The 270,373-nt window shown below is 39.7% G+C and overlaps 13 protein-coding genes and 1 long non-coding RNA gene across 18 annotated transcripts in view; 5 read left to right on the top strand and 9 right to left on the bottom strand.

Moving 5' to 3' along the window:
- Positions 1 to 17,508: 17,508 nt before the first annotated feature.
- On the bottom strand, positions 17,509 to 20,505 carry dmrta2 (DMRT-like family A2). Its single transcript, XM_061033483.1, has 2 exons — positions 19,672 to 20,505; positions 17,509 to 19,254 (listed from the first exon to the last, which is right to left on the bottom strand). Exons 1-2 carry the CDS (start codon positions 20,129 to 20,131, stop codon positions 18,368 to 18,370), a joined length of 1,347 nt encoding a protein of 448 aa, XP_060889466.1. The 5' UTR covers positions 20,132 to 20,505; the 3' UTR covers positions 17,509 to 18,367.
- An 11,274-nt stretch (positions 20,506 to 31,779) lies between these two features.
- On the bottom strand, positions 31,780 to 91,024 carry faf1 (Fas (TNFRSF6) associated factor 1). The gene is made up of 19 exons (XM_061033482.1): positions 90,715 to 91,024; positions 88,946 to 89,014; positions 86,685 to 86,731; positions 84,112 to 84,377; positions 83,904 to 83,995; positions 82,631 to 82,722; positions 74,031 to 74,136; positions 69,019 to 69,105; positions 60,964 to 61,059; positions 59,778 to 59,901; positions 59,601 to 59,664; positions 59,423 to 59,504; positions 53,259 to 53,413; positions 48,727 to 48,863; positions 48,552 to 48,640; positions 43,671 to 43,751; positions 43,106 to 43,183; positions 39,687 to 39,902; positions 31,780 to 32,833 (listed from the first exon to the last, which is right to left on the bottom strand). The coding sequence occupies exons 1-19, from the start codon at positions 90,772 to 90,774 to the stop codon at positions 32,750 to 32,752; spliced, it is 2,025 nt and encodes a 674-aa protein (XP_060889465.1). The 5' UTR covers positions 90,775 to 91,024; the 3' UTR covers positions 31,780 to 32,749.
- Positions 91,025 to 92,000: 976 nt separating this feature from the next.
- cdkn2c (cyclin-dependent kinase inhibitor 2C (p18, inhibits CDK4)) lies at positions 92,001 to 101,910 on the top strand. The gene is made up of 3 exons (XM_061033477.1): positions 92,001 to 93,560; positions 95,001 to 95,358; positions 101,887 to 101,910. Exons 1-3 carry the CDS (start codon positions 93,429 to 93,431, stop codon positions 101,889 to 101,891), a joined length of 495 nt encoding a protein of 164 aa, XP_060889460.1. The 5' UTR covers positions 92,001 to 93,428; the 3' UTR covers positions 101,892 to 101,910.
- A 7,267-nt stretch (positions 101,911 to 109,177) lies between these two features.
- rnf11b (ring finger protein 11b) lies at positions 109,178 to 122,259 on the bottom strand. The gene is made up of 3 exons (XM_061033476.1): positions 121,691 to 122,259; positions 112,658 to 112,827; positions 109,178 to 111,471 (listed from the first exon to the last, which is right to left on the bottom strand). The coding sequence occupies exons 1-3, from the start codon at positions 121,811 to 121,813 to the stop codon at positions 111,300 to 111,302; spliced, it is 465 nt and encodes a 154-aa protein (XP_060889459.1). The 5' UTR covers positions 121,814 to 122,259; the 3' UTR covers positions 109,178 to 111,299.
- Positions 122,260 to 122,658: 399 nt separating this feature from the next.
- On the bottom strand, positions 122,659 to 146,965 carry ttc39a (tetratricopeptide repeat domain 39A). 2 transcript variants are annotated; one of them, XM_061033474.1, is made up of 21 exons: positions 146,699 to 146,965; positions 145,576 to 145,626; positions 145,383 to 145,433; positions 144,982 to 145,035; positions 137,907 to 138,011; positions 132,501 to 132,632; positions 131,439 to 131,479; positions 131,083 to 131,150; positions 130,079 to 130,143; positions 129,865 to 129,964; positions 129,334 to 129,399; positions 127,735 to 127,843; positions 127,478 to 127,545; positions 127,320 to 127,379; positions 126,928 to 127,089; positions 126,125 to 126,216; positions 125,794 to 125,914; positions 125,262 to 125,367; positions 124,922 to 125,036; positions 124,635 to 124,751; positions 122,659 to 124,523 (listed from the first exon to the last, which is right to left on the bottom strand). In XM_061033474.1, the coding sequence occupies exons 1-21, from the start codon at positions 146,746 to 146,748 to the stop codon at positions 124,409 to 124,411; spliced, it is 1,848 nt and encodes a 615-aa protein (XP_060889457.1). In that variant the 5' UTR covers positions 146,749 to 146,965; the 3' UTR covers positions 122,659 to 124,408. The 2 variants fall into 2 exon arrangements, with proteins under 2 accessions (XP_060889457.1, XP_060889458.1); XM_061033475.1 differs by lacking the exons at positions 144,982 to 145,035; positions 145,383 to 145,433; positions 145,576 to 145,626; positions 146,699 to 146,965 and adding an exon at positions 141,427 to 141,611.
- Positions 146,966 to 148,098: 1,133 nt separating this feature from the next.
- Positions 148,099 to 173,863, bottom strand: eps15 (epidermal growth factor receptor pathway substrate 15). 3 transcript variants are annotated; one of them, XM_061033478.1, is made up of 25 exons: positions 173,802 to 173,863; positions 170,661 to 170,702; positions 169,931 to 170,020; positions 169,783 to 169,830; positions 169,584 to 169,679; positions 169,225 to 169,287; positions 168,843 to 168,968; positions 168,441 to 168,500; positions 167,782 to 168,030; positions 167,380 to 167,525; positions 166,626 to 166,782; positions 162,866 to 162,948; positions 160,256 to 160,328; positions 158,395 to 158,556; positions 158,043 to 158,240; positions 157,515 to 157,937; positions 157,179 to 157,259; positions 156,871 to 157,033; positions 156,703 to 156,747; positions 156,201 to 156,598; positions 155,539 to 155,608; positions 155,310 to 155,380; positions 154,170 to 154,305; positions 153,809 to 154,014; positions 148,099 to 150,350 (listed from the first exon to the last, which is right to left on the bottom strand). In XM_061033478.1, the coding sequence occupies exons 1-25, from the start codon at positions 173,853 to 173,855 to the stop codon at positions 150,204 to 150,206; spliced, it is 3,387 nt and encodes a 1,128-aa protein (XP_060889461.1). In that variant the 5' UTR covers positions 173,856 to 173,863; the 3' UTR covers positions 148,099 to 150,203. The 3 variants fall into 3 exon arrangements, with proteins under 3 accessions (XP_060889461.1, XP_060889462.1, XP_060889463.1); XM_061033479.1 differs by having other exon boundaries at positions 148,099 to 150,344; XM_061033480.1 differs by having other exon boundaries at positions 158,043 to 158,225.
- A 27,431-nt stretch (positions 173,864 to 201,294) lies between these two features.
- LOC132971974 (aggrecan core protein-like) lies at positions 201,295 to 221,520 on the top strand. Its single transcript, XM_061034806.1, has 7 exons — positions 201,295 to 201,367; positions 202,713 to 203,162; positions 209,799 to 209,912; positions 214,043 to 214,204; positions 215,652 to 215,734; positions 216,159 to 216,303; positions 221,054 to 221,520. The coding sequence occupies exons 1-7, from the start codon at positions 201,295 to 201,297 to the stop codon at positions 221,173 to 221,175; spliced, it is 1,149 nt and encodes a 382-aa protein (XP_060890789.1). The 3' UTR covers positions 221,176 to 221,520.
- A 10,043-nt stretch (positions 221,521 to 231,563) lies between these two features.
- On the top strand, positions 231,564 to 233,840 carry nr2c2ap (nuclear receptor 2C2-associated protein). Its single transcript, XM_061033471.1, has 5 exons — positions 231,564 to 231,687; positions 231,843 to 231,933; positions 232,584 to 232,689; positions 232,847 to 232,908; positions 233,276 to 233,840. The coding sequence occupies exons 1-5, from the start codon at positions 231,650 to 231,652 to the stop codon at positions 233,402 to 233,404; spliced, it is 426 nt and encodes a 141-aa protein (XP_060889454.1). The 5' UTR covers positions 231,564 to 231,649; the 3' UTR covers positions 233,405 to 233,840.
- Positions 231,919 to 233,417, bottom strand: LOC132962683 (uncharacterized). Its single transcript, XR_009668613.1, has 2 exons — positions 233,276 to 233,417; positions 231,919 to 232,908 (listed from the first exon to the last, which is right to left on the bottom strand). It is a non-coding gene; the product is annotated as an uncharacterized LOC132962683 (long non-coding RNA).
- rfxank (regulatory factor X-associated ankyrin-containing protein) lies at positions 233,692 to 235,696 on the bottom strand. The gene is made up of 9 exons (XM_061033470.1): positions 235,512 to 235,696; positions 235,320 to 235,427; positions 235,037 to 235,147; positions 234,864 to 234,929; positions 234,683 to 234,783; positions 234,455 to 234,580; positions 234,252 to 234,318; positions 234,078 to 234,158; positions 233,692 to 233,999 (listed from the first exon to the last, which is right to left on the bottom strand). The coding sequence occupies exons 2-9, from the start codon at positions 235,417 to 235,419 to the stop codon at positions 233,947 to 233,949; spliced, it is 705 nt and encodes a 234-aa protein (XP_060889453.1). The 5' UTR covers positions 235,420 to 235,427; positions 235,512 to 235,696; the 3' UTR covers positions 233,692 to 233,946.
- Positions 235,697 to 235,796: 100 nt separating this feature from the next.
- On the top strand, positions 235,797 to 239,906 carry borcs8 (BLOC-1 related complex subunit 8). Of its 2 annotated transcripts, XM_061033472.1 has the most exons (6): positions 235,797 to 235,951; positions 236,131 to 236,243; positions 236,991 to 237,055; positions 237,148 to 237,255; positions 237,706 to 237,797; positions 239,167 to 239,906. In XM_061033472.1, exons 1-5 carry the CDS (start codon positions 235,915 to 235,917, stop codon positions 237,773 to 237,775), a joined length of 393 nt encoding a protein of 130 aa, XP_060889455.1. In that variant the 5' UTR covers positions 235,797 to 235,914; the 3' UTR covers positions 237,776 to 237,797; positions 239,167 to 239,906. The 2 variants fall into 2 exon arrangements, with proteins under 2 accessions (XP_060889455.1, XP_060889456.1); XM_061033473.1 differs by lacking the exon at positions 237,706 to 237,797.
- On the bottom strand, positions 237,852 to 241,716 carry tmem221 (transmembrane protein 221). The gene is made up of 3 exons (XM_061033468.1): positions 241,078 to 241,716; positions 239,694 to 239,779; positions 237,852 to 238,911 (listed from the first exon to the last, which is right to left on the bottom strand). Exons 1-3 carry the CDS (start codon positions 241,377 to 241,379, stop codon positions 238,370 to 238,372), a joined length of 930 nt encoding a protein of 309 aa, XP_060889451.1. The 5' UTR covers positions 241,380 to 241,716; the 3' UTR covers positions 237,852 to 238,369.
- A 4,886-nt stretch (positions 241,717 to 246,602) lies between these two features.
- On the top strand, positions 246,603 to 259,361 carry mef2b (myocyte enhancer factor 2b). Its single transcript, XM_061033467.1, has 9 exons — positions 246,603 to 246,889; positions 251,001 to 251,074; positions 253,337 to 253,540; positions 253,728 to 253,856; positions 254,002 to 254,191; positions 255,267 to 255,415; positions 255,567 to 255,681; positions 256,222 to 256,333; positions 256,728 to 259,361. Exons 2-9 carry the CDS (start codon positions 251,021 to 251,023, stop codon positions 257,038 to 257,040), a joined length of 1,266 nt encoding a protein of 421 aa, XP_060889450.1. The 5' UTR covers positions 246,603 to 246,889; positions 251,001 to 251,020; the 3' UTR covers positions 257,041 to 259,361.
- Positions 259,362 to 261,800: 2,439 nt separating this feature from the next.
- The window catches only part of tmem161a (transmembrane protein 161A), a 398,404-nt gene continuing 389,831 nt past the window's right edge, over positions 261,801 to 270,373 (bottom strand). Inside the window, exons 2-12 of the mRNA XM_061033449.1 lie at positions 268,502 to 268,566; positions 267,866 to 267,969; positions 267,690 to 267,773; positions 267,365 to 267,456; positions 266,991 to 267,147; positions 266,512 to 266,727; positions 266,157 to 266,300; positions 265,935 to 266,048; positions 265,635 to 265,809; positions 265,400 to 265,496; positions 261,801 to 264,981 (exon numbers count right to left, since the gene is read on the bottom strand). Of these exons, the coding sequence (XP_060889432.1) occupies positions 264,677 to 264,981; positions 265,400 to 265,496; positions 265,635 to 265,809; positions 265,935 to 266,048; positions 266,157 to 266,300; positions 266,512 to 266,727; positions 266,991 to 267,147; positions 267,365 to 267,456; positions 267,690 to 267,773; positions 267,866 to 267,969; positions 268,502 to 268,504 (1,491 nt within the window). The 5' untranslated portion in view covers positions 268,505 to 268,566 and the 3' untranslated portion in view covers positions 261,801 to 264,676. The remainder of the gene's footprint in view (positions 264,982 to 265,399; positions 265,497 to 265,634; positions 265,810 to 265,934; positions 266,049 to 266,156; positions 266,301 to 266,511; positions 266,728 to 266,990; positions 267,148 to 267,364; positions 267,457 to 267,689; positions 267,774 to 267,865; positions 267,970 to 268,501; positions 268,567 to 270,373) is intronic.

The following is a 270,373-nucleotide window of genomic DNA, read 5'->3' as shown; positions in this document are numbered from 1 at the left end:
GTCCCCGAAGGTAACAATTCCATTACCGGCTGATTCAGTCGGGACAAAATGCTGTTTACTTTCATCTTAACTCGGCCCACAAGACCAAAAAAAATGAAGGGACATCATGCTCTGTGTCCTTGACTCTAAAAATGTGTCATTTCCAGGTGTTTCGAGCCTGGCTCAGCGCTCCATCAAGGACAATTAGCAGTGAAGGTGTGAAGCCACTGAGGGAGCATTTTCTTGTCACTGCAACAGTGACTCCTACTGGTTTGTCTGGGCACATGTGCAGGGGAAGCTTGGAGTGATAGAGACAAGTGGATGCTTACATTACAAGCCAGAGATAGACGTTGGCAATGATAAGAAACAAAGTTCAATTATTAACTTTCCATAATGTTCAATGCAAACATTTAACAAAGTTACCCCTCTCTACACTATCCATGTATGTCAACTATACTTTTAGTTAGGAAAGAATTGTAGAACCATAAAATACATAACCAGGAGTTGTTTGACCACAAACTCTTAAAACTGTTCGTTTGAATAGCAAGCCTGAGACAATAAATGCACAAAAGCCCTCTGACATCAATAACCTTTCAACCTTGATATGGTGCTTTTGGACCATCCCTATCTCACACTTCAATGTTGCCTGTACAGATAGCTCTGATATAGGACGCCATCTTTTTTCAGACTACAATATAAATAATTTGACCTGTCAGAAGGAGTGATTAATCATACAGCATTTGAATATTATTCGGGGGGGAAAGCTGATGCAAACTTAAAACTGGTTTGAGGTTTCCGGGAGAAAAACTGTCTCTCATTCTGAGATGTAAAGTTCTGGATTTTAATAAGATCTGGCCATTTGTCTCCAAACAGGGACCTTCAACTTCAAAGTCTCCAAAGCAGAAACACACAATGTTATATTGCCACCTGGCAGCATCAATGACAACATTCCTCCTTCACTGGGCCATGTTTTGACCAATGAAAGAGCAGCATGTGCTCCTGTATGTCTTCATTTTGGTACACATTTTTGAATTTGTCATTGCAGCTCAGAGAATAAATATTATCCAGAGGTGAGGTGTACACAGTTTCATAATCCTGCACTGACACTGGCACTGGATATGTCCCATACCAATTTCATTTTGATTAGATTGATTTAGACATATCTTACTCATATGTTAAATGTATATCAAGGTAATAAAGGACACTGAACCCACCCAGTATCCCTAAAGGGATTCCTTTAGGAAAATGAGGTGGGCCAACATACAGAGCCAATGCAGGAAATGTGGGTCAGACAAATGTTTTGCAAAGAGCAGTTTTGAAAAAGCTTTTCAGGTAATGTGTAGATGAATAACTTGCTGTAGCCTTGGAGGAGAGTTTGATCACAGGACTAAACAATTGTATTTTTTTAATGACAATGTTTTTAGCCATTTATAAGTAAATGATTTTGTTGCACAATCTTGACCCTACTTCAACTAAACTGTTATATTTGTGGATATTGCAAGAAGAATTATCAAAAGGATATGACAGGATTTGCAGAGTTCATGAAGAATTTCAGTTTGATATTGGAGGAATACTTGGATAAGGGGTAATACATTGATTCAAAGAATTTCATAAATTAGCTGTGGCAGACGTCCAAAGCTGTCCAGTTTTAAATTGACATTATACACCAACAGTATAGACTTTATACAAATGCACAGATTCATTATTTTTTTTACCAACTCGCATACATTCCCTAGCACACAATCTAACTATTCTTCTCACACACACACACACACACACACACACAAACAACAGCAACACATGTGCTCATGCACACACATCAGTCGTTCAGCAGTCGTGCCTTTCTGTAGGATTCTCCTCTGGGTGCTGCATCCAAGGTGAGTGCGCTGGCTGGCAGCTCCTGAGGAGTTGGTAGGAAGAGATAGCTAAGCGAAGCTATTAAAATACGGGCAGGAATTTCCCTTATCTCTCCCACCGAGGCAGCTTGGGCCGCTTTGTGCTATTATGGAGATAAAATGCACAGAGTCTTGGAATGAGGGAGGAAAGGAGGGAGGACGAGGTTGGGGAGGGAAGGCGTAAGAACGTCAGATTTATAGAGCTAGGGAAGCTTAAGGTTATTAAATCGGAAGATTACTCGACTGCGAAATTGTTGAAGTTTTTACGAGAAGTTGAGGGATTTAGGCCGGTATTAAACAGCAAAGCATTAGGAGGCCAGTAATATACATTATTCACAATTTATTTTTACTCCTTTTATTCCTATTCTGTTCACCCTTTTCTTTATTCCTCCAGTCTATCCTTTCCCACCTTTCATCCAGCTCACGGTCAATATCAAGCTATGCCTTTATTCTTATTCAGAGAGGCATCTGCACGCCATTCCTCCTTTTTCCTCCCTTTATGGCGACAATATGTTAATAGAGGAGAAAGAAAAAAGACTGCAAGAAAGAGAGAGTGATACAGAAAAAAAAGTAGAAGTGAGACAAAAATGTCACGTGGGGGTGTAGGGGTTTGAGGGAGGGATGACTGTAGAAACAAATATATTTTACATTAACTGGAACTTCTTCTGGACCAACATTAGACTCTTAAAAATTGAGCAACATAAACAAACTCCCTTCATGTTAATGTGAGTATTTATATTTGTGACAATAGGAGTGCATTTTAATAACAACAACAAAAGTTTTCTTCTACCTGAAATCTTTTAAATATTCATCAGAGATTGATAACAACTTTAAAAAAATCTGTCTGAAAGCAAATCTTACAAACAAATTGATTCCTAATACATCCTGCTTTGTTTGTTGTTTACTGTCAAGTCTTATAAATGACGGCAGGGTCAGACATATTAACCTGTCCTTGGTGCACCAAACAAAATCAATTTTACTGAAGGGATCATCTATATTTTTTGGAGGCATTTGAATGATAAACAACAGGTTGATAAAAACAAAAATTTGAATAGAATGTATTATTTTCCTCCTTTATTTATTGTACACTAACACACTAACACACACTTTGCAAAGACTTTTAAAGGGACATCACTGCAAAACCACAACAAAAGCTTTATACCATTGACTGTATAGTAATATGGACAGCGTGTATCTGTCTTCTTGGTGAAGCTGGCTGAACAGCAGAACTGACGCCTCTTTCCTTCTGCACACTAAAGCACACATTTAATGTTCAGAAAAAAGGGTCAAACATCCATCGGGTCAGTACACTCAACAGCTGAACAGATGCTTGTGTCTGTTTGGAGCAAACACTCATAGTTATTTAAAAAGTTGTATTTAATGACTGTGTTCAATTCAATTCAATTCAAAACCTTTATTTTAACTCTAAAGACACTGAGGTTCCCCTCATTTACAGTGACGTCGAGCTCACAGAGGGGACACAAATAAAAAGCGAGTAGAAAAAAGAAAACAGTTACAGTACATGCCCAGAAAACAGCCAGCAAGTTTTTTTTTTTGTATTCACATTTCCCCCTCTGCTTATCTGGTTCATAATGGTGCGAGGAGCTGCATTTGTCAACATAGCAGTCGATTATGATGTTAAATACCTTTTTTGCGTCAAATAAAAAAACTCCTCCAAATAATAAGGACTTGACATAAATCAGCACGATGATAACTAACACACACAACAGAATCAGAGTTGAACGTAAATGTGTTTGACGTGTATTTCAATTTCATAGTTCGACCCATGTCCCTGCTATAAAGATGAAAGAGGTGTTTTATGGCTTACCCTGCAGCCAGTCAGTAAGGGGAGGTCTAACTATGTTGGCCTTACTCCAAGGCAGCTGTTGCTCTGTCCATATTAATATGTTTTATACACACACTGCATGGCTGATGGAGTCACACAACCACAGCTCTTCAATGTTTTCATTTCATTATGGGGCCCAAAATCTTTATTCATCTCTCTCTCTCTCTCTCTCTCTCTCTCTCTGGTTGTCTTTTTCAGGTCAGGATAATTGTCTCTAAGTAAACAGACAAAAAAAACATGTTTCTCAGATAGGGACAGGAGGGGAGAAGCAAAATAAATATTTTGTTCACACCAAACTCTTTTGATAGCAAGCACATATGCATACAAACATGCCCCAAAACAGTGTCCCTCCTCTCGCTGTGTTTCCTTTCCACGTGTCCCTGAATACCATGGACATTGTGCGATCTCAAAATACATACACAGCTACAAAAAGTCTTTCCATCCAGAGATTTCCACAGTGATTATCTCGCTACTTTGCTACTTTACTATGTGTGAGTGTGTGCATGTGTTAGCGTTGTCGATGCTAAGCTTGTAAACACACAGCTGGCAGTGGTCTTTGATACACCAGGAGGCCTTGAGGATATTTCACACTTCTTTTATACTTGTCTCAGCACTGTATCGCCTTTCTCATTCTCATCTTCTCTTCTTCTAATTTGCACATTTTCCCTCCATCCCTCATTGACTGCACTGACTCTGGGAGAATCTGCGTACCCCCAACTGTGATCTGAGGGATGAGGAACTCTTTTATAAGCTAGCCAGAGAACTTATTTGTATGCATTTATGAGTTTGTTTGCACAAGTTGCATCCTAGTGAATATATTTCATGTAAGTGTGCGTTTAATGAGTGTTTGCACACAAGTTATTTCTCATTTTCTGAACTCATTTGTTTGTGTGGTGAGCCTGATTACATTGTCACCAAATAATGTTAAGACGGCAGCATCACACAGCTAAATACGGCCAGCTAAGTCTTGCTGTTTATGGAGGTCTCCCCCCACTGTTTGTCGACACTCAGAAAGAGAGCCAGCCATCTCCCGCTCCATTGTATAATTCTCCTCTGTGGCATAGCTGAGAGGAACTTCATTAACCCCGATGCCACGCAGCCAATCCTGGAGATGTGCATGTGTAATGTGGCTGAAAGCTGCCTTTTAACGCTGTAAACACTAACTTTCTACCCGTCAGGATGTATTACACACTTCAGCTAAATTGTAAACTGCTGGTCTATCAGCTTGAGTTTCATGAGCTGTGGATAAATGCAAAGATTATGTCATAAATATTATATGAATGCAGATTCAAAACAATGCAAACACATTTCACATCCCCTGTTGTATGTGAAATGTTAATATGACGCTTTGCAGCAGTGCTACAACCCCTTGCATTAAGTTAAGACAAACTGTATAACAGCTGCACTCCTGGAAACATCATCTGTCTTTGTTCTCGGCCCAAATGTTTCTCTAAAGCTGCTGTAAAAATACAAAAATTGATTTTTTTGGCCCCTTGAGGGTAGTAGAGAAAAGCTATAAACATAGCAGGAAGAAACTCACTTCTTAAATTGATATTTTGAAATTTGTTTGGAAAAACTGCTTTTTTTAAACTTCTTGTAGACGTGTAGAAACATTAGAATTATTTTTGTGTCTTCATTTTATGGCCACCAAATTGAAGCAATCCTAATATCTTGCTCTTTTTCCACGATCAAATCTGCTATGTTCTATCCATTTGTGGGTTCATTGACTATGATTAGCTTTGATTTATGATTATGTTATGGCATCATTGCACAAAAACGTATTTTGATTGCTCACACAAACAAGAGAGGGCTCGGTTATTGACAGCAGGTGCTACAAATATTTTTATCCAACAAAAACTAAAAAGTGACACAACTGTAGAAAAGGAATTAGTGAAAAGCATTTTACTCAAATTACGTCGAAAGAAAATGATCTACTTTAAGAATGTACACATCAACCTGACATAAAAAGTATTCAACAACAACCAGGAACAAGAACAAGCTACATCATGATCACCACAAAATAATTTACAAAATACTTCAGCTTGGTGAAAACCAGCAGTGATCCAGCTAGAGTTGAATGAAAAGCAGAGTCATATGCTAACTTACTTTATTAATGCAGCTCTGTCAGACAGTCCTTCTCTTCAGTGTCCACATTATACTCATAATCCTCATTTTTGGTATCATATGATATCCTCTTTCTTGTTAGCATCCACAATGCTGTAATAAGTGAATGTTTCCCAACCAGCGTTGTCAGCTCTCCATAGTTTTTCTGGTAACTGATTGACTCGAAACTGCTCATACTCGGAATGAAGAGCAGACTCTTTTGGGCTTCAGGTGTAATGAGGAATGATGATGAATATTTTTCACATTATAATAAAAAAACGAAATAAAGAGTCACTTTCCAGCTTCAACATCTGTTGCAACTATGACAACCACATACGCTTTTGGCTGAAAGACGCCAGTTAACATGGTCACTCTTTAAACCATAACACCGGCCCACAATTTTCTGTCAAGGGAGAATTGATTTTGAGAAGACAAGTAAGAGCAAAGATAAGATGAACTTTAATCAAATCACACAAACAACAACATCCCTCACAGTAAGTCCGAGGAAGATGTTACGTACGTGAAAAATATGCAATAGTTATTTATTAAAGTATATTTCTTTGTTATATATGAAGAGGTGCAAGTTCAGTGTCTTTCTATATTATTATTTTTTTCCATCCATACATTTTTTTTCATCAAAGCACAGGGCAGAGGGGGTACGACCTCTTACATGGGGAGCCAAAATTGGTCTGCACCAGCCTGTATTGTCCAAAACCATCTACAAAATACTTAATATTTTATGTTTAACTGTATTCGTTATTATGAATACTAGCACAAAAAAAATACTTGTAAACACACAATTCCTAATTCAGCTTTTTTCCTTCAGGCTGTAAGTGGCTAAATAAAGCCTCAAGGGGCAAACTGAGCCACCCGGAGTTCCATACTGCATCCATCCAGTCCTCCCACTCTGTGAGGTCCACAGAGATGCTTCCTCTTGGGACACCTCTCCCACTCAGCCTCGGGGGTGGAGTACATATGGATGTTTTGAAATCAACTTGAATGTTAGGGAAAAAAAGAAGAAAATAAAAACAGAAAATGTGAAGAGAGCGGTTCGAACGACATAAACATTTTCTCTGGTGTTTGTGTGCACTTTGGTAAAAATGGAGAGGTGAATATGATATGTTTGTTAAATAATTACCATTTGAAGGACACACAGTCAGAAATAGCCATCAGTGATGGCACCCAGTGTAAACTCTGAGCAGGGCAGCAGCCTGCATGCTGTTTATTTCCTGCAGTATCTGCATCCAGCACACTCACACACACCAGCCAACAGGCTCCTTCTGTTCCTTTATCACGCACACTGATATACACACACACACTGTTGGAGTGCAAATGAGCATACACACACACAAATGCACACAGAGATGAAAGGTAAGGCGACTGAGGGAAAAAATAAAGAGACAGTGAAGATTGCAGCTTAACCTCTTGGCTTGGCTGTTAAGCAGCACTCACTCACTGGAGCCTTGCTGATAGCCATCTGTCGGCGAGGGGATGTGGCTTCACCTTCCCAACACATCAGCATGCTCACACAAACACTCACCACACTAGCATAAGGGTTTCCACTTGCACATAAACCACTCTCCACTTATAAATGATAAGTAGACAATGTAAAAAATATAACGAGTGTGACTTTCTGCTGTAGTTTTCATTCATCCAGCAGAAGAGAAAGTTTGATCATTCTTTTCCTGTGACCTCTTTAATTCAACTTGTATGCCCCCAAGTGTTATATAAAGTTGACTTACTTCATTCATAAAACATTTGCTTTTCTGAAATGCAGCGTCTACACCCATAGGAATGATTAACGCCTATTAAAAGTGAGCGTGGGACATTCATTGACGAAGAATGAGCTGTAACTTGGAAATCCTGAACAGAATCCAAAACACTTTAGATTCTGGCTATAAATTTGGAGCTTAGTCAATAGCTCCCTCTCAAGGTGATAGCTGAGAAAGAAAACCTTTGCCTTACCCACATCCTCCCCTTCCTCCCCCCTTCACTGTTCCTCCTCCTCCTCCTCCTCTTCATCCTCATCCTGCCATCCTTTAGCCCCACTCTCAAAAATATAAATTCCTTTAAAATACTCCCACTTCTCCACCTGCGCCGCCGCCTCCACAGCGCTCTCTCTCCCCACTCCTCGGTGTCCTCTCACCCCCTCGATCCATCTCTGTCCTTCTGATCAATAATCAATCTGCAGGGGCCGAGGCCAGGGGCCCTGCACCATCTGTCTCCATCGGCAGAAAACTTGAGAGAGAGCGAAAGAAGGAGTGTGAGAGAATGCGAGAGGAGAGAGGGAGGAGATAGGGTTCAATCTATCTCCATCTATCTCCATCCGTTGTCAGCTCCACTCTGCCGGTATAGATCATAATTTGGAGAGGTGTAATTGCTGGTCAGAGACTGGGGGTGGACACTAGAGGGGGGAGGAGGAGGGAGGAGTGGGGTGTCAATAATGTTTCTACAGTCCAGTCCTCCCCTCTGCCCCACCTCCTCGCTCTCCTGCCTGACCCAGTTTCCCTCTTTTTTTCTTTTCTTCATCTCTTCCTCTCTGTCTTCTTCTCACTTCTCCTGCTATCCTCACTTTCTCAATTCAGTTTAGAAAGACCCACAGACCAAAACAACATAATTTATCACTTTTATTTTCTGCACGTTGTTTGTGTGTGTGGTTTTATGTGTGTGTGTGTTTGCTTGAAGTTTGTTTTCAGCTCTAATCCTGGAGGACCAGCACCAACAACGCCCACTCTCAGCGTCTGTTCTGCACTTGACACCAGTTTGAGTGTTTATGCGTCAGAGGAGGACGTTGCTGCTTTGATAATGATCTACCTAGTAACACCTGCCTCGGAAAAAAACAACTCTTGGCTCAATAAATGAATTGTCAAATACTCTTGAGAACATCGCACAGAGCTTGCCAAGGCCCGGAGGAGAGATTTCCAACGGCCTAATTTGATCACACTGTTACTGAAGCAAGTAGGCTATGTGCCATGTGTTAGCAGTAGAAGGTGCAGGCTCAGGCTGCATATTTCTGTCGAGCCTGACCCATGACTGACACAGGAACCAAGCCTGACCTGAACCTCCCAACCATTCTATTTTTCGTGTTCAAATCCGACCAAAGATCAACAAAGTTAATGTAAACTGGAGCCCTGAGTTGATGTCACTGTGTCATTCGTTAGTCATTACCATGGTAACAGCTTACTATTTTTTACACAGATTACTCATGAACTGGCCTTGAAAATGACTGTGAAAGTCACAAATTAATTTGGCTCTATGTTTAAACAAACAAACAAACAAACATTATGCAATGTGTGATCAGATGTTCCTCACACACAGTCATTTGCAGCACACACGTCTGCGTTAGCTATATCAACACTGAGCTTTATGTTACCGTTTTGGCATATTAGCTACTACCGTAAATCAGCAGCTTACAATAGACAACTAGCATCCCCGATAGAAGACACCAACAAATGGGTATAACAAATAAGAAACGTGATGTTTGTTTTCTTGTGACATCACCTTAAAAAACAGCATTTCAAAGCATTTGAAGTCTTACCTTTGACGATTGTCCCGACTTAGTCATCGTGAGCTGATGTACTTAACTGTCACTTCTTAACTTGAAACTATGAACATGATCCAACCATCGGGGTTTATTCGGTGTTGTCGTTAAAGAAGAGAATAGCGTCCACTGTGGGCTGTTCTCTCTCGTCCATCGTTCTTCCAGCAAAGCTTAAGTTACTTCGCTGCTGCTGTACTAGCTGGTATAGCCAGAACGCCCCGGGTAAGTACACCCAGCTACGAGAAAGTGAGATGGTGCTGCACATTTTTTTTTAAATTTGAAACTTCCCAGATGACATTTTTTTCTCCATCCTTATTGCATGAATATTCACCGCCTGAATTGCCGTTCTTTGCGTTACATAAATAAATATACCTTAGTGCTGAACGGGAGGTAGGGAGTCACACAAAGCAAGTAGGTCCATTTTATTTATGTATTTTTACATTATAATGTCTGTCAAAATAACTGTAGCCCATTCTAATAAAAGTGTATTGTTAACTGCCTATTGTTCAGCCTATGTGACCGAACCCAACCAATAGAACTCAGGAGCAGGTTTTCTCTTATAAATGTTGTCATGATTCTTCTATACTAAGACAAAGAAGATGGACCACCAGTGAGATAAATGCTTTCATCAGTAGGCTAACAGGCTCTTAGTTAAAAAAAGCAAAAATCCTGATTGTAAGAAGGCCCATTTTTCATCTTCACTATCTTAGTCTAGCATGTAAGCATTATTGTATTTGCATATTGATGCATGAAAGAAAGCATACAGCTCAGGCCAACAGTGTATCTACTTGTTAGCAAAGACTGATTAAAAGCAAAGGAGCAAATAAAGCTACTTTAATCGAGACTATCTATTGGAGTGTTTGTATTTCTTTTGAAACATGATTTCATTGTAAAGTACACTCTTCATGTTTTTGTCAGGTACGAGACTAAGACTAATTTGCTGGTAAAAAGTAATGCATGCTATCACTTATTAGCCCTTTCTGAACTGTGCAAAATAAATACTCTCAGCTGATGGAGGACCCCCCCCCCCCCCCCAAGCTGTGCTAACAATGTTGTTAACTTATCCCATCTCCCATCTCCAATTAAAACACCAGAAAGAAAGGATGTGCTAATTTGAGATTTAGTGACTCATCAGTGCAATGTGTGTGCATGTGTGTGTGTCTTAGAGACATGTTCAGTCTTTTATCACTTGATTCCTGCATGCTGTCACCAGATAAAACTCACAAAACAGGGGAAACATTTGTCCTCTTTTCACCCACTCAGCCCAGAGGGGCATGTATCGTAAGAGGAATACACATACACTATACCCTTTCTCACACACTTGTACCCACGTATGCCTGATCTGTGAGTGAGAGTATCTGGTCTGTGAAGGATAACCCAAAGGGGAACAAAGAGCCAATGAAACCTTAATGAGCTGGTCACGTATCATCTGAAGTCTGCGGCAGCTGCACCTCTGTGTCTGCTCGTCGTTCAAACCACACACACTTTCGCTCCCCAATCAAACCCATACACACTCTTAACCTCTCAGACACAATCACAGGGAGAAACAGAGAACATCTGAGGATGAGTCATTTAGCTTTTCTGTTTCAGGGTGTGCACTTGTCTTCCCTAACTGCTCTCAAGAGAGAGTGTATTTGTTGTGCAAAGCCAAGGACAACTGAATGACAATATGTGCTTTGTAAAAGATTTAAATTGCAAACAGGCTAGTTTACTTACTATGCAAAGGTAGACAAAGAAGTTGGAATTACTTTTTGGGGGTTATAATTGACCTACTTACTTCTCATTAAATGTGTTTTTTTTGTATGGGCATAAAAAAAATACTTATCAAGTACTTTTTTGATTACTCAAAGATGTTGAACAAAGAACAAAGCAAAACAAGGAGAACAATACACAGATGAAGTGATCTATGAGAGAAGGAGGATGAGAACAGAATTTGTACTAGGTGATGTTGAAGAGGTGAGTTTTTAGGGATTTAGAGAGTGAGGTGGAGTCTCTGATGTTTTAGTGAGTGAGTTCCAGAGGGTGGGAGCGGCAGTGGAGAAAGCCCTGTCCCCTCTCTTACAGTAATTGTATGCTTATCTAGAGCAGCTAGATAATACTAATATGGCAAGCTCTACCTAGCCTGCATTTTTATGCACATTAAAAACGAGTTAACATTTTCTGAAGTTTGACCTGCACGTCTTGCTCTAGCGATACTGTATCTGAAGAAAAGTACAGCTGCAATTCATCTCCATTCCATCCATAATAATATACATCTAGTGTACTGTATGGGATATGTTAATGTATTCTGAACACATTTTAAATGATGCCAGCCTCTCCCAAAGCCCCCGTATTTTCCCTGTTCCTCATCAATGCTTTCTGCTGAAACGTACAATTTGCAATATGCAGTTAATGAGTTGTTGAAGGCTGAGAATGAATCCCATTCTAGCCATAATTGTGTAAGGTTTCCCGAGGGGGAGAAAGAGAGAGAGTGTGTGTCTGTGTGTGTGTGTGTGTGTGTGTGTGTGTGTGTGTGTGTGTGTGTGTGTGTTTCAGTGTGCATGAGACTTTCGCATGTGCACTTCAACATGTATGCGTATCTCTTTTTGTATAGCCAGTGCCTGACAGAGTGTGTGCTCCTGTATATGCAAGTACATCTGTGTGTGTGTGTGTGTGTGTGTGTGAGTCCGTTGTGTGTGCGTGCTCTTCAGTGGAAATAGAAGCGTCTTTAATCTTCATTTGATGACTCTCATTTGGTGCAGGGAGGCTTTTAACGCTGTAAGTAACGAAAGCAAGAAATAAGGAAAGAAAGAGAAGATTAACAGGTGATATAAGAGGGTCACGAAAACACTCAACAGATAGGTCGTTCTGAAGGTCAAAGTAGGGATAAACAAAGAGAAAAGGAGAGGTGGATTAAAGATGCTGTGGAGGAGATCTCACCAGCACGAACAGAGCCAGAAAGGGGAGAGCTGTTTTCTCACAGACCTACTTCTGTCAGTCAATCAAAACTTGCTCACACACACACACACACACACACACACACACACACACACACACACACACACACACACACACACACACACACACACACACACACACACACACACACACACACACACACACACACACACAACACTAAACACTCCACTAACATTTGGTAAACCACAACAAATATAAGAATATTAGAAGAAAAAAAGGGCAGGAGTTTGGGTAAATAAAAAATCCTGAATCCTGGAAAGAGCTCTAAATGAACCATGTTGAACTGGAACAGTGATGTGCACAGTGACAGTTTGTGCGCGCTTCTGTTTACATTTGTATAAACTGTATTTGTATTTGAAGGTTAAACTTTGAAAAGTTGTCGGCTTATTATGCTGCACCAGAAAGAAATGCTACATCTCCTGTAGGATTTTATGCAAACACTTAAACACGTACAGAGGAAACCCAAACAGTCATAGGCAACCCAATGCACACACACTTTACACACCCTTACATTCCAGCACACCTTATCTGCCCTGGCAGTGTTGACTGACACCCTCCACTTTAGGAGATTAAGTGTGCTCATGCTGTGTTGGCACAGCTTGACACCCATTTATCCTCAAAACTCATATGGAGCATCTCGGTTAGCCCTGTGCCAACCATGTGCACATACACATCACCATGTTTATGCCACCAAATTTCACTGTACACACACCTGCTGTTTTGAATAACTGAATGTAAAACTAGCTAGTATGGATTTGTATCTGATGGTAATGTGGTCATTTAATGGTGAAACTGTTTGAGCTTGAGATGTGAAGGCGCTGAGAATATTTTTCTTTCCTCTTCAAATCATTTTGTGGGTTCATGTTTTCCATCTAACATCAGCTGTTTGATTGCTACACACAAAGAAGGAGCCTGTGGCATGTGTGGTTCTAACAGCAGCAGATTTAAACAGCATCCTAAAAATACACGCACAGGCCATCTGGATATTTGCAGGGTCCAGATAACTTGCTGGCAACTGCTGCTGCTCTATTTCACATTAATATTATTAATTTGAGCATTTTACAGCCTGCTGAGCTAATGATGGGGTCTACATGAGGAGCCTTTATGGGACACACTGAGCATTTAAGATTTTAATTTGTTTTAGATTACAATCAGTTTTGGACTGCTGGTCTTGGTTCTTGGTTTTAAATGTGATATCACAGGCTGACGGCAAATGTCTGTGTAAAGGTAGCTGTGTGTTGGAGCTCTTAAATATGTCCTGAACCACTTTTTTTTTTCCTTCTTTTTTTGTAGCCTTTGCTGACAAAGTTTTGATCACCAACCAAGCAAATGGGAAGAGTCTAACAGGTTCCATTTGTGCAGTTTGAGACTCAGAGGTTAAAAGATAAAACTGTGTTAATCCTAAAACATCAACTGTCCCTTTTTTCTCATAGATTACATCAAATAAAGGACAAGGATGACTAAATTATGTCCACGTTCATCCCTTTTTCTTCTTTTACAGAAGTGAAATTACTGAAAGCTGCACAAAACCCAGACTATGAGCAATATTGTGTGTCCTTGTATAGGTAAACCTGCGTGGATCCACACACACCATGGGAACAGCAGTTATGAAGGGATATCACATGTGATGGACGGATGGTTAAAGTGAAAAAAGGAGAGGGACTTTATGTTGGGTGGTTCGAGAGTGCTCCCGGGGCAGAATGATGAAGGGACTCTACGAAGGACAGATGAGAATGAGATTCTTAAATCAATACCATCCAAGGGTGTTTTGTTATTAACGCATACAGCGAGGAGCCCACGCTCGATACTGCTCACCTGACTGCTCAGGCTTGCATGTTCATACACACACACACACACGGACACACACACACACACGCATACACACACACACACACACACACACACACACACACACACACACACACACACACACACACACACACACACACACCTCTGCCTCTGTTTTTATCTCCTTTTCTCCACACTACATTTGGACGCACCACAGTTCTCAATCTGTTCCCTTACGTTCACCTACAGTGTACAGAGGGGAACTGGCTCATCGGCCCAAAGGCTTTAAGGCACTTTGTCTATTAACACGACAAAGAGTAAATGCTATATTTGATATGTGTCATATGAAATAGCATTGTACCATAATGAGACACTGATGTTGAGCTAGCAAAGCTGGAAAATGTCTGAGTGCAGAGTGTTGTTGTCCAACAAGACAGGATTTATTTATATTGTTTAGTTATGTATTTTATTTTGAGAACGCGTGCTAGGCTATAAGAGTTAACAGGCAAAACTGAACACAATTGTATTTGTCTCACAATTGGTTTGCTCTTATCTTTGTGTTATTCTGACTGTAAACCCAACAGCCGCCCATAAATGAAAATTGTTATATTAACCTAAATAGATTTCTCTCTGTGCACACTGTAGGAGCCTGTGGCCATTTATCTGCCAGTGTCTAATTATTCATTGGGAACACAGAGAAAGAAGCCGGGGAAAAAATAGCTGTGCATATAGTGCAGCAGACCAGCTCTACTCTTCAATCTGATGCTCCTCCAGTCTCAGTTGTTCCTTCCTGTGACTCTTTTTGGTTTCAGCTGGATTTCCATGCATATCGGTAAGGGATCAAGTTACTTTCTTAATACAGTTTTTTTTGTCATCGGTATTGAAATAAGGCAAGGCTTATCTTGTTCGGGTCTGGCCGACAGGCTTGTTTTGCACAAAGTCGCCAACAGGGGGCACTGTTGGCATTGTAGCACACACATCAAAACCCAAGCCTGTTACCGATATATGTACTTTATGTTAACACACTTAACACACACAAAAAGAAGCCTTTTCTAACTGGCTTTGTCAACACTGATGTAAGTGAAACAACAATGAAACAGTTGATGTGTAATTATTTAACCTTCAAAGTTAATGGTTCAGATTGGGAATGTAGAGAGACTTTAATACTTTAGTTCTACATAAATAATCATTAATGCTAAAAAGCTTAAGGCTTCTATTAAGAGCTGTATGTCTGTCATTACTGATGCCTCTCACCTACAATGCTCAGTGGCAGTGGGCTCCAGCAGATGCTATTTGTTAGACAAGACTGTCATCTAGTGGTGCCGGCTGTGTCACACATATCTGCTTGATCAACACAAGCAGCATCAACATGATATAATAAAAACTATACTCTAATTTCTCTTAGCTTTTTGGAAGTGATTACTTTTCTGCAGCCTGTCTCCATATTTAGCATGTCTGTAGCCTACATGATAGAGCTGGAATGGGCAACTTTGGTCACAGCAAGGGCCACATTCAATTATTTCTCACTACCAGAGGGCCAAATTGTAGGAAACAATAACGATTACAGTCAATTATGTCTCAAATTTAACTCAACATATACCAGTGATCAAATATTATTATGGACATCTCTCTGGTAATCATGATTTAATGGCAGATTTCTTGTTTTCTTCATGTTTCCAATTAATTTATATATAAATACTGACCTTAGGGCCAGGTTTAGGGTTGATGGAGGCCGCATGTGGCCCCCGGGCCGCCAGTTGCCCACCCCTGTGATATAGCCTAACAACAGACATAAAGAGCTGCTGTGAAATGCAGAGGACCCAGAACATTAGCTAATAAAAATCAAATTCACAACAAATAGTTACGAAGGAGAGCAATGAGCTCAGACAAAGTGATATTTATGATGTCCTGTCAAACTCTTACTTTATTTGAAAATGGTCAAATTGAGAAAATAAACGTAGGTAATAGGCATACATGTGTGTTTTCTACTGTATGTTTATTGAACTTAAATTGGCAGGATGGCAGCTATTATTAAAATATAGGCTATGTCTTTTTATAGGCTGTGAGGTTTGTAATAAGTTTGTGTTTCTGAACGAAGTCCAGAACTTCTCTCCTGAAGGGTTTATTCATCTTCTATCTCACAGCTGATTCAGTTTATCGCCTGCTACCGGTCAACCAATCAGCCTTTAGTGTTTAAATGGAGCAGGGCAGGGAAGAAAACTGCCGTGTACTTACATTAAATAGCCTGCAGGTGGCGCCATTGCTCTTTGGAAACTATTAACCTTCTCGTGAGCCTGTGAAGTCCCTGACTGCAGACAGGGTTAGCAGAGCAGAGAGTCAGCGCAATGAGTAACTTGTAAGCAAAACAAACTGTAATGAAAATAAAAGCGTCCTGCCTGTTATCATTGTCTGGATTCAGTTTAAGCCTTCATACAGTGTTTTCTTAACTTGAAGACTTTTTTTAAATCTCAGCCATTATGATATGAACATTTCCTGATGACACTTATGTTTACACATGTATGTTGACACAGTTAGCATTTGGCCATGTGAAAATAGCCTAAATACAGTATTAGTTCGTGTTATAATATTGCCATGATTATGCATAGCCTCGACTGTCGCGTTTGCTTAAAAATATATGAATGAGATTGAACTTTACCAATCAAAATCCCAATTATTATTAAACCTATTTGTCCGTATTTCCATGAGGCTTGCGCTAATAAGGTTATTATATTGTATTCTTGTGTCAGCTACATCTAGCAATAATGTATCATCAAAATATATTCATTTAATTGAATAAGATTTGAGCTAATCATTACATTTGATTCACAAAAGAGCTACTTGAAATCCATCAGCGTCTTTTGATAAGAAGTCGATGGTTGCTTATAGAATTTATCTGAGAAGAGAACATAGAGTCCCTCCCTTTTCGTCCATAAAAAAACACTTTCCATTTATTTTTATTTTTAAATGCCCTTATTATTATTTTTTTACACGTGGGCGTCTCTCTTATTAAAGACTTATAGTGCTCCGAATGATACACAATTTATAATGTGCTTCATTTAGGTTAAACAACAAAAACATGTTTTCACCATTAAAAATATTTCAAAATCAATCAATAGCCTATGCTTAATGTTTGTGTAATTAATTTAGAGTTAACACCTTTATCTATCTATCTATCTATCTATCTATCTAAACATCTATCTATCTATCTATCTATCTATATATCTATCTATCTATATATCTATCTATCTATCTATCTATCTGTCTGTCTTTCATTGTCCTTGATACATACTATGTGGTAGTGTTTAGTGTATGGTTTATAAGATATGATAGAAATATGTTCCACGTGGTCTGTATATTCCACATGCACACTCCTCATTGAATAATCTTTTACCCCCATATTTCTTTAAAATAACATTTATTATTTCCAGCATATTCATACAATGTGACAGCACAGCTTGTAACATTTGAAGAGGAACGGACTCGATCCAGCACTTTGCCACAAAATATTTGAGCTGACTAACAGATAAATGAAAAGTCAGATATAGCATAGCATTTTATATTAACAAACGCAATATATAATACAGGTAGTTGGAAATGAGCTAAAAGAAAGGTGAGACAAGTGAAATAATACATAAGGAAAACGGGGATGTCATTTACATATCATTAGTTTTACTCACATTCGGAAATAGTATCAACAATCGTTAAGATACATGTTAAAATAACTTAATTTCTTCTTATTTTATATTTCATGTGTGTGACTGAAAATCAGAGTAGTTAAAATTTAATTATAAAATGATGTGTGTTCACTTCATGTAAATTTTGGATTTAAAAATGCGTAAATCTGATTGAAGATTTATTCGTTTCTTCATTTAATTTGAATCCTGCACAATTCAGATAGTCGGTAATACAACATGTTTATGGTCGAGCTTTTACTTACTGGGTTGTCTTTTTTGCTTTCCCAGCTGATTTCTTTTTAATCTATAAATATTTTCAGGTCTTTTATTTTATTTAACTGGAATACACCTTAGCGTGGGGGATGTCATCCAAACATTTGCAGTCAAACATAGAAAATTATTTTTGAAAGTTACACATTGTTGAGGTTAGATTCCCCCCTCTCAGGCCATTTGACTACAGGCCGGATAATCTTATTATTTACAACAGCCTGTAGCCAAAACACATGACAGATTTTCTGCAGAACATTCAACACTTGTGGCTACAAACACAGAGGAATGTGTTTCTACGTTCAGTCCGCCAGCCTCACTGCTTCTCTGGCGTGTTGTTGACCAGAGGCCCGTACAGGCCACTGGCGTAGCCTTGCTCCTTGTGTAACATTGTCCGGTCCCGGATCAGGTCGCTAAAGGCGTAGTCCATCGGGGGTCTGAAGCCCAGGGCGGGCATCAGGCCGGTGGTGGAGTAGGGCGTCATGAAAGCCAGTCCCCGGCTGTGCGCGGAGTAGGCCAGCCGCAGCGGGTTCAGTCCCAGGTGGGTGCCCAAAGAATAGGTGCTGGGGTCGGCCCCGAAGTGCGGGGCGTTGGGCTGCAGAGGAGAAAATGCAGAGCGGTTGCTGAGCGTCATGGCGCCGGGGATCATGGGCCTGGTCGAGCCGGTTGTGGATGTAGAGGATGGCGGAGCCTGCTGTGCGTTTTGGAGCATCCTCTCTGCCGTCCACGTCTCCTCCTGACCGGGTTTGTTGGGGCCCTGACCGCCGCTGTTGTTGAGGATCTGCTCGATAGCCTGCACCACGTCTTTCCCGCACCCCTGTAGCACCAGCTCCAGCACGCTACGCTTGTGGCTCGGGAACACCCGGGTCAGAATGTCGATGGCGTTCATGTGGCGGGAGGCCGCGGAGGACGGGGACGCTTCATGTTCGTCTTTGTCCGTCTCAGAGCCGGAGTCAGAGCCGAGGGAGCTGATGGAGCCGGGGGTTTCTCCTCCGTCTTTTAAAGGCTTGGAGACAGGAGAGCTGATGAATGACTCGCTGTCTCCGTTCTCTGAACCCGAGCCTCCGTGCCTGCCGTCCGGGGACGAGATGCCCGGGGCACAGTCACTCTCGGTCGAGGCCGGTTTCCCCGCAGCCTGCTGAGGGGTGACGGAGCCGGAGAGCTGGCTCTTTGGAAACAGATCATACTTCTGGATACTTGAATCTAGTGACACAAAGGGAACATCAGTGTGTAAGACAGGGGAAAAAAATATGCCAACTTATGAATGATACAGTGGCCTAATAAAGTTAGCTCGGAAGTCATCATTAGACCAGTGCGTTCTCCAGCAGTCTGGAAATAAGACTATTATATTATACAGTGTTTGAGGAGGTAACATTTAAACTGCTCTCACTCTACCAGTTTCTAGGTAAAATAAAAAAAAAACCATTGCCAATTTAAGATAAATGGAAGAAGTTATAATAACACATTTTGATGTAACTGACAGTGTATAAAGTTAACCCAAGTCCGTCTTTTATTTGAGAACACATTTCTGGAGCAGTTTGAATGCTATATTTATGAACCATTCTGAAGTAACCGAGGACTGACTGACACTTCTTGCACGCGTGAAGCTGCTCCACTCACCTGAGTTACTCTCGCTGCTGACAGATCCAAACACCTCATAGTTTGGACGCGGAGGGATGATCCCGTTAGCGGCAGCCAAAGCGAGCCCCTCCGCCGTTCCGTAGAGCAGCTGGAGCTCGCGCGCTTCGTTCTCCTCCTGCGCCTGCTGCCGCCTGAGCGCCACCTGCGCTGCCATGACGCGCTGCCGCTCGGCGATCAGCGTGCACTTGGCGCACATACAGTCCTTCCAGCGACAGTAGCGCTTGTGGCCCTTGAGCGCGGACACTACGCCGTGGTTCCTGCAGCGGGCACACTTCGGGGTGCGCGGGTATTTGTCCGCGGCCCGCAGCAGCAGCGGAGGCCCGCGCAGCAGGTTGCTGGCCATGGACACCGGGATGTTGGCTGCTGCCGCCGCTGCTACCGCTCCAGGGTGGAGTGAGGAGGCGGAGGAGACTGTGGGGAGATCAGGTCTCAGATCCATAACCGCCAAAACTCACTGATTGAACTGAATTATAAACAAGAAAACTGCGACGCTCTAAACGAATTGTGCTGAACTATTTTATAAGACGTTCACATCTGCACAGCGGTTGTGAACATCTCTTGGCAACAGGTGAAGTCAACTACTGGCGAGGTTACCTTGCGAAAAATAAATGACCGAAACTCTAAAGAAACGTGTTGGAGGAGTCTGCAGAAGACGAAAAAAATATGATATTGTGGAGTTTAGATCCGAATAGAGCAGGAGCGTAGAGATGCGATCAGTCCTCCCCAACAGAAAGTTTAAAGTGTCCGGGAGGAGCCGAGCTTGTTACTCACCGCAGCCTGAGACACTAACCTCCTCCAGAGATTGTCAGTGGATACAGATCCCTCTCTCCCCTCTCTATTGTTGCTCCTACGTTTTCATTAGACAAATTTGACAACAATGTGGCGTCTGTCATTGGCCAAAAGGGGAAGGAGCGATCTGATTGGCCTGCCCCTTTTTTCAACTGTGTCCACCTGAGTGCTTCTTCCAAATATCAAGTGTTAAGAATCTGAAGGGAGTTCCCGTAAAGCTAAAATCGATGCAGTGTATTTAAAAAAAAAAGAAGATTTTTATAGGTTTTAAACAACAGCTTGTTTCATTCAATTTACTCTATCAAAGGATGGTAAGAAAACAAAACAATTAAAACAGCCCTTAAATTGGGGAACATTATAATTACTTTCAACAACTTTATATATGTTTCTCAATAAATATTCCCATCCTTTTTATTAAGTCTCCAGATGTGGCGATGCTACTATTGAGAAGCTAGTTTGAGATTTAAAATCCCCTGAGGAAAAAAGATGAAGCGTGACTTTCTCGTCAGAATTGGATGGTGAGTATCATTTGTTTTATTGATTGAAGCAGAAGAACATTTCATCAATTACAAGACAGTCCATATTTACAGAGTTATTGAGAGCAGAATGTGAAGCTGTTGATGTTAAATGTTTAACCTGTACTCTCCACACGGCTGCAGGAAAGCTACGGAGTGCTTAAACCCCTTGTCTCGATGTCATTACTCTTTAAATGACTTGAAATTCAATTTTAGTTTAATGTTTTTAAACTAAATTCATTCATGAGATTTTTTTTTCATAGTAAGCACGCTTCCACATTGTCTCTGCTACGGCTATTAATGAGTATAATCCAAAATACTTTGGATCTAAATTTATTTTAGATATGGTTATATGGCATTAAATAATCTCTGTATAGATTTTTGTATAATAAATGTGGACTTAATGAGCATACCAACCCCAAAGGCTTCTCCTGAAATGTTATGGTAGAGTATCTTTAAAAGCACGGAGATACCAACAGTTATTTGATCTTCATCGCTTTTGTTTTCTGGTTAAAAATATTGTTTTTTTTAAGTTGATTTATTTACATCTTCTTCTTACTAGCCCTCCGCGCTTTTGAAAAAACCTTAAAACAATTATGTTTCCTTATCTTTTATGAATGTTTGTGAATGTTTAATTATGAAATGTATTAAAAAAATTAAATAACTTACACATAGGCCTACATAATTCAAAATTTAATTTGTTATAATTATTAATTACAATTAAAAATATCTCTACTTTCTCACTTAGTGTCCATGTTGTTATAATAAGTATCATATACGTTAAAGCCATCTTAATGTTACTACGCATCAATTCTGTGCTTACTTTTATTGTAAATCAAATTGGAACCGCTTATTATTTTAATAATAATTATTTTCATTATTCGGTAACGAAAGTCTTAAATTAAAGTGTATTTTTTTTTCTTTTGCATCATACTAGAAAAAGGGCTACTTTGTACTTCTCTCTGACGGAGAAAAAACTGTGGTCTTAAATTATTTTTCCCCCTTTTTTTTTTTTTTTTTTTTTCAAAATTGTCCTGATAAAAATATTTCTATGTCTCTCAAAGATTTCCTGTGTTGTATTGAAATGATATAAAACAGCGTGTGTGTTATGCTGTGGGTGCTGTGTCGCACAAATAAACTGCCTCACGTGAGATTTGAAAGAGTTCACGCGCAGAGAGCTACAAAAGGGCACCTCGCTCGAACCACCTGCTTCCTCACCTGTTCGCTCAGGAGAGAATTCACGCAGATATTTGAAATCAGATTAAAAAGTTATAGAAGTTTTTGAAATCAACAATTGTCTGTCCCTTGGAGGACGATAACAGAGTCTTAGTGACGAAGAACAACAATAACTTGGGTCTGATGAAGATAAGAAAGCTGCCCCCCCCCCTTTCTCTCTCTCTCTCTCTCTCTCTCTCTCTCTCTCTCAGGCTCATTGTTTACTTTCTGAATCACTGTAAGCAAATGCCATCTGTTTCCTTCGCCGCTGTCATCTGCACCTTAATTACCTAGCCAACAGGCTAATAGAGACGATATTAAAACTACATCTTTTTGACATTCAAAGTAATTATCTGCATGGGCGACGAGCTCACTCGCAGGAGGAAATTTGCCCGCGTCCTACGTGCGTAAAGTGATAGTAGCAAACTGCCGAGGAGGCCCATTGGAGAGAGAGTAAGCGTCCTATACCTCAGGATTGGATGACGTCAAGATAAAAACAGACTGTCCTTTCCATTAGTCCGGCTGCTTGTTGTTCAGAGGACGACTTTGGCTGATATCAGCTCGTATCATTAAAGTCCAATTTTGAGAAGACTTTAATTAATTATTGGCCTGACAAGTGCTCATCGATATATAGGCTATAAATCCTCCAAAAGAAAATATCCGTGTTGAATATGATCACATTTAATTTTATATAAACAGTATCAACTGAAATTAACTCCGGCCCTGAGTTCATCCAGTGTGCACAAACTTTATCTTTTGGACGAAGCCTATACAGAATAATCATTTCTGACAAATGTGCATTGTGACAGGGATTTTGTTCTCTATTATTTCTCATTGGCCAATTAAAAATGCCCCCCGCGCAATTAAAAGTGACTCCGCGCACTTCAAAAATCCAACATTCTTTTTACCACTTCATTAGGCCTATGCATAAAAAAGCTTTCATTTCTTTGAGGAAGGCTACAGACGAGTGGGTTTTTAACACCCTTTTAAGATGACAACAAAGGCCATGCTTGACCCAACATATGTAGCAGCATGTTTCCGCTGCCCCCGCACCCCGGCGCGACATTCTAGCGGCATCTCCCACCGCCGCTGCCCCGCCTGCAGCCCGGCTGGGCCCGGATCCCCTCCCGCGCTCTCCCGCTGCAGCAGCCGGCTACGGCACACAGAGGCAGAGGTTAGAGTAGCAGTTAGACAAGAGGCGGAGGAGAAAAGAAACGCACGGGGTGTTACACAGAAGTATTTACACGCTTGACGGGCACACCGAGAAGGACCGGCCTTATACACAAGAGGCTTCTTAACCTGCCACTTCACAGCAGCTCCACCGCGCCTGGGACACGGAGCAGTATTAACGCATTCCTGCAAGGCCAGAGTCAGGGAGACAGAAAACACTTTGTTGTGGAAGTAAAGCTGTAAAAGCTGTAACACGATTACACGGTACAATAGCAGAACTTCACGCATGTAAAAATTCTCTTGGAACCATAATGCAGGCCTAAACATTAGGCTATTAACGAATAGTGACGTCAGTCAGTCAGTATCAGCTCTTAGACAAATTTTGATGCGAATCATTTATTCTACAATTCTACTTTTCTATTCTAATTTATGAGCAAAAGTAAATATCCCCCCGTATTCAACATGTATTTAAATTCAATTAAAATGGTGTCCATAATGCACAAAAAGAGCCATTGCGATAGTAATTATTAGGTCTTTATGAATGGATTCTGATTCTGAAGTTATTTTAGGAATGATTTTAACGTCTTCGTTGAGGTGCAAATGATTGTATGCAGACCAAACTCCATTCAAATTATTATTATTTTGAATAATATATCATTAATTAGAAAAACTGCTGTTAAAATAGCACTGGAAAAAGAGTACGTATGTAAGAAAGTAGCCCAGACCCACACTTATATACGTGGTAACATGTGAAGTATTAAGTCACAAGAGATTAAAACACGCACATTGAACGTGCATCAGTCAAAAAGACACACAGATGAGTGGGCTTATATTTGAGCAGGAGTGGCTGTGCAAGTCCCGGCGCTGCAAACACTCGAGGTGAAGAGGCAGAGAGGTCTGTCAAGCATCATCTGCACGCGCTAGAATAACACTTATTGGTAAATGGGGATCACCCTGCCATGGCGTATGAATATTTCAAAGATTTGAAGGGTCCCTCTTTGCCAAAGTTGTTGGCCGGCACTCAGGCAATCTCTCTCTCTCTCTTTCTCTCTGTCTCTCTCTCTCTCTCTGTCTCTCTCTCTCTCTCTCTCTCTCTCTCTCACACACACACACACACACACACACACACACACACACACACACACACACACACACAAAAGTAGGCTATCGGTTTTTTTGCCCCCGAGCTAGGTTGGCAGGGATTATCTTTGTTTAATGAATGGGCTACAAGTGTTCATCAACACTCCGAGATTATGGGCTCTCTCGCTCTCCCTATAGTAGCATATAGGCCTAACTCCAGCCTCAGTGTGTGTGTGTGTGTGTGTGTGTGTGTGTTCGTGTTAGTGTGTGTGTGTGTGTGTGTGTGTGTGTGTGTGTGTGTGTGTGTGTGTGTGTGTGTGTGTGTGTGTGTTAATAAAAAGACAGAGAGACCGAGCTACACACTGCAGCCAATTAAAACACTCTTCCCTGCTCGATCCCTCCACATCTGCCTCCCTTTCTCCAGCAGCAGAAAAGAAGGAAGCGGATGAATAGGCGCTCATTGAGATCACAGATGGAGTATGGCTTTCTTTTTGCTCGAAATTTGAGAAACACCATTGTCCCCAATCAAAACTCAATGTGTTCGCCTACAATGGTGCCGGCTTTGAGCTCCGCCGCTTCAATTGGCCTTGTTTTTGAAACTTGAAGTGTTCCGCACAAAGACTTGGCCCTCCTAGATGTCACCACCGCTCATAGGCTCAGTATGTGTGTGCGAGTGTGTGTGCAGGGAGAGAGAGAGAGAGAGAAAAACACAATTAATATGAAGCTGTAATTACTCCCCTCCACGCCACTGCACCCATTCAGGACCCCACTGGCCCATTTATTGCTTTATCCCATGCGGCTGATAATCCGAATACCACAGGTTTTTATAAAGCCACATGTGAGGTGTGACTGCAGAGGAACTTTTCTCAGAATGAGCTGAGCAGCGAGCCGACGGAGGCCGAGAGTGATCACGAGTTTAGAGAAATTCATATTTGATAACAAATAATGAACCATTCATTTACTCATAGTTTTAATAAAGAAGCCATTGACTTAATTTGCGCATGCGTATCAAGAAGATTGCTAAGTATTTTTTTTTTCAACTGATCTGCCACTGTATCAGGTCACAGCATTTCTCCTCAACACTCTGCTTATTTTCTGCTACGATTCAGAACTGTAAGCACTGAAATATTCAATAATCGTGTAATCTTAATCCAAAACTATCTTGATAGCTTTTTACATTATTATTATGATTATTACCATTATTATTAGAAAAACCTTTCTCCTGGTCAGGATGGCACATGACCTTAAATCCAACTTTCTCTTTGCATCTGTCAAGAGGTTGTGATTTAATTCCCTGATATTACCTTAATGATTTTAATTTTCAGACGTGAAAAACAAAATAAAAGTTTTGAGATTATTTTGCTGCATAAAAACATTAACATTTGATTTGTAAAGTATGTTACATGTTTACATTGCTTTTCTGAAGCAATTTGTGTTTTTTATACTAGACTAGTTGTAACAGCAGAGAGAGAAGAGGTTCTTCCCCATTAGCGCCCCCTGCTACCGTCAGCAGAAGTGCAGCCAGCAGCACAGAGCACACTCAACGAATAAAGGTTGTCATTTTGGACTAACTTTAGGTTAAACTTGAAGACAGCATTCATCAACATAATCAATACATCTTATTTCAATATCAGTTTGACTCTATAGCATGACACATAATATATATATTTTTTTTAATTTGCCATATGGGTAAAATCTACCACTTACTGTAATGACACTATTGTATTTCTAAGTCTGGGATTTCTTCACTTATGACAGCTTATGAAGACTATTTTTGTACAAATAAAAGAAAATAAAAGGTGATATTGTTTGGTTTGGCATTTTAAGAAGGAGCCTACTTTCTCAGATTCAACCTGCGTTGCCACTGTGGTCAGACTTCACATATACCGGACAGAAAACACCAACAACCCATAATAAATTAAAAGTTTTGAATGAAAGAGTTTTCTTTATTAACTAAATTGAACGTCATCTTTGCATTTCATACGAATGCTAAATAAAGCAAATTATCAAAAAGAAAAGAGATGAGTAGTTTCACATGGTCACTGTCAGTGTGCAAATAAATCCCGACTTTGTAGTCTGCTGTTGTGAATGAGCTGACAGCAGACCGCATGAGGAAGAACACAGCAGGTCTGCTGCTTGGTTTATAAAAAGCTTTAGCTCTTCAGGTAGCTGCGTGTCTCTGATCACACGATATTAACCAAATAAAAGTGTACACCCAGCACAAACAGAGACAGGTGATATCTGACTGCTATTGTTTGCTCATTTTATTTAAAATGCGTTTTGCTGTCACCGTTTTTTTTTCTTGTTAGATATTCATTGATTACATTAGGCCTGTCTTGTTTTAACCTTTTTTTTATTATAATTTTTTTTTTTACCAAAAAGGCCCACTGGCACATTGAATGTGCCATGGCGCTTATAAGGAAAAAAACACGTTCTTAAATGTAAAAGTACACTTAAACGTCTGAAAGAGAAGCCAGACATAGACGTGTCAGCCTCTCTGAATTTAAAATCCATTTAAAGCCATTTTTTCTCAAATTAAATTAGTTACATGGCTGCAGAGAAAATGTGTTTTGTTTTTGTGGAGATAAAGACCAAAGTGTCCCCATGTCTATTGTGTCATTAACAAATAGTACTGTGAACAGAGACAGCCAGAGAGGGAGAGATGACCCTCCTTTTGTGCCCACCCAACAGTTTAAGCTGCATAGATTCTGTTTCTTTGGGCAGGCCCGGCGACTCTGAGAAAGTAAACTCGGGGTGACCCTCCAGGTTAGGCCAGTCTGGGATACGAGTGGAGCGGGGATCCTGTGATTCAGGGAGCCGCCGTGCTCGCAGATCTCAGCGGGTCCCACTTCAAAAGGAAGGAGGAGAGATCACTTGTGTCAGGAATTTTGTTCCCTCGCCAGTGGGCTGCATTCTTGACCCCGGCGGAGCTGGTTAAACATCACGGACGCTTTCCTCTTTTGTTGTCGGAGAATCAAGACAGCAACCTGATGTTGCCACCACTGAATCTGTGGCAGGGAGGCAGGCAGAGTAAGCCCATTAGCACACAGACACTTTCTCATCCTCCGCTGTCACATTAAAGGGCTGCTGATTAAGACATCCAGCCATAGTCTGACTTATGGACCAAGAACACACAGGACAAATGTTTAGACATTTTACTTAATACAAAAAAAAAAACTATTTCAAACAATCAAATAAAGAAATGGGACAAATTTAAGGCTATGATGTTTTTAATTTTGAAATAATCTTTAACAATGTTGATAGATTTTAGATTTCTCTATAGTTTTACTCCCACAAATATGTGAATATAATGTCATAAAGTATTGTTTATAAAGCTACTCCATCTCTTTTGTTTAATATGTTTCACATCAAAAAGCTATCAACTTTATTTTAAACCTTGTAACACAATTCATTCTTCTTGCGCTCACACAGTTAAAAACCTGATGACTTTCCCCTTGGTGAAAAAAACAAAAAACAAAAAAAAAAACTGATGACAAGTCTGGTCAGGTATAATAGAGGAATATCATTAAGTCTCATTGGCATTTCCGAGTCCATCAGCATCACCAGCCGCAGAGCTACAGAGGAACATGCCTGCGCACATTAAATTCATAGATCTGCGTGATAGAAACAGTAATCTCACAGCTGAGAGGAGCTGCACTATGTTCACTGTTCCCCTGAGGACGAGCGCACTTGATGCACCTGTCCTGTCTGTTGCACAAACGCACCTCCGGCTTCACGCTCAACGAGCAGCTCTGCCCCGCTCTCACCTCGCCCTCGCCCCGGGCTGCACCTAAAATAATCACAACTTCATGTTCTACCTGTACACACAAAGTGCCTTCACAAGGGGTTATCATACTTCCTTGAACAATGACGTGAAGTGTTTTAGCATAAAGTAAGGACAAAAGGTTAGTGTTACTTTATAATAAACCAGGAACGATTTTGCTGGGTTATTGCGGAATCGACTTTTAAACTATTGACATCTTAAAGAGTCATCTCAAAACATAGGCTACTTCTACTCCTTAGCTTTGAACGGTCCATAACTAAACCAGTACAGGTTTCTCTCCTAAAGCCTTTATTAACTATATTTATTATTTATTATTATTTATTTATTATTGACATGATTCATATTGTATATCCCTCATCACTCCTGATTTTCTCTTCTCTTCCATTTCTGTTTGTTTCCTCCTTTTATTCTGTGTGTGTATGTTGGATCAACTGTGCTGTGTGTAAAGTGCTTTATATATAAAGTTGATTTGATTCCAGGATTTTTCTGTCATCATAAGTACTTTGCAGTAGAGAGATCACGTAATGATATCTGAACTGTTACCTGTTGTGTCCTCTTGCTTGTAGTGAAGCTGTTTCATTGTCTAAAATTTCCACAGGTCACATCTTTGGTTGCCCTTTGGATCACCACAAAGTCTGCAAATGTGTCTTGAAAATGGATTTCATTGCTAAATACCTTACAACAAAAAATAACATTGTGCTTCATTGTGGCTTGACCCTTATAGTTCAAGTATTTTCATTCAACATGCAATGCCTTGTTGTCAAGTTTTAAGGTCTTACAAGGCTCAAACTGACATTTAATGAATGGATGAATTTTTAGGGTTTTAATAATGATTTTCTTTTCTTCATCTTCCCTGAAAATCTTTTTCTTTGGTGACATATATTGTTGAGGAAAATGCTACTTTTTGACAAAGGAACTGCATGGTTTACAGGAATTATTAAACATTAGATGTCAAATATTTTCAAAAGTCAAAGAAAGAGTGACAGAAAGTCAAGAGAATACACCCTGAAGTGTTCCCCCTTCCCTCACTCCTCAGTGCCTTCAGCAACATCTCCTGTCTGGTCAGACGTGGTGAAGCTCGGCTGGCTGAGCACGTTAGCTTGACTCATTCCTCGCGTGAGAAACAAGACAGCCACAGAAAAACTGACAAACACTCACGCTCCTGGATGCTTGTGTCATATATCTACTCACTGTGTGCAAAGCAAGAGCAATCAAAAGTCTTTAAAAAAAAAAAAAAAAAAGTATAACTTCACTTTAAAAAAAGAACACCATAACTTCACTTTAAAAAAAGAACACCATACATGTGAGCTGAGAAAACATTTTGAAACTTCTCTTTTCCAAAAAATAAACACAGCTCTTCTTGATGGCAGCACTCACAAAGATTCACAAGATAATTGTTTATTTCACCCACAAGGATTAGCTTGAAGCTCACAGAACTCCCATTTGAAACTATACTAACTCAAAACAGCTTAAACAGCTCCATCTAATCTAGATTAATCCAAACGGGTTCATAAAGAAGACTTCCCTGGGACTTAATTTGGTTTTACATTTCTGCCCTTAATGAGATAAAGAATTCAGAGCTGTAATGTAAAGTGTTTCTGCAGCAAAGAAGTCAGAGTGTGTTACCACTGAAGTCTGACTTTGACCTGTGAAACACGTAATAGTTGTGTAATTATTTATAAAATGCACATCACTGATTTCCCTGTTTACATCCGGTGCATTTAGAAGTTTTCAATATCAAGATAAAAATTAGGTTTTTTGATTGGTCACTTTAGTATCAGAGCACCGAAAAAGAAAAATCCATCTCCAGAGCGGTTCATATCCTCAGCTCTTGATAATCTTTTCCCCCCAATTAAGATGCATTTATCATAAATCCATATAGAATCGCAATATTATCACAGCTGGCTACATAACTGTACTTAAAATGAAGTATCTAGCATTTAGTCATCCGCGGGAAGATGTTTCTTTCTTCACAAATCTATGGTTGGAATTTTAAACTTGAATATTTTCATCATTCCAACACCACAGGAAAAGGAGCTACAGCCCTGAATTAAGAACCATCTGAACAAACAGTTGTTCAAATTAGCACCTATAAAAGCACATTATTTTATTTATTATTTTATCCACTCTAAACACAGTCAAAATGTTAGGATCCTGTCTAAAATGGGAATTCACTTATCTGCTATATTCACATAATGTCACCACATCCCCAATAACTGTGTGGAGAGAACACAAAGTATTGCATGCGATCCCTCTCTGTCTGCCGTGCTCCTGATTTCTTTTGGTGTGCACAACAAATACAATCTATGAAATGGCAATTTGATGCATCCCTCTGAACCCCTGTCTAAGTCTATTGCTGTCCTTCCTCAGTGTGATTTTCCCTCCTGCAGCAGTATATTTGTGACGCAGGGTCTGCTGGGGTTCTCAAACTTTGCCTCGAGCTGACAGAGGAGCCCTGCTACAGATGGAGGGCTAAGCCTGAGTGATCTCTCCTCACTGAAGGCAGGAAATTAGCTGCGGTGTGGCTGATATTACCAGGTGGTGTGTGATTGAGAATATTAAAACTACTGTTAGGAGACACACACAAAAGGTCTGCATGTGGTGACAGAGCCACGAGGATGAAAAACTAAACTTTGGGTGTCAGTATAAACTGGGACAAACTTGGCAGGATTGGTATTGAATTCAGTTTATCTTGACTGTGATCGAGCTGTGAGTTCTGCCAGGTGTGACTCTCGTTCTATCAGATCCAGGTCGCTCAGACATTAAAATAGAAGACATCACAAACTCTTACAGCGAAGTTGACAACTACATTGGTGATTTATTTCTTTTAACTCAGACTTACTGGTGTCTCACCCGTTTGGACTCTCATAAGTTGTGTTTTTCAAAGCTCAGATGTTAAAAAAAAATCTATTTTTCTTCTTCTTAATACTGATTCCGTTAACTAGACCTGAGTATTAGCCGACATGATTTACCCCTTTATACTACTGCTATTAAAAAATAACACCGGTGGAAGAAGCTGATCGTTGACACTTTGAATGATTTACTAACATTTACTAACACCTTTCAGCTAGGACCACTCTGTTCTCCTTTGTTACCTGAAAGCAGCTCATTTGTTTTAAAACCAGAAACAGTAAATATTTAATCTGAAGTTGACTTTTTGGGGCTAAATTGTTTTGGAATTTTAGGCCGAATAGAGGCAGATACCAACACTAGCATCAGTATCTGAACAACTTTCATAGCTAATCCATCAAAGGCAGATTGGGTTATACTAAAACTTCTGATTCACATGGTTAATGTCAAGATTTCAAAACAAAACAAACTTGTAGTTTTGTTAAACTTTCAATGAATCTAGGAATCTGAATTTATCCCCTAATTCTCCCCAGGGCAATGTCATGATGTGGACTTTTTTTGTGAGTGTAGAAACAGGTGATCTATCTAATTTAGACACCCTACATTAAAGAATTACACAGAACTTAATATAAAAAATGGTTTGTGTGTGTTGTGACTTTGAACAGACTTGCAGGCGAGACAAACTGATGTTCATATTCATATATTTTATATAATGTATATCAAACTAAAACTAATACAGCATCAAACTTAAAAAGGATCAAGAGGGGGAAAATAAAGAAAAAAATAAGGACCGAAAACTGAGCAATCCGTTGGTGTGTGGAGATGTGGGTGTTAAAACCAGGGGGGAGCGGAGGCTGAGGGGGCACTTCAGACGCCGCAGGTGTCCCGTCACATCTTGTCCTTGCAGCAGACAGCGGACGGATGGGAGCAGAGATGGGAGAAGGGGGGGGGGGGGGGGGGGGGTTAAGGGCAGGGAGGGGTTAAAAGTGGAGGTTGGAAAGGGTAAGTGGGTAAATACAGGTGGGATGAGACAGCCCAGACCTCTGCTGGGCAACTTTTCCTCCTGCTCTTTTATTTTACTTTTAACTTTTTTTTTTTTTTTTTTTTGGATTTCAAACACAAAAACCATGTTCTAAAAAAAGCAGCCTGGTGTTTTGAATGTGGAAACAAGAGGAACAAGTCCTTTTTTTCTTTTCTTCCGGTGACAAAGATGTCGACTCAGTCTCTCAATGCTCTCATCGTTCTGTGTAGTGTTTGTGAGAGAAAACCATGACACAGCAGTTGTGTATGAGAAGTTGTGAGTTGTGTTAGAGGAGAAAGAGAGAGACAGGTGTTTTTTTTAGGGGAGGTGTTTGGCTGTGTGCTTGTGTGATACTGTCTTTGCTCCTCTGTGCACCGAGTGCACGCAGGGGCATTTGAGTGCCACCACCTGGCCGAGGGCAGAGAAGCTTACTTGCAATGTGTGTCACTGGATGTGCATGCCAGTGTGTTTGTGTATGTCTGAGAGGATGATCTGGTGCGTGGGTGTATTTTTGTGCGTGTGTGTGTGTACTGTAGGCCCAGACTGGTGAGGCCCATGCTCCGTGACTAGTGTGTGTCCAGCCAGTTCATCAGTCAGTCAGTCAGTCCTCCTCGGCTATCAGAGGGCCACTTCCTACTCTTTAGCCTCCAGGAAGAGCGTCTCCTGAGGGAACAACTTGGCCTCCAGCAGAGTCGACCCCGGATCCAACTGGGTGATCTGAGAAGAGACAAGGTGGGACAAATGAACATATTGATAAGTAAAACCAAAAGCACATAGCCCCAAGACATGAAATGTACAATAATATAAAACAGAAGATGGAAGCAGCAAACGTTAAATACCTTATATATACTTTTCCGGAACTTACAGCTAAACATTACTGCCTTGTTCCGGACTATCATGCAAACTGGGCGGCTATTTTCCTCAAACTGTAAGAGATTTGAACCAAAGTGCTCACTAGAGTTGATTTTAACACTCGACTCGGCTAATCAATAATTCTGTGACACAGTATTTTTGACAAGCGAGAAGAGCCACTGCCACACAAGCAAAACCTAACTGAAATCCCTTCAATGGATATGTCCATATAAGTGTGATTCTCCTTGTGACCACGTATGCCCTGTGATCCAGACTGGGAAACAGTTAAGCTTTACTGCTGACTTCATTGAATAGAGGTGTGTGTGTGTGTGTGTGTGTTATTCTAACATTGTGTTTACAAAAAGTTCAAGCAGAAATCTGAGAAGTGAGAGTGTAGTTTCCCTGAGAGGACCATCTAGCTTGTTTTATTAAAAAGGCTCCAGGCCAGGCCAATGTGATGAAGGTTACAGGACAGCAAAGAGAAAAGAGAGAGAGGGGAATAAGGAACTCAGGCTTATAATGACTAAATTCAGCTGGAAACAAGAACATAGTTAATGCTGAAAGGAGAGAAACATTGATCTGTGTTCAAAACTCTGCACAGCATCTATTGTCTGAAATGAGAGGAATGAAAGCTGTACCACCCACAACGGAGCAGATCGAGTTAGTTTACATGACCTGTGTGTTTTTTTTTTTCTTTAACAGAACAATCTGACTCTCTCTCTCTGACACCCACCAGCACTGTGAGCCTCTTAGCTTATATGAGCTAATCACTGGAGGGGTTGTGTTACATCGGGCCAATCTAACACCTGGGCTGAATGGGCGAGCTGGTGTGACACTGAGATGTGTCCTGGGCTTATCTGATGACTGCGGCGTCAGCCCCTCTGATTAAGGCTCCTATTCTAACCTCACAGCAGGATAATTAACCTCCTCCCTGTACCTGCTGTAGAAGGTCAGAGGTCAGCCCAGCATGGTAAAGGTCGACCTCACAACAAGCAGAGTGATTGGGCTGAGACAGACGCTTGTCGGTTATTAAATAAGTACTCTGACCATGAACTGAACCAAAACTTCACCCACATTCGGCCCATGTAGAACAAACAAGAGTTCTTAAATTCTTTGTGGTTTCACAATGATCAAGTATTATTAAAGTGCTAATTCAAATCACTCATTCACTCACTCAGAATTTTTTGAATCTTGAGGAATCAGTGAGGACAATCCCTTATTATCAATAATGCAGACAGAATATTAAATACTGATAACATTCATAGACAGACAAAGGTAAATTAAATAAAAGCAGAAAACAAGCAGAATGAAGAAGAGCAGTAAAGAACAATTCTGTTCATTAGAGGAGTATCAATCAATGGACATACCAGCTTCAATCAAAAGAGGTAGTTGTGTTATTTAACATCTAAATCAAATTTAGATGAAAGAAATCCAACATGCCGGTGCTGTGAACAATCTCACAGCTGCATGGTAATAAAGCGCGAGTCCTTGTTAGCGCCTGAAAAACTGTTATTGGAGACTTAACGCATGATATGAGTAAACACTCAAAATAATTAAAACAATCTACACATTTAATCTGGTGATAACTATACAATCTGCAAAACTGGAGGCTGTTCAAGGAGTCTATGAGAAGGGTGAGAGAGAGGAAAAAAAAGGAGAAAAAATTAGGATAAGGTGAGGAGGACATATGAGCATCAGACAACCTATCCATCTCCCATGGGTGTTAGGAAATGTCACACCCTGCACACGTTGGCGCTCTTTGGCTCCGTGTCTTTCATCTCCTTGTCCTCATTTCAACGTGTCATTTAGACTCTTGACTTCTCAGCAGGGTCCTGGGGAACCCCGTTGCGGGCAGGGTGGGGCTGCTGCACCAACCCTGTGCCCCTCACCTTGTCAGCTGCTCATTGCACAGCAGGCAGCGAGACGCCACGAAGCGAGCTAAAATGGTGTGTGTGGGTGTTTGTGTGAGTGTGTGCGTCTTAGTGGCAAACATATTCCATCCCAACGATGGCAAAACGACCAACAGGGCTGCTGCGCTCCTTTTCCCACCTCAGGAGCAGCGCGTTGCAAATGTCTGCCATGCTAATGAACCCGACAGGCTGTTATGACACCACAGCATCAGGTAGGAGTAAATGAGGCTTTGGGGTGGAGCAGGTGTGTGTGTGTGTGTGTGTGTGTGTGTGTGTGTGTGTGTGTGTGTGTGTGTGTGTGTGTGTGTGTGTGCATAGACTCCAGATACGCATGTGAGTGTGCTCTCAGAGAATTTGGGATGAGAGTTTGTGCTCGCAGTGCACCAGGGAGAGACGGCGGGGAGAGCAGCATCTGACTCTGAAAAAGAAAGTAGGGAAACAAGATGCCACACTGACACAGGAGACGGGCGCCATCGGTGATTGTTTACATTGTTATCCAATTAACAGACCATAAGCATGGAGGCATCTGTCAACAAACAAAGCTGTTGTTTTTCCTCTGCTCTGCCTAAGCCATATTCTTTCCTCCTGTGCCTACACAGCCATGCATACATACATACATACATACATAAGACAGACAAAATCTAGCTCTCTGCTTTGCAGTTTGTTTTTAACCTTGAGTCAATATAATTTTCATCAGCCAATTTAAATCAAATCAATCAGCTCAAGTAGGGAACTGTCTGACTGTTTTAAAAGATGAAATTAATTTTGAGGGGTTTTTATCTGACTAAATTGCATTAGTGGAGAAAAGGTGTTCCAGTTGCTAATTAAAAATAAAACAAATTAACAGAAAAAAAACTTAATTAAACTCAAAATCTGAAGAGATAATACAATATCTGGAAGCTCGGCATTAAAAAGCCAAATTTTAAAACTGGAAGCAAACAAAAAGACAGATGGTGCTTCTCAGCAATCTTTGATATTTTGTCTTTATTTCCCGCTGAAAGATTGTCTGACATACAGTGATCAGCTAATATCAACCCCATGTATCTGGCATTATCATACAGCAGATTTCATCAGTTAAAGCTCCACATAATTAGCTCTAAATGTGAAGTTTGAAATAAATACCACAATTGTCACTCGACTCAAATGAATAAAACACACTGATAAATGAGGCGGCCACACTCGGCAACGCTCAGTCATGAAAGAAGAGAAAGGAATAATAAACACAGGCCCTCAAGATGTCCGCTTCCAACATAATCAAACGTGCAGCTGAAATAACGCATTTTTAATGAAGCCATTACAGGGCCTACTATGTTAATTAAAACCAAATAACTTGTCTGTTTTAAACTAGTGTTGTCAAGTGTTTATTTGGCCAATTACAAAAGCAGTGGGAGATCATTATCTGCTGCCAGGAGCGTTGACAGCACGTAGCGCCGGGGTGTGAACATAAAAGAACAGACCAGAATACGGTACTTCAAAGGGAGAAATACATCGCAGGACAGGGGGTAGGACTGAGGGGGAAATAAGAAAAAAAAAACAGGGAATGGGAAAGGAGAGAAGCAGAAAGATAACGCACATTTTTTACTAGTTCTTAGCAAAAAAATTATATAATTTTAAAGAGTAAGAAGAAAGAAGATTGAGAAAGAAACGACCACAGAGCAAAAAAAGAGATGGGGACTCTTAGATGAGTGAGTGAGGTAGGGAGGAAAGAGGGAAAAGGGAGTAAAAGAGGAGGGAAAAGGGAGACAGAGAGGGAAATCTGTAAGGAAGAGAAGGAGCGGGCTGAAGGTAATGAGGGTGCTAAGACACCCTCGGGGTAAAAGTCAGCTGTTAGCATTCGGAATGAACAATCTGTTGACATAATCTGCTTTGAAAAATAATTAGTTTGAAGTGGTTTTAAAATCTACTTCTGTGTCTTCATTGATTAATTCAGAATCTATGAATACAAACATATAGTTCAAGGTCCTATGTAACAGAAAAATCAGCTTGTACTGTGACATGTTGAGCTCTGGTTTAAGGTTAGGACAGAGATCCACAAAAACAATCTTCTGGGGTTAAAATCTTCACATCCACGTGAAGAAACTATAAGAGATCATGAGGATAGCAGCCTCTGTACATGGCCTAAGATAGAGAGCCAGCAGAGTGGCATACAGCTCTGTGTTTGTGAGAAAGTTTAGATTTGAGGTATGGGAAGATTATTAGAGCAGTCCAGAGGAAGCTACATTTTGATTCTAACTTCATTTAAAATAAACCAACGCATTTCTTCCTGTGAATTCTTTCAGATAGCTGGACAAGAAAAAGAAAAAACACAGCAGTATAACAGATGTAAAATCTATTTCAGTGCAAGGCGCAGCTTCTTCTGTGCCATTGTTTGTTTTTTCTACATCTCAAGTTTTGTCTAAGAATTATTCAGAATTCACTGATGGGTCTGGGAGAAGGATTAGCAGAAGGTGAAGTAGAGTACAGTATCACAGTGGGAAAACACTGCTTTGACAGTGTTTGGGTGTCTTCTAGCAGCCAGGCAGGAAGAGCAGACTGACGATTATTAGACTGGCAGTCTAAACATGTTCACCGCGAGCTGAAGGAAGAAGACCTCAGGCCTTTCAACTGTGGTTTGTGTTCAACAAGTATCAAAGGAGAAGAAGGGAATTCTTGAATGAAAAGCTGAAAACTGAAACACTAAAAGTCCCCCCCTCCTCTTCCTCAAACTCGCTGACAGTCAGTGAAATGGAGAAAGGGTTAGTTCCCTGAGCACGGCTAAGCCTAGTACAAATGATGCCAGTGTAAGGCCTGCTGTAGTGCTGAAGAGATAAGCCACTGATAACAAATGTTGAGGAAGAGACTGGGTCCAAAAATTGGAGACTAATAGACACTTATCCGCAAAGCTTTGGGAACGTTGAAAACTGATGAATCAAAGGAATTTGATCAAGCTTGGATGTTTAATCTCAAACTGTCTAAAGCCAATTCCAAAAGTGAATAAAACTGTGTCCTCAAACTCACTCTTTCACAACAGTCTTTCTCCTGGTCAATAATGTTGTACTTTTACCCGAAGATGCTCAACACAACTTTTTCCCAGGTTGGATTGAGAAGATCCTCTTACTTGTGTTACAGCAGGAGTATAGGGATATGAAGTAAAGCAGGCTGACGAGGGACGGAGGGAAAAAGCAAAAGAAAGAGTGACACTGCACAAAGCTGCTGAAAACTAGAAAAAGGGAAAGAAGGTTTCAACAGTTGTGCAGTATTACAAATGCAATAGTGGTCTATCCTCTATCCTCTGATCCTGGCAGAGCAACAGTGAGAGCGTCTGGACGGGATGGAGGCTTTCTATGCTCCCTCTCATTTAATTACAACACAGAGCTGCAGGATTAGACAGGGGCCTGTGTTCACAGCCTCATACTGGCACTAACTGCGAGCTGCTTCCCTCTTCTCTTTCCCCAAATCTTCCGCCTTTCTGTTTTCTGGAATTATCTCCTCTCTTCTTCTTCTTTTTTAATATCTTCTCCACTTGTCTTCTCTATCCTTTTCTTTTTCAGACTGTTTCTCTGATTAAATCTTTTCTTTGTTTAAGCTTTTGTCTTCTCTGTTCTCTTTTCCACTCGTTCTGCAGTCACCATCCTTTTCCCGCTTCTCTCCCCCTCTAATCCTCCCATCCTGTTTTTGCCGGAATTTCATCTGCGATGCAGACACATCTTTATCTCTGTCTCAAACACATGTTTACTCTTGATTATAAAGAGACAACTGTGAATCCTTTAAGTGACAAAGTTGTGAGCGGGGCATGTGTTTGCTTGAAAATATTTGTGCATGTGTTGAAGTGTGTGATTGTGACGAAATGAAGAGTGTGAGCTACGCGTTAATGTGTGTGTTAGTTTGAGGTGTTTGTGCCCCGGCAGTCTCTACAGACTACCATGGCACACTGCCTGGGCAAGCCTGCACACATATACACACACACACACACACCTCTACACACCCACCACCACCCACCCCTCCACATGAACTCCTCTCTTGATTAATGGAAATCCCATTTTTGTTTCCAGCAGCATGGCTAATTAAACTGGTAGTTAAAATAGTGCTCATTAGCTTGCTGCCACGGAGCGCGGCAACTGAGCCCTCTAATGACTGATTGTAGCTGGCTGAGTGCTGCAGGGGCGTCAGCAGAAGAGCCATAGAGAATACTACTGTTAGTGCTGACAACTGTATCCTAACTCAGTCATAGTGTACTGTATTCACAATGCACTGATGCTAATTAATATTCACTGAATAAGGCGTGTGTGCAGGTGGGCGGATAAACAGTTTGCTCATCACTGGTACCAAATAAACAAAAGCAGTGCTGCTGTAGCACACTGACAATAAAAACAATCATGACAAATAGAAAGAAATACTTAATCAGCCATGACAGATTGTCTTTAACTCTGATCCCTGCTACTCTCTGCTCACAGCCATCGACAACATTTTAGTCCAGGCCTAAACAGAAAAGCCAATTACAGCTGTGGATCTCTCCAGCAAAGATGTGAGCTGTGGCCAATAACCCTTCATAACCCTGCTGCTTCTCCTCTGCAGGGAAGACACATTTAGCACTTATTTTTGTGGGCAGAGAACTGTTGAGAGAGACAGCACTCAATAAGAATGGATAATTCAACTCCATTCTTAGAGCAGAGTCTTTACTTTCCCCAGTTGTGAATTTAACTTCCTGGAACTGTTTGGTCTTTTAAAACCTTTTTACAGGACATACAGTATGTAAGCAAGAGGGGTTCATTATTTTATAAACATTAGCTTGATTTCTGTGTAAAAGAATATGAAAGTATAACACTCACATTTCTACGAGGGAAGGTGGTGAGGAGCTTGAACTCTTCAAAGGGGTATCCCTTAGAGGCCACAAAGTCAAAGAGGACCTGGAGCTTACAGCTGCCCAGGAAACGCCTTTCCAGAAACTCGCCGCTTGGTGTGCGGATACGCAATTTGCTGATTTGCTCGGCTGAATCCTCGCCGGGCTCTGTCGGTAGGGCCTGCTCCAATGACAAGCGGATTGCCTGGAAGAAGAAGGAGACAATCCAGTGTTATTGATCATTACAGCAAATTAACTAGAGCACAAAGGTAACATCAGAACTATGAATCCATTCATGATGTCAGTGAATAAGTGTAGTAGGAAAGTTGCACATAAAAGCTGAGGACTCCTCTGAGGAGAGAAATATGTCTGTTCTCTCCCTCTCTCTCCCTCTATTCTCTTCTTATAACACAAGAAAATGAATCAAGGAAGGTTGAAGATGTGGAGAAAGAAGATGCAGTAGTGACTCACAGGGTTGAGTGAAGGCAGACATGTTTACATACAGGTGCAGCTGGGATGCAGCTGTCTTTACTGATGATGCAAGTCTATTTTTTTTCCAGGTCCATTAGCATCACAAAGCCTGCTTTTTTTCATTTCATAGTTTGTTCATGTTACAGCAGCATCACAAGAAATATTGTGACAGGTGACTTAAATAAACAAGTTATTAATCAGATGAATCTAGTGATGATATATGAATAAAACATTGGCTGGAATCTGATTTTATTCCTTCCTGATTAAAAGCAGTGTAATTTAGCTTTCTATTTATATGCACAAACACAGTAAGGTACAGAAAAATTGGATTGGATAAAGTGTGTGTGTTTTTACTAACAGCATCAGGAACAGGTACAAAAAAGTGAACTTGTTGCAGCTTCCTTCTTCTAGAGACTGTTTACAGCATTGTGTGCTTCAGATGCATAAAGGAACATCTTGTCCTGAGAATGTTATTAAATTAGTCGCCCTGTGTCTCACCCTGTTCCCTAAAGCCTGGTGCAGCCTTAAAGGAAGTGAAGAAGTGTTTCAGTGAGTTAAAAGCTCTTTTGTACTGGTGTTTTATGCTTTCTTGTTGTTGCTCAGTCTGTTGAGAAACATCAGTGCGTACCTCAGACAAGTCTTTATTCATAAGAGAAAATACATTTTTTAACATCTTAAATCAGGGAATACTGTTGACACCTGAGTAAGAGTAGCTCATGTAGCACAAAGACAACTGCAGACTCTCATCTTCCACAGCAAAGCTAACCAGCTCTCCTGTGCTCTAAAACCCGCGCTTCAGCCGCTCCCTCGAGCCTCCCTTTTCTCCCTACTCCTGCCTCTCACCTCCTCCTCCCCCCAGCTTGTTGTTCCTGTTTGGCCAGCCGGGGAGCATATGCTGTGACAACACGCCCCGGCTTTATTTACACACCATAATGCAATTATATTTCATAAGAGTGTACAACAGTAGCTCATTAGCAGCTTCTGGTGTTGGGTGGGCAGGGTAGAGCGCGTGCCGCTCCGCTATCAGCTCCCTCAGGTATAAGAGCTGATGCTGACTGAGTTAAAGGGGCCCCCGGGGACACACACACACACACAGACACACAGACACACAGACACACACACACACACACACACACACACACACACACACACACACACACACACACACACACACACACACACACACACACACACACACACACACACACACACACACACACACACACACAACGGAGCGTGTGTATGATTGAGGCCATACAAATGCACACAGTCAACCACAGACACACGCATACAAACCCACAGAAGTGAGAGGAAGCGTCCCCAAAGAAACCACATGACATGCGTCTGGCCGAGGCTCAGACACAGGCCGCTCCGCTCAAATACGCAGAAGCATCTCTCCCACATTAATCTGCCTCTTCATCTCTGTTCAGCTAACCACAGAAAGCAAACAGGTGCACCTGACAGACAGACAACTGTATGCTAAGACCCCCTGAAGGAGGTATATAGAGCAAACAAACTGCAGGCACATGAAACACATTCGCAGTGCAGTCCCACTAGCATTGTCCTCTCTCTTGTGGCAACTGATGTTTTGCTTGTGTCTGTAGTTTCTGTCATTAACTATCAGAGATTCTAAAAACAGGTGTAAACAAAAAGCTATTATTTTGAGCTTTAGCTTGTTAGGCCCATAAAACAATTTCATGATATAAAATCATTTACATTAACATGCTAGTAAATACATTACATCAAGAGTAAAAACATTATGTAAGTTAATTTGAGGATGTCTCAAGAATGGAATCAGGAAGTCTAATCTACGATGAAACTTAAATTTTAGAAAATGCTTTCTTGTCAATTTCCAATTTATTTCAGTTTCACAGCAGATTAAGCTCAGCAGAACTACAAGTTGACACAATCAAATGCCTTATATTCTGATCAAAATGTCACCTTGGATCTTCTATAAGAGCTGCTAAACAGTTTAGCGACGTTTCTCTACATTGTCTTATTCCAGCAGCTGTTGTTGGCTTTTATACTTAGGAAGATCTTGACTGTACATATGGAAACCAATGTGCGCGGGCAGAGAAAACTGATAAAAGTAGGACAAACAGTATATAATAGCCATAGTGGCTATTGTTGTTCAAAACACACAACCGTGCATACTGCGCGTGGTTATTGGACTACAGAGATATAATTAAGAAGGCCCGTCCCAGGCCTCTTTTGTTGTTTTCTGTTTAACTTTAGTGACAAATCACTGGGTCACCCAATACCTCTCTCTGCCTCAGGCTCTCTGCTGTTAAGTAAACAACACTCAGCAGGACTACACTGTGTTACTATAGACTGTATAACAACATTGGTGCCATTCTCGTAGACAAGCATTGTTTTTCCTGCATGCACGACAGTGTCTGCCTGTGTGTGTGTGTGTGTGTGTGTGTGTGTGTGTGTGTGTGTGTTTGTGTGTTTGTTTTCACCCCCTTCACATTCAGTAATTGATTTCAAGTGAACATTTGTGTGTTTGTCCAGGTTGTGTGTGTATTGCCTCAGTCTATTGTTCAGTTGGGTTCATTATGGGCTGCATGCTATACCAGTGTAAAGCTGTAAAAACAGAACAATAACTGTGTGTAAGGTGACGTTGGCAGGGATGGCTCTCACTGTAATTAGGATATTTCATTTGTTCTGAAATGGCTGTATGTCTGTTCTTCACACTCCCTGCGCCCCACTGACTGGCAGGCTTTACCAAAACCACAATCTAATTGACTCATTATTGTGAAGTGAGAGCAAGAAGGACGAAAAAGAAAAAGAAACACAACAAAAACAGCACGATTGCAAAGTCATTGTGTGTTGGCAAAACACATCACTGTTCAGCTTCGTACTGATTAACCTGGTATATTAATTTAAGATCATTTGCATAATGTGTATATGATGTGTGTGGGCTGCTCGTCTCACCTCCTTTTCATCCTCCTGCTCCTTTCTCATCTGTTCCAGGCGAACCTGCTCGGCCTCTTCCCTCTCCTGGGCTTCTCGCTGAAAAAGAAAAGGTAGCAATTTAATCAAATGTGATGTAACCTTAGAATCAAAGTGAAAATATCAAATGATGTGTAACACTGAGGACTGGAACGATTGTTTCTAGAAGCTGCCAAATGTCTTAGAACAAAAGTGTGAATCTTTCATCTAATAAAGAACTTAGTTATCAAGTATCCTGATAGTCACCAAAAAGTGTGATGTCATTTGACAATTAAGTAATTATAACAGCCTTAGGGCCATTTTATTTATTATTAGTTCTTTGTATTATGAACACACTTTCTGTGCCCAACAGAAATAAATCCAAAAAGCAAAAATTGTTTTAAAAGTAGCGCAAATAATTTTATATTGTTCAAAAAGAAATGTGCTGCTAAAAAAATCATATTAGAGGTGGTGATTTAACCTGAAAATGAAATAATCTGTGTTCAATTAAAACCACAAGCTACTGCACACTCATGCAGTTAGACTATTTGTTTTATTTTGAAATTACCTTTTTACGGTCAGCCTCTAAAGACAGACGGTAGGCCTCGTCCTGTTCTCTTTTCACTGTCTCTCTTGCCTCCCGCTCGTCCTGGGGAGAGAGGGAGAAAGAAAGTGGCGCTGACTAATGAACAACACAATAATAGACGCACAAGCACAAAAGATTGAAGACGAGATGCCGGGTGTGTGGGAAAGAAAGAATCATGCAAGAAGGAAAAAAATGCAGTATATCAAATGCTTTTAGTTACAAACATCAGGTATGAAAGAGTGGCAACAGAGGGGAAATCATTGTGAGCTGGCTGTCATTTAGCAGACCCTGAGCTTCTTTTATGTATCCTCATCTCAGTTTCAACGTGCCTTTCTCTTTCATTCACTCTGCCCTCTCTTCCTGTTTGTACAGAGGGACGGGACTGTCGGCCCGTCTCTTTCTACCTGCTGTGGCTACAAAGTGTTTTATAAAGACTGGGACTAAAGACCAGCGTCTATTGTGTTAACAGTGCACAGCCATTAGTTTTCTATTTTGTGAAGGCCCATGCTGTGTGCCAGCCCGGATATGGCAAAGTAAGCTTATTGTGACGATCAGAGGGCTACTGAGCAGCTAAGGAAAAGCACAGTGTGCATTGTTGTATTTGGTCGGAAAATGCAAAGGATACATTTGTGCTTTGGCCCGCATAATGGCTGAACATTGAAAGGAAACTGTAAAAGAATAGTAGAGAGGGACAAAAGCATCAAAAGTGGCTATCCTCAATAGACCGGGCCTTAAGTCACGCAAACAAGTGGCACAGTTGTTCATGTTTGAGACTCGTTTTTCACAGTTATAATATGTCCTGAATGCATCATTTACCTTGAATGACCTTGTGTGCATGAATTGAACAACATGGCATTAATCTACTCTGTATCTGCTCAAACATGCGAATTTAAAGACCTTATCTTTGGAGGACTAAAGAAACAGATTTTCAACATCCATATCTTTGCTTATCATCAAAGTAGCTTGACATGTGCTGATCTATAGGTCTGCTGTTAAACTTTTAAACTTTAAAGTCAGAAATGCAAGCTGACAAACATCTAAGGTTTACTCTAATATCTAAGCATTAACAAATCAAGTGGCTAAGAGCTGCTTGAATTGGGGTAGTATTTATGTTTATTTGGTTTTTGGAATAATAAAAAGGTGAGTTAAAGCTTGGCTCTCGTCCTTTCAGGATTCCTTAAAAAAAAAGAAAGGTGTAAGGTTTTGCTACCCCTAGGAGGTTCAGTTTTCTCCATTACTTAAATATATGTATGTTTAGAGCCCTTTCCCAAACTCAACATTTAAGCTGCTCTTCACAAGAAATCCATGAGAAATGACCTGGCCTGAAAATGTCCCGCATTGCTGACAGATGCGGAGCAGAAAACCTGCAGTGAGTCGTCAGTCGGTTACTAACTTTACAATGCTAAAACACAGACAAGGATAGAAATAACTGAAGAGTCAGTGAGGTTTGGTTGAAGGCACAATGTGGCTGTCCAGCTGTTCCATTTCCAGACAACTGAATAGTCAGTGTCAGAGAGGAATGTCTAGGTTGGGTGGATGTCTGCGTTCATGTCTGAGTTTGTCTAAGGAAAGGTGAGATAAAGGAGAAAAAAGAGGAAGAGGGAAGGGAGCAAGAAAAAAAAGCTACGGTCTACTCCAGTGAAGATGGAAATGGTCAAGTGAAGAGTCTGACTTCACTTTGGAGATGGGATAAGTCATTTCAGATACAAGGTCAATCATGTGGTTAGTTGTACCAATAATTAATAACCACATTTCATTTTCTCTTTTACGCTGTCTTTTTCTATCTTTTTCACAAGGTATCTGGCAGGAAGCAACAGGTTAAAGATCACACAGGAATACGGTTTAAAAACAGCTTCAATACACTCTAAATCTAATTTCTTTTTTTCTCAAACCAATTTATTGGTATATAATTTTAGGCTATAATTTCAATCATAAAATATATTTATTATAAGCAGAAGGCATACAAAGAAAAACAAAGAGACCACTGTCTGGTTTTTCCTTAACACAAAAAAAACCCCAACTAACCCTGTAAGAAATTAGGCCTCATGTCATGTTTGGGTAAACTGACAACATAATTAATGTTTTATCTAAACAAGATGAAAGAAGAAGAATGTATGCTACACTGATAAAGCTTTAAAAACATATCTTTCAGATGAAACAATAACAATAAAGTAATTGTACAAAGTAAGGGACCTGTTCAAAGCCTTTTAGCATGACTAGTCAGATAGTGTATGTTGTCTTTTTTGGTTCTAAGGAAAATGTGTCTACAGCACAATATCAGTATCAGAAACTGTCAAGTCCTGAAAGCTGGCATCCAAAGTCTGCTCGGTTATTTACTCATCCTGTGATCAGCCAGGTTCTGATTTAAATGTTAATTTTGCCAATCTTAGACTGTTATATCTCAGCAGTTCTTGTACAGCAGCTTGTGTTTAGACAACATTTAAGATTCAGAAAGAAACCCCGGGTTTGAAGAAATAAATACTTACATTTAACAATATAAGGTACTGTGCAGACTATCCTTGTGCTCTCGGTGCTTCAGTATTAAACTTCTAATAGTTAGAAAAAAATGGTAGAACTACCTCATCTTTAGTGTGAACCTAAAGGACACAGTCTCACCTGACACAGGTGACTTAAATGCTCTAAATACCTCTTGTCGCTTCTTGTCACTAATGATTATTTCCAATTTGACATGAAAGACACCCAGAGCATGAAGCCAGGGCATTGTAGCAATAATAACAACACAAAGATAATAGCTGTGACTAAATAGTCAAAACCTCAGGGTGTGTAAGATGACAATCATTCCTTCATCAGGGTTCCCATAGCTACAAATGCTATGACTAATATATAACAGCATAGTTAGAGAGGCTGTATGGTTGACTGATTATTTCACAGTTATTTAATATATTGTGACACCTGTCATCTATAGATACAGTAGTCAAAAACTGAGGCACAACAAGTAAGAGAGATTAGTGTGGGAAAAAGAGAGACCAAGACAAAGGCTTTCGCAGCTGGCAGAGACTCCAACATCTGTATTGGTGAAATGACGAAGAAGAATTTGTCCCAGAGTATATTGCTTCTAGATATAAACACAATCATTTTAAACGCACTTGATAGGCCACAAAGACTAACTCCTTAATCTCAGTTTCCATAACCTATTTAAATGACATGAAAAAGAAAGCTGATGAGGTTCCCTGCCATTCAACTGTTTGAAAACCCGTCTGGACCAAAACAAATGCTGTTGTTCATTCTCTTGTCAGAAGTCACTGAGTAAACATACAAGGAGGAGTTTCAGAGGGTCAGGTGAAAGTCTTTAACCGTCCTGCTGTCACAGATTTGTGTCCATGACATGAAAGACTGCTACCTCGCTCACTTTTTATGTGGCTTGTTTCCCTAAATGCTGTTTGTCCTTGTTCTATGGGAGTCAAAGAGCTAGCTGACAGACACAAAGCTGAATAATACAACCGACATTCTGAAGTGAATGAGAGTCGAGTCGGAGTCCTGTACCTATTCAAACGGCTGTAGCAGGCACATTGAACAAGCACCAAAGAGTCAGGTGAAATGGTTAAGCGTTGTCTGCTTGTCATTACGAGGCACTGTGTTACAATGCTGTTCAAACATTCCCAGCGTGAAGCTGTTTTTCTCTTTAGCAGGATATCATAGACATGCTCAGCTTTTTAATGTTACTATAGTCATAGAGGCTGCAGTTTGCACCTTGCATTAACATCCGCCCTTGGTGATCTGATAACAAGTCAATAGTCCCAATGCTAGGTGTGAACGCACCCAAATACATCCTGAGGAGGGATTGAGATCCGTCAAGATGGAACTGCAGGGAAGGCTGGTTTAGCATCCAGACTCTTAAACCAGGGAGCCATGCTGATGTAATACAGCATGGCTGTAATGTGGTTTGGCATTGTCTTGCTGAAATAAGCAAGGCACTCCTGGAAGAGGGCATTGTCTACTTAAGCTCACATGTCACCCTTAAACTTGTGTATAGTTTCAGTATTAATGGTTGCTTCACAAATGTGCAGGTTACTTATGCCATGTGCTAAAATGCCCCCACACACCATCATGGATGCTTGCTTTTGAGCTGAGGGCTGACAACAAGCCAGATGTACCCTCTTGTCTTAAACTCAGAGAATGGGTTGTCCGGGATGTCCTAACAGAATTTTAAAATTTTGACTTGTCAGACGACTGGACAGTTTTCAACTTTGCCTTAGTTGATCTTAAATGAGTTTGTACCCGAGAAGATAAAGATAAACTTTATTTACCCCCCATGGGGGAAATTGTTTTGTCACAACAGCTCAAGAAACAGGAATATAATTATCAAAACTAACAAGAAGTTAAAAATCAAACATATGTACAACAGTTAAATAAAGGGAGAAAAAATACAATAATAGAATAATACTAGGAAGGCAGCTGGATCTGGTTTATATAAAGTCACAAGGGACAAACTGTGATTCAGACAATGGTTTTAGGAAGCTTTCTTTAGCCCATGCACTTATGTCAACAACAGAATTATGTATTTTTTTAATGCAGTATTGTACGATGGCCCGAAGACTGCAACCATCTAGTGTTGTTTTTTTCACCCTTGACCCTGGCGTACATTCTCTGAACCTTTTAATGATATTATGCACAGTAGACAAACTTTTTTGGAAACAGGAATATGCCTTTGTTACCTCTATTGCCCTGGAAGTCAACAATGTGAAGATAGGTAGGTTAATTTAGTCAAAACAGAGTCCTTTATATGGGTAGTTACCGGTACTTTTCAGACTATCCAAAGTATTAACTAGATGTTGAAGAATCAGATAGAGTTGTTTGTAATCCACTGCAGTCACAGGCATCCTGAGTGTACAAAAACCTTACCTCATCTTTGATATCCTCTTGTTGTTGTGCTGTAAAGATCTCCATTGCACCCATTAACCTCATCATCAGCTCGTCCACTGTTGTATTGCCTGAAGACAAAAACAAAAAAAATCAGAAGCAAAATAATTACAGAATAATTTAAGATTTTTTGTTTTTTTAATTAAATCCTTTTTACCTTGAATAACATTTAGAACTTCATTGGATGTGCGTTTTCCCATGACTATAAGGAGAAGAGGGAACTGGTCTGTCTTGTATGTCCGTATAGTCTGTGTCACCACACTGCCAAAGTGCCTAGTACACATTGTGAGTAGTCTGCAAGACAAAGAAATAATGCAACAGATTACAATCAATTCACCTTTTTTGGAACCTGGAAATACACCACAAATCACACACATAAATACACATTATTGTACACACCACACAGAAGGAGACAAATACTCCAGTTTTCTAACTACGGTTGATAAGAGAAATACACCAAACTGGTGGCATTAAGGACTTTAAAACCAATTCTGCATTTTCTCATTCCATCAGAGTGACATGCTATCTCAATTGGACCTGCAGAAGAATTAGTATTCCTCACCAGATGCCCAGAATTGATAGGGCAGGAGAGGATTTCTTATTCCATTACAAAGACAGAACTTTTTAAATTAACATTTCAGAGAGGGAAAAGGGTAGCAGGCAGCGGGGGCCCCACCAAGCTCCCTGTAAATGTCATAATATTAATGAATTGCTATAGACTGAATGCAAATATAGATTAGCTTTTTCTCCTGCCTTTTAATAAGATCTACTTTAATAACTGGCTGGTAAAATAGAGGAGTAATGGAATGGATGGATGGACAGAGGGTCAGAGGAAGAAGATAGATGGGATGCAAGCTGTCGGCGAGGGGGTGTAACTCATTAAACATGAAGCCAAAGCTGAGCCAGCTATTTGCAGTCTCTCAAAAACTGAGTACTTGGGCTTTTTAAAAAAGACTTTGAAGTAATAATCGGAACCAGTATGCCAAAAATATGGAAAAGAGACTGAAAAGGAGTTCACATTTGGGAAGCTACAGCTGAACACAAAAAAATACATGAATTTAAGTTGTTTTGAAAGTAAGACTCTTTTTGAAATGTTGAACTTTGAGTGACCCATGTCTTGCAATGACAAAGTTGGGTACCCTAAATCCTAGTGATCATTTTGTCCTGACATTTGTCCCTGTTCAGACTTCAACCCAGACAGACCATAACAAAAGCCCACAGGGAAACTCTAACCTGTAATGAAAGCCCAGGGAACAATGGACATTAACTTGAAGGGTAACCCAATCTTTAAGCTCCCATCAAACACAAGACAACCTGCTTTAGTTTCTACATCAAAATTTAGGAAGTCAACAGGTCCACCACCAGAGTAAAAGTCATCATCCCGTTTAAAATGCAAACTAAACTTCTATATCCACTGCAACTAAGAATGACAGAAATACTGTAACCGGAATATGAAGGGCTTGAAACGACCTGTAGAATTAGTAGAAACACAACATTGGAGTCAGGAGGAAGTCAAGCCGCTGAACAGTTCAGCACGGTCTCATCCAGCCATAATATAACATGGTGAAGAATGTAGCCCAGACTGTACCAGACCTGTGGCCTTCAATTCCTTCAGGGGTAGCTACATGGAGAGGAAACACCTGCTAGAAAATGACAGCTGAGGTGGGTTTAAGGCTCTGTTCAGATGTGACTGACAGCTTCTAATTTGTCACCATTCCCATCTCCATCTCTCCACACATCCAGACAGCTAAAATAGTTAATGTTTCCCTGGGCTGTCACATCACATTTCTTCACATCAAAGTGGTGCGTGAAGATGCAAGTAGACTGGTTAGACCTGACATGTGCTTCACTGAGCACTTGATGAGTCAGGTTAGAACAGTAGCACTGCAGGGAATGTTTTTGCCAGCCACCTGTATTGGAGCATGTATGGGAACCGGATGCTCTGATAGCTCACTGTGTTATACACACTTTGTTTCAGAGCGAACTTGGACATGTTTTGATTTGAGAATGACATTTGTACTCCCTTGCAGCTACTCATGCTATCACAAAGGAGGATGTCAAGAAAAGAAGTCAAGTGCATGAATCAAGTTTGCACGTTGGTTTGTCCCCTGCTATTAGCTTACACATAAATGCAGAAAAAGATCATTAACAATAACACTAACACTAGTATTGCTGGGTCATTGTACTGGACATTGTGAGGATCTTTAGGGGCTTAAATGTTTGTGGCAGGCCATTTTATATGTTGACAACCCAAATGATGCAAAAAAAATTTGAAGAAAAAAGAGTTTACTTTGTAGTAGTATTTGAACGGGCATGTTAGCACTGAACGATTTGAAAAAGCATGGCACACACACAAACACAAAAACATCAAGTGTCAGTGTGTTTGTCTAATAATAGTTTCAATATTTGCCATGTGCAATGGAAGTACAGCGTCAGTATGATATATCAGATTCATTTCCCATGGGTGACAATTACACTGGCATCCAATCAGCGCAACTGCGTTTATGCATAATTAATCATTTAACTGGGAGGCCTGTGAGAATACAGAGCCAAGCAACAGGCACATTCCAATATCAGCAGGTTCATCACACACAAACACACAATCAGGATACTTTTCTAACAGCCTGTTTGATTGGTGCCAATCACCAGTCACTTTGGATCAGCCAGAGAGCGTGAGAATGTGGAGAAGCCGTATATATGTGTGAGTGAGCGAGTGTGCACATGTGCACGCATGCGTTGGCAGCAAAGCTGTGACTAGCTGTGTGCAATGAAAAGCTCCAGATGTTGCCTGCCTTTTTAATGTGCAATAAAAAGGCTCAGCTGGGGCAAAAAGCAAAGGAGGCCAATGGGAGAGAATGGAGAGTGGCATGAAGAAAGGAGGGTATTTCCTTAAAAGAAATAATGGAGAGCTGAGGTCAGGGTGTGAGACTTTCTTTAATGGCTGCTACTAGAGGGCAGGCTTAACTCTGGATGTTCTGGAGAGAGGGAGAGAGTAGATTTATTCGGATGAAAAGGAGGAAAATAAAGAAAGATTCCATGGCATCAGAAGGGAGAAGAGAGTAAAGGAAAAAAGTAGCAGAAAGATGCGGGGAAGCGAAAAGAATTATTAGGATTTCTCAGAGCTCAATGATAATGAGTAACCCAATTGAACCCTCAGCAGGAGCTTTTTCACCTCCACCTCTCCATTGCTAAATGCTGGAATCTACAAGGAACCTGATTGTCAATCACAAATTACACAACAGATTTGTTTTCATATAAATGTGTTATATTTGTCTACATCATTAACTTTAGATGACTTGTATAATAAACAGGTGCTTCACAGACCTGCCAGTAATCAACACACACTGCTGGAGCTGCGCAGGCTCAAAGCATAAACAGAGAGATAGAGATGTTTGGACTCCAAGGGAGCTCTCAGTCTCCCACTGACCCTCTTTTCAGACAGCTTAGTCAAGATTGCCCAATCAGGGGCCTCACCATGCAAACACAACGCCTTTTGTTAGCATGCAACCTCAGAAATTCAAATGAAGAAGAGAATGAAGTAGAAAAGAGAATGAGCAGACAGAGATACAGACTGTGAGTGAGAGTTGAATGCCAGCAATTAAGGACATGTGCACACTAATGCAAAAAAGATTTGGAAGCACTGTTTGTGTTTTAAAAAGAGGTTCTGTCCACACATTTTAGATCATTTTCTAAAAGCTAGCTGCCCATGCTTGAATGAAAAAACAGTCTTATCAACAGTCTTTTCAGTCTTAAATTTCAATAACCCAATATAACTGTAAGCAACAGTCCGAGGGTGAGGGAGAGAAAATGAATGAGAATGAGAAAGAGCCTCTATAACAGGATATACAGGCAGTTTGCAGAGGCCTATGCACACAATCAAGTGTTCTCCTACTGAAATATATTCAATATCCTCTTGAGAATGAGATACAACTCACTATGCAAACAGTCAACATCTCCAGACTGCAAGTCCCATATAAATAAAATAGAAGGATTAAGAATGCAGTCAGTAGAGGTTCAGTTATTGTTCTGCTTTACTTTATAATTGGCAAAATTCAATCCTAAACAGCGTGATTTAGAGCATGTATTTGGTGCTTAAAGGGCTATTCCGTTTCCTATAGTTGTGTCAATTTCTGCGATTAGAAAATCAGTTCAGTGGCTTTATTTTGAGGTTCTGGAGGCTCTTACCTAATACCACTGGACTGAGCATGAAATCAGAATCCATGTGCTTTTGCTATTTCAAATATTGATCATCATTTGGATTTTAACTCTTTTCTTTACATTTAAATATATCGGATTTGAGGGTGTGTTTAATCTAGACTTTTTAAACCTTTTCATGTCCATGCAAAAGTCCAAAAAAATTGAACCTTAGAATATTCATACAGGTCGTGGTATGAAAGTATTTCAGGGCAGAAACACAAACTATAACATTATAGTTGTGTCTACCCTAATTAGGGTGCAATATTGAACTGACTCTTTTCTCTTTGGACAGGATGTTTAGGCTTGTAAATGACTAATTGCTAAATTTAAAAAATACTTATGTCATTGAATACAATTATTTAAAAAGTGTGAAACTAAATTATGGCTTGATTTCTTCCACATCTGCAATAGTGTGTAAAGAATAATCAAACAGCTCCTTGACTAGAACATCCTGTGGAAACGTTAAAACAACCATCTGGCCTCCTCTGGTACCTGGCTTTGTTAGCTTCTTTAGTGACATCCCAGGCCCATGTAATGAAGTTCTGGCTCAGGTAGGAGACGATGGAGTCGGCACACATCATTTGGGAGCAGAAGACGTTGCCGAGGACACTGTCGTCATTGTGGAGGTAGATGGCTAGCAGCTTTCTCTGTTAAGATGAGCAGGAAGGACAAGAGAAAAGGAAAATTAGAGGCAAAGAAGGAAATGGAAATTGCTTAGATCTTTAGAGAAGTGGATTTAATGTTGAGAGAAACAGAACAAGAAATAATATAGTTGGAAGTCAGTGGGTCAATGCACAACGATTGTGAAGTTTGATGAAAAAAGACTTGAATATGAAAAAAAGTTTTTGCTGATGTATTGTGGGAAATATGGCAGCTGTGTGGGTGTCCCATCACTGGGGAGACATTTCCACATAACATGACAATAAAATGACATGAGGGACCACCGGGTGCAGATCCAGCATGACTTCCACAGCCCACCGCAAGGCCACAACTGGCAAAAAAGCAAATACCACGCAAAATCAAATGGGAAGCGGTGTAAATAAAACTTCTCATGGAGGCGACGGAGATATGGAGAAAACAAAACAGACAAATCACTCTATTTATTTTACACCAAATGCCAGCAGCCTGTTCAGGTTAGTAGCGGCAGGGCCAGACAATATTGACGAAGCTCCAAATCCAAGGATATTGACACCATCATATAAGCCCGGCAGATTCTCCCTACTGACAATCTAATTAAAAAACAAACACACCCACAAACATAAAAGGTTCCAGGGGACAATGTTGGAAATAATGCTCTCTAAATTACATGTCACTTCTCTTGATATAAAAGAACAACAAAAAAAAAACCAGTCTCTGCTTAGCGCATTTTTAACCATGGCTATGCAGTAGGAGTCAAGAGGTCTGTTTCTCAGGAGCAGTAATCTAGGCTACGTATGCCAAAAAGCAAAAGATCTACACTGGGCGTAAAACGTGAGGGGAAGTAAAAGAAGAAGTTGTGCTCTACTGTGGCCTGTGTAGAATGGGAATAGGAGAGCACTGCTGTGTTTGCTCAACGATTAGTGCTTTAGAATAATCTCCAGGGCTCCTAGAGAGAGGGAGCCGGGGACTCATTCATTGGGCCGATTCAACAGCCTGAAAAGATTAAACACTCATGCTGAGAAGACAAGCAAATTCAGTCTTGAGAGAGGAATGAGTGTGTGGAGGGGAGGGAGAGTTTTACAACATGAAAAAAACAACAACCTGATACACACTCAAACGCTGACGGCCCAACACACATGCGCAAACTGAACTGTCTGGTGGTACCCAAAAGTGAGGGACTCCCACACATGCATGCTCAATTAGAGCAAGTGTAAAGACTAATCAAAGTGGGTATTTTGGCCAACTGAACTCCTTCATCTCAGTTAAACTGTCTGTAGCCTTCTGTTCCCTCTCTGCTTTCAAGTCAGATCTTTTGTGTTGCCTGTCTTAGCAGGGAGGAGTAAATCCCTCAGTTCAGCTAAATTACTAGGTCCAACCTGAGCTAGATAGTGACCCTACGGCCCTTTTCACACCTGTTCACGTTATTCTGAGCGTGCTTTGTGTGCGACTATGTGAGAGAGAGACTACGCAGTAGAACAGTGGTTGCATTCACTCAGATCTGACCGTATAATCTATGTTCTACTCACTTACAGATTTTACGCAGTTTGAGTCAATGTCACGTCTAAAAAAAATTATAATTGTTCATCCAAATACAAAATCAACAGACCTGAACTATATCGTGATGTTTACCCCTAAAAGAGGCGGTCTGGTAAAATATTTAAAGCACATTGCTGCAGCGACCCCCCAAGGTTTAGCCTTATCTCCTTATTTACTGGTATTTAAAACCACAGGGAAAATGCTACATTTGACAGAGCCACAGGTTAGATATACAGTTTCTGTCAAAGCTTAAACAATTACTATTAATTCAGTTCTAAAAAAAACAAGGCCTGAAGTGATGACTCTCCCTGAAATTCAGATAGATCAACTGCTTGGATGAAAGAGACTAATGTGTCGACATCGCATTGACAAAATGCTGAAAAGGTATTCGAGTTCTCAGTATAGTTTACTCAGAGTGCGAAATAGATAGTATTTGAAAAAACATTAACAACATGGCTTTTTGACTTGGTGCACTTAATTAACTTCTGACATTTTTTTTAAAATAGTGCAGATTCTTCATATTCAAAAACTGAATGGGAAATACATTTACCAATGCATATGTTTTTAATATTTTAAATCTGATACAACCAGGTCCTAGTGTATCTTTTCCAAACTTTATCTTTCTATGGGCTTTCCCATCACTGTCCTCCAACAGAAAATCTAAGCATTGGTACACATGGTTAAAATGTGACACAAGATTTCACTCTTGTGCAGTCTCTATTTTTTTAGAGCTTCTTTGGAGGACTATTAAACATTACACTTACAAAGGCTTTTCTCTATCCTTTAAAAAAAAAACACAAAAAAAACCCATGTGCTTTATTTAAAGACCTGTTTTCTGTGGATGCTGTTTCTTTCAGGTGAAGAGCGTGCTTTTCATCACAGGTATAGTATGTTTTAAAAGAGCCAGTGAATGAGAATATACACTGACATGTATAGAGGGGAGGAAAGACGATGAAGTCCAGATAAGTGTGTTTTTACACAGATTTGCCACATTCTGATCCATGCCTAACCACATGGAAGTATCTACAAATTCAGGTCAAAAACACACTACCTAGTTAAAACAGAAGCATCATCAAATGTGAACTATCTTTCCAACAAGTAGTTTATAGCGCAAATGAATACCTATATCTATATTTTCTACAAACAAATTTTTTTCTTAAATCCATCTCCTTGTACAAGTGAGTAAAAACTTTAGCTGCTGTAAATAAAACCATGACTGAGTTTGTGCTTGTGATACACATCCTGAGATTTGATAAATATGTGTACACCTACATGCCACATGCCTGTCAGATTCCGTGCTCTTTCCTCTTGAATCTGTACGGCTATAGGGTTTTAATGGAGATACTTGGCAGTGATAAATCCCTGAACTCCCCTCTCCAGCGAGGCTATGAATTTTGATGTGTCTTTGTGTGTGGCAGACAGGAGAGAGGAGCGGAGAGCGAGGTTAGAGTGATTAACCACTGCGTTGATGGGGATTTAGTGAGGATCGTGGTTAGTGATGGGTGGCCTATCTCTCGGCTCTGACTAACCACTGATCCCCAAGAGGGTTCAGCTCAGCTCAGCACTGCAGCCCAAAGCATTTTCATTAAGGATGGATTGAGTCTATCTCAACAGTCCCTCAACACACACCTTCAGAAACACTTCATCAAATGTAGTGTTTTGCTTAGTGATTAGCCTCTGCAAGGCTTTCAGAGAGTGAGACTGATTTCTCTGTTTATAAATCCACTGAGTAGTCCCCCCAGTCGAATCAGACCTATTCCAATATCCCCTTAATGAAGGAGGCCTTTTCTAGGACAGGGGCTCAAAAACTAGATTCCTTTTCAAATAGTCACAAAGGGCAAAGCACTGGATGGCAGGAGGGATAGAAGAGGGGACAGAGTAACCAGGCCCATATGCTACTGTGTAATGAAACCGTCAAAAGCAGCATGTTTTGGCCTGTCATAGGACGCTTGTGACAAAACACAACAAACATAAAACAGACCAAAAAGCTTCTGTTTTCATGCAAAATTCTTTGCACATATATCATGCTTCCACAAAGCCATCCTAACCACGGAACAGTTGGCAGCCTAAATCAAGCTCACTCAGAATAAAACATAAAACTGTAAAAATGAATACTATTTCGCCCCTGCGCTGCGTAGAGTACAGTACAGAGTGTGTGAACACAAGGGAGACACTGGCCATATTGTGTTGGCTTAGGAGAGGAGATCAGCTGGGAAGCCGGCGAGATGCCAAGCTACTCTTTAGGTTTTTTTCTATCTCTGTTTATTTCACACTTTTCTCATCCCTCACCCGTATCCTGCAACCTCTCGTTCTTGTGTTCCTCTCTTTTTCTCACTCACTCTCTACAAATGACTTTCACTTTTTGCATCCTCCTTTCCTTTCACACCATGTTGTCTGATTTGGGTCCCTACCATCATGTCTACCACCCCCCTCTCTCCCTCCCTCCTTGTGTGCCTGGTGATCTGAACCCCCCTAACATCTTGCTGTGTCCTAACAGTCTAATAAGGCTGTAATCCACACAAGCTGTCAGTTGATACAAGCATCCTTAAAAGGACAAAAGCCAAAAAACATGGGGGGAAAGTGGACAGCTAAAAATAAAGCCTCAGCTGTCGGGATGAAAATTTGTTGTAGGTTTTGATGATATTTTATCAATGTCGCTATAAAGCCTTGTCCATACTGCATCACACACACACACACACACACACACACACACACACACACACACACACACACACACACACACACACACACACACACACACACACACACACACACACACACACACACACACACACACACACACACACACACACACACACACACACACACACACACACACACACACACACACACACACACACACACACACACACACACACACACACACACACACACACACACACACACACACACACACACACACACACACACACACACACACACACACACGTAAACCTATTGAAAACAAGGAGTTCAACTTAAATTAAGCTTTCATAATAAATATAAGCCTGTTTGGACCATACAGAAATGGCAGAAGAAGCGGTTATGATTACTGAATGCAATTCCTCTTCTAGTTTCAAGGTAATCATTTTTTTATTTTTAGGTAAAGCTAATATGTCTGTGTTCAGTATATGGGTCCGTGCTTTAAGACTGATTCTGAATCATGATGCAATCAAGTAACTCGTAGTTGGGATTAAACCACATATGATCAGCACAGAAGGCTCTGTTAGAAATGATTATGGGGAACTTAAAAGGTAACGAGGCAGCAATAGCTCAGTCTGTAGGGACCTGGGTTGGAAATCGGAGGGTTACAAGTTCAAATCCCGGTGTGGACCAAATCTGGAAATTGGTCTGGTAGCTGGAGAGGTGCTACTTTATTTCCTTAGCACTACTGACATGCCCCCCACTGGCTCAGGAGTGATCGCTGTGGGCAGCCCCTTCACTCTGACATCTCTCCATTAATGCATGTCTGTAGATCCTGTTTGTGCATGTGTGCCTGTGTGTGTTGCATGTTCAACAACAGAGTGTAAATATTTACTAATAAAGTATATAAAATAAAACTTCTTTCACTCTTGTTTTTATTTTGTTTGACTTTTCCCTATTCATGTTAAAGGCCCCCTGCATCTCTGTCTGAGCCAAATGTGGCTGCAGTCAGACTAACAAAAGCTCTGTGATTAGAAAACTCTTCTGTCGCATGATGAGTTCAGCAACATGCCAACTCAATGATTGAAAAAGTCTCAATGATTGTTCAGAGTTAAGTTTGGGATATGATGAACTTTCAGATTCATGTTTTTAAAGCTCGACTTCTTGAAGCATAAACCGATTCTCATCTGTACTTTAGGCAACAACTAACACCAATGCAGAACCAATTCCTTTTTTAATACAGTTATTTTCAGTCAGCTGCTGCTACACTACCTCAGTTGAATCCCTTACAGTCTGATCATCTATACAGGAGAGAAAATGTTCAGTAGGACTGGTAGGAGTTGACAAGAACAAAATCCCTGAGAAAGTGCCCCACTCTCTTTTATATTCTATCTTATCACAGTATGTGTTATTAAAAAGAGCTTTTGCAGAACTAACATAATGAACTCTTCCTCCGTGGTTCTAAGGACAGAAAGATCCTTTCCATGTTTTACTTCACACTAAAAAATGTAACCTGGGCATATAAAGAGATTGGTTAAAACAGTGAACATTGTGTCCTAATTCCCACCAGCTTAGTAACAAAGGAGAAGGTATGAGAAACGCAGTATCTCCCTTGATAGAGAACGAATAATATCCTGCTCAGTCTGCGTCCTTCATCTGTGTTGTTTTAAGCAAAGACAACTGCAGGGAAGATATAAGTGCTACAGAAAAGTCAACACTGGTAACATCAGAACCTCATAGCTTACAAAGTCAAAATTAAAAGTGTTAGGATTTTGTTTAACATTTCAGTATCTCAAAACATTCCAAAGAGGCTCCAGACAAATGATCAGCTTACTTACATCTCTGGCTTTGCCATAGAAGGCTTCTTGAGACGCTGCCTCCAAAGACCCAATGAAGAACATTGGGTGAGCCTCTCCATACCTAAAGGACACGCAGAACAGGCAAACAGTTTGAAAACACATTGTTTCACGCGAGCCGCGCTGAATTGATATGAGGAACATGTAAAGCTTAGCTCACCTTGAAGAAAATTCGGCAGTAAAGTGCAGTAAGGCATCAGCTTCGTTCTCACTGTTCTCTGGCACTGCAGGGGGACAACAATTATTTTTTTGCCTTGGAAACATTTATGAGCAATAAATACAGACCTAGACCTTCATCAACTATTCTCATCTTATATGATTAAGCTACTCGACATACTCATTGGTGATTTCCGACAGGTAGAGGAACCCATTCCAAACATCTCTGAATCGTCCACGCCGAACTCTGACGCATCCTCAAAATCGTCCCCCTCACTGTCGCTGACCATATGAACATCTGCACACTGTAAACAGAAAGTATGTAAGTTTAGTAAGTTTAATAGTTTTACCAGAAATAATTACCAGATGCATTTAGTCCCCCTGGTTTATGAATTAGAGAGTATACACAGTAGCCCTTTTCAGACTGATTTTTTCGTGCTGTTACTAAGCTCAGCCGTCAACAAATCTTTGCATATTCATATCAATTCCATGACAGTTTAATATTGGTGTCCCAGCTTTCAATCCACATTGCGTTTCAGTCTTGCAGAAGCACGGCATAGCGGGAGCTCCACATAGACACTAAGTCAGACATGCGCACACACACACAGCGCTGCCCCGCTGAAACCATCTTGTTGCTGTAACGCCTCTGTTACTACCTCTGAAGACGGTGCAGAGGGAGATCACTTTGTAAATGTTAAATATTATGGCTTGAAACGGCAGTCTGAATAGGTCTAGTGTTAGAAGTGAGAGGGAACGTTAAGATTCCTCTTCTTCTGTTTTTTTAATTACGGTACTCAGGACTGGTTTTCATGAGGGAAATAAAGAATGAGTTTAAGTTGTGTTGAAACATCACTGTGATGGCTGGTAGACTTAAATGCACTGTTTCTGAGGTCAAACAGAGTGTGTGCTGCTGTGTCTCCTTTAAATTACGTAAAAAGACTCAAATGAGGCGGCAGCTGCTGAGGGACAACAGGTGAAGATGCCGAAAAGCAGAAGCGCTACTGGACTCGACAGTAGATCCACACCCATTGAACTTCAATGAAACCAAAATCTACCCTTTATTTTTTGGATCAAACCTACAAACCAAACCAAAAAACTGAACTCAGACGAAGCTTGGGTTTGTCGCTCACCGCAACGCCATCCACTGCTATCAAGGCCTGCGGCCCAGCAGAGAGGCGTGCAGGTAAACTTACCGCACCTTGTATTGTCCCTTCATGAAAACCTGTCTCTTCTCTCCAGTGTTCTTCTCCTTCCTTTAATTCACACTCCAGGTTAGGACTAGCTTTTAGTTAAAGTTACACTCCTAGGCTTTGCTAGCCCGTAACACACAGCACAGATCCTTGGAGAAAGTGTGTGTGTGTATATACCTCTTCTGTGGGCTCCTGGGAGTTGGCTGGTGAAGACCTTCGACAAACACTGAGATGATGGCAAGGATAGCTGATTCCAGAGACAGCTAGCGTCATCTAAAAAGATAAATCAAATCAATTATGAATTAGTATTTTCTTATGAGAAAATTTCATGATTAGTGTATGATCTTGGACCACATGTGATCACTGGCCAAATCTTTGTTAATGATATCATTAAGTGTAAATGAGTAATATCTGATCATCAGACTGAACTTTGGTTAGCTTATTTAGATATTAATGTCACCTCGCAGGCTGTAGAGTCATAGCCCGAATCATTAGGTGCTTTAGAGACTTCAAACAGAAACTTGATCTTGCCAATAAGGGGAAAACCTTGATGAGGTTTCTGTACATCTGATGTTAGTGTGATGGTGGTTTATAGTAAGAGACACCTGACTAATGAGCTACCAAATCCAAAGCCAGGACTGAAAATGTCAGCATTCATCAGGGACTCATTACAGCTGGTGTCTCCTGGCTTAGACCCCAAGGGACATCAACAAAACAGGCATGGCTCTGGCAGGATGTAGTGTGAAATGTAGGATGACTCGCTTTTGAAAAAACTGTGCGTAACCAAAAAGTCTTACCATGACTTAATAGCCTTCATTTACCAATATTTGTCACAATATATTCATCGACATACTTATTGTTACGAGCAATGTGCTTTTCTGGGAGAGTGAAATTCTTAACGACAGGGCCGTGGAAGGGCAAACAAGCATGGTGTGATAAGAGGCAGAGAAGCTGCTCGTCCCCAGCAGAGATCCAGTGATCTGCTCCATTGTCAGGTGCTGAGACACACAAAGAGCAGCTGGGACATGGTTGAATCAGGAGACGATTACACGCAACGCCAATTGAGTCTGAAAAGGGACACACAGACTGCAGGGAGTTTTCTCTGCGTCTCTTTAAAATAGAGTGGTTCCTCATGCTGGCCTCAGCCTTTAGAGAAGGAAAGAACAGAGTAACCACTGGACCTTGTCAGCAACATGGACTTACAATTGAGTACTTCTATGGAGCTGACCCTGATAAGAATCTTTATATCGTATTTTCCAATCTGTTCACACTACCTTATCTCTTTAAGCATTAGAAAGTAAATGAGTTGAAGCCAAAAGATAACAAATATTTGACAGGAACATTTGGACAGTTGTGGCTGAGAACTTGGAATGAATGTCGTTAGTGCTGGGCAATATGACAACAATACAATATATATATATATATATATATATATATATATATATATATATATATATATAAAGTAGTCTCCTATCTGTATGTTAAGTGTATAAAGATACATATAAAGAAAAACTTTATTGATCCCCCATTAGGTGAAATTTTGTTGTTACAACAACTCAAAAAACAGGAGTATAATTAGCAAAAATAACAAAAAGTAAAAAAACAAATATATTTACATTAATCAAATAAAGCAAGAAAAATACAATAGAGATAAAATAATACTAGGCATATAATATATACACTTCCACTTGTGGAAAGACAGAGGACAGTTCTTATTAAAAAAAACACACAGGGTGTAGAATTACTGTATCCATAAAGGTTTATTTTTTCACAATATTAAAAATAATGTGATGGAGTTTTATAAAGCCAAAACCCTTGGTGCAAACTTTTTTTTAATTACATTTGGTTATCCATACATGTACTTTGGGTTTTGGAATTGTTCATTTTCTCTGGAATTCCCAGGAGAAAAAAAAAAGACTTCACCATTTATTCCAGCTCAAAGACCATCAAGGCATATAGCGATTATAACATGAACCACTAAGTTTGAAATTCCCACCAGCTCAGTAACCAAGTAGAAGATATGAGAAAGGCCGTATTTCCTCTGACAATTCAAGAATGAATAATATCCTGATGAGTATTCCTTCTCCGTGTTGTCTTAAGCAAAGAAAACGGCTCAAAAAAAAAGTAGAGGCGAGACTGTCACGCAATGTTTGAACTACACAAACCAAGAATGACATCAGCACGAAAGGGACAAGTCAACAATGAAGCATATTAAAATTCTATAAGAAAATATGTTCTTGTTAAATTCACACTTATTCCCCCAGGCTTAAAAGATTTAGTCAAACCAAAACACAGTAACAGATGTGCCCACTCGTATGATGGTGGAAACAGATTGTATTTCTTGTGTATTACCAATAACTTGTGAGCGTACTCTTGAAAATGAGAAGTGTGTAAAAGTCACAGCAAGGACAGCTCAGTATCCGTGGAACACCAACGAAGAACACTTAACTGAATTGCCTCGAATTTGCACCTGTAACTTAACTCTAAGTCATTTAGAAGTTTGTTTATTAGATCATTGTGTCATTCATATTTTTCGAGTGAACCTTACAACGTATTGGAACAAAAACAAGATTCCCCCAACAGTAAAAGAAAAACAAGCAATCAGTTCTTTCAGTTTAAGAATGACATGCTATGGCCATTGGAGTCATGGTGGGTGCCAGGTCTGAGATTAAAATTAGTGCTCAGAGAGAGTTGTAGGTATTGAGTCAAACAAAGACATACAGGCTTTGCCTGAGGGATGTGAAGGCATGGCCCCAAGACTATTGTGCCCTTTTCCCCAATCGAGTGGCAATCAAACGTGAGAATCTTAACAGCGGCTGTCGAGAGGATCCCATAAACCCTTTACCCCTAGTACTCACAATGAGAGGCTTTGGTCTGAGGGCCTAATAAGTGTATAAATAAAGTTGATCACTTCCCCTATCAAAGCGGGCCCGGAGGGTTTGTTCTGACATGGATGCAAGGAGGGGAGGTGAAAAGGGGAAAAAAACGAGTTGAGTGCCTCTCAATCCTCTTCCTCGCTTTGACCCAATGGCTTCTTCTGATGTTGAGGTACACAAGTGCAGCTTGGTGGCTCAGTGGTAAAACGTGGAAACAAGGCCGATGCGCTGCAGGGCACGGGGGGTGGGAGGACGAGGTTAACCCCCCCAAATGACCCTCTCCAACATCTCCACACAAAGGAACTGGCTCCTCTTTTTTGGATTCCTTTAATTAACACTTGCATTGAGGTTCTAAGCATTCAGGGGCTGATACAGGGAAATCATTTTTTCTCTCCCTTACCCCTTCCCTCCCCCTTTCAACCCTTTCTTCCCCTTCTCTACCCTTCTTTCTCTCCCTTCATTCTTTCTGTGTTTCATTTTTTTCTTTTCTAGTTTAGGCAGTGTTTGGATTAGGTGTCTGGCTGTGAGTGTGAGATAATTACTACTGACAGCTGCACTGAAGGCAACCAAAACCACAGTCCCACCTTATTCCACTTTCTCTTTGATGGAGAAAGGGAAGAACAGGGAGAGGAGCGGGGAAGACTGGACAGTAGAGGGAAAGCAGATCGGTAGAGAAAGTAGCATTGATGAGAAATAATGCAAACACATGAAAAATGAACACTTGACAGGGAAAAGGTAGGCACAAAGAAGAACAACCAAGTGTGCCCCACCATTTACACCTGTTGATCTTCTTGTTTCAGGCTTTTCTAAACCTTGAGGAAGATATATTTTTGGGAATATGTACATGTTGTTTAGTACCTCAGGTCCTGCACATTGTTTGCATGTTAACACATAAAATGCAAAATGCATATGCAGAGCAATAGGAGGATGTAGAGATGCTTATCTCTTATCTCTTATCTCTTACAGGTGTTATTTCTTCCAGGTATGTACCTTTGGCTCTCACAGGGGGTCTAAAAGGTGACCAAACTATTGAGGATAAACTTCCTCATCTTCAAATAAACACATAAACTGAAAAATTGAAGCTTCACAGAATACATAAAAAACAGCTAGAAAGATAGAAAAAGAGACAGGCAGACTAACTTAAGAACTGAATGTCACCTGAAGGCTGCCATTCGCACAAGGGAAGGGGGCTCTGCCTGAGCTTATGACTGAGCCCTGTTGCTACGGAAACCACCTGGCCCTCCTAAATAAACCCTCAGTTTCATAGGCCCCTATCAGGTAGAGGAGGATTCCATTAATGCCAGCTGGGAAATGGAGGGAGGTGCTGGCCTACAAGGCAAGGCACCTCCGATGCTCGGCAGCATTAATACATTAGCAAACACCATGAAACACTGCATAAATGTCAGCAATTACTGGCTAGGAGGAAGAAGCTGGTGGGGGGTTGAAGAGATTGGGGGATGTAATAAGGAAGCCCCACTGGCTGTCAATCACTCCAACAGGTGTGGAGGAAAGACTGCCAATCAAAACAGCTCCAATGAGATGAGACCAGTCTGGAAACTCTTGCTGCTGTGTTGGTCAGAGGAAGAAATAAAAGAGGAGAAGGAGAGGAGGAGGCAAGGAAGGAGGATCAATCAGCACAGGAAGTTTTGTCATATTGATCCTTATATTAACTGTTGCCAAGACCTCTGTCATCATCATCAGCGCTGTTTAGAACAGCTTCGCCAAAGCCACAAAAATCAGGAAGAAGTTGAAAGTAGAGTGGAGATGTGTTTTTGTGCAAATTCTGGAGTTCTGGAGTATTTATTTAAAGTGCACTTCTTTTTCTAACAAAGCACTCTCCAGTATTCACAAGATTGTTGTCAATTCATTTAGTTAAAAAAATATATTCTGAGAATGTAAAAAAATACCCAGATCAACACAATTTGTTTTCTAAAAATGAGCATCAACCCACCTCGTCAGTGCTTCAGCTACACTTTCTGCCGCTTCCTTCTTCATTCAGATCCCTCGGTCTAACACCTCATACAATAACACAGTACACTTAATAAACTGATCTGTTGTTCGGTGCTACATGAGCATTATCCATTCAGATCCAATTTCAACCCTTCACAAGGCCTTGAATAATTCAGAGCACAATAAACAATGACACACATTGAGTGGACAGTATCCGGGAGGGTGACATAACACGTAACTACTAGTTTTCCCTGAGAGGGGAGATCTTTCTTCTTTCTGACAAACTCATTTTCCACACTCAAACAATACATTAACTAACAAAGCCACCACTCAAATATCTTTCTCAGGACACAGTCCTACTCAAACTGACATTTGAAGTTTGATGTTGATCAATAAGATATTGAATTGATATGCATATATTTGCTAATATTTATTTCTACAACTACACTCATGTCTGTTAAATTTAGAAACTGCAGAAATAATGAACTAAATGATGTTCATCTAAATAACGAACAAGGAACTGCAACTGAATAAATACTACAGGCAACATTTAGTGATGGGTAAGGTTTAAAAATACTCCCAACAATACAGCCTCTCCTGTACCAAACTTTTCAATACCAAAATAATTTCCTTTTTTAAACCCTAAGTCAGCTAATTCTTATGATTTTGTATAGTTCTTAAATAAAAGCAGTACAAAAGTGTTTGTAAAATAAATTTAAAACACAAAAGAAGATGTCAACAAGAGCGCTATCAATGTATACAGGCATATATGTGTTGTTTCCAATAAGATGATCTAAGACTACATTTTAATGCAACAGATACAGATCGGTTGCCAAAAATGATTCAATACCCAGCACTAGCTTAAGTGTGCACAATATGTGAAGCACATTTGCAAATAAACAAATGTAAATAGGGACACAAACGGGCAAACACAGTTATATCACACGTTTAACAGCAGAGCACAGTTAGGTAGTAATCGATTCCACTGCGCGCGGGCTAGTGTGCCGAGCTAAATGCAATCTTGGGCCTTTGGCTGCCATGTTTATTGCCCCAAACCCCGGGAGATGAGACTGGGCTAATGAGGTTAGACACTAACACTGGCTGCCTACCCGCCTGCTAGGCAAGCCAAGCCTTGGGCTTTCTCTGTTTATACCTTCAGACGTTTCAATAAGAAGGCTGCAGCGAGAGCAGAGGCCATTATTACACTTCTGTCTCTGTGCTTTTTAATATCTCCTCATCCAGGAAACACAGACGCTGCAGATGTGTGTAAGCCAGGTGCCAACCGGGCCTATGATGCCACAATGAGCCGCAATCTATTCATGATCCATGGCTGTCATATCCACGGATACTGAGGAGTGAGCTTAGCTGTGGTCCATTCATAGCAGACAACAAGTTCATAAATATGTGAATGAATAATATGAATAATTTGACTCGATCCTATTTATCCTTAACAACATTTGGATTAGCTTGGCGTGATGAACTTACAAAACTAGAATAAAAATCTAGTTATACTGACTATATAAATCCAAATTCACTAATTATTTACTGTTTCTCAACTATTCAATATTATACATTTTTTTAATTTATAAAAAGAACCTGTTATTTTTCATTAGTACAATATCCTATGCATTTTAGACAAAGTGTAAAAGGAACACGTTTATTTTAAATCATACAGTTCACTTACCGGTACATCTTTCACCAGCTTACATTTTTCCAAAATGAATTACTGAGAAATGATTGTTTTATTTTAAAAATCTGGTAAGAAAATATATTTGAAACTAAATGAACTAACTACATGCTTTGTGATGTAATTATATTTTAATAGAATATTCTAAATATCACTTAGTTAGTTTTGGGGCTGTGTCCTTTATGTGGACAGAACAGCTGACGATAGACAGGAAATTTGGAGAGAGTGATTAGGGGATGACAAGTCCCAAATAGCGTCAAGATTGGGAGTCGAAACCTGCAGCCAGTGTGATGAGGACTGTAGCCTCTATTCATGGGGCGCCTGCTTTACCAACTGAGCACAACCAGTGCCACAAAAATCGAGTTAATTTTTTCCTTTTTTGCAGGTGTTGTTAAGTTCTTGGTAAATCTTATACATCTGGACAAATCAACCTGCTGACCAAAGTCCTAAAAAAAGTCAGAGTGGTTAACGCTCTTCCTTTGTTAATGTTATGATTAATCATAAAGCGCAAGCTGCATGTTCCAGTTTAAAGCTGGTAAACAGTGATAAAACAAGTAAGCACAACACTGAGGTCTTTCAATGTAAACCATCCCACACTGTTACCTCAGATTTAAACCTGTGATTTGTATTTCTGTTGCAACCCAGGTCGTTTAGTGATCACATAACTGGATTTCTTCAAAGATAATGCAAACAATGACAAATCTGTGTCATAGCACTATGGTTTGTTTGGTGGTTACCGACTTTACAACTTCCTGCTCTCAGCTGTAATGGAACAAAATAAAGCAAACAGTCTTATGGAGTGAAAGGATGCATAACCTTTTGTCCTTTGCCCTTTTAGGAACATTAATGGTGCAATGTATTTGCTTTCATTGTTAATCTTTAAAGCTTTACTTCAACTCATAAAAACAGGTGTAGTTATTGTCCATTCACTAATGTTTTGAAAGATGAATAATGAGTGATACATAGAATGGACTGTATCCATCAGAACAGGTTAACCATACCTTTCACAAATGAAAAAAAAAACAGATGGATCTGTAGTCTGCTACAATCTGTCTGTATTGGCATATAATACTCAAACAGTGAAACAAAGTCGACACCAACAGTCCAAACCAAACATCAATCACACAGATCTAAAAGGAAAACTTTAGCTAGGGGTTAAGATAAGAATGTGTGCACAACAGCTCCTCAGTGTACAACCATCCCATACAATTAGCATGGGAACACATATGCTGTCAAAGAAGAGGCCAGACAAAACGGGTCAGAGGTTCCTCAAGGTTCTGTTTGAGGGCTGCTTCTGAACGGCTTGACTGTGTGCAGGGTGAAAGGCTGGGAGGAGTGACCCTGGGCCAGGAGAGGTCAACGGGACTCAATGATGTGAGATTTAATGTCGACAGATAGAGGACACAGGACGGGGAATGTCTTTGACATCTTAATTAGCTTCAACATCTTACTCTCAAGCTTCTGACAGAAGGATTCAGAGTGAAGAACAGTTTCCTCTTCAATTTGCAATAATTTGAACTATAAAAACCAATAATCTGTGAACTTTTGGCTTGGCTTTTAACTAGACATCTTATTAACTTTGAGAAAGTTGACTAGGATTCAAAAATCATTAAGGGCAACACGTGGGCAGCTTACACAGTACATAGAAAAGTAAAGATGGAAAAATGTTCTTTAACAAATAAAAAACTGAATGCGTGTTAGTGTGTCTCTTTTCCTTACAGAGTCATCCGTTGCTGTTGCGGGCCATCCCTCCCACTGTTGATGCCGGACTGGGATGTTGGTCAAGTCTGAAACGTTCCTCTTCACCTGTCAGAAAAAGCAAAAATACAACAATTGAAGAAAGTACAAGGTGTCATACGAGATAGATCTGCAAACAAGAAAGCGTATGTGTCAAATTTGCAAACATCTCTCAAGTACACACATCTATAACATCCAAACTCAAAGAATCCTCTATTCCTCTCCATCTTCTGGCCTTTTATTGTAAATACTAAAAACTATAGGTACAAATATTTTACATCTAATTTTATAATAAATACAATTTTATAAATTTAACTAACAGCTACATTCATCAGTATGACAAATAAAAAATTTAAGTAGGCTTGAGGCAAAGAAGGAAGGAGATGTTCCAAGAGGAGAGAGCAGAAAAAAAATCAAAAAGACAGGCAGTGTTATCAGCATTCTTCAGATGCCACAGCTAATGCCCAGCAACAACAGCCCAACACTCTGAAATGAACAGTATTTCTCTTTTCCCATTCATGCGCGGACGCTGTATCTGCATCACTTAATAACATTCCTTGCTTTTATACAGTTAGCAGCCAGCATCGTCTGTCTTGCTGAGCGCCGGCGTTACACCGTCCAGTGGGTTGTTGGTTTAAAGCCCTAACGCCAGCCTGATGTGCGCCAGCTGAAGGTGATCAAAGACCGTCGGCGTCTGAACGCTGGCGGCCGGGGATTCTGGTGCATTTGTTTAGCAGAATCCTGCTCTGCAGGCCTGGGGGCTCGACACTGATGCTGAAAAAACTTTCAATTGTCGAGCAAAAGTCCACCCACACACAGTTGATCCTGTCTTTGTAAAAAGCATTGAAGTGAGATGGATCCTATGCAGGGCTGCTGGTCATGGAGGTGGAAACTTAAAGAACGCTACAAACACAAAGTCAAATCCAATGTCAGGCAAAGCAGGAGAGCAGCTACAAAACAATGGACCAAGAAGATTGCAGGAGAACTTTCATTTAAGTATTCTGATAATATAATGCTTTGCATCTGTATGTACTTGTGTGGGGGTCTTAAAGCACAAGCACAAAAAGCTCAAATTATTGTATTCAAATATTATTTCATCCCTTTTCCAAAGCAACAGTAAATACTCTACGTCAGAAATCGCTCAAAGAAATTATACTTCATTTGTGCTGGGCCTGGCACACCAAAGCAATTTGCAGTACAAACAAGCTGAGAAAAAAAAAGAACAATAATAAACGAGTGGCACAGTCCATCCTTTGTCTTTCTTTCGGAAATCCCACAGCACACTGCTCGGCGCCTATCCTTATGATGAGAAGCTATGGCCAGGATAGAAGCCTGAGGTCAGAGCGGGTGGCCAGTGTTATTACAGAGTGTAATATCTATGTTTGACCAGCCGGACTACAGGGATTTGACTGACCGGCTGGCCAGCCGATGAATAGAGGGGAAAAGGGAGGAAAGAAGAGGTATAAACACTAGTAATGAAGAGGCTGCAGTCAGAGGTTAAAGCAGCATCAGAGAAACAACAAACTGACGCCCACCACAGAGAGAATGAAGGTGAGAGGTGGAGGAGGAGGAGAAGGAGAGGGGAGACAGACAGTGAGAGGCACCTGGCAAAGGACAACCTGATCTAACCACAGAAAGAACACACAGCAACACAGCAGACCTGCCCACCTGAAACTACACCACAAGACTCTTCAGGCAGGGATTCACACTCCTTCTCTGACCATATGATAAGTATGGTGTTATAATGGGATCTGATGCAACCATACTAAACAGAATTTAGATAATAAAGCAAGGGCTTCCAAAAAAACAGAAGGGTTGCTCCAGCCTCTACAGGCAGCTGAAGTTTTTGTTGAAGCCCACAGTTACAAAGCATTGCATGTGTTGGCCACAAGAGACATCACAGAGGGAGCACTACTGTGTAATGCTGCCCCCTGTCTGCCACAACAGCAAGTCTACTAATACGTTTGACTGGAACAAATGAAAACAGTTATGTTGAAACGACAACTTTGAGGCGCATAGTTTACTTTCATCAACCAGATAAAATTGGTTTGACCTCAGCACTGGAGTAATGCTAAAGTGTCACTATATTACATTGTGCATTAAGAAGCAGAACACGGCGCCTGTGCTGAAAAACTCCAGTGGCTGTTGATGTGTATCCATCAGCCTGACTTTCTATGTACAGAATAGAAAATGTAAAGGGAACTGTTTGAAAGAAAACAGAACAAGATTATAAATCAAAGTCTTAATACGTAGAAATGCTGATGTGTGTGTTTATGTTCATGCTGAGAAGTTGCAGTTGTGTTTGAGCCAGTTATAGACAACATTAGCATGACTGGTTGTTGTGCTGAGCTGCTGGGCGATACGGCAAATTTAATGATCCAATCATTGTAAATGCCAATTGCCTGTAATCCCTGGCTGGAAGCAAATCAAAGAAAATGAAAGGTTTCCGTTAAACAGTCACAAGCTCTCTCTCTCTCTTTCTTCATCTCCTAGCACCAGATGCCTCTCTTTTTATTCCTTTTTCGATCCAACCTCGATCCTTTTCTCAGCTCTGTAGCCCTGTCCACATTTGGTTCCTATATGACTCCCAGCTGCGGAGACGGGGATGGGGCCCAGGCCCAGCCCTGGGGTTGGGGGTGGGGGGGCAGAAGAGGTGGGAAATCCCCAGGACAACTGGTCTGGTCACGGACAACCCAAAACCAGCAGCCATCCCTATTCTACCCTCTACGTCCCTGGCAAACATTTGCTCTCCAGCTTAGCTCAGAAGCTAGCCAGCAACTTACCCCCACACTCTTGTCTGGTAATGCCAATCAGAGTCTACACATCGCAGCGCTCTAGAGATGTAGAAGAAAGAAGGTAGAAACAGGACACTGGGAGAAGGAGATGGAGAATGAAGGAATAGAAAGGGAGGGGCAAGGGTAGTTCCCTGAGAGCCACAAGGCAAAGCCAGAGCCTTTGGCAAAGACAAACAAGAAGACAGGACTCTATCCCTATTGATATTCACAAGCAGGGACCATCAGCTAGTCTTCAGCTAAGACAAAAGGGAGAATGGGAAAAGAAGGGTGCTCTGGAGTGGAGGCCATATGTGTTTCTAGTGGAAACAGTATGAGCAGAATGGGGAGTCCGGCTGGCTGAATATGGTGTTACTTCTTTGTTGCATCGTTAGTCTTATTGTGATCATGATGACAGAAATTCAACCCCCTTTATTAGTTTATATACTTTTCACTTTAACTCATCTACTTTACTCTGAGCACCACAGATCTCAACAAAAACTGTGCTGATGCCACTCAAGCTACTATTTGGCCTCCTGACTGTTTTTAACTTGAAGCTCTAAAATATGGTTCTAAACCTTCTGAAACATAACCTACATAGTATGTGCATGAGGTTTAATGATATCTTATTTCCCAACACATTACAGTAATAAGGGTTAAAGGAAAGACGCCAGCCCCCCTGGTTGAAGGGTAGAGTAAAATAAAGAGCATGGTCAACATTAGGCAAACAGCACTTCATCTATGCAGGTTAAAGTTCTGGGCCTCATTTTCACCATAGGGGGCCTTGAGATGCCCAAAGACAAGCATGCGTAAGGAAAAGAACGCGACATGGAGGCCTGTTTAAGCCCACATTGTCCCTTCTCTTTCCCCTATGGCCTCACACAGCACCCCCACCAAACCAAACCAGCAGTCCTTTGCCTCTTTTCTGTGTCCATGGTCTCCCCCCCTCACACACTGTCGGGAACCCTCCCCAGCGTTTGTAATCCCACCAGAAACACTTAAGGTTCACAGTGGGTGCTCATCAAAACCATCTGTCTGAGAAGAGGGTGAGAGAAAAAAAAAAGAGAGAGGGAGAGATGACGGAGGGAGGAGAAAATGGAAAGAGTGTGGTCGGAGAGGGAGAAAACCACAGAGGCAAGCTGCCTCCCTCCAGTTCAGACGTTGGATGTACTAATCTGTTCAATTAGCATCATTACAAGTGCTGCTAGTAGTTTGACAATTATTAGTGTAATCTTCACCGCACTGAAGAGCAAGGCCTGAACTGCAGTGAGCAAAGACTTTATATGGAACACCTCTCACTGCTGCCTCAGAGTAGAGAATTAGCTGGCTGTAAAACATACCAAAAAAAAAAAAGCAACCCAAAAAAACACCTAAAGATTCATATTTCCAATCCCATATACTGAGTACAAAAGATGAATACTTCCTTTATAGGCGAGGCAAAATCAATAATGGGACTGCTCTATTTTATCTTATCTGTCTTTGGGGAGCTTATTGCCCCTCACCTGTGACAGCAGGATATCCACTCTGAATAAAGAATGCCACCTGCTCAGGTCTCCTTCTGCAAAGGGGGTAGAGCAGGAAGATAAAGAGCAGCAATATGTGTGCACATGTGTCTGTATGTGCGTGTGGCCAAACATTGACACAGACACACAAACTTGCTCGTCTACATAGGCAAGCAAGAAAACACATTTTCATGCTCTTCAAGCATTAATCCTTCTGCAGCAGTTAAAATAAAAAAAGATGGTCAGAAAGGCGTACTGCCTGACTATAAATTATTGATAGGCTGCCAAATCAACTGTTTGAGAGGTTGAAATTGAATGGACTCTGTCTCTTCCAATTGCTCTTGCATGCTGAAATCAAACAAGGTTCAGTATTTAAACTGACGAGAGAGAGAGAGGGAGAGAGGGAGGGAAAAAAGCTGAGTAGGGGTAGTTGGGAGAAAAAGAGGGGGTTGTAACAGACCGCAGCTGCGAGAGTAATTATGTGCTTGGAAATGTGATCATTTGTGATGAATAATGAAACGATGGCTGAGATAGACTAGCGATGTTTGGCTAATGGAATGAAAGCTGCGTTATGGGAGTCTAGTAAATCAGGTAGAATAATATTCTTAATGCGAGAATATGTGGGAGAGAATCTGAGAGCTTTTGTATTGCTCTAGGCATATGAAGTGACACCCTGATGTTCTGTATGTTCTGTGTGTCTACATACATGTTGGTGTCTTACCTCCTGTATGGTTCTGGAGCCGGGGAAGTTGAGATTGTAGTCCCTCTGCGCCTCGCGGTGGCTGATGACCAGCAGGAAGTTCTGGTTTAATGACTCCTGGAGAGCACTAAACCAGAGAAGAAAAACAGATTAAGCATTAAGCATTAGGGTTAAATGGAAACTTAACATGTAGAAGAAGGTAGGAAGAATAATGAAGCAAGACAAATAAAATATGGTGGTGCAAAACAAACATTAACACTAAGAGCGACTCAGTCAAGTACAGGGCAAGCTCAAACTTGTCAACTAGTGGTAGCCTGTTGGCCCACGGGGAGGTGGGTGCCTTCTCCAGGGGATAGTCGCCCACTTCACTGGTTTTGTCTTAACAAGCCTGGCCGAAGCTGCGCCGAGCACAGCAGGCTACCACAGCTATGACCACCTGCACAGAAACAGCATGGCGCCCATTAATCTGGCTTATTGCTAACAAACCTGCCAGCTATTACGAAATAAACCCAGGAGGGCTTTCATCACCTTCTTAACAACAAACCCTAAGATTTGTGAAAAGCAAGGTTTTGCTGTGATAAACAGTAGCACAAACCGACTGTATGCCGGGTTTGGTTGGTTATAGACCGACACAACTCAATACCTGCTACAGGTATTTAAAAATCTGTTAGTTTTACTGGACATGTTATACCAAAGGGGCATGAAATTTGACTATTTGTATCATTCAGCCAAAAAGGAAAACAATAAAGAGACATTTTTTTAGCATCATGATACACTTCCTCTTTAGCAGATGCTGCTGGATTACTGATCTATTTGTCTTCTTCACTGTCAATGCCCATCAACTGAAACAAGATGACTGTTTACTGATTATAACCAGATCTTTTATAATTCATATCAGTATACATAGACTAAAATCGTGTGAATTATTGATGACTATGAAATGCTACTACAGTGAAATATATTCTTCCATTTTAATTTAAATTCATAGAATTACTAAACAACATGCAGAGCAAATGTTAAAAATACTAGCAAAATCTGACTTAACAGAACAGAGAATACATCAAATTAACAACATGATATTTCAATAATTTGATAACTAACAATGCCAACAATCCATTTGGTTGTAGCAACCTGTTCAAAATGTTATTTATTTCATATTCTTCCATCTAAGCTTTCACATGAATCACAGATAACAGCACTTGTTTGATATGTTTGCACTTTCTCAGAGGATGTCATGTGCTGATGACATTGTGACCTGGCATTGAAAACACAACTTGTTGAAGAGGCCCTTAAGTGAAGGGTATGACTTTCTGGACCTGCACCGCAGCTCACTCACTAGCTCACAGCGGGGACAGAGATGCTGCAAACAATGCAAACGCAGACATTTTGTGTGCTTCACGTAGAGAAGGAGGTGGGGGAATCAACTTTTGGAAGCTTCATTTACAATAAGCTGTGAGGTTAAGTAGCGTTTTGAGCAAATGCTGGGTATGTGAGGCTGAATATCAATGGGAGGCTTAAGGGCCGAAGCAGGCACTTAATCAGGGCTCAGAACCCAAGGAGAGCAGGAAGAGTTGAGGGAAAAAGAGGGATGGGGGAATTAATATGTAGCGCACACATTAATTATGCAATCACACCCTTAATCTGTGCAGATCTGGACGAGCTTATGTTAACAGAAGCTCAAATTTACTGTAATGACAGCATATTTACATTTACTAAAACTACGAAATCAATATGTAAATGTAATGTTTGTTGTAGCTAACTGGGGAAGATTGGAAATGTGTGGAGTAGGAAGGAAGGATGCATACATAATAGGGCTGAGCAGAAGGAGGAGAGAGATGTGTTTGCATGTGTGTGTGTGTTAGAGGTAGAGTGAGAGAGAGAAAACGAGAGAGAGAATAAATGGAAGGGGTAGGGACACATAAATAAGGATCTAGCTAATATCGTGATTATGTTTGGACACAGTCCCGAGCTACTGCTGGCAGGCAGCTAGACTCCTAAATAGACAAAGATAGAGGGTTAACTGAGTGGAAGTGTTACTCTGTCCTTCCAAGCAAAGAAGGAACATCTTATCAGTCATTGATGGCAGACCGATGAGCCATTTGGTGTGTGTGTTGGCGGAATTCTGCTCAAGATTTACTTTGAAAAATCAGACCATTCGTTGTGCTCTACAGTACAAATATAGCTACTCAAAATATCAAATGAAGTCACAGGGGAAATAAACCTGCCATTCATAATGAGTCATTTCCTTGTCATTTCCCATCTGTTCGATGAGGCCGGCTGGTTGATATATAAACAAAACACCCTTGTTTCAAGTCTAATATCCCTCTGGCTCGACCGCTTTCACCATTGATGTTTTGAAAGTGGATGATAGAAGCAGGTCCCTCGAGCAGTATAAGGTTGAGATGTGGGTGTCTCAGTGTTTGCTTCTGCCTTCAGAGGTCTCTTACTCGCTCAACACACACATTCGTGACATCCAGGTCGGCCCGAAATATCTCTTGAGGTACTTGACATGGCATAAGGGTGCAGGGAGGAAAATGTCATTTAACTTTAAGGACAGGAAAAATGGAGCGTTTTGCAGGGGAGAAGAGCAGGCTAAACAGATTGGTTTCATTCTGGGGTAAGCCCATCGCCTAAGCTGTGAGTCCCTGCGGCACAGAGCAGACTATAGACCTTATTAAACTAGCACTGCCAGAGACAGACACACACACACACACACACACACACACACACACACACAATGTGACATGTGCCTGCAAAACACAAATACCCATACACACATAGCTTTTACTCCACTTACACACTATCACACACATTATGCCTATATTTTAACTGCTTAGAGACACATTAAAACATCAAATCACACTGACCAGGGGAGTACATGCAGGCTGACCAATAGACCTTCTGTAGGAACAGAAGAGGTCATGAGGTACACACAAGGTCTTCTTACCTCCTCCACATTTTGCATCCACAACAAAGCAGGAGGATGCGAAACCGTTCTGCTCTGTTTTGGTCTGCCATCTTGTCCAAAAGTTAATCAGCATGCTAACTGTTAGATGCTTCCAATAATGGCTTCTTTAGCTAACTAGCTAGCTATCTGTCATCCTAAAGCATCTGTGAATCAGCTGCTGCCTAGCTGGCACTCAGAGGGGGAGGGGGGGGGCACTATAAAAATACACAAAATCTAATGAATCATTTTTGCAATTTTCTAATTTCCTTCAGGGTTCAAATTAAAATAACCTTTCGTTAGCAAACATGCTTCCTGAGAGCTGAGCGCAGAGTAAACGAACCAGGGAACAGGCTCCATTGAAATATTCATCAGGCCTTCATCATTTATGCAAGAGATTAGCACCTCCTCAACAGCCTCTTGTATTCACAGGCAGTCATCAACATGGCCACAGAGAGAAACCTTCTTCATAGCAGGCTTTAACACTGGAGTACTCACTGCACATCACATCACTAACTAAATATCTACCTGAGATGGATTGGTGCTCAAAGGAAAATCTCCCAAAGCCTCAAGATTTATTTCTAATCAAACATGACAACTAAGAGGAGTTTACTCAGTGGGATCATAATGACACTGCAGCACTGTTTAATCAGTCCGTTTGGTTTCGGTGTGTGTGTGCTGCAGCATGAGCCAAGCTCGACAAAGTAATTGCCAAGGATATTACCATTTATGTGACATTTGCATTTTTACTCAGCAAGAGTTTGGAGCAAACAAAACTTTGTAAAATTGAATTGCGGTTTTCTGACTGGCAATTGGATATTTAGGAAACATTCATTGCCGCATTCAAGATGTTTATTTTAAGACAGCCATTTCATCTGAAAATATTAGTCAAGCCAAGACATCCTTTGTGCTTTAGATAAAGACCAGCATTTCATTACGTAACACAGAATTACATATGGTGGCTTTTCAGTTCTAGAATCTAAAACATAGGCAAATGTGGCTCTAACACGGCTCTGTGCACTGTAATAAAGATTAGACACAATATGAATTAACTCTCACTTAGTATGTTTATATGTGAGTTTATCATGTCATGCATTTCTGTCTTTGTTTTTTCATTTACAGGAATGACCTTCATTGAAAATATACAACTCCTCAAAAAGCAAAACAATTCAAGTGTAATGTTAATTAGAGAAGTATATTTACTTTTTTTTATCTGCTTTGAAACTCAGACTAAACAATGAAGCCTCCCAATTTTGAGTGAATTAAATCTGTGTGACAGCTGAATATGATTTTTTATCATGTTTGTATCCCTACTTTTCATAAAAGCAGCAGTTTGCCAGTGGTGCAGTCTCAATATTGGGCAAGGGAAATACATAAAACATGTAAGAATCAATTCGATTATGTGTGAACAAACTCAACTTGGAAGAATATGACAGAGCTTTCATTTTTAAAAGTCATCAACCTTTTACCTTATATATATATATAATTGAAGAAAAAAATATTAACTGCATGAATTTTAGCTTTAGAGAGAGCACTGTGTATCCTCTGTAGAGGAAAAGAAGGCTAAGCAGGGAAAACATTCCATAATTAATCAAAAGTCACTAACTGTAATAATTATAAGAGGTAGGTTTTATAAGATAAACTATGATGAGCCTGAAACTTGATTTAAGGACTCAAAAAACAGGAAATAGGTTCAGACCTGTATGACGTTTGACAGTGTGTTTGACTTGTTAAAAGGTGACGACAAACGTGTTTCAGGGTAAAACCTTTGTCTTCAGCAATCTAGTTAAATGAACAGATCCATATGAGAGTCCAAGTGCACTGATCAAATTTAGAGAGCACAGGCATGGAAAGCAATCTGTTGGGAAGATGCATTCAAATGATTTGGTCAAGTACAGTTCGCCAGCCTTACAAATATTAAGAGCTGTGCCCCCATATACAATGAAGCAATATTTATTCTTAATTCTTATAATAAAGAGTTAACAGATACAGAAAATATGTGCGACTTGACAAGGAGCAGAAGATTGAGGTAGAAGTTAATCAATAACACAAAAGCAAGTTGCTTAAAAACAATAAAGTTACTGTTGTGTTTTGGGGCTTTTGCATTAAGAACAACAATTTAGTTGTAAACAAAAGTTAAATAGTCCATAGTGTAAGCAGACATGATAAGTTCACTTTAACTGGGTGATCAAATTGGTTAGTTGATGATATTGTATTTTTCACCAGCAGTCCACATTAGGTTTAGGGACTTTTTACTCGACAGAGCTTTGCCTAGTGTGTGAAACAAATTTGCACACACTGAACATAAACAGAACGTATGGTCTTTTTTTTTTTTTGGTGTGACCACAGTTTATTTTTACTGCATACTAACAGCTTGTCTGGTCCCGCTACAGGGGACTGCTCCCCCTCGTTCTCTGTGATCTGTCACCTATCCTCTCCCAGTGTGACAACAGGGTCACCATACACAAACACACACACAACTGTATACACAAATGCATGTGCATACACACAGGAGGCCACACACTCCATTCAGCTCCAACTGTCCTCCACCAAAATAGCTGACACAGAATAATGAGCTCCTGACACCCAAAATGATATCGATAACACTTGGAGAAATGGCAACGGTGCTGCTAAAAAGACACAGCAGTTGGTGGGGGAGTGAGAAGACAAGCGACAGAGAAGAGGGAGCGAGGGAGGGATGACTGGGGAGATGAGGGCCATTAGCTGCCAACACAATATAACTACCACTTAGCCTAACTAGTAGGCAATGCGGCAAACTGCCAAATGACTTCTTTTACAAGTGTTGTGGTGACATGTGGATGCTTGCTTGGCTTCTAACATGAGGAAGTGTGCGGAAAGTAACAGTACAATTTCTGTTTACAAACAAACTAAGGCCTCTGTGAGGCTACTGTACAAACAGCTCTGACTGATAAAGACAATGTATGAGAGAAGACTGCCGCTGAATATTTTCAATAGATCCTGTGTCCTATCATATTGATCCAATGATATCTTTTTATAACATCAGACAGTGTGTTAAACAAAGATATCCCAGAGTGTCTTTAGTGTATATGAGAATATTCCTAAAAAGAAAGATTAAAAAAATATATTTGATCAATTCAGCATTTAAACTGAAAGCTGTCTTTTTGAAAACCATTAGAACAACAAAAAATGTCTATTGTTTTTTGTAAAATTTAAGAAAACTTTACATCCCCCGTTGATATATTAATTTTAAAGGTTGGTAGTAATCATTATGCTCTGCTTCACAATATGCCTGTATCAAGAAAGACAGAAATAATTTTTGAACCCTGTTTGTTATTTTTTGGTTAGCATAGACTCTATGATGAGACCTTATCCGAATCAGTACTTAGGGTGAGTCTGATGATGAAAAAAACAGGCATCTAATCATGTGCCAAACTTTTCATAACCACAGAAGCAGCACTGTGCGCTCTCATCTCCCTCAAATGAACTCAATATGTCTGCAATCCACACAGAAGAACAATGGAAACCAGAAAACACACACACAGTACAGTAATATATATTTAAGAAAAATATCTAAACCTATGAAATATATTTCTTACAGGCACGTATTCTCATAATATATAAACAGTGTTTATACTAGCACGATGCGCTCATCCTTTCATTAAAAATAAGATGGGTCATGGTCATCCTCCACCACAGAGGTGTAATGAAGAGAGAAATATTACTTGGAAGGACATTGTTTACCAGACACTGATGAAAGGACAATTGTATGTTGAGCTGCCACCTGTGAGTGTATTACCTCTTTGATTTTCCATGAGCTGCCTGACATTTAGAGAGAAAGGTTTGCTAATACTGCCACGGATTCACAGAAATGAAGAGGACAACCTCCAGGTGGAGGACACTGGCTTAATGCAGCTTTTTCAACACACCTCCTTGTCAGTGGGTACCATCCCTTATGTGTGAGGCTGGTGTGTATTGGAAAATGGGAACAAAGAGGTGTAATAATACTGTGAGGCGGCTGACCCGGGCCCTCGTCAGAGTCTGATGTGTTTTCATTAAGACCACCGTTTACCAAGGACAGCATTTGGTGAATTTATAATTTCTAACAGCAATAACAGCACTACGCCGATGTTGTGGCACACTGTTTCATATTTAGTCCAGTGCACCAGAAAAGCTGCTGCCAAACCTGCCGAATCGGAAGAAAAGTGCCAAGAGAGGAAGAAGTGAAACGTTTTTCGCTATAGCAGCTTTTAGGGTAGGGATGTTAGGGACTTGTCTCTACCAATATCAAGCTACCACTGAATTGTCCCTGACAATAATTTTTGAACATTTAAAAATACTACATGGATCTCTGAATGCATGTTTGACCTGTTCATATGAGACAGCTGTCACTGTTTGTCTCTGCAGACTTCAGTGGATTTCATACACTTCACTGATACACCTAAGAGTTATACAGAGCAACAACAAAACAAAAACAGGACTCTTAAGATTTGCCATCCACATTTACACAAAATGCTCTCTGTCTCTCTGCGGCACATCCGAGTAATAGGCCTATGTTCAATTATTATTTATTTCATATTCAGCGCCCTCTCGTCGTGGTTACAGCTTTGTAGCCTGTGATTATAAAAGCTCCAACATGCCGAAGTATTGTAGAAGAATACATATTCATAAGAAACTAATAAAAACAGGGTAAAAACTTGTTATTTCCACAAAGACCTCTCACTGAGGTAGATACAAATAACTAAGTTCATAATTATACAGTCAGGATTCGGTCCACAGCTCATATCTATAGTGGACTGATTTACAAGCTCCAAGCGCAATTATCTAGAAAGTGAATCTCTCCTATTGGATTAAAATCTGCCTAACACATATTTAAGGTGAGAGTACAGTTAAGGCGAAGCAAACTACCTTCTACCTGTGTTTTTATTGGCATCCTCAGATTACCATGTGAATGAAAAACCAGACAGTTCTTATTCAAATAGATACGTTTCCCTTTACAAAAATAAAGTCAATTTCAAGACATTTTCATTTATTTTTAAAAATATATTTTAATAATAATTTATAATTTTAAAAGTTTAGCTAAATCCTAACATTAGCTTTGATGTTGTTAATTTAATTTTGAACAGGGCACATGTGTACTATTTTTGGAAACAGCATTAAATGTGAGAATGTCCTTCCTTCTATTTAAAACTATAAAACATTCTAAAATGGGTTGCATGTAAAAAGTGTTTGGTTAAACCATGTGCATGTTTGTGCATACAGATTAAGAAAGGTACAACTTCAGCCTCATTTTTCAGCCATGAAAAGCTCTGCTGAATAATTGTCAATATCATATACGCAGCTTATGCAAGATGCATAATAACCTTCAACAACAATAGCCGGCTTTAAGAGAAAGGAGAAGATTATTATTTACACAACACAGAGATTGCAGCAGTCGACGTTTTCCTCAAAATGTCACAGTGGATGAGAAAATAAATGTGCACTGGCAGGTCGAATGTCTCTAATATTCCAAAGAAAATGATATTTGCTGGCTGTATTAGGATGCATCTTCTTCATAACTGGACACAGACTGCCACCTAGTGTTCATTATTAGGTACTACGCTCATTTCAATACCAAAAACCTTAAGGCAGAGGAGGATGCATCCTGAGATTACATATAAATAGGTGAAAAAGAGAGTTTTAAATGTGAAATGAATACCTGTTATTGCTGGTGCTGGCCGTAGCGGCAATTTCTGGGGTCAGGACGTAGAGGCTGTTGTTCTTGGGCAGGTGTAAACTTCTCAGCACGGTCTGATTACACAAACAAAAACACATACAACTTCAATAGTGTCACTCACTAAAGTTAATGAATAGCCATGAAGATAATTATTTGTTTAGGGAATATGTTTGTGCATACATGTGAATATTTACACTTTTGTTAGAACATGACTGTGCTTAAGGACTATAATTCTTAGAAACATTGAAACGTTTTACTGATTGTGGATGATGAAGAATACCTGCTTGAAGGTTTATGTTTGTGATGATGTCTTAAACTCAGGGACATGAGGAAGCCCGTGAATAGAGGTGCAACAGATGAGAGTTGATCTGTGATCCATTTGAAATTGCAACTAGATTACTTGCTCAACACTAGTTTGAGTCATTGCTAAATGAGAAGAGAGGATATTTCAATAAATATCTTCTTTGTTTTGAGCCTCTGTAAAATGACTGAATGAAGTACCTTTGGTTAAGGTGAAAGAAAGAAATAAAGCTGCTAGCTTTTGGGGCTGTATTTGAAACAGGACCTTAATAAAACTGTGATTTGATGTCACTCAAACAATAACTATCCACATAAACAATGCTAGGCAGACTAAAGACACCTTATTGTTTCAATCTGATGTCTATAAGATGATTAGTTTTTGTACATATAAAACCATGTAAACATAAACATATGACAGTCAAATGAACACATGTTCAATTTTCAAGACTAGACAATTGTTAATAACATCCTGTATGCAATGTTAACTTCTTGATTTCTAATCTTAAAGATACTATTTTTAGCTTATCTTAAGGTGTTTAAGTTTGTGCCGCTGATAACCCCGAACTTTTATGAACGAAGCATCTGCCCTGACACCAGTTCAGTAAGCCAGCATCAGGACGGAGTGTGGCGGACCCTACACACCAGCGCGCAGTGTTTACGGAGGAGACATAGGGAGTGGTTTAAGAAAGGCTCATTGTTTGATAGGATGTTTGAGTAGTAGTGTTATAATTGTAATGTTGTATGTTCTTATGTGTCAAAGAATGTGATCTATATTTCACAGAATGGAAATAAAAGAATTCAACACAGTAACTGTGTGTAGGCAGACACATGTCAAATTGTACATGGTTAATGTTAGAATAAATGAAGATTAAATGTTTTAAAGATATTTAAGTTTTCAGGTTTAGCTGAAATCACTAGTTTCTTGTTTTCACATTAGAAACATTTAGAAACTCACACTTTCTGATACATCTCCACTCTTCCATCCTTTCAGCTGCATTTTGGACACTGGGACCCCAAGCTCTGTCTCGAGGAGTTGTTTGATCTCTCCTATAAATAAAATGTACAAAGTGGATGGAAAAAATGAGCTCATGTACAAAAAGGGGGAATGTGATATATGTTGAGTATCATACACAGTGTCTTATGGCATTGTTTATGGTGCTCACCGACTGTGCTACCCTCCTCCAGTACCAGTTCGACAGAGCGCTGCCGGTACTCCACCCTGAAGTTGAGCATCCGGGGCTGGCGCTCTACAATGAGTCGGCTGGAAGAGTTGCTGGGACAAAAAGCTGAAGTGGAGGACGACGGAGGAGAGGAGGACGAAGACGAAGAGGAGGGAGGAGGAATGGAGCCTCCTGCTGCTGCATCGGCTGCTTCTGATTGGCTAGGAGGCCCGTACATGCTGGCCTGGCTCGCCTCATTGGAAAAGTTACTGCACAGTGGCAAAAAGATTAGGGATGGTGTGGAAGATAGCTGAGTTTTCATGTAAAATCTTAAAAGTCTCAAGGTTTTTGATCATCATTATGGACAGGAGACAAAGCATAGGATAGGCTTACATTTGTGACCACATTAAACTTGTCTTAACTCTGTTACAAGAACAAAAAAGAAGTGATGGCAAGACAATAAACTAAACAAACCAATGTCTTTTCCTTCTGTGTCCTGCCTTACAATATTCATAATTCTCTATTTAGCTATTTTCTTCGCTGGATCCTCAGTGTTACCAATGTTTAACGCAACATGGTAAACAATGTCTTTGCGTCCTGACCTTGAACAAAGTGTGCCCTTTGTACCCTGAAGTGTATGTGGCAACTGACTCACGAGAGAGTGTGCCAGACTCTTGCGCCAGCACCAGAGAGTGTGCTTTTTAACAAAGGCTTTATTTTATTTGGCCCCATATATTGGAGGGGCCAGGTTCGTCCTGAGGCGAAGGTTGGCCATCAACAACCACAAAATATCCACAAACAAACTGGACCGATCGCTGTAATCGTTGTGTGTGTATCACACAGAAAAGGGATTTATCTCTTTGTCCCCTAGTTGATGGAGTTGACATGACAAATTAATATTTCTTAGTCAGATGAAAGTGTATGAAAACCATCTGAGGTCAGGATTTGGAATAGATGGTAAAAATAAGATAAAAGTTGTGAAAATACAAATTCTGAAAAAGGAAAAAGTGAAGCATAAAATAAGTCAAACACTTGATTTGAGCCATTAAGAAAGAAATAAGAACTAAATAAAACTGACACTATGGTGAACCAGGCACTATCCTGTCACCAGTCTTATGGGGGAAGAGGGAGATAAAAACAAGATAAACAATACAGATAAAGCATCAAAAATATTTCACTCAAAAAAATAATAATGATCTTGCCAAGAGGAGTTTTGGGACTTTTAGGGTTAGCTCTAACAGCAAATGAGAGCACTTTCACCCAAAGTTGGCACAACAACACTGAAGACCGTTAAATTGTCCGTTGTTGCCGTTTGGGGATTACTCCAATGCTGCCCTACATATAGATGGCACTGTTTCTCTGTGAGGTTTCCCAGAGCAGACTAAACTGTTAAGACCTTGACCAACTAACAATCTGTCAGATCAGTGTGAGGATTGACCATTTTTATCAAGTCCAACAAGAGAATACCCAAGGATTTCTACTTACTGATGAACAAGTGAAGCGTTTTAAAATTCCCAACCTGTGCTTACTAAAGAGGACACAAGAGCAATAGATTGTAAGCAGCAGCGTTGGAGTAGCCTCCAACTGGCTCCAGATCATGTCACGTCATTAGAGTCTGTTTACCGGCCAACCTCAGCCTACTCACAACCGTGCCAGCCACTTAGTAAATGTGTTGGCTGCTAGACACACTGCCAGCCAGCCTCCATTCACAGCAATGTGTGCCCTTGAGAAACACCAGCAATATTCTCATGGCCCAAAAGCCTAAACCACATTAAACTAAATGCTTGCCAGTGCACAAGCACACACAAGTATGCAAACAAAATAAATCAGTGAAAACAGAATGTCTCTCCAGTTTGAGCGGGTTCTGATCAGCTCATTGCATTCATGAGTGTCAACTAACCGTTGAACGAAAGTGAAGCGCTCAGAGCCTCTTAAAAAAAACCTTTTCCACTCAGAAACTGTTTCAACTCCACTGGTTGCTGAAAGATCCTTGCAGTTGCAGTGTCTTTTGTATAATTTCTCAAACTACAACACCAGCAATAACCTTCAACTCTGTTACACATGTATAACCATTAAGTGGAAATGTGTGTACTGTATATAATGTCTATAACAAGGCTCACTTTCAAATCTATCTTCTACATGTATTTCTCAGAGGAAGCAGGTTATACAGGAAAAGTACTTTCATCAGTATGCGCTGCAATCGAGGTAAAAAACCAAGATCTTGGAAACATGAAGACAGACTCTGAATCTGTGAGGTTACACTGCCTGATCATCACTGAGATGAGGAGTTCAATTTCCTGCTAACACAATCAGGTTACAGTTTCACATTTCCTGCACTGTTTGACAGTTGCTTTACTTGCATATGTGCCTGTAGATGCTTGCACCCCAACCATTCAGATTGCTTTGCCCTGTCTCATACTACATTATCATTATAGCATGGAAATAGAAAAAAAACAAACAATGTATTACAAAGTCATATACTGTGCCTAATCTCTGGTAACATTTGTGCAGTGTTGTAAGGTCACCTAACACACTTTCTCTAGTTTATAGTAAACACAAGGCGACATAGTAATTACCTTTGTAAGATCCCGTTCTCCTGTGGTATCACTCCATTGATGGCTGCCTGTAATTTAAGTGGAAGGATGTCATACAACACATTATCATCTTCATTTTCCTGTTTTAGTTTGAGATATTACAACATAGGGCTGGGCGATTGTACCTCAAATCAATATCATGATTAATTGAACATTTTACCTCGATTATGATTAATGAACGATTATTTCGTTTTAGTTTTTTGCCCTCATAGTTCACTGACATGGTCTCTACTGTAAATATGCTCAACTATAAAAGCTGGGATATTTTTTCTAATAAAATAATGTATATCTGATTAACTATTTTGTGGTTATTTATTGAATATTTCGAACTGAAATCAAAGCATCGCTTGAAATGAAAACAACACATTTTAGTTTTAAAGTAGAAATTATCAGCAAAGGTAATCGAATACTCAGTCCACATTCAACCAGGCAAGTTGACTAGATACACATTATTTTTTGTCTGTACCATTATGTTAGTAAATGTTTGTGTGATATAAGCTTGTTGAGTTTCAGGCCCAACCTATTAAAGTGCAAAAAAGAATGATGGGAAATTTAAACAGGCTGTGGCTGATCAGCAACACAGAAAGCTGAAAGGACAAACATCACAGCATCCACGGTCGGCACTGTGCTTTTGTTTGAATGGACAATTGACTGGACTGCACTCGAACGCTCACTATTCTTTTCAGCTAAACAAGTTAGATTAACTCAGTGGTTATGTGCTGGTAAAATCTGTGCACTCTTCCTTTTTTATGGAAATATGTGAATACTGTATGAAATGGTAAAAATAAATAACAAGGACTTAAATTCCAGTGATACTGAAAAGCAAACTAAAAGCTTTGTCGGCCTTTATGAAAGGCAATGATGGACGGATACCTTCCACAATCATACCCCTTGTCACCACTTATTACATGTGCGCCTGGCCTTTTGATTTGTTGATAATTTCTGCCCCATTGATTCCATTGATCAGAAGTTAAAGTGGAAGCAAGATGGAAAATCACAAAAGGTAATAAAGAGGATTAATGATGGCTGAATTCAATTTTGATGATACAGTACATATATATATATATAGAGAGAGAGATGGATATACATGTATATAATGTTTGTATGATTAAAACAACATTTGGATAAAGAGCTTCAAGTTTCAAAAAGTTATCTATTCTTTCTTTCAGAATACTATAGCATAGATGTTGACCCAAATTTCACTCTCTAACATCAAACACCCTCTGTGTTTGTTATTAGAGGGGAAACAGGCCTTTAAGTGGTAACAGCTTGCCTTCTGTATAAGAGACTGTAGTCCTCTGGAATAATTCTAAAAGACACAAGTAACCAGTATCACATGAAGATAAGTACAGATAAATTAAAACAGTTAGTACTTAGCTGTTTGGTAGTTTGTTGGCATTAATACCCGAGATCGTTTTTTTACAAATTTAAGAACATGAGGAAGTGAGAAGGGTTAACAACATGGAACAATTAATTTGTTCTTACTTAAGAAAATAATTGGAGCATATTGACTATATTAGATATACAAGATGATCCAGAGGGATAATGAAATCAAACTCCAGGAGTGGTTTGATGACTGCTTTGGATGTTTTGGTTGTTTTTAGTGTGTGCCTATTTTAACCTCAAGCTTTATGCAGTTAAATCTAAAGCCACTTTTATCCACTAACTCATTACAATCAAAGGAAGAAGAACGAAAGAATAATTCATGTCGCAAATGTTTAAAAAAATGTTTTTTTATTTGACCTACTTTCAATTGCTCACTATACAAATACACAAACAGGTTAGTGTTTGTCAATGTTTACAAAAACTACCAGCTCTTGCAGAGAAACCACAAGTTATCAGATTTACAGGTGCAGTGATTCAAGGCCCCACCATCTGTCTGCCTGCTTTGATCTTCCGCCAGCATTAGTCTAAATATAGACTGACCCCTTCTGACATGTACTTCATGGTAAAGAGTTCCTTGCTTTTGACTCATAATGAGTTAATAAAAAGCTGACAGAGACATTCTCTCTTACAGTGTCTCTTCACCCTATAATACCTCTAAGAACACATTTTCTCTGTTGGGCAGGGGTGTTGACACTACCCAATTAACATGACATCCTTCAGGGTGAAATTAAGAAACTATTTTTCAAACAAAATTACACAGTGCTTGTTATGGGATGTTAACTGCCCTCTTGAACTCATTCTCTAGATGTCCTTTCTGTCAAAGAGCAAGGCCCAATGCCTATACATAATGGACTTACCACTAAATCCCAGTTATTGAGCTCTAACAGAGTGATTGCTTCTGCAATGTTGTCAATTCCAGTGCAAGCCTGTGAGAGAGAGAGAAAAACAGGACAAAGTGAATCATAAATAAGAAAGCACCACTTTGCTGGCTGTCTTCACATTAAGGACTGTGAATCTGTTGATTTCAAGTTGTTATGCACCACAGATCATATCAAAGAAATGAAAGGCAGCTCTCAATAAATATGCAAAAAAAATGTATTGTACTGCAAAGACTTCTATTTCATATTATTTTTAAACATTTCATACAAACTATTTCACATTAATTGCAACAAAATAAAGAAAAGACAAGCTAAACATGCTCAGGTTTCAAGTTGAAAGTAATGTTATCTGAAACTACCAACATAAAGAAAACAAAGATTCATGAGAACCTCTGGCTATTGTAATTTAGACACACAGATATTAAGCACATGCTACTATATAAATGATTTATGAAATTGTTGGACATTAGTCTCTGGTAACGGTGGTCTGTTATTTGTTTTTAGTGTTTGCTTATTTTTTTATACTACTGCTAGGTTTAGCAAGTATCATTTGTTTTTTATAACAGCTGGGAGAAAGGGATATTTTTAAAATGTTGGCTTTTCAAGATATCTGTTGGACAAATAATTTTACTTTGACCAATCAATGCTATTATGACTTATAAGACATTGCTGCTCTCATTTATTTTGATTCACTTTTTGCTAGATGCACAACATCTGTTATTTCAATATGCTTTACTTAACTCCCCACAACACAAAAACACTTGATATCTTCTGTCAAGTTGCTGATTAAATATAGTTGCTGATATGTTACATTTGTAAAACCATATCATGAAGCTATAAAAATCCAATTCCAAAGAGGAGATAATGAATAGCTCAGACATATGTAAGCCTTGTTCTCAGGACATGGTAGTAAACAAACTAAAGTGTGTTGCTAGTTTCTCCTATAAAATAGCAGATGCACATTGGGAATAGTTCTGCAACGAAAAAAAAAAGTCCTGGCACTATAGAATAGCTTTGCGAAATATGAAAGAAGGAGGCAGAGATGCTTAATTGAACATACAGTCTGTAATAGCATTACATAATGTCATATTTGTTTTCACCCAAACATCCAAACCATGTGAGTTAAAAGTGATGGAAACTTGTTCAATGTTAGTGCTCAGGCCTATTTTTCCCGTATTATATAGTATATAGACAAACACGAGTTATATCACACAGAGAGAAGGATCTATGCCAGCTTTATATTATCTTAGTATTGACGTCAACAAACACAATGACAAACCATACAGAAAGCTACACTTCTGCCAGTTTAAAGGAAATGCATGATTTCGCAGCCAGATCTTTTTATTTTAAACTAATGACCCTTAAGATGTCTCTTAGGGACACGTAGGTCCTCATGGTTTTTAAACCCTGACCCGACGACAGTGTAAACAAGCTGACAGCGTCGTAGCTCTCATTTAAACTATGTTGTCGTTATATGTCAAGCAGGAAAACGTGACACAAACGCAAGACACGGGTTATTCAGCTGGTTGAACGGGCAGCCGTCATCTAGTTAATGATGCTACAGCTAACTATTACCTTCAGAATCAGTTAGCGAGCTGTTTTTGTTTGTTAGCTTCCTGTGCTAGCCACTGTGAGCTCTGTTGTTTACGACGCCAGTCTGGGCCGTGTGTACGGTTGTTGACACCAGCCCCAAAACAATTCAGCAACGACAAACAGAGAACCGAATCAAATGCTCGGGACAAACAAACCTGAAAGTCGGCCAGAATCATTTCTCTATCCATGTTGCTATCGCCGCTTTCGGAGGCCATGGCAATGACTGGCTAAAAGCGATTCTTCTTCCACTGGCTCTCGTCGCTGTCTCGCCTCACCAGAGGGACACTGAGTATTAATAAAATACTTTGCTTAGACAAGTCAACTCGTAAGAGGTTGGCACAAAGAATATCTTACACCTTATCGGAATTCAACACCTTCAGAGAGACGAAATTCTGGAAAGTAACGTTTCAGCCTTCAGTTATCTCATATCAGTATTGTCATCTCCATTGCTTTGCGGCTGACGTAAAGCGTCTGTCTATGTCGTAAACACTCAAACGAGGACGTAAGATGATTTTCTAACCGTTAACTTTCTAGTAGATGTACCTGTAGACTACATAAATGCTTTTTTCAACCAGCGGACCCTGAAATGTTGTGCGATAGTCCTATAATTATAGGCTACCAGTGGGCCTATTCTTTGAAACGTGTCTCTGCGCATAAAAGTTATTGCGCCTAACAGTGTAGCCTATAATATCTTCAAGCCTAAAGATCTAATTCTAGACTAATAAATGTGCAGACCACGATGAGCATGTAGCCTAGATACATCGGTAACAACAGTTTTAAGGGCGAATTGGTGTTTGGGAGAAAAAAAAAAGATTAACAATTTGTTTTTCTTCTTTAGTTGCAAACAGCAAACAAAAGACAAGAAGGAAGTTATCGATCGGATGAACAACGAACCTTTCTTTATTTGCACACACAGCCACTTACTGAATGTCTAATTGTCCTGTTTTGACACAGATTGCCTAACAACTATCACCGGTCATGTGGTCGATTTGAACAATGTTTTCACTTCACTCGAGCCCTTAATGACATTATAAAAGCTCACAAATGCTTCACATATAGGGAAGTATGTATAGCCTCGACTATCACCTGCCCATAGCTGCTGGAACCAGAAGTAAACCAAGCTTTTGGGCTCTACTAAGCTCCATCACTAGAGGGCGGCAAGATGACACGAAGCTGATGGGTACCCACCACCACAGTTGCTTCAATGTACGTCTCTGTTGTGTCTGTTGGGGTTTAGACAGTTCAATATAAACCAAAGTGCGTAGTTTTTTCCCAAATTCTTTGGCTTTCTGAAATGTAGGCTAAACCCTGTATCAGTGGCATCTTATTTATAAAGGGGCGGATTCACAACCGCTTCGTTGTTACAGCATCATGTTACAAAACTCCACGTCCCCGCCCCCTTTTACAGATTCCATCCAATCACACCATTTCATCTTTTAGGCAACATTGTTTAAAAATTATTTACTCAGCCGATGTGTGAGGACAAACATCCTATTGTCACCAGCTTTAGCTGCACTTCTAACGAACCTTGCATGTGACAGTATGCCACTAACGATATCTCAGCAGGAGCTGCACCGTGTTTGGACATTCAGCATGCATGTTTGAGAGACAGTATTGACTCGGACATTATTGTGACAGCGGCTAATGGAGGATTTACCGTAGGGTAGGTTTCCTCTCGAGAAACAGGATGATCGTGCCATTTTGGCACGGACTTGCTCCCTTCTCTGATGCTCTCAGCCCTAAAGAAGACTTAATAACAGGATCGTAGTCGAATTGGATACCAGCCCTTTTTAAAATTAGTCATTGTTTTTTTTTTTTTACATGAGCGGGAAGTGAGTGTAAATGTCCGCCGTAGCCATTTTAATAACTGTTTTGCTTTTTATCTTGGCCTATTTCTAAGGCTTTCGACATGGTAGGATTGTACAGTGACCAATCTCATGAAGGAAAGCTTGTGGTATGGGTATAATTCATGGTATAGGCTAAGTACAGTTAAAGAACATAGCCTAGTTCTAGCCATTTTTTCTTATTTTCTTAATTTTTTCAAGGCTATATCCTAAAAAAATAAAAGTGTAATTGCTGTTGCTGTATGCTACCCATATCCATTGACTAAAATGTATTGGCCTGCATTAATACTTGAGGGTCTTGTATCTTCACCAGATCAGATAAACATCTGATCATTAGACTGTTTCTGTTGCTAGGTGGTGCTCTTACAACATGTATAATTTTAAATGTTGCTATGATATTTAATGCATTGGAAAGAATTTGAGTATGCCAGTCACTCATAAGCTAAACTGCAAAATTAAAGACTAACATAGCCCGTATGAAAGGTGTATATAAAATCAGTTAAAGTCACTATATCAATTTAGTATCAAAGATCAAAATATGCAGAAAAAGAAGGTGTGATTTATATATATATATTTTTTTAAAGTAGTCTATCATGTGTTTTAGTTCCTACTACATTGCATATTTATAAGAAATCGATGTTTGATCAATCCAATCCAGAATAATTTAAATGTATGTAAAGGTGAAAAAAGATACAAATGAAAGGTCTGGGTCAGGTGATTTTAGTATACACATTGAAAAGTAATCCTATTGTGCTTGTTGTTTTCAGCCCTGTCTTTGAGGACCTCATTATCTGCTGCTTACATTTGTTCTTTTTTAAATATAGATTATTGAGACGTAAGCCCCATTGTCCTCGTGTGATGTGGCAGAATTTTCTCCTTGCTGTATTGGGTCATCTAAGGTTTCATGTAAGGGGAGGTGGGGCCTCAGAGAGCTGTAGGCCAGACTCTCTCCTGGATTAAAGCAATTCTTCACCCATCATATTATTGGGAACGTTGGATTCTATTTCTTGATATTTTTTACAAGAATGGCCGAGTTGTCAGAAGCAGACATGCTCTGCAATGCCTCTGCCAGTGGACAACTACCAGATGTGTTGATTTTGCTTCAAAATGGAGCCGATGTTAATGGATTCAATACTTTCAACAGAACTGCATTGCAGGTTGGTACAAACGAATTTTAAATTAGTTTCTTTCAAAGTGCTTTTGGGGAAATAAACATACTCAATGCTCGTAGTGACGATGTGACACACATGCCACATGTTTGACTTCCTTCTCCTATTGTACTTTTGTGATGATATCTGATTATGTTTTATATCATTTCTTAAGTTAATAGGCCTATAGATAGACAGATGTCAGAGGACGATTCTTATCTTACCTAAAAATATTTGTCAAACTAATCAAATCTTTCACACAAAAAAAGGCCTATAGTTTTGCTGTAAATGATTATTTTAAGTTTAGCCTATATTATTACTGTTATTTTGATCATTTAATCGCTTGTTTCTATTTATTTTTACTGCTCTTACCTTCTTATTGCTGTTATCTATTTTTATTTGCTTTTAGCTCGTTTCTTCTTTAAATCTTTGGTCCTTTTGAGCTCAGCTTGTGTTGTTGGGTTCTTGTCTTTCCTGGGTTCTTATAATGGCCGGGTTATATATGTCTGGGTATCTTGCTATATGGGTTCTTTTCTGTTGGATTGTCATTTATTATTTGGAGTATTTTGCATTTGTTATATTCTTTCTGTTGTTTATGTTTTTCTGTGTTTGGTTTAGTTTGCTTTGTTCTTGTTTTTGCCTTTGCTGCTTGTCGAAGCACTTTGTAAACCTGTGTTTTTAAAGGTGCAATATAAATAAAGTTATTATTATTATATTGTAAATATGAAAAAAGTGTCAGCTGGTTTTAGCTGAGCTATAAAATGTTGCTGTTATAGGCTAGTAGGCTATCCGTTTTAAATGTGAATGTTATTGACATACAGATCTTGAAAAATAAGTTGCACTTAAATAATACAATTTTAGTTGTGTTGTATCAAAGAAAGATAATTCTACATAAAATAGGCTACTTTCGTTTTAGCAACTGCTGTGCAGAAAAAAACAGCAGTTATGAAGAGGAAATGAGTTGGGCCACACAAACAGTAAGCTCTCCACATACGTTATTCACAAAAACCTAAAAATAGTCATACAAATATCCTGTTGCTACCACTACTAGGAATTATGATAATGACACGGGTCACTTAGATTATCACCAAATTGAGTAATTTTCTGTCTTAAAATTAATACATCTGATTTATACATAGCATTTATCCTGTATGCAGCTCTAATGTTGTTTCAGTGATTAAAAAAAACAGCTATCTATAACCCCTTAGCAACCATCTACATGCTAATATTCTATGAATTCCTACTTTTGCAGTAGCCTACATTGTCTTAAACACTGTAAAAGAGGCTGTCATGTCGATGAATAACAAGCTTAAGTCTGTAAAATGAGCGTGTAAAGCCTGTAGTTTTATAAGCCAGGCTAAAGCGGCCTACTTTGTTCTTGGTCGTTTCTTCTTATTCAGCATCTTAATCAAAGCCTAATTTGTGTCTCCTCTTTCGTTCTTTGTAAAGGTGGTGAAGTTGGGGGACACTGCACTTGTTGAGGCCCTCCTCGAGGCAGGGGCAGACCCCAACGTGCCCGACCCGGTCCTGAATCTCACCGTGACCCACGACGCCGCACGCGAGGGCTTTATAGATTCTGTGCGCGTGCTTGTGGACCACGGCGCAAACACGAACCTCGTCGATGGACACGGTAACCTGCCGCTGCACCTGGCCGCCAGGGAGGGCCACCTTGACGTGACGCAGCTGCTGATTGAATGCACCGCCAACCCCCAAACCGCCAACGGCGAGGGATACACAGCCGGAGAGCTCGCGCTCCTCTACGGGAATACTGACACCTTCAATTTCATCCAGGAATATTTGGGTGCACGTGAGTCTAGGTTGTTTTTACTAACGTCCCTTTAAAAATGTCGTCCAACTAATAGACTCAAGTTTTAGTTTTATAGACAGGGAGAGAATTGCTGTAGCATGGTATAACGCAAACTTGACTATCCTAAAGGAGAGTAGGCCTATGAAGTCGAATATTTTCCACGAATAACGAATATTTCTGTTAGCCTACTATATAAGCCAATATGATTAGGATATATAGATGAAAGGCTTACAGGCCCAAACAAAAAGCTGATGTTCCCCCTTCTCAGCAGCTGCCCCTGTTACGTCGCGCGCTACGTGTAGGCCTACAACATTTGGGAATCCAAGGTTCGACTTTCCTTCTTGTTAAGTGTAGCTGCAACATTTACAAACACGCTGTGAAATGAATGTGCCTATAGGCCAGCAGGCTAATACAAGAAGACATGGTAACGGTAACACAAATTCATACAGTCCAAATAAGGGCGCAGTAACTTGCACAAAAACATATAAAACTACCGTAAGAACATGTCAAAAGATAACAAAATATAAATACCTTTAAAAATGAATGAATTGCTTTTTAATATAAAAACTTTACTTTAAAATAAAACCACTTTAAAATATCTTAATGTGTGTATTTGGATGTTTGAAAACAGCTAGATGTAGAGACACATTTCCTTAAAAATGTTAGGAGTTTATTGCTCTGCGGATCTTTTATAGACTTTTAGATATCATTTTACAAGTATGGGACATATTTAACTGAAATAGATTCACCATTATCACTCAATAGATTAAATAATCTCTTTATAGAGTGTTTGGTAGGCTATTGCTTTTGTTTTGTGTTTATTCCAATAATTGACTGCAAATTCTTCTTGTACAAATCCTTTATCTGTGGGATTAAAAAAAAAAAATCTAACAACAGAGTTCCTTATACACCCTTTGTCTTACTTTAATCCAGGACACTCTGGACCAAGGATATAATAGTTTGGGATTTTTCATTAGTCTGTAGGCCTACTTTTATTTCGTTTTGATTTTTTGTTTTCAATTTTAGTTTAGTTTTCATTCGTTTTTATTGCTGGTTTGTTAGTTTATTTTAAGATAAAAAGCAAGGACATTTTCTCTAATTCTATGTAATTTTAGTAAGTTTTGTAAACCCATTACGTTTCAGTTAGTTATTGTTTTTTGGTATTTATTTGAGTTTCAATTAATAAAAATGTTTTTGTTTTTTTACATTTTAGTTTTCATTTATCTTAATAACCTTGCTCTCAACTAAGCAATTCATGGACAACTTGTCTAAACCCTATGAAAGTCTGCAATGTTTTTAACACCATGTCAAAGTCGCTTGTAACAAATTAAAACTTAAACTCTTGTTGTCTGATTATTATTTGGGTTAAACCCATTTCCTCCAGAAGTTGAAGAACTTAGACGTACGCTAAGCCTGCTTGAACAAATACATGGACTGCTTTTACTGTGTAGTTTATGAGTGAATGCGATAAGTTATCATCAGACTTGGCAAGTTAGTCAAGACATCCTACTCCCCAGCTTCTCAATCCTTCCTGTATGATCTTGGACATCCCCTGTTGGACATCCCCTGAAAACCTCAGCAGGAATGTGATGCAGGCATCCCAGATTTCAGATCCACTTTTGGGTTACTTTTTATACAAATGAAATTACTTCCTGCTCCCTCCTGATGGCTTAACTTCTGACCCTATTTTTAGGGCTACCCCAGCTGTCATTACGGCCACTAGTATTAGTGATCTGATTCCTTCTGTCACAAAACAAAGGTCATGACCACCATCCCTTGTCATCAAGACTAATGGCAAGCATCTTATTTAGCACAACACCTTTATTGTATAACATATTATCGGCTGATAACACAATTAAATTTTTCGCTCACACAACACAAGGCCTGTGATACTCCACCTGCATCAGTAACTCTATCCCATTCTAGAGATAGTTGGATTGGGGTCTGCCCCCGCCAGAGTTATTTATTATTCTTGAATATTTGGAAAAATACTTCAGACAGTTGTTTTCTTTGAAATCAGGAACCACTTGCTACTAGATTTTTGGTTGCAAAAAATACTTTTTCTTACTTTATATTACTTTGATGATTCAATTCATGAATTCAATTTCTGCTGAGAAATTATATTGAATGTATTGCTGTTTAATATTTTCCTGTGAGAGTGAAAGTTTCTTGCTGCAGGGGTGTTGTTGTTGTGTTGTTGTCAAAATTACCGTAAATGTTGAACCAATTGCGCACTAGAAACACAAGGACGTCGTTTTAACTGGGGAAGCTGCCACTCTCTGTTGCAAGTAGAATAGCTACAGTCAAAATGATAATATTACCAAAAATAAATTATCTCTTTTCAATGATCCCAACCCAACCAATCGCTGGACTCCATAATAAATAAGTTATGAAAAATAAAAAAACAAGGATTAAACTCACTACACTGTAAAAAAGTAAAGACACAGGAGGACTAGAGGCACCTAATTTTTAGTTCAACTTCCTCGCAAACCAATTACAGTACATCAGTGGAAAAGCTCTCAGCCTCACTCCAAGACCAAACTCATTTTGAAGCAACCTGGACCCCTCTTCTTAGGGCATTACATTTACAAACACCTCCACCTGTAAGCCAGAGCGCTCAACCCAATTAATCAATCATCTACAAAACACTTCTGTTCTCACTACCACCATAACAATAATCACCATATCTGTTACCACTACTTATTTGTGTCTGTTAATTTTTATACAACTACTTCTCTAGTGTTTTTTCTGATTTTGTTTCTTCCTGCATTAATATAAACTTGAGTTTTATCTTTTTTTTTAAATTTATTTATTTTTTGTAATCATAAGTTTGGACATACTAATGCATAAATTAACCTGTAAAACCTGAACAAGACTTAACAAGCAAAAACACGACTACAACTCCTTGTTGTGGTAAGCGCTGCTAAGGTTTGTCCCAGTTGTTGTTTTCCCAGTTCTACTTTACTCCCCCAGTTTTTTGTTGTTGTTTTGTTTTGTTTTCATTTATTTTTTCTCTCATTATTTTTTTTTTTACTTATTTTTGGCACATCTCTGCCCGATATAAAAAAGCAAGTATGTACAACTATCTGTTGGTTTGTGCGTGTGTGTGTGTGTGTGTGTGTGTGTGTGTGTGTGTGTGTGTGTGTGTGTGTGTGTGTGTGTGTGTGTGTGTGTGTGTGTGTGTGTGTGTGTGTGTGTGTGTGTGTGTGTGTGTGTGTGTGTGTGTAAAAGTGCAACGGCTGCCTCTCGAACTGTTCTGTCTTTATTAATGTTATCAAAAGTCCACGTCTGTAACAGTGATCATGTAATGACTTGGGCTACTAATCCATGGTGATATCGTGCGGGGCTGGTTGGGGATGGCTGCGGCAGGTGGTTTCTTGGTGGTAGGGCAGTGGCTGGGGCAAGAGCAAGGACCCACAATACCCTCTCTGACTCTCAAACAAGGAAAACAACACTACAAAAATATAGAAAGCATAGTTAAACAAATAACTAACTAAAACCAGACAAAACAAATCAACTCAGGGAGAAATGAAGGTGTCGCCCCTCAATGGTCAAACTGCCTCCATACGGTCTGGTAGTTGACCACTCTGGGAAAAGGCACTGGTTTTGTCAGGGCCGGCACTCTCCTCTGGGTCTGGCTGTGGCTCTATAGACAATAGATCTCCGCATGACTCCCAAAAGTAAACAAATAAGAAATTACCAGTGTGGGCGCTCCTTGTCTGCCATGCCTGCTCTGCCTATGGTTGTGCTGCTGGTTGCGTGCCTCTCTGATGGCCTTCTCTGACCCCGCACTTCATTGCTGTGAAGGCTCATGGTGGATGGTGTGGCATTGTAACATTTTGGTTGCAGTTGATTATTATAACACATTTGTTGTATGATCGCTATGCAGTATGGTATAAGAGATAATAATAATATTGTTTTCTTCGTGGTTGCATTCTGTGGCCTAAGTTGTGGGTGGTAACTGTGCTTTTGCCTTATAATCGTGTGTGCAGTACGTCCGAATGAACTGGTGATTATTGCATCTGTGTCTCATTATCTTTTAGAAACCTTAGCCCTGGCGTATATGATCCCTGTGCATTGAGAGTGTGTGCGCATGTGCGTGTGTGTGCGTGTGCGTGTGTGTGTGTGTGTGTGTGTGTGCGTGTGCGTGTGTGTGTGCGTGTGTGTGTGTGCGTGTGTGTGTGTGTGTATTTGCTTGGGTGTGTGAATGGGTACGTTTGTGTGAGGGGAACTCGACTGTTTAATCTGTTATGTGTCATTAGGCTATGTATTCATGTGTATACTTGTAATGTTACTCTTCTTTTTCTTTTATTCTGAGTCTTGTCAAGACAGATCTCTCAAGTTGGGTTGTTCATTGACTGTTGCCTGTGAAATTGCCCCCCCCCCCCCCCCCCCCCCCCTTTGTCCTTTGTGTCACTGTTTCACTTGTTATGTTATTTCACGAATAAAAGGAAAAAGAAAAAAACATAGTCGAGGCATGTAAATGTAAAGCAACAATACGACATTTGTTTTGACGTTGTTTTGTGGTTGTTTGAAGTTGCAGACAAGGTATCATTATGTCTGAGCCCATCTTGGACCAGTCTTATATTTATATAAGTCTTATAATATAAACTTCCATGACGACTGTTTTCATCAGCATTATTTACAGCAGGCTGATAAAGAGCACCAGACTAGGAAGTGACACCACATTCAGGTCTAAGCATTTCTGATTTGCTCGAGTTTGTTAGTATCAGACTAAAAATGTAATTCCGAACATGCTACTATCGTTGCTGTGTCTTTTCTGAAAGCCCCGTGTGGTCAGTCTGTCTCGATGAAAGGGTTTCGTGAACGGTCGGCTATATGAATCATAGCCTTACAAATATAAGTGTTGCTCTTTGTGGATATAGCTTAAGGATCTGATAACACATGTTTTAAAATGTGACAAAAATAAATATAAAATCATATGGAGGCAACCAAAAGCACGAGAGGAGCTGCGCCAGAAAGTAGACCCTGAACATTCACCCAGACCTTTATGCGGTCGAAAATTAAAGTCTTTTTATTTCTCGAGGCTGTAATGTAAACGCTACTCTCCTGCGTTTGTGTGTGTATGTCTGTGTATTTCGTAGGAACACAAAGTCAAATTATAGGTAGGCCTACGTTTAGAGACACTTGATTTTGTAGCCTATAGGCTATTAAAATGCAAAAAAAAAAAGAAAAGAAGAAGAAATAGTTAAAGGCTTTGGTATATATTGCTCCTATCTAGTCTAAAATAAAGTTAAGAACAGTTACAATGAAATACTCCTCTTATTCATTTCGAACCAATTCATTTTAACTTGTGTCTGCAACATGTGGCTATCGAATATAGCACATATGCGCAATGCAACCAGTTAAACTCTAGTTGTTTTATATAGCCTACAATCCATGCTGTAATTCTGCTTTATTTAAATAAAATGGAAAAAATATAAATGTAAGACTTGTGTATTGTTCTGTTCAAATCGAATATTTTAGGCTGAAGCTGTTATATCTGTCTGATTGGATGCATCCTTTGGAAAGCCATTTAATTCATAAAGGCTATAAACAGTAGTTATTCTTCAGAACGACCCAGCTGTAAAACCTTCTGATGCGAAAGCTGTTCTGATTTTGAGCTGAATGTTTAACATTTAACAACATACTTCAGACATGATCATCGCTCACCCCAGGCCTACTTATTATTATTTTATCATCTCAACTCAGATGACCTTATCCTTTCATGAATTATTATTACTATTAGTCTAATACATACATATTAGTATTATTATCATCATTATACATAACCAAACCGGTCATTAATAACACAAATACTACTACTAATAATAATAATAACAACTATTACTAGTAATATTGACATTATTAAACTTAAAAGAAAGAAAGAAAAAAACAACACAAAACAAACAACAATCATAGAAAGATTCAAATAGATAAAACGTGAAGAAAAAAAAACTTTCACACATTAAAAGCTTGTTTAAAATGTAATGAGCAATGTTTTGCATGTGGATAGATCAGTGCAGTCTTGAATTTGTTTGTAGAGTGAGTTACAGCGGGACATAAGATGATGTGCCGTAAAGAATGTTCTTGAAGTAGTGAAGTCTACAGGCCTAAAAAAAAGGCATGGATCAGTGTTTCTGCAGCAGAAAAGGAGAGAAAGCCGGGCTGAGACGGGCTATGTGTTTAAGGTTGAAGAAGGCAGTTCTTGTTTATCCAAAGGTCATTGTGACTTCTCGAGTGTGGACGTGCGCTTTGATTGACATGGGCAATGAGAGTAGGCTGATCAACGAAACGACCAAACTGAACGCAATTTGCATTTAAAAAACACATTAAGGTTATTGCTTAACAAATCACATCAGATTTAATATTTCTTGTAATTCCATGGACGTGTAAAACACCATTTGAATGTGTATTTCTCATTTGCTTATTAGTTTGGCCCTTTTAATCACATTTATTTAGGCTACAGCCTACTTTACTTTAACTCTGCAACATAAACTAATTTAATGTTTTTCTTCTGCCTTACAGATTGAAGGACAACGAAGACGAAGAAGAAATGCCAGTTATGGTTCCTCTCTTTATTTCTGAAAAGATTGTCAATAAATCAACTGCAGTGAGAGAAGGTCTGTGAACTCTTTCGGGTATCCGTGCTGTTATATTTTGTCTGTAGTGATGACAGGGAAGATGTGCATGTTTCAAAAAAGAAGCCTAAAAACCTATAATTTGTGACTTAACAAATATACTTATCCTATCTAAATAATAGCTTATTATGCTATTTAACTATAAGGCTTTCGGGGATTGGCATTATTAAAGCAACATTTGAATTAGCATATGCTTACTGATAATCTGTGAGCCTCTGAATAGGCAATATTTTATGTAGCTAGGCCTACAGATAAACACTATGTTGTAGGCCTACACATGCGATCAAGACAGTCCTCACTTCTGGAACGCTGGGCTTTTATTTTGAGTCATTTGTTACACCTTACCGCAATGCATACTTTACACACTCCGCGAAACATCGTTATTGCTGGTTTGACTATCATTTCTGAAGTTGGGGGTGGCGCGACCGCAGTGGAGCATTTTTGGCTTTATGTGCAGATACTCTGCATTTTTTTAGATACTGTAATGCCCAATAACAGTTCAAAATGAATCAGTTAGTATCAGCTGCTACTCGCAGACTTGACTTTCAATTCAAGCGACGCTAGCAGGCTACCACCTGTAGGCGTAACCCCCTCCTCCCCCGCTCCTACCACCTGTAGACTTACTACCACCTGTTCCGTCACATCAAACTTCAGACTGAGTATAGTTTGTCAAATAATTCAAATAATCAGAGTTTAATGCTTCTTGTTGTTCGAATCTACAGGGGACTTTAGTAAGAAAGCTTTAAAATAGCCCACCTTTCACTTCATGTGCTTTTTTCACAAGGCAGCATGGCCTAAAATATAAGGATAATCTAATAGCATGATTACGATTAAATAAAAAAGTAATGAGATTTGGAGAACTTGATCAATATTTTATTATTGTCTTGTAGATCTAGGCCAAAAATACTGAGAGTCACAGAAGTCCAACCAATACTATAACCATTCAACTTTTACTGATATAGCGCCTTATCACAACATAATTTATAACTTAAAAACTTAACTTAAGATGGCCTACTCTGTTATATAGTGTTTACAGAAATGCAAATATGAATACAATAACAATAAGAAAACACAACACTTGCCAACAGTGGCATGGACATTAACTTGCAGACACTTTGAGCAGAATGAAGCTGGTGGCCATCCATCAGAAAGTGGAAAAGGGGAGAGACAGAAAGAGAGAAAGGAACAAAGACGAACAGGCACAGCAAAAAATTTAACAGATCAGCAGGATCAGCAGTGGATGGCCCTTGCTTTGCTGTCAGCAGCAACAGGAAACAAGCTACACCCACTGGCAGTTATTTTTTAGGATCAAAGGCATTCAATTTTTTGCCTGTAGTTGATAAAATTATGCAAATGTATGTTTTGCAAACAAGGAAGGGTGAACCAAACATCCACATAAAACATATACACACCCCATTGCATGAAACACCATTCACATAAAAGCAAACACTGACTGAGAATCTCCATCTTAAACAGCAGTCATGTAAGCCTAAATCATTCCAGTGAGGGTGAATCTTTTTATTTCATGGAATGAACAGGTCACCTGAAGCTCACAGTCAGGGCTAAAATTCAATCTGGACTGTAATTCATGACTGTTATTAGGTGCAGCTGTTTTAAAGTTCAGTGGCTGGCCATCAGTGCCGGGACCCATGAGTCATCAAAGATGTGAGCACATTCGATACTCAGATGGGCATGTTTAATACAGTGCAGACTTCATCTAAAACAGTGAGTCACAGCTGGGCTGTCCCTGGAATGCAAATGGAATGTGCTTTGTTAAGGGGATGACTTTCTGGGGCCCAGCTACGTGGGGGGCCATATTCACAACAAAAAACACACAATCTATTCATCATAGCCTGTGTCAAAATACAATAACCTTTTCTTAAAATTCAATTCAATTTAAATTCTTTTTTTTGCGATGTTAATGTTATTGAACTTAAATGTTAGGCCAGTAATGTCCGACTGTACAGCGATGCCAGGACCTGCACAATAGTCAGAATGTCAGAAAGGAGAGGAAGCTAACTTGACAGCTCGAACTTGTTGACAACCTTTTTTTAATCAGCTACCGCTAATGATCCAAACCACATGTATTTATATTATTAAATGATATCTGCAGAGTATCCATTCACCTGGCCTTGGAGGGGCCCAGCCATCTCTGTGGGCGGGCCTGTGCATTGGTACTTATTCCTCATTCCTGGGGTGCTGGTTTCACTTCTGAGAGGTTTTGCAGAGGTTCATCTGTAAATACATACTTGCATGGATGCCCACACCAACAAGATGACAGAGTACCTGTTTGGCAAGCACACCCTGGGTAGGAAAAGCTAAATGCAGAGTCAGGATTAAGCTTTCAATGAGAGTCTTAATGACGCAAAGGCTTTAAAAAAAATAAACACTTAAACACTGCAAACAATTACTCATATGATGCCGTGCTCATGGTCAACTGCAGTAGCGAATGTTTTTAATTATGAGTGTAAACTTCACGGTTTTAGGACTCTACGCTGCTCTGACTTTGACCGCTGATTCAAACCAATATCGTGTTCAACCTAAAGGAAAGAGGCTCCACAATATTAATTGAGGGCATTTTACAACAGAAATAGTTCTGTAGAGTAATGAACTAAGCAACAAATAAGGTTCTAAATGCCATCACAAACCCCTGATCCTCTTGACACATACACATATGGACCATAATAAAGTCAGGTACAAACAAATATGCAGGTACAAACACACAATAAGTAACAAAAGGCATGTTTCCATCCACACTTTGCAGGGGGAGAGCATAGGATTTAAAGACAAACGGATAGTGGAGGGCCAAGTTGATGACTGATTTACCGGTCCGGCTTAAGATAAAGATAAAGATAAGATATACTTTATTCATCCCAGCAGGGAAATTGAGGTGTTCCAGCAGCCAGCATACATACAAACACACACACAACACAACACATATATACATACATACAAACACACAACACAACACATATATACATACATATCCCACCCATACAAAAAAACATGAGCTCACAATACAGTTTGATATATGCAACTCAGGCTAAAGTTTAAAAGTTTAAATGTCTTCTGTCCTTACTTAAAGGGGAGTTGTTATAAAGTGCAATTGCAGTAGGTAAAAAAGTGTTTTAAAATCTGTCCTTTTTGCAGCTTAGCTGCTGTAGCCTCCCACTAAAAACACTCTTTTGTTCACACACGAGATTGTGTAAGGGATGCATGTTATTGTCCATAATGTTCAACAGTTTCTGTATCATCCTTCTCCCCATCACCACCTCCAGGGGCTCCACAGCAGTCCCCAGCACAGAGCCAGCCCTCCTTATCAGCTTGTTAAGCTTTTTAGAGTCACAAGCCCTGATGCTGCTGCCCCAACAGACGGCTGCAAAGAAAATGGCACTTGCCACAACAGTCTGATAAAACATGGATAACATTTTGCTACACACATTAAAAGACCTAAGCTTCCTCAAGAAGTAGAGTCTGCTCTGACCCTTCTTGTAGACGGCCTGTGTGGTGCTTCCAGTCCAGTTTATTGTTCATGTGCACCCCCAAGTATTTATAGCACTCCACTACCTGCACCTCATCCCCAAGGATAGAGATGGTGCTTAGCATAGGCCTGTCCCTCCTAAAGTCCACCACCATTTCCTTGGTCTTTGTTACATTTAACAGCAGGTGGTTCTTCCCACTCCATGCAACAAAGTTATCCACCAGCATCCTGTATTCTGTCTCCTCTCCACCACTGATACACCCCACTACCGCAGTATCGTCTGAGAACTTCTGTAAGTGACAAGCCTCAGAGTTATACTGGAAGTCTGAGGTGTATAGTGTGAAGAGGAAAGGGAGCAGCACAGTCCCCTGCGGCGCTCCTATGCCACTGACCGCCCGCTCAGACACAGACCTCCCCAGCCTCACAAACTGTGGTCTGTCAGTCAGGTAATCCATGATCCATGATGTGGTGGTGGTGTCTACCTGCATCAGCTCCAGCTTCTCACGCAGCAGTACTGGCTGTACGGTGTTAAAAGCACTTGAAAAATCAAAAAACATAATCCTCACAGTGCTATCAGACTTGTCTAGGTGAGAGTGGGCTCTGTGGAGTAGGTAGATGATGGCGTCCTCAACCCCCACCCTTGGGCAGTATGCAAACTGCAATTGTTTGCAAAGCACCTCACCTCCCTAGTAGGTACCACATTATTGACACAGAAGGAGATGTAGTCAGTTATATAGTCCGTCATGGAGTCAATGTTATTCCCATGGGGTTCGCAGAGCACATCCCAGTCTGTAGCCTCAAAACACCCTTGCAGGAGCTCATTGGTTTCCTGTGACCACCTCCTGACTGTCCTCGTGGTTACCGGTTGCCGCTGAACAATGGGTGTGTAGGTGGGACTAAGCAGAACCAGGTTATGGTCTGACACATATGTGTAAGATTGCCCCAGTTTATATGTTGTATATTATCACGTATTCTGGGAATGGGGAGAGAATAACACACTGGTGAAACATATTAGGGTGTGGCAGGAAACACAGATGGGGGCAGGAAGTGGAGGATGAGCTATATAAAACAAAGATAACAAAAAAGGGAACTTAACTAGGCATGAGAAGTGTCAATGTCACAATCACAATCACAATGACCGTTTTTGGTCAGGTATGCTTACACACACAAGGATTTTAACTTTGTGAACTGTGCTCTCTATGTACATAAGTATAACATTAATTATCAACAATAAACACAAATAAGCAAAAACTAATATGTAGACTAAATAAGATAATAGTGCAGTGGTGAGTAGTGCAAAAGATGCTGAAGTAACATGTAGAAATGTAATGATGTGACAGATGGGTTCATTTAAATGAGGTAGAGTTTTACAGTATTAACATTAAAGGTGTGCATAGATTGATAATTTAAATTAAACAATATATATGTATATGTAAATTCACAGAATTATTTCACAGCGACAGGTCTGACACTCTGTGACTGTTCAGCGTTCATCAGTGTGACAGCCTGGGGGAAGAATCTGTTCTTATGTCGGATTGTTTTGGCGTACAGTGATCTGTAACGCCTGGCGGAGGGGAGGAGTTTGCACTTGCAGGGATTAAAGCAGAAAAAAAAAAATTGACTGAAAATTCTCAACGTATAAAACAAGTAAAAAAACAAATTGAATATGTGTTTTCTATCTAAGGAATAAAACTGACACATTTTTCTTTTTTGAAGCTCAAGATCTAGGCTGATATGAGCTTGCTTCTTTTTAACAAATTTGACCTACAGCCAGGTGATTTTTTTGCCTATAGAAATTAACAGGTGCTGCAGGTGTTCTATACAAAACTTTGAAGAAGTGAAAGTCTGAAAAGTAAAAGAAGTTAGGGGGGTCTGGGGGGATTCCCCCCAGACGGACAATCTAGCTATTCTAACATTCAAATTAGGCTTTTTGGAGCATTATGTGATTAGATCATGATAAACGAGGACCTTGTTTTGATACTAAATAAGAAGCCTACTCTGTTCTTAACCTTAAGCAGCCTAAAGTAGTAACAACACAGACATACCCTCAAACAAGTTACAGAAGTTAGAGTACAAATGCATCAGACTTTAGTCTGGAGTAACAAATGAAAAATAGTTACTTTGCAAAAATTTACCTTTTACAGAATATTATTTATATATTATTTTAATGCATTAATGTGTTCCTCATTTTGTTGTCATTGCTAATCCTATTTACATACCTGTAGATACCTTGTGAATTCCCAGGGCATATAATAAAGATATTTTGACAAATAGTGTATTTTCTATAAATTCAGTGGCGTATAAGTATATTTTTATTAAGTACAAGAAGGCTTCATTTTTTTTTTTTTACATTGGACAGAACTTATGCAGTATTGTATCTAATAACTTTCACCCACTCAGTCGTTAAAAGTAAACTAGTGCTGGCTGGTTAAGTTAATATAACATGTAAGCATTGTGTCATCAAACGGTGCAGTTTAAAGGTGATTCATGTCGCGCGGTGCTCTGTGTGGGTCATGTGTTGTGTCACCTGTTGTCGTGACGCGCGTTCCTAACGGAGTGTGTCCGGTAGCGGAGCACCCGGCGACTGTCTGCTCTGCCTGCACGAAATAAAACTTTAACGGTAAACTCCGTCATGTTACGGATTGTTATTTCCCTTGTAATTGTTTCTTTGGTCTGGTAAATAAAGTTGCGCACCGGAGCCTAAAAAAAAAAAAAGTCCGGACATGACGGGCAGTGCACGCTGATGCTCGCTACCACAATAAAAGCCTCCTATACACCGAGCCGACTTCACGCAGCAGATACAAGTTCTGACTGTAGCCTACATTGAAATGCCACACAAACGAAAAACTACACTTGTGTTACAGGATTCAGATAAATGCCTGACATTAAAAACAACATTTTGCACGTTTGTCATTAACCCACAGTCTGCTCGACTTTTTTTTTGTCTGACACTGACTAAAAATATTACAATTGAGGGAAATCCGTCGTAGCGACTGATTTGTTTTCACTTGTTTTCCCTGTTCTAAATAATTCCGTGACTGACAGCTGACATGCTGAGGTGTTTGAGCGAGTAGTGTCATTTCACTGCAACTCACTGAATATTTATTACATATGAATGTGCTATTCAAATGCACTGCTCAGAGAGACAGTTCTGTGTAATCACCTGTACAAACTGCTTTAACCATGATTAACATTTAGTAGAAACATATCATTTTCAACATCTTAAAGAGTTCAATAAATCATTTTCTAGTCGAGAAAAAAAACGTGCAGTTACTCTTGATGATTCTGCCTTGCTGTTATTTATGCGGCCTTTTATTAGTCGTGTGACATGAAACCATGGTTACAAAAACTTCTTGTTTCCTCGGGAATGAAGGGATGTTTTCCAGTCACTGTATATTAGCCCTCCAGCCAGACAAAGGGTGTGAGCAGCAAGTATGGCATTAAACTTTGAGTCATTCTGTGGAAAAGTGAGAGGGGGAGGTTTTGAGAAAAACATCTCTACTCAAGTTGTGCAGCTGGACTCAACCCCCGTTTCCTGAGAACGATCAAGGCTGTTTGTTTATGCTGGTTCTTTACCACAGGACTGCTACAGGTTGCAATGGTGTAGGAAAGCACTGCTAACCAGCTGTGGTAATCCTACAGGTACAGTCTTCCCTCTTAAATGTGATGTGAAAGAAACCAAATCCAGAAACCAAAATACACTTACAATTTTATTAGTTGTGTGATAATGTAGCTGAACATTTTTCTTGACACCTTTTGTATTCTTCTCAACATGACATGTACAATGAAGGCTCAGCAGCAGCAGCAGCAGCATTGGCAGTCGAAACAGTTTTTTTTTTGTACAATCTCCCTCCTTGATTCTTGCAATTAACTGGTTTCTCTGATTTTACCAACCGATTCAAACCCTTGTCGTGAGTAACCTAAGGCCATGAGGCTCCACCTTACTGATGGAGGAATAGAGAGAGTGAGGCAGATCAAAGTACTGTGCAAAGAATAAGGTGCTGACTGCCATCTCCACCATCTAATCTTTATGAAAACATACACACAAAAGGTTCAAACACATAAAAATATAACAAAAGTCACTTTTGCAATCTGCGTGCAGGCCGCATCATGCTCGCTCTTCAGGGGGAGATTATAGGATATATCACTTATATCACATAATTCAAAGTCTCAGGCAGAAGTTAGCAAGGAGAAGAAAAATATAACTAAACTATTGAAAATCTTTGTGCTTTTATAGTAAACTGGGTGACTTGGATACTCTTACAATGTTTCAAGAAGGTGGTTTGGATTGAGGCCTTAAATTCATGTGAACAAAAATAAATAGAGATGTACGGTTTCTAAACGTAGGACTCTGTCAGCTTTGTATAACAGCTGATTCTCACCACATCATTTAAATAAACGTCCTCAGTCACATTCACTGAAACAATACCTAGAACTAGACCTGCATCACCCACATCCGTGTGATGGCACCCTTCAGCACTCTGTGTGATCTAGAACATCAAATTCAAGATTAACTCATTGCTTTGATTTATGCCATAAAACTGTTATGAGCAATATTGCCACCCACTGAAAAAGTGTCTGTAATTACAAATAAGGGCAACGGTAAGGAGAAAGGTAAAGCAAAGCACATACTGTACGTCATTTTGACATAATTACTGAGTAATGGTCGACTGTTGTGACGAGTCTGATAAAAAGTGCAAATATCTCTGATTTGTATTACTGTTTCGACAGCTGGTCTAATTGTACTGTTCATCGATTAGCCTAAGATCTCACTGTGAACAAGTCAGCAGCTTGACAGCAACAGTCTAACAGCTATCCATCAGATTAGCGATCGTATTGTCTTTTGACACGTCTGTCTTGTGGGTAAACACTGTATCCACAGAGCCCTTATGCTGACTGACAGAACAAACACACAACAGATTTCACAAAGCCACAGGACAATCCATTAATCCAACTATCAATCTTATTTATCTCCTAAAAGATCTGTACAACTTGAGGCCTCGGTGCTGTGAACAAGCAACGTTTGTAGTTCCATCTCTGGCGGTCTTCATGTTGCATATCTTCATTGTGTAGCAATTTTTCAGCAGATATGACAGTGCAACAGGCATCTGTGTATAGCCCACCAAAGCATCTGGCAGACCTTCTGAAGGGGTTTCCACCGGGAAGTTGCTTGATGTTACAGAAATCAGGATTTAGCAGTCTATGTAGCCTTAGTAGACTGTGGTGGTAAGAAGTCCTTTCTTCTGTATTCTGTCCCTTGTTTCAATGATGGGGAGTAAAAAGTGTGCGACGGGGCACGCTTGTGTGTCTATATGCGTCTACAAAAGCAGACCTTAGAAAGGTTTCTTAACAATGTCAGTGAACCATCATCCATACCTCTTAACTTCCCTTTGCACTTTCCTCCCCAATGTCTCTGATCCAGCTTCTTCCTGCTCCTCCTCACCTCTAACACTGCTCATCTTTCCAATCCTGTTCAGAAGGCTAACTGAGGAATTTGTGAGGCACACACACACACACACACACACACACACACACACACACACACACACACACACACACACACACACACACACACACACACACACACACACACACACACACACACACACACACACACACACACACACACACACACACACACACACAGTACGTCCTAAAGCTTCCTCAATCCTTCCACTCACACTGTTTTAAATCACCACTTTACTAATCCAGGATACAGGTTAGCAAGACAGCATATGTGTGTACGTCCATTGTGCATGATGTACGTGTGTCTGTTCCACAGGCGTCTGTGGGGTTATGTGAGTGTGTATTTATGTTTGTCAGTTGGTCTCGTAAGAGGAGAGCAGCGCTGCGTCCACAGGCTCCATGCAGGAGGGGCAGGTGAAGGATCTCATCAGCCAGTCGTCTATACAGTCCATATGGTAGATGTGCATGCAAGGCAGGAATCGGATGGGGTCTCCATACACAAAGTCCATCATACAGATGACACACCTGTAAAGGTAAAAATAGACATTCATTTTCATCCCATCAATTCAACAACACTGCATAAAAAAAATTAAAAAAAAACCCCAAAGAAAATAACCGAAGCATTCAATTTAGTACCAAGTATTAATCAATCAAGTACAAAAATTATTATTACTATTATTTTTGTAGTCTCACTTATTTGACACTTCATTTTATTACTTTTTTTTTTTTTTGTCGGTGCATGGTTATTTTTAAAATATGAAAAAGAGACGATGAACATTTCAGAAGAATAAAAACAATGTGTCAGTTTTTTTGGGGGCATTTATTTCTTTATTGGATAGTAGAGCTGATGAGAGACAGCAAATGTTGGGATGAGAGAGAGAGAGTGGGGGATGACATGTTGCAAAGGGCCGAGGGTGGATTTCAACCCACAGCCGCTGCGGCGAGGACCAAAGCCTCTGTACATGGAGCGCGCAACATAACCGCTAGGCTATCAGTGCTCCACAATGGGTCAGTTTAAATCTGAAACTGTAGTTAAATTATAGCTTAAGCACAACTACCAGCCCCCAGCTTCCTATCCCTATCTTCTTTTTTCTCTATTCCCCATTCATGAATATATTTAGAATTGTTCCTCTTATTTAACACAACATATGCGCTCAACCCTTAATCATGACCTATTGTTTTTTTTTAAAATTAATTTCAGTCTTTAATATAAAGGTACCTCATGTTGATCACTCACTCACTTAAAGCTATATAATTGTTATTATTTTTTGTACTGTCTTCTTTTGTCTTTTTCCTTTTTGCTGTTGTCTTATCAGCTTTGATCGTTGGTCATTATCTCCCTCCTTTACCCTCTAACAGTTTATCACTCTTGTAAAGCACTCCCAATTAAATCTAAAATATCAGAACAAAAATAAGCAAAAAAGATAAACAAAAGTTATATCCACTAATTACATTGTAATACAAATGTTTTTATATTATTAAAGTTATATAGTTATAGAGCTGTTTTGTGCTTGCATCCTCTGAATACTTACACTAAGTAAAGCACACAATAGAAAAAAAAATAACATTAAAATAAACTATTCAAAGCATTTTTCAAAGACATACAAACTCTGTGCTAAAACACAGATGAGCTCAGAACACTACCCTGCTCCTCTAAAAACAAAACTAAATCTTAGACTGCTGAGTACGACTACCCAGGGATTCTACTCACTCTCTGATCTTCTTCTCAGAGCCGTCTCGCCCTGGGTCGTACACCCCCTTAGGGAGGTGCTGGATGAGTCCGATCCTCTGGGCGATGCGTATCTGCTCTTCCTCCGTCAGCTGGGTGGCCAGCCGGGCTTGGCTGGGTGTAGGATGGTAGACAGGTACATGAATCTGTTCCTGCACAAAGAGAGAGAGAGAGGAGCACAAATGAATACATTTTCATGCATGTGGAATCATGAAATCGCTATCTAGGTGAAAGCAGATGCAAGATGGGTTTCTGAGAAATAGAATAAAATACATTAAGATACCACGAATGCTTACCACAACCAGCAATGCCGTATTGGTAAACATCAGAGTCCACAAACAATGTTAGTCAAGTAACACCTCTGTGCTAACTACAATGTGTCTGTCTGGTCTGTTGCAGGAAATATTCTGAGAGTAAATTTCAAACAAGAAAGCACTGTTGTTTCCTGCCTGAAAATTCACCACCCCAATTTTACTGAGAAGTCATTTTCAAAAGCAGAAGACGTTGTTCTTTTTTTTTTTTAATTCACTTTCGGTTGAAGTCCAGCAGGGTCTAACAGATAAACATCAAGCTTACGAAACATTTGTGATTATGGCACAACACTTAAGACAAGATTGTAGAATAGAATAGAATAGAATAGAATAGAATTACTTTATTGATCCCAAAATGGGAAATTGTGGCGTTACAGCAGCAGGTTATCCAACACACAATGAGTAAAAAAACACAATGTTAGCAAATCTAAGCACAATATAATATTAAATACAAAGTAAATAAGTACTAAAAATATCAAAACTAAGAATGTGAATATATACAACCAGGATTTAACTAAGTATTACTAGTCTTAAATAGGAAGATTAAATATGTAATTGTATTGATGCAGAGAGATGTGAGAATGCCATCCTTTGTAACATTGAAATCCCCCCCCCCATTCTCACTTTTCTTTGTTCAGCACACAATGAAAGTATTCAGATGACTAAGAGTTTCACAGTCATTCACACACGCTTTGTTTATAAATGTTATTATCTCTATCAGGATATAAAAACATACCCTTATTGCCAATAACTGATGGAATCAATGACTCACATTCTGGTTCATTCAAGGTAAATTATGACATGATTGCAGAGAGAATGCAGACAGTAGGTGGTAGTGTTTCCCAGCACCTCGTTCTAACAGTTGTTGCAGCACACAGCAACTACACAGACACTTCTACCTGACATGCAGGTTACCTAAACAGTAAAAACAAGGAATGGTTGATGGGTGTCAGGGATGGAGGGTTTCTTTTCTTTATTGGATAGGACAGCTGAAGAGAAACAGGAAATGCTGAGAAGAGAGAGTAGGGAATGACTTGCAGCAAAGGGCCAAGATTATTTTTATGCACCACTACCACTTTATCATTTAGTACTTCTTGCACATTGCTCTGTATATATATATTTATTTCCCATTTGCATACAGTTCTGTTTACATCTGTTTACTACTGTATTATTTCAGTATTGTGTATTATATCTATTTTGTATTTTAACTTTTGTATTTAAATTGACACTTTATATTTTTTGTTTACATTTTTAGTCTACCTGCACTGTCGTTAAAATGTACCACTCTGTGTGCCTTTGAATTGCCCCCCGGGGACAAATAAAGTTTTTTGAATTGAATTGAATTGCCGCTGTGATGAGGATTATAGCCTCTGTACAATGGGGCATGTGGCATAAACGCTTAGCCATCCCACTCCCCCAAATAAAAATAAAAAAGTTGTTTTATTTCCAGGTTTACTTACACAGTAGTAAACAATTCTGAAAGGTACAAATATTCTGAAAGGTCTTGGGGTGGCAGTAGCTGTGTGTGTGTGTGTGTGTGTGTGTGTGTATGTGTTGGTTGTGGTGCACTGTGCAGTAGTCAGCAGTGTAATTTGTTGTCATTTCTCTCAACTTACATGCATTGCATGTCAACTGGGCTGTGACAACTGCTAATTACATGACCTTGGGTTGACCTCAACGACAAGCAGGTGAGGTTGAAATGGGAACTTAAGTCAAAATTCAGGCCGCTGTTTCCCCTCTGGTAATCATGGGGCAGGCTGCTTTGTGAGATACTCAGCAGCTGCTACTGTGAACCTGCCAGGCCCAGGAAGGGGAGGGTTACAGACAACAAAGAACAAGAGCAGATGTACAGAGTTAAAGTGACGGAAATTATGCTAAGAGTGGGGAGTTAACTCTTCAATTACCTATAACTAATTCAACAAAAATAAAAGTACGTACAATTACAAATAGTTTGGATAACAAAACCTACAACCCATATTTACAAACATTGTGTGACAATGTCAGAAATGTGTTACAATCATCGTGTCTGCATTTTTTGGCATATACGTATACACACTAATTTCCAATACTGATATCATTAACATGGACTCTGCTATTTAGCTGACAGGAGTGTCAGTATGGTAAAGCACTTCTACAGTGTTTACATGTCCTTTATATTATTCTCAAAACACCCATTACAGCATACATTGGGCTAACAGTTTTGAACACAGCAGCAATACAGCTATGTTAAGTCTTCATAAGTCTCATAAAGCAAAACCTGCTTATGCTGACCTCAATTCTACAAACATCGTACTTTGTTCTTGAAGAACGAGGAAATCAGTAACAACTACTTTTCATAGTTGAGGTCACCATTTGATTCTAAGAAGACCAAATTTGTTAGATCTTCCCTTAAATCTGAATGTGAAAGAGTAACCTGTAGCATGTGTTTGTATTTTGGGAATCTTACTTCCTTATTCCCACCACAGCTGTGATGTAATGCTTGGAACATTTTTTTTCCTGAGCTGGCAGACTATAAGAGAATGATAACTAGTTCAAACCGCAGCTCCTGGCTGTGTCGCTATGATGCCCACATACCAGAGCTATTGTGTATAGAGGGGAAAGAGGCAGCAGACAGGCCACATGATGACATGGCAAAAATCCTGCTTTGAACACCTAGTCTGAGAGCAGCTTAGTGGTACTATTCTACAACTAGATTTTTTTTTTTTTTTTTTTTTGAAACCTCAGTGTTCACAGGAAATGTGTACATGTCATAGCTATATTTTCTGGGGAAAAGCTGCACTCAAAAGAAAGTCAGACCAGAAACATAAAGTGATCACAGTCTCAGAAAATGAAGCCCTCAGCAGCATGTATTTAACAGACAACAATGGGAGGAGAAGGATGGACATGAGCATCACAGGATGTGCTTGTTGATGTGATAACAGTCAGACAGTTAACAATAGAACAGTTAACACTACTGTTTGTGTCACATTACTTCATCAGCTTGTTAAGCAGGAAGTTAGGGCGCTGATACAGTCTAAGAGTATTAACCCGAGTAATCACACCTAACACATTATGAAGCTTATCTGCAGATGAATCAAACGGAACAAAGTTTAGTTATGAAAACGATCCATTATTACTCATTTATAAATTTTAACAATTGCCATAAGGTTAAGATGACACCGCAGCATTAGCAAATGAAGCAAGTATTGCACAGTCTGCCATATTAATGTTAGTTATGACACTCAGTAGTGACAACACTCTTTTGTGTGATGTGGCCGCCAACTGTTTTAGTATGAAGAGTTGGGGGAGATGAAAGAATTATTGAGTCTTGATACTTACGAAAGAGCAACCTCTCTGTCGAAGTGTGTCAGCCAAAGACCACAGAACTAAACAATGGCTTGTTTGTCAGCACCACCTCCTCCAACCCCAGAACATTTCTGTTACCATATTAGGGCAAAAAATTGTTAATCTGGCTCCCTGAGGGGGTGTATCACTGCTTTCCGGACTAAAAGCAAGCCTCTTATCGATTGACCAACCTTGTCATACCTGCTGTACTGTGATAGTGTGAACGTATCTACCAACACATTGCTGTCATCACACAACACCAAAGGAAAGCCCCATCATTTTTTTTATCTATTTTTTTTGTTTGGGGGGGGGGTTACATTATATAGAAGTATACAAAATAAAAGAAAAAGTGTTAGTTTTAAAATGTTGAAGAGTAGTTGCAGTCATCTTTTTGGAGTGGGGAGTCACCATATTTGAATGAGAAAGATAGGGTTTTGCAAAATAAAAAGTCGGCAGGGTATGGCCTAGGCTAATTTGTTATCTTGCATTTGAGAGTTCGACATTGTTTCCAGCAGACCCTCATTTTATTTGGGGTACAGGCAGGCCAGAGATGTTCCTCTGTTTGCCTGAAAAAGATAGAAAAGCTTGTGGAAATGACACACATCGTTCACATACCTCTGGTTGGAGCGGGAGAAACTGAGGGAAATACTAAAACATGCTCTTGTGAATGCAATATCATTGTTACCAATTGATATTTAATAAATAAATGATACATTCATACAGATTCAACATCTGGAATTTTGAATTAAAGCTCAGCATTTGCATTGAAGTGAATTTGAAGCCTCCTTTACATGCCCTCTCTTGTGTCTCTTCCAGGTGTGACAGCTAAATATAAAACAACTTGCAGGTTTCTTTGGAGCTCAGCTGAACCAAACTGCTGACTGCAATGCAAGCCCTCTCATCTTGACAGCAATGCAGTTGTAGGAAAGACTCAAACAGACTTTCCTCTGTTGTGTTTTCGTGTGTGTGTGTGTGTGTGTGTGTGTGTGTGTGTGTGTGTGTGTGTGTGTGTTTGTGGGTCCACTAGAGTCAATAGTGGGCACATTCTGCTCTACTAAAGCATCTGAAAGGAGATTTATCCTTGTTTTTGACATGTGCAGCATGACATATTTTAGATCCTGTTTTACCCTCTAGGCCTCATGTTCACACGAGAGAAAGAAACCGGGGAAAAGTATTTAAAGTGTATCAAGACAGAGTTCAGCTTCATGCAAACACTGTCAGACACAGTGAATCTTCTAAAGCCTGCAGGCTGTTCCAGCCAGTTAAGTTTGGCTGCAAAGCTAGCTGACAGCAGCATAAAGGCCTTGGTGCAAAAACTGAATGTGATTAATAAAAACTCCTGCCACTGCTCCGATCTGAGGCTTACGAGGAGAGACAGGCAAAGCTATTCACTCCTTTAAGGTAGATGGTCTGCGATGACATATGTTTGGCTCCACCCACATAAATACAGCTGTCATCACAGTCATCCCTCAGTTCGATAGCTGCTCTTCACTTGTTCTTCTCCATGACTTTGCCAGCCACAGAGAGGCCATCAGAATCAGGGACAGAGGCTGATGGCGTACCCTTTCCAAAACAGGTGATATCATCTCCACTGAGAAAAGGCATACAGAAATGGGTGCACTAGTTCATTCAAACCCAGAGGTACATTGTGGTCTGTTATGAAAAAAACAAACACATCTTGTTCATCCTGGAGGCAAAGAGGTCCACCTCTGCCCTGCCAAAGCGATTCCATATCTGAGCCACTACCAACGGATGCAACCTCCACTCTCTGAGAAGTGGTCCTTCCCGGGAGAGAAGGTCTGCTCCCAGGTTTAGGACGTTCTGGAACGTGAGTGGCTCTGAGAGACAAAAAAAAAAAAACACTGCAACAGAGAGTGAGACAGTTTTAAGAGTGGAAGTGACCGTGTCCCTCCCTGCTTGTTTAGGTAGGAGAGACCACCGTCCTAATCAGAACATTCTTGCCTGTCAATGCTGGACGAAAACACTTCAGAGCCAAGTAGGTCGCTCCAGATAGTTTATGTGAAACCTGCTTTGTACAAAGGTCCAGAACCCGTTGACTGCTGCACCATCACACAACACACCTTCTCTATTTGGGACCCCTGACTCAGCAAGCCATGCACCCTCCAAGGGAGAAGAGTTAACATGCAATACAGAGTTTTCATCAGCCTCCTCTGGAGGTGACGTGAAAGCGACACGACAGGCACAACAGGGATCATAGATGCCATCATGCCCAAAAGCTGTATTATCACACGGGAATGCAGTTTGCGCCCCAACTGAAATTGAGCGAGGCAGCAGTGAAACGTGGCCACTCAGCCCTCTTCCAAATGGTCTACCTGCTAAAGGCGAGTTTAAAATTATGTCTTGCTCTTCCTAAGTCCAAGAAGATTCACCCATCTGTTCCTGCAGGGAGCTTTGGAAGCCTGTTGGTGGGGGTCGCCATGATGGAAAGGCAGTCTAATTCTAACTTTCAGTCAGCCTATCGACAGGCTAAGAGCTGGAGCTGAGGAAGGTCATAAGCCTCCTGACAAACAGCTACACCACGCCCGCTCCGGCTCGTCAATCAGGTCAGCCACGGCCCTATTGTGAATAACTCTTGTCCTTCATAATATCAAAACGGATGAGTTATCTGACCCCCCCCCCCCCAAACATTCTGTGCTTCTGCAGCCAGCCTCAAGCGGACACTTGACAAACTGCAGGATTTTGCACTTCAGCTTTGGCTTCATTTTTTAACAGCGGAAGGTTGCGGCTTAGTGATATCCCATACTATATGTATAGTACTGAGTGAATCGACTGAAGGGGAGAAAGCGCCATACCATGGGCCAAATGCCCACACAGCCAAACATAAAATCTCTCCCCCTCAAATGCAAACATACAGGGGCACCTTATCTCTCGCAGCCCCATCACAGGGATGACTCAGCACTCGTCTCTCCAGCTGCTTTCAAAATCACCACAACCGACACACCAAAACAGTTTTTTGTGCAACACAAACACTATCATGGACACACACTAACAACCACAGCCCAGCTTGTTAGATGACCCAACAGATTCTGACCAAATACATTTTCTCTCGGGGCTTCATCCACTTAGCTTTGTTTTTCATCAACTCTGCATGTGTTTGATGTTGTCTATCTGACTTATGTCTAGTCAAAACATGTTCAAATGTTTACACAGTGTCATTCTACACTCAATGTTGAATGCTCATTTGTGTTTTGGCCTGTGGTCCATGCTCCTAGATAACCTGTTGTTTACATGATTTACAATTTATTAAGGAAATGATTGTTGTTGTTTGTTTATTTGACAACTGAAACCAGACATTTTCATTGTTTGGATCTGAATCATGCTTTCCTGGATATCCTTTTTTTTTTTTTTAATTTCACACAGCCAGACAGCTTGTGGTCTTTGCTTTGAATAATACTGTTGAGAATGAGATTCCACGCATAATTCTCTTTTTTTTTCATCTTGGCTAACAATTCTTAGCTTCTCCAGTAACCAGGAACACTGGCATTGGCACCTAGACCCATAATCAACATACGTTTACTTCCAAACTCAATGGTGTAGCCTTTATCCTTCTAACACACACAGTACTTCCAAAGCTTGTTAAGCCAATCTGAAAGCACACAAAAAAAAATGTGTGCTTGGTTCTCAGGCTGGGTTCAGATGGTGAAGGTGCTGATTACTGTGGTCACCAGGGATTAAAGAGCTGGCAGGCCTGAAAGAGCCCTTTATAAAGGAGCTTTTAACTAGTTAGTTTACCCTCTTGTCAAACTCGGACAGTATAAACAAACTGCACAGAGACTCTCTCAACACAACTCAAAGCGTTAGTCAGAACTTTTCAGAAGAAAGCAGTTATTGTGTTGTTTATTACACTATCACTCCTCTATGATATCAGAACTTGCTGCTTTGGCCTAATTACACACTGCTGCATGCCAGATGTGACATACTTGTAGCAAACGGGGAATTGAACGCATAACAGCAACTCCTGAATCCGTACAGATTTGATCTTTTACCGACGTTGATGAATGTCTCCAGTGACATGACATTGATGATAAAAGACTAAGATCATTCGGAAGAAATTTGAAATTGTCTTTGGGACGTTACCAGGAAGTTTTCAGTGTGCGTCGAATTATTTACTTTGCCTCTTGTGTATCAGAGTTTTATTTTATTACCTTCTTTAATGTTTGTCACTCTTTGTGAGAGCGGTGGTTACCTCTTTGATTTGAATGTTTTATTTTAGATGAAAGGCACAAACTGATACACTAACTTAGTTAGTAGTAATGCTTTAATTTAAACAGTTTCAAGGGTAATCGTTGGCCATTGCAATACAATGTCAGAATTGGTTTTCACCTGATGTCCACATCCAATTCGTTAATGTATAAAAAAATATGATTTTTTAAAAATGACAGAGACAGTGGGGTAATTTCACCTCTTATCTTTTCAACGCTGCCATAGACACTCAAGATCACAAGAAAGGATTGGACTGGATTACAGTATCTCGTATTGAAACACAGATTTAAGTGTCTTTGTATAATAAGAGTGTTAATGCGTTGCTGACCTATTTTCTCCTTTATTTCCCATGCTTTAAAAACACTTATCTTAAATCTACAGATAAGGCCTGACTTAAGTCAGTAACATGCACTCTTTGTGCCAAGGCCTTACATAAAGCTTGCCAGGCAGCTGCTTGTTGACATAAAAAACAAGAAATGGCAACATAATGAATCATGTTTTACAGATCACGTTGTGGCTGATTTGATCTGTTCAAGGAAATAAGGACACAAGGCGACAAAGTTGCTGCTCTAGACGGGGTCAGTTTAAGGGGCAGCTGTTTAAAGATTTGATGACAGTTAGGTGTTTTGTCAACAGCAACAAAAAAAATTCCTACTCAAATGGAGAACTGGAGTTTTTTTCAAGTTCAAGAAATTAAAGTGTAGGCTATGTTGTTAATGTGACTTTAATAGGTGTCTTAGTTCATCTGCGTGTATTAGGGACAAAATCCCCTTACAGTACAGTTCGTTTGAATGAAGAATATATGAAGTATATATGAAGAATATATGAAGTATAAATGGAGAGGGGACCTTCAAACATAACAACAAAGCGGATTAGTGTTAGGCATGACGGGACGAGGTCAGTGGGCCTGGCGTAGTGTTACATGTATGAACAGCTGATCCTGCCCACATATTGTTTGTCTGACATAAATGTCAAAGTGAATAAACTACCTCTAATTATGAAATGCACTATAAAAAAAAAAATTACACCAGAGCTTTCGCATATTAAATGACATCTTCTGAATCATCATCTGAGTCGGACATTTAACGAATCCTGAAATGAATAAACAGAAATGTTAACTATCCAGGTGTGGCTCTGATATGTTGGTCTAAGTTACCTGATAGGGGGGCGGTGGCTCCTGGTCGGCATCAGTACCGTCTCCGTAGCTGGCCCGGTCCGACTGAGAGTCATGTAGCAAAGAAATATCATCCGAGGTCGGAGATTTCAGACAGTTTCCCATCTCCTTCCTCGTCCGTCAAACTGTCCCCTCTTTCTCGGTTGTAGATTTACTAACCTAAAAGGTTTGGCAGCAGGGTGTCACACGCAACTTTCACATATAACGTCAGTGGATGAGAAAGTGTCGAGAAGGCGTTTTCCATAAACAGCTGATGAGTCTCCTCTCCCAGACGACGGGAGGGCTGCACAGCTCAACAACAACACATCCCTCAGCTAGCAGCTAGCCACACAAAGAGCTAGTCTGCTAACACTAGGTAGCACTCGCAGGGAAACATGAACTCGGTTGACACCAAAATATGACAAGTAAAAAAAAAATCACAGGCGTTTACACCGCAGAGGTTGAAAAGCGAAGTAAATGTTGATCCCCCGCATTCATCGAGGAAATTCTCACGGCTGTTTGTTTGACTGGCTCCTCGCAGACAGTCAGGGACTTTCCACAAGGTGGTGATGTGGTGGAGACGCGAAGCCCCGCCCCTCCAGAGAGAGAGGGCCAATGAGCACTCACTTACATGCAGGAAGCTTTTAGGTAAAGCCAATCAGAATCTTGATCGCGTTACCCTTTACTCAAAACGTAAACACACGGTCAAAATCGAGATAATAGTCTTTGTCATGGCCACTTTAGGGTAGTTTTGTGCCAATTTCAACGTTTCACGTGATTACCCCTTACAAGCAGTTCTGCTATTATGTGCAGTTCTGACATCATTTGCAATTTTATCTGTCGCTGCCATTGCCTTCAGTAGTCACATAATAAGAGGATCTCACTGTAGGCTTTTTTTTTTTTTTTACTAGATTAAATCACAAGTGTATTTCGTGGTTCAGACAGTGGTACAAAAATGACAACAGAAAATGTGTTGTTTAGAAGCGTTTCATCATTTCATCTTAAATTACAATAGAAACATTCAGTATGTACAGGAATGTCATTCTAGTCAGTGGTAGCCTTGCCCTGTAAAATATTCTGATTGTAAACATCACAATGCCACTAAATCAGTTAAGAATAACTTTTAGATAAAACCACAAATCAAAAGGGGGAAAAAAAAGACTATTGGCCAATTAATTACAAGATAATAAAATATTCTGTCACTGGAATAAACCAGATAGTGGTTGCTATTAAAGCAATTTGAAAGTTAATTTCCTCCACCATAAAACAATGAAATTTACTCCTAGTCATCCTACGGAATCCTAACCCTTAATCTAATGAATAAATAAGCAGGGGTCTAATTGCAACACTTGAGACACCATCTGGGTTCCTACTCTTTTGACCCTGTGTTGCTTGGACACAGCCCGTCAAATAACGTCGTCACCAACACAATTAGAGGTGACCCCTTGTTGTCATGACAATCACTGCAAGAATTTGTTGATATACAGATTATTATATGACAAGATTGTAGTTCAAGTCCTTCTGCAGGTGGTAGTTTCAAGCAGAGCTCAAACAGGAGCAGAAGAGGAAGTTCACAAAGCAGGAGGAATTGGTAGTTGCCACTCAGAGCTTCCTCACTCACTAAAGATGCAACAGGCAGACACGCTCACAGTCCTTTGCTGCTCTGCCTGAATGGCCTGTTTGTTCAGGCTCAAGTACTGTTGGAGTCTGTCCCACACGCCAGGAGGAGAAAAGGAGGGAGTTTGCCTTTCTAAAAGACACATTCATCTGTCCTCTTAAAACGGGACAATTTTTGTAGTAGATGCCATTTACAGTTTATAACCTGTAATTCAAATAGTTGAACTCTGGAGACTTTCTTTGCCTAGCTCTGTGCACATTTTCTTGCTTCTTTACACAAAACTGCAAATGACACTGAAATACATCATCATTACAGATTTGATCATTTCTTTCTTTCAATTGTGAGTCAGCATTTCGAAATATTTTCAGGAATGGAATAATATTCAAAATAAATATTTTACTCTGAGGCACTCTATAAACCAAAAGCTGTCAAATAGTGTAAAAGTGAAACCCACACTCATACATGTATATCTAATTCAATCAAAGTGGTTTTGATCTAAAAATGGGGAAGTCACAAAATTTCAGTTTTACCTGATGATGATGTCAACAAATAAATATGTATCATCCTTCATCATAAGTCATTTAATATATTATCTCTAATTTATATTTGATCATAAGGAGTGGGAAGGCTTTGTAACAAAATATTCAAATGCGGGCCACAGGGAGTTGATGTCAGTAAATCTATGGGGGGTGGTTGGTGCTTTGGCTCTGCCAGATCCAAGCCTACCACTATGGACTAGGCTTAATCTTATCCTGGACTAGTAGCTGAAGTAATTTGTATTATATACTACATAATTTAACCTTGTTTTCTACCGTATAAGGTGTGCCCCTTATGTATGGTCACAGTGCTAGACAACCCAGCCTGCTAAAGCAATGTTTCATAAATATAGGTTCATTTCTCAACTTGTCTGTCTTTGATATAAAAGGAAGAGGAGTTCAACATAATTTCACTCTGGACGAAGGCTTATTAAACCCACCCATCCCAAGGTCACATAGAGATGCAGTGCCCTATAAGGGTGGCGCACATACAAAAAAAAAACAACCATCCCTCTTCCTCTACTTTCCTGATGTAAAAAAAAAAAAGGCTGTTCCCTCCCATGTCTGTTACGGGCTGGAGGGAACGTGGTTGCCATTCTCCCCCATCGCCTTTGCTTTGAGCAGAGCAGCCTGAATCCGGAAGTGTGTCCGAGATTCCATCGAGTAGTTTTTGTAATTTTGCCTGAAAAGCAGCAAAAAGCAAAAGTTAAAAGTCATTTAATTGAACATTGTTATTTGTTATCAAAAAAGTTGCAGCTGTACATCCTGTCTGTTCTGCTTGTAGAATACTTACTTGGCGGCTTCAAGCAGTTTGATAGCTTCATCTTTTCGGCCATTGTCCAGACACAGCAGGCCGTGCTCCAGCAGGGCATTAGGAACCAGGTAATGGTCATACTTAATCTGACTCTCACTGCAATTAATTGGGGATAAAAACATGGATTGAAGTATATGTGGATGTGTAGTCAGTATAAACAAAGACTTACTATTATATAACCAGAGAATGTGAAACAAATAAGATGGGCTTACACAGTTCAATACAGATACTGTATAAATCTGTGCATGTTACTGAGAGAGGCTTACTTGCAGAGGACCAGAGTAAAGTAGTGTTCGGCCTCTTCTTGGTGCCCCAGGTGTTTGAGACACAGTCCCTTTAAGAGGCTCAGAAGACACTGGTCATCTATGGAGAACTCATTCCCTGACAAACAAAGAAAATACAGTAATTGATTTACTTTCAAATTTAGTTACTTATATACTACATAATTATCTAATGTGCTCACAATACATTTAGCATGAGTGTAGCCTCTAAAATGCAGTCTGCCTTAAAAAAAATGTATATTAAAGAAATACAGTATAAACTATGAATATTATACATTACAATCACCCTCTTCCAAAATAAACCATTTTAGATAATTTTGCATACTGCTCTCAAGTTTAGCCTGGGCCTCTTCCAGTGTTTTAAGCATGCCCTCTGTCAAGTCTCTGTGTTTGCCAATGACTGTATAACCGTTCCAGATGTACATCATCTCCTAGAAAACACAGAGAAAAGAAAGAACATTTTCATTGATACAGGTGAGCAGAAAATGCATTTTCACTTTTAAAGAAACTCAGTTCTATAAATGGATTTTAATTGAACAACTGTATTCATTACATCACTAGCTCTAAGAAAACAGCCGCCATTTAAACATCCTTAAAGAGACGGAATTGGAGTTACATCCTAATTGGTCCGTTCATTAAATGCAAATCTTAGTAGGCTGCCCTACGTGATTGACACATGGCTTTCAGATCTGTTTAAACTGTCACCCCTGTGTGATGCCAAACAGCAATTTCTGCCTCTATTGTTGGTCAAATGACATACGAAAGAAATCCAAAATAGTATCAGTGCAAAAATTCTGTCATGCTTATACATCAAGTAAAGCAGTGTGACACGTTTAATAGCTTCATCCAGTACTGACCAGCGGAGGAGCAGGAAGAGGAATGGGGCTTTCTGCAAGGTAGCGACGTGCTTTCCTGATAGCAAACTTCTCTGTTGGTAAAGATTTCCCTGCTATTTTCTGCTTCAGCCCAGGGACCTGCCTGAAATATGACGAAGTGCAAACATTGGTGGTATTAAGAAAATATGTGACACCACAATTATAGCCATACACATCTCAAAGTTTACAAAAGAAACGTCAGTGTTCACTTTAAAAAAAAAAAAATCAACTGCCTGGTAGACATCACTGATGATATCACAGTGTCACAGTGAGTCATGTCTGCTGCTGTAAAGCCTCAGCTCTTACTTCATACCTGAACAGAGTGATTGCAGTCTCCCCAAAGGTTAGGCAATCATCTGCAGTGAGCATGCTGAGGTAGGCTGCTTTCATGTACGCATAGGTAGCCTGTAGGAGGGAGAAAATGGTTTGTTACTGTAATCACATCTTTTTTTTTTTTTTTTTTTTTTTTTTTAAGATGAGGAGACAAAAACTACAAACTTGAGGAAATTAGAGGGTCAGAGCAGGGCAGCAGAATACAGGTTTGGTTTTAAAATGCTAACTAAGCTTCCTGCCCCTTCAAGTGGCATAAAATGTAATGAATTTTCTTTTTCACCTTTGTTATCAAATATTTAATACATTTTATCTCATGCACTGTTCCCGTCAGGTGAAAACAAAACTTACTACTACAACATAAGACGCTCCACTGAAATATAAGTTGGGAATGAGTTCTGTATAAGGTTTGTGTCATAAACACAACTCCTTTAAGACACCACATTTTGAGTTGATTTTAATGGTGTTGCTTCTCTACAAACTGAGAAAAGAGCGACAACATTTTTGTGAAAAAAAATGACTTAAACAGAATTTCAGGAATCTAAAACATGTGCCAAACAAAGAAATAGGGGTTTTATTTCATGCCAGCTTCACTGACTTTAGTGCCTTTAACCATCTGTGCTTATGTCAGGAATTTCTTGAAAATTTGCCCGTTTCAACACAAAGGGTGACTCAGCTCTGAGTCACCTACTTGTGATGGTGTGAGGAAAGTACCCAGTCTTCTGCCTAATTTTGTTTCGCCTATTTGGTCAGGACATGTTTAAATCCATCTCTTCTGTAGCCCACCTTGGACCAGGAGTTCTCCTTGCTGAGCAGGTCAGCGTAGAAGTAGGCCATCTTCCAGTGCCTCTTGTATGTGAAGCACCACATGAGCTCCCAGTAACACATGTGGTGGAACTGCTTCCACTGCTGCTGAGCCTCGCAGCACTCCTCAAATCGCTTGATAGCCTAGAAACACACCAACCACAGAGAATGTAACCTTTTAAACCATATTCAGTGATTTCAACATGTGCGCGACTCGATATAAAAACAGGGATCTTTTTATGACTTTTATGTTATAAAATGGAGAACCAGCTTCATTGTTTTCTTTATTTTAATCCTAGTTCAGATGTATCTTGACAAAATCTTTATTTTTTTATAATACCCCCCCCCAGATCAACAGAATGATGGGAACTCACAGCATCTAGGTTTCCTTTAATCTCCTCGATTCGACCAGCGAAGAACAAAAAGATGGATCCCTGAAAAAAACCCACAAAAAAAACAGTACGTTTAGGAACACTTCAGAATATATTTTATCTTTTTTATTTTGATAACACAGCTCTTAACACTGTCAAACCTTGGGATATTTTTTGAGATATGGCTGCAGTAGTTTCTCTGCATCTTCAACATCTCCCTCTCCTGTGCCTGTAAGGGACACAAAAAAAACAACAGAGTTAACCATGTCCGTTTTCATGGTTTGTCGCAGCTGCCCGTGAGTGTGTGATTGAGAGATGATAAGAGAGTGTGTGTGTGTGTGTGTGTGTGTGTGTGTGTGTGTGTGTGTGTGTGTGAGAGTGTGTGTGTGTGAGTGTGTGTGTGTGTGCCCTTTCTTACCCAGTATAAAACTCATGAAGGTATGATAACACAGCAGCAGCATGTTACATAGGAAAGATCTGAATGTGGTTTCTGCAGAGCCCTCTTGTAGCTGCTGCAGACCAAACTCCTACATCAACACACACAAACAGAAATAAACACATACAGTTGTGCACACATGAGCTGGAACACACACAAAAAAAAGAAGCATCTGTATGTCCACTTGATCCTTTTTAGGCATTTAATCTGAACAGAGAGTAGTAACAGGTGTGTGTGCACATTTATGAGAGAGCATAATAAAGATATACAGATCAGGATATGAACGTTCACACTGTTCAGGTTATGGTATTACTCTCAACTCCAGATTTGATTATTTGATTGATAACATTTCATTGTTTTGCAAATTAAAGGACAGCTGTTTTTTTTTTACATTACTTTTATATTGTTCTTTTATTCCCTGGTTCTAAAAACAAAATTACTTGACTGATGAATACATGAAAAGTCATATTTTTTACAACCGCAACAAATAAACAGCTCATGATCGAGAGAAAAGGATCAGTCATTAGTTTCTATTTGAGGTGGGGGAAAAAATGTATTTATGTAAAAATCAATGTTCTTATCTTCTGAGATTTTGAATAGATTCATAACTTCCAAAAATCTTTTTTTTTTTGACTAATCAGTCACTCCCTGCTAAGTGCTAACGCTAGCTCTTTAACTCAGTAGAATGCCACATGGAGCAGCAAGAAATTCAGCCAGTCTCACAGATGACTGGAATAGATCCTGAAGTATGTACTATTTCAAAAATAGACTTTGAATCATGAATCCAGAATTGTTTTGAATCAAAAATAGATTTACAATCGAACCGTGACACCAAAAACCACAATGGATTCGAAAGTTCAGACACCCAAAGATTCCCAGCCCTATTTATTATGATAAAAGAATCATCTTAGTCATTTAACCATCAATCTTTACAGCTGAAGAAGTTTCATGTTTCATGTTTCACTAAACATATCAGGTTCACTTCTGTTAACTGTGTTAGTCATAAGATTTACTACAAATTCAAGGCAATATTTGCTGTGATATATATTAGTCAACCAGCAAAACTGCAACCACAGATACAAGTATTAGTTCTCTTCATGTTCTTTTCATATTTAAAATCAAAGACCCATCACTGCAGTGGTTCTCAAACTTTTCAGCTTGTGACCCCCAATAAGTCTGGAAGCAGAATACAAGTAATTTCCATGTATAGACTTTAGCACTGAGTGGACATTTAATCCAAATAACCACACAGGTATGTTCATCTCTGTGTAAAGAGCAGCAGACACCTTCATTGGTGATGTCATGTGCAAACTTACATGTTAAGTCTTTTTACACATTTCCATTTCCATTTCACGTAATAATACGTTGGTTTTTTTTTTAATTGAAATGTTTTTTGTATAAATAGTTTTTAACAATAATTATTAAATATACAATTTAAAATGATTTTCCCCGACCATCACTACATTACTGTACACAGCACAGGACAATCCTTTACCTGTCAAACATGTGTATCCACCCTCTGTCCTATCAGCTCTTGCTTCTGTCAGACATTACTGGCTCTTACTCACTGGCATAACTCACCTTATTACCAGAGAAACCGACAAACTCCAGCAGCTTGAGCGTCCGCGTGGGCAACATGGAGATCATCTGCAGAGAGTGGACAAGAAATGGAATAAAAAGGCAAATCGCAAGGTTACATCAGGATTTATTTTCTTCTTATAACAAGGGAAGGATCATGAATTAACCAAGTTTACCAAGTAAACCAAGTTTCCACTGCATATAGACAAAAAAGTAGAACAGGAAATCATTTACATTTATTTACAACTTATTCATTCTTGATGTCTTAGGTTCAGACATCCAAAGTAAATAATCAAAACACTTGTAGATGGACTATGTTTTATTTTATTTTTCATTTAATCAGGAATATCCCATTTAGATAAAAACATGTTTTTAATTGTATGTGTGTATTTTTAGTATAAGAAGATTAAGAATTCTATTAATGTACCTCAGGCTTGATATTTTGTGGAAGTCCTTTATCCCCAAATGATTTTCTTTGACCACATTTTATTATTTTTTTTTTTTACAAATGCATGTATTCATCTGTCAACTTACGAGATTAAAAGCTCCTACTCCCAGTTTCACACCACCTTCAAAGTGGCCGTGGTTTTCCCCGTGAATGTATCCAGCTGACTGGAGGACCGTGTGAAGTTCTCTGTGAGGTACACATGGAAGATGCATTTCAATTATTTTTTTAATTAGAAAAGGAGAATGAGAAAATGCGGTAAAGTATAACTGATAAAAACACATGACAAGATTTAGATCTCACTTGTATGTCTGGTAGCTGTTCCTCACTTTGATTCCCCCTTTGATGAAACTGATCATGTTTTCATCCTGAACAGAGAGTGGAAAAGAAGCAGAGAATAAGTTATTTTTTATTATAAATATAGAAATAGAAGGTAGAAGCTGAGGCAGATTAAAGGGATACTTCACCCATTTGCATTAAGCTTTGTATCATTAGAAACCTGGTAGTATTTTTGAATGGTCGTGCATCCTGCCTTCATTTTCCACTGAGATTGGAAATCTTTGTATTTCTAAGTCTGAAAAGGAGCTTCCAGTGACGAAAAAAATCGGCATTTTGCGTCATCGGAAGCTGTTGCGGTTAGCAGGGTGAAACTACAACGCTAGTTCCTCATATTTTCGACCACTGAAGCTACAGACCAATCACAGATCAGTGGGTGGGAACTCACTCCCAGAATCGAAACTTAACGTCCGGCATATTACTTGGAAGCTTTGCTAACAGGCTCTATGGAGAAAGTTGATAATGGCGAAAAAATATAAATATAGCGGTGAGACAGCTGATGCAGACAGGCTGGTCTTGTGTCTTGGCTGCTGTGGCCACTGGCCGCCAGGGCCGCCGCTGGCTGCCGTAGCCGCTAGACGCCACTTGCCGCTGGCCGTCGGTGCTCTCACTGTTTGCCTATGGACACAGACATAGAGTCTGTTTTCTGCCAGGAATTTCCAAGATACCAATTCCTCCTGGATTAAATCTCGGAATCAGTTGAGGAAACGGCCTTATGTTTTGAAGTAAATATGTCTGTAAACCTGACCTTAGTGGGAGTGGCCTGCGCTGCTGTGCATTCTGGGATTTGGTGTCTTTCAGCCACATGAGCCAAAAAGACACTTTCTGCCTTTTCTCGGACAAGGCACCAACTTCAAAATGTATTTCACATTTCTACTACATATATGACCCAATGTCAATACAGATTCATGTTTCAAGGGGTGAAACATGAATCTGTATAAGTCCCTATAAGTGAAAGGCTGTCTCCTGACCTGAAGGAAGGTGAGTGCTGCCCTCTGCAGGAGACATTCGGCAAAGCACACCTCTGCATGGAGTTCCTCTGATGTAAAAAAAATATATATTTTCACATTGTTACAATTAATCACAAAGCCTTAAAGCTGCAGCATTATTCCAAATACAATGCACATATGTACACAAACACATACAATGTGTATAAAGTATTTGACAATAGCACACAGACACACAGAGGCAAAGATTTGAAATAGTGTACAGCATTCAAAGGCGTTAACTCTTGAACCAAACATCTTAAACTGCCTCCTCAATTCTGAAACCTGCTGCTTTAAAAACAGTTACGCTCCTCATATTGTCAACAAACGACTTGACTGACCTTCTGTGAAGTTCTTGGAGAAGCTGGACTTCTTGCGATGCCTGAGTAAATAAAAACAAAATCCAAGAATTTATTATGGATTTTTTTAAAGACAAGTAACATTTAAAATCAAGGCAGGAAGGGAATACAGAAAAAATAGGAAATAATTAAGGCAGTAATGGTTTAAGATGATACTCCACATTCAAATATAAAGATCAAGCAATGGTGCTGTCATTGCTAACATTCTAGTTAGTTGTAAAATGGGAAAATAAAGTGCTTTTTTTTTTTAACAAACTGACACACAATGGGAACAATCAGGTGAACAGAACAAGATCACAAACTGTGGTTATGTGGTTATAAAGTTTAAGGATCAGGATACGGAGAAACACAGTTTCTTAAAACCTTGCTTTTTATTTCTGTATCATTTTCAGCGACTTCCTGTAGTTGTCTATGATAAGAGACTTTGTTAAGTAGCCAGGATTGTGTTTCCGCAGCACTGTTGACCTGCATTTCTTTGCGCCTCTTGTTTCTATTGAAATCAGTGAGTCAGCTTCTTTCCAGGAGAGGCAGGATGCTGATATGCTGTAGGCTGAAGTTACCTTATGATGCTGAGTGTGCATTTTATTTCCCAACAATCAGACACAAAATTGAGAAGCCATACTGTAAGTGCAGCCAAAATACTGATCAGTGACAGTCTGTTAGAGGTGTCTTTGAGGTTTAGCTCATAAGTCTGAATCATGACAGACTGTCACATTGGCTCCAGGAAAAATATTCACACACTGCTGTGACATTTCTTTGGCTTGTGTGTTTCAATGATTCCAGCATGCACTCTGCTTTTGGCATGATGTAGCTAATAGGAGACAGTGTTCAGAAGATTCAGTTCCATTTATTGTGTGTCTGAATGTAAAATGCTATTTTCCAAATAACCTCTTATGGATACATTTTAATTACCTTCAATCTTGAGAACTTGAAAAAACTTGCTTTCAGGAGATTTTATTTTTTATTGTTTTTACTTCTACAGCAGACAAAAGACAAAGTGCTGCTGGGTTTACATTTCACCCTGGTGGTTTGGGAGGGTCTTACCGCTGACAGAGAGCCTGGGCCTCCTTCATGGTGTTTCCTGCAGCCAGAATGTGATGGGGGTCAAATGTCATCATGGCCTGCATCTCCAGGATGGTGGCATAGGTGAGAGCGTGATACATGCTGTCTTTGGTTCTATGAAATAGAAAACACACTTTGAATTTTTCTGTAAGAAAAAAAAAAAATCACATTTTAACCAACAGGTGATTCACATGAAAAAAGATGCTGTTTTTGGTGTGTTAATAAAGGAGTTAAAGATTCACACAGTAGTTATTGAATGAGGGACAGAATGACTGAAGTAAAGGATATCTAAAAAAAAAAAACAGTTAGTGTATATTAAAGATCCTGCGGTTGTTGGTGTGTCATGTTACGCCCTGTGTTTGACAGAATTCCTGCAGGTACTTAAAAGGATGAAGGAGGAGTAAAAGTGTCACACACATTTTTCCAGTAGATTGACTTGTTGCTCCAGTCAAAAGAGGCTGCTCTTCTGGTTATAACCCATTATTTAATCTATAAAAAAACTCAAGCTAAACAATAAAAATAACATGGTGCAATGCCATCAATATGCTGTCCTGCTGCCGTTTAATTGCACGGTTTAAATAGTTTCATATGTTCTGTATTAACCTTCATGTTGTGTGTTTGTTCATGTATTACAAACATGCTCACTTTCAGTCATAAAGGCAGAGGGGTGTAGTGAGGAATGCTGCCAGTCTGCATGTCTGACATGCCGCTGGTGTTCACCACAGACTGACTCATGTGACCAGCCGCTGGGGAGTTACACTGTGTACACACTGTTACAAAAACTGGAAACAAAGTTTTCAGATAATAATCCACTTAAACTTTGCTTTTTGATTGCACAATTCATAAAGAAGAGAATATGTTAAATTCATTGAAGAGAAGGAGCGACAGACAGAGATTGAGGTATCATAATCTGAGTGGCTGTCATCTTGTCAGGGTCGTACATTTGCATCGATACATCAGGATATTTTTTAACAGAGAGCATAACTTTCTCTACTACTGAATCCACCGGCATAACAGGATACAACAACAACTTAGCAACAACCAGGAAGTTACATTGGAGAGTTAATGAAGGCGGAGATACTTCTTGAGAAGCAGAGCGATTTCCCTGTCTCGTGTCAGACTTATGTAAGAAAAAAAAACTCAACCTGGGTAACCTTTGTAAGATGAAGCTGTTAGGTAAATTCAATTGCTCGTAGCTGTGTTGAAAGTGGCTGAGAATGTCAATTATTTCACAGCAGCCCTGAGGTATTTTTCAATCACTATCATCCCGAGGCTCCGGGAAACAAAGAAAAGGTCTTCCCCCTGCTCACAGCATTAAAGCTGGGTTTCCCACAAAATGTTGACAAGAAATTCCACCATGCAAGGACAGAGCGGTTTTGTACATTCTCCAAAATTACTTGTGTGGATCCACGCCTTTGAGTCAGTTCCTCACGTGTAAGTATGAATCAGGAAGTTAAGTAATGGCAAGAGAATCGGTACAAGCAAAGCAGTTTGTTTCTGTTCGTTTCTCAGTTGGAAAGTTTCAGAAATGAACAAATACATTCCAAAACTAGAGGGACATTTTTAACCTCATGGCAGGCTTCAGTCTGATAAGTTAGATTTATCTTGTCCATAGTTCACCTTTTGCACCCCCTCCCTGCTACAGCTGTAAGGAACAGGGTATGATGGGAGATAAAGATTGCACTGTTTTGGCTATACTTTGTCTGGTGGCATGTTTGAACAGACCAGAACAGAACAAACCTCTGAGGTGTTGAATCCTGACTGAGAGAGGAAAAATCAATTAGCTGGTTATTAAGCAGGCATGTTTGTACAATGTTGTAGGTGAGTCTGCTGTGGCTGCCTGACTTTAAGAAACAAGTAGCTTCGACTTTTACATTTGAAACATATAAGCGATAAGCAAAATGAAAGGACAGCTCTACCTATAGATTTATATAACAGGGTGTGAGTTGCCCACTGGTGTCTGCATGAAGAAGAGTTTGGACTATACGCAGTCTCTGATGATGAAGAACATTTAAGAAAAGGGGCATCCTGTAAGGCTGCTATCAACCGGCGGCAGTAGCTCAGTCTGTAGGGACTTGGGTTGGGAATCGGAGGGTCACCGGTTGAAGTCCCGGTTAGTGCAGGTCCATAGGATCCTGTTTGTGCGTGTGTGTGTATTTCGGCCTATGTTTGTGTAGCATGTTAACTAGACAGAGTGTAAAAATGAATTTCCCCTCCCGGGATCAATAAAGTATAACTTATTAACTCAAGCAAACAGGTGATAAAACATTTTGAAGCATTACACATTACTCACCAATATTCAGTTTGAAGCTAATGCGAGGGAAAACAACGTCTCCAAGTGAGTGTGATTGACAGACCTCCTCTGGATCAACTGTTTTTCTTTGATTTAATCCATAAGACTCCTGCTTCTGTGTTGACTGATTACAATCCTGAACAATCGTGAATAACTGTGTCCAAATATCTGAATTAGCACTTAATATCAGGATGAAAATGTCGTCCCACATCTTCCTAGTTGATTTACACAAATCTCATTTCACACTTTCCTTCAACAGTACGACAAGCGGTACAAGTAAGTGCAAAAACACTATAATGGCTAACCCTGGACCTCTACCAGTGCTTGCAGGGATAGACTCCAGCTGCCAGCTGCCACTGTCCATAAACAGGAATGTAGGGGTAAAATAATGCACACATGATATTTAAATATAGATAATGAAAGCTCTCTCTGAAATACTATTTTGGCTTTCCCTTAATAAAGACATGTCACACCTTAAAAAGTCTTACTTAGGACTGATGCCTCAAACTTCAACGTAAAACATTTTATCTGATCCTTACTGTCTCAAAACTGCAGGGAAAGGCTTGTAGAAAGGAAACATTGATTATTTGGCAACTTGTATGAAATGAATCCAACTTTTTCATTCAACAAAAAACTCCTGTATACCTTTCAAGTACAGTGAAGTAAGTAGAGACAACAATCCAGCCCACATCACAATGAAGCCCAGAATGATTATCAAATAGACCTATCTCTGCTGACATTCTTTCAGTCCTCCTCCTGCATGCACAAAAGCAACCATCAGTGCTATAACAGCTACAAACATGTTCATATTTGCCACTCCTGTTTGTTCAGGTGCTCTAGCAAGTGTGAAGCTAAGGAAAGAGAAATCTTTACAGATTATTAAGCCTTGGTTAAGAAGCAAAATAAATGACACCATTTTAAAACCCTTTCATGCAGGAATTATGAAATAGTGAAGCAATACTTATTTTACTTCTTAGGACATGCAAAGTAACATTTTTTATTAGCTTTTAAAAAAATGCATTCTTTTTGAAGACAGAAGTCCTGCAACACTGCAATGCTAAATTTTAGCATTATTTTTTAATGCATATACAAATCATTGAATTTCTGTTTATATAATAATATTGTTCCTTAATTGTTACTTGATGTAAAAAAAAAAATCCCCTGTAAGGGTCTTATAGAACACTAGAATTGGAAAGATATTCCTGAGCCACATGGCAATGGGGTTTTTCCATCAACCATCTTGACTTTGGAGAAATGTATGGTACATTTACTACGTCTGTCTGGTGGGTGGCAATGTATTGGATGACTTGCTTGTGTCCATTAAAGAGGCTGATGTGAAACCATTCCATCAAGACTAATGCGTTTAGCAGAAAACAGCTTTTTACCTGCTGTCTACGTTAGTGACCAGTATGCGTGAAAGGGTTAAATGTTTTTGACACTTACAGCATCATACATGTAAAACGTACAATGATTTCCAATCTAGCTGTAGTATAAAAACACATAAAGAATGTTACAGGCTAACAGGAGCCTGTCCCCAGTCCGGGTGTAAACCGGCACTGAAAAGACGAAACTGGGGCCAAGGAGTGGCCCACAGCCTCAGAGAAGAAAAAGAGGCTGGAGAATAATAGCAAAGCTGTGATAAACCCTCTGATAATAGAGGGAGAGAATGAGCAGTGGACAATAGAGAAACTTGATGACACAGTGATGGTGTACTAGTAGATGTAAAACCCTGAGAGGGAGTGAGTGTTTGAGACTCAAAGTAACTTGTCAGTCAAGTAAAGCTTTTTATCATTAAAATCCTCCAGCATCAGCAGAAAACGTCCTTAAGCTCCGAAGCTCTGGAGTGACGAAGATCTCTGCTTCTGTCCATGCAAAGGACACGGTATTAAACATTCAATTTATTTATTGTCTATCAGTTCTTATATTGCGATCTAAAACGTTAAAATGTTGTCGTCATTATTATACAATAAATAATTATAGCAGGACTTTAACCATTTTTTTTCAACATTTTTATGGAGCCAATAAGATGTAATTGCTTTAAGAAAAACATACACTCATAACAGGAAACTATTTAATCTATTAGCTGTGGATATTTGAGATAAATCAACAAAAGCAATACAGCAACAGATAAGGGTTTTGCCGAATCATCATCAAAACAGAAGCAACAGAAGTGCGGATACCTTCATCCTGAATATAACCTTGAAACGAGGCAACCCATTTATCAGGCAGCTCAGTTAGGCTGCTGTATCTATCTGTTGTTATTCTGGTTATTTAAAGGTCTTTCCAGGGAGAGAGAGAGTGGGGAATGACAAAGATAAAGATAAAGATAAAGATAAACTTTATTGATGGTGGAACTCAAGCCCAGGCCGCCGCCTGTAGGGCCACAGCCTTCATACATGACGCGCGTGCACTAACCAGTAGGCTACTGGCTAACTCAGGACATTTTAGAAAAGAGTGCTCTAGACCTTACTCTTTGTAATATTATTTACAAAAGAACATTAATCCATCATGAGCACAGCGCTAAGCAACATTCAGTGAAGTTACAGTGGCAACATGCATAGAATGACTATGCTATCTTGTGGATGCAAAGCAGGTATAAGCTACTTGTGTTCAACTTAAACGTGCAAAACTCTTTAGCACCAATCACAGACACTATCAACAGGTTCCTGCATTATGCAAGTCTCTTCAGGCACAGAGATACAGTTAGCTTACATCAGTATGCTAAGATGACCACAATCACTTAGCTAATATGCTGATGCATAGCTGGTATTTCCTGCTTGGTTTAGGGTGTTAGCATACTTACATTTACTAATTACCATCAAAATGACATTATAGTCAGAGTGCTTTGACAAAGAAGACGTGTCATTGTATTAAAGGCACAGTAAGCCTAATGACCGAAACAGTGAGGCAGCATGCATTCGCCTGTATACCAGGATATTTAACAACTGTGTGTAAAATCGTGCAAAAACCCCATTTTCGTTGTCTCTTATTTGATTTTATTTGTCCATGAACGCACAAAGCCAGGTGGTTCAGGGCTCCTAATAGAGCTGAGATCAGCAGCTATATTAGCACGAGGTTCAGGGTGGCTTTCCTACCTGCATCTGAGCTGGGCCTGTGCCTCCTCAAACTGGTTTCTGAGGAACAGATCCAAGGCCGACATGCAGTCCTCCAGAGCCAGCGACAGGTCCGACCGCAAGCACCTGTATGACAAAACACACAAAACATATCGATGAGAACGGAATGTGCATCACCATCTGATAAATAAGGCAGGCTGAGGTGGAAGCAGGTCTGTTGAAAAAGGAAAGGAAAATCCTGTTGTTTGATTAATTCGAGGTGGATGATTCCTCAAGTACTAAGCCAGTCAAGTTCACGACAATTTATATAGGACCACAAACCATTAGGTTGACTCATATTTGAAGTGTCAAATATTTCCTGTCACCTTTCCCCAACCACAGTAACTGTCTCTCTCTCTCTCTCCCTCTCTCTCCCTCTCTCTCTCTCTCTGCTGCAGTGACCCTGTTCTCATTTACAGCCACAAAGGCTGGATCTTGGTATTGTTTCAGTTTACATACTCTTTCCTCTGCAATTCAACCCTTTTAAGTCAGACCTTTTAAGCAACTTGCCTCAACAGTGCGTATGCTGTTGGGGTTATTTCTGTTTGCTTTACACTGCACATTACAGAGGGAATCAGCTCCATTACAGTAATTCACAACCTCACCATTACCTCTATGAAATACAGTCTTGAACACTTCAGACGAGGGAGAGGTGATGTTGCTGCTTGAAATAGTTTTATTTCCTCTTGTAAACATGACATTTTCTTCTACATCAGCTGTGTTAGTAAAAGTGACACACTTCCACTCATAATAAGTGTAATTTTGCTTTTTATTCATGTTGTAGGGCACATGACCGTCACACAACAAGCGTAGAGCATGACTAAATGAAGCACAAGTCATGACAGAATCCTTCCTTCTTCACCAGCCGCCTTCCACTTTGATCTCACTCAGTGTGACTGATAATGGATCTGCTTAGATGTTTTATTTCTCAGTGTCTGGGCGAGAACCGCATGTAAAGAACACATTAACATTCAGCATAATGAGCTGACAGAATGAATTGAGTTGATGTATCTGAAAGGCTGATTCATTTCTCTCATTGCAGTGGAAATTAAAACTTCAAGAGAGTTATTTGCTTTTCTGGTGTCTTTATTTGTTTGAGATGCCATTTCATTGATATGAAAGGGAAATCTGGTTTCTTTAAAATGCAGTATGGTTTTGCCCTTCTAACTTCTGTAGTGTAATGATTTATTTTGTTGTATTGTGCACGTGACGATTGTTCCCCGTTGACAATTGAGTAGCTTTTACAAAACCTGTCAAGCAGTGTTACCACTTTGACAGAGCTGCAGAAGAATAGAACAGCAGTGACTTAGACAGTAGTCCCTCTACATTCCTGCCCATTACAAACACAGAGGAAGCGTAACAAACACACACATACACCACCAGACCAACCACAATAAAGCAGCACACACACACACACACACACACACACACACACACACCCCCACACAAACTAGCGCAGTTCTCGCTAACGACATGCGGGTGACTGACTGCTGCGTTCACCATATGACCGGTAACAAGCCCAGCTTCCTCATAACAGCACAAGACTCACATTGACAACTGCTATTAAAGAAATACGATTTTTTTCAGTTTGCATCGTCTTCATAGCAGAGCAAAAACTTACAATATAGAAATAGTCTTAATGCTAGTTATCTTGTTTGCTTTTGTGGGTCATATAGAGAATGGTTCCCAACCTTTTTTTCTTCTTCTGACTACTCAAAGCGCTTTCACACCTGCAGGTCACAGTTACCCATTCACACCACATTCACACAGTGATGGCAGAGGCTGCTAAGTAAAGTGTCCATCAGTATTAACTAATCCCATTTATACACGTTCACACAACGCTTACGAAGCAGCAGGAGAAATATGGGGTTAAGTGTCTTTTTCATAACCAGTAAAAAAACTCCTCACAGGAGCTTTAATCAAAGGTTATGTGAGAACAGTAGTATTATGTTGTGAATAAATAATACAAATATTGTTAATTCATTCAGACATTTTCTATTAAGTGCCTATCATAAAAAAAACAAACATTAAATCAAAGGTGATAAATAATACAGACATCAACAATGCCAAGCGTAACTGCAACAAGGTAGCAAACTGAGTGTGTTTTTGTCATTGATTTCAAGGATATTGCTGCAGAGTCACATGTCTGACCAAAGAGGCCACTGACTACATCAAACAGGGGCTTTCTCGACTGTGTTGTAACAGTTTTCCATCTGTGTGAGTAAAGGTGAAGCAGCATTTAAAATCACAAGTTATACAAAACTCTATAAGCAATCAAGCGGATGGATGTTTGAACAGCTAACTACATCTTTATTGTGTATGCTAATCCCAAAGAAACTTCACAATAGTCACACTGTTCTTTTGCTGACTCTACAATTATTTCCTACACTTTCACTAAAACTTGACTCTCAAAGTCGACTTATTCAACCATATGAAGTCTTTTTCTTCATAGGTTAAGAACCTAGATGGAAACGTATCTCCTGTCAGGTTGAGATGACACGCATAAGTTATAGATAAATAGCACATGTAAATAATTGTTGAAGGAGGGTGGCGTTTTGGAGAGCCTGTTTGCTTATGTGACTAAAGCAGAGTCTGTAAGCAGCAGGTACAACATTACTCTGATTAAATGTTCCTGTTGGCCTCATTAGTAAGGTCATGTAAGGGGGATATAATAAAAAGATAACAATAAGTAACTTTTTAGTCATTTAATCAACAGTAACATTTTATCATGGAGTAAATCAAATTGAAATGGTCCTAACTGATTGGAGGACAGGATTTCTGTTAGGTTTTCACTTTTAAGACAATGAGACCTCAGACAGAGATATGGAGCAAGCTCTCAGTTAGCACTCAGTAAAGGAAAGTGTCCCTAAATTAAGGGAATAGCTGTCCACTGTATGAGAAAAGAAAGACATCACGGCCAGCACAAAGAAGTGAGTCTAATAGGTCGAGGATGTCCATACTACGCATTGTCCCTATAATTGAATTGAACTTCAAGTCAGCTGAAATTCTGAGTTGATTTCTCCAGAGAGAGCAGCTTACACAATGATAATCCTTATCACAGGCGCACGCATGAAGCCACTTAGCAGCACACAACCACTTTATACGTGCACACCCCTCCATGTGCCGATGAAAAACAGAACAAACACACACACACACACACACACACACACACACACACACACACACACACACACACACACACACACACACACACACACACACACACACTCTCACACCCCTCCAACAGTGACGAAGCATTACTTTACGGCCTGTGGTTCGCTGAGCTTTCATCACATTTGTTTCAGCGGCCATAAGTTGTTCTTAGCGTTCAGCTGTGACACAAAAGAGCTGAGCAGCACCTAAAATAAACCAAGCAAGTTTGTCCACATGCCTGAGAGTCCCACAGCAAGAACACACACACACACACACACACACACACACACACACTGACAAGGCATCTTACAGAGGCCAAACTACCATCAAAACATGTGAAGAACCTTACCCGTTTGACAGAGTCTCTTCCTCTTCTGACATTTTCATCTGGCAAAGTGTGTGTGTGTGTGTAGGAGAAAGAGATGGAGAAAGATGGTAGAGAAAAAGGAAACTGCAGAAGTGATTGGGAGCCTGGGGCTTTTCCAGCAGTGCAGTGTAATGGTGTGTGCCTCAGCAGCAGCAACAAGAGCAGAGGCAGCAGCAGAAGGGCAGGCGGTTTAAAAAAAGAGAGAGTATGAAGTAGAGAGGGAGGGAGGGAGGAAGAGAGGACAAGGAGGAGGAGGAGGAAGAGGAGGAGGTAGGATGCAGCAGCAACAGCAGATCTTAATAAGATTGGGATGACTATCACACGAGGGGAGAACACACTGTCTATCTGTGATGCTACACACACACACACACACACACACACACACACACACACACACACACACACACACACACACACACACACACACACACACACACACACACACACACACACACACACACACACACGCAAAGCAAAAAAGCTTGACAATCTCTTCCGATCATCATACTACACATTGCAGTCCAAACTGTGATTGGTTAATGCAAAGTCAGGGGGCGGGCTTAAATACCCACTATTCATGGCCTGAGGATTTTTATTTATGAAGGGAAACAAGAAACAAGTTAATGTCCGTCACATAAAGTCCGTCACATAAAAATGTCTGCCACTGTAGTTTTAAAAAGAAAAATGAGGCTTGAAAGGTTGTTGAAGAGTGTGCTGGTGCGTACTTAGAATCTCAGTTCCAGCCTGCTGCAGTGGCAGAGACTGAATGCTGCAGCGACCACAGAGGGTACAGGAATAGAAGACAGAGATGCAGCTTATTCTGGAGAGGCCTGAAATCATGAATGAAAAGAGACACAGCAGCATAGCATTTCACCACTTTTAAATCTCGGATTAGATGTGTGTGATAGAGAGATGTACAAACACACGCTCAGTATATTGATAAGCGTTATACTCCATTTAGCTTTACTAGCTGCAGGGCTCTGCCACTGAGCACACAAGTTCCCTGACAAATGCTCCCTGATTCAACTTTAATAGAACATAATCCGTGTGAGGGCTTTAATTACATCCATGTATTTCTTGTTTTGACAGATCAAAATGACAGCTGTGAAAAGACCCACAAAATGCACAAATTGTAACATTCACTGAGCCCCGTGTGAGGGCTGCTCTGTTCTGTATCTGTGCCACAATAAACAACTTTGTCATCAAGTAAGAATCCATTTTTTTTGGACAAAAACAGAAAGAATGGCCGTCAGGCCCAATTGGATGCCTTCAGATTGCTTGTTCTACCAGCCCACAACTCAAAGATCTTCAGGTCCAAAGTCACACAAGACAAAGATTGCAGAAAGATCCTCATATTCAAAAGCTAAACAGAAAAATGTTGAATAACTCCAATCATATGATTAATCAATTAATTAAATAACAACTTGTTTTGCTACTTAACTACATCACTGGGGGCTCGTGTGTTTGAATAATGTTGGAAGAGAAACAACATCTAAAGTGAACAACATGATTACAAAATTCTAAATTATCTGCTGACCTATTGTAAATAATATTTCTCTACAGAGCCAGACACAAATGGTGTCTGTATAGTACTAGGCACACATACAAACCCCACATGCATAGAAACGTAATTAGTAACGGGAATAAAAATCAGAGTCATGTGACTGTGTCTTGAGTCCTCAACACAATTTGACAGATTTTTCTCCTCCATGGTAGCCACTAAAAATAACAATTACGGGAGTGAAGCATTACAGCACAGATACACGAGGGACGTTAAACTCTTTATAGACTGTAGTGAAAAGAATAATGATTAATTGTTGCTTCCATTTCTCACGTGTGTGTTGTGAGTTGCACAGAGAGTCACGGGTTTAAGGTGGACATAATTAGATTTGATATGCTGCTGTCCCCATGGAGGAGAATTGGATTTGGCAAGAGAAAAACAAGGATTGTTGTGATTTCAAACTATGTAGGCTTTCAGCTTGATATAATTATATGAAATATCTGCGACTTTCATTGACCAAACAATTGTAAATCATCCTGAGTATTTCTGGTCATATGCTGGTATCAGGGCAATAGAGCTATTCCTTAAACAATCCCAGGATGTTTTACTGCACAACAACAAGGATTATAGCCAACAATGACCCCTGAAAACACATTTATATTAACATAACCTAACTTGAAACTGTTGAATTGAGTGATGCAAGAGTATAAAAGATAATGCACTAGGGGCTGAGGTAGCATAGTGATTAGTCGTGTTCCATGTACGGAGGCTATCGTCGGCTAAGTGGCTAAGTGGACGGCTCAGGTTTGAATCCCACCTGTGGCTCCTTTCCCGCATGTCATTCCCCACTCTCTCTCGCTCCCCAATTTCTGACTCTATCCACTGTCCTATCTTTAAATAAAGGCATAAAAAGACAAAAACAACTTTAACAAAAAAAAGAAAAAGACATGCATTAATTCTTTGAAAGGTCAAAGGTATTATGCTTATTTGCTTCTTTTTTTTTGTTGGCAGTTAGATCAAATACGAGCCATATACTTTTCTCATTAAATAACAAGACTGAGGAAATCATCCTTTCTCCTTGTTTCTAGTATTTGTGCTAAACTAACCTCTGTCGCTTTAAATGTATCACACAGATAGAAAAGTTGTATCAGTCTTTAAATTTAAGTTATCGTACTCAAACTCCGGTCCTGCCTTATATATTAGTGACCTGTCAATTCGGCCAATTATGGATACTTATTTTTTGTAAATACAACATGGTAAGAAGAACCTATCTTCATCTATTTGATGCACCAAAAACTGTCAGGTTAACTGTACATTAATGTGTGACACCAACAAACAACAACAGTGCAGTGTCATTTTAGTCAGCTACCTGAAGTCAGCGTCAGTTTTTTTTGTACCAATCATTTTTTTTATTTTTTTTTTTATCCTGCTGGTATTGTAGTGGTACTTGGAATATGCCGATACGCATGTCTGGGGAAACCTGTAGCCAGTTCACTGCAACAACATAGATAGGTGATTTTGATTGGCCCAACCTGAATCAGGTCAGATGGAAAACTGTGAATTCAAGAAGCACCAGACACAGTGCCCAAAGATTCAAGATTCAAAGCAAAACAAACACGAGCTTGCAGATTTGTCTTTTTCCCAGGGTAATGTAAAAGTGCTATATTTCTCACCTTTAACTTTTACTGTCCAATTTAAATTAGATTTAACTGATCATTCATACATGAGAAAGAATGCAGAAGTTATATATTTTAAAGAAGAAGCTTGTTCACACTCATGTAGTTTTTCTGATGACCTGTACCTCCACGTGTCACTAATATGTAAAGAAGCCCTTTAGGTCAGCTGTCACCAGCAATCTGCTAACAGCGACTCACTGTCAAATGGGATTGTAGAATAGTAGAAAAACAACGTTTGTGAAAACTTTTCAAGAGGAATTCTTCCATTCTGTACGACACCTGCAGGTTTTAGAGGATTGTGCTACTTTAAGCAGAGGTTTGCTCTGGTTAAAGTATACAAAGCACATTATTCTAACTTACCCATTAGATGGATTTGTTGATTCTGGACCATTATTGTTTCCGGGTAGATGTAACCTGAAACAGAAAAAACAAAATTGGGTTTGCTAAGAAAAAAAGAAAGGAAATCTCAAGGGATGGAAACAAGCTTAAAGGACAGCTATTGTTTGAGGAACATGATCATGAGAACCATAGAAACACAGACACTGATACATGCAGACACTCCCAGGCTGCTGACTTGTTGACAATGTTTTATTTCTTCTGCAGAAATGAACTTGAAAATGCGGAGAAAGTGCCTGTGCCTGATGTTGGGACAGATCTTTGGCAAACTGTAGTGATACATTTTAAAACCCAAACTGAATCTGTAACATAGAAAATGCTTTTAAATGATGCTGACTTAATTTACTTTCATTTCAGTCACTTACCTGAAATCTGTGATGATGGGATCCATCTCTGGACTGTTTATGACTGACAACCTGTGAAAGTACATTAAAGTCAGTGTGTGTCAGTGGAGGCTCAGTGTTACTGTAATTACATGTGTTATTAGCACTGTGAGTAGCACTCAGTTTGTTGATAAATTGTTAAATGTGACTTAGTTTGTGCACATTGTTAACGTACCGACTCGGGGAGTCCGGACTGTCGGGTATGTCTTGCCCCTGCGCGACATCTCTGTGAAGAGGTCAAAGGTCAGCTTAGACAGAATATTACAGTGGATGTCATGATAGTGAGAAGAGGATGTGTGCGAGGGTGTCGGATTTGAACGTCTGGGGGAACAGACGAGTACGGAGTAGTAAAAGCTTGAATCAAAAGTTTTTACCGGCATAAAAAAGCTCTGTGTGACAAATGATAGCAGTCTTCAAATTAATGTCAAAAGTCAAAATGTTGTTAATTAATTTAGCCTAGCCTAGTGTGTGACCCCTTTCACATTCAGCAGGTTGTACATTTTGTCCCACATCACTGGTTGCCTGTCTGTGAGGAGAGCCTCTCATGTTACACTGTGAATTCCATAATTTTAGTTTCCTGAATATTTCAAACTATGGCATTTTATGAAAGAGTAAATATCTTTTTTTTTTTGTATGGAAAATAAAGTTATTTTCACCTTAATGTTTTCAGATGACCCTTTGTGATCATTTTACAAACAAGAAGAACTTTTTTTTTTGTAATTTAGTTTGATGTAAAAATAGCTTTAAAAACACGAGCCATGCAGCAGAGACAAACACAAATCAAACACTTTTTTACTTTGTTTTTTTTTATCATTAAGTGTATTTCAGCCCACTGCTGTACATAGAAAGCCTGTTTGACCACATCATCATGACAACAATGTAATGTCTAACAGGCTGCAGACTGAGTGCAAGACAAATAAGAGCAGGTTGAGACCGTAACAACAAACTTCATATTCAAACAGTAGGCTGCTTTTCCAATGGACTCACACTGCTCAGCCTCTTTGTATTTATTACATGTGTGCCTGCTTCAGATGATTTCCCCTGACTGATAGGTGAACAGTAACAGCGTTGTAACAGTGAGAGAACAGAAATCATCTCTGACCCATCTACAGTAATCAGGTCTGAACGTCACCGATCACATCTCGAGTATTCAAATGAGTATTTGTGTGGTTTATAGAGGATCTTTCGTTGGTCTTGATAACATAGTAACTTGATGATAAAGTGCGAGAACACTATGAACACAGACAAGTATCGACAGGGTCTTGACCTACACTGATTTTTTTTCCTCGACTACTCACTTTTTGCTGTCATTTTTCTTCACGCTTCGTCTCCAGTTCATAAAACTCATTCCAGAGACGTGAGGTCCGGTGAAACAGCAGAATATCCCGGACAGAGCAGGTTTACACAGATGGCATGGATGAACAGACTGACAGTCAGACAGTCAGACAGACAGACAAACAGGGGAGCAGCTCACACTGAGTTTACACTGACAGAAATGAAGACAGAGCAGCTGCAGTCTTCCTTCTTCCTGACGTGGGTAAGGTGTGTTGCTCTCATCACCATCAGAGTGACTTTCCTATTTAAATACATGCACACTGCAATGTGGCTGCTGCAGGTGGCTTCATGGTCCTAAAGCCTTCCGGGTTATGACACATTTCTGGTTAACTCTTATCAATCTTGTCTATTATCCTTTTCCCTAATCTTAACGTTGGTCAGCTGAAGCTGTTTCAGACGTGCTATACAAATAAACTTGACTTACAATAAACACATCCGTCAATGAATACTAAGACCGAGTACATAAAAATCAAGAATTTAATGTATTGCCAAAACATAATGTATAATTAAAGCTTAACAATAGTTGAGTAATTTAAGTATTTATGGTTATACAAATTCTGCCTGAATGTGACTGTGCGTATTGCTTCAATTACAACCCAATAAAAGTCTGTAGTATTTAGCAATATACTCTTCTGATAATCAAGTCATTTGAGTGCTTTTACTTTTGCATACAATTCAATTTGGTTGATACAACTTCTGGAATTGAAGAAAGTATTCGGAAATGTAGTGAAAGTAGCGATTAAACTGTGTTAAAAACTGTTAAAAAAAAAGTACAAAATAATTCATTCTGTGTGTGTGTGCAGATTAATTTGTTGGATTTTTAACACAGATGAATTATCACACGTGGGTATAATTTTAAGGCAGATGAACAAGACGGAGCTTATCTTAGTTACCTCATGTACAGTTGGTTACAACATACAAATATGTTAGAGTAAGAGTACAAAGTAGTACACCAGTGATGAACAAGTGATGAGAAGATGTTCTGAGTTACAGAATGTAAAGTTTAATATATATTCTAAAATGTAATGATTAGTGTAAACCATCAATGCCCTCTTCTATATGTGCTTCTTTGTGGTGACTATAGAGCGGAATAATGTTGTCAAATGTACATGTTTATATTCCTGTTAATGTTTTTTTCTTAATGTCGACCCCTAGAAGAATAGCTGAGCTATCGGGTACAGCTAATGGAGATCCTAACAAACACACAAATTCCAAAGCTTCTTTAAAGACAAGAAAGCAGGACGTTTTCATGAGTAAGTAATAATAATGTTATTTTCTGTCAGTAGAAAAACAAAACTGTCCACACCGGCTGTTAAAGAGAGGAACATGACTGAGTCCCAAGAGAACACACAAACTGCAAATCTACATGTTTAATATTTATTCTGTTTCAGTTATATGCATTTCATATTCTGGCAAAAACCTCCAAATAAGGTTTTTTTTTTCTTTTCTTACATGTTAGAAAATACAAAATAAAATACAGTCAGCTTGAGTTTTCAAAAGCCTTTATGGGGAAGCCTATAGAAACATAAGTGGTTCTTGATTTTTAAAATATCGAGGAGTCTGTACAAATACAAGTTAGGTGTCTTTGTGGCTTCGTAACGTAAGAGAGTGAAAACATGACGTATGAGAGGAGACTCAGCTGGGAAGGAACAAGAACAGACAGGTGACCACAAGTAACAGATTTATGAGAAATGCACCAAAAAGAATGTGGATTATCAACCATCGGTAGAACACTGGTTAAAGACGTAAAGAGAATATGACCATGTTCACTCTAAGCAAGACTTGTAAAAGGAAATCTGTGCAAGACCAGATGAGTGGTGTCGTAAATGTTGTGCATTTCATTTGGTCAGAACTTAGCAAAGAAAACGAAAAACAGCTGTTCCTTGTTTAGAAACTGCCGATAACAGCTGAGCACAAGAAGAAGAGGAATCATCACTGGTCAACACACTGCCATGTGGGCGTTCACAGGAATACGCAATGTTATCCTCGCCATGCCAGGCAGCGTTTTTGCAAGTTAAATCCCCACACAGACTGAAGACAAAGTGCTCCCCTGGGAACGCAGAGAAGCTGATCAACTTGCACTTGTTGTAAACAGAAGTTGAAGAATCTGAACAAACACAAATTAAAAGTTGATACAAATGCTCACAAAAAAAAAAAAAGCACCAACAGTGGCTCACTTTGAAATGGGATCTTATTTTCAATTGTGAAATGAATGTTTCCTACTTGAAGAAGTTGACTTTCTAAGAACTCTCATTACAAAAGAAAAAAGAAGACACAAGCAGTATCCAAGTGTTAATCAGACAGACGCTGTATTGGGAGACTGACAAATAAGATCCTTTGACCTTCAAGTAGTAGGGGGTGAGGTATCTATCAATCAATATTAACAATACTACAAACAAAGTTCCTTTCATCAGCCATGCTAGACAAACCCCTTGTGGTACAAATCTCCCCCCCCTATTCTGAGACTTTCATCTCTGACAACATTTTCTATTTTTGATCTCATGTTTCTCTGCTCATGTTCAAACTCGCCACATTTCTGCAAAAATAATACATTCTTTAATCTCAGACAACCTTCAAATAATGTCTCAGTAATCAGAAGTTCTTCAAGGTAAAAAGTATTTTGGTAATAAGAACATTATTTTCTCACATAACAAATGTTGGATTTTGTTAAAGCTGTTATGATATTGTGCAATCCCTTGTAGTGTACCCTGACTTTTAATGCTAACTAATGGTATACGTGTAGTTTTGTTCCATTTAGTATCTAAAAAAAACCTGTAAAATAAAGACATGAGTGATTAGAAACAATGACATAATAAAGAAAGAAACTGGGATGACGAAGTACACGGGCACTAAATTTGCAGTCGGAGTTACAGTTCCTCCAAAAAAGCACTTCTCCCTCTAGGATATTTTGGGGCTCTACAAAACAACCAAGCCTATTTTTAATTAAAGTGATCTTATGAATATTTCAATGTTACCTCAGAGGACAGAGCAGAGCTTTTATAGAATGGGCGAGTTCTGTTAGTGGATACAGACAGGACTTCTTTTGATTTCTATCTAGACTCAAGTGCAAGTTTCAATAAATTACATTCTATAAGGTTAATGCATGATTTGTAACCTGGGGTTGAAATCGACAATTTTTACATTTGTTAATCTCTCATCTGTATTCACTGCGTTACATTTGTACTATTTTTTTTTTTCTAGTCTTGGTCCTCTTCTGCCAACAAAGAGACCGACAGGATGTAATTACAGGACACCGCCACGAACAAGGAACACAGTCTGGAGAAATGGGTGTTGAAAGATTCAGACATGGGTTTGTTGAAAGGAGGTCTCTTTTATGGGGTCAGCAAGTGCTGCTGAATCAGTCCTATACAGTCCCCAATTTGCTTTGGTGCTTTCTGGGCTGGTCCAGGCTGGGCCGTGCTGTGCCGTGCCGTGCCGGGCCAGAGAAGGGGCGGGGTAATACGTTTTTCAGGAGAGTTCCGACTTGCTGAGTGCGATGGCCAGCTCCAGGTCCTCTTGTTCCTGCTGGGTGAGCCTGGCAAGACGCTCCTTTTCCTCTCGCTCGCTCTCGCGCTTTGCCCACTCTATCATGTCTTCTTCTGTAGGATACTGTTTCTTGAACACACACACACACACACACACACACACATACAGGGGGGAGGAAGGAACCCACATATGCCGAGAAATGTGGGGAAAAGAAGACACAAACAGAGACAAACACATATACAGTTAACAGATTTTTCAAAGACATTTAATTGTCTGCTGATAACAGATGCCCAAATATTAGAAATACAAGGACATTGTAATGCAAGCCATTATTCCTGAGGATTACATTCTCTGTAATGATACGGACAATCTGAGGGCTCATGTTACATTTTAAAGTATAGACGATGTATATGTTGCCATTATATTGTGTAACTTAAAAGTCGATGTGATGAGTGCAGACAGATGGGGTAAATAAATGTTCTTCATTCAGCTGTGAGCACACATACTTCAGGCCACCCCTGCAGAAGTCAGTAACCCAGTTGGGCCACCCCAGTTCAAAAAGTGTGGACACACCCCTGCTTTTAAAATAAACACATACATAAACACTTTTAATCAGAATCTATTAAACGTGGATGTTAAAAAACGTGACCATAATGATAGGGACATTCCAAAGATGAGAACTAAAACAGAGCTCTGTTTTGGACAAACTATGTTAAAGCTGCACGTTAACCACCCCAGACTTATTTTTGCAGTACTGTTGCCATCATATATCTGTGTGGTTTTACAATAGGAGACTTTAAAACAACAGCCACTGTAGTGTTAGTTACATCGATGTTTGATATGTACAAAAGTGAATTTGGAGGAAGGTTTATGTGGTCTTTAAATTCAAAATGTCATGGTTCAAAAGTCAAACAAAATAAGCTATTTAAATCTATTTCCCTGCATCAAAGATGGCCAGTAAGGGAGTCAGTGCACTTTTTGAAACTTTGAAATGGGCAAATGAGATATGGGGAACTTCATTTGGAAAGAATAGGAGCTGTGTGGGGAAAAGAATCACAGATTTTGAGGTTCACAACATCAAAAGGTGATTGATGAGAACTTTAGAACACAGAAATCGGGTTAAGCTAATGACTAGAGACTGGACATGTACAGTGTGGACAGTTAGAGTTACACAGTAGAGCTACAAAGTGTTTTTAGCCATGCAAAGGAAAGCATGCGCTGATGACAACATTCACTAGCAGTTATTTTGGAGCTGATGACTTTGCAAAAACATACATGATGAGGACATTTCAGAAACATCGAATAGATCCATTAGAAAACATGCCTGAAGGAGGAACATCAAACTGCTGCTTTCAACGTATGAATGATAAGACATTCAAACAGTACATAGAATGAGAAATGATGCGTTTAATATCTGAACCTATTATATACTTTTGCCTCAAGTGATTTAAAGGGATTCTATGAGACCCCATCTGGTAAACCGGGAGGACCATACTGATGGTTTAGCATGTTTTTAGCACATTTACAGCAAACTCTAAAAAAGTTACAAATGTGCCAATGATTTTCCAAAGCACACCAAACTTCAGATAAAACGAATACTTCTGCAAAAGACAAACACATACGTAAACAAACTTACAAAAAAAAAAAAGTGAAATTAAATAACAACCTTGAACTAGTAAGTATTGCTATTATTGCAAAATGTTGAAATAGCAGAACGTACAAAATAAGGCAGCTATAATAGGAGGAAATACTCTTAAACTTCAAAGCATGTTCTGGAAAGTGTCAGCAGTTTAAATTCAAGAATTTGAATTAGAATTTATTTATTTTAATAGGGACAATGCAATTTAACATAATTTCAATACAAAGCATGACACTGATGTGCTGCATAAAGAGTATAGTTATAACTTTTGGTAAGTGAATGCAAAAACCTTCATATGGTCCTTAGAGAGCTCAGCCGTTGGAATAGAATGGTTTCATGGATGCACATACAAGCCAGAGATGGTGCCCTTGATTCAACTTTTTTTATTTTTTAACAGAGGGTGTCAAGACACTCGCACAAAGAGAGAACACAGGCGATCTGTTTCTCAACAACACAGGGCTGACCACACACAAGGGTTAGATGAAGTGGTGAATGAAGGGATGGATGAACAGACTCATGGATAAATAAATAGTGTGAGGAATGGCAGAGGCAGTGGTTTGAGTGAATCAATAAGCGCGTGCAGGTCCGGGCGGGGGGGTTGACATAGACATGCGGGTGCAGGCAAGTGACCAGAGACAAGCCACAACCAAAGCTTCCTTTTTAAAAATTGCAATCTCAAATCTAAAGTGTGACTGTACATTTCCCTGCAGTATTCCAAACAGAAGAGCTGATAGGACTTTAATACTGTAACCCATTTATTAGTGACCAATCAACAGGTACATACAGTAGGCTCCTTTTTTTTTGCCAAAACAGTTAAACTTCAACTTCTTATATTTTCAAAGACATATATTAATCTATTTTAACATTTTTAATTAATGAGTGAGAGGAGAAGAACACAGGGAACTGTGATTCCCTTTTTCTTAACAGACGAAAGGATCGTATTTAATACGGCAGTTTGGCTCTTACTTTCTGAGAAAAATCATCAAATGAAATATTTCATCAAAAGGCCCCTTCAATGAGTTCGTAAAACACACTAAGAGTGAGCTTTACAGCTTTATCGGTCTGAATGGGATCTCAATCATGACGCATTATGCTGCATCTAGTCGGTCAAGGTCAACTAATAGAACGCCTTCAGGCCGTTGTTGTGCTAACTCAGCAGTTATTGACTCTGAGCACAGTTACTGGTCGGACACATAAGATCTGCTTTGCAGCAACAACATTTGGAAATTACCTAAGTGAAGAAGGGTGCATAAAATAAAGGATTTTTGCAACACATACATGTATTCATTTAATTTAGGGATGAAATATACACATGCACAGGATGTTGAATGCTAACAAAAGACAAATACAAGCAGCCTCTCATCTCTCCATTCACTGCCAATTTTTAGGAGGGACTTGATATCAAAATGTAAATGTGCATAACCCATTTGATTGTAACAGAATGTACGTATGTTTCTAAACATATGTTACAGAAATAATATATCAATGTATCCTTTTTGCTATACTTACATTTCTGTGCATTTCCTCATAAAGATCAACAGTTTTGACTTCATTCATAGGATTTCAATTAAGTGCAATCCCAATATCCAATCAGAACAGATACTAATTACAGGAATAAAGGCTCTAGATATGGCAAGAAAAGATCAGAACATATACACCATCAGCAGACAGGACGCAAAAAAGAACAACTCAAATTTTAAGATTGAATAGCTTATAGTCAGTTTAGCTCAGGAAAACAAGGTCGTTTAATAAACCAATGTAGCATCTTCTTTGGGGCTTTATAATGGCAGTGGATGGAGTGATAACAACGCTGGCTTGATTGCCTGGTAGTTAAAACTAAATAAAACTTGTGAATGTGATTTGTTAGCAGGAAAAAAAAAGGAAGGAGAGGACGTGACTATTGAGAGTCAGTTGAAGGTGAGGGAGAGGGCGAGTGGGAGGTTCTCACTTTGTCAAAGCTGGCAAATCGGTCAGCTTCCCGTGCGTTGTGGCGAGGTGGGGAGGAGGGGGCGAAGGGGTCGGCTAAAGGATCCTTAACAGGCAGGGAAGAGGAGGAGGATGAGGAGGAGAAGTCTCCTGAAGGCTGCGGGGGGAAGTGCCCTCGTCGCTGGAAGGAGTCAGAGGACTCGGTTCTGGAGATGGACAATCTCTTAGCTGATACAGACACAAAGAGAGGATGAAGGACAGCTTTTTCTTTACTTCCAAAACAATTCAAACCTGCTTTGAATACATACTTGAATTACTGTAACACCACAGTCATATAACAGTTTTCTTTCCATAGTGAGATTTTAAAAAGTGCAGGTACTGACCTGGAGGTGGAGGAGGTGGTCTAGTTGGCGTACCAGTTTTGGGGGGCAGGGCTGGGGGGACGTCAGGGCCTGCAGACTGACCTTCGTCCTGAAACAGGTTCTTATTGTTGATGCCAAACTGGTCAGAACCATTTGACTAAAACAGAAGGTTAAAACAAAATGAATTTCATGCAGTATTAACAAGAATGAAAGATAAAATATGACGCTGACATGATATGACTGCTTCATAAACAAGGTTTATGATATTCAACAAATCCACATGGTGTGTAGTGAATGGTGAGTTAAGTGAACATTTCCCACCACAGCGGAGAGGGTCCTCACCTCGGATCGGGGAATATGGCAGAGACAGAAAAAATATTTATTTACCGGCAAAACATGTTGTAACCCCATTCTGAAATCTAATATGAAATGCTTCCCTTGCATGATAGTCCACCTATTTGCTTCTTTAAAAATACTTAAGGTTAGGTCAGATATGTAAGACATTTACATTTCTAAAATGACATCTTTAGGGTCCATAGGTGTTATGTTTGTGCAGTGAGGGTGAACTTTCCCCTTTGGAATCAGATAGCGGACCCTTTGTTATGATAAGTTATGATGAGTTAGATTTATACATGTAGACATGAAGTCAATCTATTCGACTTGTATTTATAATGAACTGAATGACTAAACAAGATAGATAAATAAATATTGAACAAAAGGCTTTTACTGCTAAACTATTAAAGCATCTTCCCCGAATACGAGACAGTAAGAGACTGCTACACAGCCGGTGTGCAGCCCGCTGCCTGCGAGTAGAGACACGAGCCGCCCGCAAATAACTTCTGTAATGGGGCTAAACATAGCACTAATACAACAGTTTCTTAGATTTATTTTGTATGTATGTGTGTATGTTGCGGAGATTTGACTGATATGAACTCTACGTCTCAGTAAATGAATGTAGAGGGAGGGGCAGAGGAAGGTGACTGGAGCTACAGGCGGCGCTGATTCAATAACGATAATAACGAGCATATTGGGACAAGAAAATATCCGTATCTATCTATCTCATTATCCGTTCCTTTCCAAATTCAGATTCTGATTTAACCCCATACAAAGTATATATTTACTCTGAAGGTGAATCACAGGGCTTGAGCATCACTGACTTACCTTTGTCAAGGCACTGAAGTCTGCAAAGCCTCCTCCAAAGGACTCGTTACCAAACACAGCAGCAAATGGATCTGAAACACGAGTGCATATATTTATCAGCAAGAAAAAATTGGACTATTTTTCATACTTAAAATAAATGTTTCTACAAAGTAACTTCTAAAACATAATATGAGAAACCACTTGCAAACCGGTCTGTCCCCAGAAGATGGCACTACACCACAAGTCATACCTGGATCTGAGTTTGTGCTGACTGTAGTACCACCAGGAGCAAACGGGTCATTGGATGCAGCAGAGTCCTTCTAAAAACAAAACACAGTACAAATCAGAGAGAATTATACAAAACATTCTGCTGTGGACATAAATGTCCTCAAACCTAACGTGATAAACTATGATTGATATCCGTTAGGTGATACTTCACTTAATTCTAATGTAGCAGAAACTGCATCATTACAGTTTTTACTCTTTTCTATTTAAGGTGTTCCATTTGCACCAGGACAGCAGGATAAAAAAGTGGCAGACAACTCTGTTGTAGTATTTCTGATTCGTCAAATTAAAAAATATTATTTAAACAAGATTTTTCTTGTGACCACTTAGAAACTTGTAACTTGGCATGCAAGGTTAAAGTTATTTCCCCCCCCCCCCAGATTATTAGACAGACATGAAATGACTGTATAAATGGCTGCATAAAACATAGAGAGTTATTAAAGGTGACAGACAAAGGCTTTTTATTGAGCTGCTACAAGTGAAAATAAATACATTCTCAGAATGATAAATACACAGTTAACAAACAGTTATTATTATTGATCAAGGATTTGCTTTTGTCTTACTCCTCTTTCTAAAAATGTTAAATGACGTAACTATGAGTTCAGGTGCTAGTGCCAGTCAACTCACCACAGCCAGTTCAGAGTTTGGTGAAGAGCAACTGAACGGATCTGTCCCTCCATCCTGAGAACCAAATGGATCCTCCTCCACGGTGGCGTTCATTTTGCCTGCAAACATATCAGAGTTCGCCATATTGTTCCCTGAAGAGCTGAATGGATCCTTGGCTGCCGATGCTGGATTTGTAGGTTTGGAGGCAAAGGGATCTGGATCTGCTGCTGGTGCAGGAGCTGAGTCACTCGGCCGGGATGCAAACAGATCTGGTTCTGGGATTCCAGTAGTAGTACCAAATGGGTCAGCTGAGGCAGAGAAGGGGTCGTCTGAGGAGAAGGGGGCACTGGGGGTCTGTTTGAAGAAAGAGTCTGCAGCAAAGGGGTCAGACCCTTTGAATGGATCTCCTCCAAATGGGTCTGATTGAACAAAAACAGAGGTCTCTGAATTAGACAGATTTATATCAAATATTATTTTGTATGGTTGAGAGACAACATTTCAGGGTTTAACAACAAGAATTTACCAGCTGCTTCAGCTTTTCCAAATGGATCATCTTTGAATGGATCATCTATAAAAAATCAAATTGTATCGTCAATCCATCCACATAACATCAAGTTAACAAGTCTTCAGTTAGTATCAGCAACCGAAATCTGTAACCAACTCGTTTCTTAAGATGTTTGTGGGGACTCACGGTCAGTAAAAGGGTCTGAATGAAAGAAGTCCATCTCAGGCAGGGAGGGAGGGTTTGTCTGAGGCGGCTGAGAACGCGGGACGATTTGAGGGGGTAAAGAAGAGGAGGTGGTTTCTGTGAACTCAGCTGGCTCCTGTTTCCTCTCTGGTTCTGGTGATGACACCTGATTAACAGAAACACTGTATTTACATCCAACATTTTGATTAGTCAATTCATGAAACCTCAGAATAGCTTGGATTGTGCATTCTAACGTGCGTTTCTTGGATACTTGTGCTATAGACCATCCATATATCACAGGTATCTTTTACCTTTGGAGAGCTCTCTTTAGGAGACTCCTCTGCATCATCTGTTACCTCAGAGGAGACGTCGGGAGTATGACTACTTTGTTCCTGGAGAAGTGAGAGGACAACAAGCTGTGAATGGTTTTACTTATAGGCACATATTCTACAACTAATTTACATTCCTACTTTGCAACAAAACTTTGAACATGCCAGGCATGCTGGTCTTGCAGGACTGGTGGGAGTTTAAAAAAAGTACTACAATTATTTTGTGGGTCATAAGTATATGGACTAAACAGTAACACGTGTTAAGGAAGGGACATGTTTAAGCATTATATCGGCTTCTTTTCAAAGTTTACTCATTACCTCCATAGTGTTCTCCGGGGACTTTGTGGGGGGTGAGACATTATTGCATAACTCAGATGAGGCTAAACTAGTATACAAATCATCTAGGGGATCAGGTTTCTGCTTGTCTTCCTCTGGTGTCTTTGGACTCTTGTCCTCCTTCTCGTCTTCCTCGTCTCTCTCTTTTTCTTCTTCTTTCTCCTTTTGTTGTGAAGGTTCTGTCTGCTGAATCCAGAGATTAGCTGGATCTTCTTCCTTTAGCTTTTTAGGCTCGTCCTCCTGGAAGAGGTCCTGCTGGAAGGGGTCCATCCGGTGCAGGTCTGCGGAGGGGCCTGCTGATCCATTCATCATGACAGGAGAGCTATCCTCTAGGGCCCTCTTCCAACTGAGCTGAGCAGTCACTGACCTCTCCTCCACCTGGAGGTCGTTCAGTTTCTGCTGAACCTAAGAGAGCAGAATGAGAGACAGGATTAAGGAAAAGCAGAGAAATGGAAAAATATGACATATTTCCTGCAGAGAAAAGAGTTTTACTGAGCAAGTCGCACAGACCTGTGAAACTTGTGTAAAGGAGTCTCGTACAGAGTCTTTCAGAGGGGTGAGCTGCTCCTGAGCAGCCTGGACCTTCTCCTGCAGCCTCCTGCTCTCCTCCTGCAGAGCAAGGAGCTCCTCTCTGGCCTGAACCAGCTCCTCCTCATACTGACATATCCTCTGCTCCTGCTCCTCATGCTCTGACTGTAGTGATGAAATCTGTGATCGATATAACCATAACATAGAATAGAATACAATGCATTGTCTTTGAACATAGTACAACAAAAGTTGCCGTGCTTCTCTTAAACAAAAAACATGGACACATTTGCGCGACAAAGAAGGTTAAACATATTATGACTTCTAGTAGACTTACCAGTTGGGTCTCTTGGCTGGTCTGCTGGCGGATATGAGACAGCTGCTCCTCCAGGGATCCTTTCTGCTGGTCCAGCTCGTCCAAGGCATCCTGGACCTTCTGACGCTGTGTCTGGAGCCGCTGCAGGTCCTCAGTCTCCCTTGCAACCTCATCCTGTAAGTCCTGCAAACATCGAGGCAAGGAGGCGACATGGTGGAAATAAGCTTGTGTATGTACCTTCTTCACAATGTAATCCTTTTAAAAAAACAAACTTTGGTTGTACTAGTTAATTCGATATATGAGTAATAAGGGAAATTAAAACTACAGTTTCTTAATATTTTTTAATTGCGCCGCCAGACTCTTAAAAGAGGCCAATAGTGGATGACAGACCTAATGAAAGGAGTAGGGTGTAAGTTTAGGAGCTAAATTATTTGGACAAATGTTGTCTTTCTAGTTATCTCGTGGTTTAGAGTGCTCATTTGATCTGACTGGCTGGCACCACTTTCCCCGTCTCTCCTACCGAGCTGGCTGATAGAAGAAAAGTAAAGGGGAAATAGAATAAAAAAATAAAAAAGGGACATAGAATCAAGTCTTCAGACCCTAGAAGTGATTCTTGAACAGTAGTAGTAGTAAAGCCACTAAACAATCATACATTCAGTCCTCAACGGCACCACGTAGAAGCAAGATTGAAACACAAACTGCATGTTTTTCACTCTGGTTATGAGACTGTGGATTATGTAATTGCTAAATACACCAGTGAGGCTTGTATTGTCCTTTAAATAGAAGGAGACATGGGGCGCTGGTTGCACAGTGGTTAGTGCGCATGCCCCATGTACGAAGGCTATAGTCCTCCAAGAGGGCGGCCCAGGTTCAAATCCGACCTGTGGCTCCTTTCCCACATGTTATTCCCCACTCTCTCTCCCTTATTTCCAACTCTATCCACAGTCCTATCTCTACAATAAAGGCCAAAACAGCCCAAAAATTAAGGTTTAAAAAGTAAAAAAAATAAAAATAAAAAAAAAGGACACCTGAAGGACAACAGAAAGAAGAATACAAATCTGAAATATTAATTAGTGAAGACAGTTTGAAATCACAGCACAGAAATGACAGTCAGTACGTCCTGTTCTTGTGTATACATAATTCGACAGTTTGGTGGCTGCAGTGACAGAGCACGAACTGTTTAGGTAAGAATGACTAACACAACAGAATACAACACCACAGAAACAGAAAAGACGCCTCTGCCAAAGCAAATTTTCTCAGTCTTCGAGGGAAACTGTGTTGTCGTGATCTGCGTTGCTACCCCTCCTTAGACTCCAATCACAATGAAGCATTTCCCCGGATTATATTTAGAAAACACATGACTATATAAACATCCAAAAGCATCGCAGTCTACCTGGCAATGCAGCCGGGAAATTCAGCAACATCAGCGTGAGACTCCCCTGAGACCCACTCTCACACTCCCACATCAGACTGAACTCCAAGAAGCAGAGCAGACTAGCCCGTTAAGCAGTCAGCTCCCAAAATAGCGCCAATCTCTCAGGCTCAGAGCAGACGGGCACGCCTACACAAGGACACCAGCCTCTTCCTCTCTGAGAAACATTAACTGTGTTTGTGAACAAGGAGCTGAGACAGCTGGCTAAATGTATTATTGATCTCCTCCTTCAGTATATCCATTACAACAAAAGTGAACAACTGCTTTAGCACCTACTGTCTGACCTGGATTTTTTTTAAAGGACAAGCAGCTGATTACACCAAGCTCATACACACACACTAGCTTATATGTTCCAAAAGCATAATTTAAAGAAAACCGTCATTTCTAAGAGACTCTAGCCTTGATTTATTCTTTCCATAAATTCCGCACGCAGACAAACAGAGACCTTACCTGCACTTCGGTGCTGCGCTGTCTGATGGCCTCCTCTTTCTCCTTTATCTCCTCTTCCACAGTGATCTTCTCCCTGGGGGTCCAGCACAAGAGACATGAGTATTTAACCACTGAGGACAGAGAGGGTAGACCAGGTACTCCAAGCCCACCCAGCCCAAGCCACCTCTCCACTGAGCCTTCTTTCCTCTGCCCCTGAACCCCCACCACCTCTTCTCCCTGAGCCACCATGATGTCCTAAAAAAATCCCAAACTCCACTCCCACAGCACAGAGAGCGCGCCTGCAGCTACGGCAGGTGTGTGTGAAGTGATATGGAGAAAAAAAATGGAGTGTGTGCAAGACTTCAGGGCTGTAGAGTTGCAGCCCGACGTAAGCGCGATGAGAGTGAGTGATGGGGAAAGTGAGCATGTGCCGGCTCAGTCTCGTGTGGGAGAAGAGGAGCGAGCAGCAGATGGCTGCCTTGAGGATGGAGGGAGGATGTGAGAAGAGGAGGGATGAGTGCTGATGAGCCAACCTACAACATCAATCATGTGTTCTGCCAGAATCTTCGACCTCTCTGCCTCACTCTTTCATCCACCCAGCAAGAGAGGAAATGGAACGGGTTGGGTGAAGGATGCATCATAACTTGCTCTCTGGCTATTAATAATAGTGTATTTTAGTTTTCAAATCTACACAGAAGAAACACTTCAATGTTAACTTCAAAAGTGTGCAGTACTAGGTGTGTTATATGGCACCGAAAATGAAGGTCCACAGTCTTTGTCCTTTAACATTGCAACTGTAAAGGTGTAATATTGGCGCATCAGTGAGTGATTTCACATCGCATTATGGCGTTGCAGAATCGTCAGAGGCAAGGCATGTAAATACACATGGGGAGCTTCACATAAACACACACACAGCACAGACATGCCCTGAACTGGCAGTGCTTAAGAGACAATTATTGTCAAAGCATATAATGTATGAGACACCTAAATGCAAGTCTCTGTCTGGGAGGTTCATTGGCTACAACTGATGTAATTGTTTAGAACATGCAGTGCAACGTTGGCTATGTATGGAATATGGATCTGATATGAATAAGAAGATAACATCATGTTGGATTTCAATCCCATGCTTCTCAAAAATAAAAAATAAAAACTTTGAATGAAACAACACAACACTAAGTAACACTAAGGAGCCCCTTAAAATGAGAAATCCTGACTGACATTTGACTGACAGTTCTTCTCTCTAAAACAGAAAACAATACATCTGTAAACACTACTAACATGGCACTTTTGTTTCATTTTCAAAGAATGATTATTATTCTATATGATCAACCCTATTTAACTATTAATGTGCACAATCCTGGTTCCTTTTATTCTCACATAGCTAATAACACCTGCATGTCGAGTTCGAGTTCAATGACAATTTTAGACGACTGAGATAAAAAAAAATTAAAAAGAAAATTTAAACTAGCTTATCCTTTGCTATCGGTTTGAACAGACTAAAAACAACAGTAGCTATTTTAATATTCTTTAACAGAAAACACACAATTCCCTTAATTAAAGTGCATCCCTTCCAACAAAACTCCACTAAATGCCTCCTCAGTATTGTTCCTCTTCTCCGACACTCACCTGTTACCATCCTCGGCCTCCTCATCATGAGCAGAGGGCTGCTGCCACAATTTGAAGCATTTACAAACGTGAATCATCTTTTCAAGCTCCTCTCCTCAGATACTTTCTGTCTCTCTGATCTCTGTCACGCTTTGTTTTGTTTTCTATTCATCTTCCTTACCTTCTCTTCCTTCCACACACAGCTGTCAGCACAGCTGTCATCATGTGTGTGTGTGTGTGTGTGTGTGTGTGTGTGTGTGTAGTTACAGGAGGGTCATGGTCAAAGACTATTTTCTCACTTCTCACTTTCAGCTTTCATTATTGAGATCTATTCAGACAGTTGTAAAATGTAAATCCATAACATCTGATAACGACAACCAACCATCAGTCAAATTAAGTTTACACGTAAAAAATCTCTTTGCAATTCACTTTTAAGAGAAAAAGAAAAGAATGAATGAAACTTAAGAGTTATCGATTAAAACTGATTTTGGTTTTAAAAAGTATTTTGATTTAAAATAGGACGTGGAGCAATGGCAGTAATTCCAGTCTAAATCACTTTTTTAATGATTCAAATACAGACGTAAATATTTAATTAACATCTTTATGTTATTTTAAATCATTTTTGCAAGGTGTTTTAGACTAAGACACACAAAATAGTAAATAAATACTGAATATAGACAGGTAGAGAATGCATGCAGTCTGTTTTATACGTAGCATATTTTTCGTCTATCTTGCTATCAACCTCCAGCTACAGAACTCAGCTTTGTAACCATCTGCTGCTTTTGTAGGCTGTAGCAAAAATGTTATCCATCAACCTTCATGGAAGCTGTGGGTGTGAATATGAGCAGACTAGAAGTACTGAGTGTGATATAATCCTGGAGACCTGAACCAGGGACAAACTCATTCAGAAACACTAGATCCTGCTTCCTCAGTCCTTTGTTACAGAACAAGTGACATAACCTGCACTAACATGGCTTCAGTGAGTGTTTGGAACATAAGGAGAATGTAAGGAAAACAAAAGCCTACCTTTGTAGTTCAACAATCTCGTTACTGAGAGAGTCCAGCTCTTTGATGGCCGAGAAGTCGGCTGCCAGATTAGCCAAGTTGTTCTGAAGAAGAAAGATGGTACATGACAAAATGTTGAATAACAATGAACCATGATACTGTACTCTAGGCAAAGAATGAACTTAAGTCACAGAAAAGTTCAAGACACCTTTAGAAAAAAATAAAATAAACATACATGTCAGATGTTGATGAAAAATCCTGGATACTTAAAAAATATTAGGGAATGATCAACACGGCTACACTTCACAATAAGCACACATGAATGAACAAAAGAAGACCCAATGTATCATGGATAAGAGGCAGACTGACTCAAGGATAATGAAACTGACAGTAATAGAGAGAAGCTCTATGTACAATGATTTTGTTCTAATTAGGGCTGTCAGTGGTGGAGCAGCAATTTTAAGTGTAGGTATTCTAAGGCTAGTATATTGCCGTGAGCCTCAGTCTCTTTATTTCTGGTGTTCATATAAAATGTGCTATTATTTCGAAAGTCCGCAAAGAGGACATTGCTAAATCGTAAAGTTACGAGAGTGAATAATAACAGCTAAAAGAATGACCAAGAGGTACAAATGTTACACTTGCGTTGTTTTGGGAGGTGGATTTATCTTAAAAATATCAGATTAAGTGACTGACTATCTTTCAGAAGGATGCCACTACATCCGTTTGTTAGCTCTGAGCTCGACTCAGCATATGATGAGAGACAGGATTACAGCTGAATGCACGTAACTTTACCATGCTTCAACTGTAAAATCTTCTCTGGCCTGGTGGGTTAATTGAACAGCCTTGATTGGCTGATTTGCCCTTCAATAAATCTGACTTGACCAATGGGTTTTAATCACTGACTCACTGGGGGTTGAAATTACTTTTCAGTGAAAGAGCGGGTGAGAAAAATTTATGCATATTTTCATTATTTATTTATTTTGACAGGGACAGTGTACTGCCTATTAGCTGTACCAGAGTTAGCTATAAGCTACTTTACATCTGTCGTCCCTGGGCAGGAGACAGAGACAATGTCTCTGTTAAGAAACAAAACATACACTAACAACATCTACACAACCACTGAACAATGGCATTACACTAGTCCACAGTGAAATTCACAAATTGTATGAAAACAGCAATAGGCTAAGAGCACTTAAAAACTACACTAAAAAACAGCTATACCACAACAACATATATCTCATTAAACACCACATCAACAATATCATAATAACATATCAATACACTACAACATTATCAAACAGAGTTCATGAAACGTCATGTGTTTGTGGGATGAGGACATGATTGAGTTGATTTGAGCCATGAACTTAGAATTAAATTCAGCAAAGCTACGGCACGCTCTGATTTTACTCCGCCAAACTCAGAAGATCTGTGCTATATAACACAATCCCCCCTGTTGGCGGTCCTAGTTGTTCTTCCTCTATCTGTACTCAGTGATATGACCTCTTTTAGTGGGGAAGGAGCCAGACCATTGATAACTTTGTAAACTAGACAAGCATCAGCAAGACCAACAACATTTTCAAAGGTTAGGAGGTTTTACAGCTGGATGATGTTACAGTAGTGGTAATTTGTTGGCTTTTTGTCCAGTGCCTTAAGTATTTGCTTTTACAGGGTTTGGAAAGGGGCAAGTGTTGTTTTATCTGCTTGCGACCAGCTTGTGATACAGTATGACGTGTGAGAAAAACATTGAATGCATGTATAGCTTTGCTGCATTAATGGGTAACTGGTTTTGGATAAACCTGATATTCCTTAGGTTAAATATTACAGTGTTACACAGTTGTTTCACCTGTTTCTTAAAGGACAGTTGTGAGTCTATTAGAATTCCCAGGTATTTATAATGTGAAACTGTCTGTATCCTTTCACCGTTTACACTGATATCTGGTTGAAATAAATGTTTCCTTATATAAAAAGCTGTTCTGCTCACATTAAAGGGCCCATATTATGCTTTTTCTGGTTTTATATGCTCTTTAGTGTATTTTCCATGTGTCCTGTGCATGTTTAGGCACATCTATGTGCAAAAATGCAATGTCCGCGGAAACGCAGCTTCTCCTACGTCCTCCTGTTAGCTGTAGCATTAGCTGCATGTAACGCTCGGTTCTAGCCCCCCTTGAAAATTTTTGGCCAGTGTGACGTCTTGTCAGTGTGATATCACTGATCTAAGCCCATTGGCTCGTTGTGGCAAGCCCAGCAGCTCATGTTGCACGCCCATTAACTTCTGTAGCACGCCCACGATATGCCGTAGCCTGAGGTAGCACAGTGCTAGGTGCTAATGTTTTTGCTCTCCTCGGAGCCAAAGTGGCTGCATTATATGACCTCTTTAAGTGTGAGGCAAGATTCTGTGAGCCAATCTGCAATTTTAGACATTGCTGAAGTTAATTTGGCTGCCTAAAACTTCATGCCTGTCTTTACCATGTGTGTAAATGACAGTGTCATCTGCATACATTTGGATTTCTACTTCTGGGCATACAAGTGGCAGATCATTGACATATAAACTGAATAAAAGAGGTCCTAGGATTAAGCCTTGAGGGACACCAACACGACAATCAACAAATGATGAAGTTATATCTCCAATACGTGTACATTGCCTCCTCGTTGTTAGGTATGACTTCATCAATTTGATTGCATTTAGGGAAATTTTAATCGTAGGCTAATTTGTCTCTTTAGACACATTGTAGGTAAGCCACTGCAGCGTCTCCCTGTAGTCACAGTGATGGAAAAGCAACCCTGCTGCACCTTTGAATGTCTCAGCTCACTTGAAGTATCAAAAGTAATAACCAGCATGTGACGTCAAACATTTCACCTTCTTACCATTCCATTTATTTATTATTACTATTATTATTATTAAGCCGTTTTCATTTAGTTTTGGAAACGTAATAAATTTCTTAGGTAAGTTAATGTCAAAACTTCCATCTACTAGATGTTCCTTATTTTATCTTTAAATAAAAGCAGGTTTGATTCATGATTGAGAAAAGTAAAGGCGAGGCTGTGAGATGGCCGACAAAGACAGACGGTTCTAATGAGATGCTAAGGAGTAAGTAAACTATCACACACACTCACTCAGGATCATCCGGCTGCACTTGTGAAGTGGATGAAATATAAGATTATAAAAAGTAGACACATTACAGGGAAGGAAAGAGCATAAAAGTGATGCATGAGGAGGAATACAAAGACAAACAGCAGCAAAGTAAAAAAAAAAATGCACAAAAGTATTTCAAAGAAAGAAAGCCAGAAAAAATTATGAATCTAAAAATGTAGAAAATAATTGAGTGATAACAGCATACCAGAATAATGATGTATAGAACATGAAATTAGCAAACACACAAAGCAGACAATACAGACAATAAATTCAACTCTGTGTTTAAAAAAAAAAAAATCTTCATTTTTCTGCCACCTTCCCATAAATGTAACTACCGAGTGTAAACAAGCAATGTTCAAGATAAACAGTAATTCATAAAACTACTTAGCATTAAACCTCAAGATCAATCCTTCTGGTTCAAAGTTCTATGAGTAAAACTCTTCAGTTGAACTGTTTTTCTAATTATCAAACATAATCAGTGTAATTATAAGGGATGTATGGGCTCCGGTCCAGTTTTCTGTTTAAGTTGAACAAAAAAAAGAAGTATTTTCTGTACCTTCGGGCACGTCCTCATGTGGAACTCAGACTTAAAAGGATCCAGACGTTCCCAGTTTATATTTATAAACATGAGTGATCTGATTGTCTCACCTGTTTAATGTTGAGTCTGTCAGATGGAGGGATCATCTCTGGGGAGAGACTCTGAGGAGGATCGTGGCCTTTAGTCAGCTTCTGATTGATCAGATAAAGTGCCAGGGCAAATTGCTCGCGCGTCAGTTTCCCAATGTCTCCAATGTCACAAAGCTCCCTGAGCACACAAACAGACAAGTGACATAACAGAGTAACGATTTACACCTCAGGCAACTATTTTTGATAGCCGGCCTGATTGTCATGGTCACTGTTACAAAAAGCAATTAACAGGACAGTCACGATATGAGTGAGGCTAAAAATCCATACAAGGTCACATTTCATGGTAGGATGCGTAACAATGTACTGCAGTTCTTTGACAAATGCTGTTAAAATCCTTGAACAGCAGACAAAGTTTAAATAACAATCACTATTTGTTCACAGCATTTATTGTCGTTTAACATTTAAAATACTAAATTAAACTTTAATTAATCACTACAGGCTTTATTTCAGGGAAACCTTTGTTGTCTTGTTTCACCTTTGTTCATCATTGACAATTGTGAATTCCAAACCTTTGTAGAATTAAATGTAATTTTGAGTTATTTCTATTATTAATGGTGAAACTTCAAAGCACAGCGAGTGATTCATAACCACTTTGTGCAGCCTGATGTACACTTGCAGCCAGGGTTATTCACATCAATTTTAAGCCAAAATTCCAATGCATTTTAAAGTGCTAGCCTAACATCCTGGTGGAGGAGAACTTCCTCTCCCTACTTACCAGATACGTGCTAGTGTGGCAGAGGGCAGCCCAGTCTTTAGGAAAATGTCTCTCACTTCAGGTCCAGATACAAGTCCGTCCATGTCACTGTCTGTCTTGCTGAATAACTCATCATATTTAGCTTTGTCTGCTGGTGACACCACCCACTGCACAGAAAACAAACAGAATCATCTAGCAATAATGATGTTTTAGAACGGGATTCAATACAACCTTGGGAAACAACAGTGAAAGACACACACAACATACTTACAATCATAAAGCCTTTCGTCTTTCTTTTTTGAAAAACACATTGAACAATCCACTCGGATATCATTTCAAATAAGCTCTGTGGTAGTTTAAAAGAAAATATCCTGAAACCTTTCCTGGTACTGCAGGCACAGGAGAGACTGGTCAGGTACTCACAGGGGCAGCTGCTGGTTTTGGGACAGGAGCTGGGGCAGGAGCAGGAGCTGGGGCAGGTTTAGGGGGTGGGGGGATGGTCTTAGGGCAGGAGTGGGAGGAGCGACTGTCTTTGACTGAGGGGGGCGAGGGTAAGAGGGGCATCACAGGAGGCACAGAGGGTTTTTTCCTCTTTGAGGGTGGAACCAGAGGAGGTGGTAGGGACATGGGGACAGGCTCCCCCTCCAGTGCTCTGTACACCAGATACATCGCCTGGGAAAGGGCAGGAGAATCAATGATTAAAGGCAAATTACCATCCAGTAATTATTGAGTTGTCACAGTTCTTCCAAATGCCTGGAATCGGTTCCAGTCAGTGATGCAGAATAATATTCACAGCCTGTAATGACTTCAAAGGTTGCATGTCAAACATAAGTACGCAACAACAAATGAATATGGATTGTAATTTTTTCTAACAATATTCATACAGTAAACACAGATGAAAGCCGCTTTTCAAAAAATTTTGTAATGGCTTCAATGTCTGTGCGATCAATGCTGTACTACACTCTTTACAACAGTACAGATTTGAATATAACAGTTCAAACAGCCTTAAATGAAACTGACTGCAGGCTGTAAGTGCAACCTTTGTGGTTTCCTTCCATCTTTGATTTGAGCTCATTTCTTACCACAGAAAATTCATCTTTGTCCAACATGCCATCTCTGTCGAGGTCACTGAGCTCCCAAACCTTCAACACACACATATATTATTGTTCAGCATGCATCATTACAAAACTATATGATACAATTCAATAAAAAGGCCTGACTCACTTGCAATTTCACTTCCTAAATGACTTCCTTTTCTACCGACCTCATTTTTGATTTCACATCCTTTATTTAAAAATGTTCTGCCTCGTGGATTGTTTCCTTTTCTATCATTTACATATAAATAACAGTTTGTTAATGTGTGTCTTCTATTTGATAAGGAATGTTAAAAGGAGCATGGAAGGGTATTACTTGCTGACTGTACATTACTAATGTTATTTCTCTAAGACTGAACTTTTAGAACTGGTTCAGTTTAGTGGTCGTACCCTGCCTAGGATGTCCACTGGCAGTTTGGAGTTTAGCAAGACGGGCTTGACTTTGTCTCCTGTTAGAATCCCTCCGACTGGACCCAGACTTTCAAAGATGGAGTCAAACTTAATTTTCTCTTCAGGCTGGGGGAGATGGGAGAGAAAATACATTAATACTGTTATTGTTACCAGCACAGTTATGGAAACCACGCAAAGTGACATTTTTTTACACCACAAGTTATACTCATGGCTGAAAATGTCTGTTATATTTGACCTTTGAGATTTTCCATGTAGTTTTTTTTTGTATAAGGAAAATAAATATATAGCCACATTACAAAAAAACCCAACAACAACAGAATAATAAGGTGCACTTGGGGGAAAAAAGTTGCATCTGCCTCACCTTGACAACCCAGTGGATGTCACCCGCCACTCCTCCTGCTAACAGCGGGCTGCTTGTGTCATGCTGGGAATATAAACAAAACTCAGTGATTATAACTTTCTTCAAAAGAATGTACCATACCAATGTTTGAGTAAGAAATATAAAATCAAGTAATATGTTTACATTCTTTGGCAGCTAAATAATATGTTTAGGAAAAAGGTTTAGCTTTCTGATGTGTTAAAAGATTAATTAATTAATTTAATTAATTTATTAAGAACTTATTAAACAGCAATTTGAAAGGTTAATTCACATAAGCAGAATTTAAATATGAATCTTATTTTGGACAGAATATGTGCTGAAGTTCAGAATAGAAGTCTTACAAATTTGGGTGGAGGAACAGCCACATTAAGGCTCTTGAGTGCCACCTCCAGTCCATTTTGAGCACAGGCCACCAACCGCAAGGCTATGAAGAATTGCTGTGGAGAACAAAGGTACAGTATTTTATATAAATCCAGTTTTCATAAGCACTTTCTTCACATTAAACAAACCAGTAGAATGTCATTTGAAGTGCCTTTATACCTGTTTGTTAAGAGCACCTTTACGTTCTGAGTCTGCCAAATCCCAGACCTATGAAGACAGATAAAGTTAACACATTTATTAACGTCAATACAAACAGCCAAGACAACACAGGAGCAATACAGCTTTGCTTGTCTGAGTATTTGCTCACCTTCCCCAGGACTAAGTCAGCCAAGCCTGACCTCTTCAGGAACAGAGCAGCATCTGCTGCTGCCACCCGCCCACTGCCAGTCGGATCAACCTACACACAAACAGCCAAAAACATTTAACCAGAGGCAATGGATTTCTTTTAGTTTAGTAAACAGCTTTAAGTGCATTCTCAACAATAGGAGGAAAAATGTCCCTGTGGGATACAAGGGCCATTTAAATCAATACTGATAATAAACCAAAGCTATTTCCTGAGCAGTCGATAAGCCTGACATTGGATCTGTGAGTAGTCGTTCATGAGGCTCACAGTGAGCTCCCCTGACATGTTGGGCAAAGGGAAACATTATTAATTCATAGAGAGACTTCCTTTGCTGTACACTAACACTAACACTAGAACACGTAGGGGGAAAGAGAGATCGCTGTTCACTTTAACACTACAGCGTATTAAGAAATCAGCTACAGTGAATTGAGAGTTTAAAGGGTCAGTGCACAAAAAAGATAACATCTCAGTAATTCTCTACATCTAGATTGTTTTTAGTTGTACTTCAGCCATGTCTATTCCAGAGCAATCTACATTACAACACAATCTGATCATATACAAGTCGCTCTCACATTATCCTACTGAAGAATATATACCCTTATTGAGTGGTGCAAAAACACTGTATTTTATAAAAGACACCACAGCCTAATCTCAACACCATCTTTATCATTTTGAGAATTACATTTTTCCATACCTGCCGATAATACTTGTCATAGATGGGATTTCCACTGGAGAGCTGTAAAGACAAAAAATGTTTGAACGATTAGACAACTTTAAATTTAACCACTGAACCCTGCTAGCTCTTATACAACATTTCTCAGAACATTTTAAACACTCTGACCACTCACTTTGTGTATCCTCATTTGGCCTCTTTTTAGTTTCTGCATTAAATTGATCAAATCCCTTTAAACACTTTCTCAGTTCTGTATTTTCTGTTTTTCAGTCCCAAATGATCAACGAGCGTTTGCTGGCTACAAATAGTGTGTCATCGGCTGAGCCAAGACAGCTGTCAAAGAAACCCCCCAAAAAACTTGATCTATTACAGATGGAGAATGGAGGACATTCAGACTTCAACCAATATGTTCAAATCTTGTGTTCTTTTTGCTCATCACACCCACAGACATGTCTTTTACGACATCAGCTGCACGTAAGATTAAAAGAAGATGCCTTAACAGTTCACGGTGGCCAACCTAACAGGTAAGATGAGGCAGTACAGTTTATTGATCTGAGAGAGTGGTTCACTCCATTATTAAATTCTGTCAACCTCGCTATGTCCTGCAATATTTACTCAAAGACGCTGTGATACTGTTGGTCTGAGAAGATAACACAGCTCATCATGTCAATGACTGTAATAGAAATGCTTCTCCCTAACTTCAGTCATTTTTGATTAATTCAGATGGTTTTCTCAGTGTTTTCTTACCTTTAGACTAGATGACTAGCCTGAATTTATATCTTTGTGTAATCGACTGAAAATAAGTCGCTAGGAACATCCCTAATTATAGCAGCTAAGACATAGCACTATGCTACAGATATCAAATACAGGACTGGCCTGTGATAGATGACAGTTTTTCCTTTAAACTATTGTGTTGCTATCTGTTCCTACTGGCTACTCATTTCACTTATAAAATGCCAGTTGATCCAAAACATGTCCATCAAAAGTCTCCACACTCCATACATTTAATTTTCAAAATACATTGTAGAGAAAAGCAGCACAGTTACATTTGCTCAGGAAACACATGTAAAGGTTTGCCTTTTCAGGTCTTACTTGCTTTTTTAGAAGGATTTGCCTTTCTGGCAAAATACTTTTCTGGAGAATTACAGTGAAGTCTATATCTGACGCCATACGGTGAACTCATTCGAGACACGACGATACACAAGTTTTCTGCTCAATTGCATACCGACTTCAGGGTATACACTCCCCAGGATACTGATGGTCAGCTTCAGATGGTTAGTGTAGGCGTCACTCCACAGACAACAGCTAATTCTGCCTTGTGTCATATCCTCCCTAAACACCCCATTTCCTCCTATAACCCTATTGTCAGCATTTCCTGCTTCGTATAGCTGAAACTGTCATTAGTTGTAGTGCTTTTAAACTGACATGGGCAGCAAAGAGGTGGATAATAACTGATCTTTGATTCAATTGGGCACGGGGACTTTGAATCTTTGAATGGCTAGTCATCCAGTGCAACATCAGTCAAATTCACTAAGTTAAACAAAATCAAGAGTAAAGCAGAGATTTGTCAGGATGTCTTGTCAAAGACTAGCACACATTGTTCCAGTGCAGAAGGATACCGACTGGAACATCGGCCCGCGGTCACCATTATCGGTCAGCTTCGTCAACTGCCAATTTACAGTGAGATAACTGTTGACACACACTTATCTTTCTCTGGCCAGCGCAACTTCTTTTCTGACACGCAACAGTGTGCCTGGAACTGTTAGCGGCTGTAACACTGCAGCCATTGTACTGGTGACACTTTAATTGAGCATTGAAAAAAAAAAAAAAAAAAACAGCCCTCAATCACTCCCTAGAAAGCGCATTAAAAAAAGTGCAGCAAATAGATACATTAAAGCTACAGTGTGAGGGTTGACAGGATAGTTTAAATTGTGAAGTGTCAACCTATCCACCCAAGCACAAATTATTATTTATTGATCCCAAACTGGGAAATTGTGGCGTTACAGCAGCAGGTTATCCAACACACAATATGAGTAAAAAACACAATGTTAGCAAATCTAAGCACAATATAATATTTAATACAAAGTAAATAAGTACTAAAAATATCAAAACTAAGAATGTGAATATATACAACCAGGATTTAACTAAAGCATCAACAGCAGGGTTATGAAGTAGTGAAAATGACTGAAGTCTTACTGCACATAAACCATAACAGGTTTTCAACTCATCTTTGAGAGATAAATGGTGGAGGCTGACAGCTCCTGTCTGTTGTTAGGGACAACAGTGGCTCAGGTAACAGGTATGAGACTGTACCATATATAAAGGGACCTGCTAAATAACTTACTGTGCAAACTAACATACTGCAGAGTTCAATTCATGCAAGCACCAGCTTGACATTTTGTAACAGCAGTGCTGGCTCGTACATATTCAATGTTACTTCCTCTTACTAATGTCAAAACAGCCTATTCAAGAGCTGTTCATGCAACACTGAGGAAACAAAACAAGAGCGGTGGCTAACAAGCTAACAAGTTCTCTACATCACAAAGGTCACAGGGGAAAAACACAAACACAGTCAGGGGCAGCATGTTTACTTGAAATAAGGATGTTTCGGTCTAACAAACTAAGAAGCAACAAAAGCGGCATGGAAAAATCCCAAACGAGAGATTTTTATGTTTGTAACTTAATCACAGCGAAAAAACAATGTTAGCAGAAACTACCGAACATGACAGTAAAGCCACAACATGAATATCTAGTTTTTCAGATCTCTTTGGGCCAGGACAAACTATGCCCCGGCACATTGGGCGTCACAAATTATATACACATACACACACGTTAAATAAATTAAACCACGCCATGTTATGAGGGTTATCTCAAGTTTAACAGAGCGGCTCTATAACAGCACAACACTTCACACTAACTAGCTTTTAGCTAACAGGCTAGCTAGCTAGCATACGCCCTTACGCAGTCCCCAAAGAGATTAGGCAGAAACTTTTCCCAGTCACAGCAGCAATCAACTTCCCAAAAGAGGGACGAGGGTCGCGCTAAGTCCGCGTTTCTGCCGACACGGTTTCATAAACACACTTGAAATGTCTCCGAGCAAAGCAGATAGAGAGGCCACGGATCGATTGCTGTCGTTATATTTGAGTTGTAAGACAGTGTTACCTGAGTAAGAGACAGAGTGGCAGCCATAATGTTTCTGTTTCCCACTGCTTTCATGCTGCGCTGCTGCCTGACACAGACAGAGGCCGCTGTAAAACCTGGACGTGGACCTACACAACTGGAATCACTGAAGACTGACTTTATTTAAAAAAGAAAATCATCATCTGATATCCCATCCGCCAAAACAGAAAATTAACCTAAACAATTATAATACAAATATCATTACAGGGCCTGGGTGGTAAAAAATAATTGGATCGTAAAGGGTCGTTGTCAGAACTTAACTTTTTGTTAAACCCTATAAATTGGGTATCAATAACCACAAGAGAAGAAGCTTTTCTCAGCAATATCTGCACATTTATTTCACAAACATTTCACACATCAACATAGGCTACAGGAAGGTTTAGGTTTAGGTGTAAGTAGCATTAAAGTATCAATGGAGTCTGTCAGTAATAATAATAATATAATATAATATAATTATAATTGTAATCCACCTGTATTATTGTATTGTATTATAGTATGTTCATATCACCTCAATAAGTTATCAACCTGTAAAATATGTTCATATTCTGTATATTATCTGTAATCTAGTATAGCATGCTCACTCCACCTTAATCTGTATATTATAATCTGAAGAATATACTTATATTTATAGCATTTATTCATATTTATAGCATCCCATTAATCCAGCCATATATACCCAATAATTCACTTTTTTTTAGTCTACATCTGTAAATTTTGTAATTACTGATTCTTGCACTTTCTGCTTATTTGCACTTCTGCTGAGATGCCAAACCTCATTTCGTTACTCTGTACTTGTATATGTGTAATGACAATAAAGTTGAATCTCATCTCATCTCATGTAAAGTTCTTTGAAGACCAAGCAATGCAGATCCCAACAAGAAAGTCATGAAACAAAAAAAGGAGGTCATAAAACTAAAAAGGCAACAAAATAACCTGCAGAACTTGGCCAGACCAAGAGCACAAAATATGTGAAATTGCTTAAACACTACAGAAAGATGAGATAAGATAATACTTTATTGATCTGTACGATAAGAGCGATGAAAAAGAATAAAAAACACATAATAACTAAATGAGATAAAATAAAGGAAATAACGCAATAAAATAAATTAAAGAGTTAGAAAAACAGAAGCAATATAAAGATAAAAAAATTAGGAATAATGTAAGATAAAAAGTGAAAAATGTGAATACAACATCACAAAAAAGGAAGTCTGCAAAGTATGTTTTAAGAATTGCTTACAAAGATGTCTCTGATTCTACATGTCTAAAAGCCCTGACACACCAAGGAGATCATCGGTGAGCGGTCGTCGCCCTAGTTTTTGATGTGCGTACATGGTATGTACTATGTACTATGTACTATGGATATGTACATACCATGTACTATGGTATACCATGGGACCTAAGTGATTAAAATTATGTTTTGTAATATGGCGATAGCCCATCTGAGGAATGATTGTAATATCTGGGGTACTGCAGTTAGGTAATGTTGTATGTACCACAGTAATATGCGCAGTACTATGGTATGCACCATGGCATACCATAATATGTTTCATATGTACATGGTGTTGTTCTTACTCTGTGATGTACGTCGCTTTGGATAAAAGCGTCTGATAAGAGAATTGTAGAATTATAATTTGCTTCTTGTTCCCCTCACCCACTCCTGGATCCTGCTGGTGGGGGGGATATTTAACATATTGACAAGGTGAAATAAGATACCTCAAGATCACTTTCCACACAAACTCCCTCCACAGTTTCTAGAGAGCAATATGGAGGCATAATCTTCATATACAGTACAATACAACAGTACAACAGACAGTCCTGGATTACAGTCCTGGATTACTACGGTTTGGTTGGAGCATTATGGGTGGTCAGTGAAGATATCAGCCATTCTTCCCTATCACCCAAAATAATTAGCAGAGAGACAAATACAGTAAAAGAAAATGACCAAACAGAAATAACATGTTATTGATATATAGCTTTTCAAAAACCATTAAAATCCAAATTATGTAGTAGGTAACAGCATCACCATATTATTCGAATGGTCTCCCATGCTGCAAGTAGAGAATCTTTTCAGCTCATGGTAGGAATCACCATTGCTGGTTCTATGCACCTTGAGAAAGAGAGGGCCTAAATAGTCAAACTGGACATTTTGAGATCACTTCACATACATTAACTTAACTGTCAGTCCCCTGACCAGAAAATGACACAGACATCAAGAACATATGCATTGATCAAATGTTTTTTAATCATCTATACCTTTAACTTACTGAGATCACTTAGGATTATTAGTTTTTTATTTCTTCATGATTTTAATACAAAAATCAAGTCCAGATTAAATTAATAGTCCATTAAGAGTCCACCATAAATTAACTTGTGAAATAAATGAATACAAATATTATTCAGTAAATAGACTACTTGATACAAATTGTACTAAATATTAGTGTCAAATTGCAGTTCATTATTCTCTTCTAGTTGTCTTGTTTGACCACTTGGTGAGTTTATGTCATATTTTTCCCCAATAATCAAGTTTGAATTCAGCCCTCTGCAGGGATCAGGATAATCCTGTTTTTTGTGGATCAAAGTTACCCTTATCCTATAAAGTTTTGAACAACACAAACTGGAGGTATGATCTGGATAAAAAAACAGGATTGGATTATCTGATCTTATCTGATTATGTAACCCTGTTTTTCCTTTAAACAAACACATTTTAAGATGTTGTCCTATCCGATAGGATTCATCCTGTTTGATTACTGTTGAACAACCTGACCCTGGAGTTAAAGGTGGAGCATGTCAAACAGAGTGCACATATCCTTTAAAAGACACACATGGATGAAACACAAGAGCAACATAGACATGAGCCTGACAATAAAAAAAAAAAGATTTAGCATATTCTGCCCATCCTGTACTGGTGACTGTAAGGAGTATCCAAAGCTTTTATAAAAAATATACTGTACCCTTAATTCCTCAAAATCTGTGTCATTTTTGAGGCAACACACAATCTTTAACCTATACCTGCAGTTTGCCATGCAGATCAGCAAAATGTCAGGTCTCCAAGTGCTACACTCAAACCATTCATCCTCCACTAGAGGTCATTCATCAATCTGTTGCTATTTCTTTTTTTCCATACCCAATATCCCAATTTATAAATCCTTGATGCTGCAGTTCCTCCAGCTGGCCTACCACGAACAATCCTTTCTTCAGAAGAATTGCCAACATCCTGTTTACCTGCAGCACAAGAGTGCAGTCCTCAAGTTCCTACTTCTCAGCTATTAAACCCTTTTGTAAACCCCACACAGCCTCTTTTCTCTCTTTCCTGCTTGCAAAGGCAGCTTCCACCCTCAATTCCTCAGTTCCCTACATCTCATACCCACCAAGAACAGGCACCCTTTGCACCACCTGCTGGTCAAACACATGTTTACAAGCGTAAAGGTCCATCTTTCCCTGCCCTAACAAAAGAGGATCAGATGCAGTACAGAATAGGGGTATGCAGAGACATCATTATCTGTATCTGTTTAACAAAAAAAACAACAATCTGTATCTGTATTCAAATATAAAACCAGAAGTGGGTTTGACCTAGACCAGATATGTTTTTTTTTCTTGCAACAATTATCATATAGGATGAGAACAGAATTATATTAGTCCTCTGCTATTAATGAAATTACAAATTAGCATCGGATAGAATAAAGTCATGTTAATTCTGGCAATGCAGTTGTTGTGCTTTCAAAGTATATTACAATAATTTACTATTGGCAGATAAATAACGATGTAACATATACTTCCTAATATTGTAATTTAATCTGTCTCTCTCTTGTTACTTGTCTTGTCATTATTTTTATTTGAAACTAAAGCTGTATGTACTATCTGGACCCTAAGACAACATTCAGTGAAACACAGGATGGCTTTACATCTTAAATGAATTTAAATTGACTGAGATAGGCTACAAGGTATAACCAGTTGTCACACCAGGCTTTCATATGTCAGTGCCTGCAGCTGCTCCATAGCCTTTGCCTCTCTCCTCCTCAATGGCTATACACACATACTCATAAATCTTAATTTACATCCAGTGACTACTAGTTTCCCTGAGCAATAAAGACAAAGTTTGAACTAAATTACAACTGTTTTTTTTAAGTAGAGGAGATTAACACATAGGCTACATTTAAAAATGAAGGATTCAAAGCACAATCTAATTTGTTTGCAGGACTTTCAAAGAAATCCACCTGACAGACATGAAGCTTTCGCTGCTGAATTATTGATGAATCCTCCCCCAATATGAAACAGTGAGAGACGGCTACACTGCTGGTGTGCAGCCAGCTTCCAGCGAGTTGAGTGACGAGGTCCACAATATCAAGTGAATAACTTCTGTAATGTGAACGAAATGAAACAAACTCTGACCGGGGCTTTTTTTTTTTTTTTTTTTTTTTTAAAGATTTCTTTTTGGGCTTTTGTGCCTTTATTGGAGAGATAGGACAGTGGATACAGTTGGAAATCAGGGAGAGAGAGAGGGGATTGACATTGACCCAGGCCGCCCACTTGGAGGAACATGGCCTCCGTACATGGGACGCACGCATATCCACTGCGCCACCAGCGCCCCAACTGGGGCTTTTTTAAAAGGAGGAAATTAACACATCCCACTAAAACGACAGTTTGATTTATTTTGATGTACGCTGTGGAGGTTTGTATGAGATAAAGCCAGATCCTCATTGAATGAAAGTAGCAGGAGGGGCAGAGGAAGATGACACGAGCTACAGGGCCTCAGGTGGCGCATGCTGCTTCAATGAAGCGCATACCATAAAAACTGACTTCCTTTTTCAAGTTCTGGATAATAACGAGCACATTCAGATAAAGTAAATATCAGTATCTATCTCATTAACTGTGCCTTTAACAATTCAGATATTAATATTCGGCTCATCTCTAGAATGTTTCGGCTGGCACTCAGAAAATCTCTTTGACCCCAATGAGACAGAGCACTTAAGATACCATGTTCTTTTTGAACATCTTAAAGTGGACTAAGCCAAAAGATTAGCCCTGGCTTTGTCCTTAACTTCTGACCCTTAATATCAATCAAAACACTGGATCAACGATATAGGCAACCAGGACAACTGGCACTGAAAGAACTCATGGATCTTCCTCCGATTAGAGCTGTCAAATGTCATGATTTGTTCTGGTTAATTTAATATATTTCCTGTTTTATTTTGTCATTTCCTATCCTTCTGTTCTGTGTGCCTTTAGTGTTTCCTGTTTTGTTTTGTAGTTCTTGTCCTGAGTGTTTCTTGGCTTGTCTTCCTTCCTCCCTTTGTCTGTATTCCCTCCATTTTGATTGCCCTCACCTGTGTAAGTATAGTATCACCTGTATCTGAATACCCCAGTGTGTAGTTAGTCACTACGTTATTTCCTTTCTGTGTCCTTTCATTTGTCTAACATGCCTGTGCTCCTGTGTTATCTATCTACCCGTGTTCCTGGTTCCCGTGTTAATTCTCCTATTGGCTCTCTGTGATTCATTTTTCCCTTCTTTTGAATACTTTTGATACCAAAGAAGTAAGACTTATCTTTGCCTTTTGGCCTTTTTGTTTTAATTGAATATTTTGGTTAGTCTGCAATTGGGTCTGCTTTCTGTGTGAAACTTCACACTCTCAATATCTTTTCCCTTTGTGTTCAAGCCCTAGTTGGTCTTCTTGGCACAATAGAAGATGAGGGACATGCAGAACTGGTCTTTGGTTCTCATGTTGATAGTCTCATTAAAAAGCAGCCTGCAGAACAGTCCAGTCGCTTTAAATGATTTCTCCCAGGTCCAAAAATCAATTTAATATATTCCCCAGGTAGGGGAAGTATCAGATATTAGACTGATAACAACTGATTCTTTTTCTTTCGTACATATTTGACATCACATTTGTTTCTTTTGAAGCTATCAAGGAGATATTTTAGTTACATGAAAACACATTTTGAATACAAATTAGTTTTTTGGGTGTTTTTGTTTTCTCTTTTTTACATAGGCCCAGTACAAATAAATTTTTCGGGTAAATTAATAGACTTTGAAAATACAGTAAAAACATTTGTTCTATAGGCCTACATACATTTTAAAGGTGTTTGTAGAGGTTAAAATTGAGTGTCTTCACTAAAAACAATTGAAAGGAGTGCATTTGTCCACCGTTGTGCAGGGGCCCAGTGAACCCCTATCACTCATCCTGTTCTTCCAAACAGATGTGGTCCCTCAGGATCCTGTCTTGGTCCTCAGAGGAGACCCTCATCCTGCTGCTCCTTCCCACCTGCCTCTCCCGGAGAGTCAGGCCGCTGCTGCTTTGACCTTTTCCTGTGACTCTGGCTCCTTCATCCGAATGGACAAGGCCATACTGACCATTGCTTCTGCCATTCGGATCACAGCCACCGGGGGGAGCTGCGTGTGCTTTCTTACAAGCAAGTTCCTGGAGGTACATATGGCATCTTCATGAAGGCTAGAGTGAGCCATTGTTTGGCAAAGTCCTTTGGTGTTGGCTGACTTTAGCTCCCTCCATACAGTATCAGCTGTGCTAATGGTAAGCATAGGAATTGCAAGGAGCCGGCCAGTGCCCACTATTCTACAGCAGCGCTGTCCAAACCAGTCACTCAAGTCCAGCGTCCTGTTTATAGATAAAAGGTCAGTGCATAAAATTTTAATATCGTCCATATAGCCCATCTAAAAACACAATAATGCATGATGCTAAAAGTTTACTAAAAAGTTTACTGTCACAGTTCAAAAGAGTGATAGGTCTCCAATTGTATAGGTCTGTCTTGTCTTTGTCCTTAAAAGGAGAGTCACAATCCCTTTTCTAAAGCTGTCGGAAAGTCGGACAAGTCCATAAAAACAACAAGCAGTTCATGTGCTAAAATGTCCCAAAAAGTAAAATAAAATTCTAAGGGAGGCCCAGGAGAGATGGTTTTAATACAGAATGGTATAAAACAATGCAAGACCAATTCGTTCTGACACAAATCAAAATGTCTAACTGGGTGCTCGGTGCTGACATCATAGGAATAACAATGTCATCTGGTGAGCAGAAACTGTCCGTTCTTGCTGATTATTCATTGATATCTTTAACAAAACTTACACAGACACTTAAAAAAATATTGAAAAAGCCAAAGAAATAATATTTCTGGTTACAAAATTAAAATGAATAAAACTCAGCTATAACCCACCTAATGAGATTAAAAAAATATATAAATGGGATTCAATATACATTAAATATCTGGGAGTCATACAAAAACACTTTTCCAAAATGTCTGCCTTTAAATTCAAGGATAAAGTCAGACTACAAAGATGGACTGTTACTCCCTTTTTAAGCTTAAGTGCCAGGATTGAGTCACTTAGGATCAATGTTCTTCCACGGATGCTTTAACTTTTTCAGTGCCTGCCAGTCAAGATCCCACCTAAACAATTTTAGCATCCCATGCTGGACATTCTTCTGAAAACCTGGCAGGAAATAGTTAAAAGATGGTGTGCTCACAGCTCACAATATGCACCAAATAATAACGATGGCAGATTTAAGCAGTGGATGTCAAAGGGTTTAACTACCTATTTATCATTTGTCCACAAGAGGGCGATCTAGAGCTTTGATTCTCTACACAATCACTTCATGCTTGGAAATGGATGACTACTTTCACCAAAACCTGAAAGAGGGTTCCTGAAGGTATTTCTATCAATACTATCAATCCAAAGCATGCAACCAAATCATATCCAGATTGTATAATGATATCCTACAGTCTAGAAAGCAGAGAATACATAAAGAAGAAGTTCGAGCAATAAGGAAAATGTTTTAAATTCTGTGGAGAGACTTTCTGGGCCTAATGGAGCCAATCACGTTCACATATTCTAGAACTGCCTTATTGGGAAGAGGTCCATCAACATATGAATATTTAGTGGCAACATTCTTTTGAAATGTGAAACTATGTATTTGTGTCATATATTGTTTGAAATTTGAATAATATTATGAAAGTTAACATTTTCAATGTGCAAAAAGAAAGTTTTATCGGATATGTAGTATGGACTGAGTGTGTAAAACCTGTAAAATTGGATTTTATTTAATTCTAGTTGTTAATTGTGATAATCTTCCCTTTCCATCTTGTTGCTTCTTTTCTCTTTACATGATGTCTGGACGATTAGAAGAACTAAGCTCACCGGTTCTGTTGTTCATGTTGTTGTAAATTAAAGTTTAAAAAAAAGCAAAATCTTGGAAAAGCAATACGGACAAAGACACTTTTTGTACCCACCTGTCTGTCCCAACGAGAAGGGGGACAAACAATGGACAATTAACTTAAAGTGTATCGAGGAAGTCTGTAAGAAGTGAAGGTAATGTGCAATGGACAAATAACTGTTTCATCTACGAAAAAAAAACAAAAGAAAAACTTAATTGACAATGCAGCAAGAGGATAATCTCTACTAGGACAAACATTCATTCAAAATATATTTTTGCTACATTGTCAATTATAAAGATGTTTTTTTTTTATTGTGTATTTCTTACTGTTTTCTGCTTCCTGAGGTATCTGTCACCCTCTTGTAGTTGGAATATTTGTTTTCTTGGTTCAACAGGTGACAATGATTTTTTACTGATTACCTCACTTTAGAAAATGCTGCTCGTCTTCTGTATTTTCCTCCACGTTTACCTGATGAAGATCTTTTAGATCGAAACATTGCCTTGTTTAAAATAAAGTTGCCCATTAGGAGCTGAACAGTGTGCCGACCTTTCTCTTTTTTGAAACATGTTGAAACATATTTTTGTCCTGCACCTGTATTTATTTGCTTGGATGTGCACACACTAGGTATCTCTCTACGCTAAATACAGAAAACTGGGTTCTAAAAATTCCGTAATGTGTCCAAAAATCTTTAAGCAGTACAGCCGAGCGGAAATGAAATCCTTTGTTCTGTGGCAAGGTCACAAAGCAATTTATGTCATCTGGTTTGAAAGGGAAAGTCTTTTCAACAAGCTGCCTGGAGAAGTCAAGCCTTGACAACCCCAGTAGCTTTCCATCTTTCTTAATGAATGTGAACGGACACTGTGGTGCCTCTGCATGTCAGCATTGGCAGCCAAAATGTTGGAAGCATCACATTCTTAAACTAAATCAATTATAATAGCTAAACCCTAAAACCAAATTAAAATTAAGCTAAAGCAAATAAATAGCTAAAACCAATACCTACCTAACCGTCTTTGATCTTATAATCTACAGAGACCAGGTAGGCAGACCTCTAAGCCAATACATTCCTTTATTAAAGTAGTACAACTACAATAAGTTGAATTAGATTTCGATTTACATTTACAATGTCAGGCAAGAGTGAATACCAGCAGAAGGGGCGATCACTGACTTAGCCAAAAGGCAGAGAAGCAATACCTTGAAATTTGGAATACATTCCCAGCACCACCCTCCTCTTCCAGGGTCCCAGAGAGCATGCAGGTTTAAGTGACTATCTGTACAACACTTTAAACTTTAGATTATTTACGATCAAAGCACCTTTAAATATGTCTTGGGCTCCATGTTTTGAGTGTTGATTTAATTATCTTGGCTTTAACAAATACCACTGATACATTTTAACTAAATGATATCACCCCAACAAACTGTTGCTTCTGTTACCAGTTCAGCACCACGGACAGTTGCTTTAGTGTTTAGAGGCTGCATCCAAACCCTATCTTCACTTTCCCTTAAGGGACCTTCATCAACATTTCCACATCAATTCTTGAGAACTATACTGTACCACTGCCTTAAAGTGAAAATGCCTAAATACCTAAATGTATTGTATTTGTTAAAACAACAAAAGTGCAAGAAACCCAAACAAAGCATACACAACTCTGCTGAACAAAGCATACATCTCCTTGTGGCTTAGAATCTTGTGGGGGATTATTATTCTTTATGGAACAAAGTGGTGGGTCTGTTACACAATGTACACCAGGCATATGCACAGTGAAAACTCTTTATTGTGGCTGCAGGCATCAATCACAAACTGCATTTTTACAAACACTGTAAAAAATGATATTAAAGTAAGCTGCAGCATAACTACTCGCTGATGTAAGTCGCTTTGGAAAAAGTGCCTGCTAAGGGAATTGTAGAATTGTACTCAGCTCTGGACCCCAATGCAAGATGGCCAAAGTGAGCCATGTCAGTGACAGTTCACTATAATTGTCTGCCTCTGTCAGTTTTTAACCTCCATCCTCTATGCTTCTCGCCATCCCTGAGATTACTCAGTTACAGACTTTGCCCTCATATAAAATGTTTGAATGAATTTGAAAGAAAGTCATGAACATCTCAACTTCTGACAGCATGATTAACCCATTAATGACCAGTAAATTATTTATGTTATGGAAAAGTCCCACTGATTTTTTTTCTGTTTGTGGGTGAGGTATAGGCTCTTGTGATATCACTCATTGACTATTGCAACTCGTTAATGGTAGGTCCTCCTGCATGCACTATCAAACCCCTGCAGATGATCCAAAACACAGCAACGCCCCTGGTCTTCAACCTGCCCAAATATCACTCCGCTGTTCATGCCTTCCACTGACTCTCAGTTACTGCTTGTTTCAAATTTAAAACCCTCACTTACAAAACAGCAACAAAAACGGCTCCTCAAAAATGGCTCTCTCATCCAGGTCAGCACTCCCTGCCGCCCCCACTGCACTCTGCCAATGTAAGGCCTCTGATACAACCTTAATAACAAGGCCCTTAGTCTCTAGCTAGACATTATTCCCTCTGCCTCTTTCAATCCTTGCTTGCGTTGTGATATTCGTTGCTTTGGATAAAAGCGCCTGCTAACATTTATCATGCCTTAATTCATAGACAAAGTTGTTAAAAAAAATTCCCGAAATAAATGCAACTTTTAAGTGCACTAAATTACACTAAATATCCGGTTTACATTGAATCAATGCGAATATAAAACGTCTTGTCAGCGGAAAAATGTTCCACTGGCTGAGACAAAAAGCGAGTTTTGGTTTATGGACCCAAAGAACAGCCTGGCAGAAGTTAGTTTCATAGTTACATACACTTCGTTCGTTGTAAGCGTCTGATCCCAGATTGGATAATTTATTACACTAAATAATGATAAAATAACATTATCACACGTTGTAAATGTATTTCGGTAAAGAAAGCGTTTTATTGTTCGGTTCTGGTTTTCATGGCTCTATATGCAGGACTGTTGGATTAACGTCAGCATCAGGACCAAAGTCGACCCCCTTTCCTCCCTCCCTTCCCTCTCCTTCTTTTTGAAAAGAGAGCCTGCGGAGCGCTCTTTTGTTCAATAGAGCTCAGCTGCTGGAGTGGTGAGCACCACTCTGGCGTTCATCCACACATCGTAGCTGCTGCATTGGCTCCTCTCCCACAGAGGCAAAGACACTGAGAAAGTTCCGATTGAATGAAAAACGATAGCGTTGCTTCTGGTGTCTCTCTTCTTACTAGCCACCTATACTCCATTTGCAGCCGCATTTGCAGGGATTAAACGAGCCATTGGATGTGTCTTTGGCGCTACCAGCTGGTCCGTAGCACAGCGGCTCCTGTGAGGGTGCAGCATCGTTCTACATTCCTGAAGACTGGATCTCACTTTATCCCAAAGAGAAAGGCAAGTTATTTAGCCGTTCTTTTCTGCATATTCATCCATTTAATATAACATTCAGAGATTGATTTGAAGATAAGCCTCTAAATGCTGATCAAAGACAAAGATCTTTGGATATGATCAGAATGACACGTGTGCACTGTTGGTTAAAGATGTGTTCATGAGAATGGACACAATGTTTATATTGGGCTGACTGTTTGAACAACAAAAGTTTCTCGTTGTAAAATGTAGTTTCGTAAAACATTTTTTATTTTCTCTAATTCCACTTTGGGAAAGTAGAGTTTATTAGAAACAGGCTGACACCGCCTATGTTCTTGCATGGCTTTTGTCATATTTCTGCCTGTTTGCATGATGCCATGACTTTCCACTTTTGATGATTTTATAAAATACAGCTACTTGTTTTTTGCAACTTAAAGAGTTTTTTTTTTAACATGTTGACTTATTGATGTTATTGTTTTGTGATGAAAAACACCAGTGCAAGTGATTTTCAAGTTTCGACATGACATTTGATGCTACAATCCTGAACTTTGCAAGGCTAATGAAGACATAGAGTTTGCTTTACGGAGATGCATAAAATGTATGTACAGTATATAAATGTCCCCTTATTAATGCCATTGTTCATTACATATTTAATAATAATAATACATTGGTTTTATATAGCGCTTTTCTGAAAACTCAAAGACGCTTTGACAGACCTGAGAGTGCGGGTGGGAGTATGCCGGTGGAGGAGCTCAGACAGGTAGGGGGGAGCCAGGTTATGAAGGGCTTTGTAGGTGAGGATGAGGAGCTTGAAGTTGCATGTACATGATGAAGAGGAGGGGTCCGAGAACTGAACCTTCGGGAACACCTTGGGAGAGAGGAGCAGTGGGGGATTTGCAGTGGTTAATGCTGATGAACTGGTATCTGTCAGAGAGGTATGATTTGAGCCAGGAGAGAGCAGTGGCGGTGATGTTGAAGGTGGTTTCAAGGCGGGAGAGAAGGATGGAATGGTTGATGGTGTCAAATGCATGCGCTTAGGTCCAGTAGGATGAGGATGTTGAGGTTTCTGGCATCAGAGGAGAAGAGAAGGTCGTTAGTTATATTTGATCCTATTTGTAACTAAGAAGGACGCTGAAATAAACTTTACCATTTTAAGTATTTTAATTTCAAAAAAGTCAGAAAAAAATTTAAATCTGTAAAATCAGTAATTTCATTTGGACTAGTGTGAGAGTGTGCATGTCAAAATTAGTTCAAAACAAAATAAGCTTTAGTTAGGGAGCTGGTGTGCCCGCAGGCAGTCACATATTTTAATGAGAGAGTGAGTGAGCTCTGGGTCCGCAGCTTCCTTAGGTGTGATTGATGGTGCCTAACAACCCCTTCCTGCACTCACAATCTGCAGGCAACATCGAAAACACAGGATTAGTAACAACTACTCACTAATCAGGACATCACATTGTAACACACGTGTGCCACCCTTGCATTCCTATATCACTTGAACCTAATAGCATCTTTTTTTTTAAACTAAGCAGTGGGTCAAAACTTCAATGCTGAGTTTGACTCAGACCTGGGAGTTAAGCTTCACTTCTGGATCATCAAAATAATGAGGTCACCTTCTCTATGACAATCACACCAGCCATCCATCCATTTTCTTCCGCTTATCCGAGGTCAGGTCGCAGTGGCAGCAAGCACAGCACGCCAACCTAGACCTCCCTCTCTCCGGCAACATTTTCCAGCTCCTCCTGTGGGATTCTGAGGCATTCTCAGGCGGGAAATATAATCCCAACTCAAGGTCTAACCCGGGGTCTCCTCCCAGTTGGGCGTACCTGGAAAACCTTCAAAGGGAGGCGTCCAGGAGGCATCCTTATCAGATGCCTGAACACCTTAACTGGCTCTTTTTCGATGTGAAGGAGGAGCAGCTCTAAACTCCTCACTCTGGGTCATGTTCAGGAGTGAGGGTATCATACCACCTTCTGCAAAAAATGTACAGCCTTTCCACCCTCTGTAAGCCTCCAAGTGAGTCAGATAGAGACAGAGAGAGCTGCTGGATGGATGGAGGTTGATAGGCTATGAAGTTGGGTTGTCAATGTGGTCAGTTAACTGAAAAGAGAAATCAGAGACAATATCGTGTATCGCACTTACACTCTGCCAAATGGGTCTCTTAGTTATCTCTGTTGAAGTGAAGGAGGTCTAAGCACAGCTACAAAGTTGTGTGCTAAGATTTAACAGAGCAGTTACTGAAGTGGTTAATAGTGTCAGTCCTCTCTTGCTCTATGTTTTGCTCTTAATGTATGGTCCTATTTGCACAAGGATCTCGCAACACACACACAAAATCAGTGAGAATCTAGTATCAACATTGGCAGAAATGACCCCACAATCATTTTCTCTGATGTCTGATACCTCCTGAACTCCCACAGTGTCAATCATATGTGGAATCCTGTGCGTATATAACCCCAGGGTTGTCAGAGGGATCTTTAATATTTAAGGTCACGTACCTTCAGAAAGGCTGGCTGATGGATCAGGAGATTGTTTCCATCTGATTCAGAGAATCCTCCAGCTTCATTTTTGTTCTGTGACTATCTTTAAACAAAATGTTCCCCCTCACTGGCTGAACTTCTGTGTGCCTACGTATGCATGTGTGTTTGTTAGTGTGTGTGTGTGTGTGTGTGTGTGTGTGTGTTTGTGTGTGTGTGTGTGTGTGTGTGTGTGTGTGTGTCTGTGTGTGTGTGTGTGTTTGTGCGGGAGAGAGAAAGAGAGCGAGGCATTGCTCTGTATCCAGTTCCTGAATAGTTTTAGTGAACTATGAGCATCTTCAACTCCTCTATTGGATCTGGCTCCACATTGAACAGCTCCGTAAGACAATGTTCAGGTTCTTCCTTCTGCCTCTTTTGCCCTCATGCTTATTTATTCTGCCATCTCATTTAGTTTGAACTCTATAACTCTTCCACTCAGGCGCTGCTATTCAACACCATTGTAATCAGAAGAGGTTTTCTTTTCTGTGATTATGTCAGTTAACTGCCCCTATTTTTACATGTTCTGTGTGATGAGGCTTAACAATGAATGGATGTGGTCCTACTACAACTGTAGACAAGGAAAAAGAAAGAAAGAAAGAAAGAAAGAAAGAAAGAAAGCTGACTTCGACTGACATGGGAGAATCATAAAATTATCGTCTCTCTGCATTAGGTTGCGTTTTCACATATATGCACGTATACTTCAGTAATGAGTCTTCTCTGCCTGGCTGGGCTGTTTAGTGTAGACAATTGTAGCAGCATACTTGAATGGGCTGGAATTAAATTTTGCACTTGAGGACTGAGGACACAGAGGTTTAGAAAACAAGACATTCATTTACCTATAATGAACCTTTTTTCTATAGACATAGTGGCTAAAAATGAAACCAATAGAGAGCAGCTAATCAAACAGCAGACTATCAGTACAGAGGATCTTGCTGGAGTTTGCTGCTTTGTCTTGTGAACGCCTCCAGATCAAAAATCCTGTAGTTAGAAGTGTGTGCTATTATCAACTGTCATCCTGTTGCTGCTCAAGATGTTATTCATTATAGCATGTTAGCACACAGTCCATCTTTTAGGCATGGGCTACCAGTGAAATGGTCATTTTGATGTCGGGTCGGCTGTGGCTCAGTTGGTAGAGTCGTAGTCTCACAACCGGATGGTCGATGGTTTGATCCCCAGCTCCTTCAGCAAAATGTCCGATGTGCCCTTGGGCAAGACACTTAACCCCACATTGCTCCCGCTGCTTTGTCGGCGGCGTATGAATGGGATTAGTTATTTCTGATGGTCTCACTACAGCAACTTCTGCCATCAGTGTGTGAATGGGTAGGTGGGACATGCGGTGTAAAAGCACTTTGAGTATTCAGAAGACTAGAAAAGCGTTATACAAACTCAAGTCCATTTACCATTTACCCAATGTCCTTCAGGATGGCAATATGTTTCACTAACAGCTCTGTGTCCTTCCTTTGCTCCATCCAGACACAGTCAAGCAAAGAAAGTCTGGCATGTTTCATTTTTGTGTTTAACTTCAGTGACGTTAACCAATAAGAGCATAGAACGTTCTCTATGTGCAAAAGTCACGAGTGTAAACAAAAAAAAAGGCAAATCGAAAGAAGAAAATTCTTCTTTTTGCTATCGTCCAGCCCAGCCCCTCTTCCTTCCAACGTCATTACATTGATATGATTGGCTGGGTACCACTATGATCCCTGGCATGTCTGTCGGTCAAGTTACAGCCCAAATTTATGATGTGATCGTCTAATCTAACACAATGACCATCGTAACAGACAAAAGGTTTGTGTAGTCTGATCTCAGCAGTAACTTTCCCCAGAGTGCCCAGACTTTGATTCCTCACTGATTTTTTTTCACCATATCTCCTCCACTCATCAAATTGATTTAAATACAGAATTGTGAGGCTCAGTGTGGGTCTGGTGTCCTGCCAGTACAGGCGCAAAACCTTTTTCAGTCAGTTATAAGTTTGCAAATGCTCCACAAAAGTGGTATGTACTTGGACCTGTGAAAAATGTTGCCTTTCAAGCTCAGAGGCATTCACGTTGGTGTGCAGGTTTGTGTGTAAGTGTGGAGTAATTGACGGCTAAAAGCTTTTGCTCAAGGACTGTTTCTTTGGGACTTAGGTTGTGAAGGGAGCAACATTTTTGGAGAGAAATTACTTTTATTAAGCCAGTGTTTCTCTAATTGTTTACAAGAAAAATTGGATTTTTCTATTTCAATTTCCGTTTGAGTTACTTTTACTGTGTTTCGCCAACACAATGGGAGCAAATAAACAAGAAAAAAACAATTGTTTGTACACTAAACCAGAGGAAAACCAGTCACCCCATCAGCCAACAGCCTAACTGAGCACAGAGGACACCTCCTGTGGTTGCAGATTTTTAAGGAAAACAATGTTTAATTACCATTTCATAGTTGTGTGCAAACAAATTCTGCTTAGTGGTTACAGAGATTCACAATGAAGTGTTGGGATATAATGTGGGAATTTAATGTATGAAGGCAAATTGTAGCGGTTGCTCAATAAATACACAGGGCCCGAATGTTATCAACTAACCAATTGTGAAAATGTGTAATTGTGTCTTAAATACTAGTCTCGGTTGTGACTACTGTGTCCTTGTTTCCTTCCCTGGGGCGTTCCCCCTCGGCTGTAATTAAGGAGGTCTGTCTCTCTGTCTGTGTGCGTCTTTAAGTCTTTCTTTCTGTCATAATCATAGATGGTAGATATTAATGGATGATGCTTGAGTGATGTCACCTATCTGTTACAGCACAGGGCTCTGGAGGCTCGTCGGCAGCAGCCGCCATGTCGTATATTCTCTCTCAGCCTAACTTTTAGTCAACCAAACAACAGGCTGAGAGCCCCTGTACAGTGTGTGCCTATGAGGACATTAACTAATCAGACCTATTTGTTTTTTTGAACCAGTCTGTATGAATGTTAATTCCTACCGTAAAAACAGGCTTTTTTGGCCGTGGTGTGTATGTGACTTCCGGGGTTCCTGGAGTCAGCCTCAATCAGAAACAAGGGGGAAGCAAAGACTAGCGCAGGTAGGTTTAAGTTTAACAAAAAATGTTTTTTGATAAAAAACAAAAGAGCAGGCAGTTGAGACAGGGAGCTGGCTGGCTGGCTTGTGTGAACACCAAGAGAAGATGAGTTTTTCTAAGATGACAGTAGGGCTTTGAGCATAGAGAAAAAACTCAGGCACCGCAGACAGCAGAGCAGCGAGGCATGCCTGAACAAACGGAGAAACACAGGTAAGAACAAATTCCCGAGCTACAAATATAGGCAGCTAAATGACACTAGTTAAGTCACTTAACAAACCACAGAGGGAAAGTATGCAGTGCACTACCAAACAAAATGGAATTATCCGGCAGAGAAGTGGAGTGAAGACCAGACTTCTATTGTCAGGTTGACAAGTGGAGTGGAAACAGGTGTGCCTCATCTGCTGCTGTGGGAGAAGCCGGCCACACACCCTGCCACACACATACCTGCAGGAGAAAGAGAGCAAAGAGGGGTGAAGGAGAGAGCACATACACAAAACACCCACAACAAAATCAAAACACAATCATCACAATGTGGACATTATAAAACACACTTCGACGAAGTCAAGCAGATAAAAAGCAACAGATGCCATTCATAGTGGTACTCAACCAGGAGGAACTATCCACTTGGAGATAGAGGTGTGGCCTGAAGAAGGTGTGTACATCCAAAAACTAGGAGATTATTGTTTTTACAAACTGGTACTTCTCACACACATAGGCCCTGAAATACACACATGCACAAATAGGACTTATGGACATGCATTAATGGAGAGATGTCAGAGTTGGGCTGCTACATGGGAACACGCCAGGGATGTTGGGGAGTTGATGCACTGCTCAAGGACACGTTGGCAGTACTCAGGAAGTAACCTGACCAACTTCCGCACTTTGGTCCACATCGGAAAACATCAGGTTCTCAACCCAAGTACCTACAGACTGAGCTACTCCCAACCACAGTATTACCAGTACAGCGGTAATAAGGCCAATGTATGTAAATAAAACCATTCAATCATCACAAAAATGTCCACACCGATGAAAAAAGGGAGAATAAATACAAAATAACATAACAAGTCCTGCCCTTGATTATGAGAGATTTCACACAACAACCGACTCTTAAATCACACACAACAAATCTTCGAAAGAACAAAGTTTAATCACAATCCTAATTAAGACCAGGGTGTTTAGTAGCCTGTAATTCATAAATCCAAAAAGCTTCCTGCTGGCTCTATTTTTTCTGTCTGTTAACTTTTCTAAAGGAAGATGGGATGTATACCAAAGGCTTATGATGTGGCTGGGTTGCTATTGTGTGACTGAAGGTAGTGTCAGGGTAGTTCACATTACCTGGTACCCCAAAAGGAAGCTGTGCCCCGTACAAGTTGCCTGTTGAAAAGTGAACAGCTCTAGTTCAGTGAAGAGTTGTACAGGGGGCTATATGGACAGATACAGAGCACACATTGAACCGGGGATGGGAGAGGAGGAGTCTTTATTATTCAAAGATTGAAAACCAAGCCCATTTGTTTGTTCAGTGTTCAAGGTTGGTATCATTGTCTGATCTTTAAAAAGGTTGTGTTGAGTGTTGTGCTTTGTGGTGGGGGATGGAGAGCTTATTTTGGATTTTAGAGTAGATGGTTATTTTGGTAATGGTAATTGTTTTGTTCTTTTTCTTCTTTTAAACTCAAGTGATTAGATGAAAGTGATGTAATTTCTCCTGGTAGTGTTTAATAAAGATATTTTGAAAACCTCTCCTCTCCTACCCTGCCCTACTCGAGCCTTCCCCTGACCTAATCAAACCACCAGGCTGAACAGTGCAGCAGGCATGTTGCAACATCCATTACTTGCCCCCAGAGTTTTTCCAAAAGGGTCAAAGCTGACTAAAGCTGTGGTGTGGAAATTCTAGCACTCACCTCAGTGGGTTAATCTGTGAGTTTGTTGTGTGTGTTTCTGCTCAACTACAGTGCATGACCACTGGAACCAATGCTGTGTGTGCTTCAGCTGAAGTAGGGAATGTACTCCCTGCACCACTGCACAACTGATTTTAAAAGCTGTATTGTGATTTATGAGGGAAACATAGACCACACACCTTCACTTTGCTGCCTCAGAGCTTATAAAAAGAGTTTGCACACAGACACTCGGTGCCGAGGTGTCATGAGAGCAATTTAGAGTGGATTTAAAGTGGCCAGAGGTGAATCAATGTGAATTAATACTCGAGACTCCTAACTCAAGTGTGGTATAAGAATATGTGTTTGTGTGTACTTGTGGAGCTATTAGGAAGTCACTCCCTCTCTTAATCTCTCCGTCATTACTTTCTATTTCATCCCTCTGAATACGGCATATCAATGTCACAATTGAACTTCTACATGTTTAAGAGGCCAATCCGGGAATCAGTTTTCTTGATTATGCTTTATACTCTACACAGCCTTTCTTGCAGGACACAGTCTTCACCACTCATCACACACAACTGAGCAATCACAGCATTTGTCACTGCAAACTGCCTTAATTAGATCGGGGTTATCCCACGACCACCCTGCTGCTGCTGTTGTTGAAGAAGCTGCTCAGGATGAAAATGCAGACTAAATTTACCATTGTGGATAAATTCTGTAGACATTTAAGGTGTCATTTATAGATGCCATTTTAAATGCCTGCAGTAAATGTAGTTTCTCTAGTTCATTCTATGGCATGTGTCTGGCATGTATCTAGTACCATTTAGAGAGTATATAGTATCCTGAGGTCTTTCCAAGTCAAACAGGAAAGGCAGACGATGAAATGTAGCATACATTTGATTTGAACCTTCAGTGTATCAGACTGTGATGGAGGCGTCAAGGATGGACTTGTAAATGTGTACCATCATTATCTATAGCAGGTTTGCTTTTTCAGCTGTTGCAGGAAGTACATCATGTGTTGGACTTATTTTTGATGAGGGATCTGATTTTCAGTTGAGGTTGAAGGTCCTGGATAATGATGGCTCCCTGGAAGCGGAAATACTCCAAAGTTGAAATAATGGAGTCACAGATGGTGATGGGACAGGGGCAGCACCTTTCTTCGTAAAATCTTCAACCATCTCCACAGTCTTCAGAGGATTAAGCTAGGTTTTTTCTGACCCCACCAGGTCACTAGGTGATCAATACCTGTAAGCAGACTCATCTTTACCAGAGATGAGTCCAATGAGGGTGGTGTTGCCCACGAACATCGGGAGGACGGACTGGTGACTGGAGGTGAGGCTGTTGGTATAAAGGGAGAAGAGCATGGGGAAGGGACTTAGCATTGACAGGATCCGGCACAGATGGTGCTGTCAAGGACGTGTTTCCTGCGCTTCATTTGTTGGCTGATGCCAGACAAGAGTCTGTGATCCATCTTATCATCAGGTATCTTAATCTGGGAGAGATTGTCCTGTAGCAGAGCACGGATCAAATATTATAAAGATAAGATTTTAACTAAGAAAAATGTTGCCTGTCAAATGGTAATAAAAGGAGGGAGGGAGAAATCAAGCAACATTTCAAGCAATTAGAGCAATTTAAAGGCATAATTAAACATATGTGAAGCAGCTACTAAAACTAAAAAACAAAATTCCCCTGGGCTGTCAGCTCTGCATCTGGGGAAAGCAGGTAAGGCAGGGATGAAAGCAGCTTTTTTATTGAACAGTTGGCTACACTGACAGAGCAGCATCCATCAGCGTTTGATTGGAGACAGTAGGTCATCTGGTGTGATCACAGATAATAGAGCAAGCTGCTCACATAAACATTCTTAAATAGTACACCAATGTTTAACCCATCATCACTTGTGAAATATGGAAAGCAGGTTGTTTTTCCCATCCATCCATTATCTATACTGTTTATCCTGTTCGGGTCACGGGGTGGTTCGAGCCGATCCTAGCTACCATTGTGTGTGAGGCGGGGTACACTCTGGACTGGTCCCAAGTCAGGTGACAGTTAATCATAGGGGTAACATACAGAGACTGATTAACAGTCACATTCAAACTCATACCTACGGGCAATGTAGAGTCAACAGTTAACCTAACAAGCATGTCTTTGGACTGTGCGAGGCAGCCTAAGTACCCGATGGGAACCAAGGTTTGTTTTCTTAGAGGTAATTTCAGACAATATCTGTAATTTACTTCTGTTATTGTACTGGGAATCTGATATTCCATGCATATCTCATCTGTCAGACTCCCACATCATGACTGTATGGTCCCACTACAACAATAATATATGAGAACTGATGAGAGCTTTTGGCTATGTGTGGATGTAATGAGATTTGTAATCGGCAAAAGCAGCCTGACAAACTGCAGGAGTATGAGACATGAAAGAAATGAGCCAAGTAAAGAGAACACAGAGAGGAGAGGAGAGTTTTTATTTTATTTTTTTATCTTGGCAGCCTAGTGTGTAATAAACTACACTCTCTCCATTTCGGTGATTCAATGTAATTCTCTTCAAGTCTGGATCAGCAGAGCTTGAAGAAAAGCAGCAGTATTATGGATCAATAGTAAGCGGGTTAAAAGGCAAAAGAATCATCCAGTCTGATCAGACCTCCAAGATTCCATGTGCAGGAGGTGGAGGTTAACATCACTGATCTGGTATTTAATCATTTTAATTTAGTCATTAAGTTGGAGCTAAGTAGCTTGAGAGAACTGACACATGATAGGTCCCTGGGAGAAGAACAAAGAGAAAGAGGAAAGAGTGAAAGAGGGGAGGGAGGGAAAAAGATCTGTTTTTTGATACGGTTCATACATTTACAAATAATCACATTAAATGATGTTCTTAGCTAAGCAATAGAAAGATCTCTTGATTCATCTCGCAGCATATTCTCACTGAAGTCTGATGCTATGGGACTTCATGCCTGGTACGGTGAATGGAGGTGGGTGTTTGTTGTGTGTTTGGTAATTTTGGAAAAATCTGACAGACCCCAAGGAGTGAAACCTTGTCTGCATCCACTTCTGCAAAGACACTTATCAGAGCTAACACAGAGTGGGAGGGAAAGAGGAACAGAAAGAGAGAAAGAAAACATCAGGGAACAGTCACAAATTGTAACGATTCAGGACAAACAGGAAAGGACAACATTGTTGCATTTTTCATTTGGTTTGTCTTGCATCCCGTAGCGCAGCAGCAGCAGGGTTTGGCAGTCTTTTGATCTATAAAATGAAGATAAAGTTGTGTCAGGTTAAATTGGCATATGGACAGGAGCAATGTGTTTAGCCGTGTCTGATTTTTTCTCTTTTAAAGTTTATTCTGAACTATCTGGCCAAATTTAACCCACAAAGCACTGCATGGTGCACTTGGAAGCAAATCGAGACCGAAATTTTCAAGCAGACCAGAGTTCAGTTTTTTGAGTGTGTTTAACGTTCACACCATCACCAAACCAAACAAACTATCCAACAGAGTGCAACAGAGTTTGTTTCAAAAATACCAAACTGCTCAGGTGTGAATGCACCCTTAGTTAGCATTTATCCATTGAAATGTTTTAACATCCTACAAAGATTGGTACACAATTTTGTACATCCATATTATTTACTCATGCCTTGTTCTCTTCCTCCATCTGTTCTCGTCTATTTCATAATGCTCCTCAAATATTTCAACTGCTCTCTTTGTCCTTAAACCTGCCTTTTTTGATGCTAAACCCTGTGATTCCTCAGTTCTAGTGTTGAGTAACGACTGTCGAGGCTGAGGAGGTTATGTTGGCATATTGGCACTCTTTCAGTCAATTTGAATTACCTTGTTGTCAAAATTTCAATAGTGTGTGTGTGTGTTTACATCAGTGGTTGGGAAATTAGAAATGTGGCCAATTAACTCCCTGTGAAATGGATTTAAAGGGCTCTTGCCCGCCATGGTGCCTATTGTGGGAGCAAGAGTTACCTGCAGTGTGATTGAAAGAGGCTGCTCTGCTCTGACACTGTCATTAATAATCAGCAGCCCTGTGGAAGAGTCATGCTGCCATCTACTAGTTTATAACACTTAACCAACCACCACACATGACACTGATGGCTTGATATATTGTCGACCAAAGCTATACACTACAGCTGCAATAGAAAACCTCAAATTTCGAAGAGAAAGCCAAGAGGACATATTGTATGCAACTGCCTGTTGTGTGTATGCAATAAAAAGGTGATACATTGCATCAGAGGACATAAAAGCTTGTAATGTGTGCATGTTTTAGATATAGCTTCCCTCATATGGCTGCTGTCAATTAATGATATAAACATGGTAGAACATGGCTGACTATAGTCCTCCTGATGTAGTGTTGCCTCTTTAATCTTTTTGAGGGATGGTTTGGATGTCTAGCCTCTGCTACATATGGTTCAAGCCCAGGTTTTGTCATAACTTAAAACACACACATTTGTTTGGCCCAGAAACTCAACAAAAATTGAATGAACACCAATTTCATTAAGACACAGTGTGTACTATCAATCATTCATCTAAATCTGAGAAAGTGCAGTGATTCATCCCACCATGCATCTGTCACAGCTCTGCATGCATGAAATCTGCCAGTGAAAAGTTTCAAACTGTGCAAAACCAATGTCATGCATTTTCCTGTCATTCTCTCAGAGAGACCTACCAGGCTGCTGAAATGATCAACATACTTGAGATCAATTATCCCTTTAAGGTTATCCCTAATGATTTAATGGCCCTGTTTAAACTGTCTGTTGTAATCTAATTACATGCATCAGACTGTCTGTGTAGCTTATAAGCTTACAAGTGTTGAGGGGAAGAGTGGATTGGGAAGGCTCAGTGAGAGATTGCTCTGTTATGGGCAAAGATGTCTAGCTGAGAAAACCAAACATTTTTGTTTGTGATTTTGTTCTAGTGGAGTTTGGAGATTTTGGATCATCCAGAAAGTGTTTGAGTGTCTAAAACAGACAGTCAAAATAAAGAGAACATATCATTTAGAGGTGGTAAACTTTGCATCACGGAGTAAAGCACGAAGCTTGTTTTAAATTGATTCTTCTGGTAGCAGGCGGACTGACTCATGACACAGTGAAAACAGCCTTAAACCAACAAATCAACTGGACCTCAAATGAAAATACACCCCTCTGTGAAATGTCAATTTGTGTTGACGGCCTCCTGTTGATTTATGGAGCGTGTGCACAGTGAAGGTGGCCTGCTGCATGCTCAGTATTTCTCTCTCTCTCTCTCCCACACACACACATACACACGCTGAAATTAGCTGTCATGTCTGGAAGATGCTGTGCCCAGCAGGTAGCCCTATATTCTCAGAAAGATAGGGCAGATAAATAAGTAAATAAACCTAAGCCTTGGGCAGATCTAATAAATTCGGATTCTTCCAAATGACTGTGTCTGAGAATCGATTTACTGAGGGGATCTCCGTCTGTCTCCATCTCAGACCAGTGAATCCAGCTCTGACTGAGACAGGTCTGCAGCGCTTAGAAATGAAGCTAGAACTGGCCCTGCTGCACCATCAAACCCCTGCCAGCATCTCCTGCTCTCTATCGCTCTTTAATTTCCTCTCCCCCCATTTTGCTGCTCGTAAAAGGACCCTAGAAACATTTTCAGACTTTCCTGACTCATTCCCCACTCTGTTATTATTAATAAGTACAGAGCATGCTGAGCTACATCAACTGTCACCATAATGGCTTATACTATTCCTTTGCCCAGTGTTTTTTGTTATTGATGCTTTCTTCCCCTTTCATTCCCACATTTCAATTAGTAATCACATAAAATCAGAAATGTTGTTTTCCCAGGCTGTGCTGTGCTCAATTCCTGCTTTTTTGTCTACTTTGATATTTCACATCTTGTATCAGTCTGTCATCAATTTTTGAAACATAGTTTCTGGCCAATTAATTGAAAATTCCACTTGTTTTTGTGCCATTCTATCATGTATAAATTAGATCATTTTGTAAGAGCTGATACATTGTCACCTCTTCTCAAGTTTGGCCCAAGTTGCCTCAGATAGATGTCTGTACACAGCCACTGTCTCTGCTGTTGCACATTACCCTGTCAATCATTCACTGTTGATTATTATCAAAGGTAAACTTTGGTGAAAAGACAGGTGTGACAGTAAAAGCTCTGCAGCAGTGCTTCATCTGAAGATTTGTTCAGTAGTTCCAGCCTAAAAAAATACCAACCTGTGCCATTGCTGTATCAGTTTTCTAAGGTATTGGAAAATGGTTTTGCTCAAAATTTGGGGATTTTGAAGAGAAGAAAAACAAATAAGTAAGAAACGGTATGGATTTAGAACAAATTCCAACAAAAATCCACAAATCCACAAAAAAACAAAGTAAAAAAAAACTCTCATGGAGCCACAGGAGCAAAACACACTTACACACACATACACTGAAACTACAGACACAGAGGAAAGGTAGACACAGGTGAGACGAACGACACAGGTGAAGACAATCATGGCAATCAAAATGGAGCCGAAGCAGACAAAGGGTGCGTTCGAATTGTCTTTTTTGCTTAGGAAGGTTCCTAACTGAGTCAAATGACCTGGAAGCATTTAAGTGGCAGTCATGATAAGAGGCGTTCGAATTCTCTAAAAGCTAAGGAAAGGTGGGTCAATGCTTCCTTTATAACCTCCTTTAGCATAGGATACACTGGACCATCCTTTACGAAAGGAGATGAGATATGACGCCCCACAATCCCTTGCGGCGGCAACATTTAAAGTGAGTCGCGCATCGTTCACGGAAATGAACGATGATCGTAAAGTGACACAGATCATGTAAGAGATGAAGGGATAAGAGACAATTTTATCCAGATGATGTTTTATTCAACATATTTCATTCACTTAAGAATGCTTTGTACAGTTGTACATTTGTATGCTTAAAACATTATGTGTAGGTTATATCTTACATAAATGTAACAATTAATTTCATCCAATCATACTTATTTTGATGTTGATTTATGAGTGGACAGGAAGGTGATGGTTTCACTTTTGTTACTTGTAGCCTGGTAGTCTATATTGCTTTTATTTAAATCCCAACCTTGTGGCAATAAGGATTAGTTCACCGGTAAGAAGGCACAGGGGAAAGTTTTTTAGATGATCTTTTAGTAAAACAGGAAACAGGATTTGAAGTTTATTACAGATACTATAGTGTCCTAAATGGTGACATTCAAGAGGTGGTTTGACAAAATTATCCTCGAATTGGGATACGATCGAATCAACATGGTTGTAAATTCGGTTCACATTGAAAGAGTTTGTATTAAAAGTCCATATGCACAGACTACATTAGAACAAATGTGTATTTCATTATATTGAGTGGAAACTGTGGAATTCTCTGGGTAATGATGCTGCTCTATTATTATTCACTTTAAAAACTTAACAGTGATGCTAGATTCCAGGCTGGTGCCTTTAAGGACAGTTATATCATTGGTTTTAGGGCCAAGCACAATAACTTCAGTCTTGTCTGAGTTAAGCAGCAAAACATTTTTGGTTATCCAGGTCCAAATATCCTATCTCATGCCTCTAGGTCACATAATTGCTTGGTGTAATCAGGCTTCATTGATACGTAAAAGTTGAGCATCATCTGCATAGCAGTGAACATTCATGGAGTGTTTCCTCAAGATATTACCCAGAGGAAGCAGATATAATTTGAAGAGAATAGGTCCAAGCACTGAACCTTGTGGCACTCCATGGCTTACTTTGGTTTGCATAGAGGACTTATCATTAACATGTAGCCTACACACTGAGATCGATCTGACAATTAAGATTTAAACCAGCTTAAAGCAATTCCAAGTAGTTATTAGTAGCTACAAAAGAATGTGATGGTCAATCATGTCAAATGCAGTACTTAGATCTAACCGGACAAGCACAGAGAGAAGTCCCCTGTCCGAGGCTAGAAGTAGATCATTTCTAATTTAACTAGTGCAGTCTCAGGTGGACTCCAAATCCTCACTAAAATTTCCTCAAATAAACTGTTGTCATGGAGAAAGTAAAAAATATTCCTCTCCTCCTCCTCCTCCCCCCCATCAGCTTCTCTCTTGCCCTCAGGCCCCGCTCGACCATCACATATCCAGAGACACCATATTCATTATTTACATTTAGGGTTTCTTTGGCCCAATGGCAGGGTTTGGCCTGCCTTATCTGGTCTCTGTCCCCTGGCTTTTGTGATTCACACAGATTAGTCTGTAGTTTTCTTATCTAGCTCTTTTTATTCTTGAGTTGCATCAGTGTGTTTATTTGTTGTGTTTTATTTCTCAAACAATCTATTTTCTCAGTATAAACCAATCTCAGCGTGCCACACCCTTATTCCATGAAATTCAAGTGAAGATTTAAACGACAAAAAAACTCTCCTTAAGCTTTACTTGAAAGAAAAAAAGTATCTAAAAAAACAGAATCGTAACTGTTGACTATTGGACCATCCTCTCTTAGTGAATGTGTTGATTTTAAAGACCATTGTGTGCTCACATTTCCTCTTCCTCTCTTCATGCGTGTCTTTATGTGCAGCAGGATGAAGGATGTACTGTCTCGGTGTGGACTGCAGCCTCTTCAGGTCCTCCTCTTGCTTCAAACTGTGGGCTTTGGTAAGTCCTCAATAAACCACAGGCAGTCTCCATCATCTCACCTACAGTGTAGATTGAATACAACTGCACATAATCATGTTCACAGAAAAAAACATTCTTTCTCATTATTTTGCCCTTTATTTTTACATCAATTCTACAAATACTTAAATGTATTAATTGGTTGCAGCCAATCTGCTACATGATTCACAGTAATCATTAATAATGATTTAAGTGAAATAAATGTTAAGCTTCTAAAGGGTGTATTTGATGGACAACTTGTGCAGCCCTCCTTAATTTTAGTGTTGATCTCCTCTATAGTTCACATTTTGAGTTTTGACCCACCTCCTGTCATGTACTAGCTTCAATACAAAGGATGTGACAAATAATGGCCGCAGTGCAGCTACACTGTATATCTAAGATCTGCTTAAAGTCTGGTTGTAGAGCATGTAAGGAAGCAGACCAGCTTGATGAGAGTCAGAGTGATGTATAATAAAAATAATCAGGATTTTCTTCCAGTCAAAGAGAAGCTTAACCTGCATCACCTACTTGAAGCACCATATCGTTGTCCTCTCAGGAAAAAAATATTAGAAAACAATAAAAACTCTAATATAGGATCTTGGTTTATTGTGGAAAATAATTTAAGTCTCATTTATCTGTTGTATTTCTGTGTTCTCCTTTTAGGTCAAGTTACTTCTAATATAAAGAAAACATTTATTAGGGGAGATGGACATTACAAATGAACGCTTAATTAAACATTTTGAACAAGAATGAAAAAAGAATGAGGCCACCTGAAAGCTTTGTTGTGTGTGTACATTATGTGTGTGTTTTTGTGTTTTCTTTACAGATCAGAAGCACTTTACCCTTTTTTTTTTTTTTAGTTTTTGGTGACCTGTTGCCATGGTATTCCTTTTCGGACAAGCACAGCCAAAACTCTTGTCATGTGATTAGTTTGTCTGTGTGCTCTCTGTATTTTATATCAGAGTAGAACAAGGAAAACTCAGGATTTTATATTACTTCTTAGAATTAAACTCTAAGTTTCTGGGGAGTTGGTGGTGTTCTTAAGTACAAACAATATATAAGAAGATATGATCAAATCTATCTCATTAATATGATGTCAACAGACATGCACGTTTGTTGATTTAATCATGTTTGGGTTTTGTTGAAGAAAAAAATTATTCCTACATGTGACACAAAATGATGTATCTGTGCAGCATGCTCTAAATGTTATTGTTTAAACTGTAAAAGCAGTTTGGATTCAGTAGAAAGAGGGTGCTGCTAAAGCTGGGGTTCAGTGCAGCAGCAGGCAAAGTGGGTCAGGTGAACATGTGTGCTTCCTTTGCTGAAATGTGTCTGTTTTGTGTTGCAGCCCACCAGCCTGTGGGGGTACAGGCTGCACAATCACAGACTTTGTACCAGACCACCAACGCAGCAGCAGAGGACATCTCCTCAGTCACTGCAGCCCAACATAGAGACCCTTTCTCCAAGAACTTTTCCTCCAAAGGTCCAGTTGACCTGAACAATCCAGAAGTCAACTCCATTGCTGGAAACAACACCTCTGAGATCTCTGAGGAGCACGTAGTCATCCACTCAAAGCCAGCAGAGGGCTGGGATGAAAAACAGGGTGGACCAAGAATTGGTAGTTTTTCCTTCATGGCTACAACCAGTGGACTACAGAGTCCAGAAGAAGGTCTGTCTGAGGAAGAGAAAGAGGTGACGCCACTGGTTGGATTGGTGCCTGCAGTCAAAATCACAGGGCAAAGTGAAACCACCACTCAGCCAGAAGCTTCTGCTGACAACCCTCCATCCACTGATAACGGTATGAGCTAAAACCACACACACATCATGTGAAGAGGTTGAGTGGAGACTGTTCTCTCTCCTGTTACATGTTCTACTTTAGAGAGGGATCTGAATTAAACAGATGAGAAAACAAAGCAAATTGACTAGACATGGTTGAACAATTCTGAGTTCAAAGACCAGGAGATAAATGCTCTGAAAAGTTTAAAAAGAGGCCTCACACATGCAGTGGTCCATTGTTAGTGTGTGTGCTGAATAACCTGGAGGCTCGGTTAGACATAACACCCACAGCAGAGTGAATTACCCTCAGGAATGCTGCAGTATAATACAACACAAGATAAGATGGAGAACGTGTGCAATCAACTTTTCAGCTTGTGTTACCAAACCCATAATCAGTTATGGTTTTAGATGTTTATGAAGAAACAAAACATTGCTTAGTTTACAGTTAAGGCGACGACCTCCTCAGTTCTCATAGATTGCTTTACATGCAAAACATTGAGGAGTAATGATATAATAACTTGCTGGGGTGGTGGTGGGCATGATAAACAAGAGCACAGTATTGGTTCAGGGCAGAGCTGGCCAATGACAGCCGAGGGAGAGACCGGAAATTTTCTATCAATTTGAGAGGATGTATTTATCAGGTGATTGTGAGAGAGAGGCATGTCAATGTGAAAACAGTCTGGACTAGCTTGCAGGCGTTGGTCCATTTTAAAACTGGAAGACTTGAAGGCTGTTGGACAAATAATTACCAGATATATATCTACTGTAAAGGCAAACTATGGGTGAGAAACTTGGCAGAAGGTAGAGAAATTAATTGATGAAAGCCAAAAACATCTAGTACACTTATCTTGGGTGGAAGATAGTGGCTCTTCTTTTAACGGCCTCCCCAAATAACAAATCCTGGCATCAGCTTAAGGGGATGGATACAAAGAGACTAAAGTCTCTCCCACAGACAGCCAGAGGAATGGATCAATAAAGGTGAGAGGTTTTTCCTCAGCTAGCAATTACCAGCTTTATTAATATAAATACTCACTGCTGCGCTGCCTGAATGAATATGCCGACCCACAAGGTAATAATTTCAAGCTTTAGTGTGCATGCATTATTCACAGCCTTTTCCGACATGCAGGTTGGGCTGTGCTGCTATTTGCTTTCATCTCCACCTTTGTCTCTGCCAATGGAGCCCCAGCCCTCTGAAGGTAGGTGATAATAATCAACACAGTGAGGACAAGTAACCCAATAGGGGCATGAGTAAAGGGGAATGGGAAGAAAGTGGGGTCGCTTGTTTCTTGAATGTTGCTGTGATGGAAAGCTGAAAAACTGATGTTCAATTAGCATCAGTGAACTGAACTAGCTCTGTTTCTGCATACCTCAGACTATGCCTTGGATCTTAACACTTCTGAGTAACTGATGGTTGGCTTTAATAAGTTCCTACAGGAGCCTCCACTGAACTTCATGTAAGCTTGAATGTCTGTCAAATCAGTTTTATCCACCTCACAGACTCTATTATTCCATTAGCAGCTGATGGGGAAATTTAGTGGCTTTACTGAAACTGTACAAAAAGTAAAACAATTAATTTTTTTACAGTAAGTGTAAAAAAGCTCTCAGATTAGGAAGAACATGAGAACACGCCATCAGAGAATATCCAGGGACTAATCATTACTCATCCCATTATTACTTACTGCAGAACTTATTAAGTTCAACCTCTTTTAAGTCAAACAAATTGTGTCTTTATGTTGTGTAGACAATGTTGAAGGTATTTAATCTCAAAAGCTTAAGCACCTGTTAGACTAAATTCTCAAATCTCCCATGCTGGTCTGCTCCAACATCTTTATTTTCAGAGAGAAAGCTACCAGTACACTTGATAACTGCTGCTAAGTGCTTCACTATGTCCCAGCTTACTAACTTTGTCACTCTGTAGGTCTAAATAATGACCTAGAATTAAGCATTTTCCTTTTCACTATTGCTGACTGATGATGGCATTTTATTTTGTTGTTTTGTTTGTTCTCACTTGCGAGTGTTCTACAAGTTGTATTGTTTTAGCCGGCTGTAAAACAAATTTCCCCCAGGGGCAAGTTGAATTTGAGGTGGAAGTTGAAGTTGCAAACGACTTATCATTCTAGCATCCTGATACGTTAACACACACACAAAAAGATCAATTAGTGTAGATTACGATCTGTTTCTCCGTTACTTTTGTTAACAACGTTAAGTCAGATAGTTTAGATATCCTAAGCTAGTTTCTTAGCATCTCTACAGTCTGCTACGCTACAGTTGGTCATAACTCAACGGCCGGTGGCCTAAATTAATCGCTAAAATGATCAGCAGATCAAGGGGGCATGACATGACACCTGTCACTCATTGAAACTATGGGAGTGGATTAAGGAGGATGCTAAAGTGGTTGGACTGTAAAAAATAAGGACATGTGTATTTTCTTGTTATTAAGTTTGGTTGCTAATTTAGGTTCCACCAACATTTAAAACTACGTTGTAAATTACTTTATCCATTTCTAATGTATATGAAAGAGAGGGCTTAGCCCTGTGAGCCCATTTACACCAGCAGCCCTTGATGCTCATACTGTTGAAGAACTGTGTTTAGAGAGTGGGCCTGCTGTTTGGATGAGCAGCAGTTCATTAAAAAAAAGGTACCTGTCTGTGTAGAAGGGCAGGCATGTCAATGTCCCCCAGCTAGCTAAAGGAAGTCAATCTTCCAGGTCTTACACAATGAAAGATGACAAACACAAAGAGCATTTCAGGCAAAACATTTGTGTGACAAATATTTCCGTTTCAAGGAATCCATTTTAGAGGATGTCAGCTCTGGATTTGAGGCAATTATGAGAACGTTAGAGGGCAGACCAGATCTGTCACTGCTGCTGGTTGATAAGGAGGCAACTTTTTTAACCAGTATGTTTGTAAGAGTGCATTTCTCAATGTTTTGTGTTACAGAAAGACTGATTGGGAGTATGGTTGCATTAATATGCATTTGTTCCCATGTAGCTTTCTGTGTCACATTAACGTCGCCCTATTATGCCCTCCATACCACCCTGTCAGATGTGAAGTCTCCGGTGGCATTTACTGGTTCAAAGGTTCTCTGTTTAATTGATCAGACTACTGTTTGATCTGTTCGTCTGACATTTAGTTAACAGAGAAAAAAATGCTGTTCCTGTTCTTTTGGGACAAACTGGAAATTGATTGCACTAATGCATCATGAGGTTTCGTTTGCCCACCTTCAGTCCTCTGCTTGTTTCTCTTAATAGGTTTTTGCATAATGAATCATCAAATTAGTAACACATACAGAAATTCTGTATAAGCGGGCACAATGATGTTTAAAATTCTTGTTATCATCTGATTTATTTTCTTCATTCTTCTCAATAATTCTGATATTTCTCTCTAGAGCTTTTTCACTCTCAAACTTAACTCATTGTTGCTGTTACTGTTGTTACTGTTTCCATCTCACTGAATTAAACACTTTTGGACATTAGTCACAATACCCTGAAGAAATGTTGTCTGAGACATTTGTCATAGGCCTCTCTCTCCTTCTGAGGTTTCCTCAAATGTTAAACAGTCTGAAAAATACAATTTGAAAATCAGATGTAATGCTGAATTCCACTGCTCCCAGTGCTTTTTCAAATAGTCATGTTGATGTCAAAAGGCTGCAATTGATTCTTTCTATATATTTTAATTTTGTTTGACATTTGAAATTTGCAGCTGACATCTTTACACTCTCTCCAAAGCCCTTCAATTTAAATAGGACACACCTAAACACAGAAACAGCAACTACTTAGAATCACATCCAGAATAAACCTTATTAGATGGCACAGAGAAAGTGTGAGCTATTTTAGTGTCAAAGCAAAAAGGCAGAGCAAAACATACATCTCTATGCTTCTTGCTTTGAAATGTCCTTTATTTGATTTTGTGGGTGAATATATATATATATATATATATATATATATATATATATACACACACACACGTTTGAAGTAGAGAATGTCGTGATTTGGTTTTGTATATTTTCAGAGTTTAGATTTTCTTGTTTTATCTTGGGTCATTCCTCCTTGGTGTTTGTTTCCCTTGTGTGTTTCTTTATTTTAATATTTCTTAGTTTAGTCTTAATTTGTCCTTTCGTATCCTTGTTTTTCTCTAAGTCATAGTGAGTTATTTTCTGTTGAGAATCCTAAGTTTAGTTTTCAGTGTTTGCTGATGTATATTGAAGTTCTTCACCCAGCGGTTCATCTTCGTCTAGTTTCACTCTAACTCACATGTGGCCGTATACTCGGCAAAGAAAGGTGGAACAGGTATTGTCCTTTCGAGAGCAAACTGAGAAACGAACTCTCCTTCCCTTTATGGGAGACCTGATTTGGGGATCTCATTCACCTGTGGCTGATTGCTACAGCCAGCACAGGTGATTATTGCTGCTCCTAATTCAATTTTCAATTCAATTTTTATTTGTATAGCGTCAACTCATAACAAGTGTTATCTCGAGACACTTTACAAGAAGCAGGTAAAATACCTTACTTATTGCTATGTTACAAAGATCCGGCCTATCCATCATGAGCACTTTAGCAAAGCAGCAAAAGTTACAGTGGTAAGAAAAAACTGCCTTATTAAAAGGCAGAAATCTTCGGCCGGATCCCCGGCTCATGACGAAACAGTCTTCACAGGGCTAGACTGCGCCGGTAATTGAGCTCAGGGAATCAAGGCAGACATGACATCTCAACACTGAGACTACATCCATGTTTCATACTGTCTATGGTTTGGATCCTGACACTTTTCAGGACAGGATGTTCTCTACTTGTGATTATAAAATAGAAAATCGACTGTTCATGATGTATAGTTATTAATGTGATGGTAGCAATACAGCAGGCGACAGAAAGTTGCAGCGTGAGACATTCCCTCACTTCTGTAACAATGCAGTACTTTTTATGGCCTAGTTAGTTGACTTCCAAAATTATATACCACGTTTTATTGCAGACAACTTATTGGCTGAAATATTGATTCTTCCCTTCCAGCCTTTATGACTCACTGAGAGGACTCTCTATACTGGCCTCATTCAGCTTTCTTGTTAAACCCACAAGAATCCATAACCATAAAATTACTGATTGCACTCACTAAATGGTGAAAGAGCTGTTTCTTCTATTTATCCTGAGCGTTCACAAACACCAGGGCTAGAATTTAAAGAATACATAAAAGGTTTTGCTTTGCCTCTGTGCACTGCCTGTCAGCACCTGTGTGTTCGATGACTTAAAGCTTTTTGTTTGCACATTGTTTCTTCCTTTCTAGATCCTTGCTTGTGTTGTTTTTACTCTCTGATGTACATCGCTTTGGATAAAAGTGTCTGCTAAGTGAATTGGAGAACTGGAGAAACTCACTACTCTAAAGAAGTAATGACCCTCCTCCGGTGTTAAAGAGTATAGAGGGGACAGAAGTGCCCTTTCTGAATAGTTGCAGTTCAGTAGGCAGTGTGTACTTTTCAGTATGGAGTTTCAGTATACTGAACTTTTGTGGTCATTCAGTACGCATTTTTTGGGTCCACCTCAGTATACTGAACATTTCAGTATGGATACTAACTTCCGGGTTTCATGCAGTATGGATCGGATGCATCCTTTCAGGAAATGAATTGTATTTTACCACCCACAATGCTGTGCGAAGTTAAACGTAAATGTCATTTCACGTGCGCCTCCAAATCAAAACAAACGAGCGTGGATTAATTTAATCAATTTTTAATCTAGAGTTAAAGTCCCGACTGAAATCACTACTTTTAATTAACAACAGAAAATAAAACAAATGTCTGCATTATTATAAAACCTTTCCTCCTCTATTTAAATAATGATTTCCCTATTTAAATGCGTCTTTATTGGTTTATTTGACTTTATATTCTGTATATTACTGTCTTTCATTTGTACTTTCCTTTATGTACTGTGTGTTATTTAGTTATTTAATCTGTTTTTTACTTGATTTACATGTGTGAAAAAAAAAAACGGGTGGATGAGGCCGATTCGGGAAACCCAAATGCCACTTAATATCAGCCAGCACAAAGCAGTGGACTTGCAATGAAGCTGTCACACTGTTTTAACCAAAGAGACTTTTACTCCCCAAACACTGTCTGCGTTATATGACAGCAGCTTTGCAGGCAAATTCCCACAAACACAGGATCTTTATATCCCAACACTCAACACTCAGCACAAACCATTATGTGCTGCTTTTTAGCAGCTCTACATCCTCGCATGTTTCTTAACTTTTCAGGTTCTGTCCAGCCCCCCACTCATGTTTACTGTCCTTCCTGAAAATGTATTTGCCTATACAATTTATATCTTACAGCAAGACAGCAGGATTAGCTGTGTGTGCAGTCTTTCTCTAATCTCTTTCTACTTTCCATCTCACATACTCTCCCTTGCTCCTGCAGCTTAGTTCTGACAGCATTACTGCACCAAGTCCTGCACAGACTACAATTAGCATCATGCTCTTTAGTGCATCCCATACTAACCACTAATGAAGATTAATCAGTTGGTCTTAATTATAACTTCATCAAAAACACTTTTGATCTGTTTCAAAGTTTGATCTTTCATGTGTCTGTTTAGTGACGAGATGTGGCAGGTGGCTTAAAAAGTACATGAGTGATTCAAATCTGACCCTCCACCCCTCTCTCCCCCTGTCGCTCCTTCCAGACATTGACGACTGCCAGTCTAATCCATGTCAGAATGGTGGAACCTGCATCGATGAGATCAACTCCTTTGTCTGTCTTTGTCTGCCCAGCTTCAGAGGAGCTACCTGTGAGAGAGGTAATGTTTGGAGGAAAACTCTGCGATTTGTGGTAGTTTGAAGAACAAAAAAATATAGGATTTTACCCCAAACTATACTGAATTTCTTTCTTATTGATTTTTAGTTTTCACATCTAACAATTTTAAATTTACTAAAAAATATGAGGCAACAGGAATACATTAATACTACTGCTTTCTTTTCTGGCCAGCAATGGGAATACTATGCAATACATCTTCTAAAACACAAGATTTTAAAGGATTTTCAATACAAGAATTAAAAGAAAACAAAGATTGGGACAGATAAAGAGGGGTTGGATTAAGGAGACATTAGATGAAAGAACAGCAGATGAAGATATATCTTTAGGAATCTTGACGGCCCTGAATTACATAAAAAGAGTTCCATTTCCATCTCGTTTGCTCCACCTTTAGCTTCAATTATCAGAAGAGTTGTGACTCTGAATATCTGACTCTTTTATGTGTCTGGCTTCAGTGTCTGTTTCTGCTTTTAACAGCTCTGCTCTGGTGTGACCGGCAACTCTGAGTGGAGAGCGATCAATAAAAGGAGGAGGGAAATAGGAGATTGAAAAGACTGGACATTTTGAAAGAGCAAGAACTTATCTCTCTTCTTTGTTTGCTCCAGTGCACTTTCTGGTTTGCTGAACTTCAGAAGTTTGACGCAGCATCACCTAAAGAAACTCATTAACGACAGAATTCACCTCATTTTTCTGTATTTTTAAGTGCACCCGTAAAAAAGCTTTAACCACGTCATCGCCTTGAATTACATTTCTGATAGAGAAAGAGTTACAAAGATGATACCTAGTTGCATTATGGGAAATATATCACCCAGTGGCTCTAGAACTGGACATGTTTTAAAAGTCACAATATTTTTATATGCTGCGTCATTTCCATCCTTATTTGTAAAAAATATTTCTTTCTTAAAGTTTCTAAAAATGTATTAAAGTGCATACAGCCATGTAATCCCCCCATTTTATATATTACCTTGTTTACTTGTGATTTTATATTTAATTCATACTCAACATACCTGCGATATGTAGGTAAAATGGCCAAGGCACTTTTAGGCAGGTATAAGTAAGGGGCCTTTTGGATGCACAGTTGCACATGCATCATTCGATAGTACGAGATGCTCACGGCAATATGAAGCCCTGCTAAGGGCCCCAATCCCACTGTCCACCCTAAGGCCTACAAACGACACAACTCAGCATGTGCTTGTAGAGTTCACGGAGAGGCTAAGAGGGAACGCAACGATAAGCTCACCAGATTGACTGTGATGCTTCTCTTCTCTGTCTGTCTTTCCTGCTGCTGTGGTATTTGGTGACTCAGTCAGCAGAAAGCTTAGCATAAATTTGTTTTTTTGTTTACCCTCTGGGTCTTTAGAGGCTTTTAATGCTTTTCAAGATTTATGCATTCTAATGAGTCATCAAGACTTAGCCAAGACTGAGTAGACAGGGACCAGGAGCTTCTTAATTTATCTCGACAATATTTGTCCCCGGAAATACACACAGAAACTTTGTTGAGCAAACACACACACACACACACAACATACAACTTCACACATTAAATGTCCCGGAAGCTTCTAAGTCTGGCAGAATGTGTTCATTAAAGCAAAACAACAACCAGGCATCACTCTCTGTTCATAAGCTGTCGTGCTTGCCAATTGTCCCTCTTAACTAACAGGCAGCGGAGATGAGGGAGTGATGTGTTCCCATGCAGGATGCTTCATTATTAGACAGAGTTTTTGAAGAAACTGTCACTCTTAGCTGAACTGCACCAAACAAGTTCAGAAGAGAAACAGAACCTGTGAATAATATAGGAGGAAATGCCACAGCAGTTCTCGAACACTCCTCACATGCTCAACTTTGGTAACATCAGATTCTCCCACATCTGCATCTCTCACTGTCTCTGTCTTTCTCTTCCTTAAACTCTTTTTAGACAGCTGTCATCTATCATGTCAGCCTTCAAATAGCCACACAGGGAGGAGGGAAGATAGTAGCGCACACTCATCGTTCAGGGGGTCTAAAAAGCAAAATAGTAAGGGCACTACTTTAGCTTGGCAGAGCAGGCATCCTATTAACAAGGCTGTAGTCCTTGTTGAATAGGTTTGACTCTTGATCCTGATGCTATTTTGAGCATGTCGTTCCCCACTCTCTCTCTCTAGATTTCTTGAAACTTCTGCTGTTCTGTCCAGATATATCTATATTTTGTTAAAATACAGGACAAATACTCAAGTTCAATTAAAGGACCCCTCATTGAAGCCTAATCTAGTATAACTAAAGCAACAATGAGAAGGTAGTACCTAATGTCTGCAGTTCAAATTTATGACAGCTATTTTGGACTAATAAAATGTAAATTTGGTTTAGTCTGATACATGACAAGAACATATTTTTGTCTGTCATATTTTTATTTGACTGATGTGAATTTATGTTCTCAAATTTCCATGGCGTGATTATACTTATTTCATGTGCTAAGAAGGATTTGTAAACATTAGTTGATCCAGTTGTGTTTGTGTGTTGCATAGCCAGGAGCACACTTTTTGTGAGTAAGCCTATTAGTCATCAAGTTCAGTCTCATCTATTTTGCATTACCAGGCTAGGAGTAAAACTACAATGGCAATGTTTTTGTTAGAGAAAAAGATCACAAATGGAATCAATGAATATAAAAAGAATATACTGAGAATGTGTCCGTCAACCCTCTGTGGACAAAGTGGTACCTTTCATCTCTCTACTGATTTGTTCTTGTACAGTGAAATAGGATTTTCTGCCAAAAAAAAAAGTAATCTTCCTGTCTTTTAAAAGCCAAACATTTCCCTCCATGTGAATCTTACCTGTGGAAATTGTAAAAAATACAGAAGCCTGTTTTGGCATTGTGCAGTCTCTTTCCTTTTCTGACACCTACCCCATGGTGGCATTAACAGGCATTGCAAACATTAACAAACATTAATAACTATGTATGTTGTAGCTCATGAAGAGGCATCAGTAATAATAATTTACTGTATGTGAGACTAGATGGTTCTGCAATGTCAGTAGTCCAGTGATGGATGAACTGCATAAGAGTGATACAACTGATAGAATTAGACAAATACTTTCACATTTCTCTCATATAACATTACTCTTGTGTATTAGTCTTTTTTCTCTCTGCAGCCAACATGAATATTTGTCTGATATTTGACTTATTTGTAGAATTTGGAGGCTTTTTTTTTTGATAGGACAGCTTGAGAGATAAAGGGAATGTGGGGAGAGAGAGAGAGAGAGAGAGGAGGTAGCATGCACATAATACTGCCAGGATTGGGAATTGAACCAGCGATCATGTGCATAAAGGACTATAAAGGAATATAATTTTTTTGAGGAAATTACCTTTGTGCAAACAGTAAGAGTACATTTTGGCCAGGACACTCTTGCAAATGAGATTCTTAATCTCAATGAGGTTCTCCTGGTTAAATACATTAAAAACATGCTAATTCATATAGGTCACACACTGTGGGTTTTTGGTGGTAAGTTTGCTTCACTTGAGTAAGCAGCTATGACCAGAACATTCATTATACTTTTTGAAATAGCATCATTGGACTTCACAGCATTGGTCCTTAACAACAAAATACATTAAGGACAGCTTTGGCGTATGAAAAGCACTTACACTGCCAATGCAGTAAAGGTTTCAAGCTTATTTTATATAACAGTATAAAATAGTTTCATAATGGTCTCCTCTCTTGTTCTAGTCTTTTTTTCACAGCTTAAACTGCATCGCTCTGCATCAGAGCCCCATACCACCCAATTTACTGATGTTGCTTCAAATTTGTTGGAGAATATTTTAAGGCTTTTTCCCTGATCCTAACAATGCAGGGAGGGAGAAGAAGGTATGAGGGGGATGAGGATGAGGGAAAACTGGAGAAGCATGTAAGCTGACACACATTGATACCCACATTTAATGATTTTCAAAAACACAAAAATAAGGGTAAAATCAGTTTTTTTTAGTCCTAAACCCCCTCCCCCTTCTCCACGCAATGCTATTATTCAAATATATCGGTTGAATGTGGGTTTTAACAGTAAAAAAAAAAACAGGTTTTTCTTCCAACATGGATTTTCCACAGACTAATCCCTGTCTTTTTCAATGACCTCCTCCTTCTTATCTTATACCAGCAGAAACTAAGGGTTGTGAGCACACATGGAGGAAGTTCCACGGCCACTGCTACAGGCACTTCAGCCGGAGACACACCTGGGAGGACGCTGAGAAGGACTGCAGGGAGCACAGCGGACACCTGGCCAGCATCCACAGCATAGCTGAGCAGAACTTCATCAGAGGTGGGTGAATGTTTGGGAGGAAGAAACTTGGCCGTGGTAGTGCAGCCTGCATGTGCAAATGTATATATTCTTTTGTAAATAAACCTGTTTTTTTCAAAGTAGCTTGATTAGTTACACCCCCCCCCCCCCCAACTGCTCATTGAGATCTTAAAGAAACAAACCATGCTAGCAGCTTTGTAAGGTTGTGCTGAGGCCAAGCACATCAAACTAAGCATATAGCATCACAGCATAGGAGTAGATACAGGTTAGCCATATTTAACACTTTATTTTAGCAAGTAGGCATTGTATTCAGAATAAAAACAAATTGTATGTGATTTGTCTTGAAATGTGTGAAAAATCCCCACAGTGGGTGAGTCAACGCCATTCATGTCCAGTAATGGAAATGCAACGGTGGATAACAAGATTAAATAAGTCAATTTTAGAGACAAAAGACTGCGACTGACTTATTTTACAGTCTGGGAAGTTGCCACACACACTGGGCTGATTTGATGGGGTAATTCCAAAATTACTAGAGGTCCCCAGGTAGGACTTATCCAATGTGAAAAGGCACTTATCTTTAGATGCTTTGGTTTTATGTGAAGCAGAAGTCATCCATCTGGTGTTTTGAGCACACTGTTTTGAATTACTAAAGCACATTAGAGAGGCAAGAAAAGAGGCATGAAAACTCTCTGTTTTTAATGCATTTTTTGAGTGATCATCATAGATTTATTAGTCCACAGAGAGCCGTTTGTCTCTGCCAGGAATCGTTAATCTTCATAATCTTTGGGCGCTCATAAACCCTCAACTCCTCTTTCTTAACTTTTGGACCCGTAGCAGTATGTACTGTACAGTATTTAGGCCATATCACCAATTTAGAGCCACTGTAGAATTTGATCAACCTCATGTCTCGGAAAATTACCAGAACTATGCCTATTGCCATTTTCCTTCTACACAAGCTCAGTTATCAAAAGTGTGTTTAAATTCATCAAAGATAGTTAATCTCCAGCCCTGGAATAAGCGATCAGAGGCATTAAACAAGATTAATGGGCCTGCTATTAATGTTAATCAGATGCACCATGATTAAAATTCCATTACACAAGTCCACGCATTTCCACATTCACACAAGCACAGTGCTTAGAGCTGCCCACATACACAAAAATCATCAAGCACAGTTCATTATGTTTCCCTTTAATGCAACCAGGATTCTCATCACCTCTGTATGAAAGTAAACAATGTAACAACATATTTGTTCATCCCTTAGCTGAGGCTAGAGAGAAAGCATTTCTTAAACATTGTGTAACATTAAGGAGCATTCTACTGATTTTACAGTAATGGTCAGTTCACAAGGCCAGAGCACCTGAAGTATAAAACAGTTATATTGGTTTTTCATTTCTTCTAGAGGAGCTACTCTGAGTTATTCACACGTTTTCTTTGTCTTCATTTCCTCCTGACGTTGCATCACATCCAGGTCTGAGCCATGACAACACATGGATTGGGTTAAATGATCGAACAGTGGAGGATGACTTTCAGTGGACCGACAAGATGGACCTGGTGAGGAAGCAGCTGTGTGTGTTGAGTGTCTTAGTCAAATGTCTCTCAGTGGACTCCCAGTGGAGTTCAACTTCCACAAGAACTGTATCAGTTTGAAGGCGCTCAAACCTCCTTTTTATCTGAAATTTTTTCCAACAATACATCTTTTTTCATCTGATAATGACAGACTATCTCCCGGAAGCAATTTTGCTTTTTAGGGTGGTTGTCATATTTGTTATGAATATATACAAAATCAAAGACATAACACAACCTCAAAGGAAGGAAACATTATGAGGAAACGAGGAAAGATTGAACATTCTTTGCACAATTGATTATCAGCAGATGTGATCAATGACGAGACAAGATCAAGACAATTTTGTTTAAGTTTAAAATCTGGTGTTGTATTCATTTCCCTCACTGTCTGTTTTTGTGTTTGTGTGTGCAGCGATATGAGAACTGGCGGGAGAACCAGCCAGACAACTTCTTTGCTGGAGGAGAAGACTGTGTGGTTATGATCGCTCATGAGAACGGAAAATGGAACGATGTGCCCTGTAACTACAACCTGCCTTATGTCTGCAAGAAGGAAACGGGTGAGAACAACTTGGTGGAGGAGAGAAATGCAGGGAGAGAGGAGAGAGTGGCATATAGTATGCTGCAACTTCAACAGGGGGATAGGATGACTTTCAGAAAGACAAGGAAGTAGAAATGAGAAGCGTATTAAAGAGGAACACGGGAAAAAAAAGAAGTACAGAGAGATTTAGCAAAAACAACCTCACCATGCTGTCAGTTCTTTAATCTGAAATTCACGAAGCCCAGTCATAAAATAGAAAGGGTACAAAATGTTTCTTTAGACGCTGTGTAAAGCAGCTGACAAGTGTTGCAGCCTCATCTTGTTAAAGCACAGAGAGTGACAGCCTGAACCCTCAGAGGATTGTGAACATCCTGGGTATGTCACACTTTACTTTATACATGGCTCAGAGATTTATTCTGAACCTCTTCACTCAGTCCAGATTTACACTCATCGCTGCTCACAGCCCGTTCTTCTTCATCTCCCATCATCCTCCAGCTCGTCTTTAAACAGTTCTTCACGTACCTCTAATGTCTCAGCTCCATTTCCTCTGCCAAATGCTCCTTTAAAGTAAAGTGGAGTATATCGTGAGGCAAAGGAAACTTATGCTCAGCAAAACAAGGTCAGATAACTTATCGGGTTGTTAAGTTCCCGTATATATGTTGATGCCTCCCTGACATATCCCATGCTGCCGCTGCACCTACTTTGAACTGAAGTTAGACAAATCACATTCTCCTTTGAGAGCCTATTAGAGCTTATGTTTGCCACACATTTGCATACAGGTCAGACTCGTGACCAATGTAAGGAAGGCAAATGTATTTAAAGGGTTGGAAATTCAAAAATACAAGAAATACAAACCTTTCCCTGGAGCACTGTTTGACAAGTTTTTGAATAAGTTGTGAAACTGGGTCCTTATATAAAAAACCTGCTTATAATTACAGTCATTGGGCCCTATTTGGACAGTGTAAAGCTCATTGTCAGACAGGATCTATGTTAACTAATGTGCTGTATGCTCGACATCAATTATAGGTAGGCTGAAAACATTCATTTACTTATTTTCTCTGCTAAAATCCTTGGCTATATTCTTAAATATAATGGACACTGGACAGTCTGTATTAGTATCTGTGGGCTTTATTTTCAGTGACACTTATTATTGTCCCTTGATGTTACCTCATGTTGGATGTGTCTCACTTTAAAATCTTAAAAGCCCTCTGATGGTCATTAATGTAAACCAATTATTTGCTTTAGCAGATGGTTTATTATCAGAACCCATAAGTAGAGAGACACTTCTGAAGCCTCAGGCAACAAACACGTCTCTTAAAACATCCACCCTTATCTTGTATTAAAATAAAGTTATTTCTGTCACATGCTGGCGTTGCACCACCTTTGATGCACACGGACACAAGCCCTAAGCATCAAGCCAACCTCTGACCAAAATCACTCAGTAACTGTACAATCACCACCATCTTTTCATTTACCTTCTCCTCCCTGTTGGCCACTTTTGTTTTAATACTGACTAACCTGAGTAACCATGTGATGACTTATCAGTGGAGTTTATCAGCTTCGTGTTGAGTGTACTCCACCTGATTTCTATAAACTCACAGCTAATGTGATCTGTTTGTCTGCTCAGCTGCACCCCTAGGTTTAATTGGGTGAAAATAGCACCAGGTGAGCAATTGTCAGACACCTTAATCAGTCACTTAGGGAAAGGTCAGGGTGAAGTGTCATGCAGATGTTGATGACTGTCATGTGAACAGGCGATTGTGAAAATCTTAAGAAAATGAGCTGGACATGTTAATCCTACAACAACCTCATACAATCCTTTAATATTTAATCAAACACATTTCGAACTTCGTTAAACCTTCTGATTTGCAACATCTGTAAAAGGTGCTTTAAAAAGCTCAATAAGCGCATCGGCACAGAGGACTCACTCACTGTGCTGCTCTGGTTTCATATTCTGTTATTTAGATATTTTCAGATGATTAAAACGTGCCAAGGTCCTTATCCCAATCAGAATTCTGTATTTTAGCACACATATAGGCTATACATATGACTAAGGCCATTTCAGATTCCTGCTTTGGCAGTTGTATCAATGGAGCAGAACAGAAGCGGTGAACAAAATAAAGATGTAATGGAAAACCGTAGCAAAGCTTCAGTTTACATTTTGATTGGGACAATCATTCAGGCCTGCCTTACAGCTCCTCCAGCAATGTCTGAAAATTATATACCCAAAACAGGGCGTGTTGGTATTACAAAATTATTCTATCATTTTGAAGGCAGGAAATATCATTTTACTTGACATACTCAGATTGTTCTCCGAGTGTTTTGGGAAATGATGTTGTTAGAGCCTAAAGCAGTTGATTTTTCCTGTGCTATGTAATGTAATCATTATTGGATACACGTTGTGTGGAGTTAAACTGTCATTGTTGAAATGGATTTGGAAGCCAGGGGGGGAAAAAAACAAATTTATTTGAATTACTTTAGCCAGCTGCTCTCTGGTTTGCAGGTGTGATTGGAGCTTTGTTTGTTAAAGACAGCCAGTAGCCGCCCATGAATAACCATTACTTTTGTGCAGAAGGTACAGGGGTGAAAAGTTAGGTTCACATGGATTTGAGGTAGCAGGTGTTAGTTTATTCTCAAAGTACTCACTTTTGATCACTTTTTTAAAAAATTTTTGGGGCTTTTTGTGCCTTTAATGGAGAGACAGGACAGTGGATAGAGCTGGAAATCAGAGAGAGAGAGTATTGATATGCGGGAAAGGAGCCACAGGCCGTATTCGAACCTTGGCCGCCCACTTGGAGGACCACAGCCTCCATCCATGGGGCGCACGCATTAACCACTGCGCCACCAGCGCCCCGAGGTCACTTTTGATCACTTTTATTGCAAAAGCGTGTAAATCATTTCGGGACAGAATTTATACTCGGTCCACAAACACATATTTGGTGCATCACAAAGTAATGCTAAAACAAAGGTGTTTGCTGACAGCAAATTAAAGGCTGACACATTTCTAAATACAGCTTACACAATTATTGGTTTCTAGGTATTGTTTTCTTCAAATTAGCTAAATTACATAAAAGACCCTGTCTATAGTGATTTATAGTCTAGTTTCCATGCTAGCACTCCAACCGGTTTCTCATTGAAGAAGCCAAGCTGACCGGCGTCTCCTGTAGGTAAACAGATACTATTGACAGTTCAATCAGGAGAGACTTAGTTAAGAATGACAATTTATTAATTTAACAATTTAGGAAATAAATGTGCAAAGTCTTTGGAGGATTAGACTCCATCATGACGACTTCATTTACCCGGAGGTGTAATGAGGCCAACAGCAGGATAGGATACCCCCCTATGGAGTTTAGACACTGGTGGTGCTGGTGATAGAAGAATGCAGGATGTGATGAGGAGTGGGTTTCTGAGGCCGTATCAGAACCCTGCTGAGCTGGAATGGAGGTGACTGGGGCGGAGGAGGGTCGCAGCAATCGCACTGAAATGACAAACTGACTGTGGAAGGTTTTAAAATTTGAATGCAGCAGGACGATTGGTTGAGTGAGGTTGTGGCAGAGTCGGGTGGGATTACTACTTAAAGAGTAAACGCCCCAAATCAGCTGATCACCTGAGCAGGGAGACGGAGGAAGTGGTAGAGAGGGAGTGGGTAAGTTGAATGAAGAAATTGGATTAATGTGTAAAAATATAACCAGTCTTCCTGCTTGAACTTACACTGAGCTCCATATACCTCATACCCCACTTTAAAAAAAGAACTATTACAAATACAGTGACAAATATTAAGCATAGGCACTTTAACCTATTAACAGCACAGCAGGAGTCCTATAAAACATAGACATACATTAAATTCATAGATTGATTAATTATTAGAGTATAAAGTGTGTATATATAGCAAAGGGATACGATCATGGGACAATACTGCAAAAAAAGCAGTCTATTTGCTAATAACAGCAATATTGTATCTTATTGTTTTTCAAATATTATTATTAATGAATTTGTGGTTTAAGGTGGTGATTCTTTCCCTTTTTTTGGTGCACCTTTTCTTTTACATTTTCTTATTTTTAGCACACACACACACACACACACACACATGCACTCACACACACACACACACACCATAGTACCATAAAACAAACCTCCTTCATTAACATGATTCAGGCTTGCCATGACTGATCTCATTATTAATAATTGCAAGCAGACTGAATAATAATCCTCTGGGTTTCATTAAGTGGTAGTCTCCTTTGAAGTGCTTCATGCTTGAGGTGTTTCATTTTTTATTTTTTTAGGTTTTACTTTTTATAACACATTTTTAAGTGAGTTGGCCATTCATTAAGCTACTGAGGCTGTCATATATGACGTAATAATTGTTGTCTTTACATCATCAGCTCGTTTCCCTCAACTTTTCCCTGGTTTAACCACTCTGACCGTGTCTGAATGTTTCTGATGCCTGTCAGTGATTCATCTCATTCTCTCCATTTCACCTTATTTAAGCTCTGACTTTTTTTTTGTTAAGATGTTTTAAGAGGGGTTAATGCCTTTATTAAAGAGAGAAGGCAGTGGATAGAGTCAGAAATATGGCGAGAGAGTTGCAAATGACATGCAGGAAAGAAGCCACAGCTTAGATTTGAACCGGGCCACCAACTTCTAAGGACTACTGCCTCTGTACATGGAGCATGCAAACTCACCACTAGTCCACCTGCGTAGATGTTGTATTTAGACCTTTTCTTCTTCTATTTCGCTGTCTGTCACGTACTCTCTGTTTTCTCCAACAGCTCGACAAGCCAATCGTCACCGGCGCCACCACCACAAGGGCAGGCGGGAGCACAGGAAGCACAAGAGACATGGCCACAGAGAGGGAGGCCACAACATCGCCCACAGCATCGCCCACCTCTGAACCAAAATAGCCCCCCCTTTGCTACAGACTGAAGTTTGCCTATCCTTATTGCCCCATTTCCTACAGAAATTATTCTAACCTTATAGACAAGGGCCATCATGTATCAACAGTGTGTAGGAAATGTTCTAGATTCTGTCATACCAATAAATTGTACAATGTTAATCAGTAAAAAATAAATTCAATTCATATTTATCCACATGCACATGCCCATAGGGTTAGGGTACACATAGACACATCAGTATGTAATCAGTGTTGATAAATCCCACATGCTTGTGCACACTCTGGGATCATTTGCGTTCAGAGACACCTTTTATAAACCATACAGTATATTGTATCAACACACATTTGAAATGTACTTATTTGATTGTTTTCCCCGTTTGAGTTGTCAGTGTGAGGTGTTTACTTTAGACCACTTGCTGAATAGAAAACACACGATGTCTCAATTTAGTTTGATCACATCAGACATCTGTCAATTTTAAGTGTCCAACCATCTTAAACTACTCCTGTTGTGTCAAACATCCAATCCCATCATCATTAAAGGTTAATTTGAACCTTTGATTTCAGTTCTTCTTTTCATAGATATATGACATATACGTCTGTTTTAATGGGTATGCATTTTATTCTTTAGGATAGCAACAATATCTGCCTCTTTCTGTTTTACTAATAAATTACAATTACAATTTTGTGAAATGTGGTACGTTGGGTACTTTTTCCTCGCTCTGCCGCAGCCACTTAGTTAGCTTTCTTCAGGACTCACTAATTAGTGGGTGGAGCTTGTGTTTGTACTTCGGCTCCTTGTGTCTCTTACCTGGTTTCAAGGCTGTCCATATGGGGTCCGTTGAGGTCAGCAATTACATGATTCATCCTAAATATAAGCAATGGCAACCACTTTTTATTTTGAACTTCAATATAAAAATGTACATCTTGGGCAGGCTCAATGTGACTTTAAGTGCTCTGCTTGTTATATCAGAGTGAGTATTGCTGTGCCAGGATGAGAGAAGAAAAAGAGAGAGCTGGTTAGGTCAATTGACCCCAGCACAAATGAGTGTTGACAAACTTTTTTTATGTCAGCTCAGGAAGCTGATCCCAGCCAGGCTAAGCAGACAACATTAGCTAGGAGGCTAACACTTAAATGACTGACCAGGAGTAACTGTGGCTGGATCCTTCAGTGAACCGAAAATAATAAATACTTTTGCTCCACAATGAACGGGAGAGACCCAATAAATTGGCAATACTTGCTATAAAACTATACCAAACAGGAAGACTTTAAAATCATTACTGCTGAAAAATACAGGTAAGATGGCTGTTCAACAGGCAAGCGTGAAGCAAACAAAAGGGTAAGAACTACTTGCATTTCTAATGGTGTCCCCTTATTTGTCCCCTTTTGTACAGAACGGGGAAGGTTTTGATTTGGTGTGTAGTGTGTTGGTTTCTTTTGGTGAGTCCTGCTCCTTGTTGTAGTTACCTCTTACACTTTAGTACTGTGAAACACATTTTTTTTAAGAACATCCTACAATTTATAAAATAAAGATTTGTGTCAAAGAAACTCTACTGTATACTTTGATTGTGAATCATATCTGCTGTTCTTGCGTGTACATGGGTTGGTACATGAACATATGTCATCTTTCGAGTGTCTTAATGTTTACATTATAACTTTCTTGGAGTGCTATTCCCCACGGCACGTTAGTGGGGACCTGAAATAAATAAATAACCCACTTTGGCCACAGAAGTATGGATTAATTTATCTAAATGAACTAGAAGAAGAGACCAGGTTCACATCATGTCTTTGATTATTGGATGATATTGACATGTCCAGCTTTCTCCGAGGACTTTCTGTTTTAGAATGAATCGGGTTGTGTCAGCTCAATGGAAAGGTCTTTTTTGACCAATTCTGCATAAAAATACAGATTGTGGTCATTATGAACAACCAATCAGAATTTTTTGCAACAGTTAGTCTGTAAACTATGACCTGCTTGCAGTCTTATGCCCCTCTATGACATGGCAAGGTTTAGAAACAGGTAGTGTTCATTGAGGCTTCACAAAAAGACCTGAAACGTATGAAGCTTAGTTGTCGGAAGCTGTATCTATTACATTTTTCATTATTGGACAAATGAGCATTTGATGAAAGTTGTTGTAAACCTTGTTGGAAATTTGATTGACACAATTAGGCAAAGCTGTAAATCATTTATTTCAAATACTTGTAATTTATTCATTCATGATGAAAGCATGTCAGATTTAAGTTATTGTTGGTCGCTCTGTTCATGTGATCAGTTAGTGAGTTCACTTTTTTGGTTTGGGGATTTTTCTTTTGCTTCCAGTCAGGGTAAAGGCAGACAAACATGCCTCACAGCTTACAGTTGGACAGATTGATGAATGACTGGAAGATTATGGAAATACTTCTGGTTATATTCAAAAGGATTGCTGGGAATGTTACAGAGAGAAAAAAAAGCAAAATGTGAGAACATGTGTAAAATGTAAAGGTCCCATATTATGCTTTTTCTGGTTTTATATGCTCTTTAGTGTGTTTTCCAAGTGTCCTGTGCATGTTTAGGCACATCTATGTGCAAAAGTTCAAAGTCCGCGGAAACGCGGCTTCTCCTACCTCCTCCTGTTAGCTGTAGCATTAGCCGCATGTAATGCTCGGTTCTAGCCCCCCTCGATAAAAATTTGTCAGTCCGACGTCATTGTCAGTGTGAGATCACTGATCTAAGCCCATTGGCTCGTGTGGTAAGCCCAGCAGCTCATGTTGCACGCCCGTTAACTTCTGTAGCACGCCCACGATATGCCGTAGCCTGCGGTAGCACAGTAGTGCTAAGGTGCTAAGGTGTAATGTTTATGCTCCCCTCGGACGGAGCCAGTGGCTGCATTCCCAATATGGTAAAAGAGGCGGGACATTTCCGAGAACCGTGCTGAGCAACTGACCAATAACGACAGAGCGGATTGGCAGACCAATCAGAGCAGACTTCGCCCACGTGGGGCTCTGCAGTGGGGGCTCAGCAGAGCGTAGCTGATGGACTCAGAACATAGAGGGAGCAAGGAGGAGCAGTACATGAAAACAGACACTTTTTTCGGACTTTAGTTATTGTGAACGTACAAAAGTAGGTACATAGATTAAATATACAAACCCCAAAAAGGGCATAATATGGGCTCTTTAAGTTCTAAATATTCAGAACTTCTTTATAAAGGCAAAATAAAACGATACAACAAAGGTAATAGTCTGCATAGCAGGTGTATGCCATCTATTGTTTTGCACATTTGAACTCAGCATGTAAGAACTGCATTTCTTTGGTTCCCTCAGGCTTTGTGTCCCTGACTCTATGTGCAGCGTTGTGATGAGCAGGTTCATGGAGTGTGTCTAGTTCTGCTTCATGCTCCAGCAGTCAGAACCTCAGACCTGTTATCCTACACCGTCAGTACCACAACCACATACCCGGCCCGGTGGGGAAATGGGCCACAGGAGACCCTGGTAGAGAGAGCTTATCGTTTTATGTCGTGATGAGTTGTCATGAGGAATGGCAGGTGATCTCATGGATCACATTTTACTTGAAATTACAAGTTCAACAATGGCAAAAAAATATCAGCCACGCTGTTACATACTGTTATCAGAAGGTATTGTTTAAGTGAGGTTTAATACTATTCCAGTGGTGCAGGATTGCCATATTCTTATTTATTTTTTAAGTCTAACACATTCTTGTTCTACCTCTCTCCGGCTTTATCTGTCTAGACAAGGAGAAGAACTAACACTCTGTATCCCAGCAGGCTTGCCCATGAACCCACCTCTCATTCTCTTTATCTCGTTGTCTTACTATATTTACAGCAACACACCTTATGAACATGAGCAGCCGAGCATCAGAGCAGCACTTCACACACGCTCCCTCATCCTCCTACTCCTCCTCGGTGATCTTCAAAGTAAGAAGAGTCATACACTATGTCAAAGTGCCATGGCATCCATAGACTCTTGTCTGAGTGATTTTTCTAAAAATCAAAAACCGATAGAATTCTCATTAAGGACCTCATATTTTCATTATAACTTGGTGTGGATGTACAGGTGAAAGGGTCAAGTGTGTCTCACATGTGAGTGTTGTTGACAGCATCAGGTAAGTTGTTATAGTGTAGCTCAGTGGATGTCAGTGGATGCAAATAAAATTGACTTTCTGTATGTTGATGGGATTAGATGCTGCTTGTTTGCACTGCACTGTTTGTGTGTGTATGTTGACGTGTTTTGCTGCTGTCGGATAAGCTGCTTTTTCATTCTGTGCAGACAGCTGTAATTGGAGCAGAGCATGAGGAGAGGGGACCAGTAGTTGAAAGAACCCACCGGCTGAGAGATGAAGAAACACTACATGTGGAGAATGTTTGGGAGATTTTTTCTGATTATGTTGCAATTGGGGTAGGGTGGGAGAACGGCTGGGGTTTAGATTTCTGGGGATCGGAGGAGTAAGTCTGTAACTATGGCAACAGCATAATTGTTCTGGGTCAATTCAGTTGATCCTCCAAGATCACCCTCTCAATCTGCTACCAATTGAGAGTCTTCCTGTTTTAATGGCAGCCATAAGTGTCTGTCTGATTTCCATTACAATGCATTTCAGACTGTTTTACTGTCAATTCGGAGCCTCCTCCTCCCCCTGGTATACCCACCACAGGGGAGATAAACTCAGCAGACAGGTGTCTTCTGTGAAAAATGACTATTTATTTTGGAAATCATCCATTGTGTTCAATGAAATTGAGTGAGCCCATTGTCCAATATTTGGACAGAATCGAGTAAGCTGAATTTTTTTAATTGTTTTTATTACACAAATGTTATTATGCAGCATGATTGCTATTTTCATGAGAAACCAAATAGAAAGGAAAGAGCTGCAAAAAAGCTCAGCCATCCATGAGATGAGATAAGAAATGACATCACTTTTAAAATAATTGAGCTCCAGCACTGCATTTTAACTAAAGGATACCTCAGAGTATCCTAAAGCAACAGCTTATAGTCTTTATATCTCCAGCAGAGCTGATAAGCGGCAGCTCTTCGGACATTATTTATGATCAGGTCAGGCAGTATGAAGACATCTGCCGGTTGGTCAAACACACTTTGTCCTTGTTTAAATCTAATGAACTACTGTGTCAAAAACATAATGAGTTATCTATCAGGAGCTCCATCCATCTGAGGTCATCCTGACAGAGAACACACTCAGACATTTACTGTATTGCACAGATAGCACAAGTAACCTAGTCATTGATGCATTGAGGATTACAATAGTGCAATGATGGCAGGAAGGTAGAAGCAGGAATCCAAAGAAGTGATCCACTCAGTTAATTGCTTGGCTAACTGGAACTGATGTACAACCGTTCAAGCTTTTACATCAGATGTTTGCTTTTGAAACACTTGCAGTGACAGGAACGCAACATGAATGAATCTGGCTATTAAAAGTCACATTAAAGATTTTGTATCTCTGTAGGTAAAGACAGGTCAGAGGATTTAACTGAATTTTGCTGCTGTCAGTCATTACAAGGCAGATAAGAGATTTTATTCTGCTGGTTTATCTTTAATCAAACTAATGCACACATCATTTACAGAATATGAAGATACACTAGACAACAATACTGAGAAGAATATTCCTCAAGGAAACTTTATGGTTTAGAAAACAGAAATTAAGCTCAGAAAGTAACATAAAGCCAAACTACCAAACTTCAGACATTTTATTTTTGTGATAATAAAATTACAATGTTTATGCATGTCTTCAAATAAAATTGGAGCTCAGAGGAAAGTAATGTTTTTATGTTGTTTTTTTTTGTCTCTTATAGCTTCTGCAAATCACCTCAGACCACCTCAGACCATTTCCTCTCACTCTTTACGAACTGTAAAAACATTAGGGATGGTAACCTGAATGGTAAATACTTACCTGAGACACGGTATAAAATAAGACCCATCAACTCTTCTGCCTCCTTGTCTTTGTTTGTGGTTTGATTAATGAACCTTTATATAGAACTAATGCTGAGGCTGCACTACATCTCGGAGTATTTTCTACTCTTTAACAGACCATGGAGTTTTAAACAACAAGGTAGGAATGAAACAGAATTTTGATGCAAGAACACATGTATACTTTAATGAACAAGAAATCCAATTTTTTTCATTTTCCCCTTGATCCAATAATGGCAGAGGAAACCTAAGAAGAAAAGATGAGATAGAGAAGAGGGATGAGTAGCACTGACCAAACTGACAGCCTGTGGTATTTCTAATTTGAACATTATTTCATGCCCCTGGTATCATTATCATTTCAATTCAGATTCATTTTTGTATTGTATAAAATAGTATACAATATGTAACTTTGGGTAAGTTATATCTTCAAATGTCTTGTTTTATCGAAGGGCAAAAACTTAAGCAGCAAAATGTCCCATTTGATTAACTGGATCCTGACAATGACTGGCGTAATTGATAGATAATAGATCACTTTATGTGATGTCAGACACAGAAACAGTCTTCCACAGAACTGTATATTCTCTGTCTAATGTTATTGATTCTTCCAGCAGCTTTGAGTTATGAGCAGTAATGAGCAGTGTGCTGGGCTTCTTCTATAGCAGTACAGTTTAAAGAGAGCACATGAGAGACAATTCTTGGCTTTCTTTGTTGCTCATTTCTCTGCTTATTTCTCACTCTGTTGTTGTTTTCCTTTTTTATAGACGACATAGTCACATCTGTTATGGATGCAAAAAAAACACAACACATTAGCGATTTGATACATCGAGTCGAACTATTCAGCATGCACAAACACCTTGTTTGACATTTTAAAACAGTGTATTATGAATATACCACGTTATAGTTAGAGTATGAAAAGTAAAAGCAGCTAAAATATTTGATGTCCAGTGAACAATAATGTCAGTAAAATATGTGATGTCTTATATGGTACTTTAGCTTTATGTAATGTTGGTCATTATAATAATAGCATTTGTCCTTTTGCCAAAGTTGTAACATAAAGAATTTGAAAACTCTGTGCCATTTGATGGTGTCTGTTGGATGACATTTTGGTCGTTAGCGATGCACCCTGCTGCTTTCTAACTGATGGAGTTTTCATAAGCTTTAGCACTCTTTGCCGTTGACCCTGAAAAAAGTGAACATTGAAATTGATTATGTGGAAAATACACATACTATCTGATGCAGCAGATGTTAAGACAAGTAAAATATAAAGTGTTATACACCCATAACGGACTTCTTTTGTAGACATCAGGCATAGCATTGAGGAATGTATGGAATGGCATCTTGAGAGAGACTTCATCTGTCATTTCATTATACTACTCAACATGATAAATGAGACTTAGACCAGTCAAAGGGACAGCACAGAGGGAGAAATCTGGAGAGTGAGTCTGATTTAAATCAGCTGTCACTTCTGAAAATTGGTCGACTTGAATGGTGAAATGGTGGAAGAAGGCCATCACTGTAAAATGCTGATCTTTGAGCTAACGGACCTTGTGCAGATATTCCTACAGTACAGATTTTTAATGAAATAGTTCCTGCATGGTTCCCTTCATACCTTGTTCAAAGACACATTTTGTTTAATTACCCCCAGCGGTGGAACCAATTAGGAATTTACTCTCAGTTAAGTTTAATGTGTGAATTCCTTTACCCAATGTTGACTAATGATGTGTCCAGACAAGAAGCTCCTGTAGTGAAAACAGTCATTCACAAGTAGGACTATTCACACAATGAATTGTTCTCTATGGTTATTCTCTCCACACACACAAAAAAAACAAGGAAATTATAATATTTTCATATACCTTTTAAGTCTTTGCTGCATTTGTGATCTCGAGGCTTCTCCTCCCAACTCAGTTTTGATTTCAGTGTGTGTTGTTGCACTGACAGACTGATACTTTATTCAGTCTGCACTACATCACATCACAGCTGTCTTATGACAGTTTCAAGCAGCGTATTAACAGCAGCAGTCAGCTTTATTAGCTCTATGAATAATAAATGGGGCACCACGTCATTCTAGTCGACGATTTTAGCTATGAGGCATGTTTGCTTTGCCAAGAAAGGGAAAAATGTTCCAGTGTCCGGGTAAGACCATTGAGTTCTAGCAGCTGGTCTGTCAATGTGTGCGTGATAATGCATATAGCACAACTACTCTAATGAGCTTCTTTTTCTTTATGTACCACCTTAAATCAAGTTGATAAGAAGCACCTACATGAAACGCCAACATTATAGCTGGTATGGCTGCTTGCTTCATGCCCTGAATGCTGTGGCATCATCAAAAGACCGTCTGCTCACTGAACTAAACCTACAAAACCTGTTCTAGGTTCTAGAAGGACTACAGCCTCCATACATGGGGCGCGCGCACTAACCCCTCCGCCACCAGCGCCCCAAGGAATGATAAGATTTAAGAGACATAATACATCCTTTCTTCCAAGGGTCAAGTACAGTGACATTTCTCTAAATAGTGGTTTCTCTAAAATGCTCCCTCCTGGAGGAGTGTTTTCTTTTTATCTTCATCCCCTAAGGTGTCTGTTGAACCGTTAAAACTCCATCATGTATCCCTCCCTTCATGAGTAAGTAAATACACAGCTCTATCAGTCAGCCCCTCCCCTTGTGATCATCAGAATCCTGATATTTTTTTCTAAATGAGATAATCAGAGGGGTAAGAGCTGGAGGCAGCCATATGGGCACGACAGCTGCACAGCTCCGTCCACTATTTAAACTTTATATCTTATTTGATTAATCTTCACAGATGATTGTTTACAGAATCTTTACCAATGTTACATCGCATTAGTCATATTATCCTGTGATTGCAACATCCACATTTTTTTCGTTACCTGCTGCTCTTATGCCTCACCAGATGTTCTGTGTTACAAAGGGGAGTTTACAGTTTTTCATTCAGTGTCAGTGTCCCTTCTAAAGCTGATGATAGGGGCATCTGGGAGAACTCTGGAGAACAGTCACTTTATAATAGGTTAAGAGTTTCTTTTCTTTTTTGTTTGTTGCCATGCCACAAAATGAAACCTGATTTGAAGACTGCTTTAAAGATGTAAGCTGTCTTGATGTCCTATTTCTTTACGTCTTTGGCTCATATCGTGGTCATTCCTCCCAAAACTTCCTCAGAGTTGCAGATGTGTGTAAGTCTCTCAAACTGACCAAAAGGTATATTTTCCATCAGCCAAGGAGAATGGAATCTGTCTGCCCTCAAACAGTGTTGGTCGGTCAGTTTTATCAGTTAGATCTTAGCTACACCTTGAGATTATTAACAGGCCACAGGAGTACAAAAAACATGGCACCTTTATGGAACAACAAATACTATCCTACCAGCTTGTTTCAGCTCATCATTTAATCATGAAACCCGTAAGGGGGCCAGTTGGGGTCCAAAATAACTTCTTGCCAGAATTTGAGTAACAAGGCAAAATAACTGTCTTTTTCTGATTTATAACTCTACAACCCCTACCATGATTTAAAACACCTCACAGTCATTCTCATATATGGGACAGAACTTTTTTTTAAGAAAGCATAAAATTCCAATTCTGTATTAATTTCTAACAATTGACAGGGGAATTAAAACCTGCAGCATGAGTCAACATTGTAACGTAATTGTTGGCTACAAACTTTATTTTTTTAGTTACATGTTTGAGTTGGTTTAGATCTCCTTCTCTCTTATGTGTTGTTCATTGTCGCATTTGTCTTGTAATCTGTGTGTCGTGATGGATGTCGATCTTGCTGGCTGTAACAAATCTACCTACGGGTACAAATAACCTGAAGCTGAAACTCAAAGTATGGGGAAGGTTGGGTACATGTAACTACCCAGTCACTCTCCCCCAGCCCCGTGTGCAATTTTCACAATGGCTGGGCTTCATCAGATTTTGTCTTTTAGACCCATTGATTATCTGCAGTGAGGAGACACTGTGACAAAATCCAGCAGGAACTCTCCATCTGCAATAAGCCATATCGCCTCTCTATCTCCCTCACTCACAAACACACAAACATACATATTTCTCCCTATATGAAGGCTAGCTGCTTTCCTAATAAGGCAACATTGTCACTAATAAAATCAGTAAAACTCATGCTATTAAGGATTATTCAATCATCTGTGTCAACAGGATTATCAATCATCTGTGACAACAAAACACTGGCAGTATCAACAAACCATAGGCAGTAGTCTGCTAAATGAATTGTAGAATTGTAGTAGTTTTATTTTGCTTATCAACTCACTGTTTATGTGGTCCAGAGTCCACAGTCCCCTCTTCTTAATCTTAACACGTGTATCGACCTGACGTGTGTCCTGTAATTTAATATTTTTATGCAGTGAATACTTAATGTTGAGTCGTCGGGATCAGCGGTAAAGATGGAAATAGTCCTCAGTTTCCTCTCAATAGTTCATATTGTAAAGGAACGTGACCCCCATCTGGTGGTGAAAAGAGAAACAACAGCTTATGGGTGTCACTGTCGTAAAACAGGCCTACACCTTGTTGTTGCTACATCGCTTGACGGCAATGTGTGTGACTCGGCATGGCGTCCTCATTGGTTTGTAGTGAAACTCAAAGCAGGTAAAGAAAAACTGAACATTCAAAAAAAGATGTATTAAGACATCGCTTGTGGAAGTAACGACGGAACGACTCGTGTTTTGCTGTAGCGTTGTATTAACCTCATGTTGTTACCTAGTAGAGGTGTAAACTAACATGTTTTGTCACCTCCCTACCAGGGTTAGTTCAGTGTTAAACAGGGATGTGAAGCAATATGGAAAGAAGTTCATGTTTGACTGCAATGAAGAGACTTGCTGGAACTCAGACCAGGTAACACAACAGCTGTGTCACAGTCTCGCATGTTTACTGTTAGGCTACAGTGTGTAAACCCGTCTATGTTTATAGTGTTAATACAGTTAAAAATACATGGGATCAACATACTTTGTTGTTGTATACCAAAGGAAAATAAAGATACAGCATCTTCGGAATGCCAAGTGAAACTCACACAGCATACACTTTAAACCCTCATAAAATGCTTTAATTATCACGCCATTAATTTAAAAGTAAGAGTTTGTCCTGAGTGTGTTTCCCCTCCATCAATCATTTCTCTAAGTATTTGTCGAGCTGTCTGCAGATTAATACTTTGCATTGTAAGAGAACAGTGTGTACAGCATGCTAAAAAGGTTTTTCCACGGCACATTCATTGTTTCGAGTAGAACTAATTTAGTCAATTTCTGATCATACTTTATATGTGAAGCCTATGTAGCTGCAACAGAGATACACAAATGTGCTTATGAAACTTAAAGACATCTTATTAGCTCCTGGGTGTTATGTATTTAAACTTAAATTAACTCATAATCTTCATAATTTGAATATCATCCTGTACATTTTTTTTTTAAACGTGTTTTACAAGCTGCTATAAACAGATTGCGTGCAATGAGATTAATAACGTTGTTTGTATTGTAAATCATGTTTAACAGGGTGAATATCAGTGGGTGTCTCTGGAGTTCCCCCAGTCTGTCAAGGTGTCAGAGCTAAAGCTCCAGTTCCAGGGCGGCTTCTCAGCAAAAACTTGCAGGCTAGAAGGTAAAACCTACAGATTTCTTACTGCACGACTTAAATTGATACAGTATACGGTGAGATATCTACAGGGTTCTTGTTTCAGTTCTTCATTTCTGTTTCAGACTAGATGATGTGTGTGACATGATGACGTAAAAGTATTTTTAACTTGTGCTTTCTGCAGGTTGTCCTATAGATGGAGACTTTACACCAATCAGCCATTTTTATCCAGAGGACAACAACTCTCTTCAGATATCCTTTGTTCTTTCTCTTAAAGGAGAATTTAAGTTAAAGTGGCTACATTCTCCAGCAGAAATATCTTATTAACTACTTCAATAATGCAAAGAATAGTTAACCAATGAAAATGTGCACCGTTAAAAATTAAATTAAACATTATACATTATATTCAATGCAATCTGCATCAATAAATTAAACATTTAGTGTACTTAGTCAGTGTACTTTGGGCTAATTGCATAAGCTGAAGCTGCACCTGCCACTGTAGGAACACACAGTGTTCCCTGTGACTGTTGAGGATGGTTTAAATAAGTATCCAACAATATTTTCCTGGACCTGCTTTTCATTATTACCATGCTTATCTTGTTCTTAACTCCACACCCACAGCTTTCCCATACAGGAGGCCCCTGCAGTGGACAAAGTTAAAATAATGTTTGAGAATAGTGCTGACTTTTTTGGGAGAATTATTGTTTATTCCTTAGACGTCCTGGGGGGAAAAGCTTCGTGACCATTTATTATCCTCTCATGAGAGAGGAAATGACCCCTGAGTAAAGCACAGGATGGTGTGGTGGCACATCTGTACTGCCACCTCATGAACTGATGTGAATGTGGCCTTTTTTGGTATCGACTCTTGAGGGATCTGTCAAGACTTCTCACTTCTTAGAACACAAACCCAGAAGGTTTGATATGCAGCCTGATGCTGAGTTATAATGGAACATTTTACGGATTTCATCCCACTCTCGATGCTTACTTTTTTGCCTTTAAATTAATGTACCATTCCATTGACACATAAGGTATGAAAAATATATTTTTATTAAAATGTGTTTACAGACCTTTGCTTTTCTTCAGCCAAACTAAAAAAAAAAATCTGCTGCACAACTTTTGTATTTTAGTCCTTGTTTGTTCATTGGGATGCATATAAATGGAATATTCTTTTCATCAAAGTTTACTCAGTGTAAATCTCTGCATTAGGGCTGCTTTTTTCAGACTGACTTGTTACTACAACAGAGGACTCTGTCTTCACACCAAGCAGATCTGAGATCAGTGGTGTCATGTTGGTTGCTTGTAGAGTTTCAGAATGTGATCCTCCAACACTTTCTGGACTAGGAAACAAAACGAAACTGTTAATTCAGTATTTACAACATTTGTTAATCTAACTGCTATAAGAAGACAATACATACTCTTTTTGTGTCCGAGGGCAACAGCTAAGGCCATTGGACTGTACCCAGAGTCAGACTCGATGGTCATGTCTGCCCCTTTGGCTGCAAAAGAATACAGTTAAGGCTACTATTTACACTTACTGATAATGCTGTGAAGCTTCAAATGATGTTACATCATACATAACTGCAACTTACCTAAAAGTGTTTCAACACATTTGATGTGGTTCCCGCGAACAGCATAAAGAAGAGGAGTACCACCATTCTGTGATTCAAGCAAAATCAATACTAATTATTAAAAAAAAAAACTCGATACACTATGAAGACATGTGTGTTATCTGATTGGTTTGCCATAATTGATAAATGTCATGAACTGTCAGACACAGAGAGTCATTATGTACCCAGTCATAAGTGTCAATGTCTGCTCCATGTCTGAGGAGAGTCTCCACAATGTCCACATAACCTCCAGAGCTGGCTAGTGTCAGGGCACTCTCTCTCTCCCTGGCTATTGTTTTAGGGTCTGCCCCCTTAATAAAAAAAAAACAAAAAAACATCAGATATCAGTGAGATGCTGCTTTTCTATTCTTAATAACACATGCTGACTTTATGGCAAGTTGTTTATTTCTAACCTTTTCCAAGAGAAAATCCACCGTTGCTTTCTCTCCGAACGCAGCTGCCCACATTAAAGGTGTGAAGCCCCGTTCATCCTGTTTGCTCAGCAGCGAACTGTCTGCAAAATAAAGGACGAGGCACTTGATTAAGATTGTGTTTTACAGCATGGGGTCTGACAGTGACATCCAGACCTCTCACCTTTACTCAGGTGTGTGGCCACTTGTGAAACCTCGCCTTGTGCTGCCAACTGATGTATCGACAAAGCTGCAGGAAAATACATCTTTGTGACTTCATAATGAAAATGTGTCAAAAAAAAAAAAAAAAAACACTTTTTAAAAAGACTTTATCATCAGAACATCTTCAGTACTCACCGTCTAATGTTGCTGGCAGTACTGTAATCTCATTCCCACGCTGCTTGTTGGTCAGGGTAGTTGAGTGTTTGTACAAACCATCTTCATCCGTATCCATGTTCTCTGGAGACACTGGACCAGCCGCATGACCCACAACCAGTTTAGTGGAATAACAATATTCACTGTAACTTATTATTGTAAGACTAAAAGACATCGAATCACTCCATAAAACAAAGTGTTTAAGAGACTGATCACAAATTCTTGTATTAGGCTACTTGTTTAAAATATTGCACAGGCAGCCTACCATTGGATCCCTCCTCTCTAGACTCGGAGGGACAAGTATTCGCGATAGATGGCTGAATATTTCGGCCATCTGCAACCTCTTCATCACCTTCGGCCTCCATAATCGCTGCTATAAAAACAAGATTATATAGTGTAAGCATTTAGAAAAACTAGCCACGCAAAGTTTATAAAGGATATTACACTGTCAACTCACCACATCCAGCCACAAAACCCAATCTGCGTTAACTTCCTTTCGGGAAAACTGAAAGTAAATTATTCTATATCACCCGATGGACCTTGCTGGCCACCGAAATGAACCAAGACACACAAATCATCGCTCGGTTGTTTGGCTGATCATTTAATTCCATTAGTCGTCCCAAAAGAAAGTGAAAACATGTTTCCTTTAACACAACCCGACGTTTCGCGGCATGTGGTACTATTTGAAAAAAAAAAGAAAGAACTAGTTTTCAGTCAATCGATATTTCTGTCCGGAATGTTTTCGTTGTGGCACATGACAACGAAAACACGGAACAAGACAGAATCAGCTGACACGGCTCGCCTGCAGCTGCTGCTTTGTATTGTTCACAGTTTCTGCCTGTTTTAACCAGTTTGCATTGATGGAGGACCAAGAGATGCAACTTAAAGTCAGACGAGGTAAACATGTAACTTAGTAAATCTGCTCGCAACTTTACCTCATTGTTGTTGTTAGGTTGCAGGTTTAGCTGTCTTTAGCCACTAAGCTAATGCTAGGTCCACAGTCAATGCTTCTTTCAACATTTTCCGAACAAAGGCTGTGTATACCATGCGTTTGACTTTACTGTTGAATCCTCTAGTGACTGACAAATTCACGGAGAGCATGTACGTGCTGGCCAACGAGCCGTCAGTGGCTCTGTACAGACTGCAGGAACACGTCCGCAGGTCCCTGCCTGAGCTGGTGCAGCACAAGGTATTCACCATGTAGTTCAAAGATTCAATGTGTTAAAGTGACTCAGTCTCAACCTCAAATGTTTTAAATCAGTTAACAATGATGTTCACAGAGTCACACTGATCAGTTATCAGACTAAAACATGACCCTGCCTTTCTTTGAGTCAAACCTGCTTCATGGCCTTTACACATAAAGGCATTTTTCTGTCTTTCTCAGACAGATGTTGTGGTTCATCTTCGTTTTGTTCTTTGTGTTGTGCCGCTTCTTAATCTTAAGTTTGCTCCACAATTATGCCAACATTAAATTGCACAGGGAGTGTCTCTGATTGAAGCCTGCCTTTATTTGTCAAATACATTTACTTGTCTTAATCCAGTCAAAAAAGATCCTTGCTTGTGTTGTACGTCGCTTTGGATAAAAGCGTCTGCTAAGAGAATTGTAGAATAACACCAGACTAGTAAAAGGGACTGGGCCTTAAATTAGAATGGGCCTTTATTTGACGTTTTACAGTATTTTGTTTCGTTCCATCATCTAAAGCCCTTCTCTTTGTGCTTGAAGTTGTTTTTAAATTAGAAGGAAAAACATTAGTCATGAAGACTTTGTGTTTGGTGATAAAACAAAGTGCTTTGTCGTCCATAACTCTTTCTGTTATGATGATAATATTAGGAGTATACTGTAGTTTCCAAAAACAACACAACCACTGATGTGATAATAAAGTTCCACTGATCCCCTGCATATTAATGAATATATCTGCTGTCATTCAATACGTAGACGGACATGCAAAGCTGGGAGGAGCAGAGTCAAGGAGCCATTTACACTGTAGAGTATGCATGCAGGTAAGAGACGCTTAAGGCTTGCACATTGGAGGATTTCCACCTCCCTGCTCTTTCCACTGTTAACACTTTCATTGTTCTGTTGGATTTTGCAGCGCTGTGAAGAGCATGACAAACAGCAGCTTGTATTTCAAAAACATTGACGGCCTCCTCCGTCAAGCCATCAGCATGAAGGAACAGATCAGTAACTCCCAAAGTCGCAGGTAGGAGGCAGCCCTGGCCTGAACATCTTGATCTTTACTAAACTCAATAACTTCAAGAGAGAGAGAATAAAAGGATGTTGCTTCTTAAGCCATGTCCCACACCCACCATAAAACATTCACACACAGAAATCACACACGCATATTTATTTTTTAAGTAAAATGAGAGAAATCAGTCAATCTGTGTGGAGTTTAATGTTGTTTGTATTCATTCTTTGCTTCACATCATACCTTTGTGCATGTTTTACCTTCGCTTCCATTGGTCTGTTTTCCTCCCTCATTTATGATCATTTGTATTTCTTTATATTTTGAGCTTTAACTTTTTTTATTTTACTTAATGCCAATTATTTCCCCAATAACTGGCTTGTTCTGAGCTCCTTGTAGATAATTCTGGTTTCATGTTTTTTGATTTTGTGTGTGGTTCTTTCATTTCTCAATGACACCTGCATGAAGCTTAAGTGATGTGACCCCCTTACCCAGTCCCCTTGTCTCTGCTTCACCTCCCCCATCCACTTCCTCATGACCGCAGCACAGAGGTGTCCAAGGTTAGTTCTTCCTCCAGACATGATATTGCCACATTCTGAATGTTTTTTTGACACGTCTTTTTCTTTTCTTCAGTTGTCGAAATGTACAACTAAATGACATTTGAAGTAAAATATATATTTTTTTATATTATGTTATTGTCTTATTGAGGTATAAAATATCCTACTTTAAATCTGAATTATCTGTTCTAAAATTGATTTCAGGTTGATTTGAAATATACAAACAACAAAACAAATGTGCACACTGTGCTCAAATATTTGGCAAAAAACAGCAGAGTAACGTATTTACATTATTACAATGAAAGCTATACATTTGGGGGAGTGATACTTGGTCAGAATTTGTGTTTACAATGAAATTAAAATCAAGTTTCATTTATACATCATTATCATCATTTGAAAAGTAAATCCAAAATTGGGTGTGTTTCAATTTCTATCTATGTTGACTGCAAGCAGTCAGGATATACTTGCTGAGGGTAATAAGGAAGCAAGTTATAGTTCTACATCTGTTTGAGATGACACTTGTGATAGCAGCCTGTCTCTCAGGTTCTGTAGCCACATGCTCTGCTTCTCTCGTGTCACACGAGAGTGGAGTCTTTTGCTGTTATCCCCGATTTGCGGGCGAGGACACTCCTCATCTCACTGTTGACCCCATTCCAAGGTTTAGCCTGGGCCTGCAGTAAACCAGATTCAGTAGATATGGTCCTATGCATTCTGGGACCACCGCCTCCACTGCTGTATCCTTCTTTATCGCTGGTGAGGCCCTGGGAACCTCTGTCTGGAGAGTACTGCGGTTGCTGGTATTTTTCTCGCTGTCTCGGGTTACTATATTGAGGGTAGGTCATTGGATGCTGGAGGTGAGATTCGCTCCGGTGTATTCGCGGTTTGTCCACGCCGATCTTGAGCTCGCAGGGCCGGGAGAGAGGTTTAGGGCTATTCCCATGGTCGTTCTCGTAATGAGTGCCGAGGTGTTCTCTCTTGTATTGCTTTGCACCGCAGGAAGCTTTGACCAGAGAGTGGGTCACTACGAACAGAAGGATTAGAATCCCAAAAGAGAGTACACAAGCACTTGCCATGCCGGTCTCCACCTCAAATACCAGGAGCATAAAGATGGACATAGCTGTGAAGGAAGAGAATAAAGGGGTTAAAACTGAGGATTTGGGAACACATAATACTCATCAAGGATCTTTTGTCAGATATTGTGTGAAACTATATTGGACCCTAACAACTTAAATTCCTCATAAAAATTGATTTATTTTAGTTAACAAACTTTTCCTAAGTTGTTACACTTATTTTTTTGTACTGTAATTCACTTCTTCAGGTTTAGTAACCTTCCAAGTTATGAAATTTGATCTTATTTTCTCTTTACCTCTAGGAAAAGGACTATGGACTCAGGCCCTCATAAAGAAGGGGGAGAAAAGCACGGCTCAGGGATGTGACGTGCCCTTCTGAGCTGCTGGTGTTGCTTCTATGGTCCCTTACTCAACTTCCTCTTGATTGAGCCTGAAGTAGGGTCTTAAGGGCAACACCTCCTCATCACAATGGAGTGGCTGCCTCCAGTGACCCCCGCCGGTGCAAGCCGCTCAGTGGAACAGAGCACCAGAGCACTGCCAGGCCTGGCATTAAAAATACTTCAAGTCATGGACGCTGCTCAAAGAATGCATTGTTCTCTTGGACTCACTGGACGGACCAGGGAGAAAGTAGTCGAGCTGTTTTCGCCTACCCGGTTTAAATCCAACGTTTCGCTAATGTATTGGACGTTGTTTTTAGATTTCTGAGAAAGACTTAAAGTTCTCTGCAATCATATTCTAAAAGTTTAACTTGTACTTATGGTAAACAAACTAATTTTCCAGTGTCTTAAACATTCAGAATCTTTATTTCCCTCCACAATATTGTTCTTACCAGCCAAGTAGACAGAAACTCCCAGGCAGAACAGTCCTATAGCCACATGTCGTATAGATCTGCTATCCAAAAGGAACCAGTCTGCTCTGTGGAATCAAATGTGATAGGTTAAATGTCATGGCACGAGCATGTTTACACTTCAAGATTGATGCCTTGGTTGTCTCATTGGTGTATAATTGAAGATGATTTAATAAATCATCATTATTTCAAAAACTGTTTTATGTCTTTTTTTTTTTTTACTTTGCATAAAACTTTTTCATGGTCTCAACTTTTAAGTTTTCCCAACAGAACTTCAAGTCCAGAAACATTTAGGTTTTTGATTATTTGGTTAAGTAGAAATACAAGTGTATTTTGTTTAGCTCATTGTTATTCCCCTTTCCTTGGAATGTGTCCTCTGTCAGAAGGGAGGTCTTGGGGTATGTTGTTGGATTTGTAAAGCGACGTGGGAAAGAGCCAGCTACAGGCCGTGTGCTGAGTGCATAATGAGACGGTGGCCATTGTGTAGATGGGATTCATAGGGGGTGAGAGGTGGCGGTCGACCAACAACACTGAAGTACCGGCCTCTGCACTCTGACACATAAGGAAGGCCTCTTTATGCTTCTGAAACTAAGTTTAAAAAAAAAAATTAAACTCAATATAGCCAACCAGGATCTTCTGTGGTTTACAGAGAACAATTCAAGAAGATCGTGTGGCCATGGGCAGAAACACTTCACAGTAAAATTGTTTTCCCCATTTAGCAACAAGTGTTTACTGAATGATAAATGTGGTGCTACAGCCTTCTACTGATTTTGAATGCATGAAAACGTTACATTTTATCAAAGTAATTCCATCCTTGAAGTATATTAGAACCTTAATGCTGCTAGTTGTGTGTATTGTTTTTCTCTGACTTGCCAACATATTTATGTTTACTTTTTTTTTATTTTATTTTTTTTTAATTTGGGTTAATAACTTGCAGTATTCTCTCCAGGTGGCTCTTGGATGTGGCCACAAGTGACAATTCCAGGACAAAAGCTCAAATGTAATAGTCATTTAGGTTGGTTTAGTCCAGTGTTTGCTAACAGGTAACGCTGACCACTTAAGCTACTGGTCACACCAGACCAATTCAGGCAGAAGCTCCTGTGAGAATTGATTTGAGCAAGGCTGGGATTTAGTGCTTGTAAATTAATCCTTTAATGTGTTAGAGACTCTGTTGTGCAGCCTAATATTCGGTTTTCAACAGTCGTGCTGGGGTTTGCTTTCCTGTCATATTTGTGCGTATTGATATTGTATCCAGCCATTAATCGATCACAGGTGCGTTGAAGCTTTTAGAGCTGACGTAACTACAGTCTATGTTTCTGAACTATTTGGATCAACAGCTGCATTTATAAAAAAAAAGGCTCTATACCTTTCCGTTTCGTGCTCTCCTCTGCAGACCTCTGTTGAGACATAGCCGTGCAGCAAACACACCACCACAGAGCTGAGGTTCAGGGTGAGGGACAGAGCAGAGAGCACCGCGGAGACGGGCAGCAGGACGGCCCAGACCTGAGCTGGTATGACCGCGGAGGTGGACGGGGGAGACTCCTTTGTTGCCATCTGTTGAGACTGGAGCTGGAAAATTAAAATGACCGATAAAACGGACATAATGGCCGATAAAATCCCTAGTAAAGACAGCACTATGAGAGACCTCTGGCTGTACTTCAGCGTCATGTTTGTCCCAGATGTCCGACCGTCACGTTTAACCAGAGTAGGCTACGCAGAAAAGTTCCTTCTATAGTTGCACTTTTTTTTAAGCCTCTTCTCCGGCGATCCTAGAAATGTTTGGGTCGCTCCGTTCGGGATGAATCGTTTTCCTCCCCAACGTGGATATTTGCAGCAGCCTAGTTTTTCCTGTTGTTGTGGAGTGTGCCCCGCTGCCCGGTCCGAGCATGTGATGTGCTTTAAATCCTCAGATTAAAAACTTCGCAACAACAATGGACTTTTCGCTTGGATCATCGGCAACAATGCGTTGACGTGCTCCTGGGAGAGGCACAGCTCACTGAATCAACACAAAACACCGTGAACAAAGGCTATTTAAACAGCTGCCATTCTACTACTTTGATAATAAACAAGCACCTTATTAAAATCCCGTTAATGATATGTGATTCACGACAACAAATAAATAAATGTATTAGAAGTAGCCTATTAGCTTCAAGGGCCTACAAACAATCAAACAAGAAACTGGCCCTCAACTAGGCTCCTTATAATAAGGAGCCAATAGGTTAGCATATATGCTCTGATGTCCTATGTTGCCTAACATTTTATAATAGCACTTCTTAAGCCATTCCAATGTCTATTTTCTAACAATGAAGCAAAAACTGACATGCATGCACTTTAAGAAAACAAAGCAAAATCAAATGTGACTCAAAGGCGCTAAAGACTTAAAGTTGTTTGGGAATATCAGGTGTACTTTACAGCGTAGTTTTGAGGAATTTGGAGCTGCAACGACTACCTTGGCTTATCCTATTTCAATGAAAAATACCCCTTTTATTCTTAGCCCAGCTCCTCCACTGTTCTGAATCTAATTAACTACATGTTGCCATGAATACTTCCCCCCATGGGCGGTTCTAGGCAGGGGCTAACAGGGGCCCCCTAACCCCTACCCACCCCTCCAAAAGGAAGAGCCCCCCTAATAACATATACACAGTATTTGAGTCAACAACCGGACTCACAATCTAGTATTAAATGCTGTTACAGAAACAAATATAAATCATGGTATTTTTTGTTGTGGTATTTAATGATGTGCGCTATTATTTGGCATAATATATTTTTTAATGTGATCATCTTTGTCTATTTTTCACCTGGGTTTAATGTTCCCCTCTGACAAAACAACTCCCCAGTTTGGCCCCCTCAGTAAAAGTGGTCTAGAACCGCCACTGCCCCCCCTACTTTTACTAGCCTACATACTGTTACCATGGAATAGAACAAGGGAATCATCCAATATATATATATATATATATATATTATATTATATATCCTGATTTGATAAAAACTAAAATGAAAGCATTACTACTTCACATTTGACCACTGCTGGAAAGAAAACACCTTGACCGTGACTTAAGTTACAGAGGACTTATTGTTCCGTTAGAGGTAAGCCGAGGGTTAAGGTTTAGGATGGGGGGGGGGGGGGGGGGGGGTAAAGGTGTTGACTTTATTCTGTTGAGATGTAGATAAGACTGCAGCTATAAAGGGACACAATGCGAACAATTGCTCTCACACATGTACACTGACCAGGGAGGCTATTTCTGAATTCAACAGCCTCACCGCATGCTCTAAAAGGGTTGAGGCTGATCTTGTCGAAAGCAGAAGTGAGAACTTTCAGGAAAATGAAAAAAAAAAATGGACTTGATACGGAAAGTTCTCAAAGGCACCTTTATCTCTCTGTACTTCTCACAGTAAGGCTCTTGCCTTGTGTGGGTAATAGAAGTACTAAATGACTGTGACTGTTGCAAATCAGCCGCCGGTCTTTGACTTCATGGAACTCCCAGAGTGTTTACAATAAATGCATGAAAAATGCACTTACATTAACACCACATTGAGGAAAATATAGTTTCTGCTTGGCTGCAGTTGATTAGCTTGCTTGTGTGTACAGAGGGGGATTGATGAGACCAAAGCAGGTGAATCCTGGAGGTACAGACCATGGCAGTCTGCAGGGATGTTGCTATCTATTGCATCAGGTGCACAGTTTGAGTTACCTCTCGGGGATCGCAAAGTGTGTGTGTTTGTGCACACATAGCTCCGTGTGTGTATGGCTGTGTGTAAGAGAAACAGAGTTGTTGTCCACACTTCCACAGATAATCAGTGCAAATAAATCCTCACAACATTATTTTTAGGAGTACACAGTGTCACATCCCAGAATAGTCCATAATGCAGCCCATGCAGTGATTCAGTTATTACCTCTAAATATATCTATCCAGCTGACAGCATGTCTGTTTTCTGTTAGTGTCTTGGCTTTTCATTTCTGAGCATTCGATTGCTATTTATTTTTTTTCAGTTTACATCTGTCACCCCATAACTTTTAGATACAGGCGATAAACCTACAGCAAGAGCACACTGCCAGAAATCTATATACATTTGTTTACATGGATAATGAAATTGTTTTGTATCTTGCAGATACTGGCCCTCTCCGAGGTGTGTACAACATTTGCTGAGAATATCAGACAGTTTTGATTAAATACTGGTAAATGTGGTCTGTAACTTGTGGTGGCATTGTAGTAAATTATAGCCTGTTGTGAAATGTTCCTGCAATCTTCCCCACAGCCCAACAGCCTGTATGCAAAACCTTAGCTGGTTTCAGTTTATAATGTCCGGATTAAATGAAATGTATTTTCATTTGCAGTGTTAACCCACGATGTGAGTAATAATTCTGAAACAAGAAAATAAAGATATATGAAATTTAATTATTCTTTAGGGATTTAGAGGAAAGCATTTACTGTGAGACACTGACTTCAAAAAGAAAATGGATTTATTTAATTTTTTTTATTAATTTTCCTTTTTTTTTGGAGGGGGGGGGGTGCGAAAGTATTTGTCAAATAATCGTCCCTTTGCAATTCCTCAAACTTCAGACACAAATCATGTAGGCCTACATGTACTTTATAAACCCTTAACAATTTAACATTGTGAATAAACATTAAATATCAATGCAAGATGACATGAAAATCATGCATTTACCTCTTTGATCAAAGGATGATTATTTGTTGAATGTGTCTTTATTGAAGGGTAGTGTCACACACGCATGCTTTTGAGGGATCAATCTTAGGTGATATAAGACTCATTCAAACAAGAAAGAATGTTCAGTGATGCATCTTATTTATTATTGGAGTCTAACATTTACTTTTTCTTACTCTAATCTATGATTGCATACCCTTTTGAGACAATGAACACTTCAAGTTTAGGGGCAACTCACTCACTCACTCACTCACTCACTCACTGAATCTCTCACTCACTCACTCACTCACTCACTCACTCACTCACTCACTCACTCACTCACTCACTCACTCTCTCTCTCTCTCACTCTCTCACTCACTCACTCTCTCACTCTCTCACTCTCTCACTCACTCACTCACTCACTCACTCACTCACTCTCTCACTCACTCACTCTCTCACCCACTCACTCACTCACTCACTCTCTCACTCTCTCACTCACTCACCCACTCACTCTCTCACTCACCCACTCACTCTCTCACTCACTCACTCACTCACTCACTCACTGAATCTCTCACTCACTCACTCACTCACTCACTCACTCACTCACTCACTCACTCTCTCTCTCACTCTCTCACTCTCTCACTCACTCACTCTCTCACTCTCTCACTCACTCACTCACTCACTCTCTCACCCACTCACTCACTCACCCACTCACTCTCTCACTCACCCACTCACTCTCTCACTCACTCACTCACTCACTCACTGAATCTCTCACTCACTCACTCACTCACTCACTCTCTCACTCTCTCACTCACTCACTCACCCACTCACTCACTCACTCTCTCACTCTCTCGCTCTCTCACTCTCTCACTCACTCACTCACTCACTCACTCACTCACTCTCTCACCCACCCACCCACCCACTCACTCTCTCACTCACCCACTCACTCTCTCACTCACTCACTCTCTCACCCACCCACCCACCCACCCACTCACTCACTCACTCACTCACTCACTCTCTCACCCACCCACCCACCCACTCACTCTCTCACTCACCCACTCACTCTCTCACTCACTCACTCGCTCGCTCACTCACTCACTCACTCACTCACTCACTCTCTCTCACTCACTCACTCTCTCTCTCACTCTCTCTCTCACTCACTCACTCACTCACCCACTCACTCTCTCACTCACTCACTCACTCTCACCCACTCTCTCACCCACCCACTCACTCACTCTCTCACTCACCCACCCACTCACTCTCTCACTCACTCTCTCACTCACTCTCTCACTCACTCTCTCACTCACTCACTCACTCACTCACTCACTCTCTCACTCACTCACTCACTCACTCACTCACTCACTCACTCTCTCACTCAGCTGCAGATGCAACTTTTCAGGGGTTACAAACATATTGAGGCAAGTTTATTGAAAATGACTGCTTGGGGTATACTGTCATTTCTTCCAGGCCTTTTTGTAGAATAAGCTCATTCTCACTCTGCATGTTATCCAGTGATCACAGTCCCTGGTGACTGTTTCTGTAACTTATAGAAACTCCACATAGTCTCACCAATCAACTAAAATCTCATTTAAATTCATTTTGAATAAGACAAATTTAAGCAGAAAAACATCACTCACAAAATGTGTTTATAACCCAAAGAAATAATTTGTGCTACTGGAGTTATTTAGTCTCTAAGAAACCCTTAATCACTTTTTTTTTAAATTTGGAAACATCAAAGCATTAATAAATCAATAATGGCAGTTAAAGAAGTGGTGGTCTCTAAAACCTGGTCAAATGATCTCTAAAACATTATGCTGTTGACTCACTATGGTTTATAATTTTGTCAATAACCAATTTGAATTCGGAATGATTAGCTATCATACGATTTTGTGTGATGGTTAAGATGTTTTGCTGACTCCCCCACTTCTTTTCTTGAATAGGCTGAGTGGAACCTGAAGATCTTTTTTTTCTTTTCAAACAAACAAAATGTATGCAAATTATTTATAACAGGACAGCACTTTTCACTGCCACCTCCATCCACTGATGTTATTCTTCACACAATCCCAATTTAAATAAATGTAGCCAATATAAAGTTTAAATAACGTAATACTATATTTACTAAATCTGCATTATATCTCGTATACAGTATAAATAGCTCGGAGACATAGAAGACAAAGTACATGCAGTGTGACTTCTGCTGTAATCTCGCTGGCAAGCCTTAAGTGACTGTGGTGCGTTTGAAGGCGGATGGGAGGAGGAGGAGGAGTGTGTCCAATGGCACTGCTGAGGAGGTGCTGTGTGCTGACACAGAGAGGCGGGCGGCAGCAGCCAGCTGTTGGAAAGAAAGCACTCCTGAACCATCGCTACTACTGCACCAGGTGAAAATCTGTACATCAAAACGAGACCAGAACACCAGGCGACACTTCTGCAAATCTGCGTTTTTTTTTATTTGCGAATTTCCCCAACGCGAGGTTGGTGTCGATCAAGAGGTTGAAACGCGAAAGATAAAACAGAGAGAAGGGGATCGAGAACAGGTGAGATCAGATGCTCTGTTTTTGTTTCTGAAAGCACGTGATTTACGTTTTTGTATGTGTGTACTTAAGACGGATTGGTTAACCTGTGTCAAGTCTGCGTGAACTTGCCTACCTGTTGCTGTGTCATTGAAAGCAGCATATAGATGAGTCTATATTAGACAGGGATGCTTGGCAACTCGGGGACAGACAGGCTATTCTTAAACGTCTATTTTGAATGACGTCAGCAATTTGTTAGGTTTAATTATCTGCAAATTTCTCGCAAACACGAGCCATGTATTTCTTCCTATTTTTGCAGTTTTTATTCTTAGCTTGCTGGTCAGAATGAATCCGCGTCATTTGGATAGAGACTGAACACATCCCAAGACTCTTCAGCGAAGACTTTTGGCTTCTTTCCAAGTTCATCTTTCTCATCCCTGCAACCTGTTGCCTTAACAATCATTCCACTACTCAGCTTCACTTAAAATGTGCACTGATAACTCCCATGTTTATGCAATAATTAGATTTTCTTTTGACACAATTTGAATGAAAGTCAGTCAGTTTTTTTAGATTTTATTAAGGGTAGTCAGTTTTCAGAAAGGTCAGTCTTCTTCTCAGTTTCTTACAGTCCACTGGATCTGGTACAACTTCTTACATCTTGCGAAATCTTTTTTTTTTTTTTTTTAACCTTTTCCTGCACAGATCAAATGTTAAGCTCATGCATGAATGTTCTATAGCTATTCTTGTTCTATCAAAAATATCAAGGCAATTCAATTATCTCCTGTTAAAATTAGACAAATATTTCCTCACCATTACTCTGAAGGGCTTGGTGGGCACATGAACCGTCTGACCCTGAAGCTGACACACATGGGGAGGCGCACATTTATTTTAACTGGTATACTGATGATTTGATTGTAAAAAAAAAAAGAAGAGAATCTTCAGCTTAGAGCAAATAACTTAAATGAGGAGGTACATTGGGCCTTTATTTCATTTCTTAAAAAAGCATGTTAGTTTTAATTTGAAAGGATAACAAGGCTATTAGTATTTCAAATCAGATCATTTTTTTGTCGGGAGGGGGGCTGCATTACACCTTTGAACTTGTATGTGTGAGAATTGTGATTCTTTATCTTGGAAATGTTCCTGTCTTCTATTTTTTTGGAGACACCTTTAGGTCTGGTTTCACTTTTTATCTCCATCAAAGGACTTGTCTCAAAACGACTCAACAAGACTTCACACCCGCTGGATTTAGTGTCATTCCCAAAGCTTCCGAACCACTGCTTCTTTTCATTGTATAATCATTGCGCAATTAAGGGAAATATGATAAATAATCAAATTTAACAAAATGGATCATTGTTGTAGTATAACTATACCATACAGTGCTTCATCTTCCCCTTAGGGAAATTTGTCGTCACAGCCTTGCACAGTTGGTACACAGGTATCTATCAACACTTATAACACTTTTTTTAATCCTGGGAAACTGAGAACACAAACTTGTCTGATGGGGAAATTTTGACATCGCTGTTCTCGAGATCTGCTGTCTTACAATCTGCCAATCCATTAGCTTCTTCAGCTCATACATTAGCATATGATTGCCATGTTTTTGACACCTATATAAACCATCCATACTCTGAATGACTCATGGCATGTAAACCATCAAAGCAGAACCCTCAATACTCTACAAAGACCCTACGTATTTGTCTTTAGTCGTTCGTGTATAGACTTCACTGCAGCAAGAAAAAACATCTATTCTGATAATCAAGTATTTTAAAAATTGATCAAGCCTGATCACATCATTCCGTCTGTTGATTCACAAGCTTTTAGTTTACTATACATGCACGTAGTTGTCACAGTGAGGTCCTCGATGATTTCTGTCAGAAGCTCCCAGGGTACGTCAAAGAGCATGGCTACTGTGTGCCCGTGCTGTGTGTTTGTATACTCAGTATTTTCCACTGTATCACCTCTGGGACGGCATCTGACAAAGGTGCTTGAGACCCTTGGGCAATTGTGTGATTTGAGTATAGAGCTATTACTACACCATTACAGGCCATACGGCGACTCTGTTTTACTTTAAATCCTCATGATTGAACTCGTGCGACGTGTTTACGGCATGAAGAGTTAAATTGCAGGTGCAATGTGATTTCAATTCGTCTTTGATCACACGCTCACCACAGGCAGCTCTGGTGTTTTCACAGACTTCAAATGGCAGTTGTCGAATGGGAAAATCATACAGAAAGAATTGCTATATGAGGCACAGCCAGGCCTTTCCTGCCTGTCTTGGCCTTCAGGCCTTTGACAAACCGAACAAACCACGCTCAGAGTTATAATTCACATCGTCCGGCTTGAGGTGTAGCTTTATTTACCCATCTGGGTATGTGTTTCGGCGGGGCTGTTTATGACGGTGAAAGTCGTTGATTGGTTGTATCTGAGAGAAGAGGAACTGTCTGTAAAATCCTGAGATAAAGATCTTTCTGACCTGTTAAGAGCAAATGTCACACTTCCCTCCTTCTGTGCATTAGCATGTATCGATATGAGGCAACACGATGTCACTTTTGATCCCAAAACAGACAACACAGCTTAATCTCTCTTCATTTTTGTGAAATATTAGTTTTTACAAAGGCAGAATACCTTTTAGTGGCACTCAAGGAGGAGTTCTGTCTGTATTTTTGTGTTTTATAATAAACTCTGTGCAAGTGACGGGTTCATCTGCAGCTGTCAGAGTTGAGGTGTGTCTTGTCTCTGCAGCGTGTTCAGCACATTGAACATCCCCGGACTTTATAAGGTAATAAAGAGGGCAAAGAGGTGGATTCCTCCAGAAATGCCCCAGATGCCTGTTTGCCAAGCTTACGTTGAGGGACAGCGGGCACTTCAGGGGTCGTGGGAACACAGGCCCCATATCCGCTCATGCACCATCGCAGAGATGGGGCACTAAATATAGAAAAAAGTCAAATACATGTTAAGGGGAAAACCAGTCAAAAACTCCTCTGGGCTTTGGAGAAGCATTGCACAGTCAGGTCAGAGGACTAATGAAGTGTAAAATGGAAAAAATAACTTTTACATAGACCAAGTTATGTTTGCATTTGTGTTTTAGTGTCATTGCATGTCTGTCTCCTCTAATACAAAGAATCTCACATTTCTCTGTAACATCCAGCTTTCTACAGTAATGCAGGGGCGCAGACAGGAGAAAGGGTTTTCGAAACTAAGAAAAAAAAAAGGAAAAGAGCGGGTGTGAGCTTCAAAATTGGACGTTCTCAAGCTAACCGCAATCCATCCTTGCCATTGCCCTCTTCCCCTCCAGGTCCTTTTTTCTTTTGCTTCCCTGGCTGTGCATGAGAGAGGAGTGGGTGGCTTTAGTGTCAGTCATCTCTCTGAAACACAGCGTTTTCCTTCAACCGTTTAGTTTTGGCTATTGCCTGCTGAACCTTTAAAAGCAGCGATGGACTGTATTTTTAACCCTGTCTCTCGGGGCTGTGCGGTGCAGAAGAGCGCTGTGCTACTGCTGTGTGGCCCCGGGGTAACCAGACTGTGGGGGTGTCAGACTGTGCGGACTCCCGGCTCTGCAAGGGCTGCTCTAACTTTAGACCGCATCGCCTCATGGTGGTAAAAATAAACACCCTGCTCTTACCAAAGGGGGAAGGAACTTGAGTCACTTAAACCAAATGGTTGACATTTTCCCACCAGAATTACCAGAAGAAGCATAGAATGGTTGTACTGTTTTTATATTGAAATGATATAAGGCAACATAATAATTTACTAGTAGCTCAGAGGCCACACAACCTTTATTTTCCTTTCCTGCTAGTTGAGAAAATTATTACAATAAATATTACCTGCAGGGGGCACCGGATAGCCCAGTGGTTTTGTCGCATGCTCCATGTACGGAGGCAAAAGTTATCAGCCGGTCGTGTGTTTGAATCTGACCTCCACCCTTTGCTGCATGTTATCCCCAACTCCACCGCCCCGATTTCCCTGTCTCTCTTCAGCTTTTCTATCTATTCTTAATGCTAAAATGGCCAAAAATACAACTTAAAAAAAAGAATATCACATGTAGTTGTTGGTATGCAGAGAAAGACTGCAAATACACAAAATGTGTAATGTATTTTGTAACTTCTATAATTTGGTCTTTTTCTTCATTTTACAGACTCAAAGACGGCTGAAAAAATGGGACGAAAGAAAATACAAATTTCTCGTATACTGGATCAGAGGAATAGACAGGTCAGTCAACATACAGTTAATCGTTTCTTTTGTTTATTTTTATCAAAAGATATTCATTTTGTGCAGCGCTTTATACGCTCAGGTTTTCTGATATTATGGTCAATAAGTCTCTCAGTAGAAACTCAAGTGCACTATTGGCAGATATTTTCAAGTGCCGAAGCCAAACAGTGCAGTAGGGAGATAGCGCTGCCTTGCTATTTGTACATGTTATTTTGGGTTTTAGCCGTAGAACAGACCACAGAAGACATTTGAACTAATCATTTACAGCTTTTTTGACTTCTGATGACCATTTCATCACTCTTTCTGACATTTCATTGGCTCCTTTTAACACACCCACATATAGCAGGCTTTAGTAGTGCAAGTGAGTGCAGGATACACAAACAAAACAGTAGACTCGACATGTCATTTTACACATACATGTATTTTATACTTACATGTATTTTATACTTACATGCAGCTTGAGGTCCACACACCTTATGTTTGCTTATTTGGGTATATGGATTATAATATATTGTGGGGCATGTAGCTTGTGTGTGTATTGTACTGAGAGACTGTGTGAAGCAAATATTGATGATGATATAAAGAGGAATTCTACTTTTACTACTACTGCTACTGATTAATTGTAATAAAAATAAAAATAATAATAATAATACTTTATTTATAAAACGGGTCAATTAAGCAGTGTATAATTATGCAAATGATACAGTAACTGACCAAATAATTAAATTATTGTAGGCTAGATGTGTGAATTAATAAATACGTGAGGCAGTGTTGTATAGTTTTTATTATAAACAATGTTATTATCACTACAACTTAACATCATACAAATTAAAATGAAGGTGAAGAAAGATAAATACGCAATAGATAAACTAAAAAATATATATTTTCTCATTGTCAATATGAGTACTAATCTTACTAATAACCATAGTAATCATCATCCTTAAGGCCATCAGAAATCATTTGATTTAATAAAAGTAAAAGCCTAGGCTGTGTGTAGCATGTGTGCTGTGTTTTCTGTCCGTACGTTTGTTTGTTTAGAGTAATTAGTCTTTGTAAACAGCATGTGTGGTACAGTAGCTGTGGCTCACTGGTAGTCGGTCGTCTCTCAACCTGAAGGTCAGGAGTGCAATTGCCATCTCTTGCTGTCACATGATGAAGTGTTCTTGGGCAAGACACTGAACCGCGTAATGTGAATGTGTATGAATGGTATTAGTTAATACTGATGGGCAGTTTACAAAGTGGTCTTTTCAAACAGAATGTGGAGTAAAAAAAAAAGTATTTTTGAGTACCGTTAACCATATGAGATGTAAGCTCTCTATCAAAACTTTTTGTTTGCTGAAAACCCTACAAATGACATGACATTTCATCAGTGCAAGTCTGCTCCTTCACACTGAACAAGGTGAACTGAGCACACCAGAGGCAGATGAATGTTGACAGCAGACATTGTATCCACTGTAAAATGTTGACATTGATAGAAGTTTAGTTTCTTATTCTGGACAGACGTTAGTAAGGTCAATGGAAAATGCAATGCAAGAAATGTGATCGCATCATCCTCTTCAAAGACTTTTTTGAATATACGTATATCTTAATGTGTGTGTTGGTGTGTTGGTGTGTTAATGTTTCTGGTACAGCATTAAAGAAAACCACATAATGAGATTACTATTAGCATGAATATTTTTATTGAAAGTGTAACCGTTTTTTTGAAAACAGTATACAAAGGTTACCCACCAAATAGTAATTAAGAAACAGTATAGACCACAATAAAAAGGTATTCCTTATTGCTTAGTTAGCTCTCACAAAAAATGTTTCTTATATCTGATCTTTTCGACTTAAGGTTTTTTGGTGTTTTGGTTTTATTTTGGGGACTTTTACCTTAGCTGGAATCAAGGTTTGAAGATATTCACTTAATATGTTGTACATTTTGTAGAGTCTGATGGGACAAAGTTGGGTTTTATGGCTATAAAATTCCAAAATAGTTGTACTTAAAAGATAAAAATCTTTATTAGTCTTATTTTTTCTAGAAAATCATTATTAAATGAATAGAATTTTGTTTGCCGTATGGCTGATTATGATGAAACTCATCCAAGTTATTCTAAATCTTTTTTTTTTTTTCATTTTGCAAATTCTGCTACATTTTTATTGGCTGTAATTTCTCATGAACTATTCAAGCATGTTTTTTTTAATAAATAAATAAAAGCTTTTAACATGTCTACAATGTCATATTGATCAAAACACTGAAGATATATTTTTTTCTGGTGGCAGGTGACCTTCACCAAGCGTAAGTTTGGTCTGATGAAGAAGGCTTATGAGCTGAGTGTGCTGTGTGACTGTGAGATCGCCCTCATTATCTTCAACAGCACCAACCGTCTATTCCAGTATGCCAGCACAGACATGGACAAAGTGCTGCTCAAGTACACAGAGTACAGTGAGCCGCACGAGAGTCGCACCAACACAGACATCCTGGAGGTAATGTTCAAGCTGCTATCAAAGGGAAAGACAGTAAAGCAGTTTAGAGAAATAAAAACATGTAAATAGTTTTAGAGCACGAGGTCAGAAACAAGAAGTTCAGGTATCACATCTTGTTCTTGTTTCTTTTAATCTTTATGCTTTCATTGTTGGTCATTCTTCCCATGAACTTTCTGTTATGTATCAGACTCTGCGTAGGAAGGGCCTTGGCATGGACAGCACTGAGCTGGACAGTGAGGAGAGCATGCAGGTGGCTGCAGACAAATATCCTCTCACTGAGGGCATGGATCTCTCTGTGGCACGCCAGCGCTTCTATGTCAGTATACACACACTTCTGCTGTGCACCACACAGTTTAAAAATTGCTGGAATACCCAGAGAAACAATTTGTTTTTTAATTGTATTCACTTTTTGTCATTCTTCAGTTCTCACACTGTTTTTATACATGGTTTCTGCTCTTCAGGCCCCATCACTTCTTTCACCAGAGGCCCAGTTTCTAGTGTCTGCGGGCTGTGAGAACGGCTTTCCAAACTCTTCTGGATCCAGCATGGTGTCCCATAGACCTCAGGGCTTTAAATCTCTGAGTTCCAGACCCGGCTCTGCAAGCCCTGCTGCACAGCACACACACAGTGCATTTATGTCTCCACACGCAGGTGAGCTGAATTCATATCCTCTTGTCTTAAACAGTGAAATAATTATTTTAACCACAATATAAAAGTCATTTTGTAATGACTTTTATATTTCGTAAAAATGCAATTCAAGACCAACAGATTTCAAAGGGATCATGGATTTTCACACATTTTACAGTACATAATATGAAAATAAGAATAAGAATATAATACATTTCATGCCCTTCTTTTAGCCAGAGAAAGCTCTTTTTATGAGAAGTGGAACAAAGTCCATTACCTACGTTTTGTCCAAAAGTTATAAAATATGAGAAATAAAAAAAAAAACTGGTATTAAACTTAAACCGTCTTCTGGAGGGATTTTATTTTTATTATATTGCATCCGAGACATCAGCAAATCCCAGTGCATTTACAAATTAGCAGCTTTAGAAAAAAAAAAAAATTCTGCTTCAAATAGATGCAAAATATTTAGCATGCAAATCCATTAAATGCCCTTTGAGGGCCATGCTAAATGCTTGCTGTGATCCCTCAGTGCAGCTGGCTGTGAACACAGGAAGTGTGTGTGTGTGTGTGTGTGTGTGTGTGTGTGTGTGTGTGTGTGTGTGTGTGTGTGTGTGTGTGTGTGTGTGTGTGTGTGTGTGTGTGTGTGTGTGCGTGCACTAATCCACATGTGCATTCGGTTGAAAACTTGTGTGGTTTCTGTATTGAAAGTGTCCCACCTCACAGTCATGTAGCCTTTTACAGTCTTTTACTCTTTGAATGCACTGTTGACTCATAAGACACTTGTAACTTAAATATTTTAAAACATTAACATTAATAAAATACAAGTTTGACATTTTTCAGTAAGTTTTAGAGTAGTTAAAGTATATTTTTTAGTGTTGTTAATCGATTAGATTATATTACAGATTTTACCATGAACTCGTCAGCCAGTATGTCTGCAAAGATCAGAAACAAAATTCAAATGTCAAATTAAAAAGAGAAGTGCATTTTGTCACATTTATAAACAGAAACAGGGAGAGGTATAGAAGAAAGAGAATTATGCCTATGGGTGAAATAATCTCACATCTCTTTTCACTTCCTGCCCCTTCCTTTTAACTCATAGGTATCGGCTACTCCGTGTTCTCTCACAGCAGCCTGAACCGAGCTCTGGACATGAAAAGCCCTCCTCCTCTTAGCCTGGGCACTGAGAACCTGCGGGGAGATGCTGCTAATCAGGGCATGGCAGCGACACGTGCTAACAACAGCTCTGCTGTAAGTGTGATTCACACCATGTCAGTGAGGCATAGAGAGCACCACAAAATGGATTGCAAATCCAGTAGTTCAGATCAGAGATAAGATTGTTTGCCTTACATATGAACATATTTCATGTATAACATAAAAGTCTTTCCTTTTTTTTTATCAGAGGGGGGTCTTGTACCAGGGTCTGCACAGTGGCAGCTCCATGGTTGCCATGGGAAAGGCAGGGCTGCTGGGTCACAGTTTGGGGGGCTATGGACTCCAATCTCCTGGAGCCTCTGGTACGTCTGATGTGTATGATGCTTACTATGATAAATAAGGACAAACAGAAAAACCAGTCAAGTAGCTGATCAGTCGATTCTGTAAATTAAAAAAAAAGGAGTACAATTCCTTTAAATTAAATGAACAGTTCAGCATTTAAGAAGGCACATTTATTTAATTTCTTGCTGATTAAGTCTAATTAATAATGATGGTTTGAATGTATGCATTAGGTATGCTGTAGAAGACACTATGCAATTTGTATCTGCCCTTACTTTCACAGCAACACAGATAGCCCAGGTAGTAGATAACTCATAATGTGATTCAGTAACTCATAGCAACAGTATTCTTATAGTTGTATTTAAAAAATATGATAGAACATGTTTATTAGTGAGTTGTGAATAGACTAGCCGATAGCCAAGATTGGTAACTATCCTCTCATCTACCTCTGAGCATTCATGTGAACAAGTGTTTCAATAGACGATAGTATATACTATGTGCTATCTTCATCAGAATCTGTATCCATGTGTTTCCATTGTTTTGTCTCTGTTCCTCTTTCCCAGAGTACAGCCAACCTGGTTTTTATCACTCTGTTAGCCTACAAAGAGGAGCTGTAAACCCCTGGCACCCAGCACAGCCACCTCAGGAGCCCCACGGGCCTCACATAAGCCCAGGGTAAGAATACATGTGTAATCATGCATGGCAGAGAGAATTATCTTCACACTGTTCTAAGCTCCAGCTAATTTTTGCTGGTCACAATTTGTTCTATAACAATATGTTGTAAACATATATATGACATCACTTATTTAAGTTGTGTGAAAGAGAACAATCCTTGGATTCTTCAGGTAATTTTTCCTCATAAATATGGAACCACACACTTATGGATGTTTCTTGGTCATATCTGGATCTTTGTAACCAGCTGGTTATATTATGCTCATTTGTGTTTATAAGTGGTGAACGGAAGTTTCTTTCTTTAATCATTAATGCATTGAAAAAACTATTTTTAGAATACTGTCTTGATGATGTTGCGAGTCAGACATTTTTTCACCTCTCCTCATGTTGTTTGTAGGATTTCCACTGGAGGGTGCTCCTTCCCCTCTCAGTCCTGCTCCTCATCCTCTCCACATCTGCCCTCCCTTAACCTCAGCATCAAATCAGAGCGTAGCTCTCCTGAGCACATGTCCTCCCCCACCTCCCCCCCTCTGCACCACCTCAGGCAGCACTCCCCAATGAGCAACCCTGATTCTGCTTGCCATACTCCTCCAGAAGCCCGTCCGGCCAATGGGACGAAGGAGTTTCCCAAGGCAGGTTACCCACAGGACGAAGAGGAAGGAGGGCAGCCGCTCAGGCAGCTTGAGATAAGTGATGGGTGGCAGAGATAGCTGGCTGCTGCAGTCTACCACCATCTCCCATTCAATCAGCCATCTTCCATCAAGTCCTCTCTTACACACAAACATGAACACACACGCGCACAGATATAACACAGAAGATAACGAGACGGGAGATTTTGTCCCCATCCTTCTAGAGAGAGCAACTCCTTTGTCTCCTCACAGAGAGCTGGTTTCTCCTGAGCCATGGATAATTTCTCTGCATTACTTGGTTCATCCAAAGAGGAGACTCGTGCAAACAGACATTTTTGCTTTTTTGTTTGGTTAGCTTTAGTTTTCTGTGTGGAGCTTATATGAATCAAAAATACCATTTGAAAAAAAAAAATGTTTTGTTCTGTGACTTTTTTTGAAGTTAGCTACAGCAGCACATCGGGACCAGCTGAATATCAAAAAAAAAAAACAACCTGCTAAACCACCTCAGCGTTAGGACAATATCAGTGACATGGTCAAGGCCTAGACGAGGACATGTCAAGGATTATTTCACAACTTTTTCAGTTCACTTAACACAAGACTCATACATACAGCAAACAGCTGAAAAAAGTAAATTTCCTTAAAAAAATGCATTTTTAAATGTATACTTTCCGGCCTTTCACTTCTACAGAAAAAGAGGACTCTGAATTATCCATCTCATACTGCACATTGAAATCACATGTGGATCTGGGGTTGCACAAATAAATATGATCAATCATCCAACTCAACCAATCATATCTACTTTAAAACACAGGAAAATGGCAGCATTAGCTTCCTTTGTAATGACACAAAATAAGATTTATGTGCAAAGTCAGTCACAATTGAAAGTACTTAAAAATGTGCATGCAAATTCCTGCGAAAAGTCTACCTTGAAAAAATACATGAATTGGCAATGTTTTGGTCCTGACACTTTGCCAGTTAGTTCATAGCAAGTAAGAGTGCAATACTTTCCAAAGCACTTATCTTGGGAAATAGATGTGCAAAGTTTTTATTTACAATTTAAAGAACAATCAAAGGAAAATATTCTATATTGATATGTAAAGAAAAATAGCAGCCTTTCCAAAAAAAGTTTTAACATAAGCCTCTGACAGGGCAAATACATGTAAGCAATCACAGTTTAGGATTTTTGGGGTGGCACCTTGCGTGGCAAATCAGATTTCTAGGGGGGGCCCATGCCAACCCTTTGGACACGTCCCTGCTCTTCAGGGCCAGTACAGACAGGAGGAACTATCACAACACGGCAAAAGCTGTTTTACTTGGAATTACTATAAAACACACTGTAACAAATGTGAACCTTTCCTCTCCATCCAGCGAATCTCAGGGAGTTGGCTGATGCTTTCTTTGGGAATTTTGAAACTTGCTTCTACCAATGTTTGTAAGACTAAAAGTGTGGATAAACTAAGCTTGTGCTGTATAACTCCTCCTAAAATACAATTTTTATTGTTTTTTACTACACTTTTTCAATACCAAAACTTATAGCAGTATACTTCAACTGAACACCAAAGACTTTGCATTTTTTTCCCTATGCATTACAAGATAATACTAAAACAACCAAAGACATTAAGTGCATGTCAATATTGGGTCTAATTTGATTTTATTTATTTGAAGTAATAAAAAAATACTATGAGTTATTTTTATTTTAACGTTTAATTTTAGTCATTGTATATTGTTGATAGTTTAAAGCTCGACAAATACATGATTTAAAAAAATAGAAGTCTACATTTTAATTTAATCTTTAAAATTAATCACAGCTTATTAGTATTTTATTGAAAGAGTTTATTTATGTTTCTGTAAATGTAGTCTGCACTGTGTTCTTGTGCACTAGATTTTATTTTTTGCCTTTCCTCCTTAGAGGACAAAATATACCCTTAATTCATTATTAGAAGAATTTCACCCTATCGTCCACAAGGGGGCATCTTATTCACAACATTTGGATTTAAATTTGAAAACAGCACAGATTGAAGACCAAGTTCAAGTATCATAAATCACCCATTTTATTAGTCTATGATGAATAATCTAATGATTCTTTGATACATGACACAGGTTCAGTGGTTCACCCTGGAGACATTCGACAAATACATCGTGATAAACTCTGCGGAGATTCAGTGAGCTGGTTGGTAGAGGTCTTCAAGTTCAAGTGCTGCTGTGGAATTAGTTTTTTTTTTCTTTTCCTGTCTTATGCAGTAATATTGTAACATATATGTGTGGAGAAAAAAAAACGAATTATCAGTGTTCTGATGCTTTAGTTTGACTTTTATATGTTTGCTGAATGCTTCACAAAGCATAGAGGGATTTTATTTGATATTTGTTGTGATTCCTTTGAAATAAAAATGGTTTGATTTGTATGATTGCCTTGGTCTATTTTTCTTCATCAGTACAAATGAGTTCATTTGATTCTACATATCTTTTTCATGAAGATGTCAAAAAGCTTCACGAACACTTGTACTGTAGTATGAAGATGAATCTTATTAACTTTATTAGACTGATACGTTTTGCCTTGTGGCCTTCATCAGGGTCATCTCTACTCTGCTTCTCCCTTCACGGACATTCAAGTCAATATAAAATCTCCTTCCTTGATGTAAAGAGCTTCCTATATAATCTAAAGACATACAAAAATGTAGCTATTGAGCTTTTATGTGTCCATTTATTCTCCGTCTTTAAAATGCACACTCCCTCATTATCATGTCCGGCCCCTGTCAGGCAGCTCAGCACGCAGCCACCAAACCTGAGGAACAAGAATGGAGCAGGTAAAAGAGAGACCTTTAGGCCTTCAAAAACTACATGCAGCACAAAAAAAAGATTCATTTCCACAGCTGGTTGTCTCACAGTTACTATGCCAGAACATTTTCTTTTTACACCACCATGGAGCGTTTGAACTAAGAGCAGAGTCGGGCTCTGGTTCATGTCTGTCCTCTCCTTCCGTAATGAAAAGAGACTCTGACTGGGGTCATGTCTGGTCTTCTCCCCTGGGACCAGGCTGGCCCAGTCTGTGGGGCATGTCTGGTCCCTGCTCACACACTTCCTGTTTCCTATAGCAACCGCACTGCAGTTCACAGATCAGACTTAAGGGGGGCCCGAGGCTTCAGCACAGACAAATATAATTAATATGATTATATAGATCTGTCAACCTTGTCACCTATTATGCCAGATGCTCTCACAGATTTTAGATCGGAGCTGACCCACACTGGTCATGTGAAGGCGAGGAAGTCTCTTCAAAATGTGCAAAGTAACAATGAAACTGAAACATTTTCCCTGGAAACTTACTTGGCTCATTATCAGAAATGTAATGTTTCTGATACACAAAATCCTCAACTAAATAATAATTAGGCCTATATATCACCTTTAATACATACAATCATGAAGCCTGAAGTGCTCCATAAAGTAAAGGAACAACAGACAGGTAGACAGAAAGGGACAACATTGTCAATGTTAAAAGATTAAAACTTGAAAGAAAAAATTGAATTATATAGTCTTTTAAATTTTTTTTTAATAAATGATAAAAAATGATAATGATAATAGAATACAATTTTAAAAAGTAAAATTTCATCCAGACAAAAAAAATCACCAGAGATAAAACTATTAAAAAAACAACGATAGAGAATACCCATAGAGCTTTCTATTCTGGATATCCATAGGCAGTTAGTTCCCAAGTTTAAGGCCATAAAAACAAAAGGCTCTCTCGTCAGTGCTTGTGAAGGACACATGAGGAATATTCAGAAGAAAATTAAATCAAAGCTCCTGGGAGGAACTTGCGTTGATTTCAGCAACACCCGTAGACAAAGCAGTGTGTCTTATCTTTCTGCTGATTCAGCGCTGTACATGTGGAAGTCGTGTTTTCTGAACGAAAGATCTCCTCCTGTTTCTTTTAACTGTCAAACGTATCACTTCATGTGAATCCTTGTGGGAAAAGGAAACAAAATGCTGTTCCTGCAGAGTGCTTAAGTTACAGGGATAAAAAAAATCACTATATAGAAATTCTCTGGTGTATCCCTGATGATCTTAGTTATCTTTATAGGTCACTAATTTCAGTCTGTTTCATAACCAGCTAAAAAACCCTCACAGGAACTTTGAGTGACGTTGTTGAAACAACATATGAAATATCTGTGATGCATCCTAATAGTTATCTCAAGTAGTCTTATTTGGAAGATCCCCTTTACATTTCTTCACTCTTGCAGAGCCTTCTTCATTGTTGATATCCTTCAGTGAAGCATGTAATCGGTAACATAAAAAGCCTGCAAAGTGGCCGTCCCTCCCTACATTCGAGAACCTTTGTGGCTTCTGACAGAATATGAAAGTCAAATGATACCACCAATATATCATGTCAGCTTGCAGACAAAAAACCTCTCCAGTCTTTGGTGGTGAAAGGTCAGTTCCTGAAATGTTGTTGTATCACTGGCATACAATTATTAATGTTCCTAAAACAACATAAAGCTTTTACATTTAGTTTGAATGCCTTTAAGGCTGAACTGACGACACATTTTGAAGATTTCAAGCAAAAAGTCAAATGTCCAAAGGTCCTGATGAGCATCCACTGACAATATTGCTTCCCAGACTCTTTTGGGGCATCAGGTTCATAGTAATTATCAGCGATTAAACAATGATCTTCTCAGGAGGATGGGGGTCAGAGATCAGGACCCAGCACAGCGGCGAGACACTCCATTGTCATGCATGATGTCTATTGTCAATTGGAGCAGAGTTTTTTTTTTTTTTTAAGGAAATGTTTTATCAGCAGTATCTCCCACGCTCCTGGAGGAGAGCAGAATTAAGTGGAAACGACATCAGACTGAAAAGTAATGTTTTATTGAGACACACACACACACGGAAAACTTTACACACCATGCATTCAGGAAATCTCAAAAAGCAATGTTTCGATATGTACTTCACAGTATAATGATTTCAGAGCATTTCATTCAAATATACTATCTAAAATATCACACACACACAAAAACAACAAACAGAGCATAACAATGTAAAGAGTTGCAGCATCAGTATCATCTCTATTCAACCCAATGTATCATAAATAAATAAATAAAACCCACTGATGCACACAATTATTCTAAGTGGGCTTGGATTAAAGGAGCAATGTGTAAAATATCTACTGAATTAAATGATCAAACATGACCTCACTGTACCTTCAGGCAATAAGGAAACATGCTATGTTGAAGTGCTGGCTTCTCTGACAACAATGCAGCAGCCAGTATGTCCTCCTTCTAAGATTAGATTCTGGTCCAGATTAGTCTGTATTCATTTTGACCAGAGCAGGTTGCCGGTTTCATGTAACCCCCAGACGGTCATTTTGCACACCCCTGGTTTGCCTGATCTAAAACAAGTTGTCACAGCACACAAACTGGTTTTGCAGCATTGAAAGTGGGCAAGCAAACTGTTTCATATATATCTGCTTCTTACCGATATAAAAAAACTCTGCATTTTTCAAATAAGCTCCATGAGCAGAAAAGTGGTTAATACTATGAGAGGTCAGAAGGCAAAAAGGTTTAAAGACCGATGCAGAGCTGGCTAAACACTGAAGCTTCTGTGTCTGCAACATGGCAACCTGCGTGCACATCGTCTCTAGCAACGAATTTCCACACCACATGCCGCGGTCTGCCAGCGCCACGGTTTTGCCCTGCCCTGTTTCTGGAACATGATTGCAGCCATGAGCAGATCACACACATCACAGGAGAACTACAAGATAACATGAGAATATAGAGAAAAACGTGCAAACAACATGTTACTCTGTCTTTCTGAGGTTGCTTTGTTGTTCGTTTGGTGCCTGTTTTGACTCTGTTGACAAAGTGATGGAAAATAAGATTGTTTGTCTGTGTAGTGTTTTAATTTGAAGTTGACAGGACGCTCAGTGCGTTTCCTTGTTTGACTTTCTGTCCAGGTTGTTCTATTTGGTCGAGCTTGGCGCGTGCCTGTGGGGTACACCGTCGAAAATAGACTCAGAGCTTATTTGTAACGGAGCAGAGCGTAGTCGCGCTGGTGACGGAGCTCCGGAGACGGACTCGATGTGGAAACACAATTATCGACTAGAGTGGAAATTAACAGCGTTGTGCATGGCGGTGACCGACTGCTTTGTGCACAGAGTATGTGGACATTTGGGGTAAGAGGGGGCGGGGGGAGCTCGCTCCAGTGTTATTCAATTTGGACTGTAGTACCCATTTTAAACGCTACGTGTCAGAGTTACATATTGCTCCTTTAATCTTACTTGACTGATTAGCTATAAAAACAACAAAAAAGTAAAAATAAAAAGTTTAATTCACTGCTGCTAAAGATGATGCGAGTGAGTCGTGTTTGAAAATTAAAAATAAATGGGAAAAAAAAACAGTTAAGAGTCTAAATTTGATCTATCAATGTTTCTGTTCAGTCAAAATATGATTTATCAGAGAGAAAGGAGATTTCAAATCGACTCAAAATCCCTGAGCTCCCAGGCACTTAGGAATTCTACAGGAAAAACAACAAAATAAGCAACATCTCATCAGTTCTTGACTGATACACAAACACGGTTCATTTTCAACTGATTCATAAGGACGGTTTCAACTTAACTACATAAATGCAATAAACAGCAGAAAAAAACAAAGTAAAATAAAAAGTTTAGCACTCTTGAATCGGTTCCTTAAGGGGGACAAAAAGTCCCTCACAAAACTAACAACTTATCCTGACAGGGATTAAGTACTAATACTTACCCTGTTACCATTTAACTATCGTACACATATGCAGCATTGAACAATGTTCTATTAAGAATTCAGGTACCACTGGTATTGATACGTCTGAAGAGATGCAGGAAAATGTTTTGCTGAGTAGGCAGGAGTTGACTACAGCAGGACTGTACAAAGCAAGAATATTTGGCTAGCTGACATTCTTTGGGCTGAACTTGTTTTCCTCTATCAAAAGCTGGACCACTTGTGAATCTGGTAGACCACCATGGTGACCTTCAGGGAGGGGAGTCAACTACTGAATGAACACTTTCCATTAGCTAATTGAAGCTGATCACCTCTATATATGTTTTGACTTCATTTTTGCTGTGAGTGTATCACTCACAATGGTTTGTTAACAAATACAAAGGCGTCAAAATAATTTTTAAAAAGTCACTTTTTTTACACTGCCCGACCGGCTGAAATGCCAAACATATTAAGACAACCTTATTCTTACACGGTTAGCAATATTAAACAGCATACTAGAAATGTTTGAAAATTATTTTAAAGATGAATCCAATTGCAACTGTATACAGTAATGTTGAATTTGACTTTGATCTCTGCACACCAGAAGCTGGATCAATAAAGCAACAGATAACTGAACCAGCTGGTAACCAGATGTTTGATGACGAGAATCACCAGTATTCCATGCAGAGAAGTGAGGAAACCCAGACTAAGTTGAACTTGTTCTTCTATAGACTCCAGTGTTCTCTGTACATCTGGGAGACTGATCCTGCTGGCCATTGAAAGTCATAAGGGAAGGATGTAACCAATATTGCAACCGACAGTGTCAGTCATCTATCTCACTCTCAACCAACCTTGATCAGATCTTCTATTACAGCCACGGTGCATTCTGTCTGTAGATGTGTGTATTAATGTAAAGTCCTTTGAAACAGCTTAACAACAGCTGAGGGCTTGAATTGCATTGCAGGTCGAACAGTATGGCACTGTGTTCTTGTTATCAGTTAGTTCTGCATAAGGTACTGGTGGAAGTAGATGCCAAACAGAGAGCTGATAACCTGGCAGGCAGCCACCCACCACGTGAGGAATGCAAAGAAACCTCTTAAGAAAAGCGGAGTGAGGACGGCCCGCAGCGCTGAGAAGGCCTCTGTCAGGTGCGCCACTGTAGCCTGGATGTCTTCTTCCATATCGTCCACCCCCTCTTCGTCTTCGTCGAGACCACCGGGCAGCACAGGTGCTGCTGTGGGCATCACCAGTGCTGGTGTCACTCCAGGAGTTTCCTCTGCACCAGGGCTCCAGGAGAAGTCCCCTACAAGTCAGACAACATTTATATTTTTACCACTGAACTTGGAGGAAGGGGAAGAAGAAAACATCAGCAATTCATCTCAATATGAGATCAGCCTTGCTCGTATGGCTGTAAAATTCAAACTGCCAGCTAATACTTACGGTACTATTTAACAAGTTGTTTTTTTATTCTAAGGTTTATAACATGGGTCTTGTGCTTGATTCATTTCGTCTAGTAGCTGTTCCTTGTTTCTAGACTTTATGCTAAGCTGTGATAGCCAATTAAATTCTTGACGAAAAAGGGGACATCTTTCCCTGAAGTCTTTTTACTATTTCTATAAGTGTAAATTCAGATGCTTTGGTAAAATACAGAAATATTAAATGCAGTGTGGACTGATCCTCAAACAACTGAATTGTGATGACGGTGTGTGTGTTTTACTTACCTAATGCCTTGAGTGAAAGCGTGGAGAAGAGGATGAGAAGAATAGGAACCAAATACTGGAGAGTAACTACAGTCAAGAAGCAAAAGATGCGCGTGACCTGAAAAACAGAATTTTTCATTCTCAGTTTACACATAAAATGCACTTCAGAAGGTTTTACTTTTCTATTGCCAAAAGTAAATCAAACCTACTAAAAAAAAAGAATCCAAAAGTTCTGAGTTAAAAATTAAATCCTGACCTTCCTCTGAATGTCAATTGCAGCAATACGTCCCGCCTCCTTCTTCATCTGCTCCACCCACTTCTGAGCCAGGTTCAGGTAGGCCTGAAGGTGGTAACGAGTCATTGCTAGTCGAAGCACACACAACACCACGATGATCCACAGGCGCACGCTGTCGAATGCTTCACTGGAAACTCTGCAGGATTTTGAAGATGTGAAAAAAATCAGGGAAATGTTTAATCACGGTGTCGGTGTTTCTGTCTCGACAACAGGGAGGTGAGTTAAAGAGGATGAAACAGGAAGACATGAATTTGCACTCACATTGTGATGGAGGTCTTCCCCAAAGGTGCACTGGCCAGAAAGTCTCTTGCCATGGGTTTCACCCAGAGAATCAACACAATGACCGGAGACATGAAACTTATGTGCAGCAGAAACCTGCAGGAAAATTTGGGGAAATCGAACAAAGCTTAAGAATGCAAAAGGAAGACTTTTTATGAGGAAGTAGAAAGTATCGAGTGTTGCATTAAATGCATCATTTCTTACTGGATGAGTGGGCGGTCTGAGTTCATCTGTACAGCATCTAGATGAGTCTGAGCCAGTCGCAGGCCGGGGAAGGCCAGGATAGAACCGATGTAAGCACAGACAGCGGCCAGACCGAGCTTCATGGTCAGCTTGGTCACTGGGATTCTTCAGGGATTAAAACAGAAAGCAAATGTTTGGCTGCAACAAGCACATACATGTGTCAATGAAAAGCCTGTCAGGGCTCATGCACACTACAAACAATGTTTTCTCTTGATTCAAAATGCAATCTTATTCAATATAACATTACATGTTCCATTTAAAAGATACCAAAGTAGTATTTCAGCAACAAGTTGTCTTAGCAGAGACTGATACTTACGACCACTGAGCGTAGCCCTGCTGTTTGGCAAACGTTTCCAAGTTGTCAAAGAGGCTGGAAAAGCCAGACTCCAGGCCGAACTCGAGGTACTCCTCCCTGACCACAAGCACCAGCATGGCCACGAGCAGAGTCAGAAAACCAAAGGCAAGGCACACAGAGCGCTCGCCCCCCTCTTCAGAGCGGAAGTAGTGTCTCATCAGAGTGTGAAGAGTCTTTCTGAGGGTTGTCGGTTAAATTACAACAACTAACAAACAAAGGGAAAGCGAAATGCCGATCCTCAACTCATGATGGTAACATGCAACTGTTTCAAATAACAACTTAAATGATATAAGCAGGCTTTTTAAATGATGAAAAAAAAAATCCTGAATGTACTGTATCTCTGTGGATTGAGAAAAGTATGTTTTGTAGGATGAACCAAGTGTTGACACTTAAAGAGTTTCCTGCCACTACAGAAAGTGACTTTAAAAGTTGAAGGATACAGACCAAACAGCACTGTCAGGACGCACCAGATGGCTCCGATATTGACCTCTTTTCTGGCATCAACCACATTGTAGTAACACTCAGTGAACAGGAAGACACCCATGGCATAAACTGCAAAATCTATCAGCCACTGGTACTCCAAGAAAAAACGCAGCACTGAAAGAAACAACAAGATTTAAAAAAAAAAAAAAAAAAAAAGGCCGTGAGACAGTTAAACCCATCTCAGCTTTCCATTCAATGTTTTGATCCAAGCACAATAACAAAATGTAAGCAGTGTATGTGATGGGTCTGTATTGTGTAAGCAGCTAAACTGTTGTGATGTTTGTGCTTCAAAAACATTAATGTGGAGTAAACTCAGGAATGCTAGTTTTACCAAGAGCATCCAGCGTGTTGACAGGAGCTTTCTCCAAGTGAAGGTCGATGTCTTTAGGCACAGTCAGAGGCTTGTTCTCTCCATTTTGTCTCCTAATGAACAAATGAATGAAGAAAAAAAAAACATGTAAAACAAAACAACAACACTAACTTCTAAAAAAAATTGAATTTTAATGGATACAAATATTGTCAGCTTTTCTGGAGCAGCTTTTTTTTCTGCCCAGAAGTACAGTAACTGCATCAAAGGCAGATGCTCCCTAAGGCTGAGTTACTCTTACACAACTCTTCCCCCCCCCCCCCAAGTCAGACCTTCCCCCAACACACACCTGTCTCTCTTGGTCTGTTTTGGCATCTGTTTCCCCGCAAGGGCACACAGCTCTCCTTCTGATGGATGCTTGAACCGGAACAAACTGGAAGGAATGACAGGCTCATATGTGTTAAGAGAGTGCATCGCCTGTGTGTGTGTGTGTGACATATAACTTGATCGTTAGGGTTACCACACCTGCCATTACAGATGAGCCAGCGTGCAAATGAGCAGTGCGGAGCCATCCTCTGCATAATGCTGGCAGCCAGCAAGCTGACCACCAGCTGAATCCCCATCAGCGCCTGTCACAGAAAACACACACACACGTGTTAAAGTGAACATGTCAGTCCCATCGTCAACATGAAAACAAGGTTGTGTCTGTAAATTATTCGTCACAGACAGTCAAAGAGTAGATGTGCTTTGTCTGAAACTATGACTATCAGTGAATACAGCATTTCATGTGAACTAAACATGCAAGACTCCACGTTTCAAAGTGCAGTTTTTGTTTAATCAAAGATTAGTTATTTCATGGAACACAGGTTGCCGTAGGTGCTAAGCCACATTAAAAACCATGCAGTGGCAGGAGATAAATGGCCTTTAAAACAGGATGTATTGAAACCCACTGCAAAATGAATGAAAGTTGGCAAATGGCTATGGTGCTAAATTTAGCTAAACTCCACCACCTGTCAGTGCTGCTGCAGGCGTAGCTAGCCAGTTAGCATTACCCACTATCTCTCTTAGAAGCGCTAACCCAACACAAGGAAAATTAGCTCACTCGCGACCACCAAAGCAACAATTTAACACTGATAATAACATGCCAGTGACTTCTGTTACCATGTCTTCCCGAAAAAGCTGTGGCTAGAACCAGAGAAGTTGATGGACCCTCTTCACATGCAGGGAAGTCTTCACAGCTGAACATGTGAAAACAGCTGAATGTCCCGGATGTAGTTCAGGGGTTTGGAGTCGCACGCTGCATTCAAGTGCTCCAAGAAAGCTTTGTAAATTCGACCTTCATACTTCTTTTTTTTTTTTATAGCACAACAATGATGCCACTACACGGCTTCTCGACTAGAAGTAGAAAGGTAAAGGAGGTCGTGTCATGAAGTATTCAAAGTTGTATGAGGTATTTCATGTGACCGCTTACATTTGGCAAGACTGTGTTTCAAATGTTCATGTGAAGGCTGTAACTAAGGACTTTCCGAATTGAATTAAGCTTAGTCCTATAGGATCATATTGATACGAGCAACAGTATAACTTTAAATTGCTTTACATTAATCCTGCTGTGACGCAGTTATATTAATCAACACCTCCTAGACCTAGACCGTTCAGGGATACTTACATTATATTTAATGTATAACTTATACGTTATACATTTACTTTTTCTTGGCAGCACATTCTGTTTTTCTTTTTCTTGTTCTCCTCTCTTCTCCTTTTTAATGCTGGATGCAATGAGAAGAATATTGAACATTATTTCAACATATTCAGTAGAGTAGTCATCAGTCCTCTGTTAACGGAAACCAAGAGGGATTTCATTTAGGATAATTGATAGTTCTGAATTTAATATGTAGCCTACTTTCTAATTTTTGAAGAGGAAAAACCTTCGACCAGTCTCATATTTATTATTATCCGTTTAATTGATACAAGCCTAAACAAACATACAGAAACAAATCATTATCTCCTGCATTTTGGAACCAAACCTGCACCATTGAGTTTAACTATTAACATTTTACAGACACATTGTTGCTTATTTGATGGTAATTTTGAAATTACAAAGCTTGCTTGTCCCATCCGCTGTCTTAAGTATTCTTTGAGCATAAAAAGTATTAAAGAGTTCCATGAAGGCAGTTTTTATTGTCTTACATTTACCACTGAAAAATATTACGAGTACCTTTAACAATTTTATTTCTCCACAATATAAGATTTTGACATGAAAAAACAAACACTTTAAGAGCCAATGTGTTTATTTAAGACTTATTTTTTCCAAATAATAAAAAAAAAGAGAAAAAGAAAGTACCTGTATATACCCTTTTGCCAACATAGTCCTAAATCCGGAATTAAATTGTACAATTTCGTATTGGTTCCTTTTTTTTCCCTCGGTAGCCCTGAATACCTCTGTGAGATCCTTCTAATGATAATCTCCATGATTCATGCTCCCACCATCATGTTTCTTAACATTTCATTGAAAGAAAACAAACATTATGCAAATGGTAAGCTTTTAGTCTCAGATATGCTCTATTTAGGCATAAAAACCTCAGCCAACAGGGAGGGGATGTGGGGATTTGGATGTTATCATGAGTTGAGGTATTCTTTTCTCATTAAGAAAGATAAAAAAAAAAAAAAAATAGAGGAAAAGATATCACCAACATCTTCACAGTTTGTGTTTCTGTGATGTGTTGCTGTATTATGTTGTATTATCACTGATTATGATAAACCATGAGGTGTTTGGGGAAATATTGTGGTACAAGGACAACATCTCTGGGTGCGCTGATGCATCCTTCATGTGAGGTACGCTTGGTCACTTTGGATGAGAATGAATGTCCACACACACAGTGGCCTGTGCATGCATTATAATGTCAGCTCATCCTCTGTAAACCGGAGGCCTGTATGCCTCCAATAGAGCAGAGAGTCCCCCAGCAGTCTGCCCTCTAAACCATTCACCATATAACAATCTGTGTTAAGCATGTGCGTGGGTTATTTGGGTGGTCT

This window comes from Labrus mixtus, chromosome 3 (genome assembly GCF_963584025.1).
Source record: "Labrus mixtus chromosome 3, fLabMix1.1, whole genome shotgun sequence".
NCBI lineage: Eukaryota > Metazoa > Chordata > Actinopteri > Labriformes > Labridae > Labrus > Labrus mixtus.
Note: the sequence above shows the minus strand (reverse complement) of the source record. Positions and strands in the feature narration are given on the sequence as shown.

What these genes read in the sequence shown, in the direction of transcription:
- nr2c2ap (XM_061033471.1), top strand. Translation starts at nt 231,650, where the DNA reads ATGGCGTCCTCATTGGTTTGTAGTGAAACTCAAAGCAG. An exon ending in TGTAGTGAAACTCAAAGCAG is followed by an intron (nt 231,688 to 231,842) that starts GTAAAGAAAAAC and finishes CCTCCCTACCAG; the next exon opens with GGTTAGTTCAGTGTTAAACA. An exon ending in AAAAACTTGCAGGCTAGAAG is followed by an intron (nt 232,690 to 232,846) that starts GTAAAACCTACA and finishes TGCTTTCTGCAG; the next exon opens with GTTGTCCTATAGATGGAGAC.
- dmrta2 (XM_061033483.1), bottom strand. Translation starts at nt 20,131, where the DNA reads ATGGATCTGAGACCTGATCTCCCCACAGTCTCCTCCGCCTCCTCACTC. An exon ending in CAGCAGCGAGAGTAACTCAG is followed by an intron (nt 19,255 to 19,671) that starts GTGAGTGGAGCA and finishes TTGTGTCACTAG; the next exon opens with ATTCAAGTATCCAGAAGTAT.
- cdkn2c (XM_061033477.1), top strand. Translation starts at nt 93,429, where the DNA reads ATGGCCGAGTTGTCAGAAGCAGACATGCTCTGCAATGCCTCTGCCAGT. An exon ending in TCAACAGAACTGCATTGCAG is followed by an intron (nt 93,561 to 95,000) that starts GTTGGTACAAAC and finishes TTCTTTGTAAAG; the next exon opens with GTGGTGAAGTTGGGGGACAC.
- LOC132971974 (XM_061034806.1), top strand. Translation starts at nt 201,295, where the DNA reads ATGAAGGATGTACTGTCTCGGTGTGGACTGCAGCCTCTTCAGGTCCTC. An exon ending in CCCTCCATCCACTGATAACG is followed by an intron (nt 203,163 to 209,798) that starts GTATGAGCTAAA and finishes CGCTCCTTCCAG; the next exon opens with ACATTGACGACTGCCAGTCT. An exon ending in TGTCTGCAAGAAGGAAACGG is followed by an intron (nt 216,304 to 221,053) that starts GTGAGAACAACT and finishes TTTCTCCAACAG; the next exon opens with CTCGACAAGCCAATCGTCAC.
- rfxank (XM_061033470.1), bottom strand. Translation starts at nt 235,419, where the DNA reads ATGGAGGCCGAAGGTGATGAAGAGGTTGCAGATGGCCGAAATATTCAG. An exon ending in ACATTGACACTTATGACTGG is followed by an intron (nt 234,319 to 234,454) that starts GTACATAATGAC and finishes CTTGAATCACAG; the next exon opens with AATGGTGGTACTCCTCTTCT. An exon ending in ATGTGTTGAAACACTTTTAG is followed by an intron (nt 234,159 to 234,251) that starts GTAAGTTGCAGT and finishes ATTCTTTTGCAG; the next exon opens with CCAAAGGGGCAGACATGACC.
- tmem221 (XM_061033468.1), bottom strand. Translation starts at nt 241,379, where the DNA reads ATGACGCTGAAGTACAGCCAGAGGTCTCTCATAGTGCTGTCTTTACTA. An exon ending in GGAGAGCACGAAACGGAAAG is followed by an intron (nt 239,780 to 241,077) that starts GTATAGAGCCTT and finishes TTGATTCCACAG; the next exon opens with AGCAGACTGGTTCCTTTTGG. An exon ending in AGTTTCTGTCTACTTGGCTG is followed by an intron (nt 238,912 to 239,693) that starts GTAAGAACAATA and finishes CTTCCTTCACAG; the next exon opens with CTATGTCCATCTTTATGCTC.
- borcs8 (XM_061033472.1), top strand. Translation starts at nt 235,915, where the DNA reads ATGGAGGACCAAGAGATGCAACTTAAAGTCAGACGAG. An exon ending in GCAACTTAAAGTCAGACGAG is followed by an intron (nt 235,952 to 236,130) that starts GTAAACATGTAA and finishes TGAATCCTCTAG; the next exon opens with TGACTGACAAATTCACGGAG. An exon ending in CTGAGCTGGTGCAGCACAAG is followed by an intron (nt 236,244 to 236,990) that starts GTATTCACCATG and finishes TTCAATACGTAG; the next exon opens with ACGGACATGCAAAGCTGGGA.
- faf1 (XM_061033482.1), bottom strand. Translation starts at nt 90,774, where the DNA reads ATGGCCTCCGAAAGCGGCGATAGCAACATGGATAGAGAAATGATTCTG. An exon ending in AGTTCTAAATGTTATTCAAG is followed by an intron (nt 48,641 to 48,726) that starts GTAAAAAGGATT and finishes TTTTGTCTTCAG; the next exon opens with GCAATACAACAGTGGACGAG. An exon ending in AGCAGGAGGATGAAAAGGAG is followed by an intron (nt 39,903 to 43,105) that starts GTGAGACGAGCA and finishes TTCTTCTTCCAG; the next exon opens with GCAATCCGCTTGTCATTGGA.
- eps15 (XM_061033478.1), bottom strand. Translation starts at nt 173,855, where the DNA reads ATGAAAGCAGTGGGAAACAGAAACATTATGGCTGCCACTCTGTCTCTT. An exon ending in AGCGCAGCACCGAAGTGCAG is followed by an intron (nt 158,557 to 160,255) that starts GTAAGGTCTCTG and finishes CGATGTTTGCAG; the next exon opens with GACTTACAGGATGAGGTTGC. An exon ending in TTCAGACCCTTTTACTGACC is followed by an intron (nt 156,748 to 156,870) that starts GTGAGTCCCCAC and finishes GATTTTTTATAG; the next exon opens with ATGATCCATTCAAAGATGAT.
- mef2b (XM_061033467.1), top strand. Translation starts at nt 251,021, where the DNA reads ATGGGACGAAAGAAAATACAAATTTCTCGTATACTGGATCAGAGGAAT. An exon ending in ATTTATGTCTCCACACGCAG is followed by an intron (nt 254,192 to 255,266) that starts GTGAGCTGAATT and finishes TTTAACTCATAG; the next exon opens with GTATCGGCTACTCCGTGTTC. An exon ending in GGGCCTCACATAAGCCCAGG is followed by an intron (nt 256,334 to 256,727) that starts GTAAGAATACAT and finishes TGTTGTTTGTAG; the next exon opens with GATTTCCACTGGAGGGTGCT.
- ttc39a (XM_061033474.1), bottom strand. Translation starts at nt 146,748, where the DNA reads ATGAGTTTTATGAACTGGAGACGAAGCGTGAAGAAAAATGACAGCAAA. An exon ending in CAGCACTCACCTTCCTTCAG is followed by an intron (nt 130,144 to 131,082) that starts GTCAGGAGACAG and finishes CTCTCTGTTCAG; the next exon opens with GATGAAAACATGATCAGTTT. An exon ending in ATCTCAAAAAATATCCCAAG is followed by an intron (nt 127,380 to 127,477) that starts GTTTGACAGTGT and finishes GGTTTTTTTCAG; the next exon opens with GGATCCATCTTTTTGTTCTT.
- rnf11b (XM_061033476.1), bottom strand. Translation starts at nt 121,813, where the DNA reads ATGGGAAACTGTCTGAAATCTCCGACCTCGGATGATATTTCTTTGCTA. An exon ending in AGCCACCGCCCCCCTATCAG is followed by an intron (nt 112,828 to 121,690) that starts GTAACTTAGACC and finishes CTCTTTGTGCAG; the next exon opens with GAACAGATTCATGTACCTGT. An exon ending in TCTGAGAAGAAGATCAGAGA is followed by an intron (nt 111,472 to 112,657) that starts GTGAGTAGAATC and finishes TTACCTTTACAG; the next exon opens with GTGTGTCATCTGTATGATGG.